Raw genomic sequence first — 281,148 nt, 5'->3', positions numbered from 1 at the left:
TTGTGTTCCTGGGTGCCCACCATCTCAGCACTTGGAGACCCTCAAATCAGCACCCGCAGCTCTGCAGCAAAGCCCCAGCTCACCTGGCACACAGGGGATGGAGACAGACCCTTCTCGGGGATGGGCATTCACAGCTTCAGGTCTTTCCCACCACAGGGCTCTCCTTCCTCAGCAGCACCTCTGCCTTGCACTTATTCTCAGCCTCACCTCAGGGACAGCTCTGGGCTCACCTCCGCGCCACTTCTCAGCCTCACCTCAGGGCCTGGGCTCAAGGACAGGAACCTGCAGGGAGGGGACATCAGGTGCAAGCTGAGGGCTGCCTGCTTGCACTGGCCTCTGGGCTTCTTTCTCCTTCTACAACCATCCTAAAACTAATTCTGCTTTTCTAACACCACACATTTACACACTGACCTTGGAGATAGATATGGACAGACATCTCTATCACCCTGGGGATAGAGCCTCAAGCATGTGCTGCCATAGGAATGGCAACCACAGAATCACAGAATCAGCCACATTGGAAAAGACCTCCGAGGTCATCAAGTCCAACCCTGGATCCAACCCCGCCGTGCTTCCCAGACCATGGCACTGAGGCCACATCCACTCTCACCTTCAACACCTCCAGGGACACTGACTCCACCCCCTCCCTGCCCAGACCATTCCAAGGCCTGATTACTCTCTCAGCAAAAAAATCCTTCCCAATATCCAACCTAAACCTCCCCTGGCACAGCTCCAGACCCAGCCCTCTTGTCCTACTGCTGCTTCCTGGCACAACAGCCCCACCCCCACCTGGCTCCAACCTCCTGGCAGGGACTTGCAGACAGTCAGGAGGTCTCCCCTGAGCCTCCTCTTCTCCAGCCTCAACATCCCCAGCTCCCTCAGCCTCTCCTCACACCACTTGGGCTCCACTCCCTTCCCCAGCCTCGCTGCTCTTCTCTGGATCCTCTGACCCCAAAAACGCTCCCCCTCCCATAGAAAGGCCAAGGGCATCTGGGGACAGTTGGGGGGCTTTGTGGGGCACTGGGTGATTACGGGGGGATACTGGGACACACTGGGAGGAACCAGGGAGGGACTGGGGGGTTACTGAGGGACACTGGGAGGGCACTGGAAAGGACTGGGGGGGAACTGGGACACATTGGGGACACTGGCATTGAACTGGGGAGTTACTGGGGGATACCAGGACAATGGGGGGGACACTGGCAGGTTACTGGGCCATACTGGGGGTTACTGGGTGCTCACTGCAGGATCACTGGGCCATACTGGGGGGCAGTGGGAGGTCACTGGGACACACTGGCTGGTCACTGAGGGGGTTACTGGGCCATACTGAGGGTAACTGGGAGGTCACTGGGATATACTGGGGGCACTGGGATCCCCTTACCCAGATGTGGTATATCTCCCCCCCTGGATTTTGGAGGACATCCTTAGGACCCCTCCCCTGGGGGCTGGGGATCCCTTGAACCCCACTGCTGGGCTTTAGGGGACCCCCTAAAATCCCCTCAAAACCCATGAAATCCCCCCCTCGACCCATCAAAACCTCCTCAAGGACCCCTCATCCCTCCCCAGCACCCCCTAAACCCTCTCAGTGACCCACAAAACCCACCTGAGACTCCCCAAGCCCATTCAGGGACCCCCAATCCCCCCCATGGGCCCTCCAAACCGTCTGGGACACCTTAAACCCCCCAGAGCCCCCCAAACTGCCTCGAAGGTCCCCGCAAAGCCTCCCAGGAACCCCAAACCTCCCCAGAGAGCCCAAAAGCCCACCTGGGACACCCCAAATCTTCTCAGAAAACGAAAACCCCATCAGAGCCCCCCAAAACCTTTAAGGGACCTTCAACCTCCCCCCTGAGTCCCTTCAGGGACCCCTCAAAACGTCCCCGGGAACCCCCGAACCCCCCCACTAAACCCTCCCGAGCCCTCCAGTCTTTCCACCCACACCCGCGCTCCCCGCAGCCCCCGAGGGGATCCCCAGACCCCGCTCTCGCCGCCCCCCCGCCAACTCACCCAGCGAAGTGCAGCGGCCGCAGGCGAGTCCTCCTCACTCCCGACCACGAGGCCAAAATGGCGCTCGCTCCGCGCGCCCTCCGCCTTTACAGACCCGCCCCGCAGCCAATCAGCGCGCGGCCACGGCCCCTGCCCGCCCTTCGCCACGCCCCCACCTGCGCGGGGCATTGTGGGAGTTGTATTCCCTGCGGTGGGGGAGGACTGGACTTGTTGGGGTTTAGTTTTTCTGTCTTCTTTTATTTTCTCTTTTTTCTTTCTTTCTTTTCTTTATTTTTTCTTTCTTCTTTCCTTTTTCTCTTTTTTTTCTTTCTCGTTCTTCTTTGTTTCTTTGTTCTTTTTTTTTCATTTTTTCCTGTTTTTTCTTTCTTGTTTTCTATTTTTTCTCCCTTTTCTTTTTTTCTTCCTTTTCTTTGTTTTTATTTTTCTTTTTTTTCCTTATTCCTTGTTTTTTATACATTTTTTCTATCAGTTGTACTTTCAATCAGTTGTACTTTCAAAGAAAATGTAAACACATATCAAAACAATCTCTAGGTACATAGCTTACAACAACAGATAATCTGCCATTGTTCCAGGTTTGTGAGGATTCCCAAGATCACAAACACTGAGACACCAAGGGTGGAAGTGAAGCCACTTTATCCTGTCCCTTGCCACAGCCTTCAATCCACACCCAGCCCTGGATTTCTGCAAAGCCGCTGGGCAGGAGCAGGAGATGGAGCTGGTGCTCGGCGGGAGGGGCAGCAACAACAAACCTGTGTCTTTGGCACAGGGGAAGGAATTTAGTGCTTGAGGGGTTACATTCCACAGGCTCCCCTGGGGATCAGCTTATGCTTGGACAGTAAGAACAGCAAGAACTTTCCTCATAAAAATGCCTCATAAACTGGGGCTAAGTGTACCTTTATTTTCTCAAGCTGTTCTGGAGAAATAAATAATAATAATAGTACTATGGGGGTGAAAAAGTTCAAGCCAGGTATCAGTTTACTGAATGTTATCCAGGAATACAGAAGAAGAACATGCCTGCAAACACACATCTGCACTAACTTATAAAACTGTACAGTGCAAAATCTGACCCCAAGGAGTCTGTACAAAACAGTGGGAATGGAATCAGAGAGGGGAAGGAAAACATCAGCAGCAGTGCCTGTCCCAGTCCAGGGGCATTACTGAGCAGCACCTACATTTCCATGGCTCTCTGGGCAGGTCATTTCTCATGTGTGCCAAACAGCACATCTTGAAGCTTGTTCCCATTGAAATACTAGAGACATTTCAGGGCATCTGAACAGCCAGATTCTTAAAGCACAACTACCTCAAGGCAAGGGAAGAAGTGAGATTCAGTGGCACTTGGCAGAAGCTGCCCAGTGCATTGTGTCAAATGGGTATTTACCAAAAGAAGCAACAAGCTCAAGCCATCAGTGAAAGAGCCAGAAAATGAAAGGGTGTTAGCTGCTGAGAATTTCTTTGGGAAGAAGTAGACTGTTAACTTGAGATAGAAATTTGCAATATACCATGGAACCTTATTCAAAGTCCAGCTGGAAAATACCTTATTGTTAAAAGTGTGAAATAAATCCTAAAGTGTCATCAACAATGTGATTTTCTCTTTATTCCCAATCACTGATTAAAGAAACATAACTCAGACGTGATCTCACTCTCTGCTCCAGTGAGATCAACATTAGAACAGTATTGTCACTGTCTACTGGTCTCTTGTGCTCCTCACTGGCAGGCACTTGGTGCCCCTGGATATGCCCCTGGATATCCTGCTAATGAGGTTAAAAAAACTAACCCTTCTAAAGTTCCAGATTTTCCTCACCTGTTTGTACACAGTTGGACAAACTGGACCAAGTTATTACTTGAAAGCCATCTGCTGGATTTAGCATTAATTACTCCTTGTTTTGATCATGGAGGAAAAAAGCTCACACAACAGAATCTCTGTGGACCCAACAGAGAAAACATCCCCAGGGTCTTGTTAGAGCACAAACCTGCAAACAGGGATGACAGGTCAGAGAATCACAGAATCATCAAGGTTGGAAGAGACCTTCCAGATCTTCTAGTCCAACTGTCAACCCAGCACCACCAGAATCACCCCTAAACCCCATCCCAAAGTGCCACATTCAGATGTCATCTGAACAATTCCAGAGATTGCACCACCTCCCTGGGCTACTTGTTCCAATGCCTGAACACTCTCTCAGGGGAAAAATGGTTTTTGAATATCTAATAGGAACCTTGCCCAACGCAATTTAAGGCCGTTTCCTCTCTTCCTGTCACTAAAGGCTTTGCAGAAGAGACCAACTCCCACACCCACTAAAACCTCCTTTCAGGTCATTGCAGAGAGCAATGAGGTCCCACCTGAGCCTCCCCTTCTCTAGACTCAACAAGCCCAGTTCCCTCAGCTGTCCCTCAGCAGACATGTTTTCCAGAGCCTTCCCCAGCTCCGTTCCCTTCTCTGGACACGCTCCAACCCCTCCAGGGCCTTTTGTCACTGAGGGGCCAGAACTGGACACAGCACTCCAGCTGGGGCCTCCCCAGTGCCCAGCACACAGGGGCAATCAGTTCTCTGCTCCTGCTGGCCACACTCTTCTCCACAAAGGCCACGATGCCCTTGGCCTTCTTGCCCCCCTGGGCACACTCTGCCTCATATCCAGCCCCTGTCAAGCAGCACCCCCAAGTCCCTTCCTGCTGAGCAGCTCTCCAGCCCCTCTGCCCCCAGCCTGGAGCGTTCCAGGGGGTTGTTGGGACCCAAGGGCAGTCCCTGACACTTGGCCTTCTTGATCCAGCCTGTCCAGATCCCTCTGCAGAGCCTTCCTGCCCTCCAGCACATCCGTACTCACACCCACATCAGTCAATCTCCCAAACAGGACAAAGTCTGACCACCAGCAGTCCAGGCTGTCAGTTCTGCTGCCCCCTCCTTCCTCCACCCAGAATGGAAAACTCCATCATTCTGAGGTCTCTGTGCTCATCAGCTCCGACCACCACATCCCCCACCAGTCACAGAATCATGGAATGGTTTGGGTTGGAAGGGACCTTAAAGAGCATCTCAGTCCAACCCCCTGCCATGGGCAGGGACACCTTCCACTAGACCCAGAGCTCAGAGCCCCATCCAACCTGGCCGTGAACACTTCCAGGGATGAGCAGCCAGAACTTCTCTGAGCAACCTGTGCCAGGATCTCACTACCATCACAGTCCAGAAATTCCTCCTAATATCCCATCTAACCCTTCCTATTCTCAGTGTGAAGCCATTCCCCTTGTCCTGTCACTCCAGGCCCTTGTCCAAAGTCTCTCTCCGTCTTTCTTGTTGGCTCCCTTCAGGCACTGCAAGGCCACAATTAGGTCAGCCCAAAGCCTTCTTTTCTTCAGCCTGAACAATCCTAATTCTCTCAGCCTTTCCTCACAGCAGAGCTGCTCCATCCCTCTGATCCTCTTGCTGGTCCCCTCTGCACTCGCTCCAACAGGTCCATGTCCTTCCTGTGCTGGAGCCCAGAGCTGGAGGCAGCTCTGCAGGGGTGACAACATTACAGCCCTGTGTGTTCCAGCAAGGACACTGTGGAACCTTCTGGAGTAAAGGGGCCATTGTGACACTGTAGGACCTTCTGGAGCCAAAGGAGCCCTGGGACACTGTGGAAACTCATGGAATCAAGGGAGCATTGTGACAGTGTGAAAACTCATGGAATCAAGAGGCCATCGTGATACGACAAGGCCTCATGGAACCAAAGGAACCCTGGGAGACTGTGGAAACTCATGGAATCAAGGGGCCATTGTGATGGTCCAGGGCCTCATGAAATCAAAGGAATCCTGGGACACTGTGGAACCTCATGGAACCAAGGATTCATTGTGCCATGGAGGGCCTCATGGAACCAAGGGAGCCCTGAGACATTTCAGGACCTCATAGAATCAGGGGCCATTGTGACACTGAGGAACCTCGGGGACTCGAAAGCCACTGTGACACTGCAGGGCCTCATGGAACCAAAGGAACCCTGAGACTTTTCAGAACCTCATGGAATCAAGGGGCCACTGTGACACTGCAGAGCATCATGGAGACAAAGGGACCCTGGGACACAGTGGACCTCAAGAAATCAAGGGCCCATATTGGCACTGTGGAACCTCATGGAATCAAGGGGCCTTTGTGTCATGCAGGGCCTCATGGAACCAAAGGAATCCTTGTGACATTGTGGAACCTCATGGAAACAATAGGCCATTGTGACACTGCAGGGCTCATAGAACCAAAGGATTCCTTGGACACTGTGGAATCTCACGGAATCAAGGGGCCATTGTGACACTGCAGGGCTCATGGAAACAGAGGAATCCTGGGACACTGTGGAACCTCATGGAACCAAGGGGACACTGTGATATGTGGGGCCTCCTAGAACCAAAGGAGTCCTGAGACATTTTGCAAACCCATGGAATCAAGGGTCCATTATCACACTGCAGAGCCTTACGAAGCCAAATGGACCCTGTAGCTTTGATTTAACAAAAAATAGGAGGTAGAGAGAGAGAAAGAAATGGAAAGAGAGAGAAGAAAGGGGTGGTGGGAAGCCAGTGAGAAAGAGACAGAGATGAAGTAAATGTATCACACCATGCAGATCCCTGAGGCTCCCACCGGTCCTTCTTCACCCTGCTCTGCTCGGTGGAGGGTCCCCAAGTTGTGCTTCTGGGCTATCACTTTTATACAGCCCAAGCCCCGGGTATTCAGGGGGGTAGATGCTGTTCCCACAGCTTGGGCTGGCACATCTACAAGGACTTGCTTCCTTTCCCACACCTTGCCACGGTGGGAGTTTTGCCCGGTGTGCTTCCAGTCTGCAGGTGGGAATCTTTGTCTGGATGGGTTCCCCAGACCTGCCTTACCAGCCCTGGCTTCCTGTTGGGGCTGTCTGCTCTTTCCCACACTCTGCACAGTGCAATTCTGTCCTGGGCTACTTCCAAAGCTTCACTTCCCTTTAGGCCTTGGAATTAAAGGCCTTCCTGTTTGCCACCAGGGCTTATGTGTTGTGGTGCCCTATGGGATTTTCCTGCTTTGACAGTGTTTTGAGACAGTTCATTGTGCCCTTTAAGTCCTTCCATGTGCACACACACACACCACTCTCACCAGTGTCTGGCTCTCCAAAGAACACAAGCCCTGATGATTTGTAGCTCCCACTCCAGTGGTTGGCACTTGGACCTCCCTCCGTACCCAGAGCTCAGAGCTCCCTTGTGCCAGAAAGTTTAAAGAGATTGTGCCTCGTTCTTCCAAGACAATCCTTGGAAAAGTGTCCCTCTGTGTTTCCTGGGATAAGAGCACTCTATTGTCATCTTCCAAAACTTTGTAGAGGTCCCAGAGATCTCCCAGGAAGGAATTTGGGGCCTCAAGCACATGACCCATATATAGAGGCTGAGGACTCAGGGGTCAGTGGTGCAGGACAGTAGAGGAGTAGCCTGAGAGGTCTGGAAGGGGTTTTCTTCCTGTCAGAAAACAGCCTAAGAAAGAACTAGTGCCACCAAGGGCAGCTGGGGTGGCCTAGACTGGTGACAAGAAGTCAGAAATTTCCCTCTGAGGTCAGTGTTGTGGTGCAATATGTCACAAAGAAAGAGTCTGGATGAGCCCAAGGCTTTGTGTGTGCAGGAAGAGCCAGGGAGGACACAGAGATGTCAGTGCAGGAAGGTGCCAGCCAGGTGGGGCAGCCGGGGGGATGACGACAGCCTGCAGGGAAAGGGGCAGGGCATGGACACCGTAGGACAGCCTGGGCTGGAGAGGAGACAGGGATGGGGAGAAGCTGGAAGGCCCTGACAGAGCCACCTTCTGCAGGCCTTTGGCCAGGGCTGCTGTCTGTGCCCCTGATGCCAGGAGGAGGGGAGTGGCCCTTGCAGCCCTGGGGCCTCATGGCCTCCTTGTCCCTGCTCAGCAGCCTGGCAGGTGCCACCCCATGGTCCTGCCCTTGGCATTGCACATCCCACATCCCAGTGCCCCAGGAAGAGCCCTGAGGAATGAGGCAGGGACAGGATCTGCCTTCCCAGGAGCTGCAGGCCAGGGCTTCGTCCTTTGGATTAAGAAAACAAGTCAAGGCTACTTCAGCACCAGAGCCACCTTTCCCTTGCTTGTCCATCCTTGTCATCACTGTCTGCAGTTTTCTGCTCTCACTGGAACCTGGGGACACGTTCTCAGTTGTGTCCCTCAGTGAGACTCATTAGCACTACAAGAAACTTTAGTGTTTCAATCTCACTCCGACTTTTTGAGAAGTTGTTTGAACTTCCTCTCAGGGACTGAGTCTCATGTAAACAACGCCAATCCCCTGGGGGTCATGAAATGCCTGGGGCTGTTGCTGTGCTGCTGAGCTGGGCAGGGCTCCTGCCACACAGGGAACTCCTGGCAAGCAAGAAGAGCTTCAAAGAGACAGCTCTGCTGGTGAGCTGCTCCTCTGCACAGCCCAGCAGGGCTGAGGGCACTGCCTGCAGCACCCAGGGAAGAAAAGCAAGGCAGAGAGAGGTTACACACAGCCTGGGCTGGGAGGGAAGTCAATAGGAAGATCCACTGGAGGAGGAATTTTTCCAGGCTTCCTCACGGTGAGTCAGCATGAAGGGCAATGTGTCTGCAGTTTGTGCAAAGATCTCCTAACGCTGGCACATCCCAGTCCCTGCTGCACCATCCCAGGCACATCCCAGCAGGGTTCCCTTCTCCCAGGGATGGCTGCAGGGTTGTGAAGCCGAGCTGTGCCACCCAGGCTGCCCCAAGCTGTCCTGCAGAGCAGGGTCCTGTAGACCAGGGCTGTGCCGGGGCAGGAGCTCTGCCACTGCCAGGGGCAGCTCTCAGCCGGGCTGGGGAGCTCCCTCAGGGCTGGGCAGAGGCTGGGGGTGGAAAGAGCAAAGCCTGGCAGGGCAGGGCAGGTTTCTTCTGCTATCAAGTGAGAGTTTCATGGGTCAGGGCTGCTCACAGAACCAGAGCAACCCAGGATATTTTCCAGGGGATACTTCAAGGGGAAGGTCCAAGGAGGGATTTCTCTCAAGCTCTCAAGTCACATGCCTGGTGGTTTGAGTTCCAGAGGGAACTCTGAGGAGCTGCCCAGGGCTGAGAACAACTTGCTGGCACTGTTGGTGTCTGGGAGGTGGCACAGCTGGTTCAGGGTGATGCTGCCCTGAGTGCCTAGTGGGCTCTGCCCTGACCTCTCCCAGCTGGACCCTCCCTGTGCATTTCCTTGGTTCTCAGCTTGCCCCTGGTCCTGAGCTTGTTCCCTCCTCTCAGTCAGGCTCACTGGGGAGGGGAGTTCAAGCTACACAGTCCAACACTGATCCTGGGGGATTCCCCTATGACAGGTGTGTCCCTGGGAATGAGACATTCCAATTGTCCTCTGCCCTGTGGGGCTGTGGACAGTGAAATCTGTGGTCCTGGTTAAGGAGCTCTTTTTCCCTCAATCAAACCCCATCATTAGGACACTTGTCTCTTTTCTGAGGTGTCCTTCTAAGGTGGGAGCTGCCCTGGAGAATGCAAATCATCCTCCCAGCACAGCTGTGTTCTCTGAAAGCCCCAGTGGAGAGGGGCAGAGATGCTGTGCCCATGCCAGGAGATGCTGTTGGGTTGGGGAGATGAGCCACAGGTGTCCTTGGCTCCAAGTGGGGTGCTGAGCCCTTGAGACAGGCTGAGACCTCGAGGGGTGTGAGATGGATCCCTCTGCTCTCAACAGGGTCTGGTGGCTTTTCAGACCAAACTCGGAGTGTGATCAATCTCCATCTCAGGAAGGTGCAAACCCAGGGCAGCTGGAAAAAGAGAGAGGGACAGAGCAGCTCCCCTCACTCTGCACTAAGCCCCAGATAATCCTCCTGCCTGGCAGGATCTGCTCTGTTCTCCTCGAGTGCATCAGAAGTGCTGAGGGGTTCTGACATCCAGGAACACTCCTTAGAAAAGATTAATGGAGTCTGAAAACAATCCCAAACTTCTGAAACTGCCTTCTGCTCTCTTGGTTCTTTTTGGGAGTGCAAATGCTGACAAACTCTTTTGCATTGGGAGCAGTTTCATGTGACACAGCTGAACACCAGGACGGGCCCCTGTGCCCACCATGCCCATGACCCCACCAGTGCAGAGCAGGACTGACCCCTCACAGCTGGTGGGCAGAGGGTCTGCTCCTCATGGAAGATGTAATGAGCCCCAACCAGGGCTCCAGCCATTGAGCTGAAGAAGAGAACCCTAGAAAAGGAAAACCAATGGAGCAGTGAAAGGGGTGTTGGAAAGTGGCTTTGATTTTTTTTAGAATGTTCTGCCCTAACTTGTCACTGTTATTTCCTACTTGAACAGTGCCCCACATCTAGAGGCAACAAATGCCCAACAGCAGCTCCCTCACCCAGTTCCTCCTCCTGGCATTTGCAGACAGGCGGGAGCTGCAGCTCCTGCACTTCTGGCTCTTCCTGGCCATCTCCCTGGCTGCCCTCCTGGCCAACGGCCTCATCCTCAGCGCTGTAGCCTGTGACCACCACCTGCACACCCCCATGGGCTTCTTCCTGCTCAACCTCTCCCTCACAGACCTGGGCTGCATCTGCACCACTGTCCCCAAAGCCATGCACAATTCCCTCTGGGACACCACAACCATCTCCTACATGGGATGTGCTGCACAGCTCTTTTTCTTTCTGTTCTTCATCACAGCAGAGTTTTATCTCCTCACCATCATGTGCTACGACCGCTACGTTGCCATCTGCAAACCCCTGCACTACGGGACCCTCCTGGGCAGCAGAGCTTGTGCCCACATGGCAACAGCTGCCTGGGCCACTGCATTTCTCAATGCTCTGCTACACACGACCAATACATTTTCCCTGCCCCTGTGCCAGGGCAATGCCCTGGGCCAGTTCTTCTGTGAAATCCCACCCATCCTCAAGCTCTCCTGCTCACACTCAGGCTACCTCAGGGAAATTTGGCTCATTGTGGTTAGTTGCTCTTTAGCATTTGGTTGTTTTGTTTTCATTGTTTTCTCCTATGTGCAGATTTTTAGGGTTGTGTTGAGAATCCCCCCTCAGCAGGGACGGCACAAAGCCTTTTCCACGTGCCTCCCTCACCTGGCCATGGTCTCTCTGTTTATCAGCACTGGCTTGTTTACTTACCTGAAGCCTCCCTCCATCTCCTCCCCATCCCTGGATCTGGCCCTGTCAGTTCTGTACTTGGTGGTTCCTCCAACACTGAACCCCCTCATCTACAGCCTGAGGAACCAGGAGATCAAGGATGCCCTGAGGAAAATCATAACTGGGTGTTTTTCAGAAGCAATAAACTCTCCTTCTTCTGCATGTTATGGACATAATTAAAGGCCAATCCTGTTATGGACTTCATGACAGGCCCACCATATCTTCTCTGTTTGTTGCTCCTGGGAGGGGTGTTATTTTTGTGAGAATTTGTTCACAACAAAAAATCTTTAAACACCATTTTCAGTTCAGTGTTTGCCTTTCTAGCCTGGCCCACAGGCTGTACAAATTGGGAATTTTACTCACTGTCTGCTTAAACCAAATAAAGAACTTTGCATTGACTTCTTTGCCTGACATCTTTCCTCTCTGACTTCTCTGCAGCTGCAGGGTCGGTGCCTCTGTGCAGAGCTGGGCCAGAAAAGAGTCCCAGCAGAGCAGCACTGCCAGGGAGCAGCAGCCCTTCTCCTGCAGGGCCTCCTCTCCCTTCCCTTCCACACTGTCCTTCAGAGCCCTGTGTTGTTGGAGGCCTCAGTGCTCTGGCAGTCGGTCCCAGTCCTGCTGCAGGACTGTCCAGGGACTGCAGGCAGGGACAGCCACGGGCACTGCTGGCACAGAGCTGACCTCTGCAGCAGCACTGCCATCCTGCAGGGGCATCTCCTCAGGCCAGGGCCTCAGAGCTTCCATCTGCTTTCCACTTTGCTCTCCAGGATGTGCCCAACACAAGGCCCTGCAGAGGAAAACAGCAGTGACCAGCACAAGGGTGGGAGTGCTCAGTGTGGGGGCACCCAGCAGTGCCCTGGCACAGCCAGCGCCGCTCCCAGCACTGGCCTCTCACCCCAGGCCATTGGGCTTGTTCTTCCCTCCAAGGAGGGACATCAAATGACCAGCTCAGGGGTCCATGTTTGCACTGCATGGACAAGACATGCCCATGTGTCATGGCTTGGGGCTGGGGGGGTGGAAGGCTTAGACAAAGTTGATGGCAGAAGCTGTCTCGTGCTACGAGGTGCAGAAAGGACCCCTCTGCTTTCTAAAGTCCTTCTCAGAGAGGAGCCTGGATGTGGCTGGATCCAATCTCAGGCTCAGAGTTTGGTTTAGTATGAAGGAATTATAGAAGTGTGATTCAATCACTTTGTCCTGCAGGTTTTAGTGATGGCAAATCAGAAATATTTTTATAAAATGAACTATTATTATGTTGAACAGAAAATGGATCAGACAAGTGAACAGATGAAAGACCTTAAACAGAATTATTTCCTGCACAGTATAAAAGCCAAAAACTCCTAGTAGTATAGTGTAAGATAGGACACTGGAGTCTATCAAAGTCATTCTATTAAAGCAATTGGATCAGAGCCAGCAAAAAGAAACAATACTGAAGCAGAGATTGAGGTAACTCACCCCACAATGACAGGGGGTAGTTCTCTCTCTTTCACTTAACCCCTGGGCAGTGACCATGAAGAGCTGTCCCTGCTTCATGGCAGAAGCTCCACACACTTCACGGAAGTCTGTGGAAGAATCTGCCACATGACAGTTGGACGGGGCTTTTATAGTTATTAAGGGTTTGACTGCCAGACATATTTGCAGGCCAGGGAACAGCTTATCTGTCAAATCCTGCTTCAAAAAACAGGATGTGTGTTTGAAGTTTAATGAAGCATTTTGGGTTTAGCATAATTCAACATTAAAAACAGCACCTTGACACCAACAGTAACTCACCACAGAGAGCTTGCATTGTTTGCATTCTCTGACCAGTTTTTAGGTATTGTCAGAGCAGAGCATCCTGCCAGAAACGGCCCCTTGATTCCATGACATTGCAAAAGCTCTCAGGGTTCCTTTGGTTCCATGAGGTCCCTCAGTGTCACAACAGACCCTTGGTTCCATGAAGTTCTGGAGTGTCACAGTGGCCCTGATGATTTCATGAGTTTCCACTGTCTCTCCAGGAATTCCTTTGGTTCCATGACGCCCTGCAGTGTCACAGTGGCTCCTTGATTCCACGATGTTCCAAAATATCCCAGGGTTCCCTTGGCTCCAAGAGGCTCCCCCGTGTCCCACCGGCCCCTGGATTCCAGGAGGCCCTGCAGTGTCCCAGTGGCCACTCGGTTCCAGGAGCCACAGCGGCTGCCGCCGGCGTCTGTGCCCGGAGCCGCCGCTCCCACGGGGCTGCCGCACTCACCGCCGGGGTTGCCGCTCGCGCAGCCGCCGCTCTGCCCCGGCTGCACCGGGACCCGGCACCGCCTCGGGCCTGCGCTGCCGCCTCAGCGGCCACAGGGACACAGGGATGGGGGACCTTTGCTCTGCCACTGAGGGGGCCTGGCTTTGTTCTGCTGCGGTCTGGGCTTTAGGAAAATTGCTGTTCATTTTCATGCTCCACTGGAACACCTCCAGAATTCCAAAGGTTTCCTAATCCAGGGGAGGGGTTTCTATGGCATTGGAGGTGCCGCCCCTCGGGACACATTGTCAATAAACCATCCAGCTGACTGGAATGGATGTAAGAGCTGGGGAACAAAGGATAATCAGTCATCCCCTGAAAACCTTGGAACATTCCCTGCCTAAATCCTAACCCAAATGGAACAGCTTGGATACAAATCCCAAATAGTTTGGAAACTCCAGTCATTCCTGACACCAGGATGGAAATTCAGCAGATAACTAAAGCCAGTTCCCTTGTGAGCCCACAACCAGTGGGGCTGAGGGAGGCCCTGGCAGCTCCCCAGCACCTCCCTCTCAGTGGGACACCTCTGGCAGCCTCTCCCAGCTCGGGAACCCTCCAGTTTGCAACACTCCAAAGATTGTCCCTCATGCCCAGGACAATTCTGATCACCCTCAACAAACACTCCTCCAGTTGTGACCCTTGTCTGTTGGGAAACACAAAGGGATTTGTGGCAGTGCTTCCCAGACAACAGGAGAATTTGGGAGAGGGACCTTTCCACACCCAGCTATTGATGTGTCCACACATCTCTGCCTGGGTGTGGGTGTGAACTGACTGTGGTGGGAATGTTGTTATTGGGAATCTATAATTAAGTCACTGTTAAAATTGTAGCACATGCTATTGGATCACCTGATAATTGTTCAATTGGTCAATGATTAAGTGCTAGTAATGTCTTTTGTCCCCTTATCTTTGGATCCAATTTGCCCTGACCCTCTTGCATCCCAAGGATCTGTGTTAATCATTCCCTTTCATCAAAAAATATATATTTTTCATGACTTTCACTTTAAAGTCATCCTCCTTAGCTGAACTACAAAACAACTCTTATTAGCTGTAGAAGTCTTGAAGACTTGAAGACAATTAAAGGAAGGAAAATAATTTTTTTTTCAGTGTTTTAATGGGTCCCACAGTGTATTTGGAGTTGCATCAGCTGTCAGTCCAAGATGGACCATGTCAGAACTGGTGAGGCTGGGGGTGAGGAGCAAGGTTGATCATCCAGGGTCAGTGTGGATCTCCTGAGGAGACACTCAGCATCAAGATCACTTGGAGAACACCTCTATCACCTCTTCTCTGAACTTAAAAATATCCATATTTGAATTAATACAAAAAAAGTACAAACTTGGAAGACTTGTTTTGAAATTGCCTTGAAGACAATTAAAGGAAAACAAAGAGATCCTGAGGGATTTCTGCATTTTAATGAGCCCCACAGTGTGTTTGCAGCCCAGCCCACCATCCTGAGGTACTGAGAGAAGATTGAAGCAGCTGCTGAAGAAGTCAGAAGCCAAACTGCAAGTCCCTTGAAGCATTGCTGGGCCCCACTGAGGGCAGGCACTGCCAAAGCCTCCCCAGGGACTCCTTGGAGCAGCTCCTTGGAGGCCAGGAGTGCAGGCAGACAAAGGCTCTGGGCAGGCCCCTGCAATGCTGAGCAAAGCCTGCCTTGGTTTTGTGGAGCACAAAGGCCAAGGCCTGAGCCCCAGGCCCTGGCCCAGCAGATCCTGTCCCTCCCGGCTGGCTCAGGGCTGTTTGGGGGCACTGGGATGGGAGGGGGAGGAACAACAAAGGCCCAAAACTGGGCAACCCCTGCCAGGCTCCTGAGGGAGGGGCGAGGCAGAAACCAAGGGCAGAACCTGCCAGGCAAGTTGCTTGTGGTGGCCTGAGTGGCAGAGGCAGCTGCCAGAGGCAAGGGGACAAAGGCCTGGGTGCCTTTGGGCCTTGCAGCCCTGCCAGAGCCCTTGGCCATCTCTCCTGCAGGCTGTCCTGCCCTGGCCCTGCTGCTGCTCTGGCCTTGCAGGCTGCACACACCCCTCCTGCTTTCCCACCCCCTCCCAGCAGCATTTCTAGACCCTCCCTGATGTCTCTGCACCAGCTCTGGCTGTTGCCATGTGCACTTGGCCTTCTGAACTTGGATCCTGAGCCCCTGTGCCACAGGACATCCCTCCCAGAGCCCAGGCCCTTCTCCTGGGGGTCACTGCAGAGCTGAGCAGATCCAGGTCACCTCCCATTCCTCTGCCAACCCCCTGGGCCTGCTCTGGGCTCTCCAGGTCCTTGCCCTGCTCCCAAGGGCTGTGGGGGTGCTTAATGTTCAGGGCTTGGGGTTTGGAGCTCAGGGTGGGGATTAGGCAGAGTTTTGGGAGGTTTGTGGCACTGTCTGGTTCATGATCAGGGGAAGAGCTTTTTGGTCTGGGTTAGGATAAAAGCTTGTTTTTTCACACTGATAATACAGGTTTGGGATTGGGGTGGGCATTAGAGGATAAATAAGAGTCTGGAGTTCTGGTTTTGGGCTTTTTCTGGCTTGGAAGTAGAGCAGTGGATTCCTTTCCATGGGTGGAGCAGCACTTTTGAGTGGTGTTAGAACTTGAGGTTACAAAGTGCATAAAGGTCAATCAGGAGTGTTTGCAGACAGTGTTTCAGCACTCTCAGCATTCCCTGAACCTGTTTTTACCTCATCAAAATCTTTCCTCTCTCTTGGCCAAGCCCCTCTTTCCTTCCCCAATTTTCTTATTCCTTTTGTCCCAGTTCTTCCCAGCCTCCTCAGAACTTTCATCAGGATGGGCTCAGCTTTGTGATGATGCTGTGCAAGCTCATGGAATCAAGGAGCCACTGTGAAACTGCCGAACCTCATGGAATTATGGGGCCATTGTGACCCTGGGGAAACCCATGGAATCAAGAGGCCACTGGGACACTCCAGGGCCCCATGGAGCCAAAGGAACCCAGGGACAGTGGGCAACCTGATGAAATAAAGGGCCACTGTGACACTGCAGAAACACATGGAATCAGGAGGCCATTGTGGCACTGTAGGGCCTCTTGGAAACAAAGAAACCCTGGGCCACAGTGGAATTTTATGGAATCAAGAGGCCATTGTGACACTGGGGAACCTCATGGAACAAAAGGAATCCAGGGGCACTGTGGGACTTCATGGAATCAAGGGGCAGTTATAACATTGCAGAGCCTTATGGATCCAAAAGAACACAGGGAAACTGTGGAATCTCGTGGAACCAAGAGACTGGTAGGGCCTCATGGAACAAAAGGAACCCTGAGACATTTTGGAAGCTCATGGGACAAAACGTCCATTGTGCCACTGCAGAGCCTCATGAAAATAAAGGAACACAGGGACACTGAAATGTGGTGGAAAAAAGGGGCCATTTTGACATGTGGGACGTCATGCAAAAAAAGAAACCCTGAGACCTTTTTAGAACCTCATGGAACCAAGGGGCCATTCTGACCCTGAGGAACCTCATGGACTCAAGGGGCCACTGTGACACTGCACGGCCTCATGAAACCAAAGGAACCCTGAGACATTTCAGAGCCTCATGGAACCAAGGGGCCACTGTGCCTCCCCAGAACTCCATGGAATCAAGCAGAGCCGCTGCCTCCCCCCCGCCGCCGCACGGACAGGAGTCGCCGGCTCTGCCCCGCTTGGACACCTCTGGGGTCAGCGTGTTCTTGGGCAGCACAACTGATCTCAGACCAGAGAGTTTCCCACCTTTTGCTTTGCCCCCTCTTTTCCCCAGGCACAGGGCAGCCTCTTCCCATGGCCCCTCTGCTCACACAGGGTGTCCTGCACTTCTCCTGGCACATCCCATCTCCCCACAGAGCCTTTCCCCAGGGGAACACGTCTGTGCTGGCCTGAGCAGCCCTTCCTGCACCCCCTGCCCATGCTCCCCACAGCCCCTGAGCTGGGGGCCTGCTCTGCGGAGCACGGAGGCTGTGGGGCCCGGGGCCATGGGGGACTCTGTTGGGCTGTGCTGCTCCAGCTGGGAGGCAGAGCCAGCTGATGGTGCTCCCTGCCACTGACCACCTCCCACAGAGGCTCCTGTGTGGCCATGGAGGGGGCTCAGAGGGGCCCTGCCTTGTTCCAGAGCTGGGACATGGCTTTGGGGGCTGCTCTTCGTCAACCTGTGGAAGTTCACTGAGGGCAAGAGAAGTCACTTGCAAGAGTTTTCCCTGTACTTGCTGTGTCCCCTGGGCTTGCAGAGCTCTGTTTGCCCCTTCACAGCAAGATTTAGTACTTGATCTCTGGTAACTCCACCCTGGGCAGGATTCTGCTCCAGGGCTCCATTCCCTGCTGACTGGATGGGATGAGCTGTCCCTGCAGATCTTCTGTGCTCTCCTGCACTTCCTGAGTTCCTACAGACAAGTCCTCACCTGCCATCAGAGCCCTCACAAGCTGCAGAGCCCCAGGCAGGTGACTTGGAGATCATTTGTCACCTCCATTGGCCATCGGCCACCAACACACAACATCTGAACCAGCCCTCAGTCCCTGCAGTCCCAGTGGATCCCTGACCTCACTGCACTGTCTCCATGGACAAACAAGCAAAGCAACAAGACTTTTGACAGTCTAATCCTTGGACTTCTTCTCCATACCAGTGTTGGGAAAAGACCTCAGCCTTCAGGAAGTGCCTGGAAGGGAATCCCTTTGCTGCTGGAACTGCTGTTGTGGAGCCCAGCCCTGTCCCAGAAGTGCCCAGGGCCTGTCCCTGCCTGTGCTCACAGGCCTGACCCACAGCAGGACAGTGACTGAGCTGCCAGAGCACTCAGGCCTTGGGCACGGACAGGAAAGGAGAGGGTGGGAGTGCAAAGAGAGCAGCTCTGAACAGACCCAGTTCTGGGGCTCCCTGGCAGTGCTGGGACTCTTTTCCCCTCCGGATCTGCAAACATGGAAATGCCCTCCAGCTTCAGGGAAGGTCTTGGAGGAAGAATTTGGAAAAAAGAACTTGTGTCCTTTCTTACACTCAGAGATTGTGATTCCTCATGTAAAAACTAACACAGGGAGGATGTTTGACAAATACCTTGCTGCACAAGCTTTTAATTTGTTTAAATGCACACAAAGAATGATTCCTGATTAGTACATTTTGTGGGTCAAAAAAAAGAGGTAGAGAGTGAATTATATGGGATGAAGAATAAAATTTCAGTGTTAATGACATGAACAGATGAACAAAAAGAAAGCCCACCACCACCACCACTATCAAAAGCATTAGAAGGCAGGCTGGAGGCAAAATGAGTTACGCCATGAGTGTTCTGCAGAAGAAAAGATGCAATTTATTGCTTCTCAAAAAACATGGAGTTATCATTTTTCTCAGGGCATCCTTGAGCTCCTGGTTCCTGAGGCTGTAGATGAGGGGGTTCAGTGCTGGAGGCACCACTGAGTACAGAACTGCCACTGCCAGATCCAGGGATGGGGAGGAGATGGAGGGGGGCTTCAGGTAGGAAAACACGACAGTGCTGACAAACAGGGAGACCACAGCAAGGTGAGGGAGGCACGTGGAAAAGGCTTTGTGCCGTCCCTGCTGAGAGGGGATCCTCAGCACAGCCCTGAAGATCTGCACATAGGAGAAAACAATGAAAATGAAACAGCCAAATATTAAACAGGCACTCATCACAGTGAGCCCGATTTCCCTGAGGTAGCCTGAGTGTGAGCAGGAGAGCTTGAGGATGTGTGGGATTTCACAGAAGAACTGGCCCAGGGCATTGCCCTGGCACAGGGGCAGGGAAAATGTGTTGGCTGTGTGCAGCAGAGAATTGAGAAAGCCAGTGGCCCAGGCAGCTGCTGCCATGTGGGCACAAGCTCTGCTGCCCAGGAGGGTCCCGTAGTGCAGGGGTTTGCAGATGGCAACGTAGCGGTCGTAGCACATGATGGTGAGGAGGGAATACTCTGCTCCAAATAAGAATATGAGGAGAAAAACCTGTGTAGCACATCCTGTGTAGGAGATGGTTGTGGTGTTATGGAGGGAATTGTGCATGGCTTTGGGGACAGTGGTGCAGATGCAGCCCAGGTCTGTGAGGGAGAGGTTGAGCAGGAAGAAGCCCATGGGGGTGTGCAGGTGGTGGTCACAGGCTACGGCGCTGAGGATGAGGCCGTTGGCCAGGAGGGCAGCCAGGGAGATGGCCAGGAAGAGCCAGAAGTGCAGGAGCTGCAGCTCCCGCCTGTCTGCCAATGCCAGGAGGAGGAACTGGGGCATGGAGCTGCTGTTGGACATTCGTTGTTTCTTAGCATAGGGCCTGTTCAGAAAAGGAAAGGACAGGGAACAGTTAAGACAGACCTCTGTGAAAAAGCAACTTCATTTCTAAAATAAATCAATGTGTCAAATGTCACCAAATGCACTGCCAAGGAGTCAGTTTTGCTCTGCTCCAAGGGGACATGGAATTTTTTGGTAGAGCTCTCACACACACAAGTAATATCAGATGTAAGAGATTTTGAATACAAAAGTTCCATCTCTACACTAATGACTCAGAAGAGCTGGGGCTGCAGAGCAGAAGCTTAGTCTGAGCTTAGAATAATTGTTACTGTGGTTTTTATTTTTGCCATCACACCTGGGGAAGGTTCTTTTCCACTGCAGGAATCCTCATTTCTATGGCCCAGCACACATTGCCCAGCAGAGCTGCAGGGAAGGGTCCCCACAGCTGCCTGAACGCCCCCTCCCCCAGGCCTTGGGGGCTCTTGCCCCCCACTCCCTGCCCAGGGCTCTGCTGCCTGGAGCTGTCACTGCCAGCAGCTGCTTCCCTGGGCTCAGAGCTGGACACTGCCAGTGCTGCCAGAGCCCATCCCAGCCCTGGGGGCTCAACTCTGCCCTGCAGAGCCCTCCCAGCAGCACAGGGCACTGCCCAGGGGCATCTCTGGCTGGGCAGGTTCTGATGGCAATGTCAGAGCAACCCTGAGGAGGCTGGAAAAGTGACACTGATGCATCTATTAGACAGTTTTGATGTTTGATACTCTCAGGTTCAATGCCCTCTAATCTAACAGAGTTCAAATTTCAGTGTCTCCTCCTGTACTCAGAGATTAATTCCTCTGTCGCAGTCAGCACCCAGACAACCCAGAGTATAACACTGAAAGAACTGGTTCATTCTCTTGAAGGTACCTCCTGTCTGTCTGTGCCTCTTGCTAATACCTTCTGGAAAATTTCCTGCTTTGATCTGGAGCTGTGACAAGCCCTCATCCCTGCAGCCCACTTTGGAGATCAGAAGGACTCTGCCCTGCTCTGCCCTCCCAGGAGTTGTTCCTTCCCCACAGCCCTTCTCCCCCATCCCCGTGGCAGCTCCTTGGCCGGGCTGAGAGCTGACCCTGGCAGGCAGCAGAGTCCCTGCCCCAGCACACAGAGCCCTGGGGGCAGGACCCTGCTCTGCACCACAGCCCTGGGCACCCCTGGCTGCACCCCCACCTTCCCACCCCACAGCCAGCCCTGCCACAGGGAACCTTCTGGCCCTGGGCCTCTGATGGGGCAGCAGCAAGTCCTGCTCTGCAGCAGCTTCTCCTGCTGCACCCCAGCAAATCCAGCAGAGCCATCCTGACAGCTCCTGCCACTGCTGCCATTTGGCAGCTGGCAGAGGCATTTGCAGGAACTCACCTGCACTGCTCTGCAGACAGAGCCTGACCGTGGCAAAGGGCTGGCAAGGTTCCTGCCCTGAGCAGCTCTGCCCTGTCCTCCCACCCCAGGATCCCTTGAACCTCCTGCTCCCTTCTCCTCTCTGCCCTTGCTGCCTGCAGCTCCTGCCCTGCTCTGCCATATGGCCACTTCCCCTGCACTGCAGCAACTGGGAGAGTCCTGCTGAAAGATCCTAGAAGCTGTGGGATGTGTCAGCTTTAGGAGATCCCTCCAGGAAGGCAAGTTGAACTTTCCTACAGCCAGAGAATTCTTCCTTCAAATCCTGGGAAGGTTTCTCCTGTAGTGAGAGCTCAGTCACCTCCCAGCCCAGGCTGCCTCTCATCTCTCTGCCTTCTCTCCTGTGCCCTGGGTGCTGCAGGCAGTGCCCTCAGCCCTGCTGGGCTGTGCAGAGGAGCTGCTCACCAGCAGAGCTGTCTCTTTGAAGCTCCTCTTGCTTGCCAGGAGCTCCCTGTGTGCCAGGAGCCTGGCCCAGCTCAGCAGCACAGCAACAGCCCCAGGCAGCCCTTGCTCTGCCCCTCTGGGCTCCCTCCAGCTGTCCCTGGGGCTCCAGGGGAGCCTGCTGGCACACAGCTGAAGGAAATAATGATGTGCCTTCTCTCAGCTGGGCACAGACACTTCTTTCAGCACTGTCATTTCTCCAAACAGACACAGAGTTAAGTCCAAGAGTCCCCTTTTCATGTCCCATCATTAGACAGGAAACCCAGACAGTGCCCAGGAGGGATCTCCTTCACCTGCACTCAGGGAAGGGACTCAGCTGAGTCAACAGAGGTGTCTCCTTGTGGCTCTGCAGACCCAGGGCCAGAAGGACACTCAGCTCCCTCCACAACCCCCATGGGCTGGGATTCCTCCTGCCCCACTTCAGTGGGCCCAAAACAGGCCCCTGCAGGTGACTCCTTGTCCCAGCTCCCATGGCAATGAAGGAAGACCAAAGCCAGGAGTGACCTGCTGGGACACAAAGCCCTGGTTCCTTCTGAAGGGCCAGAGGTGACCGAGATTCCTGCTGGGAACTGCAGGCTCCAATGCAGCAGTTCCGAGGAACAGGGCAGCAGCTGTGGGATCTTCTTGGAGGCTGCTGGGACATTGCTTTGGCCAACTTCAGTGGCAGAAGGTGCCCATATGTAGGACAGGGGAACCTGTCACTGTTCCTTCTGTCCAGGGCAGCCCCTAGAGGTGTTCAGGTGACCAAATGGAGTCAGGTGGCACAGGGAGAGAGGTCTCTCTCCTGTTCTTTAGCAGGGTATTTTCTATATGTCCTTGGAGTATAATGGCCATTGTCTCATGGACATCCCTTCAATGCTGAACCTAATTGAGGGCAGCTGAGCCTGGATTGAACAGCCAAAGAGGGGCCTGTAGTGCCAGGGGAGGTGCCAGGGCTCTGCAGCACAAGTGCAGCAGCTGCCATGGACAGCACAGGGCCTGTGCAGGGACCCCGTCCCCATTCCCAGCAGCTGTGGGAGAGGCACCACCCAGGGCTTCTCAGACACATTGGGGGCCTTTGGGGCAGGGAGTGAATCCCAGCCCTGCAGGGACACAAAGGCTGTCCCTTCTCTGCCCAGCCAAGGCCGGGCCAGGCACGAGTCCAGAGTACATCAGCCCAGGCTGTCCACACTTGTTTCCTCCCTCTGCTGGCTCTTCTCTCCCCCAGCATTTCAGCAGCATGTGCTGATCTCCTCAGGGATCAGGCCTGGGATTTTCCCCCTGGGCCTGAGTCCCAGCACGTCCACCCCCAAGGCCATTGTCAGCAAAGCCTCTGCACAGCCCAGCTCTCGGGGTTTTCAGAGCAGCTTTCCCCACTGCAAGTCTGTTCTTACCCCGGTGCCCCCGCTGAGGGGCTGCAGCCAGACAGGCCCCAATGCCCTGCGTGTGGGGCACAGGCAGGAGGAGCTGCAGCCCCAAGTCTCTCTTCATTCCACTTGCAGGCAATAACAGCCCAGGCCTGCTGAGACAGTTCCCAGGTTGCAGGTCTGTGATGGGTTGGGAGAGAAGGCCAAGGAGACACAGGACAGAAAGAGCAGGAGAGAGGTGTCCTCAGCGGGAAGGAGCTTCTGGGACCTGTGGAGCTGCTCTAGGGGATGAACAACTTGGGTGAACTTTTGTGGCTGAGGGTCAGAGGAGAGAGTGGTTTGGGTGACCTTGTGGAGTGAGACAAAGATCCCATTCAAGTTGGCTTTGATAACCCTGGAATTCACTGGAAAGGCAGCACGACAGGATGCAAAGAGTCCCAGAGGTTTCTGCAGAGTCTTGCTCAAGACACCCCTTGTCACACAGGCCTTTAGAGCACAGCTGCTCTAAAAGTTGGTGGACAACAGGGAGGCTCATCTGCATCTGCTTCTGTCCAAGAGGAACCAAGAGGTTCCCAGAGAAACTGATCGTAGCGACGGGAATGTGTGGTGGTTGCCATGGTAACTGAGTGTAGCAATGGAAATGTATGATGGTTGCCATGGTAACTAACTGTAGCAATGGGGATGTGGGATGGTTGCCATGGTAACCGAACATAGCAATGGGAATGTATGAGGGTTGCCATGAAAACCGACCATAGCAATAGAAATGTGTGCTGGTTGCCATGGTAACTGACAGTGGCAATGAGAATGTATGATGGTTGCCATGGTAACCGACAATAGCAATGGGATGTATGATGGTTGCCACAGTAACTGACCATAGTGACGAGAATGTATGGTGGTTGCCATGGTAACTTACCATAGCAATGTGATGGTTGCCATGGTAACTGACCGTACTAACGGAAATGTATGATGGTTGCCACGGTTACTGACCGTAGCGACGAGAATGTATGGTGGTTGCCATGGTAACTGACCATAGAAACGGGACTGTATGATGGTTGCTATGGTAACCGACCAAAACAGTGGGAATGTATGCTGTTTGCCATGGTAACTGATGGTAGCAATGGGAATGTATGCTGGTTGCCATGGTAACCAACCGTAGTAATACAATGTATGAGGTTTGCCATGGTGAATGTCCGTAGCAGTGGGAGGTATGATGGTGTCCATGTGTCCTTGTTAGGACAGCTGGGACCGATTCATCACTGGATGGGTGTAGCCCAAAGCTGTGTATTCTATAGCCTTCCATGCCATTTTCCCAGAAACTGTTGTCAGTAGAGGCCTATGAGGTGGGGCAGGGATGTTCCTGAGCACCCTCATACCCTTTTATGGACTGAGCAGCCTCATACCCTTTTATGGAATTCCCCGCTCTGAGGGAAGAACTAAGCATCCTTTTATGGAATTCCCCGCTCTGAGGGGAGGACTGACCATTCCTGCCTGAACTGGAGAATATATAAACCTGGAGTTTCAGAACCTAACCACCACTCGTGGGATCCAGAGGAGGACTGCAGCTCACCACTCTCAACCAACCTGAGACCACCACCCTCAACTGGACTGCAATCCCCACTTTTGACCAGACTGCAAGAGCTCTCCCACCAGCAGGTTTTTCCCCTCTCCCTTTACTTTGGACTCAAGCGGGGCCCAAGGAACACCACTTTGTTCATGCCCCAGGGTGCTGGGTTATACATTTGGGTTTTTTGGGTTAAAAACAATTGTTTGTTTGTATAATTGTACTTACTGTATTATTTTAATAAATTGTTATTCTGACTTATAATCTCTCCTTTGAGTTGAGTTCATTTCCCCTGCTGGTTATCTCTTAAACCAGCACAAGGGTCCAGTACTGGACACAGCACTCCAGGTGGGGCCTCCCCAGTGCCCAGCACAGAGGGGCAATCAGTTCTCTGCTCCTGCTGGCCACACTCTTCTCCACAAAGGCCACGATGCCCTTGGCCTTCTTGCCCCCCTGGGCACACTCTGCCTCATATCCAGTCCCTGTCAAGCAGCACCCCCAAGTCCCTTCCTGCTGAGCAGCTCTCCAGCGCCTCTGCCCCCAGCCTGGAGCGTTCCAGGGGGTTGTTGAGACCCAAGTGCAGGCCCTGACACTTGGCCTTCTTGATCCAGCCTGTCCAGATCCCTCTGCAGAGCCTTCCTGCCCTCCAGCACATCCACACTCACACCCAACGTGGTGTTGTCCACGACTTTCCTGAGGGGGCACTCGATCCTCTGGCCCAGATCATCCACAACGATGTTAAACAGGAGCAACCCCAATCCTGAGCCCTTGGGAACCCCACTAGTGACTGGCCCCAACTGGATTTCCTTCCATTCCCCACCACTCCCTGGGCCATCAGACACTTTGTCACCCAGCAAACAGTTCTCTGGGCAAGCCATGAGCAGCCAGTTTGTGCAGGAGATGCTGGGGGAGATGGTGCCAAAGGCCTTCTGGAATTCCACAGAGACACATCCCCAGCCTTTCCCTCAGCTGCTGAGTGGGTCCTTTGTCAGAGAAGGAGATGAGGTTGGTCAGGCAGGACCTGCCTTTCCCAACCCCACGCTGGCTGGGCCTGATCCCCTGGTTGTCCTGCCCCTGCCATGGGATGGCACTGAGGAGGATCTCCAGCATGGACTTCCCCGGTCCTGAGGTCAATGGCACAGGCCAGGAGTTCCCCAGATCCTCCTTTTGGCCCTTCCTGGGGATGGGCATCCCATGTGCTTGTTGCCAGTCAGCTGGGACTTGTGCAGTTGTGCAGCACTGCTGGGGAATGAGTGAGAGTGGCTTGGCCAGCTCTTTCTCCAGCTCCCTCAGGACTCTTGGCTGCATCCCATGTGGGCCCAGGCACTTGGGGGGGTCTCACTGGCAGAGCAGGTCACTGACCATTTCCTCCTGCATTGTGGGGGCTTCACTCAGCTCCCCATCAGCAGCTTCCAGCCAAAGCCTGCCTGCCAGGTGTCCAAGGGGTCAGTTCTGCTGCCCCCTCCTTCCTTCCCCACAATGGAAAACTCCCTCATTTTGTGTCCTTGTGCCCCAGACGGCTCCAACCACCACCTCACCCACCAGTCCCACAATCATGGAATGCTTTGGCTTGGGAGAGGCCTTCAAGAGCATCTCAGCACCCTCAGAGTCAAGAATTCCTTCCCACTATCTCCTCCAACCCTTCCGTCTATCCGTGTGAAGCCACTGCCCCTTGTCCTGTCACTCCAGGCCCTTGTCCAAAGTCTCTCTCCATCTTTCTTGTTGGCTCCTTTCAGGCACTGCAAGGCCACAATTAGATCAGCCCAAAGCCTTCTCTTCTCCAGCCTGAACAATCCCAGTTTTCTCAGCCCTGAGATATTTCTGAACCTCCCAGAATCCAGGGGCCATTGGGACCCTGCAGAACCTCCTGCATTCAAGTGCTCCTTGTGAAACTGCAGGCTCTCCTGGAACCCAAGGATTCCTGGAACACTGCAGAGCTCACGGAACCAAGGGGCCACTGTCCCACTGCAGCTCCTTCTGAAGCACAAGGGACCCTGGGACAATGGGAAATCTCCAAGAATCCAAAGGGCATTTGGGGACTGCAGGGCCTCATGGAACTAAAGGAACCTTTGGAGACTGGGGAAGTTCATGGAATCAAGGGGCCATTGTGACATGTGGGGCCTCCTGGAACCAAAAGAACCCTGAGAATTTCTGTGGGAACAAGTTAAGGCAGCAGCAGCTGCATTTAGTTAATCAGGATCCAAAAGGAGTGTTTTGGCCTTGACTGGTGTTTTCCATCCAGAGAGTGCTGTTTGCCAAAGTGGAAACCACTTGGAACGTTCTGCATGGTAGCCTGTGTTTTTCTCTTGTGGCTGAACACAGCCAGCACATGAGGGGAGGGGAATGTGTGGGATCAGGGCCCTGCTTTGGGGCCATGCTGGGAATTCCAGTGGACTAAAAGACAAAGCCCAGGCGCTGTTTCCAAAGGAACCCCAATGAAAGGGGGACACTGGAAAGATGGGAGGACAAGTCCCGGAATGGAACTCTGTGTGTGCAGCCTCATTTTCTCCTTCAGCACCCACAGGAGAGGGGGCAAAAAGTGGGGGTTGGGACCCCAGAAGTGTTCAGGGGGGAAATGGGGGATTGAGGGGACAATGGGAATATGGAAGGAACAGGGAGAAGGGTGGGAAAGGGAGGGTTGTCTGGAGGGTCTGACGGTCCCATGGGGGTCTTTGGGCACAGGGGAGTTGGCAATGGGTGGTGGCCCCACTGAGCTCCCAGCTTACTGTGGGGTGCTGGGGGCTGCTGGATCCAATCTCAGCCTTGGATCATGACAACAGTTTTAGTTTAGAGGAATTACAGAAATGTGACAGAATCACTTTTGTCCTCCAGGTTTTAATAATGGCAAATCAGATCTATTGAGAGAAATGAATTTATTTAGGGATACAAATGATCAGACAAAAGATCTTCATCAGAATTATTTACTGCACAATAGAAACACTAAAACTACCAGGAGTACAGGATAAGACAGGACAGTGCTCTATAGTAAAGCAATTGTTGAAGCAATTCTACTCAAGCTGGCAAAAAAGCAATAATTCTTAATTAGAGATGGATGGAACCCCCCCAGACCAATGCTCGTGGGGAGATCTCTGTTCTCAGTCTCCAGCAGTGACCTTGGGGGGTCCCCAGCCAAGGCAGGAATCTCCACACACCCCCCAAGAAGGGTTCTGTTGGAAGAAGCTGCCCCTGGGAAAGGGGACTGGCCCTTTGTGGTCGAAAGGGATGGACTGACAGTCACTGGACTCCAGGGGTTGCCTCAACATCAGGGGGTTCATTCGGGGTGGAAGCAGCGGCCGAAGCTCTTCCTGCAGTCGGGGCACTCACAGGGCTTCTATTATCGGTGGGTCCGTTGGTGTCTGGTCAAGTTAGAGCTCTGGGGAAAGCTCTTCCCACACTCCCCACACTTGTAGGGCCTCTGCCTGGTGTGGATGTGCTGGTGGGTGACAAGGTTGGAGTTCTGGTTGAACCCCTTCCCACAGTCAGTGCAGTGGAAGGCCCACTTCCCTGTATGTGCCTGCTTGTGCTTCAGGAGATATGAGCTGGTCTGAAACCTCTTCCCACAATCCAAGCACTTGTAGGGTCTTTCCCCGGTGTGGATGCGCTGGTGGACATGGAGGGTGGAGCTCTCCCTGAAGCTCTTCCCACATTCCCCACATGTGTAGGGCCGTTCTCCAGTGTGGATGCGCTGGTGACTGCGGAGGTTGGAGCTGTCACTGAAGCTCTTCCCACATTTCCCACAGGTGTAGGGCCGTTCTCCAGTGTGGATGTGCTGGTGGCTGAGGAGGTGGGTGCTCTGCCTGAAGCTCTTCCCACATTCCAAGCACCTGAAGGGTTTCTCCCTGCTGGGAGGATGCTCAGGGACCACCAGGTCAGAGCTCCCCCTCAAGCTCTGGTTGCCTTCCTGGCACAGGCTGGCTCTTTCCTCCTCAGAGCACCCTGGGATGGCTTTGGAGCCCCTCCTGCGGGGGGATCTCCGGCCCTTTTCCTCCCCGCTGCCTTCCTGCGCCGGGGAGCCCTTCAAAACGGCCTCTCCCACCAGGGTCTCACGGGGGGATTTGTCCTCCGGGCTCTCCGTCCTCAGCTCGGGGCCTGGGGCAGGAAGCAAGAAGGACAGGCAGGGGATTTGCCTCCGGCCCACAGGGAAGGCCAAGGACATCCCCCCAACTCCGGCCCCGGCAGGATGGCGGCGCCAGCGGGGTTGTCCTGCAGCCGGGGCCATGCTCGGCTGACAGAGCCAGCACAACACCCGCCCAAAGGGACACTGACTTCCTCCTCACCTGCCTGGGGGGCCCAAGGCATCTTCCTCTTCCTCGCAGCCTCCTCCTCCATCCGCCCAAGCTTTGGGAAGGACAAATCCTGATGGGGGGAAAACAAGGGCTGAGCGCGTTGGCTTGGGGGTTCCTCCTGCCCAAGTCCATCTCTAAAACTCACTGGGTATCCTGTGTCCATAAAAACCTCCAAAACACCAAGATTCAGCCCAGAAAAACCCAAACCACCCAGAATCAAGCAAAAAAGCCCTCAGAAATAGCAGGAAGTCCACCACCTTCCAAAAGCTGAAATTCAGCCAAACAATACTCCAAAATATGAAGATTCAGACAAAAAATATCTCCCAGGAGTTCCCTCTCTCTGGTCTCTCCCCTCTAGGGTTCGGAGGGTCTCCCGTGTCTGTCACGCTGGGGGTCCCACTTAGGGATTCTGGGAGTGTTGGGGTCCCAAGGGTTCCTTCTGCTGTGACTCTTGCCTTTAAGTGCCGCATTCCCAGACATTCCCCCTCTCCAGGTTCTCCACTCTGTTTCCTCTGGGATCCCAGGGGTCCGCACTGTCCAGGTTTGCCCTTCTCTGTGCCCCCCCTTTCAGGCTCCCGGGGGTTCCGGGGCTCCTCCCTCTCCATGCTCCCCCCTCCAGGCTGCCAGGGGTCCCCCAGCTCTGACATCGCCCCGCTCCGCCCTCCACACTCAGCAGCTCCCGGGCTCCACACCCACCCCTGGCACTCCCGGGGGGCCCCAAACCCGCTGTGTCCCCCCCGCCGGCACCGGGCTGACAATGGAGCCAGCGGGGCCTGACCCAGCAACACCAACCCCCACCATGGGGGGGACCCGCATCCCCCCGCCCACCGCCGGGGCTCTGCCCCCAACCCAGCCCAGCACCCCCAAAAAACACCTCCCGCCCACCCCCAACAGCCCCCAAGGGCACAGCCCTGCACAAGGGCCAGCTGTGCCCAAGGCAACGAAACAGCCCCACAGGCAGGGGAACACCAGAGGTTGCCCCAGGGCAATGACAGCAGGAAGTGGATCGGGCCCCCTGACACGTGGGTGGGCTCTGGGTTCAGCCTGACCAGGGGCAATTTGGCACCAACAGCACGGCCCCGACCGCTGGCTCAGCACAGGGGGCCCAAGCTCCCCCCTTTCTCCAGCCTCCACCGCTCTCCAAGGATCAAGTCATGGGGACAACAAGGCAGCCACAACAAGGCAGCCCCACAGCACATCCACTCCCACTCTCCCTCCTCCCCCTAGCCCCCCTCTCCCACCCCTTTCCCGGGCTGTTCTCCAGTGTGGCTGTGCTTGTGCCGGAGCAGATGAGAGCTTCGGCTGAAGCTCTTCCCACACTCCCCACACTTGTAGGGCCTATCCCCAGTGTGGATGCGCCTGTGGGTGAGGAGGTTGGAGTTCCGCTTGAATCCCTTCCCGCAGTCCATGCAGCGAAACGGCCTCTCATCCGTGTGTGTCTGCTCATGGAGGAGGAGATTTGAGCTGGTCCGAAACCTCTTTCCACATTTAAAGCACTTGTAGGGCCGTTCTCCAGTGTGGATGAGACGGTGGGTGCAGAGATTGGAGCTACGGCTGAAGCTCTTCCCACATTCCCCACACGTGTAAGGCCGTTCCCCACTGTGGATGTGCTGGTGTTGGAGCAGGGTGGAGCTACGGTTGAAGTTCTTCCCACATTCCAAGCACCTGAAGGGCTTTTCCCTGCTTAGAGACTGCTCAGGGACCACCAGCTCAGAGCTCCCCCTCAAGCTCCAGCTGCCTTCCCAGCACAGGCTGGGTCTTTCCTCCTCAGAGCACCCTGGGATGGCTTTGGAGCCCCTCCTGCACGGGGATCTCCGGCCCTTTTCCTCCCCGCTGCCTTCCTGCGCCGGGGAGCCCTTCAAAACGGCCTCTCCCACCAGGGTCTCACGGGGGGATTTGTCCTCCGGGCTCTCCGTCCTCAGCTCGGGGCCTGGGGCAGGAAGCAAGAAGGACAGGCAGGGGATTTGCCTCCGGCCCACAGGGAAGGCCAAGGCCATCCCCCCAACTCCGGCCCCGGCAGCACGGCGGCGCCAGCGGGGTTGTCCTGCAGCCGGGGCCATGCTCGGCTGACAGAGCCAGCACAACACCCGCCCAAAGGGACACTGACTTCCTCCTCACCTGCCTGGGGGGCCCAAGGCATCTTCCTCTTCCTCGCAGCCTCCTCCTCCATCCCCCCAAGCTCTGGGAAGGACAAATCCTGATGGGGGGAAAACAAGGGCTGAGCGTGTTGGCTTGGGGGTTCCTCCTGCCCAAGTCCATCTCTAGAACTCACCCGGCATCCTGTGACCATAAAAACCTCCAAAACACCAAGATTCAGCCCAGAAAAGCCCAAACCACCCAGATGCAGGCCAAAAAATCCCTCAGAAATAGTAAGAAGATCCTCATCCCCCCAAACCGCACAAAGCTGAAATTCAGATGAAAAATACTCCAAAATATGAAGATTAGCCCCCTCTCCCTCCCCGTAGCCCCCCTCTCCCACCCCTTTCCCACCCAACCCCCAAAACCCCGGCTCCCCCCAGCTCCCTTTGGGGGTGACCCACTGCCCCTCACGCTCTTTTTGGGGGTCCCACCCACTCTTTTCGCTTCTCTCGCCCCTTTCCCATCGTGGCTGCTCCGCTCACCCGACAGCGGCAGGAAGGGCAGGGACAGGGGTGGAGCAGCAACAGCAACAGCAGGAGAACAATCGTCCCCCCGATCCCACGGGTGCCCAAGAGGGGGGAACTTGTCCCAAATATCCTGGGGGGAGGGCGAGGAGGTCGTGATATATTTGGGCTGCCAGCACAGATTTCCCTGCAAAGTATGCACTGAGTCAAGCTCTGCACAGGAGATTGTGCCCCATGGATGGGATTGCAGAGGCTCCCTCAGGTCCCCAGAATCAATCAGCAACCACGAATATACACAAAAAAAGGCCCCTAGGAAGATTTTGGGGGGAGTGTCCTGTAAGGAGGGGACAGTGTCACCCCACCAGGGCGGGGCTGGCAAGTGGGAGGCTGCTCCAGGGCTCTGCAAGAGGCCTCGTGCTCTGTTCAGCCCCAGCACTGCCTGGTACCAACACCCCCAGCTGCCCCCGGCCCTGGGCAGCTCTGCTGCCACAGGCTGTGCCCTCACCGTGGCCCTGCAATGGCCCTGCCTGTCCCTCACCCGGGGCCCTGCCCGTGGCCCTGTCCCTTGGCTCTCTCTCTGCCAGCTCAGTGTGGGGCACACGGGCTGGGGGTCCCTCCCAAGCCCCCCGGGCAGCCGGCGTTGGCTGGGGGGATGTGAGGGCTGGGCCTGCTCAGCACAGCCCCGGCCTCGTGCCCAGCGCCTCTTTCCTGACCCACACAAGAGCTTCCCGGCCCCCCAGGGCTCCCCTGCTGCTGCCTCTGCTCCTGGCCCTGCCTTTGCTGCTCCCTTGGCTGGGGCAGCGGCTGCAGGGGGGGGATGGCAGCAGCTTCAGCTCCACGGCACTTCCTGGGGGGAGCTCAGCCCGGGGGGAACGGGCAGGGACCTGATGGGGATGGACAGGGGCCCAGCAGGGACAGCCAGGGCCTGCAGGGGAAGGCACAGGGACAACCTGGCCCCCCACACTGTCAGGGCTGTCTCTGCTCCTCCTTGCAGGCTCCGTGGCCAGGCACAGTTTGTGTTCCTGGGTGCCCACCATCTCAGCACTTGGAGACGCTCAAATCAGCGCCCGCAGCTCTGCAGCAAAGCCCCAGCTCACCTGGCACACAGGGGATGGACACAGCACCTGCTCGGGATGGGCACCTTCGCCTCTTCCCCACCACGGGGCTCTCCTTCCTCAGCAGCACCTCTGCCTTGCACTTATTCTCAGCCTCACCTCAGGGACAGCTCTGGGCTCACCTCCGCACCACTTCTCAGCCTCACCTCAGGGCCTGGGCTCAAGGACAGGAACCTGCAGGGAGGGGACACCATGTGCAAGCTGAGGGCTGCCTGCTTGCACTGGCCTCTGGGCTTCTTTCTCCTTCTACAACCAGCCCAGAACTCAGCCTGCTTTTCTAACACCACACATTTACAGACTAACCTTGGAGATAGATATGGACAGACATCTCTATCACCCTGGGGATAGAGCCTCAAGCATGTGCTGCCACAGGAATGGCAATCACAGAATCACAGAATCAGCCCAGTTGGAAAAGACCTCCGAGATCATCAAGTCCAACCCTGGATCCAACCCCGCCGTGCTTCCCAGACCATGGCACTGAGGCCACATCCACTCTCACCTTCAACACCTCCAGGGACGCTGACTCCACCCCCTCCCTGCCCAGACCATTCCAAGGCCTGATTACTCTCTAGAAAAAAAGTTGCTTCCTAATATCCAACCTAAACCTCCCCTGGCACAGCTCAAGACCCAGCCCTCTTGTCCTACTTCTGCTTCCTGGCACAACAGCCCCACCCCCACCTGGCTCCAACCTCCTGGCAGGGACTTGCAGACAGTCAGGAGGTCTCCCCTGAGCCTCCTCTTCTCCAGCCTCAACACCCCCAGCTCCCTCAGCCTCTCCTCACACCACTTGTGCTCCACTCCCTTCCCCAGCCTCGCTGCTCTTCTCTGCACCTGCTCCAGCCCCTCCAGGGCCTTCCTCAACTCAGGGGCCCAGAGCTGGACACAGCACTCCAGGGGTGGCCTCACCAGCGCTCAGTCCAGCCCAACAATCACTTCCCTGCTCCTGCTGACACACTCTTCCGCAGACAGGTCCCTCTGCAGAGCCCTCCTGCCTTCCAGCACATCAACACACCCCCACCTTGGTGTCACCTGCACATTTGCTGATGAAATGCCTGGTTCTGCAGCAGCTGCAGATGCTCAAGGGGCAGCAGGACCAAGTCAGGGGCATGGGGGGGCCTGGGGGGCTTTGGGGTCCAGGAGGGTCTTGGGGGAGCTGGGGAGGGGATTTGGGGATTGGGGGTACAAACCAGCACAGACCAGTACAGACCAGAACAGACCAGTACAGACCAAGACAGACCAGTACCTCCTCACTGCTCCCCAGATCTCTCCTGGAGCTGGGCCACCTTGTCATGGGACACCTGAGCCCCCCCCAGTGCCCTCCCAGTACAGCCCAGTGCCCCCAGTACAGCCCAGTGTGTTCCTGTCCCAGAGTGCCGGGTGATCCCTCTTTGGGGTGGGCTGGAATGGATTTGAGGGGGGGCTGGGGGAGATTTGAGGGGGTGGTTGGATAGGAATTCGAGGGGTTTTGGGGTGCTTTGGGTGCATTTAGGGGAGTTAAAAGGGGTCTTGGGAGGTCAGAGGATATGTAGGGGGAGGAGATTAAAAGGAAAAGGGGGGTTGGGAGACATTTAAGGGGGGTTAATGATGTCTAGGGGGAAAGAGGAGGGGCTGCACCAAGAGCAGGTGAGTTCTGATACCCCCTTGGGGTTCCCAAGACTTTCTTGGTGTCCCTAATTCCCCCCTTAACACCCCAAGACCGCCCTGGTGTCTCCAATGTCCCCAGGGCCTCCCCATGGCCATAATTCCTCCCAATTCCACTGTCCCCACACCCCTCCTCATTGTCCCCACTGTCCCCAAACCCCATCCCTGATGTCCCCAATCCTCCATCTCCCTCCAGGAGCCCCCCTGGACCCTCTGACCACAAAATGCTCTCTCCCCCCACAGTAACAGAAAGGCCAAGGGCATCTGGGGACACACTGGGGACAGTTGAGGGGCTTTGGGGGGGCACTGGGAGGGACTGGAGGGTTAATGGGGGATTACCAGGACCCACGGGGGGACACTGGCAGGTTACTGGGCCATACTGGGGGTTACTGGGTGCTCACTGGAGGATCACTGGGCCATCCTGGGGGGCAGTGGGAGGTCACTGGGACACACTGGCTGGTCACTGAGGGGGTCACTGGGCCATGCTGAGGGCCAGTAGGAGGTCAGTGGGATATACCGGGGGCACTGGGATCCCCTTAGTCGGTTCTGCTACATCTTCCCCCTGGACTTTTGGGGGCACCCGCAGGACCCCTCCCCTGGGGGCTGGGAGATCCCCTGAACCCCACTGCTGGGCTTTAGGGGACACCCAGGTCCCCCTCCTTTGGGGTCTCTGTGTGCTGAGTTTTGGGGGTCTCTGGGGTTCGAGGGGAGAATTGGGATCCCCTTTCCTTGGGGTTGGTCTGCTGGGCTGGCAGAGGTGCTGTGGTGGGATGGGAAATGGCATCACAGGAGTTTTATTTGGCCGTGGCCAGGCAGGACTGACACGGAGACGCCTCAAAATCCTCTCAAAACCCCTGAAATCCTCTCAGAAATCCACCCCTGGACCCATCGAAACCTCGTCAAAGACACCCCAAATCCCCTCAGAGACCTCATCTCCCCCCCAGGATCCCCTAAACCCTCTCAGTGACCTGCAAAACCCACCTGGGACCCCCCAAGCCCTTTCAGGGACCCCAAAAACTCCTTCAGAGACCCTCAAAACCGTCTGTGACTCCCTAAATCCCCCTAGAAACTTTCAAAACTGCTTCAAAGACCCTACCCCCAAAGCCCCCAGGACCTCCCAATTCCCTCGGAGATTCCAAAGGAGTCCTCAGGGATTCGCAAACCCCTTCAGGGACCTTCAACCTCCCTCCTAAGTCTCCTCAGGACACCAAACCCCTTCAGAGACCCCCCCAAAACCTCCTCAGGGACCCCTAAAAGCCCCTAAGGGACCACAAAGCCACAGAACAGCAGAAGAGCTTTCTGTAAAGGAAGGGAGCAAAGAACCTGAGAAGGAGGAGACCAAGGAAAAACTGAAGCAAAGCAATAAAATCATCCTCGCCCTTCCAGTTTTTCCTTGACCTTTTTCTCATTTTTCTTTTTTTTAGAGTTCTTTTTTTGGTTGGGTGGTTTTGAATTTTTTTTCCGAGGGACTTTCTCGGCAATCGAATCACCCTTCCGGGTTCTTAGGAGGCCTCCGGGCCCCGCGGCCCCTAAGAGGGTCCTCCGAACCTCCGAACCCCCCGCGCTAAACCCTCCGGAGCCCTGCAGCCTTTCCACCCTCACCCGCGCTCCCCGCAGCCCCCGAGGGGATCCCCAGACCCCGCTCTCCCGCACCCCCCGCCTGCACTCAGAGCTCACCGACCGACCCGCCGCCATCACCGATTCCCGGCAGCCAACGCGGCAGGGGCGGGGGCGGGGCTGCGGGGGCGTGGCCGCGCGCTGATTGGCTGCGGCGGCGTTCTCTGACCGCGGTGCGCGCGCAGCCGGGACTCGGTGATGGCGGCGGGGCCTGCGGTTCGCTCTGAGTGCTGTGAGTCCCCCCGGGGGGGCTCGGGAGGGTTTAGCGGGGGGGTTCGGGGATAACCGAGGAGGTTTTGAGGGGTCCCTGAGGGAGTTCGGTGTCCTGAGGGGACTCAGGGGGTGGTTGAAGGTTCCTGAAGGGGTTTGGGGGTCTCTGAGGGGGTTTTGGTTTCTGAGGAGATTTGGGGGGTGCCAGGTCGGCTTTGGGGGTCTCTGAGGAGGTTTGGGGGTCCTGGCGGGACCTTTTAGGCAGTTTGGGGGTCTCTAGGGGGTTTACGGGGTGTTAGACGGTTTTGAGGGTCTCTGAGGGGGATTGGGGGTTCCCTAAAGGGGACTGGGGGGTCCCAGGTGGGTCTTGCGGGTCACTGAGAGGGTTTAGAGGGTGCTGGGGAGGGATGAGGTCTCTGAGGGCATTTGAGGGGACCTTGAGAAGGTTTTGAAGTGTCGAGGGGGGGCTTTCAGGGGTTTTGAGGGCATTTTGGGGGGTCCCCTAAAGCCCAGCAGTGGGTCCAGGGGGTCCCCCAGCCCCAAAAAGAAGGGGTCCTTAGGATGGCCCCCAAAATCCGGGGGGGAAATGTACCACATCCGGGTAAGGGGATCTCTAGACCCCAGTATATCCCAGTGACTTTCCAGTGACCCCTTCAGTGACCACCTAGTGTGTCCCAGTGACCTCCCACTGCCCCCCAGGATGGCCCAGTGATCCTCCAGTGAGCACTCAGTAACCCCCAGTATGGCCTAGTAACCTGCCAGTGTCTCCCCGTGTGTCCTGGTAATCCCCCAGTAATCCCCCAGTGCCCCTCAAAGCCCCCCAACTGTCCCCAGTGTGTCCCCAGATGCCCTTGGCCTTTCTGTGAATGTGTGTGGGGGCGTTTTTGTGGTCAGAGGGTCCAGGGGGGGCTCCTGGGGTGAAATGGAGGGTTGGGGACATCTGGGGCCTTGGGGACAATGGGGAGGGGTTTGTGGACAGTGGAATTGGGGGTGCCTAGGGGGGAATTAGGGCTATGGGAAGTCCCTGGGAACATTGGAGACACCAGGGGGGCCTCGGGGAGTCAAGGGAGGAACTGGGGACACCAAGAGGGTCTTGGGGACACCAGGGGGGGTCTCAAGACTCACCTGCTTTTGGTGCAGCCCCTCCTCTGCCTGCCCAGGCCTCATTAACCCCTCCCAAATGTCTCCTAACCTCCATTTACCCTTTAATCCCCTCCCTCCATAGGTACCTCTGACCCCCCAGTGTCCCCAAGACCTCTTTTAACTTCCCTAAAGGCACTCAAAACCCCCAAATCCCCATCCAAACTCCTCAGATCTCCCCAAATCTCCCACAGCCCCCCCTCAAATCCATTCCAACCCCTCCAAAGAGGGATCACCCAGCACCCTGGGACAGGAACACAGTGGGCTGTACTGGAGGCACTGGGCTGTACTGGGAGGGCACTGGGGGGGGCTCATGTGTCGCACAACAAGGTGGCCCAGCTCCAGGAGAGATCTGGGGAGCAGTGAGGAGGTACTGGTCTGTCCTGGTCTGTCCTGGTCTGTCCTGGTCTGTACCCCCAATCCCCAAATCCCCTCCCCAGCTCCCCCAGGACCCTCCTGCACCCCAAAGCCCCCCAGGTCCCCTTCAGGCCCCTGACTTGGTCCTGCTGCCCCTTGAGCATCTGCAGCTCCTGCAGAACCAGGCATTTCTTTGCTCCCCACAGGGTCTTTCCCACACCCAGAATGGAATCTGGAGGCAACAGGATGTGCACAGGGCTCCCATTTCTTACAGTGCAAAGGGGCTGCAGGGAATGATTCCCCTGCTCTTGCAAATCTGCCAAAACCTGCAGGGCACAGAAGGGGGAGCTTCAGGAATTTGCTGGCACTGGGAGTGGAGCTCACAGGGTATTGAGAGGAACATATCCCTCAAATACAATTTCTCTGCATGCACAATATCTGTCTGGACAGACAGATAAAGCAATAATCAGATATATTCTGTATCATATATATGGCGCATATTCTATAGAATCCATCCTTAGGTGTTGTATGATATAAGATATTACAAACAATAAGCAGTAATAGAACAAGTGCCCTCCTTAGGGACACACACTTCAGAAGGGAACTTGCACTTGACCCCCTCCCATCTTCAGCTTCGAGCCACCCAGTGCCACAGAGGGGGACAGAGCTCCTGTGGAACATTCTATTCCACTGACACAGAGCAAGGAATAAACCCAAACTAGTGCCTGGGTTTGTTCCCTGGGGGTCTCTGCAGCAGCAAGCACAGCCCCACACTGACTGCTCTGGGCTGTGCAGGCATTTGTGGTTCTACCTGTCTCACACACACACAAAACAGTCTGGTGTAGTGCTGCCCTCAGGAAAACCCCCCAGCCGTAAATTCAGTCCCCATCATGCAGTCATGAAAGAAGTTGTCAGTGAATTTGCCAGAAAGCATGAAAAATAGAAGTGCACACAGTTATACACAAATACAGGTAATTACTGTTCTGACCACACATTCCAGATTAATTTGGTGCAGTGATAATAAAAATCATAAACCCACGTAATGTTGTGCAAGAGAACACAGATTGACCAAGTGAAGCCAGACATTAATAGAGATAAATTCAAGAAGATCAGCAGTGCAGTGTTTTACTCCTGCTAACACTTGTGGACAGTCTGACTCTGACTTCATGTACAGGATGGACGTACCTGTGCCCCTGGGGCTGCCAGTGCCATGGTGGGCAGCAGGAACCACAGAGGATGGTGCCAGTGAGGCAAAGAGCCACAGCCACAGATTGGCTTCTGTATCTGGGCCAGCAGAATGGATTCTGTCATTCCATTTGCACGGCCCATTGCAGCTCAACAATTTCAGTGTCTGACTGCGCAGGATTCTCTCACACTAAACTTCACACTCATAGGCAAAAAGTTGCTTTTAATCCTTGCAAATATGGAAACTGCACACCCAGAATATTGGCACAACAGAGGAATCCAGTTGTCAGAAATGATGGAAGAGGAGGAGTGGAAGGAGGAAGCATTTGCACACCAAAGCACAGGGGTAATGATGAAGGCCTGAAGTCCAGTGATTTCATATTTATTCTCTACACTGAAACTAGGAAGAAAAAAATTGAGTTTTAAGTGAGACTACATTAATTCAGCTTTTGATTAATATATAGCAACTCAATCAAATCAAGTGCTCATGAAATGTCCTCACTCTCCTCATCCTCCCACTTAAACATTTTTTTTTTTTTGGCTGAATCTTCATATTTTGGAGTATGTTTTGGCTGAATCTTAACTTTTTGCAGTTTGGGGAGGGGTTCATCTCACTATTTCTGAGGGGCTTTTTGCCTGAATGTTGGTGGTTTGGGTTTTTCTGGGCTGAATCTTGGTGGTTTGGAGGTTTTTATGGACACAGGATGCCCGGTGAGTTCTAGGGATGGACTTGGGCAGGAGGAACCCCCAAGCCAACGCGCTCAGCCCTTGTTTTCCCTGCCATCAGGATTTGTCCTTCCCAAAGCTTGGGCGGATGGAGGAGGAGGCTGTGAGGAAGAGGAAGATGCCTTGGGCCCCCCAGGCAGGTGAGGAGGAAGTCAGTGTCCCTTTGGGCGGGTGTTGTGCTGGCTCTGTCAGCCGAGCATGGCCCCGGCTGCAGGACAACCCCGCTGGCGCCGCCATCCTGCCGGGGCCGGAGTTGGGGGGATGTCCTTGGCCTTCCCTGTGGGCCGGAGGCAAATCCCCTCCCTGTCCTTCTTGCTTCCTGCCCCAGGCCCCGAGCTGAGGACGGAGAGCCCGGAGGACAAATCCCCCCGTGAGACCCTGGTGGGAGAGGCCGTTTTGAAGGGCTCCCCGGCGCAGGAAGGCAGCGGGGAGGAAAAGGGCCGGAGATCCCCCCGCAGGAGGGGCTCCAAAGCCATCCCAGGGTGCTCTGAGGAGGAAAGAGCCAGCCTGTGCCGGGAAGGCGGCCGGAGCTTGAGGGGGAGCTCTGAGCTGGTGGTCCCTGAGCAGCCTCCCAGCAGGCAGAAGCCCTTCAGGTGCTTGGAATGTGGGAAGAGCTTCAGGAAGAGCTTCAACCTCCTCACCCACCAGCACATCCACACCGGGGAACGTCCCTACATGTGTGGGGAATGTGGGAAGAGCTTCAGGCAGAGGTCCAACCTCCACACCCACCAGCGCATCCACACTGGGGAACGGCCCTACACATGTAGGGAATGTGGGAAGAGCTTCAACCAGAGCTCCAACCTCCGCACCCACCAGGGCATCCACACTGGAGAACGGCCCTACCCGTGTATGGAATGTGGGAAGAGCTTCAGGGACAGCTCCCACCTGATCGAACACCAGCACATCCACACCGGAGAACGGCACTACACCTGTAGGGAATGTGGGAAGAGCTTCAGCCAGAGATCCACCCTCCTCCAACACCGTGGTGTGCACACTGGGGAACGGCCCTACACATGTTGGGAATGTGGGAAGAGCTTCAGTTACAGCTCCACCCTCCACATCCACCGACTCATCCACACTGGGGAACGACCTTACAAGTGCTTGGAATGTGGGAAGAGGTTCAGGACCAGCTCAGATCTCCTCAGGCATGAGCAGACGCACACGGATGAGAGGCCCTTCCGCTGCACCGACTGTGGGAAGGGCTTCAACCGGAACTCCCACCTTGTCACCCACCGGCGCATCCACACCGGGGAGAGGCCCTACAAGTGTGGGGAGTGTGGCAAGAGCTTCACCGAGAGCTCTAAGTTGACCAGACACCAATGGACCCACCAGTAAGGGAAGCTCTACCAGTGCCCCGACTGCGGGAAGAGCTTCGGCCGCTGCTCCAACTCCGTCAGCTATTGGAGGACCTTTATTGGATGATCCACAGGGACCCACGTTGAGGACAGACCTGGTTCCAGGTCATCCATGCTGGGCACTGTATTGGGTCTGGATGGCCATGTTTTGGTAGCAGGGGAGCTCCAGGGGTGGGTTCTGTGAGCAGCTGCCAGAAGCTTCCTCCATGTCCAGCCCCTCTCCCGACCCCCCTGACAGTGAGGGTGACCCAGGGTCTTGTTAATCCAGCCCTTGGGCAGATTAGAGTGAAAGGACAGTGAATAATCAGTGTTTATAGATATATATATGTAGTGTTTATTTTAGAACAGTTGGGTTGCCATGTAAAGCAGGTTTGGAGCCATCTTGGTTCCTGTATATAGTGATATGAAAGCGTAAAAATAACACTTAAGAAAATGTAGAAGGGAAAAGAAAGTATCAGAGTAGAAAGATGCAGAGGCCACTCCCCCCTGAGGATAGTTTATCTATCTATCTATCTATCTATCTATCTATCTATCTATCTATCTATCTATCTATCTATCTATCTATCTATCTATCTATCTATCTATCTATCTATAGGGTTTAGTTTAGGAAAATTTTATTTCCGTGTAAAGTAGATTTGGGACAGTTTTGGCTCCTGTTTATAGTGATATAAAACCATAAAAATAACACTTCCCCTCTCCGGCTCCAAGCCCAGCCTGTCCTCTCCAAGGGTGGATGTTCCCCCCTCTGCCCCAGGCGGTTCCATTGCCCTTGGGCAGCAAAGCCCCCACTGCTTCTGCAACTGGAGAGTGTTGGAGCCATGGACCATTAACATTCCAGTCTCTCCCAGCTCTGCATCCCAAAAGTCAAGAGGGATCAATCTGTCACCTCAAAGTGGATCAACCCCACTGAAAAAAGCTCGATCTCACCCCAAAATTCCTGTTTCTTATTTTCCCGATGTAATTCTGGGGCTGCCGGTGCCACCCTTCAGCTCTCCGCAGGCTGAGGCTTGGCCTTGCACTTTTGCCTTTGCTGGATTTCTTCATCAAATATTTCTCTCTCCCTGAAAACAAAAATATGGAAGGTTTTCAATAATCTGGACATCTTTAGACCATCTGGACAATTTACAGGTTGCAGTGTTGGAACGGAACATTTTCCACATTTAATCATTTGTTCCCATCCCTCCCAGGAGGGAGGACACTGAACTCTTCCACAGAAACAGAAAACTAGTAACAAAAATTCAGAGACTACTGAAAATGAAAAATACCTTTTGCTCACAGGTGGCCCTTTCATTTCTTTCTCTTCTGCTTTCTTACAATTGAAGTTATCTGTGGCAGCAGTTGCCTAGATGATGGCCAAAAAAAGCATTTAATTCATTTAGAATCATTCCAGAAAACTGAATCACAACTGGGGATTTGAAACTGCCTCAGGGGAGCACATTTGGAGAAAAGGGTTCCTCAGTCACTTAGAAAATTTGGCTGAAACTGCTCGTTGTGGGCCTGAAACTCTTAAATAAATAATACCAACTCATCCTGCATCCTTCCCAGGGGAGTATTTTTATCCCCAGATTAAGATATTCTCCAGGGATTTTGTCTCTACACAAATCAATGTTCTCCTGGGAAAAGCACCAAGTATATGAGACAAGTAACTGTAAAAACAACCAACCCACCCACCCCACACACAAAGAACAGCCCAAGAAAACCCCACGAACTTGCCAAATTGAATAAACCCCTGAAAACCAGGCTTTGAAGCATGTCAGAAGTAATTAAAATACATGAGAAATCAGCCTTTCTGCCTTCAACAAACTGCCTCAAGCTTCTCCTTTCTGTGCTTAAAAATCAGCATTTCAGTGACTCAGGCTGCAGACAGGTATGAACTTTGCTGCCCAGCTCAGCCACCAGTGCCCCTAAAGGTCCCCCAGAAAAGGGGATTGAGGGGGTCCTGGGTGGGCTCTGGATGGATTTAGGGGGTCCTTGGGGGTCTGTGGGGTGGTCCTGGCACCTTTAGGGTGAGCTGGATGCCCATTGAGGGGGAGGTGCCCTCCCAAAGCCCCACAGAGCAGGTTGACACAGGGGAATGCAGGAGGGGTCCCCATTCCTGATCCATTCTGGGGCCGGTTTTGCCCTCCCCAACCTCGGCTCCTCCCTGCGTCACATCTATCATGTGATATCACATCCTCCTCTGTGACATCACATCCTCCTCCGTGACATCACAGCTCCCTATGACATCACACCCCCCTCTGTGACATCACATCCTTCCTGTGACATCACATATCTCATATGACATCACATCATACTCTGTGACATCACATGTCTGCTATGACATCACATCCTCCTCTGTGACATCAGAGCTCCCCTGTGACATCACATCCTCCTCTGTGATATCACATCCTCCTCTGTGACGTGGCATGTTACCTATGACATCACAGCTCCCCAGTGACATCAGAGCTCCCTGTGACATCATATCCTTCCTGTGACATCACATGCTACCTGTGACATCACATCCTCCTGTGACATAACAACTCTTGTATGACATCACATCTTCATCTGTGACATAACATCCTCTGTGACATCACATCCTTCTCTGTGACATCACATGTCTCCTATGACATCACATCCTCCTCAGTGACATCACATCCTCCACAGTGACATCGCATGTCTCCTATGACATCACATCCTTCTCTGTGATACCACAGCTCCCCTGTGACGTCGCATCCTCCTCTGTGACATCACAGCTTTCCTGTGACATCACATCCTCCTCTGTGTCATCACAGCTCTCCTATGACATCACATCCCCCTCTGTGACATCACAGCTCTCCTATGACATCACATCCTCCTCTGTGACATCACAGCTTTCCTGTGACATCACATCCTTCCTGTGACATCACATGCTTCCTGTGACATCACATCTCCCTGTGACATCACATCCTTATCTGTGACATCGCATCCTCCCTTGTGACATCACATCCTTCTCTGTGACATCACGTCTCATATGACATCACATCCTCCTCTGTGACATCACATCCTCCTCTGTGACATCACAGACCCCCTGTGACGTCACATCCTCCTCTGTGACATCACATCCTCCACTGTGACATCGCTTGTCTCCTATGACATCACATCCTCCTCTGTGATTTCATATCCTCTTCTGTGACATCACTTGTCTCCTATGACATCACATCCTCTGTGACATCACATGTCTCCTATGACATCATATCCTCATCTGTGACATCACAGCTCCCCTGTGACATCACAGCTCTCCTCTGTGACATTGCATGTCTCCTATGACATCATATCCTCCTCTGCGACATCACAACTCTCGTATGACATCACATCCTCCTCTGTGACATCACAGCTCCCTGTGACATCACATCCCCCCTGTTTAAACATCCCCCTCTATGACATCCCAGCTCCCTGTGACATCACATCCTCCTCTGTGACATCACATCCTCCTATGACATCACATCCTCCTCTGTGACATCACAGCTCCCTGTGACATCACATCCTCATCTGTGACATCACAACTCTCGTATGACATCACATCCTCATCTGTGACATAACATCCTCCTCTGTGACATCACATGTCTCCTATGACATCACATCCTCCCCTGTGACTTCATATCCTCCTCTGTGACATCGCATGTCTCCTATGACATCATATCCTCCTCTGTGACATCACAGCTCCCCTGTGACATCACAACTCTCCTCTGTGACATTGCATGTCTCCTATGACATCATATCCTCCTCTGCGACATCACAACTCTCGTATGACATCACATCCTACTCTGTGACATCACATTTCTCCTATGACATCACATCCCCCTCTGTGACATCGCATCTCCCTGTGACATCACATCCCCCTCTGTGGCATCAATTCCTCCTCTGTGACATCACAGCTCTCCTATGACATCACATCCTCATCTGTGACATCACATCCTCCTCTGTGATATCACATCCTCTTCTGTGACTTCACATTCTCCTCTGTAACATCGCATGTCTCTTATGACATCACATCCTCCTCTATGACATCACAGCTCCCCTTTGAAATCACATCCTCTTCTGTGACATTGCATGTCTCCTATGACATCACATCCTCATCTGTGACATCACAGCTCCCTGTGACAGCACATCATCCTCGGTAACATCACATCCTCCTCTATGACATCACAGCTCCCTGTGACATCACATCCTTCCTGTGACATCACATCCTCCTCTGTGACATCACATCTTACTCTGTGACATCACAGCTCCCTGTGACATCACATCCTCCTCGGTAACATCACATCCTCCTCTATGACATCACATGCTCCTCATTGAAGTGGCATGTTACCTGTGACATCACAGCTCCCCAGTGACATCACAGCTCCCTGTGACATCACATCCTCCTCTGCGACATCACATGTCTCCTATGACATCACATCCTCCTCTGTGACATCACATCCTCCTCTGTGGCAGCTCAGCTCTCCTATGACATCACATCCTCCTCGGTATCATCACATCCTCCTCTATGACATCACATGCTATCTGTGACATCACATCCTCCTCTGTGACATCACAGCTCTCCTGTGACATCACATCCTCCTCTGTGATATCACATCCTCCTCTGTGACGTGCCATGTTACCTATGACATCACAGCTCCCCAGTGACATCACAGGTCCCTGTGACATCATATCTTTCCTGTGACATCACATGCTACCTGTGACATCACATCCTCCTTAGTGACATCACAGCTCTAGTATGACATCACATTCTCATCTGTGACATAACATCCTCCTGTGTGACATCACGTCTCCTATGACATCATATCCCCCCCTGTGACATCACATCCTCTTCTGTGACATCACATGTCTCCTATGACATCATATCCTCCTCTGTGACATCACATCCTCCTCTGTGGCATCACAGCTCCCTGTGACATCACATCCTCCTCTGTGACATCACATCCTGCTCTGTGACATCACATCCTCCTTTGTGACATCACATCCTCCTCTGTGACTGCACATGTTACCTATGACATCTCAGCTCCCCAGTGACATCACAGCTCCCTGTGACATCACATCCTCCCCTGTGACATCACATCATCCTCTGTGACAACACATGTCTCCTATGACATCACATCCTCCTCTCTGACATCAAAGCTCCCCTGTGATATCACATCCTTCTCTTTGACATCACAGCTCCCTGTGACATCACATCCTCCTCTGTGACATCACATGTCTACTATGACATCACAGCTCTCCTGTGACATCACATCATTCCTGTGACATCACATCCTCTCCTGTGATATCACATCTCCCGTTACATCACAGCTCCCTTGTGACATCACATTCTCCCATGACATCACATCGTCTTTGACATCACATGTCTCCTATGACATCCCATCCTCCCTGTGACATCACATCCTTCCTGTGACATCACATCCTCCCCATGACATCACAGCCCCCCTGTGACATCACATCTCTCTTTTGATATCGCATCATCGCTGTGACATCATCCCTGGTGGTTGCCTGGGGATCTTTCCAGTCTTAGATGTTATCCCAAAAAAGAAAGTCTGTCTTTTATACAGGCAGGAAAACTGGAATCCTGCTGCCTTCAAATCTTCAGCAAAATCCACAATTTAAACTAGGAGCACTGCTCTTCTGTTGCCACTGAGCCAGTTGTAGGTGGCTGTGATTTAATAAAGCAGCAACAATTGGCCCGTACACATGGTGTCCTCCTGTGGTGGTTTAGAGCTGGCTCCCTGCCAAGTCTCCAAACCCCACCGCAAGAGCTCCCCCCCCAAAACCAAGGGAAAAGGAAAAAAAACCAAGAGAACAGAAATAAGAGAAAGCTGAAGCAATATATAAACATATTTACACTTATATTACATTTATATACAAAAACTATAGACACATAAGAAAGAAACCCCCAACACCTGAAAACAGAAAAGGGGAAGGGGAAAATGGGACAAAACAAACAAACAAAAACAGGTATACACACTCAATAAAGGAATAGCCAAAGAAAACCATAATACTTTCCTTGAGAAAGCCCAATCATGCCCAACGCCACCGCCACGCTAATGGACCCCGGCTCGGCAGAAACAACCGGCCCCGTAGGCCCGACCAGGCCTCAGCTCCCCCACAGAAGCGAGACCAGCCATGGGAGTCTGTTGTCTCCAAACCTCACCGGGAGAGAGGAAGAGGAAGAGCCTTCCCTGTCCGCCTATTACATAAAGGCACCTAATTACATAAAGGAATAGGATGGAATACTTCCTTCCTTCCTTCCTGGTTGCCAGGAAGGAAGGCCTAGACTCAAAACCTTTACACTTTCAGATGCACTGTGTCCTGAGCAGACTGTGTCCTGCTTGTCCTGTCCTGCTGCCTGCAGGACAACTTCCCCCTCGGCACACCCCCAGCCCCAGCCTTGTTTGGGAAGTTGAGCTCTGGCTGAGGCTTTCCCCAGGAGAAGCCTCCTTTGTCTCTCCTCAGGGCAGTCCCCCCAGCACCCAGCCAGGACAGGGCACAGAATGAGTGGCCCCAGCTCTGCCTCCTCAGGGGTGTCCAGGCATCCCACAAGGCAGCTGCTGTTGCTGCATCACCACCTCCCCTCACCAGAATGGATTTGGAAGGCTTTCCCAAGCAGAGGGACCAGATAGAAACCTCTGGATCCCACAGAGAAAACATCCCCAGGTTCTTGTTAGAGCACAAACCTGCAAACAGGGATGACAGGTCAGAGAATCACAGAATCATCAACGTTGGAAGAGACCTTCCAGATCTTCTAGTCCAACTGTCAACCCAGCACCACCAGAATCACCCCTAAACCCCATCCCAAAGTGCTACATCCAGATGCCACCTGAATGCTTCCAGAGACTCCACCACCTCCCTGGGCTACTTGTTCCAATGCCTGAGCACTCTCTCAGGGGAAAAATGTTTTTTGAATATCTAATATGAACCTTGCTGATGCAGTTTAAGGCCATTTCCTCTCTTCCTGTCACTAAAAAGGCTTTGCAGAAGAGACCACCCCCCACACCCACTAAAACCTCCTCTCAGGTCATTGCAGAGAGCAATGAGGTCCCCCCTGAGCCTCCCCTTCTCCAGACTCAACAAGCCCAGTTCCCTCAGCCGTCCCTCAGCAGACATGTTTTCCAGAGCCTTCCCCAGCTCCGTTCCCTTCTCTGGACACGCTCCAGCCCCTCAAGGGCCTTTTGGCACTGAGGGGCCAGAACTGGACACAGCACTCCAGGTGGGGCCTCCCCAGTGCCCAGCACACAGGGGCAATCAGTTCTCTGCTCCTGCTGGCCACACTCTTCTCCACAAAGGCCACGATGCCCTGGGCCTTCTTGCCCCCCTGGGCACACTCTGGCTCATATCCAACTTGGGTTGTTGGGACCCAAGTGCAGGCCCTGACACTTGGCCTTATTGATCCAGCCTGTCCAGATCCCTCTACAGAGTCTTCCTGCCCTCCAGCACATCCATACTCACACCCAGATCAGTCAGTCTCCCAAAAAGAACAAAGTCTGACCACCAGCAGTCCAGGGTGTCAGTTCTGCTGCCCCCTCCTTTCTTCGCTCAGAATGGAAAACTCCATCATTTTGGGGTCTCTGTGCCCATCAGCTCCAACCACCACATCCCCCACCAGTCACAGAATCATGGAATGGTTTGGGTTGGAAGGAACCTTAAAGAGCATCTCAGTCCAACCCCCTGCCATGGGCAGGGACACCTTCCACTAGACCCAGAGCTCAGAGCCCCATCCAACCTGGCCGTGAACACTTCCAGGGATGGGGCAGCCAGAACTTCTCTGAGCAACCTGTGCCAGGATCTCACTACCATCACAGTCCAGAAATTCCTCCTAATATCCCATCTAACCCTTCCTATTCTCAGTGTGAAGCCATTCCCCTTGTCCTGTCACTCCAGGCCCTTGTCCAAAGTCTCTCTCCATCTTTCTTGTTGGCTCCCTTCAGGCACTGCAAGGCCACAATTAGGTCAGCCCAAAGCCTTCTCTTCTCCAGCCTGAACAATGCCAATTCTCTCAGCCTTTCCTCACAGCAGAGCTGCTCCATCCCTCTGATCCTCTTGCTGGTCCCCTCTGGACTCTCTCCAGCAGGTCCATGTCCTTCCTGTGCTGGAGCCCAGAGCTGGAGGCAGCTCTGCAGGGGTGACAACATTACAGCCCTGTGTGTTCCAGCAAGAATACTGTGGAACCTTCTGGAGTAAAGGGGCCATTGTGACACTGTAGGACCTTCTGGAGCCAAAGGAATCCTGGGACACTGTGGAATCTCATGGAACCAAGAGTTCATTGTGCCATGAAGGGCCTCCTGGAGCCAAGAGAACCCTGAGACATTTCGGGCCCTAATAGAATCAGGGGTCATTGTGACATTGAGGAACCTCAGGGCCTCATGGAACCAAAGGAACCCTGGGACAATGTGGAACCACATGGAATTACTAGGCCACTGTGACACTGCAGGGCCTCATGAAACCAAAGGAACCCTGAGACTTTTCAGAACCTCATGGAATCAAGGGGCCACTGTGACACTGCAGAGCATCATAGAGACAAAGGGACCCTGGGACACTGTGGACCTCAAGAAATCAAGGGCCCATATTGGCACTGTGGAACCTCATGGAATCAAGGGGCCATTGTGACACTGCAGGGCTCATGGAACCAGAGGATTCCTGGGACACTGTGGAATCTCATGGAACCAAGGGGCCACTGTGATATGTGGGGCCTCCTAGAACCAAAGGAGTCCTGAGACATTTTGCAAACCCATGGAATCAAGGGTCCATTATCACACTGCAGAGCCTTACGAAGCCAAATGGACCCTGTGACTCTGTGGAACCTCATGGAATCTAGTGGCCATTCCCACACTGTAAAACCTCATGGATACTCTCAGGTTCCCATTATGAAAATTCAGCTGCCCAAATTCAACTGCAAAGGAGACCATGTGCCAAAGTCAACAGTCCAGCTTTGATTTAACAGTAAATAGGAGACAGAGAAAGAAACAGAAAGAGAGAAGAAGAGAGTGGTGGGAAGCCAGTTAGAGAGAGACAGAGATGAAGTAAATGTATCACATCATGTAGATCCCTGAGGCTCCCACCGGTCCTTCTTCCCCCTGCTCTGCTCGGTGGAGGGTCCCCAAGTTGTTCTTCTGGGCTATCACTTTTATACAGCCCAGGCCCCGGGTATTCAGGTGGGTAGATGCTGTTCCCACAGCTTGGGCTGGCATGTAGACAAGGACTTGCTTCCTTTCCCACAGCTTGCCACGGTGGGAGTTTTGCCCGCTGTGCTTCCAGTCTGCAGGTGGGAATCTTTGTCTGGATGGGTTCCCCAGACCTGCCTTACCAGCCCTGGCTTCCTGTTGGGGCTGTCTGCTCTTTCTCCCAGTCTGCACAGTGCAATTCTGTCCTGGGGGCTACTTCCAAAGCTTCACCTCCCTTTAGGCCTTGGAATTAAAGGCCTTCCTGTTTGCCACCAGTGCTTGTGTGTTGTGGTGCCTTATGGGATTTCCCTTCTTTGGCAGTGTTTTGAGACAGTTCATTGTGCCCTTCAAGTCCTTACATGTGCACACATACACACCACTCTCACCAGTGTCTGGCCCTCCAAAGAACACAAGACTTGATGATTTGTAGCTCCCACTCCAGTGGTTGGCACTTGGACCTTCTCTGTACCCAGATCTCAGAGCTCCCTTGTGCCAGAAACTTTAAAAATATTGTGCCCCATTCTGCCAAGACAACCCTTGGAAAAAAGTGTCCTTCTGTGTTTCCTGGGATAAAAGCACTCTATTGTCATCTTCCAAAACCCTGGAGAGGTCCCAGAGATCTCCCAGGAAGGAATCTGGGGCCTCAAGCACATGACCCATATATAGAGGCTGAGGACTCAGGGGTCAGTGGTGCAAAGATTGAGGACAGTAGAGGAGCAGCCTGAGAGGTCTGGAAGGGGGGTGTCAGAGCTGGTGGAGCTTTTCTTCCCATCAGAAAACACCCTAAGAAAGAACTAGTGCCACCAAGGGCAGCTGGGGTGGCCTAGACTGGTGACAGGAAGAAAGAACTTTCCCTCCAAGGTCAGTGTTGTGGTGCAATATGTCACAAAGAAGGAGTCTGGATGAGCCCAAGGCTTTGTGTGTGCAGGAAGAGCCAGGGAGGACGCAGAGATGTCAGTGCAGGAAGGTGCCAGCCAGGTGGGGCAGCCGGGGGGATGACGACAGCCTGCAGGGAAAGGGGCAGGGCAGGGACACCGTAGGACAGCCTGGGCTGGAGAGGAGACAGGGATGGGGAGAAGCTGAAAGGCCCGGACAGAGCCACCTTCTGCAGGCCTTTGGCCATGGCTGCTGTCTGTGCCCCTGATGCCAGGAGGAGGGGAGTGGCCCTTGCAGCCCTGGGGCCTCATGGCCTCCTTGTCCCTGCTCAGCAGCCTGGCAGGTGCCACCCCATGGTCCTGCCCTTGGCATTGCACATCCCACATCCCAGTGCCCCAGGAAGAGCCCTGAGGAATGAGGCAGGGACAGGATCTGCCTTCCCAGGGGTTGGCCCTTTGGATTAAGTAAAGAAGTCAATGTTTCTTCAGCATCAGAGCCACCTTTCCCTTGCTTGTCCATCCTTGTCATCACTGTCTGCAGGTTTCTGCTCTAACTGGAACCTGGGGACACGTTCTCAGATGTGTCCCTCAGTGAGACTCATTAGCACAACAAGAAACTTCAATGTTTCAATCTCACTTTGACTTCTTGAGAAGTTGTTTGAACTTCCTCTCAGGGACTGAGTCTCATGTAAACAACCTCACACCTCCCAAGGGTCACTAAATGCCTGGGGCTGTTGCTGTGCTGTTGAGCTGGGCCAGACTCCTGGCACACAGGGAGCTCCTGGCAAGCAAGAAGAGCTTCAAAGAGACAGCTCTGCTGGTGAGCAGCTCCTCTGCACAGCCCAGCAGGGCTGAGGGCACTGCCTGCAGCACCAAGGGCAGGGCAGTGAGACAGAGAGAAGTTAAAGGCTGTCAGAGGTAGAATGATGCTGAGACCTCACTGGGGGAGAACTTTTAACAGATCATGGCACAGGAAGTCTGTTCATGCAGGGCAATGGGACTGCAGCTTTTGGAGGAATCTGGGAAAGCTAGCACTGCCCACCAACTACAGATTCTGTAAGTGCAACTCTGAGACTATCTGTAGTGTAGAGGAGGAGGACATGCTCAGAACTTCAGCTCCCTCTCAGAATATTTCCAAGATGAAGATTTTTATAAGGTTAAAGAAATTTCCTGATTGTGTTTCCAGTTTCCTACTCTTGAGGAATGAGAGGAATAAATCATTAAGAAAGTATTAATTTTGACAAGTCCCTGAGACATCTGAACTGTGAGTGCTCAGTAGGTCTGTCAGAGCTTCCTAATGTGCTTTCAGCCACTGCTCTGCCTGTGGGCAGCACCAGCATCACCTCTGCTAGACCCATCAGGACTGGTCTGAGATGTCCTTTTTGCACCTGCAAACGGAATATGACCCCTACCAGTGCAGCCTGTGGTGCTTGGGAAGGAGCTGAGTCTGCTTAAATCAAATGCCATCATAAGGACACTTGGCTGTCTCCCTGAGGTTTCCTTCCAAGTTGTAAATTTCCCTCCAGGTTGGAAACCTGTCCCTTAACATCTCCTTGTTCTGTGAAACCCCTGTACAGAAGCACAGTGATGCTATGACAGTGAAAATGCTGTTGAGTAGGGACCCAGCACTGGAGCTGAAGGAAGATCTCCTCGGAAATCAAAAGGCTGTATGTGTGTGACATGGGGAGTGTCTGTAGAATACAGCTTTGACTTTGTTTAGATAAGTCCACACTAACTGGCCTCTTACTGTCTTCTTCTCCTGTGTTGGAAACAAAAAGCCAGAGGCAGCAAATGTCCAACAGCAGCTCCATGGCCCAGTTCCTCCTCCTGGCATTCGCAGACAGGCGGGAGCTGCAGCTCCTGCACTTCTGGCTCTTCCTGGCCATCTCCCTGGCTGCCCTCCTGGCCAACGGCCTCATCCTCAGCGCCATAGCCTGTGACCACCACCTGCACACCCCCATGGGCTTCTTCCTGCTCAACCTCTCCCTCACAGACCTGGGCTGCATCTGCACCACCGTCCCCAAAGCCATGCACAATTCCCTTCGGGGCACAAGGACCATCTCCTACATGGGATGTGTTGCACAGGTTTTTCTGCTTGTCTTCTTTCTTCCAACAGAATATTCCCTCCTCACCATCATGTGCTACGACCGCTACATTGCCATCTGCAAACCCCTGCACTACGGGACCCTCCTGGGCAGCAGAGCTTGTGCCCACATGGCAGCAGCTGCCTGGGCCACTGGCTTTCTCTATTCTCTGCTGCACACAGCCAACACATTTTCCATGCCCCTGTGCCAGGGCAATGCCCTGGGCCAGTTCTTCTGTGAAATCCCACACATCCTCAAGCTTTCCTGCTCACACTCAGGCTACCACAGGGAAATCGGGCTCATTGTGGTTAGTGCCTGTTTAATATTTGGTTGTTTTGTTTTCATTGTTTTCTCCTATGTGCAGATCTTCAGGGCTGTGCTGAGGATCCCCTCTCAGCAGGGACGGCACAAAGCCTTTTCCACTTGCCTCCCTCACCTGGCCGTGGTCTCCCTGTTTGTCAGCACTGTCATATTTGCCTACCTGAAGCCCCCCTCCATCTTCTCCCCACCCCTGAATCTGGCACTATCAGTTCTGTACTCGGTGGTGCCTCCAGCACTGAACCCCTTCATCTACAGCCTGAGGAACCAGGAGCTCAAGGATGCCATGAGGAAAATGATGACTGGATGGTTCTCTGGAACAATAAAGTGCCTATGTTCTGGTCTCTAGCATTCAGAATGGGACTCCTTAATGGCCCAGCCTTCCTGCTCAGGTTTTTCTTGCAGGTCATCACATTCTTCTTGTAATAATTTTCTGTGCAATTAAATATTATTATGCATCTGCCTTCTAATTTAGTGTCCATCTTTTGATTTTGACACTGAGACTGTATAAATGATGAATTGTACTCTCTGAGTATTTAAACAAAATAAAGGACCCTGTAGTGCCTTCTTTGTCCAAAACCCTTCTTCTTAGCTGTTCCTAAAGGACAGCACACTGCAGGACAGGGTGTATTTGCAAACAGGGAGGGGACAATAATCCCAGCCCAGCAGCACTGCCAGGGAGCAGCAGTGCTTGGTCTTTGCAGAGCTGCTCTCTTGCCACTTCCACACTGCCCTCCTGAGCCCCTTTCTCGCTGTAAGGCCTGAGTGCTCTCTGAGCACAGTCCTGGGGGGTGGAAGCCCTTGGAGCACAGGCAGGGACAGGCCCTGGGAACTTGTGAAGCAGAGCTGGGCTCCCTTCCAGCATCTCCAGGATGCTGTGGGATCTTCTGAGGCCACTGCATGGACTGGGTCACTTCTTCTGTGACCTTGCTCCAGGGCTGGAACTCTCCTGCAGTGACACCATGACACTCCTGCTCTCTGCTTTCCAGGTTTCATTTTCAGATCCAGTCTTCCCCTCCTGTTCACAGGGACATCCTGGGAGTGCTTCAGAGTTGCCATCCTGGGGCAGCTCCCGCCCAGCGTGGGCAGGCACAAGGTCTCTCCACCTGCTCCTCTCACCTCCCCAGTGCCACTGTTTTCTGCAGCCTCCTCATCCTTGCCCAGCACAGCCCTCCTGGCACAGTTGGACACAGCCCTTGTTCTACCCCCTCCTCAGGTACCTGCCCAACCCCCTCAGCTCCAGCCTGATGGCCAGAAACCTTCAGGGCAGGGAGGCACCAGGGAGAATGCTGAGGAAAACTTTCAGCTGCACTCAAATCCAATTGGAGGGGTTGGTCTCTAGGAAGAAATCCCTTCTAATGCTCCAGAACCACCAGGACAATCTGTGTTGTGTCCTGGGCACTCCTCTGGCAGTGTGGGCTATGGAAAAGCTTTTGGTGTCAGGGCTATTGAGAAGGCTGGGCAGTGTCACTGGGAGACCTCTCCCAAACACTTGGAAAGGCCAGAGCCATCCCAGAGCTTCCTGGGGCCTTGGCAAAGGCAGACATGGAACCAGTCTGCAAACAGGGCAGCAAGGAGTGTTGGAAGACTTCCAGACTGCTCAGGCTCAGCAGGGAAGGGGATATGGCAAGTCCTCCTGCAGCCATTCCCAGGCAGGGGAAGGACAAGGCAGGGATTGCAGAACCCCTGTGGGAGGGAACAGAGGATGTTGTGTGCCCAGACTTTATCAAGGCCCCTGACATGGTCTGCTGTGGTCTCCTTATGGCCAGACTGGTGAGAGCTGGACTGAAGAAGTGGAAGATGTGGTGGGTGGGAAGTTGGCTGAATGAAGAGGGTCAAATAAAATCCATGGTACAAAGTCCTCCTGGCAGCAACTTCCTGATGAAATCCCTCAGTGACCAGCCCTTGAACACCACTATAGAACATCTTTATTATCTCTCTGTACATTGGGACAAAATGTATTTTCAAGTCTTTTGTGGATTATTCCAAATTTCAGGGAGCCCCTGAGCAACCTGTCCTGGTTTAAAGACACATATTGAGGTGGGAACTCCAATAAAATGAACTCTCTCCCCTTTTATTCCCCACCACTACAGGGAGACAAAATACAAGGAGGTATAAGTGACAAAAATAACAGTTCACTGACAATAAATATAACAGCAAAACCAGCAATATCAACAGAACAGTTCAAAGCATCAGCAGAGAGAGAAATTGCCTCCTCTCTCTCCGCCCCCGAACTCCCTTTTGTAAACAGATGGAAACAGGGAGGCAGCAGCTCTGCTTGATTCCATGGAGTTCTGGGGAGGCACAGTGGCCTCTTGGTTCTGAGATGTTTCAGAGTTCCTTCTGTTCCAAAGACATCCCGCATGTCACAATGGTCCCTTGGTTCCATGAGATTCCACAGTGTCCCTGCATTCCTTCGGTTCCATGAGGCCCTGCAGTGTCACGGTGCCACTTGATTCCGGGACGTTACAAAGAATCAGAATGGCCCCTTGATTTAAGGCCAGCTGCACATGGGGCTGCCCTAGGGGGAGTGTGGGCACCCAGACAAGGGAGTTGTCACCCCCCTGGACTCAGCCCTGGGGTCACCACATCTGGACTGGTCTGTCTGTCTGTGAGGTTCCCCATTCTGGAGGAATGAGGAAGAACTGGAGAGGGTCTAGAGGAGATCTGACAGGATGGAGTTCTTGTCCGTATTGGAAATAGAATGAAATCTCCACAAAGAGTAGCAATAAAGGTTCAGACTGAAGGTGAGGAAAAAGAAATATCACTCAATGGGGACCCTTGTGCTGCAAGAAATCACCCAGAGGGAGTCAGGATCAGCCCATGGCTTTGTGTTCCAGGGAACAGCCAGAGCTGGTGCAGAGACATCAGGGAGGGTCTAGAAATGCTGCTGGGAGGGGGTGGGAAAGCAGGAGGGGTGTGTGCAGCCTGCAAGGCCAGAGCAGCAGCAGGGCCAGGGCAGGACAGCCTGCAGGAGAGATGGCCAAGGGCTCTGGCAGGGCTGCAAGGCCCAAAGGCACCCAGGCCTTTGTCCCCTTGCCTCTGGCAGCTGCCTCTGCCACTCAGGCCACCACAAGCAACTTGCCTGGCAGGTTCTGCACTTGGTTTCTGCCTCGCCCCTCCCTCAGGAGCCTGGCAGGGGTTGCTCAGTTTTGGCCTTTGTTGTTCCTCCCCCTCCCATCCCAGTGCCCCCCAAACAGCCCTGAGCCAGCCGGGAGGGACAGGATCTGCTGGGCCAGGGCCTGGGGCTCAGGCCTTGGCCTTTGTGCTCCACAAAACCAAGGCAGGCTTTGCTCAGCATTGCAGGGGCCTGCCCAGAGCCTTTGTCTGCCTGCACTCCTGGCCTCCAAGGAGCTGCTCCAAGGAGTCCCTGGGGAGGCATTGTCAGTGCCGGCCCTCAGTGGGGCCCAGCAATGCTTCAAGGCACTTGGAGTTTGGCTTCTGACTTCTTCAGCAGCTGCTTCAATCTTCTCTCAGTACCTCAGGATCATGGGCTGGGCTGCAAACACACTGTGGGGCTCATTAAATTCCAGAAATCCCTCAGGATCTCTTTGTCTTCCTTTAATTGTCTTCAAGGCAATTTCAAAACAAGTCTTCAAAGTTTGTACTTTTTTTGTTTTAATTCAATTATGGCTATTTTGTAGTTCAAAGAAGAGGTGATAGAGGTGTTCTCCAAGTGATCTTGATGCTGAGTGTCTCCTCAGGAGATCCACACTGACCATGTATGATCAGCCTTTCTCCTCACCCCCCAACCTCACCAGTTCTGACATGGCCCATCTTGGACTGACAGCTGATGCAACTCCAAACACACTGTGGGACCCATTAAAACACTGAAAAACAAATTATTTTCATTCCTTTAATTATCTTCAAGTCTTCAAGACTTCTAGAGCTAATTGGAGTTGTTTTGTAGTTTAGCTAAGGAGGATGACTTTAAAGTGAAAGTCATGAAAAATATATATTTTTTGATGAAAGGGAATGATTTACACAGAGCCTTGGGATGCAAGACGGTCACGGTGCAAGGGATTTAAACACAAAGAAAAGGGAGCAAAGGAGATTAGTAGCATTTAATTATTGACCTCTTTAACAGTTATCAAAGAATTCAATAGCATTTGCTTCAATTTTAACAGTGACTGAACTTTCCTACAGCCAGAGAATTCTTCCTTCAAATCCTGGGAAGGTTTTTGGTGTAGTGAGAGCTCAGTCACCTCCCAGCCCAGGCTGCCTCTCATCTCTCTGCCTTCTCTCCTGTGCCCTGGGTGCTGCAGGCAGTGCCCTCAGCCCTGCTGGGCTGTGCAGAGGAGCTGCTCACCAGCAGAGCTGTCTCTTTGAAGCTCTTCTTGCTTGCCAGGAGCTCCCTGTGTGCCAGGAGCCCGGCCCAGCTCAGCAGCACAGCAACAGCCCCAGGCAGCCCTTGCTCTGCCCCTCTGGGCTCCCTTCAGCTGTCCCTGGGGCTCCAGGGGAACCTGCTGGCACACAGCTGAAGGAAATAATGATGTGCCTTCTCTCACTTGGGCACAGACACTTCTTTCAGCACTGTCATTTCTCCAAACACACACAGAGTTAAGTCCAAGAGTCCCCTTTTCATGTCCCATCATTAGACAGGAAAGCCAGACAGTGCCCAGGAGGGATCTCCTTCACCTGCACTGAGGGAAGGGACTCAGCTGAGTCAACAGAGGTGTCTCCTTGTGGCTCTGCAGACCTGGGGCCAGAAGGACACTCAGCTCCCTCCACAACCCCCATGGGCTGGGATTCCTCCTGCCCCACTTCAGTGGGCCCAAAACAGGCCCCTGCAGGTGACTCCTTGTCCCAGCTCCCATGGCAACGAAGGAAGATGAAAGCCAGGAGTGACCTGCTGAGACACAAAGCCCTTGTTCCTTCTGAGGGGCCAGAGGTGACTGAGATTCCTGCTGGGAACTGCAGGCTCCAATGGAGCAGTTCCTAGGGACAGGGCAGCAGCTGTGGGATCTTCTTGGAGGCTGCTGGGACATTGCTTTGGCCAACTTCAGTGGCAGAAGGTGCCCACATGTAGGACAGGGGAACCTGTCACTGTTCCTTCTGTCCAGAGCACCCTAGAGGTGTTCAGATGACCAAATGGAGTCAGGTGGCACAGGGAGAGAGGTCTCTCTCCTGTTCTTTAGCAGGGTATTTTCTACATGTCCTCAGAGTACAATGGCAGTTGTCTCCTGGACATCCCTACACTGCTTAACCTAATTGAGGGCAGCTGAGCCTGGATTGAACAGCCAAAGAGGGGTCTGTAGTGCCAGGGGAGGTGCCAGGGCTCTGCAGCACAAGTGCAGCAGCTACCATGGACAGCACAGGGCCTGTGCAGGAAGCCCGTCCCCATTCCCAGCAGCTGTGTGACAGGCACCACCCAGGGCTTCTCAGACACATTGGGTGCCTTTGGGGCAGGGAGTGAATCCCAGCCCTGCAGGGACACAAAGGCTGTCCCTTCTCTGCCCAGCCAAGGCCGGGCCAGGCACGAGTCCAAAGCACATCAGCCCAGGCTGTCCACACTTGTTTCCTCCCTCTGCTGGCTCTTCTCTCCCCCAGCATTTCAGCAGCATGTGCTGATCTCCTCAGGGATCAGGCCTGGGATTTTCCCCCTGGGCCTGAGTCCCAGCACGTCCACCCCCAAGGCCATTGTCAGCAAAGCCTCTGTACCCCCAGCTCTCGGGGCTTTCAGAGCAGCTTTCCCCACTGCAAGTCTGTTCTTATCCCGGTGCCCCCACTGAGGGGCTGCAGCCAGACAGGCCCCAATGCCCTGCGTGTGGGGCACAGGCAGGAGGAGCTGCAGCCCCAAGTCTCTCTTCATTCCACTTGCAGGCAATAACAGCCCAGGCCTGCTGAGACAGTTCCCAGGTTGCAGGTCTGTGACGTGTTGGGAGAGAAGGTCAAGGAGACACAGGACAGAAAGAGCAGGAGAGAGGTGTCCTCAGTAGGAAGGAGCTTCTGGGACCTGTGGAGCTGCTCTAGGGGATGAACAACTTGGGTGAACTTTTGTGGGTGAGGGTCAGAGGAGAGACTGGTTTGGGTGACATTGTGGAGTGAGACAAAGAGCCCATTCAAGTTGGCTTTGATAACCCTGGAATTCACTGGAAAGGCACCACGACAGGATGGAAAGAGTCCCAGAGGTTTCTGCAGAGTCTTGGTGAAGATACCCCTTGGGACACAGGCCTTTAGAGCACAGCTGCCAGGTTGGTGGACGACAGGGAGGTTCATCTGCATCTGCTTCTCTCCAAGAGGAACCAAAAGATTACCATAGTAACTGACCTTAGCAATGGGAATATATGGTGTTTGCCATGGTAACTGACTTCAGCAATGGGAATGTATGAGGGTTGCCATGGAAACCGACAATAGCAATAGAAATGTGTAACTGGCAGTAGCAATGGGAATGTATGGTGGTTGCCACAGTAACTGACCGTACCAACGGAAATGTATGATGTTTGCCACGGTTGCTGACCATAGCGACGAGAATGTATGGTGGTTGCCATGGTAACTGACCGTAGAAACGAGACTGTATGATGGTTGCTATGGTAACCGACCAAAACAGTGGGAATGTATGCTGTTTGCCATGGTAACTGATGGTAGCAATGGGAATGTATGCTGGTTGCCATGGTAACAGACCGTAGTAATACAATGTATGAGGTTTGCCATGGTGAATGTCCGTAGCAGTGGGAGGTATGATGGTTGCCATGTGTCCTTGTTAGGACAGCTGGGACCGATTCATCACTGGATGGGTGTAGCCCAAAACTGTGTATTCTATAGCCTTCCATGCCATTTTCCCAGAAACTGTTGTCAGTAGAGGCCTGTGAGGTGGGGGGGGATGTTCCTGAGCACCCTCATACCCTTTTATGGAATTCCCCACTTTGAGGGAAGGACGAAGCATCCTTTTATGGAATTCCCCGCTCTGAGGGAAGGACAAAGCATCCTTTTATGGAATTCCCCACTCTGAGGGAAGGATTGACCATTCCTGCCTGAACTGGAGAATATATAAACCTGGAGTTTCAGAACCTAACCACCACTCGTGGGATCCAGAGGAGGACTGCAGCTCACCGCTCTCAACCAGACTGAGACACCACCCTAAACTGGACTGCAATCCCCACTTTTGACCAGACTGCAAGAGCTCTCCCACCAGCAGGTTTTTCCCCTCTCCCTTTACTTTGGACTCAAGGGGGGGCCCAAGGAACACCACTTTGTTCATGCCCCAGGGTACTGGGTTATACATTTGGGTTTCGTGGGTTAAAACCAATTGTTTGTTTGTATAATTGTACTTACTGTATTATTTTAATAAATTGTTATTCTGACTTATAATCTCTCCTTTGAGTTGAGTTCATTTCCCCTGCTGGTTAAATCTTAAACCAGCACAAGGGGCCAGTACTGGACACAGCACTCCAGGTGGGGCCTCCCCAGTGCCCAGCACACAGGGGCAATCAGTTCTCTGCTCCTGCTGGCCACACTCTTCTCCACAAAGGCCACGATGCCCTTGGCCTTCTTGCCCCCCTGGGAACACTCTGCCTCATATCCAGCCCCTGTCAAGCAGCACCCCCAAGTCCCTTCCTGCTGAGCAGCTCTCCAGCCCCTCTGCCCCCAGCCTGGAGCGTTCCAGGGGATTGTTGGGACCCAAGTGTGGGACCTGACACTTGGCCTTATTGATCCAGCCTGTCCAGATCTCTCTGCAGAGCCTTCCTGCCCTCCAGCACATCCACACTCACACCCAACGTGGTGTTGTCCACGACTTTCCTGAGGGGGCACTCGATCCCCTGGCCCAGATCACCCAGAACGATGTTAAACAGGAGCAGCCCCAACCCTGAGCCCTTGGGAACCCCACGAGTGACCGGCCCCACCTGGATTTCCTTCCATTCCCCACCACTCCCTGGGCCATCAGACACTTTGTCACCCAGCAAACAGTTCCCCGGGCAAGCCATGAGCAGCCAGTTTGTGCAGGAGATGCTGGGGGAGATGGTGCCAAAGGCTTTCTGGAATTCAGAGAGACACATCCCCAGCCTTTCCCTCAGCTGCTGAGTGGGTCCTTTGTCAGAGAAGGAGATGAGGTTGGTCAGGCAGGACCTGCCTTTCCCAACCCCACACTGGCTGGGCCTGATCCCCTGGTTGTCCTGCCCCTGCCATGGGATGGCACTGAGGAGGATCTGCTGCATGGACTTCCCTGGTCCTCAGGTCAATGGGACAGGCCAGGAGTTGCCCAGATCCTCCTTTTGGCCCTTCCTGTGCATGGCCATCCCATGTGCTTGTTGCCAGTCAGCTGGGACTTGTGCAGTTGTGCAGCACTGCTGGGCAATGAGTGAGAGTGGCTTGGCCAGCTCTTTCTCCAGCTCCCTCAGGACTCTTGGCTGCATCCCATGTAGGCCCAGGCACTTGGGGGGGTCTCATTGGCAGAGCAGGTCACTGACCATTTCCTCCTGCATTGTGGGGTTTCACTCAGCTCCCCATCAGCAGCTTCCAGCCAAAGCCTGCCTGCCAGGTGTCCAAGGGGTCAGTTCTGCTGCCCCTCCTTCCTTCCCCCACAATGGAAAACTCCCTCATTTTGGGTCCCTGTGCCCCAGACGGCTCCAACCACCACCTCACCCACCAGCCCCACAATCGTGGAATGCTTTGGCTTGGGATGGGCCTTCAAGATCATCTCAATACTCTCATAAGAAATAATTCCTTCCTACTATCTCCTCCAACGCTTCCCTCGATCCATGTGAAGCCACTGCCCATTGTCCTGTCACTCCAGGCCCTTGTCCATACTCTCTCTCCATCTTTCTTGTTGGCTCCCTTCAGGCACTGGAAGACCACAATTAGATCACCCCAGAGCCTGCTCTTCTCCTGCCTGAACAATCCCAGTTTTCTCAGCCCTGAGATATTTCTGAACCTCCCAGAATCCAGGGGCCATTGGGACCCTGCAGAACCTCCTGCATTCAAGTGCTCCTTGTGAAACTGCAGGCTCTCCTGGAACCCAAGGATTCCTGGAACACTGCAGAGCTCACGGAACCAAGGGGCCACTGTCCCACTGCAGCTCCTTCTGAAACACAAGGGACCCTGGGACAATGGGAAATCTCCGAGAATCCAAAGGGCATTTGGGGTCTGCAGGGCATCATGGACCTAAAGGAACCTTTGGAGACTGTGGAAGCTCATGGAATCCAGGGGCCATTGGGACATGTGGGGCCTCCTGGAAGCAAAGGAACCCTGAGAATGTCTGTGGGAACAAGTTAAGGCAGCAGCAGCTGCATTCAGTTAATCAGGATCCAAAAGGAGTGTTTTGGCCTTGACTGGTGTTTTCCATCCAGAGAGTGCTGTTTGCCAAAGTGGAAAACCACTTGGAACGCTCTGCATGGTAGCCTGTGTTTTTGTCTGGTGGCTGAACACAGCCAGCACATGAGGGGAGGGGAATGTGTGGGATCAGGGCACTGCTTTGGGGCCATGCTGGGAATTCCAGTGGACTAAAAGACAAACTCCAGATGCTGTTTCCAAAGGAACCCCAATGAAAGGAGGACGCTGGAAAGATGGGTGGACAAGTCCTGAAATGGAACTCTGTGTGTGCAGCCTCATTTTCTCCTTCAGTGCCCACAGGAGAGGGGGCAAAAAGTGGGGGTTGGGACCCAAAAAGAGTTCAGGGGGGAAATGGGGGATTGAGGGGACAATGGGAAAGTGGGAGGAATAGGGAAAAGGGTGGAAAAGGAGGGATAGTCTGGCAGGTCCCACAGTCCCATGGGGGTCTTTGGGCACAAGGGAGCTAGGAAATGGGGGGGGCAGGCCTTGAGCTTCCAACTTCCTGTGGGGTGCTGGTGGCTGCTGGATCCAATCTAAGCCTTGGATCATGGCAACAGTTTCAGATTAGAGGAATTACAGAGGTGTGACTGAATCACTTTGGTCCCCCAGGTTTTAATGATGGTAAATCAGATCTATTGATAGAAACAAATTTATTTAGAGATACAAATGATCAGAAAAGATCTTCATCACAAATAGTGCACAATATACACACTAAAACTACCAGGAGTAGAGGATAAGATAGGACAGTGCTCTACACTAAAGTAATTGTTGAAGCAATTCTACTCAAGCTGCCACAAAAGCAATAATTCTTAATTAGAGATGGATGGAACTCCCCCAGACCAACGCTCGGGGGGAGATCTCTGCTCTCAGCTTCCAGGAGTGACCTTGGGGGGTCCCCAGCCAAGGCAGGAATCTGCACACACACCCCTCCAAAAAGGGTTCTGTTTGAAGAAGCTGCCCCTGTGAAAGGGGACTGGTGGCCCATTCTGGTCCAAAGGGATGGACTGATAGTCACTGGACTCCAGGGGATGCCTCACTATCAGGGGGTTCATTCGGGGTGGAAGCAGCAGCCAAAGCTCTTCCCGCAGTCGGGGCACTGGAAGGGCTTCCCTCACTGGTGGGTCCGTTGGTGTTTGGTCAAATTGGAACTCTGGGTGAAGCTCTTCCCACACTCCCCACACTTGTAGGGCCTCTCACCGGTGTGGATGCGCCGGTGGGCGACGAGGTTGGAGTTCCGGTTGAAGCCCTTCCCGCAGTCGGTGCAGCGGAAGGGCCTCTCATCCGTGTGCGTCCGCTCATGCAGGAGGACACTGGAGCTGCGCTGAAACCTCTTCCCACATTCCGAGCACTTGTAGGGCCTCTCCCCTGTGTGAATGCGCCGGTGGGTGACGAGGTCGGAGTTCTGGATGAAGTCCTTCCCACAGTCGGTGCAGCGGAAGGGCCTCTCATCCGTGTGCGTCTGCTGGTGCCTGAGGAGACTGGAGCTGGTGTGAAACCCCTTTCCACACTCCAAGCACTTGTAGGGCCGTTCCCCAGTGTGGATGCGCTGGTGCGTGAGGAGTTTAGAGCTGTCCCTGAAGCTCTTCCCACACTCCCCACACGTGTAGGGCTGTTCCCCTGTGTGGATCTGCTGGTGTCGTATCAGGTGGAAGCTCCTCCTGAAACTCTTCCCACATTCCAAGCACTTGAAGGGCTTTTTTCTAGAGGGAGGTTGCCTCTGGACTACGAGGTCAGAGGTCCTGCGGAAGCTCTGTCTGCCTTCCTGGCACAGGCTGGCTCTTTCCTCCTCAGAGCACCCTGGGATGGCTTTGGAGCCCCTCCTGCGGGGGGATCTCCGGCCCTTTTCCTCCCCGCTGCCTTCCTGCGCCGGGGAGCCCTTCAAAACGGCCTCTCCCACCAGGGTCTCACGGGGGGATTTGTCCTCCGGGCTCTCCGTCCTCAGCTCGGGGCCTGGGGCAGGAAGCAAGAAGGACAGGCAGGGGATTTGCCTCCGGCCCACAGGGAAGGCCAAGGACATCCCCCCAACTCCGGCCCCGGCAGGACGGCGGCGCCAGCGGGGTTGTCCTGCAGCCGGGGCCATGCTCGGCTGACAGAGCCAGCACAACACCCGCCCAAAGGGACACTGACTTCCTCCTCACCTGCCTGGGGGGCCCAAGGCATCTTCCTCTTCCTCGCAGCCTCCTCCTCCATCCGCCCAAGCTTTGGGAAGGACAAATCCTGATGGGGGGAAAACAAGGGCTGAGCGTGTTGGCTTGGGGGTTCCTCCTGCCCAAGTCCATCTCTAGAACTCACCAGGCATCTTGTGACCATAAAAACCTCCAAAACACCAAGATTCAGCCCAGAAAAACCCAAACCATCACAATTCAGACAAAAACTCCTCAGAAATAAGAAGACCCTCACCTACCCAAACTGCAAAAAGTTGAGATTCAGCTAAAAAAATACTCCAAAATATAAAGATTAGACCAAAAAAACTCTCCCAAAAACAAACTGGGGTGTGGGGGCAGCCTGGGAAACCAGGGCTTTGCTCCCTCGGCTCTGCAGGGGCTTCCCACGGGCTCTCAACCTCCTTTGGGCATCCCCTATTCCGGTGTGGGCTCCTCCCAGGCTGCAGGGGGGTCTCTGCTCCATCCTGGACTCATCCACAGGTCACAGGCCCTTCAGCTCAGGTTCACCCAGAGCTCAAGCCGGTTCTGTGGAGTAGTGATCCTCTGGCCTTCTGCCAGTGCAGGCACCTTGGCAGGGCTGTTCCTCGAGGTTCTCTGGCCCCCTGCCAGTCCGGGGCTGTTTCTCCAAACCACCAAACCACGTGTGCCAAACGCCCTGGTTGGTCAGTGCCAGCTGGGGGAGCGGGCACTCGGTGAGGGGATGAGAAAACTGCACCTGGGGCTGGGCTGAAAGAGGCTTCAGCACCACTTCTGATGGCCCATGGGCAGCATCTGGCTTCTTCCAAACAGAGAGATGGCACTTGTTCCTCTGCAGGGACCTAAGGGCAGCAGGGTGACTCCTGGTGCACAGATGGAATGGCAGAGGACCTGTTGGATCCCTTGGATGGATCAGCACTCAGGGATACAAACTGCCCTGGGGCTCAGGATGCAGCTGCCAGCACAGATTTCCCTGCAAAGTCTGCAGTGAGTAAAGCTCTGGAGAGGAGATTGTGCCCCATGGATAGGATTTCAGAGGGGCCCTCAGGTCCCCAGCAGGAATCAGCAACCAGGAATAGACACAAAAGGCCCTGCCAGAGATTTTGGGGGGAGTGTCCTGCAGGAAGGGACAGTGTCACCCCACCAGGGCGGGGCTGGCAAGTGGGAGGCTGCTCCAGGGCTCTGCAAGAGGCCTCGTGCTCTGCTCGGCCCCAGCACTGGCTGGTACAAACACCCCCGGCTGCCCCCGGCCCTGGGCAGCTCTGCTGCCACAGGCTGTGCCCTCACCGTGGCCCTGCAATGGCCCTGCCTGTCCCTCACCCGGGGCCCTGCCCGTGGCCCTGTCCCTTGGCTCTCTCTCTGCCAGCTCAGTGTGGGGCACACGGGCTGGGGGTCCCTCCCAAGCCCCCCGGGCAGCCGGCGTTGGCTGGGGGGATGTGAGGGCTGGGCCTGCTCAGCACAGCCCCGGCCTCGTGCCCAGCGCCTCTTTCCTGACCCACACAAGAGCTTCCCGGCCCCCCCAGGGCTCCCCTGCTGCTGCCTCTGCTCCTGGCCCTGCCTTTGCTGCTCCCTTGGCTGGGGCAGCGGCTGCAGGGGGGGATGGCAGCAGCTTCAGCTCCACGGCACTTCCTGGGGGGAGCTCAGCCCGGGGGGGACGGGCAGGGACCTGATGGGGATGGACAGGGGCCCAGCAGGGACAGCCAGGGCCTGCAGGGGAAGGCACAGGGACAACTGGGACCCCCACACTGCCACCGCTGTCTCTGCCCCATTTTGCAGGCTCCGTGGCCAGGCACAGTTTGTGTTCCTGGGTGCCCACCATCTCAGCACTTGGAGACGCTCAAATCAGCGCCCGCAGCTCTGCAGCAAAGCCCCAGCTCACCTGGCACACAGGGGATGGACACAGAACCTTCTCAGGGATGGGCACTCACAGCTTTGTCTCTTCCCCACCACAGGGCTCTCCTTCCTCAGCAGCACCTCTGCCTTGCACTTATTCTCAGCCTCACCTCAGGGACAGCTCTGGGCTCACCTCCGCGCCACTTCCCAGCCTCACCTCAGGGCCTGGGCTCAAGGACAGGAACCTGCAGGGAGGGGACATCATGTGCAAGCTGAGGGCTGCCTGCTTGCACTGGCCTCGGGGCTTCTTTCTTCTTCTACAACCAGCCCAGAACCTATTCTGCTTTTCTAACATCACACTGGCCACACTCTGCCTCCTCTTCAGCTGCCTGTCCATCCACACTCCCAGCTCCCTTTCTGCCTGCCTGCTCTCCAGACACTCTGGCCCCAGCCCGGGGGGCTGACGGGGCTTCTTGTGGCCAAAGGGCAGGACCCGGCCCTTGGCCTGCTGGAACCTCATCCCCTTGCAATCAGCCCATGGATCCAGCTTGGCCAGGTCCCTCTGCAGAGCCCTCCTGCCTTCCAGCACATCAACACACCCCCAGCTTGGTGTCACCTGCACATTTGCTGATGAAATGCCTGGTTCTGCAGCAGCTGCAGATGCTCAAGGGGCAGCAGGACCAACTCAGGGGCCTGGGGGGCTTTGGGGTGCGGGAGGGTCCTGGGGGAGCTGGGGAGGGGCTTTGGGGATTGGGGGTACAAACCAGTACAGATCAGTACAGACCAGGACAGACCAGTACCTCCTCACTGCTCCCCAGAGCTCTCCTGGAGCTGGGCCACGTTGTCCTGGGACACCTGAGCCCCCCCAGTGCCCTCCCAGTACAGCCCAGTGCCCCCAGTACAGCCCACTGTGTTCCTGTCCCAGGGTGCCAGGGTGCCCCCCTCTTTGGGGGGGGGTTGGAATGGATTTGAGGGGGGGGGCTGGGGGAGATTTGAAGGGATCTGGGGGTTTGGATGGGGATTTGGGGGCGTTTAGGGGTCTTTTGGGTGTATTTGGGGGAGTTAAAACAGGTTTTGGGGGCATTTGGGCATCAAAGGGGTCTGTGGGGGGAGGGGACTAAAGGGAAAATGAAGGTTAAGGGACATATGGGGAGGTTAAAGAGGTTTGGGGTGGAGATGAGGGCTGCACCAAGAGCAGCTGAGTCCTGAGACCTCCCCGGTGTCCTCAAGACCCTCTTGGTGTTCCTAATTCCCCCTTGACACTCCAAGACAAGCCTGGTGTCTCTAATGTCCCCAGGGCCTCCCCATTGCCATTATTCCCCTCTTGACACCCCCAATTCCACTGGCCCCAAGCCCCATCCCTGATGTCCCCAACCCTCCATCGCACCCCAGGAGCCCCCCCTGGACCCTTTGACCCCAAAAATGCCCCCCCACACGCTCACAGAAAGGCCAAGGGCATCTGGGGACACGTTGGGGACAGTTGGGGGGCTTTGGGGGGCACTGGGTGATTACTGGAGGATACTGGGACACACTCGGGGGAACCAGAGGGCACTGGGAGGGACTAGAGGGTTACTGAGGGATTCCGGGAGGGCACTGGGAGGGACTTGGGAGTTACTGGGGGATTATCAGGACAGAGGGAGAGACACTGGCAGGTTACTGGGCCATACTGGGGGTTACTGGGTGCTCACTGGAACATCACTGGGCCATACTGGGGGGCAGTGGGAGGTCACTGGGACACACTGGGTGGTCACTGAGGGGTTACTGGGCCGTACTGAGGGGCACTGGGAGCCCCTTACCCGGATGTGGTACATCTCCCCCCCGGACTTTAGGGGGCACCCCCAGAACTCCTTCCCCTGGGGGCTGGGAGATCCCCTGAACCCCACTGCTGGGCTTTAGGGAACCCCCGGGCCCCAGTCCCTTGGGGTCTCTGTGTGCTGCGTGTTGGGGCTCTCTGGGGTTCGGGGGGGGCATTGGGATCCCCTTTCCCTGGGGTCGGTCCGCCAGGCCGGCAGGGGGCGCTGTGACGGGAGCGGTAATGGCGGGTCGCGGGTCATGCCGGCGGGTAACGTCGGCGCGCCTGCGCAGTGCAGCCAGGGCGCTGGGACAGCCCCACCCTCCCCACGCGGGTTCCAGGCCCCGCGCTCTGACCCTCGGGAACCCCCGAACCCCTCGGCTAAACCCTCCCGAGCCCTCCAGCCTTTCACCCACAGCCGCGCTCCCCGCAGCCCCGAGCGGATCCCCAGAATCGCGCTCTCCGAGCGCAGCCTCACCTCCGCCGCTACCGCTGCCCCGCAGACAACATGGCGCTCTGCGCACGCCCCGCCTCTCGAGCCCCCGCCGCAGCCAATCAGCGCTCGGCCCGTCCCCGCCCCGTCCCTGCCGGCCCCGCCCTGTCGGGTGAGCGGGGCGGGCACGGCGGGAAAGCGGCGGGGGGGAAAGAGCGGGGGGGACCCCAAAGGGAGCGCGAGGGGCGGGGGGTCACCCCCAAAGGGGGCTGGGGGGAGCCGGGCTGTGAAGGGACTGCTTTTCCAAACTGCCCTGCTTATCCCGCATGTGCACACTTCTCTCCTGCTGGGATCTGGCCCAGACAAACCTGAAAATACCTGGAAGTGCCACCTCCACCAGCACTTCCTCCACAGCTGCTTTCAAGGATTTCTCTTCAATTTGCCAAGGAAATGTTTCCAGATCATACTTCCATCTACAAGTCAGAACACCAGCCTGCACCAGGACTCCTGCTTGTTTTCCCTGCACTTGCTGACAGGAGGTGCAGAGGCAGGATGTCAGCACTTCATTACCAACAGCCTTAACGGGGCATGACTCCACTTTTTAACCTTGGAAGAAGAGCAGCTTTTCCTTTTCCTCTCCTGTTTTTTGGGTTTAGTTTTTTTTTACCTTCTGAATAAAAGAACACATGTGTAAATTGAAATAATCTGAACCCAACTTTTAAGAAGACTGACACCTTTGAGCAGCTTCCTCTTAACCCTCTCTCCATGTTGGAGGAGTGGCCAGATGAAGAGTTACCAGCCCATCCTGGCTTCCAGAATGGCACAGCTGGTGGTTAGAGATTCATCTCACAGTTATCTAGAATATGCCCAAACTTGTTCTGCCCTTCCTAATTCCTAACTCAGACCAATGGCTCCAAACCCAGCATCTGGGAGGCTGATCAGGTTGGCAAGAACATTTCCCTGTGTGATAACAGTGTGGGCACAAGGACTGGGAGTGTGTCATAAGAAATCTGACTTGCATACATGGGGTAGGAGATTAAAAAAAAACACAGATAAGCAGAAAATGTTTGCAAGGAAGAATTGGCAGCAAATCTGTCAGAAGATTAGTGCAGGTGACTATCAAATACAGGAGAAAACATGATGAAAGGAGTAACTCATGACTCTTTATCTGAGCTATGAAATGAACAGTGACTTCAGCCACCGATGAGAGATTTTTTTAAATATAGAAGTGAGTTTGCAGTTGTAGCATTTTCCACATTAAAGCCTACAGCTGGTAAATAATAAAATAAGCAATTAAAAAGCAATCAAGCTTGCTGCATGAAAACCTCTCAAACAGGCTGCTTCAAACAACAACAGTCTTCTTGCTCCCCTCCTTCCCCAAGCCCCAAAACTTCACCACATCTCAGGTCTGTACTCCTCACACACATCACTTGGCAGAGGAAAGCCACACAAAACAAAAGATAAAGAATAATTACTTGTTTTGGTAGGTACTGATGGTCACGTGTGTGGAATGGGAGGTCCCAAGAGGAGTGTCAGCTTGGTGGATGGTCCCTCTTGGGAAGTACAGTAAGTCACCTGGCTGCAAGAAAATTGATATGTTTAGGGCACCAGGTCAAACCTTACTGCAGTCAGAGAAAATACTCTCTGAGCAGACAGTCTGACAATACATATCCTTTAGAATCACAAAATGGAGTAGTCCTGCAATGTACACTTTAATAACATAAAGAACACTAAGCCAGAAGTTCAGAACCTTAAACTTTCCAACCTGCTGTCAATATTTGCTGAAAACGTGAAACAAGCTTTTTAACATCACAGAACACACAGACTCCCACTGAGCTGCAGGAAGAGGACAAAGAAGCAGCTGAGATGGACCTGCTGGCAACACAGTGGGCTGGCAGAGGAGCAGTGAAATGGGGATTTGGTCAGATCACATCAAAAGAAAAGGCTAGTATTCCACGAGAAAAGCCAAATATTCTGTAAAAATGGTAATCTGTTACAATACTGTTGTCTGAGATTTTCAGTTAAAGCACTTAAAAAACAGGTACGACCTTCCTCCTCCTCCTCCCTATCTTTCTTCTCACCTGTGTAAATTAAAACTCCACACTGAAAAAAAACTAGATAAGGAAAGTCAAGACAAGAAAGGTGTAAAGCACATAAAATTGCCTCCAAGAAGGAAATAAAAGTTTACTTATGGCTTGTCCTGTAAACACCTATAGAGTTGGACAGTACAGTCAAAGAAAACTGCCTTCCTTACCAGAGTGGGGACTACACCAACCAAGACTATTTTGAATTCTCTTCATTTGAAAGATGGAGAAAGGAAATATTCTAGAAAGATGTTTAGGGAGGAAATAGAGTCAAACAACAGCACCCCCCTCAGAGGCAGCCACAAAGAGACAACCAAACTTTGACACCAGCCACCCAGAAGAAATGGGTCACAGGAAGTGAACAACAGCAAACAGAAGAAAAATAAATTAAAAACTTGGATAACTTTTAAGCCCATCATTATTCCATAAAAATGAAAGCCACTGAAGTCTGGTCCAAAATATTCCAGAAATGAAAAAGGGAACTGTAATTTACTAGACTTTGCATCACCCAGTACACGATGACGATTGAATATTCCCCTCTGTCAAACAACACAGCTCATGATGTCAGCATCCCATCCAACATGTCACACTATTCCTAAAACACCTACACCATCCAACATGTCACACTATTCCTAAAACACCTACACCCAAATGCAGCTCTGGACACTGAGAAGAGCAGAGAGAGGCTCCATAACAGGCCAAAAGGCAGAGAAACTCCTGAGGATTCCAACATGGAGCAGCACCACCAGCTGGACAAGTAACACTTCAAAAGCAGGTCAAACAGAACAGGACAAGCACCAGATTCCCTGCTGACACTCAGTAATATTCATGAAATGTTCCTTTTATTCCAAAAATCAACCACCAACCAAACACTTGAATTTCACGTTTGGAAAAAGGAAGAGCAATTAATACAGCAAGTTTATATGGGGTTTGGTTCATGCTTCTCTTTATCAGCCAAGGATAAATATTTAAATCTCATTCACCAGAACAGTGACAATGTTCAGTGCAGCAGTAAGTCTCAGTGCACAGAAGGATTAGCCTGAGGGATTACAGGCAGCATGTAAAAGCATAAAAATGTTTTAGAACCATACACAAACCCAGTGTTTTTTCTGCACACAACTCCACAAACATGACCTAGGAGTCAGGGTGCCCAACCTGGAGAGTACTAGTCAATTTACAGAAATAACTGGGGGTTTTGGCCCATTATTTAAATACTAGAAGCAAAGGATACCTTTAAAAAAGGATACAGACAACTATCACCCAAATTTCTCGTGCTCACAGTGTGCAAACCCTCCCCTCAGTTTCACAGCCACAATCACTGCCTTCAAGAAATGGACCACTTTTAACTTTTCTGGCAATCACAGCCCAGACCACCTAAGGCAATGAAATTCTCATACCTTTAATATGAACTCATGTGTGGGATTCCCAATCCTATCTTCTGATTCCACATCATATTCCCGAGCTAAAGGCACCCTTGGTTTATAGAGCCGCCAGTGTTTCTCGCCTTCCAGCTGAAGGATAAACACCTGCAAAAGACCATAAATCCAAACCCATAAGGAAGTAATTCCTTTCACATTAATTTCTAGATAGCTACAATTCAGAGAAATTTAAATTTGAACTATTTTTTTTTGTCTCTATTTAGAGACAACAGACAGAGGAGTTGTGAAGTGGGATCTGTTTTATCCTAAGGCAGGCATTTGGAAATCCCTGTTTCTCTCCAGTCACTTAAGTAAGTGCTAGAGAACTAACCCAAAAGGAACATCTGCCACACAAATAGCCAAAATTTCAGGTGAAAGAGGCTTATCCCCAACAGAGCATCAGAAACCTCCTTAGGGTGCCCAATGGGGGTAGATGGCATGAGTTAGAAATGCTGGATGTGAGGCTGCTGAATAACAAGCATAAGGAAAATGAAACTCCAGGTGTATTGAATGGAAATGAAAATATTAAAAAGCAAAATATACATATAAGGATTGGATTTTTTGATTTGGTTTAAGTGGGATAGTCCAATTTTTTCTTTATAACGCAGTGTATATTTGTATGTTTCCTTTAGAAGCTGATTTAAAATGCATTTGGACCACAGGAATTCATCATATCAGAAACTTCTTAAAAACAGCAGGACCAACAAGCACAACCAGTCTGCTGTTACAGTCCAGCTGAAGAAAGAGCAAGTACTTAGTAAAGGAAAAAGGACTTGTAAATTCTTGGGGCCTGAATGAAGTGAAAATGAAAAACAGGTGCTAGAAAGCTTCTGCAGCTGTGAAAACAAACTTCTCTTTTTATCTAATGGAAATACCAGGTCTGGAAAACCCAGTTTACATGATATTATGATTAGATATTACTATTAGTAAATTTTCAGCAAAAATATGTAAGAAAAACGACTACAAGGAAACACAAATAAAAAAAAAACCATTTTCCTATAATGTTTAATGGGGGGGAGGGTTAGAAGCACACACACAACAGCAAACACTGCCATCAGCAAAAGCCCATGCACAGTTTCACAGGCAAGGTTGTGCTGTCCTACCTCAACATCATCATAGTGAGGAGGAAGGCCCTGGGATCCCTGGGGAGTGATGTAAACATTGGACCCCACCAGAGACCCAAAGTAGCACTCCAGCTTCTCCTGAATCTTCCACAGCTCCTCCTGTAAAAAAAAAAGATGCTGTTACTTGCTGAAGAGCTCAGCCAAGCCCAGCCCACCTCCTCCCCATGGCTTGGGAAGAATGATCACATCAGGGACACAGAGGCTGGGAAGGAAGGTGCTCTGTACCAGTGTTTCTCCTGAAGGAGAGCACTGGAGATGCAAAGGGGATCTGCCATGAGAGTCATTGCTAAGCCAAAAAGTCTGGTGCCCCAACCTGGGTTTGTTCTCTTCCCTGTGCCATCTTTAGGCTGCACAACCAGACAGACAAGGCTGAACAGAGGAAAATAATCCCACAAACAGCAGAACACCATAAGACAAGAAGCACATGCAGGACCTGCATTCTCTCACCAGAGAGAACATACAAAGGTTAGAGACCTTTCACCAGTTACTCCAATCATTTGGGAATATTCAAAACCAAACTTGACTCATCCACACCCCACATGTGACAGACAAGGCACCGAAGGGAAACAGCAGAACGTGCCAAGTACCAGATCCACACAAGTGCAGCTTGGCCATTAAAGCTGACATCAGCCAGGAACACTATACCAGGGACTCAGCTTGTATTTGGGATCTTATTTGGGTCCACCTCACAATTCAATTGTGTTGACACCTTCAAGACTACCTGAATCAAAGCACCTCCAAGTCCTTTACACAACTGTGCAGCACCACTGTCTCGTTCTCAAACTCAAGGACTGAGAACACTCAGCTAAAATGGGCTGGTACCTTTCCATGGTGCAATTCACTGGCAAGAACACTGGAAATATTTCACATGGTTTCACACCTTACCCTCCATTAAAGGGAAGTGGCTCAAAAGCCACAAAGTTTGCACAAGGAAACAGTGGGGCAGAAGGGATAATTTAAGCACAGATGCCTAATCATCAATTTTGTGCATTTGGTTTTGTTTCCAAACTTTTACGTGACAGAGCAAAATTTTAAAAAGAATATATTATTATACATATTATAGCATGAATCAGATTTTGTTCTTACTGCAGAGCAGTGAAACATGATGGACAGTGTAAAAGTATAAACTGTGTTTTAATACAGCTCATCTAAAGATTTCAGCAGGTCATCAATGTCAACCACTTGCCCTGGGGACAGAGATGAAGCCATGTCTAGTGCAACTCAAGCAAAACACACCACATTATTAAGCCAGCATCAATTATATCCAGTGAAACAATCCCACCTTAAATCTCTGAGGCTGATGAAACTGTATTCTTGCCTTTTTCTGGTCAAAATCCTTCTTCAGCTGCATGTAATTCACTTTGCCTTCTTTATTTAAAACCTTCTTCTTTCCATTCACACACTGCAGATATTCACATCTCGCCCATAGTACAGGCCCTGGCTGCACAGCTCCTTCAAGTCTGACAGCTGGAACAGGGACAGGCAGTAAGCAGCCACCTGGGGATCATTGCTCTGGACGAGCAGTGGCTTTTGCTCCCAGTACTCCTTGAAAAACACCTCTTCTTTGATGGGGGAGATCAAGCTCCCAAAGAGGCTGTCTGGGTTCTCAAAACTCAGGACTGAGGGAGAACAAGCTGCTTCCAGCTTTGCTCGTTTACACTGTGCCTGTGTTTCTTTTCCCATTTCAGCATGCTTCCCTCCTTTCTTGGGCATGGTTCCTGTTCAAGAGGAGAGAGGACCAAAACAATCAACCAGCAACACAACCTCAAGAGCTCACGGGCCCAGAGCAACAACTCTTACCCTACCCAGTGGGATATCAGAGTATCCCGGGAACAGCTCTGGTTTCAGAGCCTCACTATTTGCTCCAAAGCATTAACAGTTTACAGAAGACAGGGAACATTGTTAGGCTTTCCTGTTGATGCTCTGTAATTACTACATTTACAAGTTTAAAACTTGTAAAATTGACCAGTTTAAGAACTAAAAGGCCAAGATTCTGCTGTCAGTCCTGTCGAGCTGTCAAACTTTGTTTATGTAGAACAAAAAGAATTCTTTCATACAAGCACAGACATTTCATTTTAAAGCTGGAAGTCATTTACTTGGTTTTTCCCAGGCAGATAGTATGATTGTGTACCATTATGCAAAAATAAAGAAGTTGATCTACAAATGCTTTGGCTGCCAAATTCTCAGGAAAGTTAAGGGGAAAATCAAGTAACGGTAGGTAACTGTGCAAGTCTGGAAAGCCAACACCTGAGAAGTTTGAACGTGCTGATGCCATAATTTCTAAGTAAAAATGACAGCTCTACTCCCTACACCCATTTGATAGGAAATGCTATCAATTTGTTGAGATACTTTTATTTACACAGATCCCGTATTTTGAAACTTAAACTCCAGTTCTGGTATTTACATGCAGCACTAAGTTCTTCTGTGCAGCAGGACACCCTTGCTGGCCCACTAACTCCTGGGCAGTGTTTCATCAGCAGCTCCTGCACAGCCTGTCCCTCAACAGTAACCGAGGGTCACCTCAGCCCTGCAGGAGGGAATTCACATCACCTCCTTCCTGAGAGAATGAACATTCCCAACTGCAGCATGAGGCAAGGGAATGTGTAAAAAATTAAAGACTGAAAATCAGTCCCTGACTGACAGCAAGATCTGAAGATGACCAAGATCTAAAGCTGACATCCCCAAACGACAGCAACACAAATGCAACCAAGCCTGGATTAATAGTTTTGAATTCCAGACCTAAATCCATTGTACCAACCTCTCAGCTCATTCACACTGATTTAAAGAAGTTACATTCAGATATTTACTATTCATAGAACGCAGCTTCATTTACAACACGTGCTGTTCTGTAGCGTTCTGCTGGTTATTACAGCTGTTCCAAGCCCCCTGCCATGGGCAGGGATACCTTCCACAAGATCTAGTGGCTCAAAACCCCATCCAACAGGATCCAACCAGGCCTTGAGCACTGCCAGGGATGGGGCATCCACAGCTTCTCGGAGCAACCTGAGCCAATGCCTCACCACCCTCCAGCAGAAAAAAATTCTCCCTTACATTTAGTCTAAACCTAAACCGTTCAGCTTAAACCCATTGCCCCTTGTCCTGCAGCTACAGACCCTCATAAAAAGTCCCTCTCCATCTTTCTTGCACCACTTAAGTCCTGACAGGCTGCAAGGAGGTCTCCACAGAGACTTCTCCAGATTGAGCCATCCCAACTCTCCCAGCCTGTCTCTGCAGCTGCTCCATCCCTCTCATCATCTTCCTGGCCTTCCCTGGACTTGATCCAACAGGTCTGTGCCCTTCTCACGCTGGGAGCTCCAGAGCTGGATGCAGCGCTCCAGGTGGAGAATCACCAGAGCGCGGCAGAGGGGCAGAACCCCCTCCCTCACCCACGGCCCGCTGAATGGGATGCGGGATACGCCCGGATTTCTGGGCTGGGAGCTCAGCGCCAGCTCAGCCCCAACTTTCCACCCACCAGCACCCCCAATTCCTTCCGTGCCGGGCTGGAGGACAAACCCCAGCGCAGAACCCCACACGGGAGCAGCTGCTCCCCGCCAGGGCTGTTCCCTCCCACACCACGGCAGCTCCCTGGGAAGCGGCGGGAATACCGCCGGGCACAGCGGGAATAACGCCGGGCACAGCGGGAATCCCGCCGGGCACAGCGGGAATACCGCCGGGCGCAGCGGGAATACCGCCGGGCACAGCGGGAATCCCGCCGGGCACAGCGGGAATCCCGCCGGGCACAGGGGGAATAGCGCCGGGCACAGCGGGAATACCGCCGGGCGCAGCGGGAATACCGCCGGGCGCAGCGGGAACACCGCCGGGCACAGCGGGAATAGCGCCGGGCACAGCGGGAATACCGCCGGGCACAGCGGGAATAGCGCCGGGCACAGCGGGAATACCGCCGGGCACAGCGGGAATAGCGCCGGGCACAGCGGGAATAGCGCCGGGCACAGCGGGAACACCGCCGGGCACAGCGGCTCCGAGGACACGCGGTGTCCCCGCTCCCCCCTCCCGGCTCCCGCCGCCTCCATCCAGCCCCTTCCCGTCCCGCGGCCCCGCACTCACCCGGGCAGGAGGGAGGATCGCGTGGGATCGGGGCGGGCCGGGATGGATCGGGGCGGGCAGGGGAGGCGAGGCCAGGCAGGATGTGCCGGCTGGAAGCGGGAGCCGGTCCTGCCGCGCTGGGAGTCACGGGAGGAGCCGCTTCCGGGCGGCCAGTAGGAAATCCGGCGGCATTCCAGTGTCATTCCAGTGTGTATTCCAGTGGGAACACAGCAGCACTAAGGTTAATCAATCTGCTTCATACAACGGTGCCTGGGCTTCAGCTGCGTTATTTATTTTTTTTTCCTGGACGAAAAATCTTCTTCTAGAGTCTCCCTGAGTCTCCCTCAAAGAAAACTTTGGAATCCTCACCGAGCACGTGAAAACTTCCAGAAATATTTTTAGATGCCTGTTAATGGTTTGGTTTACGTTGGCTAATGATGTCAGAAACAAAAGAAAATGTTAGGTAGGCTTTGCTGAAGCTTTGTTCTTGTGTACTGGCTTGAAGGATACGAAGCAGAACTAGCAGAAATAAAAAAGGTGGATTTTGGAAACCTCAGCAGCCTTACAGTGCACGGCTGATGTTGGTACAAAGTTACACTGCCATAAGTGTAACTAGAAGGACCTTTCAATGGCAGGTAAGAGAGGGGACTGTGTCCTGTCAACAACTTAAGGAGGGAGAATAACAGAGCCTTGCACATCTCCAACACCTGTTCAAATCCTTCCCTTTACGGAAAGTGGTTTTCAGTCTTGTTCCTCCTCACAGTGTGGTTGTTACACAGTCATAACTTCTGCTTCCCTGGCACTAGCTGGATCCTTTGGAACAAATGTCGTGATTCCAGTGGGTTCTGCATTCATGGATGCATCCAGCAAATTCCTGTGTGCTGAGCAGAGAAAGTGGCAAAGTATAATATATAGAAAAGGGGGATGGAGGACAGAAAAAGGCAAACGCTGCTCATACTGTTCAGTCCTTGTTCCTTTACCACCTGGGCCGCTCTGTCGCCAGCTGACCAAAATATCATGGTCACTTGAACATGAAATAAGGATTAATCAGCATGTGGCTGGGTTACCAGCAGAGAGATTTTGCCAGGGGTGAACCTGCAGCTGTCCTAATTGTAGAAATGTGTACAAATTAGGTAAAAAAATTTAAGTTTCTCTAGAAAGCTTTTTTTTTCATAGGCCTGTGAGCTTCAAAGAAAAAGAAGACAATCTCCACTTTCTAATTCTCAGTTCATCACTACATCCCTCAACATCCAGGACATTTTGCAAAATTTATTAAACTTCAAATATTTTAATGTAAAGGCTCACCAATAGTTGGGATATTCAAAGTGAAAAATAGGTCACTGTCATGAAATTCTCTTTCTTTCTTTCATGAGAATTAGCAAGCTTTGAAGAAGGAAGTAGTTCTCCAGACTAAAAAGGTTGCATCACCTAAATTAACACTCACAGGATGTTTTCTCATTACAGATGGGCGTACCAGCAGATGCTAAAACTAGAGAGGCCACATCCTGCACCTCAGCCGGTCACAGACACCATTAAAAGATGTTATTTCTGTTCCAAAAATCCACAAAGTACCTCAGCCTAACTGCCTGAACACCATCAGGGTGAATAGTCAAACAAATACACATTTACATAATGGCTGTGGTGTTTTTAATTTGCTGTGGGACATAAACCCCACACATCTGACCGGTGGTGCTGGACGAGATCGTCCAGCGATGAAGGCAAGTGCTTCCAACTCCAGGGCTGTCTCTTGAGCTGCCTCTAGAGTAGAATATCAGGGAATATCTCCGCATCTCTGTTCCGTCCTGCGATAGCCTCCATCCCTTCCCCAAGCTCTGGCAGTCCTGGTGGACTGCAGGCAGATTAGCCTCTGCCTAAGGGACAAAATCCAGCCTATAGGGCAAGGACTTCAAGTATTTCAGTTTTGAGCCAGTAGGGCACTGCAGTACTGTTGTGTAAACACTAAATAAGGACAAGGGGAAGGAAGAAAATAGAAACTTTTTTTTTTTTGGTTGCAAATAGGTTTTTTTCACGTGGGGTGAGGGTGGATATTTGGGAAAGGTTCTTCCCTCCGAGGGTGGTTGGCACTGGACCAGGCTCCCCAGGGCAGTGGTCACAGCACCAAGGCTGGCAGAGTTCAGGCACACGGTGTGACTCTTGGGGTCGGTGCTGTGCCGGGCAAAGGCTTGGACTCGACGCTCCTCGTGGGTCCCTTCCACCTCAGCACGTTCTGTGATGGTGCGATGAGTTCCCTCTCTTTCAACACTTTTGTTCTTTTCAGGGCTCCTCGCTGCCCGGGGCCCGAAGCCCGCCTTCCGCGCGCCTGCTTCCCTGCCCGTTGTGGCGGCCGCAGCCAGGCGCTGAGTGCCCGCTCCCGGGCGGGCACGGCCGCTCGCTCCAGGAGTGGGGGGGCAGCGCCGGCGCCCCGAGGATTCCCGGGATTCCCTCGGCGGTTTCCAGGCAACGCTCCCCGCGCGCTCCTCGCTCCAGGGCCGAACGTGCGCAGCCAATGGGAGGCGGCGGAGTGGGCGGGGCGAGGCGGGGATTGGGCGGGGCGGGGGCGGGGCCGAGAGGGGCGGTTGGTGGGGTTTGGGTGGGAGCGGGCGGGGCCGGGAGCGGGAGCGCTGCCGCTGAGCGACCCCCGGGCAGCGGCCCCCGGGCAGCGGCCCCCGGGCAGCGACCCCCGGGCAGCGACCCCCGGGCAGCGGCCCCAAGACCCCCGGCGAGTGGTCCCCGGTGCGCGGCCCCGGGGGAGGGACCCCCCGTGCGCGGCCCCCCGGCGAGTGGCCGCTGGTGAGCGACCCCCGGTGAGCGACCCCCAGTGACACCCAGTGAGAGACCCGCGGGGAAGAAGCCCCGGTAAGTGACCCCTGCGGAGGGAACCCCAGGGAGGGACCCCCGGTGAATGACCCGCAAGTGACCCCAGGGCAGGGTCCACTGGTGCGCGGCCCCCGGGGGTGTCTGTCCGGGGCTGGGCGCGTTCCTTCCCCGTGCAGAGCCGAGCGGGGCCGTGGCGGGAGCGGGGCCGGAGCGGAGCCGGCCGGGGGGGCAGAGGGGAGCCCTGAGCCGCCTTCTGCCGAGGGGGCTGCTGGAAAGGAGCCTGCGCTGGGAGGAGCGGGGGACGTGGCCCGAGGCTGAGGCAGGGGAGCTTCAGGTCAGCTCCTGGAGAAAGGTTTCTCCCTGTGTTTTTCGGGGGGGCTCGAGCACTGCAATGGGTTGCCCAGGCGGAGCCAGCACCCCGGCAGGTGTTTCAGAGGCTCCTGCATCTGGCCATGGCTGACACGCTTTAGTGGTTTGGGGGTTGCTGGGGCAGTGCTGGGCTGACAGTTGGACTTGATGGAATCATGGAACGTGCTGAGTCGGGAGGGTCCCACCGTCACCGTGGAGTCCAGCTCCTGAGTTTTAGGCACCACTAAAGGAACTGAATCTGCATCGAGCTGTTTGGCTCCAAAAACTCTTCTGCCCCTAGTCTACACTGCCAAGTAAAACAAAACAGACCGTGCAAACTAGAGGCCTGTGTTCCCCCCAAAGGGAAGGCAGGCAGTTACAAACCAGGACAGTAAATCAAAGCTCAGAGCTTACATTCATGGTCCCCACAGTTGTATGACACATCAAACCAGTCCGCTGTTACCCATGTAGAACTCTCATCAGGAATCCCAAACTTTCTTGTGTGTATTTGTATAGATATGTATATATACACATACCTATGTATAGATGTCTATTTGTGTGTATCTCTGTAAGATTCTGTATCTTTGGATGTGATATTGGCATGCTATTGTTGTGTGGCAACAAGTGGACTTAAAAGGTTACAACACTTTAGGAGATCAACTTTCTGCTTGTGGGTTCTATTTTTTAAAGAAGGTAACAAGAAAAGAACTCTTTAGCCAAATATAAGTTAAGGGCTCCTCGCTGCCCGGGGCCCGAAGCCCGCCTTCCGCGCGCCTGCTTCCCTGCCCGTTGTGGCGGCCGCAGCCAGGCGCTGAGTGCCCGCTCCCGGGCGGGCACGGCCGCTCGCTCCAGGAGTGGGGGGGCAGCGCCGGCGCCCCGAGGATTCCCGGGATTCCCTCGGCGGTTTCCAGGCAACGCTCCCCGCGCGCTCCTCGCTCCAGGGCCGAACGTGCGCAGCCAATGGGAGGCGGCGGAGTGGGCGGGGCGAGGCGGGGATTGGGCGGGGCGGGGGCGGGGCCGAGAGGGGCGGTTGGTGGGGTTTGGGTGGGAGCGGGCGGGGCCGGGAGCGGGAGCGGGAGCGCTGCCGCTGAGCGACCCCCGGGCAGCGACCCCCGGGCAGCAAGACCCCCGGGCAGCAAGACCCCCGGGCAGCAAGACCCCCGGTGAGTGGTCCCCGGTGCGCGGCCCCGGGGGAGGGACCCCCCGTGCGCGGCCCCCCGGCGAGCGACCCCCAGTAAGTGACACCCGGCGAGCGACCCGCGGTGAAGAAGCCCAGGTAAGAGACCCCTGCGGAGGGAACCCCAGGGAGGGACCCCCGGTGAATGACCCGCGGTGAACAACCCCTGGCAAGTGACTCCCGGGCAGGGACCCCCGGTGCGCGGCCCCCGGGGGTGTCTGTCCGGGGCTGGGCGCGTTCCTTCCCCGTGCAGAGCCGAGCGGGGCCGTGGCGGGAGCGGGGCCGGAGCGGAGCCGGCCGGGGGGGCAGAGGGGAGCCCTGAGCCGCCTTCTGCCGAGGGGGCTGCTGGAAAGGAGCCTGCGCTGGGAGGAGCGGGGGACGTGGCCCGAGGCTGAGGCAGGGGAGCTTCAGGTCAGCTCCTGGAGAAAGGTTTCTCACTGTGTTTTTCGGGAGAAGCTCGGGCACTGCAATGGGTTGCCCGGGCGGAGCCAGCACCCCGGCAGGTGTTTCAGAGGCGCCTGCATCTGGCCATGGCTGACAGGCTTTAGTGGTTTGGGGGTTGCTGGGGCAGTGCTGGACTGACAGATGGACTTGATGGAATCATGGAACGTGCTGAGTTGGGAGGGTCCCACCGGCACCGTGGAGTCCAGCTCCTGAGTTTTAGGCACCACTAAAGGAACTGAATCTGCATCGAGCTGTTTGGCTCCAAAAACTCTTCTGCCCCTAGTCTACACTGCCAAGTAAAACAAAACACCGTGCAAAATAGAGGCCTGTGTTCCCCCCAAAGGGAAGGCAGGCAGTTACAAACCAGGACAATAAATCAAAGCTCAGAACATACGTTCATGTTCTCCACAGTTGTATGACACATCAAACCAGTCCTCTGTTCATTACCCGTGTAGAACTCTCATCAGGAATCCCAAACTTTCTTGTGTGTATTTGTATAGATATGTAGAGATATGTATAGGTAGATAGATATACATACATAGATATGTACAGGTATATATTTGTGTGTATCTCTGTGTGATTCTGTATCTTTGGATGTGATATTGGCATGCTATTGTTGTGTGGCAACAAGTGGACTTAAAAGGTTACAACACTTTAGGAGATCACCTTTCTGCTTATGGGTCCTATTTTTTAAAGAAGGTATCAAGAAAAGAACTCTTTAGCCAAATATAAGTTAAGACATTAATCATTGCAAATGTATTGATTTTTATTTCCAATTGTACAACAAGTCATTCAAGTATTTGCATACTCCAAAGCTGGGTTGGAAACTTCTCCCTCAGAAATAAGACAAACTGTTTTCTGACGCTGTTACTGACAGCCATGGCAGAGTTTCCAATACCAACTCCCCATTCTTGAAATGCAAAGCCTGAAAAATGAAACAAGCGTTAACCTGGAATTCTTGTTGCCAGCACTGATCTGGACAGAAGTTATTAGAGAGTGGAGCAAAGCTAGCACCACAAACAACCTTGGGCTCTGCATTCGTTGGTCATGGCAACAAAGTTTTGCTTTTCAACCCATCTGCTAAGGAAACCTTGCCAGAACTGTGAGCTTATAACACTACTTTTCTTAAGAAGTTAGGAGGCCTTAATCCAGTGTACACAGATGAGACCCTGAAATAGGAGAGAGGCCAGTTGCTGATGATCAGTGCAGATGAGGAATGAGCTCTGCTGAGTAGGCTTCAAGCTTTGTGATTTTTACAAGTGGACTATTTCAAATCTGTTGTAGAAGAAACAGTCTTTTCTGTTTTATCAACTTTCCACTTTCAGAATGCTGGAGTTTATCCCTCAAATTCAGCCTGTAGTTTCAAAAGATAAAAATCCTTACAGGAAACCTTTCAGCCTCAGTAGCCAATTGCAACGTGCCCAGGGAAGTTCAGCAACAGCACCATTCATTAAATGAACTGTTCTGGACCAGCCATCCCAGAGAGATTGAGCTCCAGTGCTAAACCCCATAGAGTGCCAAGTGCCATAAGAGCTGATTTTTGGCTTCGCTGAGATTCTCTCTGGTTTCCTTTGGTGTAGCTGGCACATCTGGAGCAAAGGGTCTGGGCAAAAGTACATCCTTAGAAGGGTCCAGTACAAATCATGTGACAAGATTAGCAATTTCTCTAATTGAGGAAGTATATTAGATACAGGAATGCATTTTTCTACCTCCTCTTTCCGCACTGCTGCTGTATTCCTTCATCATGCCCTGTGAGCAGTCCCAGTGTTCTGTGATTGACGCCATAAGGGACTTGCTAACAGGGAACAAACACCTCCGAGACAAAAGGTGCCACCACAGAAAGCTCTTGCTGCCCAAGAAGAGCCCAGGCTGCCCCAATGACTACACCTGAAGCCAAAGGATCCAGACTTTCTTTTCTGGTAGAAAGAGCTACTGTTCCCTTTTTTCAGTCCTGTGCTGCAATGGCTGATCCCATGTTTTGAGAAATTGAATCCAAATGAAGGTTCCTGCCAGACAAAAGGTGCCACCACAGAAAGTCTTGCTGCTGAAGAAGTGACCAGTCTTTCCCACACACTGCTCCTCAAACCCAAAGCTTCCAGACATTTTTCCTGGTGGAAAGAGCTGCTGTTCCCTTTTTTCAGGCCTGCGCTGCAATGGCCTGTCCCACCTCCTCAAAAATTCAATCCAAATGAAGATTCCTGCAAGACAAAAGGTGCCACCACAGAAAACTCTTGCTGCCCCAGAAGTGCCCAGGCTACCCCAACAACTGCACCTGAAGCCAAAGCTTCCAGACCTTTTTTCCTGGTGGAAAGAGCTGCTGTTCCCTTTTTTCTGCCCTGCGCTGCAATGGCCGGTCCCACCTCCTGGAAAATTGAATCCAACTGAAGATTCCTGCCTGACAAAAGGTGCCACCACAGAAAAAACTCTTCCTGCCCAAGAAGTGCCCAGGCTATCCCAACAACTGCACCTGAAACCAAAGAATCCAGACTTTTTTTCCTGGTGGAAAGAGCTGCTGTTCCCTTTTTTCTGCCCTGTGCTGCAATGGCCGGTCCCAACATCTGGAAAAATTTACTCCAAATGAAGATTCCTGCCAGACAAAAGGTGCCACCACAAAAAACTCTTTGCTGCCCAAGAAGTGCCCAGGCTGCCCCAACAACTGCACCTCAAAGCCAAAGCTTCCAGACTTTTTTACCTGGTGGATAGAGCTGCTGTTCCCTTTTTTCTGCCCTGCGCTGCAATGGCCTGTCCCACCTCCTGGAAATTTGAATCCAAATGAAGATTTCTCCTAGACAAAAGGTGCCACAACAGAAAACTCTTGCTGCCCAAGAAGTGCCCAGACTACCCCAACAACTGCACCTCAAAGCCAAAGCCTCCAGACTTTTTTTCCTGGTGGAAAGAGCTGCTGTTCCCTTTTTTCAAGCCTGCGCTGCAATGGCCGGTCCCACCTCCTGGAAAATTTTCTCTACATGAAGATTCCTGCCAGACAAAAAGTGCCACCACTGAAAACTCTTTGCTGCCCCAGAAGTGCCCAGGCTTCCCCAACAACTGCACCTGAAACCAAAGAATCCAGACTTTTTTACCTGGTGGAAAGAGCTGCTGTTCCCTTTTTTCTGCCCTGCGCTGCAATGGCCGGTCCCACCTCCTGGAAAATAGAATGTAAATGAAGATTCCTCCTAGAAAAAAGGTGCCACCACAGAAAGCTCTTGCTGCCCAAGAAGTGCCAAGGCTGCCCCAACAACTGCACCTGAAGCCAAAGCTTCCAGACTTTTTTACCTGGTGGAAAGAGCTGCTGTTCCCTTTTTTCAGCCCTGCGCTGCAATGGCCGGTCCCACCTCCTGGAAAATTGAATCCAACTGAAGATTCATGCCAGACAAAAGGTGCCACCACAGAAAAAACTCCCGCTGCCCCAGAACTGCCCAGGCTGCCCCAACAACTGCACCTCAAAGCCAAAGCTTTCAGACTTTTTTTCCTGGTGGAAAGAGCTGCTTTTCCCTTTTTTTCTGCCGTGCGCAGCAATGGCCAGTCCCACCTCCGGGAATTTTGAATCCAAATGAAGATTCCTCCTAGACAAAAGGTGCCACCAGAAAAAACTCTTGCTGCCCAAGAAGTGCCCAGGCTGCCCCAACAACTGCACCTGAAGCCAAAGCCTCCAGACTTTTTTTCCTGGTGGAAAGAGCTGCTGTTCCCTTTTTTCAGCCCTGCTCTGCAATGGCCTGTCCCACCTTCTGGAAAATTTACTCTAAATGAAGATTGCTGCCAGACAAAGGGTGCCACCACAGAAAGTTCTTGCTGCCCAAGAAGTGCCCAGGCTGCACCAACTGCACCTGAAGCCAAAGGTTCCAGACTTTTTTTTCATTAGGGAAAGAGCTGCTGTTCCCTTTTTTCAGCCCTGCGTTTCAATGGCCTGTCCCACCTCCTGGGAAATAGAATGTAAATAAAGATTCCTGCCAGACAAAAGTTGCCACCACAGAAAGTTCTTCCTGCCCAAGAAGTGTTCAGACTACCCGAAACACTGCACCTCAAAGCCAAAGCCTCCAGACTTTTTTTCCTGGTGGAAAGAGCTGCTGTTCCCTTTTTTCTGCCCTGCGCTGCAATGGCCGGTCCCAGCTCCTGGAATTTTGAATCCAAATGAAGATTCCTCCTAGACAAAAGGTGCCACCACAGAAAACTCTTGCTGCCCAAGAAGTGCCCAGGCTACCCCAACAACTGCACCTGAAGCCAAAGCTTCGAGATTTTTTTTCCTGGTGGAAAGAGCTGCTGTTCCCTTTTTTCTGTCCTACTCTGCAATGGCCTGTCCCACCTCCTGGAAAATAGAATGTACATGAAGATTCCTGCCAGACAAAAGGTGCCACCACAGAAGGTTCTTCCTGCCCAAGAATTGCCCAGACTACCCCAACAACTGCACCTCAAAGCCAAAGCTTTCAGACTTTTTTTCCTGGTGGAAAGAGCTGCTGTTCCCTTTTTTCTGCCCTGCGCTGCAATGGCCGGTCCCAGCTCCTGGAATTTTGAATCCAAATGAAGATTCCTGCCAGACAAAAGGTGCCACCACAGAAAAAAACTCTTGCTGCCCCAGAAGTGCCCAGGCTGCCCCAACAACTACACCTGAAACCAAAGCTTCCAGACATTTTTCCTGTTGGAAAGAGCTGCTGTTCCCTTTTTTCTGCCCTGCGCTGCAATGGCCTGTCCCACCTCCTGCAATTTTGAATCCAAATGAAGATTCCTGCCTGACAAAAAGTGCCACCACAGAAAACTCTTGCTGCCCAAGAAGTGCCCAGGCTGCCCCAACAACTACACCTCAAAACCAAAGCCTCCAGACTTTTTTTCCTGGTGGATAGAGCTGCTGTTCCCTTTTTTCTGCCCTGCGCTGCAATGGCCTGTCCCACCTCCTGGAAAATTGAATCCAACTGAAGATTCCTGCCAGACAAAAGGTGCCACCACAGAAAAAACTCTTGCTGCCCAAGAAGTGCCCAGGCTGCCCCAACAACTGCACCTCAAAGCCAAAGCTTCCAGACTTTTTTTCCTGGTGGATAGAGCTGCTGTTCCCTTTTTTCTGCCCTGCGCTGCAATGGCCGGTCCCAGCTCCTGGAATTTTGAATCCAAATGAAGATTCCTCCTAGACAAAAGGTGCCACCACAGAAAACTCTTGCTGCCCAAGAAGTGCCCAGGCTACCCCAACAACTGCACCTGAAGCCAAAGCTTCGAGATTTTTTTTCCTGGTGGAAAGAGCTGCTGTTCCCTTTTTTCTGTCCTACTCTGCAATGGCCTGTCCCACCTCCTGGAAAATAGAATGTACATGAAGATTCCTGCCAGACAAAAGGTGCCACCACAGAAGGTTCTTCCTGCCCAAGAAGTGCCCAGACTACCCCAACAACTGCACCTCAAAGCCAAAGCTTCCAGGCTTTTTTTCCTGGTGGATAGAGCTGCTGTTCCCTTTTTTCAGCCCTGTGCTGCAATGGCCTGTCCCACCTCCTGGAAAATTTTCTCTAAATGAAGATTCCTGCCAGACAAAAAGTGCCACCACAGAAAACTCTTGCTGCCCAAGAAGTGCCCAGGCTGCCCCAACAACTACACCTCAAAACCAAAGCCTCCAGACTTTTTTTCCTGGTGGATAGAGCTGCTGTTCCCTTTTTTCTGCCCTGCGCTGCAATGGCCGGTCCCAGCTCCTGGAATTTTGAATCCAAATGAAGATTCCTCCTAGAGAAAAGGTGCCATCAGGAAAAACTCTTGCTGCCCAAGAAGTGCCCAGGCTGCCCCAACAACTGCACCTCAAAGCCAAAGCCTCCAGACTTTTTTTCCTGGTGGAAAGAGCTGCTGTTCCCTTTTTTCTGCCCTGCGCTGCAATGGCCTGTCCCAGCTCCTGGAATTTTGAATCCAACTGAAGATTCCTGCCAGACAAAAGGTGCCACCACAGAAAACTCTTGCTGCCCCAGAAGTGCCCAGGCTGCCCCAACAACTACACCTGAAACCAAAGCTTCCAGACATTTTTCCTGGTGGAAAGAGCTGCTGTTCCCTTTTTTCTGCCCTGCGCTGCAATGGCCTGTCCCACCTCCTGGAAAATTGAATCCAACTGAAGATTCCTGCCAGACAAAAGGTGCCACCACAGAAAAAACTCTTGCTGCCCCAGAAGTGCCAAGGCTGCCCCAACAACTGCACCTCAAAGCCAAAGCTTTCAGACTTTTTTTCCTGGTGGAAAGAGCTGTTGTTCCCTTTTTTCTGCCCTGCGCTGCAATGGCCGGTCCCAGCTCCTGGAATTTTGAATCCAAATGAAGATTCCTCCTAGAGAAAAGGTGCCATCAGGAAAAACTCTTGCTGCCCAAGAAGTGCCCAGGCTGCCCCAACAACTGCACCTCAAAGCCAAAGCCTCCAGACTTTTTTTCCTGGTGGAAAGAGCTGCTGTTCCCTTTTTTCTGCCCTGCGCTGCAATGGCCGGTCCCAGCTCCTGGAATTTTGAATCCAAATGAAGATTCCTCCTAGAGAAAAGGTGCCATCAGGAAAAACTCTTGCTGCCCAAGAAGTGCCCAGGCTGCCCCAACAACTGCACCTCAAAGCCAAAGCCTCCAGACTTTTTTTCCTGGTGGAAAGAGCTGCTGTTCCCTTTTTTCTGCCCTGCGCTGCAATGGCCTGTCCCACCTCCTGGAATTTTGAATCCAAATGAAGATTCGTGCCAGACAAAAGGTGCCACCACAGAAAAAAACTCTTGCTGCCCAAGAAGTGCCCAGGCTGCCCCAACAACTGCACCTCAAAGCCAAAGCTTCCAGGCTTTTTTTCCTGGTGGATAGAGCTGCTGTTCCCTTTTTTCAGCCCTGCGCTGCAATGGCCTGTCCCACCTCCTGGAAAATTTTCTCTAAATGAAGATTCCTCCTAGACAAAAGGTGCCACCAGAAAATACTCTTGCTGCCCCAGAAGTGCCCAGGTTGCCCCAACAACTGCACCTCAAAGACAAAGCTTCGAGACTTTTTTTCCTGGTGGAAAGAGCTGCTGTTCCCTTTTTTCTGCCCTGCGCTGCAATGGCCGGTCCCACCTCTTGGAAAATAGAATGTAAATAAAGATTCCTGCCAGACAAAAGGTGCCACCACAGAAAGTTCTTCCTGCCCAAAAAGTGCCCAGACTCCCCGAACAACTGCACCTCAAAGCCAAAGCCTCCAGACTTTTTTTCCTGGTGGAAAGAGCTGCTGTTCCCTTTTTTCTGCCCTACTCTGCAATGGCCTGTCCCACCTCCTGGAAAATTTACTCCAACTGAAGATTCCTGCCGGACAAAAGGTGCTAACACAGAAAACTCTTCCTGCCCAAGAAGTGCCCAGGCTGCCCCAACAACTGCACATCAAAGCCAAAGCTTCCAGACTTTTTTTCCTTAGGAAAAGAGCTGCTGTTCCTTTTTTTCTCCCCTGCGCTGCAATGGCCGGTCCCACCTCCTGAAAAATTCAATCCAACTGAAGATTCCTGCCAGAAAAAAGGTGCCACCACAGAAAGTTCTTGCTGCCCAAGAAGTGCTCAGGCTGCCCCACCAACTGCACCTCAAAGCCAAAGCTTCCAGAGTTTTTTTCCTGATTGAAGGAGCTGCTGTTCCCTTTTTTCTGCCCTGTGCTGCAATGGCCGGTCCCACCTCCTGAAAAACTGAATCTAAATGAAGATCCTTGCCAGAGAAAATGTGCCACCACAGAAAGGTTTTCCTGCCCAAGAAGTGCCCAGGCTGCCCCAACAACTGCACCTCAAAGCCAAAGCTTCCAGACTTTTTTTCCTGGTGGAAAGAGCTGCTGTTCCTTTTTTTCTGCCCTGCGCTGCAATGGCCGGTCCCACCTCCTGAAAACTTCAATCCAACTGAAGATTCCTGCCAGACAAAAGGTGCCACCACAGAAAGTCTTGCTGCCCAAGAAGTGCCCAGGCTGCCCCACCAAATGAACTCAAAGTCAAACCTTCCAGACTTTTTTTCCTGGTGGAAAGAGCTGCTAATTCCCTTTTTTTTGGCCCACTCCTGAATCGGTCAAAGTAACACCCAAAATAGACTCCAGATAAAGATTCCTGCCAGACAAAAGGTGCCTCCACAGGAAGCTCTTGCTGCCCAAGAAGTGCCCAGGCTGCCCCAACAACTGCACCTCAAATCCAAAGCTTCCAGCCTTTTTTTCCTGGTGGAAAGAGCTGCTGTTCCCTTTTGGATGCCCTGTGCTGCAGTGGCCGGTCCCACCTTCTGGAAGATTGAATCCAAATAAAGATTCCTACCAGACAAAAGTTGCCACCACAGTAAACTCTTTCTGCCCAAGAGGTGCCCAGGCTGCCCCAACAACTGAACCTCAAAGTCAAACCTTCCAGACTTTTTTTCCTGAGGGAAAGGGCTGCTAATTCCCTTTTTTTTAGCCCACTCCTGAATAGGTCAAAGTAACATCCAAAACAGACTCCAGATAAAGATTCCTGCCAGACAAAAGTTGCCACCACAGGAAGCTCTTTACTGCCCAAGAAGTGCCCAGGCTGCCCCAACAACTGCACCTCAAAGCCAAAGGATCCAGACTTTTTTTCCTGGTGGAAAGAGCTGCTGTTCCCTTTTTGCAGGCCTGCGGTGCAATGGCCGGTCCCACCTCCTGGAAAATTGAATCCACCTGAAGATTCCTGCCAGACAAACGTTGCCACCACAGGAAGCTCTTCCTGCCCAAGAAGTTCCCAGCCTGCACGAACTACACCTGAAGCCAAAGCTTCCATCCATTTTTTCCTGGTGGAAAGAGCTGCTGTTCCCTTCTCTGTGCCCTGCGCTGCAATGGCCGGTCCCACCTCCTGAAAAATTCAATCCAAATGAAGATTCCTGACTAACAAAAGGTGCCACCACAGAAAGTTCTTGCTGCCAGAGAAGTGCCCAGGCTGCCCCAACAACTGCACCTCAAAGCTTCCAGACTTTTTTTCCTGGTGGAAAGAGCTGCTGTTCCCTTTTCTCTGCCCTGCGCTGTAATGGCCGGTCCCACCTCCTGAAAAATTTACTCCAACTGAAGATTCCTGCCGGACAAAAGGTACCACCACAGAAAACTCTTCCTGCCCAAGAAGTGCCCAGGCTGCCCCAACAACTGCACATCAAAGCCAAAGCTTCCAGTCTTTTTTTCCGTAGGAAATGAGCTGCTGTTCCTTTTTTCTGCCCTGCGCTGCAATGGCCGGTCCCACCTCCTGAAAACTTCAATCCAAATGAAGATTCCTGCCAGACAAAAGTTGCCACCACAGAAAACTCTTCCTGCCCAAGAGGTGTCGAGGCTGCCCCAACAACTGAACCTCAAAGTCAAACCTTCCAGACTATTTCACCTGAGGGAAAGGGCTGCTAATTCCCTTTTTTTTAGCCCTCTCCTGAATAGGTCAAAGTAACATCCAAAATAGACTCCAGATAAAGATTCCTGCCAGACAAAAGTTGCCACCACAGGAAGCTCTTTACTGCCCAAGAAGTGCCCAGGCTGCCCCAACAACTGCACCTCAAAGCCAAAGGATCCAGACTTTTTTTCCTGGTGGAAAGAGCTGCTGTTCCCTTTTTTCTGCCCTGCGGTGCAATGGCCGGTCCCACCTCCTGGAAAAATTTAATCCAAATGTAGATTCCTACCAGACAAAAGGTGCCACCAAAGAAAACACTTCCTGCCCAAGAAGTGCCCAGGCTGCCCCAACATCAACACCTAAAGCCAAAGCTTCCACACTTTTTTTCCTGGTGGAAAGAGCTGCTGTTCCCTTTTTGATGCCCTGCACTGCAATGGCCGGTCCCACCTCCTGGAAAAATTCAATCCAACTGAAGATTCCTGCCAGACAAAAGGTGCCACCACAGAAGGGTCTTCCTGCCCAAGAAGTGCCCAGGCTACCCCAACAACTACACCTGAAGCCAAAGCTTCCATCCATTTTTTCCTGGTGGAAGGAGATGCTGTTCCCTTTTCTGTGCCCTGCGCTGCAATGACCGGTCCCACCTCCTGAAAAATTCAATCCAAATAAAGATTCCTGCCTAACAAAAGGTGCCACCACAGAAAGTTCTTGCTGCCAGAGAAGTGCCCAGACTGCCCCAACAACTGCACCTCAAAGCTTCCAGACTTTTTTTCCTGGTGGAAAGAGCTGCTGTTCCCTTTTTGCAGGCTAGCACTGCAATGGCCGGTCCCACCTCCTTAAAACTTCAATCCAAATGAAGATTCCTGCCTAATAAAAGGTGCCACCAAAGAAAGCTCTTCCTGCCTAAGAAGTGCCCAGGCTGCCCCAACAACTGCACCTGAAGCCAAAGCTTCCAGACTTTTTTTCCTGGTGGAAAGAGGTGCTAATTGCCTGTTTTTTGGCCCTTTCCTGTATAGGCCAAAGTAATTCCTTAAATAGACTCCAGATGAAGATTCCTGCCGGACAAAAGGTGCCACCACAGCAAGTTCTTGCTGCCAGAGAAGTGCCCAGGCTGCCCCACCAAATGAAGTCAAAGTCAAACCTTCCAGACTATTTTTCCTGAGGGAAAGGGCTGCTAATTCCCTTTTTTTTGGCCCACTCCTGAATAGGTCAAAGGAACACCCAAAATGGACTCCAGATAAAGATTCCTGGCAGACAAAAGGTGCCATCACAGAAAGCTCTTGCTGCCCAAGAAGTGCCCAGGCTGCCCCAACAACTGCACCTCAAAGCCAAAGCTTCCAGACTCTTTTTCCTGGTGGAAAGAGCTGCTGTTCCTTTTTTTCTGCCCTGCGCTGCAATGGCCGCACCAACCTCCTGAAAAATTGAATCCAACTGAAGATTCCTGACAGACAAAAGGTGCCACCACAGAAAGTTCTTGCTGCCCAAGAAGTGCCCAGGCTGCCCGAACATCTACACCTGAAGCCAAAGCTTCCAGACTTTTTTTCCTGGTGGAAAGAGCTGCTGTTCCCTTTTTGCAGGCCTGCGCTGCAATGGCCGGTCCCACCTCCTGAAAAATTGAATCCACCTGAAGATTCCTGCCAGACAAAAGGAGCCACCACAGGAAGCTCTTCCTGCCCAAGAAGTTCCCAGCCTGCACGAACTACACCTGAAGCCAAAGCTTCCATCCATTTTTTCCTGGTGGAAGGAGATGCTGTTCCCTTCTCTGTGCCCTGCGCTGCAATGACCGGTCCCACCTCCTGAAAAATTCAATCCAAATGAAGATTCCTGACTAACAAAAGGTGCCACCACAGAAAGTTCTTGCTGCCAGAGAAGTGCCCAGGCTGCCCCAACAACTGCACCTCAAAGCTTCCAGACTTTTTTTCCTGGTGGAAAGAGCTGCTGTTCCCTTTTCTCTGCCCTGCGCTGTAATGGCCGGTCCCATCTCCTGAAAACTTCAGTCCAAATAAAGATTCCTGACTAACAAAAGGTGCCACCACAGAAAGCTCTTCCTCCCAAGAAGTGCCCAGGCTGCCCCAACAACTGAACCTCAAAGTCAAACCTTCCAGACTATTTCACCTGAGGGAAAGGGCTGCTAATTCCTTTTTTTTTAGCCCACTCCTAAATAGGTCAAAGTAACACCCAAAATAGACTCCAGATAAAGATTCCTGACAGACAAATGTCTTACCACAGAAAGCTCTTTGCTGCCCAAGAAGTGCCCAGGCTGCCCCAACAACTGCACCTCAAAGCCAAAGGATCCAGACTTTTTTTCCTGGTGGAAAGAGCTGCTGTTCCCTTTTTTCAGCCCTGCGTTGCAATGGCCTGTCCCACCTCCTGAAAAATTTACTCCAACTGAAGATTCCTGCCGGACAAAAGGTGCTAACACAGAAAACTCTTCCTGCCCAAGAAGTGCCCAGGCTGCCCCAACAACTGCACATCAAAGCCAAAGCTTCCAGACTTTTTTTCCTTAGGAAAAGAGCTGCTGTTCCTTTTTTTCTCCCCTGCGCTGCAATGGCCGGTCCCACCTCCTGAAAAATTCAATCCAACTGAAGATTCCTGCCAGAAAAAAGGTGCCACCACAGAAAGTTCTTGCTGCCCAAGAAGTGCTCAGGCTGCCCCACCAACTGCACCTCAAAGCCAAAGCTTCCAGAGTTTTTTTCCTGATTGAAGGAGCTGCTGTTCCCTTTTTTCTGCCCTGTGCTGCAATGGCCGGTCCCACCTCCTGAAAAACTGAATCTAAATGAAGATCCTTGCCAGAGAAAATGTGCCACCACAGAAAGGTTTTCCTGCCCAAGAAGTGCCCAGGCTGCCCCAACAACTGCACCTCAAAGCCAAAGCTTCCAGACTTTTTTTCCTGGTGGAAAGAGCTGCTGTTCCTTTTTTTCTGCCCTGCGCTGCAATGGCCGGTCCCACCTCCTGAAAACTTCAATCCAACTGAAGATTCCTGCCAGACAAAAGGTGCCACCACAGAAAGTCTTGCTGCCCAAGAAGTGCCCAGGCTGCCCCACCAAATGAACTCAAAGTCAAACCTTCCAGACTTTTTTTCCTGGTGGAAAGAGCTGCTAATTCCCTTTTTTTTGGCCCACTCCTGAATCGGTCAAAGTAACACCCAAAATAGACTCCAGATAAAGATTCCTGCCAGACAAAAGGTGCCTCCACAGGAAGCTCTTGCTGCCCAAGAAGTGCCCAGGCTGCCCCAACAACTGCACCTCAAATCCAAAGCTTCCAGCCTTTTTTTCCTGGTGGAAAGCGCTGCTGTTCCCTTTTGGATGCCCTGTGCTGCAATGGCCGGTCCCACCTTCTGGAAGATTGAATCCAAATAAAGATTCCTACCAGACAAAAGTTGCCACCACAGAAAACTCTTTCTGCCCAAGAGGTGCCCAGGCTGCCCCAACAACTGAACCTCAAAGTCAAACCTTCCAGACTTTTTTTCCTGAGGGAAAGGGCTGCTAATTCCCTTTTTTTTAGCCCACTCCTGAATAGGTCAAAGTAACATCCAAAACAGACTCCAGATAAAGATTCCTGCCAGACAAAAGTTGCCACCACAGGAAGCTCTTTACTGCCCAAGAAGTGCCCAGGCTGCCCCAACAACTGCACCTCAAAGCCAAAGGATCCAGACTTTTTTTCCTGGTGGAAAGAGCTGCTGTTCCCTTTTTGCAGGCCTGCGCTGCAATGGCCGGTCCCACCTCCTGGAAAATTGAATCCACCTGAAGATTCCTGCCAGACAAACGTTGCCACCACAGGAAGCTCTTCCTGCCCAAGAAGTTCCCAGCCTGCACGAACTACACCTGAAGCCAAAGCTTCCATCCATTTTTTCCTGGTGGAAGGAGATGCTGTTCCCTTCTCTGTGCCCTGCGCTGCAATGGCCGGTCCCACCTCCTGAAAAATTCAATCCAAATGAAGATTCCTGACTAACAAAAGGTGCCACCACAGAAAGTTCTTGCTGCCAGAGAAGTGCCCAGGCTGCCCCAACAACTGCACCTCAAAGCTTCCAGACTTTTTTTCCTGGTGGAAAGAGCTGCTGTTCCCTTTTCTCTGCCCTGCGCTGTAATGGCCGGTCCCATCTCCTGAAAACTTCAGTCCAAATGAAGATTCCTGACTAACAAAAGGTGCCACCACAGAAAGCTCTTCCTCCCAAGAAGTGCCCAGGCTGCCCCAACAACTGAACCTCAAAGTCAAACCTTCCAGACTATTTCACCTGAGGGAAAGGGCTGCTAATTCCTTTTTTTTTAGCCCACTCATGAATAGGTCAAAGTAACACCCAAAATAGACTCCAGATAAAGATTCCTGACAGACAAATGTCTTACCACAGAAAGCTCTTTGCTGCCCAAGAAGTGCCCAGGCTGCCCCAACAACTGCACCTCAAAGCCAAAGGATCCAGACTTTTTTTCCTGGTGGAAAGAGCTGCTGTTCCTTTTTTTCTCTCGTGCGCTGCAATGGCCGGTCCCACCTCCTGAAAACTTCAATCCAGCTGAAGATTCCTGCCAGACAAAAGGTGCCACCAAAGAAAACACTTCCTGCCCAAGAAGTGCCCAGGCTGCCCCAACATCTACACCTGAAGCTAAAGCTTCCAGACTTTTTTTCCTTAGGAAAAGAGCTGCTGTTCCCTTTTTGATGCCGTGCACTGCAATGGCCGCTCCCACCTCCTGAAAAATTGAATCCACCTGAAGATTCCTGACAGACAAATGTCTTACCACAGAAAGTTCTTGCTGCCCAAGAAGTGCCCAGGCTACCCCAACATCTGCACCTGAAGCCAAAGCTTCCAGACTTTTTTTCCTGGTGGAAAGAGCTGCTGTTCACTTTTTTCAGCCCTGCTCTGCAATGGCCTGTCCCACCTCCTGAAAAATTGAATCCACCTGAAGATTCCTTCCAGACAAAAGGTGCCACCACAGAAAACTCTTGCTGCCCAAGAAGTTCCCAGGCTGCCCGAACAACTGCACCTGAAGCCAAAGGATCCAGACTTTTTTTCCTGGTGGAAAGAGCTGCTGTTCCCTTTTTTCAGGCTTGCGCTGCAATGGCCTGTTCCACCTCCTGAAAACTTCAATCCAAATGAAGATTCCTGCCAGACAAAAGTTGCCACCACAGAAAACTCCTGCTGCCCAAGAAGTTCCCAGGCTGCCCCAACTGCACTTGAAGCCAAAGCTTCCAGCCTTTTTTTCCTGGTGGAAAGAGCTGCTGTTCCCTTTTTTCTCCCCTGCGTTGCAATGGCCGGTCCCACCTCCTGAAACATTTAATGTAAATGAAGATTCCTGCCAGACAAAAGTTGCCACCACAGAAAGTTCTTGCTGCCCAAGAAGTGCCCAGGCTGCCCCAACATCTGCACCTGAAGCCAAAGCTTCCAGCTTTTTTTTCCTGGTGGAAAGAGCTGCTGTTCCCTTTTTTCTCCCCTGCGTTGCAATGGCCGGTCCCACCTCCTGAAACATTTAATGTAAATGAAGATTCCTGCCAGACAAAAGTTGCCACCACAGAAAGTTCTTGCTGCCCAAGAAGTGCCCAGGCTGCCCCAACATCTACACCTGAAGCTAAAGCTTCCAGACTTTTTTTCCTTAGGAAAAGAGCTGCTGTTCCCTTTTTGATGCCGTGCACTGCAATGGCCGCTCCCACCTCCTGAAAAATTGAATCCACCTGAAGATTCCTGACAGACAAATGTCTTACCACAGAAAGTTCTTGCTGCCCAAGAAGTGCCCAGGCTACCCCAACATCTGCACCTGAAGCCAAAGCTTCCAGACTTTTTTTCCTGGTGGAAAGAGCTGCTGTTCACTTTTTTCAGCCCTGCTCTGCAATGGCCTGTCCCACCTCCTGAAAAATTGAATCCACCTGAAGATTCCTTCCAGACAAAAGGTGCCACCACAGAAAACTCTTGCTGCCCAAGAAGTTCCCAGGCTGCCCGAACAACTGCACCTGAAGCCAAAGGATCCAGACTTTTTTTCCTGGTGGAAAGAGCTGCTGTTCCCTTTTTTCAGGCTTGCGCTGCAATGGCCTGTTCCACCTCCTGAAAACTTCAATCCAAATGAAGATTCCTGCCAGACAAAAGTTGCCACCACAGAAAACTCCTGCTGCCCAAGAAGTTCCCAGGCTGCCCCAACTGCACTTGAAGCCAAAGCTTCCAGCCTTTTTTTCCTGGTGGAAAGAGCTGCTGTTCCCTTTTTTCTCCCCTGCGTTGCAATGGCCGGTCCCACCTCCTGAAACATTTAATGTAAATGAAGATTCCTGCCAGACAAAAGTTGCCACCACAGAAAGTTCTTGCTGCCCAAGAAGTGCCCAGGCTGCCCCAACATCTGCACCTGAAGCCAAAGCTTCCAGCTTTTTTTTCCTGGTGGAAAGAGCTGCTGTTCCCTTTTTTCAGCCCTGCGCTGCAATGGCCGATCTCACTGAAACAGGAGGCCAGGCCCAAAAGAGTTAAGTAAGAAATTTGGGCCTGCTAACAAGCTACCAACATCCAAGATGATCTGTGGTCGTTCTGTTCTACTTATTGGACCAAAGCTTCAGAGAATAGTACAAGAACATGTAATAGGACTAGAAGCAATAAATTAGAAATATAACAGGATCAGGTAGACATTTGAATAGGAGAAATAGGCCTGGAGCCAGGGCTTTCCCAAGCTTCAGTGAGCGGGTCAAGAACAATGGAAGAGAAGAAGGGTCAGGCTGAAGAAGATGAGTTTATGCCCCCAGACCCCCCAAAATTGAGGGCCAAGACAAGCACCGCCCCAAACCCCGCCTGAGCTCCACCTATACTCTGCCTCTTATTAATATGCATTGATAGATGTTGTAATCACTTGAATATGCATTTAATCACATCTGAAGATTGTATAAAAATGCTGATTTTGTGTGAAGCCTTTGAGCAAGTTTGTCCAGAACGAGCTGGCTTACTCCCAACATTGAATAAACAAATACCTTGCTGCTTAAAGATAAAAAAAGTCTCTGAGCAGTTTCTCGGACCGATTTTTCGGATTCACTTGGCGACCTGCAGCAGCACACCTTCTCCACCCGGCTGCGGAATCCCCCGGAGGACGGGACCCCCTTGGGCGCCCTCGGGTAAGTCTTTTTACCCGAAGGGGCTCCCTTCTTCGGTGGCTTCTTGCGGGGGCTGGACAAGAACACTGCCTATTGATAAAAGGTATTTGTATCTGGTTTCTGGTTTTGTTTGTTCTGGTTCTGGATACCCGTGAGTCGAGGCGGGACGCCGTCTCACAGGGGACATGGGAGAGGACGCTCTCCCGGGGGAATATCCCCTCTGGTTTGGTCTGGTCTGGTTTTGTTTGTATTTGGCCCAATATTGTTATTGTGTACCTGATATATCTTGCTTACCTTGAAACATCCAGGAGCACATAGTTAAAGGTATTATCATGCTAAGAGTTGCCATATGAGAGGTAGTGCTGAAGAGTTAACTATAAGCACATCACTTTGGATAAGACCTAGAATTAAGATTTGTCAGTTTTGCAACTGTTAGTTATATGTATGAGCCTTGTGTAACAGATGTAAGGTTTGCCTCCCCGACAGACAAGGCTGGGTCAGAACCAGTGTGCATATTGCAGAAAAGAGGGACACTGGAAGCAAGAATGCCCTGAATTAACAGGTGGAAATACAGGCACAGGAGAGGCTGTTGTTGCTTACAGAGTACTGAGTGAAGGGGGGGCCTGCAGGCCAGTGCTAGGGGACCTGCTGGTAAAAATTAAACTAGGGGAAGAAAAAGAAGAATTAGATTTTCTAATTGATACCAGGGCTATATTTTCTGTTTTGAATTAATACCTAAAAGTGATAAATATGTTTAAATCGTGGGTGCCACTGGCCAATCAGAAAAGCTTTCTTTTGAAACCCCTAAAGTTCAAAATTGGAAAACAAATGGGAGTGCATCAGTTTTTTGTATTTACCAAATTTATCCAAACTCATATTGGGCAGAGACCTACTAGAAAATCTGGGAGCTGTAATAGAATTCAAACAAGGTAAAATTGAACTTAAGGTAAAGGAAGAACAATTAATAGCAGCTCTGAGTTTAGCAATGAGCTATGTGGAGCCAAGCCAGGGTAATTCAAATGTCAATCAAATTTTAGATCAGGTATACCCAGGAGTTTGGGCTATTGAAACACCAGGAAAGTCAAAAAGAGCAGCTCCCATTGAAATAGAATTACAGACAGGAGCAAACCCAGTAGTTAGGAAGCAATATGCACTGAAGCTGGAAGATAGAAGAGGAATTGAGCCAATAATAGACAACTTTTTGAAATTAAGTTTTTGTAGAGTGTGAATCAGATTGCAACACCCCAATTTTACCAGTCAAAAAGACAAATGGAACACATAGGTTGGCTCAGGATTTAAGAGCAGTAAATAAAATAGCTAAAACATACATGCAGCTGTTGCAAACCTATATACCTTATTAACAATATTAAAAGAAAGTGTAATTTGGTTCACAGTATTAGACTTAAGAGATGCCTTTTTCTGCCTTCCCTTAACACAGGAAAGTCGAAGGATATTTGCCTTCAAGTGGGAAAATCCCACCACAGGAAGGAAAACTCATCTCATTTGGACAGTGTTACCTTAAGGGTTAGAAAATATTCCCACAATTTTGGGAATTAATTAGCTAAAGAATTGGAACAGTGGCAGTCACCACCGGGAAAGGGTGTACTTTTATAACATGTGAATGATCTATTGATTGTTACTGAAAAACAAGGAGAATGTGTTCAATGGACAGTAACAAATATGCCTTTGGCATAGTTCACACTCATGGAGCAATTTGGAAAAAGAGGACTTTTAACTCTTCAAGGAAAAGTTGTGGAATATACTGAAGAAACTCTATGATTATTAGAAGCTGTACAACTCCCCTCTCAGGTGGCAATTATGCACTGCCAAGGACACCTGAAAGGTAACACTGTCCTGGAAATAAGAAACAGAAAAGCTGATGCAGAAGCTGAATTAGCTGCTGCAAGAAGTAAAGAACTACCAGCAGCAGCTTTAGTGCTAGAAGAACTAGACACAGATCAACAGGTAGAATATCAAGAAACAGATTATAAGTGGATACATGAAAATGAAGGTAAGGTGTTAGACAATAGATGAGGTTAACTAAAAACAGGTCAGTTAATACTGTTAGAAAAATTAGTGTGGCAATTTGTAAAAGTAAAACATGATAAAACTATTGGGGCTTAGACTCACTCAATTAGCATTTAAGGACTAGAGTAGCAGGACCAAATTTATTTATCCCAATAGAGCAAGTCACATCCCAATGTGAACTTTGTCTTTAATACTGGAACAAAAATACACCAAAGGGCAATAAGTAAAGGGCATTTCCCAGGTGAAATTTGGCAAATTAATTTCTCTGAGCTCCCAAGAAAAGGGGGGGGTCCTGTTATCTCTTAGTTTTGACTGACACATTTTCTGGATGGCCTGAAGCTTTCCCATGTAGAAAAAAATGAATCAAAAGGAGTGGTTAAAGTCTTGTTGAATGAGATTATACCACAGTTTGGAATGCCTAAGAGCATCTCTTCAGATAGAGGTTCACACTTTTGTACATGAATTGTACAAGCAATAAGTAAAGCACTAAAAATCAATTGGCAACTGCATATGCCCTACACACTGCAAGTAAGTGGGCAAGTAGAAAAGATGAATCATCTCATTAAACAACAAATTGCTAAAATATGTCAAGAAACAAATTTTCATTGGTATCAAGCTTTACCTATTGCTTTAATCAGGCTAAGGGTCAAGCCAAGATCAAAAGAGAAACTGAGTCCATTTGAAATTCTATTGGGCAGACCCTACATGATGCAAGCTGTGAATAGTGAAGCTGTAGATCAAATCAGTAATCAGTATGTGCATGATTATGTTATGGCTGTAGGAAAACAATTGCAGAAAAATGCTACAGTGGTGTTAGAACACCAACCCAAGCAGCCTGATTGTGAGTTACATCCCTTCAACCCTGGTGATCAGGTATATGTTAAGAATCTTTCAGGAGATCCACCATGAGAGAAGTGGGATGGACCCCAGCAGGTGCTGATGACCACCTCCACAGTGATCTGGGTGAAAGAGAAGCCCACGTGGATCCACTACTCTCGAGTCAAGAGGGTTCCAGAGGAAGCATGGACCTCGGGAGAGGAATCATCTACTATCAAGCCTCCTCAATGCTGATCTTTGGACTGATAAGTACATTGGTGTTTGATGAAATTCTTGCCCAAGAATCATTATGGTCTCAAGCCTACAACGAGAGTTCTGGTCTACAATTTTATATAGACCCAGAACTTCCAGTTCACCTAGGCAAGCTGAACCAATACAATGCATCTGTTATAGTCCTCCAAGGAACGAGGGTACTGAATAATTGGTAAAATCCTGGTACCCCATACAATGCAAGTGTTTTAATAGGCACAGATTAGATGGTCACCCAGAACTGACGTTACTGTGAAATGTAATTAGTGGCTGATCAGTGTTGGCACACCTTCACTCTAGATAAATCAGTTTCTGTGATGTGTCAGTGGACATTCAGGGAAGGAAATATAACCAGGAGATTTCCAACCAGCAAATCTCCTACCACCCCATTGACTAAGACCACCACCAGTTCTACAACTCCTTCTTTAGCCTGTGAGAGTGTCCACAATTTAACTTATGCTGGACCTTACATGATTAGACACTCAAATGAGCAGAAGCTGTTGTTAGATCCCACATATTCACTGAGGAGGGTTTGAATAAACCTTCAAGTAAACATATCAAACATACAAAAAGATTGTCAGCCCTGTATTCAACAAAGCCTTAAAGGCTGGCATGCATAGATGATGGCCAGATCCTCTCATACCAGAATTCAAAGAGATGTAACCGGATGGTTTAGCACAGGATTAAGTGTATTAAACACCATAGATCAAGAAGTATTAGTGAATAAACTAAGTGCTGTCACATCTGATCTCGGAAAATTCAAAGTCCCTTTAAGATCATCTTTGCTCACTTTGGCAGAAACACAATCATTGGCAGTTAAATTGTTAACATTAGTAGCTAACCACACTGCAAAAGATTTCACCAAGATTATTGACAATGCTGGTGTCATCCATAAAAGGTTTGCACTTGCAATACAATGTCTCCAAACTCAACAGTGGGTACAATCTGTAGCTGCAAGAATATTAAGGGAAGGAACCTCAGGAATATTACCACAAGAAGTAAGAGAAATAATAGCTAGAAACAGTTCTACTACACAATTTGAGAAAAATTACCAGGCGTGGTGGCAGTTAGTGAACTTCACTTACAACCCTCAACATGAACAAATTGAAGCTTATGTACTCACTATCAGTGCAGCTAAAGAAAAGACCATCTTTCCTATCCTGACATTAGGAGCCATACACCAAAATGTAATTGTCAGACCCATAGACCATAATGTTTGGGCAAGTTATGACCACACCCAGAAAAAGTGACAGTCAGTCAGTCCTGAGGCATGTATTCCTAGAGGACAATTAGGATATATCTGTGAAAATGCTGTCGTAAGAAATGAAGATTTATGCTTAGATGCTGAAGATAGTGTGTGTACCTTTGAAATGCTTCCCCATGCTAAAACCCAATCACAAGTCTATTATGTAGGAAATGGTTGTGCATGTGTTAGAATCTTTTGTGTTAATTTTACCATAGATACTTGTCATGAAGTAGTGAGTGGTACTAATTTTTTTGTTTTACTAAAATAATAGGCTGTGACTTTGATTATATCATTCTGGTGACTACTAGACAACTGATTGAAGCTGATTATACAACGTATCACGATGTGCCAAAATTGCAGACAGGAATGAACATTAATCTTCTAAAGCAATGCTTAAACATCCTGATATAGAAAAACTGGTCCAGGAAGTAAACAGAACGACTAAACGAATGCTCTGGCAAGTAGAACATGACACTGAAAACATAAAAACCGTTTTAACCAAAGTAGAAAAAGTGGGAGAGCACCACTGGTGAGACATCTTTACAGGATACTCCCCTACAGCATCACAAGTGTTCCACTATTTGATACATCCAATATTGGTATTAGGAGCTGGCATTATTCTACTACTGGTCCTAATTGTTTGGCTATGGTACAAATCAAGCATCATGGTTAGAAGGATGCAGATAATGTGGGCTGTGATGAATACCTATCAAAATCCATTAGAACTTGACGAAAGAATTCGTAAATTCTAAACAAAAAGGGGGGAATGAAACAGGAGGCTAAGCCCAAAAGAGTTAACTAAGAAATTTGGGCCTGCTAAGAAGCTACCAACATCCAAGATGATCTGTGCTTGTTCTGTTCTACTTACTGGACCAAAGCTTAAGAGAATAGTACAAGAACATGTAATAGGACTAGAGGTGATAAATTAGAAATGCAGTAGGATAAGGTAGACATTTGAATAGGAGAAATAGGCCTGGAGCCAGGGCTTTTTCCAAGCTTCAGTGAACGGGTCAAGAACAATGGAAAAGAAGAAGGGTCAAGCTGAGGAAGATGAGTTGAAGCCCCCTCCCCTATGGATGAAGATGGGAACTACCCTCCGAAATGGGGTGCCAAGAGAAGCACCGCCCCAAGCCCCGCCTGAGCTCCACCTATACTCCGCCTATTATTAATATGCATTGATAGATGTTGTAATTACTTGAATATGCATTTAATCATATCTGAAAATTGTATAAAAGTGTTGATTTTCTGAGGAGCCGGCGAGCAAGTTTGTCCAGCGCGAGCTGGCTTGCTCCCAACGTTGAATAAACAAATACCTTGCTGCTTAAAGATAAAAAAGTCTCTGAGCAGTTTTTCAGACCGATTTTTTGGATTCAGGGCTGCTGCCTGTCTCCTGCCCCAGAGAGCTGTGCCCCCGGGGGACTTCTCTACCAGAGGGCAGCCAAAGCCAAGGGGCACTGAGGTCTGCCCTCTTGCAGGTGGCTGTTGGGAGCAGCAGCTGGAGCAATTAGTGGCAAGACTTGTCATCTGTCAGAAGCTGTTGCTCCTTCCTGGCATGATTTTTGGGTGGAAGTGATTAGCAGCAGCACAAAACCACCATCAGCTGCTGAGTTTCACAGGACAATTAGATTGGACAGAGAGACTCAAGCTTCCTTGTGTTCTTTTTGCTTGTTTTCTTGCCTTCTGGAAAAAAAATCAGCCCAGTTTCGCATGTTCAACACTCCTGTGTCTGTGTGCTCAGCTGTGGCTAGCAGCTGATGTCCAGTCCATTGGGGAAGTGCAGGGGACAGGGAGAAGTCTGTTCTGTGTCTCCCATGAAGGTGCCACCCACCTGAAGGAGCAGCCAAGAGAAGTGCTGGAAACAGAGACGTTCTGGCAGTTTCTGCTCTCAGGTGGACACAGGGCCCACTTGTTGCCAGGGGTCCTGGAGATTGGATCTGGGAACAAGGCAGGGCCGTGCACTGGTAGGGAATGGGCTCCAGCAGGACCAAAGGAGGAACATCCAGCAGCAAAGTGTGAGCTGGTGAACTGGGCCATCTCTTCAGCAGACACCACGGTGCTTACTTCCCTCCCTCCCTGAAGCTCCACCACACCAGGCCCTGCTTTGCTTCAGCTTCTGCTGCTTCTTCCTTTGTTGCCCTCAAGTGCTGGATGTAGAGCTTAGAAGGCCATGCCCGTGTTTTGAAGGTGCCTGCGTGGAGGAGAGGTTGAACAGCTGCAGCCCAAGGCTGGTGTCCCAGCAGAGTCTCTAAGGATGGCACCAGTGGTGCTGGCTGGGGACACCTGAGTGTGGAAGGTGTGTCCAGCCTCAAGCAGGGCCACTGAAGTCAGTCAGGATGTCAGGCTGCAGCTGGAGCTGCCAAGGGTTGCTGTGAGGCTGAGGAGTCACTGGAAAGCTGTGGTGGCCACTTGCCCTGAAGCCTTTTGCCAAAGTGGGTGCAACTGTGCCCACAGTCTGCCCACTTTTGGTGTCCTGGCGGGTGTGGGTGCCTGGGTGAGGAGGCCCAGGCGTTGTGGGTGCTGCTGCTCCTGGGCAGCCTCTGGTGCTGTTGTCTGTGGGGTGGAGCTGCTTGGGCAGCAGCGAGTGCACAGCCCTGCCCGAGGAGCCCAGCGCCCTGCCCGTGGTGGCAGCAGCTCTGCGGGCCCAGAGCTCTGGCTCAGGGGGGTGTTGGCCACAGCCCCATGGCCTGAGCAGCCGCGGGGGCCCGGGCTGGCCGCCAGCCCTGCCTGTGCCACTGCCCCTCGCCGGCAGCACCCGGCGGACGTGCCCTGGCAGGGCCCCCTTGCCCTCCTTGTCCCCAGCCAGGCCAGCCTGGCCCCCTTGGGGGTGTGCCCTCCCTGCTGCTGAGGCCCGGCCTCCATGGCTTCTGCCACAGGACTGGGAGATGCCTCAGGAAAGCACCAGAGCAGCCGGCTGGCAGGGAAGGAGGTGGCTGCCTGGGGGCTGCTTATGACCTCTGCCCCCCCAAGTCCTGGGGGCCTTTCCCTCCACCCTGCCCCTCGGGGACTGCACCCAGTCTGTCCCCTCGCAGCCTTCTGCCACCCATCCACTCCCAGATTCCCCTCAAGGCTTCCCTCTCCCTTGTCCCATCAGGGCCTCCACAGCACCTCAGCCCTTCCTGGCCTCCCAGCGCCCCCTCCCCTGCGGGTCTCCCCCAGCCCCGCCAACCTGCCCGGCAGTGGCGCAGCCCTGAAGGAGCTCCAGAGGAGACGCTCCAGAGGCACTTGGGAGCCCGGAGCAATCCAGCCAGTAACACACAGGCAGGACACAGACGCTGCTTCCTGGTTGGGGAGGGCTTGTGGCCATCTCCAAGGACAAAGTGCTCAGGGTTCCCCACAGCTCCAGCCTCTGCCCCTCCATTTTGCTGGAAACGTTGAGGCTCCAGCAGAGCCACCAAAGGCCAAGGGGCTTCTGCCCACTTTTGCTGGCACGCTGCACAGCGGGGTAAGTGTTGCTGAGCACAAGGACCCCTTTTCCCCTCTTCCCCAAGGCCCTGTGCACACTGGGCACCAAAAAAACCTCCTGGGCTTCTGTATGTGATAACATGGATGTAATATTTCCATGCTGGGCTCAAAGGAGGTGCTTGCAGGGAAGAGGCATCTTCCCCACAGGCTCAGGTGGCCCCAGGAGATGGAGCTTCCCGCATCACTTCTCCACAGAGCTGCAGCAGCACAGGCAGACACTGCCCTGCGGAAAAGGCCGGGTCTGCCATGCTCTGCACAGCCAGTCTTGGAGCTGCTGGAATCTGCAGTAGGGAGCCATCTGTACAGCTCTCAGCACGTAGCGGTGTTGAATTGCCAGGCCTGCCATGGCGAGTCTGATGTCTTCTGTCACACTTCTACGGGCTGGAAGAGGCAGCAACGGAGACTACCAGAATGGGAAGAATGAAGTTCTCCGTACAGCTCTGATGATGTGGAGCGTTTGACGGGCCAGGTCTGAGATGGCAGGGCTGTCATCAGTGATGTCTTGAAGGGCTGGAAGAGAAAGGAAGAGAGCCAAGGTGAGAGGCCAGGGGTGTGGGGACGTGAGGAGCCCCTCCTGCCAGGGCCATCCCAGCCAGCTCTTGCCATGGGCAGGAGGGAGCAGGGCCCAAGGGGATCAGCTGGAAGGCGCCCTCACTCACCTTGGCAGATGAGCTGCAGCTCTGGCTGCTCCTGCTTCATGGACCTGGCGGCGATCCCTGGGAACACAGAGCCTGTCAGGCCCCAGAGGCACAGGTCCCCCGCAGCGGCGCTGCCAGCCCGGCCACACGGCCTCCTGCCCTGGCAGGGCTGAGCCCGGGGCCTTCCCGCATGGGGACGCCCCAGGGCAGGGCTGGCACAGGGCGGCAGCAGGCGCTCGGGGCCACTCGGGGCTCCACATGCCCTGGGCCGCATCCTGCTGCCGCTGCAGCAGCCGGGGCTGGGGCCGAGCTGCAGCGGGGTGGGGAGGGACCCCGGCCTTGTGGCTCACCCAGAAACTTGATGGCCAGCTTTCGCAGGGGCTCCTCTGGGCTCTCCAGGAACGGCAGGGCCTGGCGCACGTACTGGCCCACTCGGCTCCTGTCCTTTTCCAGCTGCAAAGAGCGCCAGGGCACGGAGGGAAGGCTGGGCTCAGGCTCTGCCCCTTGGTTGGGCACTCCCAGCCCCCAGCACGGGGCTCCCCTGCCCACAGAGCCCTGAGGCCTGGCCAGCAGCTGCTGGGGCCAGGCTTTGGGGGGAGCGGAGGGCTGGGTGCTCCTGGGAGCCAGGGGCTGGGGCTTTGGGGCCGTCCTTACCAGGCACTCGGGAAACCTCCATGGCTGCTCCATGGTCACCAAGTTCTCAAGATCCCTCCACTTCAGGAACCTGGCTGCACCAAACAGTGCTCTCCGAGAGGCCTGCACAGCAACAGAGAGCGGGCCATGGCACCGCAGCCCAGGGCACAGCACCTGCATCCCTGCACCAAGGCCAGGAGGAGGCTGCAGGCGACCATGGGCCAGGGCAGGAGGCACAGCAGCCTCCTGCCATGGGGACAACAGAGCCCACGAGTCCTCACCTCTGCCACACGCTTGTTCTCATTGTGCCAGTTGAAGTAGAATGGCACCAGACTCAGGTACACATGTGGCTTTAGGCTCTTGCTCCTCTCTGTCGCTTCCATCACCTCCCGGAAGAGGAGCATGGAGAGCTGCTGCAGCTGGCTGTGCTCCTGGTGCAAAGGAAGAGGAAAAGACCTCAGCACTGGCTTCTCCAGGCCCACCGGGGCACAGGCCTGAAAAGACACTGAGCCCCAAGTTTCCTGGCAGCACTCAGTGCCCACGATGAGGGGCACAGAGCCTTACGTTGTCAAAGAGTGGCCGCAGAGCCTCAAGCAACTTCAGGGCTATTGGGCTGGATATTTGGATGATTTTCAAGCCCAGCACATTGATGAACACGGAGAGGGTCATCTGAACTGTGTCTGTGTCTGCATCCTGCAGTAGCTCCAGGAGGCTTTCATTCAGGCTCCGGATGCTCTTAGCCTGTGTGGAACACAATGCTGTGGTGCAGCCCCACGCTGCTGCCGCGGGGCCCAGAGGCCAAAGGTGCGTCCCAAAGGAGTCGGGCAGCTGAACGGGGAGGAGGAGAGCTGGGAGCAGCTGCCACAGCTACCAAAGGCCAGCCAAGACCAAGCTACTGCCTTGCACAGCCACACGCTGCCGGCCCAGCTTCAGCCCCTGCCCCCTGCTCACCATTGAGGGAGCCTTGCTGAGCACCACCAGGCCTCGGAGCGCCAGGCGACGCCTCTCCGGGCACTGACTGCGCAGGTGCCTGGAAATAATCTGCAGGATGCTGGGCCCATATTGTCTGGGGATCAGGCAGTGCAGGACCTGAAAGGCAGGGAGCAGTGACGGGGTGCCCGGCCGGCAGGAGCCCGGACCCGCCCGGGGCTGGGCCCAGGCAGCAGCACAGGGTGCAGGCACCGTCCCGGGCGGCTGCAGCTGTGAGAGGGCAGAGAGGGGGAGGCAGCTGGGCCAGGCAGCGCTCGCCATCAGGCTCACCTCCACCAGGAACGCCAGGGCAGGCAGTTCCCACAGGGGGTCTCCCCTGCTGAGCCGCGGGAGCAGGCTGATGGCGATGCTGCGACCGAAGGAGCAGGAGACATGGCACAGCTCCCTGCAAGGGGGAATAAAGGTGCCAGAGACCCTGAGCCAGGTGGGCAAAGCTCTCCTGGGACTGACTCACACAGGCCTGGTCTTTGACCACCAGCCCAGGAGAGGACGTGGGCACTTTGGGAGGTGGCTCCTCCTGTGCAGCCGCCTCTCTCCGCCTTTTCCACTTTGCTCAGCCATCCCTGGCTGCCAAGGCCCTCTGGCCCAGCAGCACGGACACTGTGACGGGGTGGCCTGTGCACAGGGCAGAAATGACCTGTGGGGGTGTGGGGCAGTGGGGAGAAAGGGCTCTCACCTGGCCAGCAGACCCACTGCATAGTGGTGGCTGTCAGCCTTGAGGAGCATGTCCCAGCCACACTTGCGACCGATCGCCATCAACACATCTTCATCCAGCAGCTGGCGCAGCAAGGCTTTAACAGTCTGCACTGCAAACCTGTGTGCAGAGCACAGCCCAGGTCAGGCACAGAGCCCTGGCCCCAGCCCCGAGGGCATGGCAGGGAGAGGGGACTGGGATGGAGCACCTGTTGGGGTTGGGGGGAAGGCTGCGCTGCTCCCGGCATTGCCTCCAGAAGGTCTCGACCTCCTCTGACATCTCCTCTGTGCTGATGAAAACTTGGAAGAGCAGAGTCAGAAGGAGGCGCGGGAAATTGTCCTTCACTGCACTTGGGCACCAGGAGTGGGACAGCTGGAGGATCTCCCAGAGTGCCACAGTTGCCTGCCAAAGACAAAGCACCCAGAGACAGCTCTCAGGGCCCAGAGGTCCATGTGGCAGGGCCCAAGCGTGGCAGGGACAGGCCAGAGGAGACACAGGGGGATCCCCCAGCCTGGTGTCCCTGAACCTGCCCCTAAGCCAGGCTTGCAGCCCAGTGCCTGGGGCAGGGAGAAGCAGTGGTGAGGGAGGATGGAAAGGCATCCCAGAGGCAACCTGGGGGCGAGCAGAGGCCAGCTCAAGAAACTCACAGCCAGGGCAAAGACATCTCTCTCATCCCCATCAGAGGTGCGTCTCCTGTGCGCTGGCCAGTATTCCAGCACATGGAAGAGGATCTGCAGCACCGGCTCCTTAGTCCATCTGGAGGAGATGAGCGTCTTCCACATGGTGCGAGCAGCTCTGTGGAGTCACAACTCTGGCTCAGGGGGGTCTGGGACACAGCTCTGTGGCCTGGGCAGCTGCGGGGCCCAGGTGACAGAGCCACGGTGCCTTGTGGGGCAGGGAGGCAGGTTGGCCTCAGGATTGGAGGCTGACATGCCAAAGCTGGCAAAGAGAGGAGCTGGAGTGTCCTGGAAGTCTCCATGTCTCTGGCACCCCATTTGGGACAGGCTGTCCAGGGGGATGGGGTCTAAAGGCAGGTGAGCCTTCAAGGCAGGTGGGCCCCATACCTGTCACAGGCTGGGGCAGAGTGCAGCAGGGTCACTGCGACATCCGTGGGGTGTGCCTGGGTCAGCAGGACCAGAGTCTTGTCCAGCCTGTGCTCATCAGATACATTGGACGTGAGCCACTGATGGATGCACCTGACTATGGCCGGCACCTGGAGGGGACATGGGGGACAGTTGGAGAGCTGCCAGAGCCAGTAACTTGCCCAGCTTCCCCCAGGAAGTGCTCCCCTTGCCACCACACTCTGCTGGTCTCAAAGGCTGAGGGGGCCCAGTGCAGCCAGCGTGAGGGGCCACAGCATCCCTGGGGGACTGGAGCCCTGGCCACAGGCTGCTTACTTGCTTTGCTTTGTAGACACCATTCTCCACAAGCATATCCAGCAGGGCAGCGCTGGTCTGGGCATTGAAGAGGTTTGCCATGTCCCCAGTGGCCATGAAAGTGGCCTCTTCATGCCAAATGCACCTGATGAATCTGCAAACCAGCTACAGGAGAAAGGTAAGGAAGAGAGAGGGATGTCCCCTGGAGGGCTGCGACAGCGGTGCTGGGCTGAGCAGTGAGAGCAGGCCCAGCCCAGGCGGGGATGGCTGCAGGTACCTGTGCTGCCCTGCGGAAGCGGCCACGGGCACGGAGCTGCTCTTCTGTCTGCTCCTGGCCTGCATCTGGCAAAGAGCGAGCGTGCTCAGAGCTGAGGGTGTGCGGGAGAGGCCGGAGAACACAGCCCAGGCCTGGGCTCCAGGAGCAGGCAGGGCCAGCCCCGGGATGCCCAGTGGATGGAGCACGGCTGCCAGGAGATCAGCCCCGGCCCCTCTGCCCCCCTCCCTTTCCCTGGGCATGTCCAGAGGGGATGGGCAGGATGAGGCCAAGGGGGCTGCAGCCACCAGCCCTGTGGCCCAGCTCCAGCACTCACCCTCCTGCGGGGGCTGCACCTGCTGCACCTCTTCAGGCTGCTGTGCTGGAGCAGCCCTAGGGCTTTCCTCCTTCTCCTCCTCCTTCACCCAGGCCAGCTTGGGCACCGTAGGGGGTCTCTGCTGCATGTCTCCGTCTGGTGTTATGGCTACCTGCAGCAGAGATGCCATTAAAAAAGCTTTGGCTTTCCAAGTCCTGCAGTCGTGCCTTGAAGGCAGCTGCAAGAGAGAAGCCTGGGAAATGCCTCGCCTTATCCAGTCCCACTGTCTGGCCTCAAGGGCACCTGCCCCAGGGACTGGAGATGCCTTGAGCAGCCCCAGGTCCCCAGGTCCCACAGTCTGGCCTGGAGGATGCACAGGGGAGAGGTGGAGAGCTGCCAGAGTGAGCAACTTGCCCAGCTTCCCCCGAGAAATGCTTCCCTTCCCAGCACACTGTGCCAGCCTCAAAGGCTGAGGGGGCCCAGCGCACCCAGCTTGGGGGGCCACAGGCTGCTTACTTCAGCAGAGACAGCTCTCTCCTCAAGAAACTCCAGGCTGGGGGTATCGGCCAGGCGCTGAACAGGCGCGGCGTCAGTGCTCGCCACGCCCTCCATCGTTGTGGCGTCGGCCTCCTCCGTGAGACCAGGCAGCACAGAGTCACAGTGTGACACATCATCGGTGGACGTGGTGTCCCAGTGGGTTGTGTGATCACTGGTTGCGGTGTCACACTTTGCTGGGACAGCAGTCGACGCGGTGCTGACATCAGGATTTGTCAGCTGGGTCGGGATGGTGTCAGGCTGGGCCTGGACATCAGCTGGTGTGATCCTGGCCTTTCTACGCCGACTGCCCATGAATTTCATAAATGTCTGCAGGAGAAAGAAGGGCAGGGAAGAGAGGGATGTCCCCTGGAGGGCCGCAACAGCAGTGCTGGGCTGAGCAGTGAGAGCAGGCCCAGCCCAGGCGGGGATGGCTGCAGGTACCTGTGCTGCCCTGCGGAAGCGGCCACGGGCACGGAGCTGCTCTTCTGTCCGCTCCTGGCCTGCATCTGGCAAAGAGCGAGCGTGCTCAGAGCTGAGGGTGTGCGGGAGAGGCCGGAGAACACAGCCCAGGCCTGGGCTCCAGGAGCAGGGCCAGCCCTGGGATGCCCAGTGGATGGAGCACGGCTGCCAGGAGATCAGCCCTTCTGCCCCCCTCCCTTTCCCTGAGCATGTCCAGAGGGGATGGGACAGGATGAGGCCAAGGGGGCTGCAGCCACCAGCCCTGTGGCCCAGCTCCAGCACTCACCCTCCTGCGGGGGCTGCACCTGCTGCACCTCTTCAGGCTGCTGTGCTGGAGCAGCCCCAGGGCTTTCCTCCTCCTTCTTCCTCCGGAACAGCCTGAGCAGGCTGAAGCGTCTCCCTGCCATGCCACAGTCTGGTGTCCAGGGCACCTGCAAGAGAGAAAGAGAACCTCGGAGAAACTCCGGGCTCTATGTCCTGCAGAATGGCCTTGAGGCCACCTGCCGCAGGGATTGGAGACACCTCGGAGAAGCTCCGGGTCTCCAAGTCCTGCAAAAGGGTCTCAAGGGCACCTGCCACAGGGATTAGAGACACCTCGGAGAAACTCCGGGTCTCCAAATCCTGTGGAAATGCCTCGAGGTCACCTGGAAATGAGAAAATCCTCTAAAACGCTCCGGGTCAGCAAGGCACGAGTTGGCTGCGCGGGGGCTCCGCACAGCACCGCTCTGTCCCGTCCTGTCCCGTCGCCTGCTCCGAGGAGCACTGTTGACACTGTGGCCGTGTCACCAGCAGCACCTCTGTCACCGCGGGTCATAAAGGGCCCTTGGACACCCTGCCCCCTTCCATCCCACCGGCCATGCCCAGCGTGTCACAAAGGGCCCTGGGACACAGTGCCACGTGGCCTGGGGCCTCCCCCAGCCCCGCCAACCTGCCCCACCTTGGAGGGAATCCGCTCTCTGAAGTATCTAATCTGGCTGGACCTGAACTGTAGGAACGGCTCAAGAAATGAGCAAACACTCCCCTCCTGTGCCTGCTCACGGCAGCACAAGGAGCCCCCTCGGCCGCCGACTCAGTCCCAGCAGGAAGGGCACGGGGCCTTCCACACAAGCTGGCACGGCCTCCTTGGGAGAAGTGCTGGCTGGTGGCCATCCTAAACAGGGGGGGTGACACCGAGAAGGAAGGTGTGGGCAAGGGCACCAATGCTGTTGGGAGCCCTTTGGCCAGGGCTGCACCCAAATCAGCAGTTGTGGCAAGTCCTGGCCCAAGGAGACCTGCCACTGCCCCGAGTCCTGGCAAGGCTGCTGCCCGTCTCCTGCCCCAAAGAGCTGTGCCCCCATGTATTAGTTCATTTGAATACATGCCCGGAATAAAGACAAGTACAACAGACATTCAAACAGTACAAAAAATCTTTTATTGCAGTGAGAATAAAAACTAGCAAAGAGAATCAAAAGCTAAAAAAGAATACAAAAAAACTGCTTTATCAGTTGGCATTCATACAATACTATGAACGGCTTTTATTATAGTATTAACTAGTAATAAGGGAATTAAAGGAACATTTAAAGGATATTAAAACAATACTACGAGTGGCTTTTAATACAGTATTAACTAGTAAAAAGGGAATTACAAGGATATTAAAAAAGGATATAAAACATTTGCTTTCTCAGTTGCTTCCTCTCAATAAACTGTGCTTACCCACACAGACAGGCCAGGGCTGCCAGGATCTGCAGCAGCTGGTCGGTGCCCGTGCTTAGCGGGCGTCCCGGTAGAACAACACAGTCTCCATGGCAGGATGAGGATCGCTCACCCCAGCAGTCCTGACACCCCATTTTATCAGCTCTACATTGCACCACGTAGGGCCAGTACACACAGTATGAGGTGATGCCTGAGTGGCAGCCAAACCCTGCCTGTTCATCACCTGATAGCAACAGTCTGTGCGTGCCCTGCTGTAGGGCAAGGGGCCAGTGACCCCTGCCCACAGAATCTTCCTCCCATCATCATCTTTCTCACCCCTATGTATGACCTCTACCACTGTGTTTCAAGGGTAGATGTATCTATCTTGCAATATGTAGCAAAACCAAGGAAGAACTCAGCTCTGATAATAGGGGATATCAAGCTGACTTGCTAAAAAGCACAATGGACCTTACAATTAGCTTGAGCCATGAAGTTACATTGTACCATACTCTGGCTGGTTTCATATCCTAATATGATTCCTTTCTCACGCCTCTTTGCTCCATTGATCATCAAATTCAAAAGTACCCCCCTTACAGAGGAGTAGCCTGAGAGTTCTGGAAGGGGGGTGTCAGAGCTGGTGGAGCTTTTCTTCCTGTCAGAAAACAGCCTAAGAAAGAACTAGTGCCACAAGGGCAGCTGGGGTGGCCTAGACTGGTGACAAGAAGTGAGAACTTTCCCTCCAAGGTCAGTGTTGTGGTGCAATATGTCACAAAGAAGGAGTCTGGATGAGCCCAAGGCTTTGTGTGTGCAGGAAGAGCCAGGGAGAACGCAGAGATGTCAGTGCAGGAAGGTGCCAGCCAGGTGGGGCAGCCGGGGGGATGACGACAGCCTGCAGGGAAAGGGGCAGGGCATGGACACCGTAGGACAGCCTGGGCTGGAGAGGAGACAGGGATGGGGAGAAGCTGAAAGGCCCTGACAGAGCCACCTTCTGCAGGCCTTTGGCCAGGGCTGCTGTCTGTGCCCCTGATGCCAGGAGGAGGGGAGTGGCCCTTGCAGCCCTGGGGCCTCATGGCCTCCTTGTCCCTGCTCAGCAGCCTGGCAGGTGCCACCCCATGGTCCTGCCCTTGGCATTGTACATCCCACATCCCAGTGCCCCAGGAAGAGCCCTGAGGAATGAGGCAGGGACAGGATCTGCCTTCCCAGAGGCTGGTGGTCAGGGCTTGGCCCTTTGGATTAAGAAAACAAGTCAATGTTTATTCAACATCAGAGCCACCTTTCCCTTGCTTGTCCATCCTTGTCACCACTGTCTGCAGTTTTCTGCTCTAACTGGAATCTGGGGACAAATTCTCAGTTGTGTCCGTCATTGAGACTCATTAGCACTAGGAGAAACTTAATGTTTGAATCTCACTTTGACTTGTTGAAAAGTTGTTTGAACTTCCTCTCAGGGACTAAGTCTCATGTAAACAACGCCAAACCCCCTGGAGGGTCATGAAATGCCTGGGGCTGTTGCTGTGCTGCTGAGCTGGGCCGGGCTCCTGGCACACAGGGAGATCCTGGCAAGCAAGAAGAGCTTCAAAGAGACAGCTCTGCTGGTGAGCAGCTCCTCTGCACAGCCCAGCAGGGCTGAGGGCGCTGCCTGCAGCACCCAGGGCACAGGAGAGAAGGCAGAGAGATGAGAGGCAGCCTGGGCTGGGAGGTGACTGAGCTCTCACTACGGGAGAAAACTTTCCAGGATTTGAAGGAAGAATTCTCTGGCTGTAGGAAAGTTCAACTTGCCTTCCTGGAGGCATCTCCTAAAGCTGGCACATCCTACAGCTTCCAGGATCTTTCAGCAGGACTCTCCCAGTTGCTGCAGTGCAGGGGAAGTGGTCATATGGCAGAGCAGGGCAGGAGCTGCAGGCAGCAAGGGCAGAGAGGAGAAGGGAGCAGGAGGTTCAAGGGATCCTGGGCTGGGAGGACAGGGCAGAGCTGCTCAGGGCAGGAACCTTGCCAGCCCTTTGCCACGGTCAGGCTCTGGCTGCAGAGCAGTGCAGGTGAGTTCCTGCAAGTGCCTCTGCCAGCTGCCAAATGGCAGCAGTGGCAGGAGCTGTCAGGATGGCTCTGCTGCATTTGCTGGGGTGCAGCAGGAGAAGCTGCTGCAGAGCAGGACTTGCTGCTGCCCCATCAGAGGCCCAGGGCCAGAAGGTTCCCTGTGCCAGGGCTGGCTGTGGGGTGGGAAGGTGGGGGTGCAGCCAGGGGTGCCCAGGGCTGTGGGGCAGAGCAGGGTCCTGCCCCCAGGGCTCTGTGTGCTGGGGCAGGGACTCTGCTGCCTGCCAGGGGCAGCTCTCAGCCTGGCCAAGGAGCTGCCACGGCCCTGCAGGGAGAAGGGGTGGGTGGAAGGAGTGACCCCTCAGGGCAGGGCAGGGCTGGGCAGGGCCCTCCAGCTGCCAGCTCAGGGCTCCTCACAGCTTCAGCTCCACCTCCTCCATTTCCAGGGCCCCTTCTCAGGAAGCACATCCCCCCAGAACACCTCCCCCTTCCCAGCCACCACAGGCTGTCTGGGATCTGCTCTGCAGCCCCTGCCCAGGCACAGCTGCCCCTGGGCACTGGGCTGGGGATGGCTCTGGCAGCACTGGCAGGGAGCTGAGCTGGGCACAGGCAGGGGCTGTTGGCAGGAACAGCTCCTCACCCAGAGACAGGCAGGCAGGGACAGGCAGCTGCTGCCACAAGGGCTGGGCAGGGGGATGGGGGCCCCTCCCTGCTGTCCCTGTGGCACAGACCCCTTCCCTGAGCAGCTCCTGCCTGGGCTCCTTTCCCAGCCTAAGCAGAGCCTGTGCCCTCAGGCCCACGGGGGCTGGGCTGGGCATTGCCCTGCAGCAGCCAGAGCCCAGGCAAGGACAAGGCCCTGATTTCCAGCTGTCTCTCTGTGTCCCTCCTCCCTTGGCAGCAGCACTGTGGCATTTCACTGCCATCCCCTGCTGCCTGGGCTCTCCTTGTTCTCACCATTCGGTTTTCTGAGCCACTCTGGGGTTTGGGGGGGGCAGATTCCTGTCCAGACACAACCCCTTTGGGTGCTGCTGTGGGGATGTGTCTGTGGGAGCCAAGTGCCCAAGTGCCCTCCAGGCATCTTCAGGGTCTTCAGCTGTTTGCCTGGGTGTCCTGCAGGGCTGCAGGTGCCCTCCAGAAGGGCACAGCTCTGCCATAGCATCTCTGTGCTGCACAGGATCCCCATGGAGAAAACTCCTCAGTGCTAAATCCATGGAAATGCTCTGGGCAGCCGTACTTGGGAGCTGCAATGATCCCTGTGTGTGGCAGTCTGGAAGGAGAAAGATGAGATCCTAATCAGGCATCCTGAGGAAAGGCAAGCATTCTCTCAATCTGCTTTTTGAACTGGGATTCCTCTGCTCCCAGAAGTGCCTTGTTTCTCTTTGCAGGGAATTCCTAAGGGCCATCCCCCTTCAGCTCCCAAGCTGCCAGGCAGGGTCAGCTGTGAACAGGAAAGATGGCCAGCTCTTGTCTCTGCACCAAGAGACAATCCTTCTGCCTCTCAGGTCTCACAAGATTTCCCTTGGAGCACATGAGACATGTCAGAGATTTCAACCATCCAAACTCACTCCTGGCAAGAGGAACTGGAACAAAACCAAGACCCCAAATCCCCTCCCTCTGTTCTGTGCTTGGGCAAACTGTGACCCGCAGTTCTGGAAACACTTTGATGCATCACAAGTGCATTTAATTGAAGGTCACCCTGTGCTCCAGGTTGCCTCTCACTGCCCAGCAAGAAGGATTCCTCGGGAGCCCATTCCAGGGTCCCTGCTCTCAGTGCCCCCTTCAGCCAGCAAAACCCAGAGCTCGGGGAGAGGGATGCAGAGAGATCTTCCTGAAAAGAGGCCCTGAGTGTTGAATTGCTATGAGACATGCAAGATGTTTTGCTGATTGAGCCTGGCCTAATTCAATTCTGCCTTTTTTTACCTCAACAGAAAACAATAACCAGAGGCAGCAAATGTCCAACAGCAGCTCCATGCCCCAGTTCCTCCTCCTGGCATTCTCAGACAGGCGGGAGCTGCAGCTCCTGCACTTCTGGCTCTTCCTGGCCATCTCCCTGGCTGCCCTCCTGGCCAACGGCCTCATCCTCAGCGCCGTAGCCTGTGACCACCACCTGCACACCCCCATGGGCTTCTTCCTGCTCAACCTCTCCCTCACAGACCTGGGCTGCATCTGCACCACTGTCCCCAAAGCCATGCACAATTCCCTCTGGGACACCACAACCATCTCCTACACAGGATGTGCTGCACAGCTCTTTTTCTTTGCCTTTTTCATGTCAGCAGAGTTTTCCCTCCTCACCATCATGTGCTACGACCGCTACGTTGCCATCTGTGAACCCCTGCACTACGGGACCCTCCTGGGCAGCAGAGCTTGTGCCCACATGGCAGCAGCTGCCTGGGCCACTGGGTTTCTCTATTCTCTGCTGCACACAGCCAATACATTTTCCCTGCCCCTGTGCCAGGGCAATGCCCTGGGCCAGTTCTTCTGTGAAATCCCACACATCCTCAAGCTCTCCTGCTCACACTCCAGCATCAGGGAAATTGGGCTCATTGTGGTTAGTTGCTGTGTAGCATTTGGGTGTTTCATTTTCATTGTGTTCTCCTATGTGCGGATCTTCAGGGCTGTGCTGAGGATCCCCTCTCAGCAGGGACGGCACAAAGCCTTTTCCACGTGCCTCCCTCACCTGGCCGTGGTCTTCCTGTTCCTTAGCACTGCAGCATTTTCCAACCTGAAGCCCCCCTCCATCTCCTTCCCATTGCTGGATCTGGCCCTGTCAGTTCTGTATTCGGTGGTGCCTCCAGCACTGAACCCCCTCATCTACAGCCTCAGGAACCAGGAACTCACAGGCTCCCTGAGGAAACTGGTAGCTACATTTATAGACAATAATAAAGTGTGTCTTTTTTTCTGCAGAACATTTTGAATGTAACTCATTGCAATCAGTGCCCTTTTTTCTCCTATATTTTCCTTTTATCATCAGTACATCCTTACTCTTTTTCTACTTTTATAATGTTATCCACAAATCAGTGGCATTGCTCATGGGATTTCTACATCAATATCTACCATTCTTCTGTAATTCAAAGACTTTCAAAAGGCTTGTTTTCTGTACATTTGAGAAGAATAAAGTTCCCTGCCTTGATTCCTGTGTCCAAGATGCTTCGTCAGCCCTTCTCTGGAGCTGCAGGGGCAGTGCCTGTGTGCAGAGTTGGAGGGAAGAGACTCCCAGCACAGGAGCACAGCTAGGGACAAGGGCACTTGCTCTTTCCACCTCTACTCTTTCCAACTCCACACTGTCCTTCCCAGCCCTGCTGTGGGTGCAAGGCCTGAGTGCTATGGCAGCTTGGGCACAGTCCTGCTGTGTGTCCGTGCTGGGATCACAGGCAGGGACAGGCCCTGGGCACTGTTGGCACAGAGCTGGGCTCCACATCAGCAGCTCCATCAGTAAAGGGCATCTCCTGAGGGCAGGGCAGGAAGGCTTCAGGCTCTCACCCCACCTGGTGGGGTGTCCCATGGAGGGACATCAGGGGACCAAGTCAGAAGTCCACATTTGCTTTGCACTGAGGACACTTCAGCATGTCTGCTCCGTCCCTGCCCTGCCTTCTGGCCTGTCCCTTTCCCTGCCCAGCAGGAAAGCAGCCCAACTGGGCAGCATTGCCCCTGTGCAGGCAGGAAGGGCTCTGCAGGCAGGAGCGGCTTTGCCCTCCAGCAGAGGCACTTCTGCCCTTTCCCAAAGCACAGAGCACAGCTGGGCACTGGGATGCAGCCAGAGGCACCCACAGCTCCATGGGTCCCCCTCTGAGCTGCCTGCACAGCTTCAGTGAGCACCAAACAGAGAAAGAAATGCTCTCACTGACAGGACTCCAAGCAGGGCAGACAGGACATGAAGAGAGAAAACTGAAAATCAGACCTCATCAGTGGAATCTCCCCTCATGGGAATGGGACATGTCCCCAGACTTCAGAAAAATGTTTGTTTTCCTCTCTCTCATGACCTGCTCCATGATTGTGGATGGGAACAACCTCATCATGGGGCTACTGGAGAAAAACTTGGAAACCTGCTACAGCTCCACCACCCTGAGTGACCCCTGACTGGGAACAGCACAGTCTCTGCTCCCAGCACTGTCAGTGCCATTTCCTGCATCTTTGGCACATGCAGAGTGTTTCCTGCAGATGGCCCCATCCCATGACCAGCACTGGGCTGTTTGCCAGCCCTGCTCTCTGCAAGACCCATGGACTGGAAGGGTTGTCTCCAGCAGAGCTGCACCCTGGCTCAGGGCTTTCTGTCATCTACAGTCACCATTTCCTGCTTCTCCCAGACACTTGTAACCCTGATGAACTGGGTCACTTCTTCTGTCACCTTGCTCCAGGGCTGGAACTCTCCTGCAGTGTCACCATGACACTCCTGCTCTCTGCTTTCCAGGTTTCATTTTTAGATCCAGTCTTCCCCTCCTGTTCACAGGGACATCCTGGGAGTGCTTCAGAGCTGCCATCCTGGGGCAGCTCCTGCCCAGCGTGGGCAGGCACAAGGTCTCTCCACCTGCTCCTCTCCCCTCCCCAGTGCCACTGTTTTCTGCAGCCTCCTCATCCTTGCCCAGCACAGCCCTCCTGGCACAGTTGGACACAGCCCTTGTTCTACCCCCTCCTCAGGCACCTGCCCAACCCCCTCAGCTCCAGCCTGATGGCCAGAAACCTTCAGGGCAGGGAGGCACTGGGGAAAATGCTGAGGAAACCTTTCAGCTGCACTCAAATCCAATTGGAGGGGTTGGCCTGGAGGAAGAAATCCCTTCTAATCCTCCAGAACCACCAGGACAACCTGTGTTGTGTTCTGGGCACTCCTCTGGAAGTGTGGGATATGGAAAAGGGTTTGGTGTCAGGGCTATTGAGAAGGCTGGGCAGTGTCACTGGGAGACTCTCCCAAACCCTTGGAAAGGCCAGAGCCATCCCAGAGCTTCCTGGGGCCTTGGCAAAGGCAGACATGGCACCAGTCTGCAAACAGGGCAGCAAGGAGGGTTGGCAGAGTTCCAGACTGCTCAGGCTCAGCAGGGAAGGGGATAGGGCAAGTCCTCCTGCAGCCATTGCCAGGCATGGGAAGGACAAGGCAGGGATTGCAGAACCCCTGTGGGAGGGAAAAGAAGGGGATGTTGTGTGCCAAGACTTCATCAAGGCCCTTGACATGGTCTCCTGTGGTCTCCTTATGGCCAGACTGGTGAGAGCTGGACTGAAGAAGTGGAAGATGTGGTGGGTGGGAAGTTGGCTGAATGAAGAGTGTCAAATAAAATCCATGGTACAAAGTCCTCTTGGTAGCAACTTCCTGGTGAAATCCCTCAGTGACCAGCCCTTCAACACCACTAGAGAACATCTTTATTATCTCTCTGTACATTGGGACAAAATGTATTTTCAAGTCCTTTGTGAATGATGCCAAATTTCAGGGAGCTCTTGAGCAACCTGTCCTGGTTTAAATACACATATTGGGGTGGGAACTCCAATAAAATGAACTCACTCCCCTTTTATTCCCTACCACTACAGGGAGACAAAATACAAGGAGTATAAGTGAAAAAATAAGAATTTTCTGACAAGAAATATAGCAGCAAAAACAGCAATACCAACAGAACAGTTCAAAGCAACAGCAGAGAGAGAAATTGCCTCCTCTCCCCCCCGACCCAACTCCCTTTTGTAAAAACAAACAGGGATCAACATGGCTCCCTTCTCCCTTTTCCCCTTGAATGAACAAAGAACAAAAAACAAACCAGGGGAAAAGAGGGGGCAAAGCAAAATGTGGGAAACTCTCTGGTCTGAGATCAGTTGTGCTGCCCAAGAACACGCTGACTCCAGAGGTGTCCAAGCGGGGCAGAGCCGGCGACTCCGGTCTGTGAGGCAGTGGGGGGGAGGCAGCGGCTCTGCTTGATTCCATGGAGTTCAGGGCAGGCAGAGTGGCCCCTTGGTTCCAGGAGGTTCTGAGATGTCTCAGGGTTCCTTTTGTTCCAAAGAGACCCCACATGTCACAATGGTCCCTTGGTTCCATGAGATTCCACAGTGTCCCTGCATTCCTTTGGTTCCATGAGGCCCTGCAGTGTCACGGTGCCACTTGATTCCGTGACGTTACAAAGAATCAGAATGGACCCTTGATTTAAGGCCAACTGCACATGGGGCTGCCTTAGGGGGAGTGTGGGCACCCAGACAAGGGAGTTGTCACCCCCCTGGACTCAGCCCTGGGGTCACCACATCTGGACTGGTCTGTCTGTCTGTGAGGTTCCCCATTCTGGAGGAATGAGGAAGAACTGGAGAGGGTCTAGAGGAGATCTGACAGGATGGAGCTTTTGTCCATATTGGAAATAGAATGAAATCTCCACAAAGAGTAGCATTGAAAGTTGAGACTGAAGGTGAGGAAAAAGAAATATCAATCAATAGGGACCCTTGTGCTGCAAGAGGTGACCCAGAGGGAGTCAGGATCAGCCCATGGCTTTGTGTTCCAGGGAACAGCCAGAGCTGGTGCAGAGACATCAGGGAGGGTCTAGAAATGCTGCTGGGAGGGGGTGGGAAAGCAGGAGGGGTGTGTGCAGCCTGCAAGGCCAGAGCAGCAGCAGGGCCAGGGCAGGACAGCCTGCAGGAGAGATGGCCAAGGGCTCTGGCAGGGCTGCAAGGCCCAAAGGCACCCAGGCCTTTGTCCCCTTGCCTCTGGCAGCTGCCTCTGCCACTCAGGCCACCACAAGCAACTTTCCTGGCAGGTTCTGCCCTTGGTTTCTGCCTCGCCCCTCCCTCAGGAGCCTGGCAGGGGTTGCCCAGTTTTGGGCCTTTGTTGTTCCTCCCCCTCCCATCCCAGTGCCCCCCAAACAGCCCTGAGCCAGCCGGGAGGGACAGGATCTGCTGGGCCAGGGCCTGGGGCTCAGGCCTTGGCCTTTGTGCTCCACAAAACCAAGGCAGGCTTTGCTCAGCATTGCAGGGGCCTGCCCAGAGCCTTTGTCTGCCTGCACTCCTGGCCTCCAAGGAGCTGCTCCAACGAGTCCCTGGGGAGGCTTTGTCAGTGCCTGCCCTCAGTGGGGCCCAGCAATGCTTCAAGGCACTTGGACTTTGGCTTCTCACTTCTTGAGCAGCTGCTTCAATCTTCTCTCAGCACCTCAGGATCATGGGCTGGGCTGCAAACACACCGTGGGGCTCATTAAATTCCAGAAATCCCTCAGGATCTCTTTGTCTTCCTTTAATTGTCTTCAAGGTAATTTCAAAACAAGTCTTCGAAGTTTGTACTTTTTTTTTTTTAATTCAAGGATGGATATTTTTAAGTTCAGAGAAGAGGTGATTGAAGTGTTCTCCAAGTGATCTTGATGCTGCCTGTCTCCTCAGGAGATGCACACTGACCCTGTATGATCAACCTTGCTCCTCACCCCCCAACCTCACCAGTTCTGACATGGCCCATCTTGGACTGACAGCTGATGCAACTCCAAACACACTGTGTGCCGCATTAAAACACTGAAAACCAAATTATTTTTCTTTCTTTAATTGTCTTCAAGTCTTCAAGACATAAATAACTAATTAGAGTTGTTTTGTAGTTTAGCTAAGGAGGAAGATTTTAAAGTGGAAGTCACCAAAAATATATTTTTTGATGAAAGGGAATGATTTACACAGAGCCTTGGGATGTAAGAGGGTCAGGACACAAAGGATTTTGATCCAAATATAAGGGAGCAAAAGAGATTACGGGTATTTAATTATTGACCAGTTGAATAATTATCAAGTGATTCAATAGCATTTGCTACAATTTTAACAGTGACTGAATTATAGATTCCCAATAACAACATTCCCACCACAGTCAATTCACACCCACACCCAGGCAGAGATGTGTGGACACATCAATAGCTGGCTGTGGAAAGGTCCCTCTCCCAAATTCTCCTTGTTGTCAGGGAAACACTCCCCCAAATCCCTTTGTGTTTCCCAACAGACAAGGGTCCCAGCTGGAGGAGTGTTTGTTGAGGGGGATCAGAATTGTCCTGGGCATCAGCGAGGGTCTTTGGAGTCTTGCAAACTGGAGGGTTCCCGAGCTGGGAGAGGCTGCCAGAGGTGTCCCACTGAGAGGGAGGTGCTGGGGAGCTGCCAGGGCCTCCCTCAGCCCCGCTGGTTGTGGGCTCACAAGGGGACTGGCTTTAGTTATCTGCTGAATTTCCATCCTGGTGTCAGGAATGACTGGAGTTTCCAAACTATTTGGGAATTGCATCCAAACTGTTCCATTTGGGTTACGATTCGGGTAGGGAATTTTCCAAGGCTTTCATGGGATGACTGATTATCCTGTGTTCCCCAACTGTTCCACTCCAGATTGTTCCTACCTTTATGATCCAGGAGCAGATGGTCCAGTCCAGGGACACTTTCCCACAACCCCTGGTAGTCCAGGGACACTTCACCACACCCTGGTCTAGTCCAGGGGCTCTTCATTGCTCAACTGGTTTGGTCCAAGGCTTGTTAGGAGCTCCTGAGATCATACCTATAAGAAGGATGAGCACAGACTTAGTTGTAATAAGACAAGTGACAATGGTTTTTAACTAAAAAAGAGCAGATTTGAACTAGATATGAGGAAGAAATTTTTTACACTGAGGGTTGTGAAACACTGGCATGAGTCACCCAGAGATGTCATAGAAGCCCCACCCTTGGAAACATTCAAGGCCAGGTTAGAAAGGGCTGTGAGAACCCTGATCTAGTTGAACGTGTCCCTGTTCATTGGATTAGATGACCTATAAAGGTCCCATCTGACACAAACTATTTAGGATTCTGTAGTTCTTTCCTACAGAGCCAAGGTTGACAAAGATCACACAGGTTTCAGACCCAACCCTTTGATGGCCCAGCTGGCAGCTCTGCTAAAAAGCTGCTGCAAAGAACCTCCAGACCTAAAGGAGCTTTTGTGCTGGGCTCAGCTGTGGCTCTCAGGGCTGGGGGTTGGCTTTTGGCTGCCATGTGCCCACCAAGGCTCTCTCTCCCTCTTCCTCCTTCTCCACTCCCCTTGGTGACGGCAGGGTTGTTTCTCCCCCATTTCTCTCACTCCCCTCTCAGTTACAGCACCCTGGATTTTATTCTTTCTCCAAAGGGTTATCACAGAGGTGACTCTGGAATTGCTTTTTGGCTCAGCTTTGGGCACTGGCTGGTCCATTTTGGAGCCACCTGAAACTGGCTCTCTCTGACACAGAGTCAACTCTTGATCTCCTCTTCCCTAAGGGAAACCTGCAGCCCCCTCCCTGCTACCAAACCTGATGCACAGGGTCATTCAAGTGCCCAGGAATACAGGAGGTCATTGATCCCATTATCCCTCAAGCTGGTTAAACAAGATTTTGTCCTCTTCCTCTCCCTGATTTCAGGTTCTTTGTGTCAGAGCAGAGCTGTGCTGGACCTCAGCCATGCTTTGGATGGGATGGGCTGTCCCTGCAGATCCTCTGTGCTCTCCTGCACTTCCTGAGTTCCTACAGACAAGTCCTCACCTGCCATCAGAGCCCTCACTAGCTGCAGAGCCCCAGGCAGGTGACTTGGAGATCATTTGTCACCTCCATTGGCCATCAGCCACCAACACACAACATCTGAACCAGCCCTCAGGCCCTCAAGTACCCCAGTGAGTCCCTTCTCTCACTGCAGGGACTGAATGGGGAAACAAGCACAGCAATGAGACTTTGCAGAGTCTATTCCCTGGCCTTGTTCTTTACACCAACCTTTCAAAAAGAACAAAGCCTTCAGGAACTGCCCAGGGGGATCCCCTTTCCTGATGGAAATGATGTTAAGGAGCCCAGCTCTGTCCCAGCAGTGCCCAGGGCCTGTCCCTGCCCATGGTCACAGGACTGACACACAGCAGGGACTGAGCTGCCAGAGCACTCAGGCCTTGGGCAAGGAGCAGAAAGGAGAGGGAGGCAGTGGAAAAACACATCTCTGAAAAGGCCAAGAGCTGCTGCTCCCTGGCAGTGCTCCTGTACCAGGACTCTTTACCCCTTCTCCTCTGCACACAGGCACTGCCCTCCAGCTTCAGGGAAGTTCTCTAAGGGAAAATCAGGAAAACAGAATTCAAGTATTTTGTTATACTCAGAGATTGTGATTCCTCATGTACAGAATAACAAAGACAGAATGTTTGACAAAGAAGATAAAGGAACTTTTATTTTGTTTAAATGCACACAGAGAATGATTCCTCATTTACACAATTGTGGGTCAAAACAAAGAAGTAGAGAGTGAATTAGGTATGAGATGAAGAATAAATTTCTGTGTTAACAATATTAAAAGAGGAAAAAATGTAGGAAATGGCCCCCATCACCACTCTCAAATGCTTTAGAAGGCAGGCTGGGCCAGTAAAGAGTTACACAATGAGTGTTCTTCAGAAGAAAAGAGGCAGGTTGTTGCTCCTGAAAAACATGCAGTCATCATTTTCTTTATGGCATCCTTGAGCTCCTGGTTCCTGAGGCTGTAGATGAGGGGGTTCAGTGATGGAGGAACCACTGAGTACAGAACTGACACCACAAGGTCCAGGGATGGGGAGGAGATGGAGGGAGGTTTCAGCTGAGAAAAAATACCAGTGCTGACAAAGACTGAGACCACGGCCAGGTGAGGGAGGCAGGTGGAAAAGGCTTTGTGCCATCCCTGCTGAGAGGGGATCCTCAGCACAGCCCTGAAGATCTGCACATAGGAGAAAACAATGAAAATGAAAAAACTGAACACTAAACAGCCACTGACCACAAGAAGCCCAATTTCCCTGTGGTAGCCTGAGTGTGAGCAGGAGAGCTTGAGGATGTGTGGGATTTCACAGAAGAACTGGTCCAGGGCATTGCCCTGGCACAGGGGCAGGGAAAATGTATTGGCTGTGTGCAGCAGAGCATTGAGAAATCCAGCAGCCCAGGCAGCTGCTGCCATGTGGGCACAAGCTCTGCTGCCCAGGAGGGTCCCGTAGTGCAGGGGTTTGCAGATGGCAACGTAGCGGTCGTAGCACATGATGGTGAGGAGGAAATACTCTGCTGAGATGAAGAACAGAAAGAAAAAGAGCTGTGCAGCACATCCTGCATAGGAGATGGTCCTTGTGCCCCAGAGGGAATTGTGCATGGCTTTGGGAACAGTGGTGCAGATGCAGCCCAGGTCTGTGAGGGAGAGGTTGAGCAGGAAGAAGCCCATGGGGGTGTGCAGGTGGTGGTCGCAGGCTACGGCGCTGAGGATGAGGCCGTTGGCCAGGAGGGCAGCCAGGGAGATGGCCAGGAAGAGCCAGAAGTGCAGGAGCTGCAGCTCCCGCCTGTCTGCAAATGCCAGGAGGAGGAACTGGGAGATGGAGCTGCTGTTGGACATTTGCTGTTCCTTAGGACAGGGTCTGTTCAGAAAAGGAAAGCACAGGGAACGATTAAGACAGCCCCCTCTCAGCAAAGCCAGTGCAGTTTTAAGGGAAATCCCCTCCAAGTCAAGGCATTTCTTTTCTCTGGTTTGTGCTCTCTGAGGGTGCTGTGAGGAGCAGGAGCTCTGGCCATGTGCTGCCAAGGACTTAGCCATCCAAGTCACTGTCCTTGCCCACAGCCCTTCTGCCCCAGCCCTGGGAGCAGCTCCCCGGGCCGGCTGAGAGCTGCCCCTGGCAGGCAGCAGAGTCCCTGCCCAGCACAGCACCCTGGGCTGCAGGACCCTGCTCTGCCCCACAGCCCTGGGCACCCCTGGCTGCACCCCTGGCTTCACAGCTCTTCCAAAGTGCCCCAAAACAGCCCCTGCTCACCCATCCCATCAGCTGGGGCTGGGCCAGCTTTAGGAGATGCCTCCAGGCGCTGCCTCTGCACTGCCCTGCAGCCACAGACTCACCATGTGCAGCCCTGCCAAGATTCCTCCTGCAGGGAGCTCTCAGCCCTCCTGCCAGTGCTGAGCCCCTTGAAGCTGTGTCTGTGCCCTGCTGGTGTCCCTGAGCTGCCCTGGCAGTGCCCTCAGCCCTGCTGGGCTGTGCAGAGGAGCTGCTCACCAGCAGAGCTGTCTCTTTGAAGCTCTTCTTGCTTGCCAGGAGCTCCCTGTGTGCCAGGAGCCCGGCCCAGCTCAGCAGCACAGCAACAGCCCCTATCATTTAATGACCCTCTAGGGGGTTTGTCGTTGTTTACATGAGACTCAGTCCCTGAGAGGAAGTTCAAACAACTTCTCAAGAAGTCAAAATGAGATTGAAACACTAAAGTTTCTTGTAGTGCTAATGAGTCTCACTGATGGACACAACTGAGAAAGTGTCCCCAGGTTCCAGTTAGAGCAGAAAACTGCAGACAGTGATGACAAGGATGGACAAGCAAGGCAAAGGTGTCTCTGATGCTGGAGTAACCTTGACTTGTTTTCTTAATCCAAAGGACCAAGCCCTGACCCTCAGTCCCTGGGAAGGCAGATCCTGTCCCTGCCTCATTCCTCAGGGCTCTTCCTGGGGCACTGGGATGTGGGATGTGCAAGGCCAAGGGCAGGACCATGGGGTGGCACCTGCCAGGCTGCTGAGCAGGGACAAGGAGGCCATGAGGCCCCAGGGCTGCAAGGGCCACTCCCCTCCTCCTGGCATCAGGGGCACAGACAGCAGCCCTGGCCAAAGGCCTGCAGAAGGTGGCTGTGTCAGGGCCTTTCAGCTTCTCCCCCTCCATGTCTCCTCTCCAGCCCAGGCTGTCCTACGGTGTCCATGCCCTGCCCCTTTCCCTGCAGGCTGTCGTCATCCCCCCGGCTGCCCCACCTGGCTGGCACCTTCCTGCACTGACATCTCTGCATCCTCCCTGGTTCTTCCTGCACACACAAAGCCTTGGGCTCATTCAGACTCCTCCTGGGTGACGTGTTGCAGCCCAGTGTTTTCCATGGAGTGAAATTCCTTTTTCCTCATGTCCACTCAGGACCTCCCCAGCTGCACTTGGCATTAATTCTTTCTTTCTCATGCTCTTTTCTGCTCTGACAAATGGATCCACCAGCTCTAAATCCTCCCTTCAAGCCCTCTCAGGGCTGTCCTGTGCTGTCCTCAGTCTCCACACCATTGAGGCCACAGCTCCTTAGCCCCTCTCTAGTGCTCATGTGCTTGAGACCTTTAAAGCCAATCTTGGGAGATCTCTGGGCACTCATTAATGTTTTTGCAGATGAAAATATCGTGCTCAAAGCCTAAGTAAATCACAGTTGCCATGACAACCAGTATGCATTCCCATTGCTATGGTCAGTTACCATGGCAAATAGAATACATTCCCATTGCCACAGTCAGTTACCATGGCTGCCATAATACATTGTCATTACTATGGTAGGTTACCATGGCAACCATAATTGCTACAGTCATTTACTGTGGCAAACAACATACTTCCCACTGCTATGGTCAGTTACCATGGCAAAAAGCATATATTCTCATTGCCACAGTCAGTTACCACAGCAACTACCATACATTCCCATTGCTAAGGTCAGTTACCATGGCAACTATCAAACATTCCCATTCCTACAGTCAGTTACCGTGGCAACGATCATACATTCCCACTGGTATGGTTGGTTACCATGGGAACCAGCATACATTCTCATTGCCATGGTCAGTTACCACGGCAACCATCATACATTGCCATTGGTACAGTCAGTTACCTTGGCAACTATCATACATTCCGTTTCTACCGTCAATTACTACAGCAACCATCATACTTCACACTGGAACAATCGGTTACCATGGGAACCGTCACACATTCCCATTCCTACAGTCAGTTACCATGGCAAACATCATACATTCTTGTTAGTACGGTCAGTTACCATGACAAATATCATACATTCTCATTGCTACACACAGGTACCATGGCAACCATCACACATTCCTATTGCTATGGTCAGTTACCATGGCAACCATCATACATTCCCATTCCTATGGTCAGTTACCATAGCAAACATCATACATTGCCATTTCTATGGTCAGTTACCCTGGCACCCATCATACAGTCCCATTGCTACTGTCATTTACCATGGCAACCATCATACAGTCGCGTTGCTACAGTCAGTCACTATGGCAACCAGCATACAATCCAATTGCTACGGTCGGTTACCATGGAAACCATCATACATTCCCATTCCTACAGTCAGTTACCAAGGCAATCATTGTAAAGTCCCATTGCTATGGTCAGTTACCAAGGCAATCATCAAACATTCCTGTTGCTACGGTCAGTTACCACGGAAACCACCATACATTCCCACTGTTACGGTCGGTTACTGTGGTAACCATCACACATCCCCATTGCTGTGGTTGGTTACCATGGCAACCATCATACAGTCCACTGCTACAATCAGTTACCATGGCAACCATCATACAGCAGCATTGCTACGATCAGTTAGCATGGCAACCATCTGAATTCCAGGTTCTATGGTCAGTTACCATGGCAACCATCATACATTCCCATTCCCATGGTCAGTTACTATAAGAACCACCATACATTCCCATTGCTACAGCAGGTTACCATGGCAACCATCATACATTGTCATTGCTATGTTTAGTTACCATGGCAACCATCATACAGTCACTTTGCTATGGTTGGTTACCATGACAACTAACATACATTCTCGTTGCTACGGTCAGTTCTTACGGAAAACACCATACGTTCCCTTTGCTACAGTCAGTTACCATGGCAACCAACATGCTTTCCACTAGTACAGTCCGTTACCATGGCAACCAGCATTGTCGTTTCTATGGTCAGTTACCATGACAACCATCATTCATTCCCGTTGCTACAGTCAGTTACCATGGCAACCATCATACTGCCCACTGCTACGGTCAGATACCATGGCAAACAGCATACATTCCCATTGCCATAGTTGGTTACCATGGCAACACTCTTACATTCCCATTGCTATGGTCTGTTACCATGGCAACCATCATTCATTCCAGTTGCTACAGTCAGTTACCATGGCAATCATCATAGTTCCCACTGCTGCGGTCAGTTACTATAAGAACCACCATACATTCCCATTGCTACAGCAGGTTACCATGGCAACCATCATACATTAGCATTGCTATGGTCGGTTACCATGGCAACTAACATACATTCTCTTTGCTATGGTCAGTTCCCACGGAAAACACCATACATTCCCATTGCTACAGTCAGTTACCATGGCAATCAACATACATTCCACTGGTACAGTCCGTTACCATGGCAACCAGCATACATTGTCGTTTCTATGGTCAGCTACCGTGGCAACCATCATACTTCCCACTGCTATGGTAAGATACCATGGCAAACAGAATACATTCCCATTGCCATAGTTGGTTACCATGGCAACCATCATTCATTCCAGTTGCTAGGGTCAGTTACCATGGCAAACATCACACATTCCCCTTGCTACAGTCAGTTACCATGGCAACCATCACACATTTCCATTGCTTTGGTCTGTTACCATGGCAACCATCGCACATTCCAGTTGCTAGGGTCAGTTACCATGGCAACCATCATACATTCTTATTGCTACGGTTGGTTACCATGGCAACCAGCATACATTTCCATTGCTACGGTCAGTTACCACAGGAACCATAATACTTCCCGCTGGTACAGTCAGTTACCATGGCAACCATCATACACTCCCATTGCTATGGTCAGTTACCATGGCAACGAGCATACATTTTTCTTTCTACAGTCACTTACCATGGCAACCATCATGCATTCTTACTGCTATGGTCGGTTACCATGGCAACCAGCATACATTCCCGTTTCTACAGTCAGTTACCATGGTAACCATCATACTTCCCACTGCTATGGTCGTTTACCATTGTAACCATCATACATTCCGGCTTCTATGGTCGGTTACTATGATAACCATCATACATTCAAGTTGCTATGGTCAGTTACCATGGCAAACATCATGTTTTCCTTTGGTACAGTCTGTTACCATGGCAACCAGCATACATTGTCATTTCCATGGTCAGTTACCATGGCAACCATGACACATTCCCATTGCTACGGTCGGTTACCATGGCAACCATGACACATTCCCATTGCTACGGTTGGTTACCATGGCAACCATGACACATTCCCATTGCTACGGTTGGTTACCATGGCAAGCATCAATCATTCCCGTTGCTACAATCACCATGGCAACCATCACACATTTCCATTGTTACGGTTTGTTACCATGGCAACCATCATAGATTCGCATTGCTATGCTCGGTTACCATGGCAACCATCATAAAGTTACATTCCTATGGTTGGCTACCGTGGTAACAAGGATACATTCCCGTTGCTACAGTCAGTTACCACAGGAACCATCATACTTCCCACTGGTACAGTCAGTTACCATGGCAACCATCATACATTCTCATTGATACTATCAGTTACCGTGGGAACCATCGTACATTCTCATTGATACTATCAGTTACCGTGGGAACCATCATACCTCTCACTGGTACAGTCAAATACCATGGCAACCATCATACATTCCTGTTCCCATGGTCAGTTACCATGGCAAACATCACACATTACCATTGCTATGGTCAGTTACCATGGCAACCAGCATACCTTTCAATTGTTACAGTCAGTTACCATGGCAACCATCAGACATTTCCATTGCTATGGGCAGTTACTATGGTAACCTCTTGATTCCTCTTGGACAGAAGCAGATGCAGATGAGCCTCCCTGTCTTCCACCAGCCTGGCAGCTGTGCTCTAAAGGCCTGTGTCCCAAGGGGTGTCTTCACCAAGACTCTGCAGAAACCTCTGGGACTCTTTGCATCCTGTCGTGGTGCCTTTCCAGTGAATTCCAGGGTTATCAAAGACAACTTGAATGGGCTCTTTGTCTCACTCCACAAGGTCACCCAAACCAGTCTCTCCTCTTACCCTCACCCACAAAAGTTCACCCAGTTTGTTCATCCCCTAGAGCAGCTCCACAGGTACCGGAAGCTCCTTCCTGCTGAGGACACCTCTCTCCTGCTCTTTCTCTCCTGTGTCTCCTTGGCCTTCTCTGCCAACCCATCACAGCCCTGCAACCTGGGAACTGTCTCAGCAGGCCTGGGCTGTTATTGCCTGCAAGTGGAATGAAGAGAGACTTGGGGCTGCAGCTCCTCCTGCCTGTGCCCCACACGCAGGGCATTGGGGCCTGTCTGGCTGCAGCCCCTCAGTGGGGGCACCGGGGTAAGAACAGACTTGCAGTGGGGAAAGCTGCTCTGAAAGCCCCGAGAGCTGGGCTGTGCAGAGGCTTTGCTGACAGTGGCCTTGGGGGTGGATGTGCTGGGACTCAGGTCCAGGAGGAAAATCACAGACCTGATCCCTGAGGAGATCAGCACATGCTGCTGAAATGCTGGGGGAGAGAAGAGCCAGCAGAGGGAGGAAACAAGTGTGGACAGCCTGGGCTGATGTGCTTTGGACTCGTGCCTGGCCCGGCCTTGGCTGGGCAGAGAAGGGACAGCCTTTGTGTCCCTGCAGGGCTGGGATTCACTCCCTGCCCCAAAGGCCCCCAATGTGTCTGAGAAGCCCTGGGTGGTGCCTGTCCCACAACTGCTGGGAATGGGGACGGGGTCCCTGCACAGGCCCTGTGCTGTCCAGGGCAGCTGCTGCACTTGTGCTGCAGAGCCCTGGCACCTCCCCTGGCACTACAGGCCCCTCTTTGGCTGTTCAATCCAGCTCAGCTGCCCTCAATTAGGTTCAGCATTGAAGGGATGTCCATGAGACAATGGCCATTGTACTCCAAGGACATGTAGAAAATACCCTGCTAAAGAACAGGAGAGAGACCTCTCTCCCTGTGCCACCTGACTCCATTTGGTCACCTGAACACCTCTAGGGGCTGCCCTGGACAGAAGGAACAGTGACAGGTTCCCCTGTCCTACATGTGGGCCCCTTCTGCCACTGAAGTTGGCCAAAGCAATGTCCCAGCAGCCTCCAAGAAGATCCCACAGCTGCTGCCCTGTCCCTAGGAACTGCTCCATTGGAGCCTGCAGTTCCCAGCAAGAATCTTGGTCACCTCTGGCCCCTCAGAAGGAACCAGGGCTTTGTGTCCCAGCAGGTCACTCCTGGCTTTGGTCTTCATTCATTCCCGGGTGAGCTCGGACAGGTGCCTGTTTTGGGCCCATTGAAGTGGGGCAGGAAGAATCCCAGCCCATGGGGGTTGTGGAGGGAGCTGAGTGTCCTTCTGGCCCCAGGTCTGCAGAGCCACAGTGAGACACCTCTGCTGACTCAGCTGAGTCCCTTCCCTCAGTACAGGTGAAGGAGATCCCTCCTGGGCACTGTCTGGGTTTCCTGTCTAATAATGGGACATGAAAAAGGGACACTTGGACTTAACTCTGTGTCTGCTTGGAGAAATGACAGTGCTGAAAGAAGTGTGTCTGTGCCCAACTGAGAGAAGGCACATCATTATTTCCTTCAGCTGTGTGCCAGCAGGTTCTCCTGGAGCCCCAGGGACTGCTGGAGGGAGCCCAGAGAGGCAGAACAAGGGCTGCCTGGGGCTGTTGCTGTGCTGCTGAGCTGGGCCAGGCTCCTGGCACCCAGGGAGCTCCTGGCAACCCAGAAGAGCTTCAAAGAGACAGCTCTGCTGGTGAGCAGCTCCTCTGCACAGCCCAGAAGGACTGAGGCCACTGCCTGCAACACCCAGGGCACAGGAGAGAAGGCAGAGAGATGAGAGGCAGCCTAGGCTGGGAGGTGACTGAGCTCTCACTATGCCAGAAACCTTCCCAGGATTTGAATGAAGAATTCTCTGGCTGTAGGAAAGTTTAACTTGCCTTCCTGGAGGGATCTCCTAAAGCTGGCACATCCCACAGCTTCCAGGATCTTTCAGCAGGACTCTCCCAGTTGCTGCAGTGCAGAGGAAGTGGCCATATGGCAGAGCAGGGCAGGAGCTGCAGGCAGCAAGGGCAGAGAGGAGAAGGGAGCAGGAGGTTCAAGGGATCCTGGGGTGGGAGGACAGGGCAGAGCTGCTCAGGGCAGGAACCTTGCCAGCCCTTTGCCACGGTCAGGCTCTGGCTGCAGAGCAGTGCAGGTGAGTTCCTGCAAGTGCCTCTCCCAGCTGCCAAATGGCAGCAGTGGCAGGAGCTGTCAGGATGGCTCTGCTGGATTTGCTGGGGTGCAGCAGGAGAAGCTACTGCAGAGCAGGACTTGCTGCTGCCCCATCAGAGGCCCAGGGCCAGAAGGTTCCCTGTGGCAGGGCTGGCTGTGGGGTGGGAAGGTGGGGGTGCAGCCAGGGGTGCCCAGGGCTGTGGTGCAGAGCAGGGTCCTGCCCCCAGGGCTCTGTGTGCTGGGGCAGGGACTCTGCTGCCTGCCAGGGTCAGCTCTCAGCCCGGCCAAGGAGCTGCCACGGCCCTGCAGGGAGAAGGGGTGGGTGGAAGGAGTGACCCCTCAGGGCAGGGCAGGGTAGGGCCCTTCAGCTGAAGGGTCAGGGATCTTCCCAGCTTCAGCTCCACCTCCTGCCATTTCCAGGGGCCCTTCTCAGGAAGCACATCCCCCCAGAACACCTCCCCCTTCCCAGCCACCACAGGCTGTCTGGGATCTGCTCTGCAGCCCCTGCCCAGGCAGAGCTGCCCCTGGGCACTGGGCTGGGGATGGCTCTGGCAGCACTGGCAGGGAGCTGAGCTGGGCACAGGCAGGGGCTGCTGGCAGGAACAGCTCCTCACCCAGAGACAGGCAGGCAGGGAGAGGCAGCTGCTGCCACAAGGGCTGGGCAGGGGGATGTGGGCCCCTCCCTGCTGTCCCTGTGGCACAGACCCCTTCCCTGAGCAGCTCCTGCCTGGACTCCTTTCCCAGCCTAAGCAGAGCCTGTGCCCTCAGGCCCACGGGGGCTGGGCTGTGCATTGCCCTGCAGCAGCCAGAGCTCAGGCAAGGACAAGGCCCTGATTTCCAGCTGTCTCTCTGTGTCCCTCCTCCCTTGGCAGCAGCACTGTGGCATTTCACTGCCATCCCCTGCTGCCTGGGCTCTCCTTGTTCTCACCAGTGAGTTTTCTGAGCCAGTGTGGGGTTTGGGGGGGGCAGATTCCTGTCCAGACACAACCCCTTTGGGTGCTGCTGTGGGGATGTGTCTGTGGGACCCCTCCAGGCACCTTCAGGTTATTCAGCTGTTTGCCTGGGTGTCCTGCAGGGCTGCAGGTGCCCTCCAGAAGGGCACAGCTCTGCCATAGTATCTCTGTGCTGCACAGGATCCCCACAGAGAAAACTCCTCAGTGCTAAATCCATGGAAATGCTCTGGGCAGCTGTACTTGGGAGCTGCAATGATCCCTGTGTGTGGCAGTCTGGGAGGAGAAAGATGGGATCCTAATCAGGCATCCTGAGGAAAGGCAAGGATTCTGTCAATGTGCTCTTTGAAACAGGATTCCTCTGCCTCTAGAAGTGCCTTGTTACTTTTTTTAAGGGAATTCCTAAGGGTGATCCCCCTTTAGCTCTAAGCTGCCAGACAGGGACAGCTGTGAACAGGAGAGATGGCCAGCTCTTGTCTCTGCACCAATAGACCACCCCTTTGCCTCTCAGGACTCACAAGATTTCCCTTGGAGCACATCAGAAATGTCAGAGATTTCAACCATCCAAACTCCTCCTGGCAGGAGGAATTCGAACAAAATCAAGTCCCCCAAATCCTCTCTCTGTGTTCTGTCCTTGGGCAAACTGTGACCAGCAGTTCTGGAAACACTTTGATACATCACAAGTGCATTTAATTGGAGGTCACCCTGTGCTCCAAGTTGCCTCTCACTGCACAGCAAGAAGGATTCTTCAGGAGCCCATTCCCGGGTCCCTGCTCTCAGTGCCCCCTTCAGCCAGGAAAACCCAGAGCTCGGGGAGAGGGATGCAGAGAGATCTTCCTGAAAAGAGGCCCTGAATGTTGAATTGCTATGAGACATGCAAGATGTTTTGCTGATTGAGTCTGGCCTAATTCAGTTCTGTCTTTATTCTCCTCAACAGAAAACAATAACCGGAGGCAGCAAATGTCCAACAGCAGCTCCATTTCCCAGTTCCTCCTCCTGGCATTGGCAGACAGGCGGGAGCTGCAGCTCCTGCACTTCTGGCTCTTCCTGGCCATCTCCCTGGCTGCTCTCCTGGCCAACGGCCTCATCCTCAGCGCTGTAGCCTGTGACCATCACCTGCACACCCCCAGGTACTTCTTCCTGCTCAACCTCTCCCTCACAGACCTGGGCTGCATCTGCACCACTGTCCCCAAAGCCATGCACAATTCCCTCCATAACACCACAACCATCTCCTATGCAGGATGTGCTGCACAGGTTTTTCTCCTCATATTCTTATTTGCAGCAGAGTATTCCCTCCTCACCATCATGTGCTACGACCGCTACGTTGCCATCTGCAAACCCCTGCACTACGGGACCCTCCTGGGCAGCAGAGCTTGTGCCCACATGGCAGCAGCTGCCTGGGCCATAGCATTTCTCTATTCTCTGCTGCACACAGCCAGTACATTTTCCCTGCCCCTGTGCCAGGGCAATGCCCTGGGCCAGTTCTTCTGTGAACTCCCACACATCCTCAAGCTCTCCTGCTCACACTCAGGCTACCGCAGGGAACTTGGGCTCATTGGGGTTAGTGTCTGTTTAATATTTGGGTGTTTCATTTTCATTGTTTTCTCCTATGTGCAGATCTTCAGGGCTGTGCTGAGGATCCCCTCTCAGCAGGGACGGCACAAAGCCTTTTCTATGTGCCTCCCTCACCTGGCCGTGCTCTCCCTGTTTATCAGCACCTTATTCTTTTCCTACCTGAAGCCCCCCTCCATCTCCTCCCCATCCCTGGATCTGGTGGTGTCAGTTCTATACTCGGTGGTTCCTCCAGCACTGAACCCCTTCATCTACAGCCTGAGGAACCAGGAGCTCAAGGATGCCCTGAGGAAACTGATAACTGGGTGTTTTTCACAAGCAATAAACTCTCCTTCTTCTGCATGTTATGCACCTCATTAAAGACCAATCTTGTTATGGACTTCATTAAAAGCCCCCCATATCTTCTGTATTTTTTGCTCCTGGGATGGGTGTTATTTTTGTGAGAATTTGTTCACACCAAAAAATCTTTATACATATGAATATATATATAAAGGTATATATATATATTTATATATACATAAAAACCATTTTAGATTCAGTGTTTGCCTTTCTAGACTGGCCCACAGGCTGTACAAATTGGGAATTGTACTCACTGTCTGCTTAAACCAAATAAAGAACTCTGCATTGGCTTGTTTGCTTGACATCTTTCCTCTCTGACTTCTCTGCAGCTGCAGGGTCGGTGCCTCTGTGCAGAGCTGGGCCAGAAAAGAGTCCCAGCAGAGCAGCACTGCCAGGGAGCAGCAGCCCTTCTCCTCCGTGGCCTCCTCTCCCTTCCCTTCCACACTGTCCTGCAGAGCCCTGTGTTGTTGGAGGCCTCAGTGCTCTGGCAGTGGGTGCCAGTCCTGCTGCAGGACTGTCCAGGGACTGCAGGCAGGGACAGCCACGGGCACTGCTGGCACAGAGCTGACCTCTGCAGCAGCACTGCCATCCTGCAGGGGCATCTCCTCAGGCCAGGGCCTCAAAGCTTCCATCTGCTTTCCACTTTGCTCTCCAGGATGTGCCCAACACAACGCCCTGCAGAGGAAAACAGCAGTGACCAGCACAAGGGTGGGAGTGCTCAGGGTGGGGGCACCCAGCAGTGCCCTGGCACAGCCAGCGCCGCTCCCAGCACTGGCCTCTCACCCCAGGCCATTGGGCTTGTTCTTCCCTCCAAGGAGGGACATCAAATGACCAGCTCAGGAGTCCATGTTTGCCCTGCATGCACAAGACATGCCCATGTGTCACGGCTTGGGGCTGGGGGGGTGGAAGGCTTAGACAAAGTTGATGGCAGAAGCCGTCTCATTGAGCTACGAGGGGCAGAAAGGACCCCCTTGCTTTCTAAATTCCTTCTCAGAGAGGAGCCTGGGGGTGGCTGGATCCAATCTCAGGCTCAGATTTTGGTTTCAATTGAAGGAATTACAGAGGTGTGATTCAATCACTTTGTCCTGAAGGTTTTTGTGATGGCAAATCAGAAATATATCTATAAAATGAATGATTTATTATGACAAATGAATAGACAATTGATCAGACAAGTGAACAGACAAAAGACCTTAAAGACAATTATTTACTTCACAGAATAAAACCCAAAACCTCCTAGCAGTATAGTGTAAGATAGGACAGCGCAGTCTGTCAAAGTCATTCTATTAAAGCAATTGGATCAAAGCCAGCAAAAAGAAACAATCCTGAAGCAGAGACTGAGGTAACTCACCCCACAGTGACAAGGGGTAGTTCCCTCTCTTTCACTTACCCCTAGGGAGTGACCACAAAGGGCTGTCCCTGCTTCATGGCAGAAGCTCCACACACTTCAAGGAAGTCTGTGGAAGAATCTGCCATGTGAAAGTTGGACGGGGCTTTTATAGTTATCAAGGGTTTGACTGCCAGACATATTTGCAGGCCAGGGAGCAGCTTCTCTGTCAAATCCTGCTTGAAAAAGCAGGATGTGTGTTTGAAGTTTCATGAAACATTTTGGGTTTAGCATAATTCAGCATTAAAAACAGCATCTTGACACCAGCAGTAACTCACCACAGAGAGTGTGCATTGTTTGCATTCTCTGACTATTGTTTAGGTATTATCAGAGCTTCCTGCCAGAAACAGTCCCTTTATTCCACAAGGTACCAAAAACTCTGAGGGTTCCTTTGGTTCCATGAGGCCCTGCAGTGTCACAATGGCCCATTGGTTCCACAATGTTCCAGAACATCCCAGGGTTCCCTTGGCTCCAAGAGGCTCCCCCGTGTCCCACCGGCCCCTGGATTCCAGGAGGCCCTGCAGTGTCCCAATGGCCACTCGGTTCCAGGAGCCACAGCGGCTGCCGCCGGCGTCTGTGCCCGGAGCCGCCGCTCCCACGGGGCTGCCGCACTCACCGCCGGGGTTGCCGCTCGCGCAGCCGCCGCTCTGCCCCGGCTGCACCGGGACCCGGCACCGCCTCGGGCCTGCGCTGCCGCCTCAGCGGCCACAGGGACACAGGGATGGGGGACCTTTGCTCTGACACTGAGGGGCCTGGCTTTGTTCTGCTGGGGTCTGGGCTTTAGGAAAATTGCTGTTCATTTTCATGCTCCACTGGAACAGCTCCTGAATTCCAAAGGTTTCCTAATCCAGGGGGAGGGGTTTCTATGGCATTGGAGGTCCCTCCCCTCGGGACACGTTGTCAATGAACCATCCAGCTGACTGGGATGGGTGTGAGAACTGGGAAACACAGGATAAGGAGTCATCCCCTGAAAACCTTGGAATATTCCCTGCCTGAATCATAACCAAAATGGAACTGTTTGGATGGAATTTCCAAATACTGTGGAAACTCCAGTCATTCCTGACACCAGGATGGAAATTCAGCAGATAACTAAAGTCAGTCCCCTTGGGAGCCCACAACCAGCGGGGCTGAGGGAGGCCCTGGCAGCTCCCCAGCACCTCCCTCTCAGTGGGACACCTCTGGCAGCCTCTCCCAGCTGGGGAACCCTCCAGTTTCCAACACTTCAAAGATTGTCCCTGATGCCCAGGACAATTCTGATCCTCCTCAACAAACACTCCTCCAGCTGTGACCCTTGTCTGGTGGGAAACACAAAGGGATTTGTGGCAGTTTTTCCCTGACAACAGGAGAATTTGGGAGAGGGACCTTTCCACACCCAGCTCTTGATGTGTGCACACATCTCTGCCTGGGTGTGGGTGTGAATGGACTGTGGTGGGAATGTTGTTATTGGGAATCTATAATTCAGTCACTGTTAAAATTGTAGCAAATGCTGTTGATTCACTTGATAATTGTTTGATTGGTCAATGATGAGTGCTACTAATGTCTTTTGACCCCTTGTCTTTAAATCCAAATCCTTAGCGTCCTGACCCTCTTACATCCCAAGGTTCTGTGTAAATCATTCCCTTTCATCAAAAAATATATTTTTCGTGACTTCCACTTTAAAATCTTCCTCCTTAGCTAAACTACATAACAACTCTAATTAATTGTTGATGTCTTGAAGACTTGAAGACAACTAAAGAAAGAAAAATAATTTGTTTTTCAATGTTTTAATGGTCCCACAGTGTGTTTGGAGTTGCATCAGCTGTCAGTCCCAGATTGGCCATGTCAGAACTGGTGAGACTGGGGGTGAGGAGCAAGGTTGATCATCCAGGGTCAGTGTGGATCTCCTGAGGAGGCACTCAGCACTTGGAGAACACCTCTATCACCGCTTGCCTGAACTTAAAAATATCCATAATTGAATTAGTACAAAAAAAGTACAAACTTGGAAGACTTGTTTTGAAATTACCTTGAAGACAATTAAAGGAAGACAAAGAGATCCTGAGGGATTTCTGGATTCTAATGAGCCCCACGGTGTGTTTGCAGCCCAGCCCATGATCCTGAGGTGCTGAGAGAAGATTGTAGAAGCTGCTGAAGAAGTCAGAAGCCAAACTCCAAGTGCCTTGAAGCATTGCTGGGCCCCACTGAGGGCAGGCACTGCCAAAGCCTCCCCAGGGACTCCTTGGAGCAGCTCCTTGGAGGCCAGGAGTGCAGGCAGACAAAGGCTCTGGGCAGGCCCCTGCAATGCTGAGCAAAGCCTGCCTTGGTTTTGTGGAGCACAAAGGCCAAGGCCTGAGCCCCAGGCCCTGGCCCAGCAGATCCTGTCCCTCCCGGCTGGCTCAGGGCTGTTTGGGGGGCACTGGGATGGGAGGGGGAGGAACAACAAAGGCCAAAACTGGGCAACCCCTGCCAGGCTCCTGAGGGAGGGACGAGGCAGAAACCAAGGGCAGAACCTGCCAGGAAAGTTGCTTGTGGTGGCCTGAGTGGCAGAGGCAGCTGCCAGAGGCAAGGGGACAAAGGCCTGGGTGCCTTTGGGCCTTGCAGCCCTGCCAGAGCCCTTGGCCATCTCTCCTGCAGGCTGTCCTGCCCTGGCCCTGCTGCTGCTCTGGCCTTGCAGGCTGCACACACCCCTCCTGCTTTCCCACCCCCTCCCAGCAGCATTTTAGACCCTCCCTGATGTCTCTGCACCAGCTCTGGCTGTTCCCTGGAACACAAAGCCATGGGCTGATCCTGACTCCCTCTGGGTGACCTCTTGCAGCACAAGGGTCCCTGTTGAGTGATATTTCTTTTTCCTCACCTTCAATCTGAACCTTCCATGCTACTCTTTGTGGAGATTTCATTCTATTTCCAATATGGAGAAAAGCTCCATCCTGTCAGATCTCCTCTAGACCCTCTCCAGTTCTTCCTCATTCCTCCAGAATGGGGAACCTCACAGACAGACAGACAGACCAGTCCAGATGTGGTGACCCCAGGGCTGAGTCCAGGGGGGTGACAACTCCCTTGTCTGGGTGCCCACACTCCCCCTAAGGCAGCCCCATGTGCAGTTGTCCTTAAATCAAGGGGCCATTCTGATTCTTTGTAACATCACGGAATCAAGTGGCACCATGACACTGCAGGGCCTCATGGAACCAAAGGAATGCAGGGACACTGTGGAATCCCATGGAACCAAGGGACCATTATGACGTGTGGGGTGTCTTTGGAACAAAAGGAACCCTGAAACATCTCAGAACCTCCTGGAACCAAGGGGCCACTGTGCCTCCCCAGAACTCCATGGAATCAAGCAGAGCCGCTGCCTCCCCCCCGCCGCCGCACGGACCGGAGTCGCCGGCTCTGCCCCGCTTGGACACCTCTGGAGTCAGCGTGTTCTTGGGCAGCACAACTGAGATCAGACCAGAGAGTTTCCCAGATTTTGCTTTGCCCCCTCTCTCCTCTGGTTTGTTTTTTGTTCTTTGTTCATTCAGGAGAAAAAGGGGGAAGGGAGACACATGTGGATCCCTGTTTTTATCTGTTTACAAAAGGGATTTGGGGCAGGGGGGGAGAGAGGAGGCAATTTCTCTCTCTGCTGTTGCTTTGAACTCTTCTGTTGGTATTGCTGGTTTTGCTGCTATATTTCTTGTCAGTCAACTTTTATTTTTTTCACTTGTACCTCCTTGTATTTTGTCTCTCTGTACTGGTGGGGAATAAAAGGAGAGTGAGTTCTTTTTATTGGAGTTCCAGCACCAATATGTGTCTTTAAACCAGGACAGGTTGCTCAAGGGTTCCCTGAAATTTGGCATAATTCACAAATGACTAGAAAATGCTTTTTGTCCCATTATATAGAGAGCTCTTCTGCATTGGTGTTCAAGGGCTGATCACTGAGAGGGATTTCATCAGGAAGTTGCTGCCAAGAGGATTTTGTACCATGGATTTTATCTGACACTCTGCATTCAGCCAACTTCCCATCCATATCTTCCACTTCTTCAGTCCAGCTCTCACCAGTCTGGCCATAAGGTCAGGACACCATGTCAAAGGCCTTGATAAAGTCTGGGCACAAAACATCCCCTTCTTTTGCCTCCCAGAGGGGTTCTGCAATCCCTGCCTTGTCCTTCCCATGCCTGGGAATGGCTGCAGGAGGACTTGCCCTATCCCCTTCCCTGCTGAGCCTGAGCAGTCTGGAACTCTGCCAACCCTCCTTGCTGCCCTGTTTGCAGACTGGTTCCATGTCTGCCTTTGCCAAGGCCCCAGGAAGCTCTGGGATGGCTCTGGCTTTCCAAGGGTTTGGGAGAGGTCTCCCAGTGACACTGTCCAGCCTTCTCAATGTCCCTAACACCAAAACTTTTGTGATATCCCACAGTTCCAGTTTAGTGCCCAGAACACAACACAGGTTGTCCTGGTGGTTCTGGAGAATGAGAAGGGATTTCTTCCTCGAGGCCAACCCCTCCAATTGGATATGAGTGCAGCTGAAAGGTTTCCTCAGCATTTTCCCCGGTGCCCCCCTGCCCTGAAGGTTTCTGGCCCTCAGGCTGGAGCTGAGGGGGTTGGGCAGGTGCCTGAGGAGGGGGTAGAACAAGGGCTGTGTCCAACTGTGCCAGGAGGGCTGTGCTGGGCAAGGATGAGGAGGCTGCAGAAAACAGTGGCACTGGGGAGGTGAGAGGAGCAGCTGGAGAGACCTTGTGCCTGCCCACACTGGGCAGGAGCTGCCCCAGGATGGCAGCTCTGAAGCACTCACAGGATGTCCCTGTGAACAGGAGGAGAAGACTGGATCTAAAAATGAAACCTGGAAAGCAGAGAGCAGGAGTGTCATGGTGACACTGCAGGAGAGTTCCATCCCTGGAGCAAGGTCACAGAACAAGTGACCCAGTACATGCAGTGCCCTCAGAAGATGCCACAGCATCCTGGAGATGCTGTAAGGGAGCCCAGCTCTGCTTCACAAGTTCCCAGGGCCTGTCCCTGCCTGTGCTCCAAAGGCTTCCAGCCCACAGGACTGTGCTCAGAGAGCACTCAGGCCTTACAGCAAGAAAGGGGCTCAGGAGGACAGTGTGGAAGTGGCAAGAGAGCAGCTCTGGGAAGACCAAGCCCTGCTGCTCCCTGGCATTGCTGCTGGGCTGGGAATATTGTCCCCCTCCCCTTTGCAAATACACCCTGTCCTGCAGTGTGCTGTCCTTTAGGAACATCTAAGAAGAAGGGTCTTGGACAAAGAAGGCACTGCAGAGTCCTTTATTTTGTTTAAACAGTCAGAGAACACAATTCATCATTTATACAGTCTCAGTGTCAAAGTCAAAAGATGGACACTAAATTAGAAGGCAGATGCATAACAATATTTCATTGCACAGAAAATTATTACAAGAAGAATGTGATGACCTGCAAGAAAAACCTGAGCAGGAAGGCTGGACCATTATAGAGTCTCATTCTGAATGCTATACACCAGAAAACAGACACTTTATTGCTCCTGAAAAGCATCCAGTCAGCATTTTCCTCAGGGCATCCTTGAGCTCCTGGTTCCTTAGGCTGTAGATGAAGGGGTTTAGTGCAGGAGGCACCACTGAGTACAGAACTGATAGTGCCAGATCCAGGGATGTGGAGGAGATGGAGGGGGGCTTGAGGTTGGAAAATGTGCCAGTGCTGATAACAACAGAGACCACAGCCAGGTGAGGGATGCAGGTGGAAAAGGCTTTGTGCCGTCCCTGCTCAGAGGGGATCCTCAGCACAGCCCTGAAGATCTGCACATAGGAGAAAACAATGAAAATAAAACAGCCAAGTCCTAAAGAGATAGTAAACGAGAGAAGCCCAATTTCCCTGAGGTAGCTTGAGTGTGAGCAGGAGAGCTTGAAGATGTGTGGGATTTCACAGAAGAACTGGCCCACGGCATTGCCCTGGCACAGGGGCAGGGAAAATGTATTGGCTGTGTGCAGCAGAGCATTGAGAAACCCAGCAGTCCAGGCAGCTGCTGCCATGTGGGCACAAGCTCTGCTGCCCAGGAGGGTCCCGTAGTGCAGGGGTTTGCAGATGGCAACGTAGCGGTCGTAGCACATGACAGTGAGAAGGAAATATTCTGCTGAAATGAAGAACAGAAAGAAAAAGAGCTGTGCAGCACATCCCATGTAGGAGATGGTTGTGGTGCCCCAGAGGGAATTGTGCATGGCTTTGGGGACAGTGGTGCAGATGCAGCCCAGGTCTGTGAGGGAGAGGTTGAGCAGGAAGAAGCCCATGGGGGTGTGCAGGTGGTGGTCACAGGCTACGGCGCTGAGGATGAGGCCGTTGGCCAGGAGGGCAGCCAGGGAGATGGCCAGGAAGAGCCAGAAGTGCAGGAGCTGCAGCTCCCGCCTGTCTGCGAATGCCAGGAGGAGGAACTGGGTGATGGAGCTGCTGTTGGACATTTGCTGTTCCTTAGGACAGGGTCTGTTCAGAAAAGGAAAAGACACAGAACAACTAGGAGATACCCCTCTCAGCAGAGATACTCCATCTTTCATAGTAATCCCCCCAAAATAATTATATTTCCCTTATGCTGGCTCAGAGTTTTGTGAGCAGCAAGAATTCTTCCCATGTGCTGCCAAGGGCTCAGCTTTGCTCTGCTGAAGTGCAACATGGAGCTGGTTTGTGACAGCTCTGATGATCACAGGGTATGTCAGATGTAACCCACCTTTAATGGAAAAGCTCCATTTCTGACCCCCCTAATCACAAGAGTGTGGACTGCAGAACAGAGGCTTCTATTGTCTTTAGAATAATTCTTCTGTTAGATATGTTCCACCATTAAATCTGCAGACTGTTCTTTTTAGGAGTAAAAATTCTCATTTTTATTGCTAAAAAGGTGAAGAATCTTTAGAAAAGACAAGAGACAAAAGGGCTCAGATCTCTGTGGTTAAAAGCAGAGCCAGGAGAGCTGCAGAGTCCTTCAGCCTGTTTCCCATCTGCTCTTTACCTTGTGCTGCATTCACTTTGATTTCACACAAACAGATATTGAAAACTACATCCACAATGCAGTGATGAGAGCAGGACAATGTTGTTTCCAAGGTCAGCTCTGTGAAGTGTCCCTTGTGCCAGCCCAGACGTGCAGCTGTGCTGGACAGAGCAGGACAGGAGCCTTCCTGCAGAGAAGTCAAAGGCTGGGACAGGAGAGTGCCAACCCCCAAGGGAAGGCTCAGCAATGCCCAGGATCCTGTGCTCATTTCTGACACTGCCTGAAAGATTCATCTCTGAGAGTAAAAGAGTTGGAATTTCAGTGCAGCCTCCTGAACTGAGAGAACAATGTTTATGCTACAGTGCCTAAGCAGGAAACAGCCATCGGGACTAATTCCTTTCCTGTAGCCCCTGTCTTTTCTGAGGTTTGCAAAAAAATTCTCCATTCAATGTGGTGTAGTGGTGTGGAGCTGTGAGCAGGTGTGACTCTGCAACACCAAGACATGGAAAAGATCCTCCCTCAGCTGCCAGGTTTGCTCCTTGCCCACAGCCCTTCTGCCCCAGCCCTGGCAGCAGCTCCCCAGGCCGGCTGAGAGCTGCCCCTGGCAGGCAGCAGAGTCCCTGCCCAGCACAGTGCCCTGGGCTGCAGGACCCTGCTCTACCCCACAGCCCTGGGCACCCCTGGCTGCACCCTCGGCTTCACAGCTCTTCCAAAGTGCTCCAAAACAGCCCCTGCTCACCCATCCCATCAGCTGGGGCTGGGCCAGCTTTAGGAGATGCCTCCAGGAGCTGCCCCTGCACTGCCCTGCAGCCACAGACTCACCATGTGCAGCCCTGCCAAGATTCCTCCTGCAGGGAACTCTCAGCCCTCCTGCAAGTGCTGAGCCCCTTGAAGCTCTGTCTGTGCCCTGCTGGTGTCCCTGAGCTGCCCTGGCAGTGCCCTCAGCCCTGCTGGGCTGTGCAGAGGAGCTGCTCACCAGCAGAGCTGTCTCTTTGAAGCTCTTCTTGCTTGCCAGGAGCTCCCTGTGTGCCAGGAGCCCGACCCAGCTCAGCAGCACAGCAACAGCCCCAGGCATTTCATGACCCCCTGGGGGGTTTGATGTTGTTTACATGAGACTCAGTCCCTGAGAGGAAGTTCAAACAGCTTCTCAAGAACTCAAAATGAGATTGAAACTCTGAAGTTTCTTGTTGTACTAATGAGTCTCACTGAGGGACACAACTGAGAACTTCTCCCTGGGTTCCAGTTAGAGCAGAAAACTGCAGACAGTGATGGACAAGCAAGGGAAAGGTGGCTCTGATGCTGAAGAAACCTTGACTTGTTTCTTAAATCCAAAGGGCCAAGCCCTGACCCCCCGCCCCTGGGAAGGCAGATCGTGTCCCTGCCTCATTCCTCAGGGCTCTTCCTGGGGCACTGGGATGTGGGATGTGCAATGTCAAGGGCAGGACCATGGGGTGGCACCTGCCAGGCTGCTGAGCAGGGACAAGGAGGCCATGAGGCCCCAGGGCTGCAAGGGGCACTCCCCTCCTCCTGGCATCAGGGGCACAGACAGCAGCCCTGGCCAAAGGCCTGCAGAAAGTGGCTGTGTCAGGGCCTTTCAGCTTCTCCCCCTCCCTGTCTCCTCTCCAGCCCAGGCTGTCCTACGGTGTCCATGCCCTGCCCCTTTCCCTGCAGGCTGTCGTCATCCCCCCGGCTGCCCCACCTGGCTGGCACCTTCCTGCACTGACATCTCTGCGTCCTCCCTGGCTCTTCCTGCACACACAAAGCCTGGGGCTCATCCAGACTCCTCCTGGGTGACGTGTTCCAGCCCAGTGTTTTCCATGGAGTGAAATTCCTTTTTCCTCATGTCCACTCAGGACCTCCCCAGCTGCACTTGGCATTAATTCTTTCTTTCTCATGCTCTTTTCTGCTCCGACAAAAGGATCCACCATCTCTAAATCCTCTCTTCAAGCCCTCTCAGGGCTGTCCTGTGCTGTCCTCGGTCTCCACACCATTGAGGCCACAGTTCTTTAGCCCCTGTTTAGTGCTCATGTGCTTGAGACCTTTAAAGCCCATCTTGGGAGATCTCTGGGCACTCATTAATGTTTTTGCAGATGAAAATATCATGCTCAAAGCCTAAGTAAATCACAGTTGCCATGACAACCAGCATGCATTCCCATTGCTGTGGTCAGTTACCATGGCAAATAGAGTACATTCCCATTGCCACAGTCAGTTACCATAGCAACCATAATACATTGTCATTGCTATGGTAGGTTATCATGGCAACCATAATTGCTACAGTCATTTACTGTGGCAAACAACATACTTCCCACTGCTATGGTCAGTTACCATGGCAAACAGCATATATTCGCATTGCCACGGTCAGTTACCACAGCAACTACCATACATTCCCATTGCTAAGGTCAGTTACCATGGCAACCATCACACATTCCCATACCTACAGTCAGTTACCGTGGCAACGATCATACATTCCCACTGGTATGGTTGGTTACCATGGGAATCAGCATACATTCTCATTGCCATGGTCAGTTACCACGGCAACCATCATACACTGCCATTGGTACAGTCAGTTACCTTGGCAACTATCATACATTCCGTTTCTACCGTCAATTACTACAGCAACCATCATACTTCACACTGGTACAATCAGTTACCATGGCAACCGTCACACATTCCCGTTCCTACAGTCAGTTACCATGGCAACCATCATACATTCCCATTGCTACACACAGGTACCATGGCAACCATCACACATTCCTATTGCTATGCTCGGTTACCATGGCAACCATCATACATTTTCGTTGCTATGGTCAGTTACCATAGCAACCATCATACATTGCCATTTCTACGGTCAGTTACCCTGGCACCCATCATACAGTCCCACTGCTACTGTCATTTACCATGGCAACCATCATACAGTCGCATTGCTATGGTCGGTCACTATGGCAACCAGCATACAATCCAATTGCTATGGTCGGTTACCATGGAAACCATCATACATTCCCATTCCTACAGTCAGTTACCAAGGCAATCATTGTAAAGTCCCATTGCTATGGTCAGTTACCAAGGCAATCATCATACATTCCTGTTGCTATGGTCAGTTACCACGGAAACCACCATACATTCCCACTGTTACGGTCGGTTACTGTGGTAACCATCACACATCCCCATTGTTGCGGTCGGTTACCATGACAACCATCATACGGCCCACTGCTACAATCAGTTACCATGGCAACCATCATACAGCGTCGTTGCTACGATCAGTTAGCATGGCAAACATCTGAATTCCAGTTTCTATGGTCAGTTGCCATGGTAACCATCATACATTCCCGTTCCTACTGCCAGTTACCATGGCAACATCATGCATTCCCATTGCTACAGCAGGTTACCATGGCAACCATCACACATTAGCATTGCTATGGTCGGTTACCATGGCAACCATCATACATTAGCATTGCTATGGCCGGTTACCATGGCAACCATCATACAGTCACTTTGCTATGGTCGTTTACCATGGCAACTATAATACATTTTCGTTGCTATGGTCAGTTCCCACGGAAAACACCATACATTCCCATTGCTACAGTCAGTTACCATGGCAACCAACATACTTTCCACTGGTACAGTCCGTTACCATGGCAACCAGCATACATTGTAGTTTCTATGGTCAGTTACCATGGCAACCATCATTCATTCCCATTGCTACAGTCAGTTACCATGGCAAACATCATACTTCCCACTGCTACGGTCAGATACCATGGTAAACAGCATATATTCCCATTGACATAGTTGGTTACCATGGTAACCATCTTACATTCCCATTGCTATGGTCTGTTACCATGGCAACCATCATTCATTCCAGTTGCTAGGGTCAGTTACCATGGCAACCATCACAAATTCCAGTTGCTAGGGTCAGTTACCATGGCAACCATCATATAGTCCTATTGCTATGGTCAGTTACCATGGCAAGCATCACATATTTCCCACTGCAAAGGTCAGTTACCATGGAAACCATCATACAGTCCCATTGCTATGGTCAGTTCCTATGGCAACCATCATAGATTCCTGTTGCTACGATCGGTTACCATGGCAACCATGATACACTCCCATTGCTATGGTTGGTTACCATGGCAACAAGCATACATTTTTCTTTCTACAGTCAGTTACCATGGCAACCATCATACTTTCCTTTGGTACAGTCTGTTACCATGGCAACCATGACACATTCCTATTGCTACGGTCGGTTACCATGGCAACTGTGACACATTCCCATTGCTATGGTCTGTTACCATGGCAACCATCATTCATTCCAGTTGCTAGGGTCAGTTACCATGGCAACCATCACACATTCCAGTTGCTAGGGTCAGTTACCATGGCAACCATCATAGATTCTCATTGCTATGCTTGGTTACCATGGCAACCAGCATACATTCCCGTTGCTACGGTCAGTTACCACAGGAACCATCATGCTTCCCACTGGTACAGTCAGTTACCATGGCAACCATCATACATTCTCATTGATACTATCAGTTACCGTGGGAACTGATACTCTTACTGGTACAGTCAAATACCATGGCAACCATCATACATTGCTGTTCCCATGGTCAGTTACCATGGCAAACATCATACATTCCCATTACTATGGTCGGTTACCACAGCAACCATCAGACATTTCTGTTGTTACACTCAGGTACCATGGCAACCATCAGACATTTCCATTGCTATGGGCAGTTACTATGGTAACAGCCTTTGTGTCCCTGCAGGGCTGGGATTCACTCACTGCCCCAAAGGCCCCCAATGTGTCTGAGAAGCCCTGGGTGGTGTCTGTCACACAACTGCTGGGAATGGGGATGGGCTTCCTGCACAGGCCCTGTGCTGTCCATGGCAGCTGCTGCACTTGTGCTGCAGAGCCCTGGCACCTCCCCTGGCACTACAGGCCCCTCTTTGGCTGTTCAATCCAGGCTCTGCTGCCCTCAATTAGGTTCAGCAGTGAAGGCATGTCCAGAAGACAACTGCCATTGTACTCTGAGGACATGTAGAAAATACCCCGCTAAAGAACAGGAGAGAGACCTCTCTCCCTGTGCCACCTGACTCCATTTGGTCACCTGAACACCTCTATGGGCTGCCCTGGACAGAAGGAACAGTGACAGGTTCCCCTGTCCTACCTGTGGGCCCCTTCTGCCACTGAAGTTGGCCAAAGCAATGTCCCAGCAGCCCCCAAGAAGATCCCACAGCTGCTGCCTTGTCCCTAGGAACTGCTCCATTGGAGCCTGCAGTTCCCAGCAGGAATCTCAGTCACCTCTGGCCTCTCAGGAGGAACCAGGGGTTTGTGTCCCAGCAGGTCACTCCTGGCTTTGGTCTTCATTCATTCCCGGGGGAGCTGCGACAAGGAGTCACCTGCAGGGGCCTGTTTTGGGCCCACTGAAGTGGGGCAGGAGGAATCCCAGCCCATGGGGGTTGTGGAGGGAGCTGAGTGTCCTTCTGGCCCCAGGTCTGCAGAGCCACAAGGAGACACTTCTGTTGACTCAGTTGAGTCCCTTCCCTCAGTACAGGTGAAGGAGATCCCTCCTGGGCACTGTCTGGGTTTCCTGTCTAATGATGGGACATGAAAAGGGGACTCTTGGACTTAACTCTGTGTCTGTCTGGAGAAATGACAATGCTGAAAGAAGTGTCTGTGCCCAGGTGAGAGAAGGCACATCATTATTTCCTTCAGCTGTGTGCCAGCAGGTTCCCCTGGAGCCCCAGGGACAGCTGGAGGGAGCCCAGAGGGGCAGAGAAAGGGCTGCCTGGGGCTGTTGCTGTGCTGCTGAGCTGGGCTGGGCTCCTGGCACACAGGGAGCTCCTGGCAAGCAAGAAGAGCTTCAAAGAGACAGCTCTGCTGGTGAGCAGCTCCTCTGCACAGCCCAGCAGGGCTGAGGGCACTGCCTGCAGCACCCAGGGCACAGGAGAGAAGGCAGAGAGGCAGCCTGGGCTGGGAGGTGACTGAGCTCTCACTTATGGGAGAAACCTACTCAGGATTTGAAGAAAGAATTCTCTGGCTGTAGGAAAGTTCAACTTGCCTTCCTGGAGGCATCTCCTAAAGCTGGCACATCCCACAGCTTCTAGGATCTTTCAGCAGGACTCTCCCAGTTGCTGCAGTGCAGGGGAAGTGGCCATATGGCAGAGCAGGGCAGGAGCTGCAGGCAGCAAGGGCAGAGAGGAGAAGGGAGCAGGAGGTTCAAGGGATCCTGGGCTGGGAGGACAGGGCAGAGCTGCTCAGGGCAGGAACCTTGCCAGCCCTTTGCCACGGTCAGGCTCTGTCTGCAGAGCAGTGCAGGTGAGTTCCTGCAAGTGCCTCTCCCAGCTGCCAAATGGCAGCAGTGGCAGGAGCTGTCAGGATGGCTCTGCTGGGTTTCCTGAGGTGCAGCAGGAGAAGCTGCTGCAGAGCAGGACTTGCTGCTGCCCCATCAGAGGCCCAGGGCCAGAAGGTTCCCTGTGCCAGGGCTGGCTGTGGGGTGGGAAGGTGGGGGTGCAGCCAGGGGTGCCCAGGGCTGTGGTGCAGAGCAGGGTCCTGCCCCCAGGGCTCTGTGTGCTGGGGCAGGGACTCTGCTGCCTGCCAGGGGCAGCTCTCAGCCCGGCCAAGGAGCTGCCACGGCCCTGCAGGGAGAAGGTGTGGGTGGAAGGAGTGACCCCTCAGGGCAGGGCAGGGCAGGGCAGGGCCCTTCAGCTGCAGGCTCAGGGCTCCTCACAGCTTCAGCTCCACCTCCTCCATTTCCAGGGCCCCTTCTCAGGAAGCACATCCCCCCAGAACACCTCCCCCTTCCCAGCCACCGCAGGGGGTCTGGGATCTGCTCTGCAGCCCCTGCCCAGGCAGAGCTGCCCCTGGGCACTGGGCTGGGGATGGCTCTGGCAGCACTGGCAGGGAGCTGAGCTGGGCACAGGCAGGGGCTGCTGGCAGGAACAGCTCCTCACCCAGAGACAGGCAGGCAGGGAGAGGCAGCTGCTGCCACAAGGGCTGGGCAGGGGGATGGGGGCCCCTCCCTGCTGTCCCTGTGGCACAGACCCCTTCCCTGAGCAGCTCCTGCCTGGGCTCCTTTCCCAGCCTAAGCAGAGCCTGTGCCCTCAGGCCCACGGGGGCTGGGCTGGGCATTGCCCTGCAGCAGCCAGAGCCCAGGCAAGGACAAGGCCCTGATTTCCAGCTGTCTCTCTGTGTCCCTCCTCCCTTGGCAGCACCATTGTGGCATTTCACTGCCATCCCCTGCTGCCTGGGCTTTCCTTGTTCTCACCAGTGGATTTTCTGAGCCAGTGTGGTGTTTGGGGGGGGCAGATTCCTATCCAGACACAAACCCCATGGGTGCTGCTGTGGGGATGTGTCTGTGGGAGCCAAGTGCCAAAGTGCCCTCCAGGCACCTTCAGGTTATTCAGCTGTTTGCCTGGGTGTCCTGCAGGGCTGCAGGTGCCCTCCAGAAGGGCACAGCTCTGCCATAGCATCTCTGTGCTGCACAGGATCCCCATGGAGAAAACTTCTCAGTGCTAAATCCATGGAAATGCCCTGGGCAGCTGTACTTGGGAGCTGCAATGATCCCTCTGTGTGGCAGTCTGGGAGGATAGAGATGAGATCCTAATCAGGCATCCTGAGGAAAGGCAAGGATTCTGTCAATGTGCTCTTTGAAACAGGATTCCTCTGCTCCTAGAAGTGCCTTGTTACTTTTTTTAAGGGACTTCCTAAGGGTGATCCCCCTTTAGCTCTAAGCTGCCAGACAGGGGCAGCTGTGAACAGGAAAGAAGGCCAGCTCTTGTCTCTGCACCAAGAGACCACTCCTTTGCCTCTCAGGACTCACAAGATTTCCCTTGGAGCACATCAGAAATGTCACAGATTTCAACCATCCAAACTCCTTCTGGCAAGAGGAATTCGAACAAAACAAAGTCCCCCAAATCCCCTCTCTGTGTTCTGCCCTTGGGCAAACTGTGACCAGCAGTTCTGGAAACACTTTGATACATCACAAGTGCATTTAATTGGAGGTCACCCTGTGCTCCAAGTTGCCTCTCACTGCACAGCAAGAAGGATTTCTCAGGAGCCCATTCCAGGGTCCCTGCTCTCAGTGCCCCCTTCAGCCAGCAAAACCCAGAGCTCAGGGAGAGGGATGCAGAGAGATCTTCCTGAAAAGAGGCCCTGAATGTTGAATTGCTATGAGACATGCAAGATGTTTTGCTGATTGAGTCTGGCCTAATTCAGTTCTGCGTTTTTTCTCCTCAACAGAAAACAATAACCTGAGGCAGCAAATGTCCAACAGCAGCTCCATGCCCCAGTTCCTCCTCCTGGCACTCGCAGACAGGAGGGAGCTGCAGCTCCTGCACTTCTGGCTCTTCCTGGCCATCTCTCTGGCTGCCCTTCTGGGCAATGGCCTCATCCTCAGCGCCGTAGCCTGTGACCACCACCTGCACACCCCCAGGTACTTCTTCCTACTCCACCTCTCCCTCACAGTCCTGGGCTGCATCTGCACCACTGTCCCCAAAGCCATGCACAATTTCCTCTGGAACACCAGAACCATCACCTACACAGGATGTGCTGCACAGGTTTTTGTCTACATAATCTTTCTTAGAGCAGAGTTTTCCCTCCTCACCATCATGTGCTACGACCGCTACGTTGCCATCTGCAAACCCCTGCACTACGGGACCCTCCTGGGCAGCAGAGCTTGTGCCCACATGGCAGCAGCTGCCTGGACTGCTGGGTTTCTCATTGCTCTGCTGCACACACCCAGTACATTTTCCCTGCCCCTGTGCCAGGGCAATGCCCTGGACCAGTTCTTCTGTGAAATCCCACACATCCTCAAGCTCTCCTGCTCACACTCAGGCTACCTCAGGGAACTTGGGCTTATTGTGTTTAGTGCCTGTTTAATGATTGGGTGTTTCATTTTCATTGTTTTCTCCTATGTGCAGATCTTCAGGGCTGTGCTGAGGATCCCCTCTCAGCAGGGACGGCACAAAGCCTTTTCCACATGCCTCCCTCACCTGGCCGTGGTCTCCCTGTTCCTCAGCACGTTATTCTTTTCCTACCTGAAGCCCCCCTCCATCTCCTCCCCATCCCTTGATCTTATTGTGTCACTCATGTACTCAGTGGTATCTCCAACACTGAACCCCCTCATCTACAGCCTGAGGAACCAGGAGCTCAAGGATGCCATGAGGAAGCTGATAACTGGGTGTTTTTCAGAAGCAACAAACTCTCCTTCTTCTCCATGTTATGTACCTCATTAAAGGCCAATCCTTTTATGTACTTCATTAAAGGCCCACCATATCTTCTCTATTTTTTGCTTCTGGTAGGGGTGTTATTTTTGTGAGAATTTGTTCACATCAAAAAATCTTTATATGTATAAAGATATATATAAAAAAGTATATATATATATAAACACCATTTTCAATTCAGTGTTTGCCTTTCTAGCCTGGCCCACAGGCTGTACGAATTGGGAATTGTACTCACTGTGTGCTTAAACCAAATAAAGAACTCTGCATTGGCTTGTTTACATGACATCTTTCCTCTCTGACTTCTCTGCAGCTGCAGGGTCGGTGCCTCTGTGCAGAGCTGGGCCAGAAAAGAGTCCCAGCAGAGCAGCACTGCCAGAGAGCAGCAGCCCTTCTCCTGCCTGGCCACCTCTTCTTTCCCTTCCACACTGTCCTTCAGAGCCCTGTGTTGTTGGAGGCCTCAGTGCTCTGGCAGTCGGTGCCAGTCCTGCTGCAGGACTGTCCAGGGACTGCAGGCAGGGACAGCCACGGGCACTGCTGGCACAGAGCTGACCTCTGCAGCAGCACTGCCATCCTGCAGGGGCATCTCCTCAGGCCAGGGCCTCAAAGCTTCCATCTGCTTTCCACTTTGCTCTCCAGGATGTGCCCAACACAACGCCCTGCAGAGGAAAACAACAGTGACCAGCACAAGGGTGGGAGTGCTCAGGGTGGGGGCACCCAGCAGTGCCCTGGCACAGCCAGCGCCGCTCCCAGCACTGGCCTCTCACCCCAGGCCATTGGGCTTGTTCTTCCCTCCAAGGAGGGACATCCAATGACCAGCTCAGGAGTCCATGTTTGCACTGCATGCACAAGACATGCCCATGTGTCACGGCTTGGGGCTGGGGGGGTGGAAGGCTTAGACAAAGTTGATGGCAGAAGCCGTCTCGTTGAGCTACGAGGGGCAGAAAGGACCCCCTTGCTTTCTAAATTCCTTCTCAGAGATGAGCCTGGGGGTGGCTGGATCCAATCTCAGACTCATATTTTGATTTAGACTGAAGGAATTTTAGAGGTGTGATGTAATCACTTTGTCCTGCAGGTTTTAGTGATGGTAAATCAGAAATATTTCTATAAAATGAATGATTTATTATGACAAATGAACAGACAATTGATCAGACAAATGAACAGACAAAAGACCTTAAAGAGAATTATTTACTGCACAGTATAAAAGCAAAAACCTCCTAGCAGTATAGTGTAAGATATGACAGTGGAGTCTATCAAAGTAACTCTATTAAAGCAATTGGATCAAAGCCAGCAAAAAGAAACAATCCTGAAGTAGAGATTGGGGTAACTCACCCCACAATGACAGGGGGTAGTTCTCTCTCTTTCACTTAACCCCTGGGCAGTGACCATGAAGAGCTGTCCCTGCTTCATGGCAGAAGCTCCACACACTTCAAGGAAGTCTGTGGAAGAATCTGCCCCATGACAGTTGGACGGAGCTTTTATAGTTATCAAGGGTTTGACTCCCAGACATATTTGCAGGCCAGGGAGCAGCTTATCTGTCAAATCCTGCTTCAGAAAGCAGGATGTGTGTTTGAAGTTTCATGAAGCATTTTGGGTTTAGCAGAATTCAACATTAAAAACAGCACCTTGACACCAGCAGTAACTCATCACAGAGAGCTTGCATTGTTTGCATTCTCTGACCAGTTTTTAGGTATTATCAGAGCAGAGCATCCTGCCAGAAAAGGCCCCTTGATTCCATGAGGTTGCAAAAACTCTGAGGGTTCCTTTGGTTCCATGAGGTGCTGCAGTGTCACAATGGCCCCTTGATTCCTTGATGTTCCAATATATCCCAGGGTTCCCTTGGCTCCAAGAGGCTCCCCCGTGTCCCACCGGCCCCTGGATTCCAGGAGGCCCTGCAGTGTCCCAATGGCCACTCGGTTCCAGGAGCCACAGCGGCTGCCGCCGGCGTCTGTGCCCGGAGCCGCCGCTCCCACGGGGCTGCCGCACTCACCGCCGGGGTTGCCGCTCGCGCAGCCGCCGCTCTGCCCCGGCTGCACCGGGACCCGGCACCGCCTCGGGCCTGCGCTGCCGCCTCAGCGGCCACAGGGACACAGGGATGGGGGACCTTTGCTCTGCCACTGAGGGGGCCTGGCTTTGTTCGGCTGGGGTCTGGGCTTTAGGAAAATTGCTGTTCATTTTCATGCTCCACTGGAACAGCTCCTGAATTCCAAAGGTTTCCTAATCCAGGGGAGGGGTTTCTATGGCATCGGAGGTGCCGCCCCTCAGGACACATTGTCAATAAACCATCCAGCTGATTTGGATGGGTGTAAGAGCTGGGGAACACAGGATAAGGAGTCATCCCCTGAAAACTGTAGAATATTCCCTACCTGAACCCTAACCCAAAGAGAAGAGTTTGGATACAATTCCCAAATAGTTTGGAAACTCCAGTCATTCCTGACACCAGGATGGAAATTCAGCAGATAACTAAAGCCAGTCCCCTTGGGAGCCCACAACCAGCAGGGCTGAGGGAGGCCCTGGCAGCTCCCCAGCACCTCCCTCTCAGTGGGACACCTCTGGCAGCCTCTCCCAGCTCGGGAACCCTCCAGTTTGCAACACTCCAAAGACCCTCGCTGATGTCCAGGACAACTCTGACCCCCCTCAACAAACACTCCTCCAGCTGTGACCCTTGTCTGGTGGGAAACACAAAGGGATTTGGGGGAGTGTTTCCCTGACAACAAGGAGAATTTGGGAGAGGGACCTTTACCCACCCAGCTCTTGATGTGTCCACACATCTCTGCCTGGGTGTGGGTGTGAATTGACTGTGGTGTGAAGGTTGTTGTTGTGAATCTATAATTCAGTCAGTGTTAAAATTGCAGCAAATGCTATTGAATCACTTGAAAACTGCTCAATTGGTCAATGATTAAGTGCTACTCATGTCTTTTGCCCCCTTGTCTTTGTTTCTAAATCCTTTGCACCCTGATCCTCTTGCATCCCAAGGCTCTGTGTAAATCATTCCTTTACATAAATATATATGTATTTTTTGTGACTTCCACTTTAAAATCTTCCTCCTTAGCAAAACTACAAAACAACTCCAATTTGTTGTTGACATCTTGAAGACAATTAAAGGAATGAAAATAATTTGTTTTTCCGTGTTTTAATGAGTCCCACAATGTGTTTGGAGCTGCATCAGCTGTCAGTCCAAGATGGGCCATGTCAGAACTGGTGAGGTTGGGGGGTGAGGAGCAAGGCTGATCATACATGGTCAGTGTGGATCTCCTGAGGAGACCCTCAGCATCAAGATCACTTGGAGAACACCTCTGTCACCTCTTCCTTGAACTACAAAATATCCATCATTGAATTAAAAAAAAAAAGTAAAAACTTTGAAGACTTGTTTTGAAATTGCCTTGAAGACAATTAAAGGAAGACAAAGAGATCCTGAGGGATTTCTGGAATTTAATGAGCCCCACGGTGTGTTTGCAGCCCAGCCCATGGTCCTGAGGTACTGAGAGAAGATTGAAGCAGCTGCTGAAGAAGTCAGAAGCCAAACTCCAAGTGCCTTGAAGCATTGCTGGGCCCCACTGAGGGCAGGCACTGCCAAAGCCTCCCCAGGGACTCCTTGGAGCAGCTCCTTGGAGGCCAGGAGTGCAGGCAGACCAAGGCTCTGGGCAGGCCCCTGCAATGCTGAGCAAAGCCTGCCTTGGTTTTGTGGAGCACAAAGGCCAAGGCCTGAGCCCCAGGCCCTGGCCCAGCAGATCCTGTCCCTCCCGGCTGGCTCAGGGCTGTTTGGGGGGCACTGGGATGGGAGGGGGAGGAACAACAAAGGCCAAAACTGGGCAACCCCTGCCAGGCTCCTGAGGGAGGGGCGAAGCAGAAACCAAGTGCAGAACCTGCCAGAAAAGTGGCTTGTGGTGGCCTGAGTGGCAGAGGCAGCTGCCAGAGGCAAGGGGACAAAGGCCTGGGTGCCTTTGGGCCTTGCAGCCCTGCCAGAGCCCTTGGCCATCTCTCCTGCAGGCTGTCCTGCCCTGGCCCTGCTGCTGCTCTGGCCTTGCAGGCTGCACACACCCCTCCTGCTTTCCCACCCCCTCCCAGCAGCATTTCCAGACCCTCCCTGATGTCTCTGCACCAGCTCTGGTTGTTGCCATGTGCACTTGGCCTTATTAACTTGGATCCTGAGCCCCTGTGCCACAGGACATCCCTCCCAGAGCCCAGGCCCTTCTCCTGGGGGTCACTGCAGAGCTGAGCAGATCCAGGTCACCTCTCATTCCTCTGCCAACCCCCTGGGCCTGTTCTGGGCCCTCCAGGTCCTTGCCCTGCTCCCAAGGGCTGTGGGGGTGCTGAATGGTCAGGGCTTGGGGTTTAGAGCTCTGAGTCGGGATTGGGCAGAACTTTGGGAGGTTTGTTGTTCTGCTGGCAGTTCATGATTAGGAGAAGAGCTTGTTGGGCTGGATCAGGATTAAAGCTTGGCTTTTCATCCAGGTAATACAGGTTTGGGAATGGGGTGGGCATTGGAGGACAAATAAGTCTGGAGTTCTGGGATTGCGCTTTTTCTGGGTTGGAATTAGAGCAGTGGATTCCTTTCCATGGGAGGGGCAGCACTTTTAGGTAGTGTTGGGGCTTCAGGTTACAAAGAGAGTAACAGCCTAACAGGAGTGTTTGCCCAGTCATTGTTTCAGCACCCTCAGCATTCTCTGAACCTGGTTTTACCTCATCAAAATCCTTCCTCTGTTGGTCAAGCCCCTCTTTCCTTCCCTAATTTTCCTTCTCTTTTGTCCCAGTTCCTCCTAACCTCCTCAGAACTTTCATCAGGATGGGCTCAGCTTTGTGATAACACGGTGCAACCTCATGGAATCAAGGAGCCACTGTGAAACTGCAGAACCTCATGGAATTATGGGGCCATTGTGACATTGGGGAAACCCATGGAATCAAGAGGCCACTGGGATGCTCCAGGGCCCCATGGAGCCAAAGGAACCCAGGGACAGTGGGCAACCTCCTGAAAGAAAGGGGCCATTGTGACACTGCAGAAACCCATGGAATCAGGAGGCCATTATGGCACTGCAGGGCCTCTTGGAAACATAGAAACCCTGGGCCACAGTGGAATTTCATGGAATCAAGAGGCCACTGTGACACTGGGGAACCTCATGGAACAGAAGGAATCCAGGGACTTCTTCTCGATACCAGAGTTGGGAAAAGACCTCAACCCTCAGGAAGTGCCTGGAGGGGAACCCCTTTGCTGCTGGAACTGCTGTTGTGGAGCCCAGCCCTGTCCCAGCAGTGCCCAGGGCCTGTCCCTGCCTGTGCTCACAGGCCTGACCCACAGCAGGACAGTGACTGAGCTGCCAGAGCACTCAGGCCTTGGGCACGGACAGGAAAGGAGAGGGTGGGAGTGCAAAGAGAGCAGCTCTGAACAGACCCAGTTCAGGTGCTCCCTGGCAGTGCTGGGACTCTTTTCCCTTCCACATCTGCAAACATGGAAATGCCCTCCAGCTTCAGGGGAGGTCTTGGAGGAAGAATCTGGAAAAAAGCATTTGTGTCCTTTCTTACACTCAGAGATTGTGATTCCTCATGTACAAACTAACACAGGGAGGATGTTTGACAACCACCTTGCTGCACAAACTTTTATTTTGCTTAAATGCACACAAAGCATGATTCTTGAGTAGTACATTTTGTGGGTGAAAAAAAAAGAGGTAGAGACTGAATTACATGGGATGAAGAATAAAATTTCAGTGTTATTAACATTAACAGACGAACAAAAAAGAAAAGCCCCCCAACACTATCAAAAGCTTTAGAAGGCAGGCTGGGCCCAAAATAAGTTCCACAATGAGTGTTCTGCAGAAGAAAAGATGCAGTTTATTGCTTCTCAAAAAACACGTAGTCATCATTTTCCTTATGGCATCCTTGAGCTCCTGGTTCCTGAGGCTGTAGATGAGGGGGTTCACTGATGGAGGCACCACCACGTAGAGAACTGACACCACCAGGTCCAGGGACGGGGAGGAGATGGAGGGGGGCTTCAGGTAGGCAAAGACGCCAGTGCTAAAGAACAGGGAGACCACGGCCAGGTGAGGGAGGCACGTGGAAAAGGCTTTGTGCCGTCCCTGCTGAGAGGGGATCCTCAGCACAGCCCTGAAGATCTGCACATAGGAGTAAACAATGAACACAAAGCACATCAAAAACAGAAAAGCACCAACCCCAATGAGCCCAATTTCCCTGAGGTAGCCTGAGTGTGAGCAGGAGAGCTTGAGGATGTGTGGGGTTTCACAGAAGAACTGGCCCAGGGCATTGCCCTGGCACAGGGGCAGGGAAAATGTATTGGCTGTGTGCAGCAGAGAATTGAGAAACCCAGCGGCCCAGGCAGCTGCTGCCATGTGGGCACAAGCTCTGCTGCCCAGGAGGGTCCCGTAGTGCAGGGGTTTGCAGATGGCAACGTAGCGGTCGTAGCACATGATGGTGAGGAGGGGAAATTCTGCTGACATGAAGAAGTCAAAGAAAAAGAGCTGTGCAGCACATCCCATGTAGGAGATGGTTGTGGTGTTCCAGAGGGAATTGTGCATGGCTTTGGGGACAGTGGTGCAGATGCAGCCCAGGTCTGTGAGGGAGAGGTTGAGCAGGAAGAAGCCCATGGGGGTGTGCAGGTGGTGGTCACAGGCTATGGCACTGAGGATGAGGCCGTTGGCCAGGAGGGCAGCCAGGGAGATGGCCAGGAAGAGCCAGAAGTGCAGGAGCTGCAGCTCCCGCCTGTCTGCGAATGCCAGGAGGAGGAACTGGGGCATGGAGCTGCTGTTGGACATTTGCTGCCTCAGAGTATGATTTTCTGTTGAGGTAAAAAAGGCAGAACTGAATTAGGCCAGACTCAATCAGCAAAACATCTTGCATGTCTCATAGCAATTCAACATTCAGGGCCTCTTTTCAGGAAGATCTCTCTGCATCCCTCTCCCCGAGCTCTGGGTTTTGCTGGCTGAAGGGGGCACTGAGAGCAGGGACCCTGGAATGGGCTCCCGAGGAATCCGTCTTGCTGTGCAGTGAGAGGCAACTTGGAGCACAGGGTGACCTCCAATTAAATGCATTTGTGATGTATCAAAGTGTTTCCAGAACTGCTGGTCACAGTTTGCCCAAGGGCAGAACAGAGGGAGGGGATTTGGGGTACACTGTGCTCCAAGTGAAATCTTGTGAGTCTTGAGAGGCAAAGGAGTGGTCTCGGTGAAGAGACAAGAGCTGGCCATCTTTCCCGTTCACAGCTGCCCCTGGCTGGCAGCTTGGAGCTGAAAGGGGATGGCCCTTAGGAATTCTCTGCAAAAAGAAACAAGACACTTATGGGATCAGAGGAATCCTGGTTCAAATAGCACATTGAGAGAATCCTTGCCTCTCCTCAGGATGCCTGATTAGGATCTCATCTCTATCCTCCTAGACTGCCACACAGAGGGATCATTGCAGCTCCCAAGTACAGCTGCCCAGAGCACTTCCATGGATTTAGCACTGAGAAGTTTTCTCCATGGGGATCCTGTGCAGCACAGAGATCCTGTGGCAGAGCTGTGCCCTTCTGGAGGGCACCTGCAGCCCTGCAGGACACCCAGGCAAACAGCTGAATAACCTGAAGGTGCCTGGAGGGCACTTTGGCACTTGGCTCCCACAGACACATCCCCACAGCAGCACCCATGGGGTTGCGTCTGTACAGGAATCTGCCCCCTCCAAATCCCATAGTGGCTCAGAAAACCCAATGGTGAGAACAAGGAGAGCCCAGGCAGCAGGAGATAGAAGTGAAATGCCACAGGGCTGCTGCCAAGGGAGGAGGGACACAGAGAGACAGCTGGAAATCAGGGCCTTGTCCTTGCCTGGGCTCTGGCTGCTGCAGGGCAATGCACAGCCCAGCCCCCGTGGGCCTGAGGGCACAGGCTCTGCTTAGGCTGGGAAAGGAGCCCAGGCAGGAGCTGCTCAGGGAAGGGGTCTGTGCCACAGGGACAGCAGGGAGGGGCCCCCATCCCCCTGCCCAGCCCTTGTGGCAGCAGCTGCCTCTCCCTGCCTGCCTGTCTCTGGGTGAGGAGCTGTTCCTGCCAGCAGCCCCTGCCTGTGCCCAGCTCAGCTCCCTGCCAGTGCTGCCAGAGCCATCCCCAGCCCAGTGCCCAGCGGCAGCTCTGCCTGGGCAGGGGCTGCAGAGCAGATCCCAGACAGCCTGCGGTGGCTGGGAAGGGGGAGGTGTTCTGGGGGGATGTGCTTCCTGAGAAGGGCCCCTGGAAATGGCAGGAGGTGGAGCTGAAGCTGTGAGGAGCCCTGAGCCTGCAGCTGAAGGGCCCTGCCCAGCCCTGCCCTGCCCTGCCATGGGGGGTCACTCCTTCCACCCACCCCTTCTCCCTGCAGGGCTGTGGCAGCTCCTTGGCCGGGCTGAGAGCTGACCCTGGCAGGCAGCAGAGTCCCTGCCCCAGCACACAGAGCCCTGGGGGCAGGACCCTGCTCTGCACCACAGCCCTGGGCACCCCTGGCTGCACCCCCACCTTCCCACCCCACAGCCAGCCCTGGCACAGGGAACCTTCTGGCCCTGGGCCTCTGATGGGGCAGCAGCAAGTCCTGCTCTGCAGCAGCTTCTCCTGCTGCACCCCAGCAAATCCAGCAGAGCCATCCTGACAGCTCCTGCCACTGCTGCCATTTGGCAGCTGGGAGAAGCACTTGTAGGAACTCGCCTGCACTGCTCTGCAGCCAGAGCCTGACCGTGGAAAAGGGCTGGCAAGGTTCCTGCCCTGAGCAGCTCTGCCCTGTCCTCCCAGCCCAGGATCCCTTGAACCTCCTGCTCCCTTCTCCTCTCTGCCCTTGCTGCCTGCAGCTCCTGCCCTGCTCTGCCATATGGCCACTTCCCCTGCACTGCAGCAACTGGGAGAGTCCTGCTGAAAGATCCTAGAAGCTGTGGGATGTGCCAGCTTTAGGAGATGCCTCCAGGAAGGCAAGTTGAACTTTCCTACAGCCAGAGAATTCTTTCTTTCAAATGCAGGGAAGGTTTCTCCTGTAGTGAGAGCTCAGTCACCTCCCAGCCCAGGCTGCCTCTCATCTCTCTGCCTTCTCTCCTGTGCCCTGGGTGTTGCAGGCAGTGCCCTCAGCCCTGCTGGGCTGTGCAGAGGAGCTGCTCACCAGCAGAGCTGTCTCTTTGAAGCTCTTCTTGCTTGCCAGGAGCTCCCTGTGTGCCAGGAGCCTGGCCCAGCTCAGCAGCACAGCAACAGCCCCAGGCATTTCATGACCCTCAGGGGATGTTGATGTTTTTTACATGAGACTCAGTCCCTGAGAGGAAGTTCAAACAACTTCTCAAGAAGTCAAAATGAGATTGAAACACTGAAGTTTCTTGTAGTGCTAATGAATCTCACTGAGGGACACAACTGAGAACGTGTCCCCAGGTTCCAGTTGGAGCAGAAAACTGCAGACAGTGATGACAAGGATGGACAAGCAAGGGAAAGGTGTCTCTGATGCTGAATAAACCTTGACTTGTTTCCTTGATCCAGAGGACCAAGCCCTGACCCCCAGCCCCTGTCCCTGCCTCATTCCTCAGGGCTCTTCCTGGGGCACTGGGATGTGGGATGTGCAATGCCAAGGGCAGGACCATGGGGTGGCACCTGCCAGGCTGCTGAGCAGGGACAAGGAGGCCATGAGGCCCCAGGGCTGCAAGGGCCACTCCCCTCCTCCTGGCATCAGGGGCACAGACAGCAGCCATGGCCAAAGGCCTGCAGAAGGTGGCTCTGGCAGGGCCTTTCAGCTTCTCCCCATCCCTGTCTCCTCTCCAGCCCAGGCTGTCCTACGGTGTCCATGCCCTGCCCCTTTCCCTGCAGGCTGTCCTCATCCCCCTGGCTGCCCCACCTGGCTGGCACCTTCTTGCACTGACATCTCTGTGTCCTCCCTGGCTCTTCCTGCACACACAAAGCCTTGGGTTCATCCAGACTCCTTCTTTGTGACATATTGCACCACAAAACTGACCTCAGAGGGAAATTTCTGACTTCTTGTCCCCAGTCTAGGCCACCCCAGCTGCCCTTGGTGGCACTAGTTCTTTCTTAGGCTGTTTTCTGACAGAAAGAAAAGCTCCACCAGCTCTGACACCCCCCTTCCAGACCTCTCAGGCTACTCCTCTTCTCTCCTCAATCTTCACGCCACTGACCCCTGAGTCCTCAGCCTCTATATACGGGTCCTGTGCTTGAGGCCCCAAATTCCTTCCTGAGGGGTCTCTGGGACCTCTCCAAGGTTTTGGAGGATGACAATAGAGTGCTCTTGTACAAGTTGTTTCCTACAAGATTTCTGTTTGGGAAGAAGTAGACTGTTAACTTGAGATACTAATTTGCAATACACCGTGGAACCTTATTCAAAGTCCAGCTGGAAAATACCTTGTTGTTAAGAGTGTGAAATAAATCCTAAAGTGTCATCAAATATGTGATTTTCTCTTTATTCCCAATCACTAAATTAAGAAACATAACTCAGATGTGACCTCATTCTGTGCTCCAGTGACATTAACATTAGAACAATATTGTCACTGTCTCCTGGTCTCTTGTGCTCCTCACTGGCAGGCACTTGGTGCACCCCTGGATATCCTGCTAATGAAGTAAAAAACTAACCCTTCTAAAGTTCCAGATTTTCCTCACCTGTTTGGACACAGTTGGACAAACTGGACCAAGTTATTACTTGAAATCCATCTGCTGGATTTAGCATTAATTACTCCTTGTTTTGATCTGAGGGAAAAAAGCTCACACAACACAATCTCTGAATGCTCCTTTGATCTTATCCACAGTGTGTTCACAAAGACACATTGAAAGGCTTTTAGCTTTTGCTGCTACTCTCAGTTCCAGCATACAAAGAAATGTCTCTGTGAAATAACAGCAATTGCCTTTCCATGTTACTGAACTACATTCAATGTATCTGGTCTCAAACAAATACTCCATGTTTTCTCCTTGTTTTATTTTCAAGGGCATGGGTATGGGTATTTAGATGACTGCCTTCAATGGTACAGGATAGAAACCATTCACATTGCTATAAATGAATATTATTCTCTTGACAAAACACCTTTTCCAAAGCCTTTGACAAAAAGAAAGGGAAAAAAACCCAGACAGAAAAAGGGAGCCACAGGCACATTGTCTGTAACCAACCAAAAAGGTCTCCTCCCTAAAGATAATTCAGGCACATCCTTCAATATGGATCTCTCACTATCACCTCAAGCTATTTTTTAGTGGAAGTTTCTGTAGGGAAGCTGAAGTGCATCACTGTCTTAGAAAGCCAAAGATAAGATGAGTGAGGGAATTCAGTTGCTCTCTTTAATTAATACAGGATTATTTCCCTTTCCTTTGGTGAAGCTATTAATCTGACTGGTGGAATGTCAGTAACAATTAAATCATAAACTAGTGCAGCACCAAAGGGAAAATTTACTTTAGTTATGGAGTATTGCCAGCAGAAATCTTGAAAATCTTATGCATATTTAGACTGATAAAATACCACATGTACTTCATGGGATACTGCAAGCTTTCTACAATCCTTGTGACATGTATTTACAGAGCGAGAGTGAACATTTTGAGATGATACCTTTATAAATGTGTTGCAGTTCTATTGTTTCTTGAATGTTAAGCACCACATCCTAAATGCAGGAACACATTCATGGTCAATGTCCTAGTTTAGACCTTTTCATCAGCTGTGATATTGTGATAATCACACTTAAAACATTCCTCTAGAAAGAGTAAATTAGCCCTTTTCACTAGAAGGATTCTTATGATCAAAAACAAATCTGAAAGAGAACAAAGTCAGATTTCTCTGTTTGTTGGTTGGTTGTTTTTTTGTTTTGTTTTGTTTTTTTTTTTTCAGCAATGCAATAAATTGCTGTCCTTAACTGGGATGGCTTTTCTACCCAAGAATTTAGAAGAAAACCCCAAAGTTCACTTTATTCTGCACTTATATTACCTTTGGGGGTTTGGGGTTTTTTTTGGAGGCCTCACCTATGTAAAAATACCTTCCTTAAAATGCATTTATGCTTTCTGTAAGAACCAAACCATTCCAGCTGACATACCCTTCTATCACCAATACTGCAGGGAAATGTAACATCCCACTAAAGCAGAAGGGAAAGAAGACAACTGAGCATCAGCAGCTCTTCCTAAGCAAGATTAGGGGTTTAGCTCCATCTAACTGAGGGATGAGATGTGTCCCTCAAAATGGGTCTCTTCCCACTCCCCCACCAGCCCTTCTACCCGACTGCAAGCTCAAAGTTCTAAAAACAGAAGAGGAAGCTGGAGCGTCAATATTTCCCCAGTGCAAACCCCAATAATCTTTGCTGGGAGCTGACAGGAATTGTTGTTCCACTGCCCTGGGATATCCTGGCTTGAGGCGAGAGCGCAGCCCCGCCCAGAGCCCCCAACCCCTCTGAGAGCTTTTGTAGCGTCTGTTTGTCCATGTCCCTGTGGCAGAGGCTCCCCCGACATCTGCCCTGGAGCTGGTCCAGCTGCTGGACCAAACAAGGCATTGTCCAGCCTGCCTTCCCCCAGCCCCGACCGCCCCAGCCCATCTTCCATCGCTCTGCTTCCTTTTCCTGCCCCTGCTCCCCCTCCGCTCCCTTCCCTCTGGCATTTTTATTAGGAATGTTCTTGCTGTTCTCACTGTCCAAGCATAGGCTGATCCCCAGGGGAGCCTGTGGAATGTAACCCCTCAAGCACTAAATTCCTTCCCCTGTGCCAAAGACCCAGGTTTGTTGTTGCTGCCCCTCCCGCCGAGCACCAGCTCCATCTCCTGCTCCTGCCCAGCGGCTTTGCAGAAATCCAGGGCTGGGTGTGGATTGAAGGCTGTGGCAAGGGACAGGATAAAGTTGCTTGGCTTCCACCCTTGGTGTCTCAGCGTTTGTGATCTTGGAAATCCTCACAAACCTGGAACAGTGGCAGATTATCTGTTGTTGTAAGATTTTTGAAAAAAAAAGAACAAAGAAAAAAAGAAGAACGACAAAGAAAAAAAAAGAGAAAAAGGAAAGAAGAAAGAAAAAAGAAAGAAAAGAAAGAAATAAAAAAGAGAAAATAAAAGAAGACAGAAAAACTAAACCCAACAAGTCCGGTCCTCCCCCACCGCAGGGAATACAACTCCCACAATGCACCGCGCAGGTGGGGGCGTGGCGAAGGGCGGGCAGGGGCCGTGGCCGCGCGCTGATTGGCTGCGGGGCGGGTCTGTAAAGGCGGAGGGCGCGCGGAGCGAGCGCCATTTTGTCCTCGTGGTCGGGAGTGAGGAGGACTCGCCTGCGGCCGCTGCACTTCGCTGGGTGAGTTGGCGGGGGGGCGGCGAGAGCGGGGTCTGGGGATCCCCTCGGGGGCTGCGGGGAGCGCGGGTGTGGGTGGAAAGACTGGAGGGCTCGGGAGGGTTTAGGGGGGGGGTTCGGGAGTTCCTGTGGACGTTTTGAGGGGTCCCTGAAGGGACTCGAGGGGGAGGTTGAAGGGCCCTGGAGGGTTTTGGGGGGCTCTGATGGGGGTTTTGTTTTCTGAGAAGATTTGGGGTGTCCCAGGTGGGCTTTGGGGGTCTCTGGGGAGGTTTGGGGTTCCTGGGAGGCTTTGCGGGGACCTTTGAGGCAGTTTTAAGGTCTCTAGGGGGTTTAAGGTGTCCCAGACGGTTTGGAGGGCCCGTGGGGGGATTGGGGGTCCCTGAATGGGCTTGGGGAGTCTCAGGTGGGTTTTGTGGGTCACTGAGAGGGTTTAGGGGGTGCTGGGGAGGGATGAGGGGTCCTTGAGGAGGTTTCGATGGGTCGAGGGGGGGATTTCAGGGGTTTTGAGGGGATTTTAGGGGGTCCCCTAAAGCCCAGCAGTGGGGTTCAAGGGATCCCCCAGCCCCCAGGGGAGGGGTCCTAAGGATGTCCTCCAAAATCCAGGGGGGGAGATGTACCACATCTGGGTAAGGGGATCCCAGTGCCCACAGTATATCCCAGTGACCTCCCAGTTACCCTCAGTATGGCCCAGTAACCCCCTCAGTGACCAGCCAGTGTGTCCCAGTGACCTCCCACTGCCCCCCAGTATGGCCCAGTAACCTGCCAGTGTTCTAGAGATGGACTTGGGCAGGAGGAACACCCAAGCCAACACGCTCAGCCCTTGTTTTCCCCCCCATCAGGATTTGTCCTTCCCAAAGCTTGGGCGGATGGAGGAGGAGGCTGCGAGGAAGAGGAAGATGCCTTGGGCCCCCCAGGCAGGTGAGGAGGCAGTCAGTGTCCCTTTGGGCGGGTGTTGTGCTGGCTCTGTCAGCCGAGCATGGCCCCGGCTGCAGGACAACCCCGCTGGCGCCGCCGTCCTGCCGGGGCCGGAGTTGGGGGGATGTCCTTGGCCTTCCCTGTGGGCCGGAGGCAAATCCCCTCCCTGTCCTTCTTGCTTCCTGCCCCAGGCCCCGAGCTGAGGACGGAGAGCCCGGAGGACAAATCCCCCCGTGAGACCCTGGTGGGAGAGGCCGTTTTGAAGGGCTCCACGGCGCAGGAAGGCAGCGGGGAGGAAAAGGGCCGGAGATCCCCCCGCAGGAGGGGCTCCAAAGCCATCCCAGGGTGCTCTGAGGAGGAAAGAGCCAGCCTGTGCCCGGAAGGCGGCCAGAGTTTGAGGGGGAGCTCTGAGCTGGTGGTCCCTGAGCAGCCTCCCAGCAGGGAGAAGCCCTTCAGGTGCTTGGAATGTGGGAAGAGCTTCAGGAAGAGCAGAGATCTCCTCACTCACTGGCACATCCACACTGGGGAACAGCCCTACACATATGGGGAATGTGGGAAGAGCTTCAGGCAGAGCTCTACCCTCTGCACCCACCAACGCATTCATACTGGAAAACGGCCCTACAAGTGCTTGGAATGTGGGAAGAGGTTTCAGACCAGCTCACATCTCCTCCTGCACCAGCGGACACACACGGATGAGAGGCCCTTCCGCTGCACCGACTGCGGGAAGGGCTTCAACCGGAACTCCAACCTCGTCAGGCACCGGCGCATCCACACTGGAGAGAGGCCCTACAAGTGTGGGGAGTGTGGGAAGAGCTTCACCGAGAGCTCTAATTTGACCAGACACCAGCGGACTCACCAGTAAGAGAAGCCCTACCAGTGCCCCAACTGCGAGAAGAGCTTCGGCCGCTGCTTCCACCCCGAATGAAGCCCCTGATGGTGAGGCAACCCCTGGAGTCCAGTGACTGTCAGTCCATTCCTTTTGACCAGAATGGGCCAGTCCCCTTTCCCAGGGGCAGCTTTTTCCAACAGAACCCTTCTTGGGGATGTGTGGAGATTCCTGCCTTGACTGGGGACCCACTAAGGTCACTCCTTGAGTCTGAGAGCAGAGATCTCCCCACCAGTGTTGGTCTGGGGGAGTTCCATCCATCTCCAATTAATAATCATTGCTTTTGTGGCAGCTTTAGTAGAATTGCTTCAACAATTGCTTTAGTGTAGAGCACTATCCTATCTTGTCCTGTGCTCGTGGTTGTTTTAGTGTTTGTATTGTGCAGTAAATAATTCTGATGAAGATGTTTTGTGTGATCATTTGTAACTCTAAATAAATTCATTTCTATCAATAAATCTGATTTACCATCATTTAACCTGGAGTACAAAAATGATTCAGTCACACCTCTGTAATTCCTTTAAACTGAAAGTGCTGGCATAATCCAAGGCTGAGATTGGATCCAGCACTCCACAGTATGTTGGGAGCTCAGGGGGGCCACCTCCCTTTCCCAACCCCTTTGTGCCCAAAGACCCCCATGAGACCATTCGACCCACCAGACCACCTTCCCTTTTCCACCCTTTCCCTGTTCCTCCCACTTTCCCATTGTCCCCTTAATCCTCATTTTATCCTCAAAACTGTTTTTGGGTCCCAACCCTCACTTTTTGCCTCCTCTCCTGTGGGTGCTGAAGGAGAAAATGAGGCTGCACACACAGAGTTCCATTCCAGGACTTGTCCTCCCATCTTTCTGGCATCCCCCTTTCATTGGGGTTCCTTTGGAAACAGTGCCTGGGCTTTGTCTTTTAGTCCACTGGAATTCCCAGCATCGCCCCAAAGCAGTGCCCTGATCCCACACATTCCCCTCCCCTCATGTGCTGGCTGTGTTCAGCCACCAGACAAAAACACAGGCTGCCATGCAGAGCGTTCCAAGTGGTTTCCACTTTGGCAAACAGCACTCTCTGGATGGAAAACACCAGTCAAGGCTAAAACACTCATTTTGGATCCTGATTAACTAAATGCAGTTGCTGCTGCCTTAACTTGTTCCCACAGACATTCTCAGGGTTCCTTTGCTTCCAGGAGGCCCCACATGTCACAATGACCCCTTGATTCCATGAGCTTCCACAGTCTCCAAAGGTTCCTTTAGTTCCATGAGGCCCTGCAGTCCCAAAATGCCCTTTGGATTCTCAGAGATTTCCCACTGTCCCAGGGTCCCTTGTGTTTCAGAAGGAGCTGCAGTGGGACAGTGGCCCCTTGGTTCCGTGAGCTCTGCAGTGTTCCAGGAATCCTTGGGTTCCAGGAGAGCCTGCAGTTTCACAAGGAGCACTTGAATGCAGGAGGTTCTGCAGGGTCACAATGGCCCCTGGATTCTGGGAGGTTCAGAAATATCTCAGGGCTCCCTTGGTTCCAGGAGGACACACATGTCAGCAGGAACCCTTGGTTCCAGGAGGTTTGACAGTGTGCCAGAATTCCTTTGATTTCATGAGACCCTGGATTCTCCCAATGGTCTCCTGATTCCATCAGCCCCCTCAATGTCCCAATGGTCCCTTGGTTTCAGGAGTTTCTGCAGCGTCCCAGGGTTCCTTTTACTCCATGGGGAGCTGCAGTGTCACAATGGGCCCTGAATTCCAGGAGTTTTCCCAGGGTGACAGTGCTGCCTTGATTCCATGAGATTCCATAGTGTCCCAGGGCTCCTTTGGCTCCAGAAGGCCCCACAGTGTCACAATGGTCCTTGGTTCCATGAGGTTCCATCATGTCCTTCCTGGAACATACTCTGGGATCTGGACAGGCTGGATCAATAAGGCCAAGTGTCAGGGCCTGCTCTTGGCTCCCAACAAGCCCCTGGAACGCTCCAGGCTGGGGGCAGAGGGGCTGGAGAGCTGCTCAGAAAGAAGGGACTTGGGGGTGCTGCTTGACAGGGACTGGATATGAGGCAGAGTGTGCCCAGGGGGGCAAGAAGGCCAAGGGCATCGTGGCCTTGGTGGAGAAGAGTGTGGCCAGCAGGAGCAGAGAACTGATTGCCCCTCTGTGCTGGGCACTGGGGAGGCCCCACCTGGAGTGCTGTGTCCAGTTCTGGCCCCTCAGTGCAAAAAAAGGCCCTTGAGGGGCTGGAGCGTGTCCAGAGAAGGGAACGGAGCTGGGGAAGGCTCTGGAAAACATGTCTGCTGAGGGACGGCTGAGGGAACTGGGCTGGTTGAGTCTGGAGAAGGGGAGGCTCAGGGGGGACCTCATTGCTCTCTACAGTGACCTGAAAGGAGGTTTTAGAGGGTGTGGGGGTCGATCTCTTCTGCAAAGCCTTTAGTGACAGGAAGAGAGGAAACGGCCTCAAGGTGCATCAGGTGAGGCTTAGATTAGATATTCAAAAACCCTTTTTCCCCTGAGAGAGTGTTCAGGCATTGGAACAAGTAGCCCAGGGAGGTGGTGGAGTCTCTGGAAGTGTTCAGGTGTGTGGTGGGTTGACTGTGGTTGAACACCAGGTGCCCTCCCAGCCACTCTATCACTCCCCTTCCCATCAAATCAGGGGAGAGAGTAAGGCGGAAAAAAAAATAGTGAGTTAAGGCAGTTTATTTAAAGCGAAAAGCAAAGCGATGCTTGTGCACACAGAAGCCAAAGACAGCAGGGTTTGTTCTCTGCTTCCCATGAGCAGCCATGGTCGGCCACTCCCGAGGAGCAGGGCTTGGGTCCGCGGGACGGTTCCTCAGCAGGCAGCCATCAGACAATGAATGCCCCCCTCCTGCTCCCTGCCTCAGCTTTTAGAGCTGAGCTGACCTCCCATGGTCTGCAATGTCCCTTGGGTCAGTTGGGCTCAGCTGGCCTACTTGGGTCCCCTGCCAGGCTCTTGCCCTCAGCTAAGGAAGGAATGTCCCAGTGTTGGTGCTGTGCTCAGCAGTGGCCAAAACACTGGGGTGTTCTCAACCCCCTTCCAGCTGCCAATGCCAAGCCCAGCCCTGGGAGGGCTGCTGTGGGGAACTGAACTGCAGCTCAGCCAGACCCAACCCAAATATCTATGGCACATATTCTATAGAATCCATCCTTAGGTGTTGTGTGATAGATCTATAAGATATTACAAATAATAAGCAATAATAAGGCAAGTGTCCTCCTTAGGGACACCACCCCCCCCAACCTACTGCCTGGGTTTGTTCCCTGGGGGTCTCTGCAGCAGCAAGCACAGCCCCACACTGACTGCTCTGGGCTGTGCAGGCATTTGTGCTTCTGCCTGTCTCACACACCCCCCCAACCTTGGGATGGATCTGGATGTGACTGGATGTGATGTCACAGGGGAGATGTGATATCATGGGGAGGTGTGATGTCACAGGGACAATGTGATGTCACAGGGAGGATGTGATGTCAGAGGGGAGGATGTGATGTCACAGGGATGATACGATATCAAAGGAGAGGTGTGATGTCATATGATGGTTGTGATGTCATAGGGGAGTTGTGATGTCACAGGAGAGGATGTGACATCACAGAGATGTTATGATTTCACAGAAGAGGTGTGATGTCATATGATGGTTGTGATGTCAGAGGGGAGCTGTGATGTCACGGGGAAGATGTGATGTCATGGGGAGATGTGATGACACATGAGAGCTGTGATGTCACAGGGGAGGATGTGACATCACAGGGATTCTATGATATCACAGGAGAGATGTGATGTCATATGATGACTGTGACATCATGAGGGAGATGTGATGACACAGGAAAGATGTGATGTCACAGGGGAGCTGTGATGTCGCAGGAGAGCTGTGATGTCATGGGGAGGATGTGATTTCACAGGGATGATATGATGTGATGTCATATGATGGATGTGATGTCATAGAGAATCCTTGATGTCACAACAAAGATGTGATGTCACAGGGGAGCTGTGATGTCACATGGGAAGTGTGATGTCACAGAAATGGTATGATGTCATGAATCCAAAAAATCTGTCCAAGAAACTGCTCAGAGACTTTTTTATCTTTAAGCAGCAAGGTATTTGTTTATTCAACGTTGGGAGCAAGCCAGCTCGCGCTGGACAAACTTGCTCAAAGGCTTCACACAAAATCAGCATTTTATACAATCTTCAGATGTGATTAAATGCATATTCAAGTGACTACAACATCTATCTATGCATATTAATAATAGGTGGAGTATAGCTGGACCTCAGGCGGGGCTTGGGGCGGTGCTTCTCTTGGCCCTAAATTTTGGGGGGTCTGGGGGCTTAAACTCATCTTCCTCAGCTTGACCCTTCTACTTTTCCATTGTTCTTGACCCGCTCCCTGAAGCTTGGAAAAAACCCTGGCTTCCGGCCTATTTCTTCTATTCAAATGTCTACCTGATCCTGTTATATTTCTAATTTATCACCTCTAGGCCTATTACATGTTCTTGTACTATTCTCTGAAGCTTTGGTCCAGTAAGTAGAACAGAACGACCACAGATCGTCTTGGATGTTGGTAGTTTGTTTGCAGGCCCAAATTTCTTACTTAACTCTTTTTGGGCCTGGCCTCCTGTTTCAGTGAGATCGGCCATTGCAGCGCAGGCCTGCAAAAAGGGAACAGCAGCTCTTTCCACCAGGAAAAAAAGTCTGGATCCTCTGGATTCAGGTGCAGTTGATGGGGCAGCCTGGGTACTTCTTGGGCAGCAAGAACTTTCTGTGGTGGCAACTTTTGTCTGGCAGGAATCTTCAGTTGGATTTAATTTTTGAGGAGTTGGGACCGGCGATTGAATCACAGGGCTGAGAAAAGGGAACAGCAGCTCTTTCCACCAGGAAATAAAGTCTGGAAGCTTTGGCTTTGAGGTGCAGTTGGTGGGGCAGCCTGGGCACTTCTTGGGCAGTAAAGAGCTTTCTGTGGTAAGACATTTGTCTGTCAGGAATCTTTATCTGGAGTCTATTTTGGATGTTACTTTGACCTATTCATGAGTGGGCTAAAAGGAAAAATAGTCTGGAAGGTTTGACTTTGAGGTTCAGTTGTTGGGGCAGCCTGGGCACTTCTTGGGCGGAAGAGCTTTCCGTGGTGGCACCTTTTGTTTGGAAGGAATCTTCATTTGGACTGAAGTTTTCAGGAGTTGGGACCGGCCATTGCAGCGCAGGGCAGAAAAAAGGGAACAGCAGCTCTTTCCACCAGGAAAAAAAGTCTGGAAGCTTTGAGGTGCAGTTGTTGGGGCAGCCTGGGCACTTCTTGGGCAGCAAAGAGCTTTCTATGGTGGCACCTTTTGTTAGGCAGGAATCTTCATTTGGATTGAAGTTTTCAGGAGGTGGGACCGGCCATTGCAGCGCAGGGCACAGAAAAAAGGGAACAGCATCTCCTTCCACCAGGAAAAAATGGATGGAAGCTTTGGCTTGGAGGTGCAGTTGGTGGGGCAGCCTGAGCACTTCTTGGGCAGCAAGAGCTTCCTGTGGTGGCACCTTTTGTCTGGCAAGAATCTTCAGTTGGATTGAATTTTTCAGGAGGTGGGACTGGCCATTGCAGAGCAGGGCTGAAAAAAAGGGAACAGCAGCTCTTTTCCTAATGAAAAAATGTCTGGAAGCTTTGGCTTCAGGTGTAGTTGGTGGGGCAGCCTGGGCACTTCTTGGGCAGCAAGAATTTTCTGTGGTGGCAACTTTTGTCTGGCAGGAATCTTCAGTTGGGTTCAATTTTCCAGAAAGTGGGACAGGCCATTGCAGCACAGGGCTGAAAAAAGGGAACAGTAGCTCTTTTGTTAGGCAGGAATCTTCATTTGGATTGAATTTTTCAGGAGGTGGGACCAGTCATTGCAGCACAGGGCAGAAAAAAGGGAACAGCATCTCCTTCCACCAGGAAAAAATGGATGGAAGCTTTGGCTTGGAGGTGCAGTTGGTGGGGCAGCCTGAGCACTTCTTGGGCAGCAAGAGCTTCCTGTGGTGGCACCTTTTGTCTGGCAAGAATCTTCAGTTGGATTGAATTTTTCAGGAGGTGGGACTGGCCATTGCAGAGCAGGGCTGAAAAAAAGGGAACAGCAGCTCTTTTCCTAATGAAAAAATGTCTGGAAGCTTTGGCTTCAGGTGTAGTTGGTGGGGCAGCCTGGGCACTTCTTGGGCAGCAAGAATTTTCTGTGGTGGCAACTTTTGTCTGGCAGGAATCTTCAGTTGGGTTCAATTTTCCAGAAAGTGGGACAGGCCATTGCAGCACAGGGCTGAAAAAAGGGAACAGTAGCTCTTTTGTTAGGCAGGAATCTTCATTTGGATTGAATTTTTCAGGAGGTGGGACCAGTCATTGCAGCACAGGGCACAGAAAAGGGAACAGCATCTCCTTCCACCAGGAAAAAATGGATGGAAGCTTTGGCTTCAGGTGTAGTTCGTGCAGGCTTGGAACTTCTTGGGCAGGAAGAGCTTCCTGTGGTGACACCTTTTGTCTGGCAGGAATTTTCAGGTGGATTCAATATTTCAGGAGGTGGGACAGGCCATTGCAGCACAGGGCAGAAAAAAGGGAACAGCAGCTCCTTCAATCAGGAAAAAAACTCTGGAAGCTTTGGCTTCAGGTGCAGTTGTTGGGGAAGCCTGGGCACTTCTTGGGCAGGAAGTGTTTTCTTTGGTGGCACCTTTTGTCTGGCAGGAATCTTCATTTAGAGTAAATTTTTCCAGGAGGTGGGACCGGCCATTGCAGCACAGGCCTGAAAAAAGGGAACAGCAGCTCTTTCCACGAGGAAAAAAATCCTTTGGCTTTGAGGTGCAGTTGTTGGGGCAGCCTGGGCACTTCTTGGGCAGTAAAGAGCTTCCTGTGGTGGCAACTTTTGTCTGTCAGGAATCTTTATCTGGAGTCTATTTTGGGTGTTACTTTGACCTATTCAGGAGTGGGCTAAAAAAAAGGGAATTAGCAGCCCTTTCCCTCAGGTGAAATAGTCTGGAAGGTTTGACTTTGAGGTTCAGTTTTTGGGGCAGCCTGGGCACCTCTGGGGCAGGAAGACTTTTCTGTGGTGGCAACTTTTGTCTGGTAGGAATCTTCATTTGGATTCAATCTTCCAGAATTTGGGACAGGCCATTGCAGCACAGGGCAGAAAAAAGGGAACAGCAGCTCGTTCCACCAGGATAAAAAGGCTGGAAGCTTTGGATTTGAGGTGCAGTTGGTTGGGCACCCCGGGCACTTCTTGGGCAGCAAGAGCTTCCTGTGGAGGCACCTTTTGTCTAGTAGGAATCTTCAGTTGGATTGAAGTTTTCAGGAGGTGGGACCGGCCATTGCAGCGCAGGGCAGAAAAAAAGGAACAGCAGGTCTTTCCACCAGGAAAAAAGTCTGGAAGCTTTGGCTTTGAGGTGTAGATGTTGGGGCAGCCTGGGCACTTCTTGGGCAGCAAAGAGCTTTGTGTGGTAAGACATTTGTCTGTCAGGAATCTTCATTTGGATTCAATTTTTCACGAGGTGGGACAGGCCATTGCAGCGCAGGCCTGCAAAAAGGGAACAGCAGCTCTTTCTACCAGGAAAAAATGTCTGGAAGCTTTGGCTTCAGGTTCATTTGGTGGGGCAGCCTGGGAACTTCTGGGGCAGCAAGAGCTTTCTGTGGTGGCACCTTTTGTCTGGCAGGAATCTTCATTTGAATTCAATATTTTAAAGGTGGGACCGGCCATTTCAGAGCAGGGCTAAAAAAAGGGAACAGCAGCTCTTTCCACCAGGAAAAAAAATCTGGAACCTTTAATTCAGGTGTAGTTGTTGGGGCAGTGTGGGCACTTCTTGGGCAGGAAGTGTTTTCTTTGGTGGCTCCTTTTGTCTGGCACGAATCTTCAGTTGGGTTCAATTTTCCAGGAGGTCAGACAGGCTGTTGTAGCGTAGGGCTGAAAAAAGGCAACAGCAGCTCTTTCCACCAGGAAAATAAGTCTGGAAGCTTTGGCTTTGAGGTGCAGATGTTGGCGCAGCCTGGGCACTTCTTGGGCAGTTATGATTTTTCTGTGGTTGCACCTTTTGTCTGGCAGCAATCTTCAGCTGGATTCAATTTTTCAAAAGGTGGGACCGTCCATTGCAGCGCAGGGCTGAAAAAAGGGAATCAGCAGCCCTTTCCCCCAGGAAAGAAGGTCTGGATCCTTTGGCTTCAGGTGCAGTCGTTGTGGCAGCCTGGGCACTTCTTGGGCAGCAAGAACTTTCTGTGGTGGCACCTTTTGTCTCGGAGGTGTTTGTTCCCTGTTAGCAAGTCCCTTATGGCGTCAATCACAGAACACTGGGACTGCTCACAGGGCATGATGAAGGAATACAGCAGCAGTGCGGAAGGAGGAGGTAGAAAAATACATTCCTGTATCTAATATACTTCCTCAATTAGAGAAATCGCTAATCTTGTCACATGATTTGTACTGGACCCTTCTAAGGATGTACTTTTGCCCAGACCCTTTGCTCCAGATGTGCCAGCTACACCAAATGAAACCAGAGAGAATCGCAGCGAAGCCAAAAATCAGCTCTTATGGCACTTGGCACTCTATGGGGTTTAGCACTGGAGCTCAATCTCTCTGGGATGGCTGGGCCAGAACAGTTCATTTAATGAATGGTGCTGTTGCTGAACTTCCCTGGGCATGTTGCAATTGGCTACTGAGGCTGAAAGGTTTCCTGTAAGGATTTTTATCTTTTGAAACTACAGGCTGAATTTGAGGGATAAACTCCAGTATTCTGAAAGTGGAAAGTTGATAAAACAGAAAAGAGTGTTTCTTGTACAACAGATTTGAAATAGTCCACTTGTAAAAATCACAAAGCTTGAAGCCTACTCAGCAGAGCTCATTCCTCATCTGCACTGATCATCAGCAACTGGCCTCTCTCCTATTTCAGGGTCTCATCTGTGTACACTGGATTAAGGCCTCCTAACTTCTTAAGAAAAGTAGTGTTATAAGCTCACAGTTCTGGCAAGGTTTCCTTAGCAGATGGGTTGAAAAGCAAAACTTTGTTGCCATGACCAATGAATGCAGAGCCCAAGGTTGTTTGTGGTGCTAGCTTTGTTCCACTCTCTGATAACTTCTGTCCAGATCAGTGCTGGCAACAAGAATTCCAGGTTAACGCTTGTTTCATTTTTCAGGCTTTGCATTTCAAGAATGGGGAGTTGTTATTGGAAACTCTGCCATGGCTCTCAGTAACAGCCTCGGAAAACAGTTTTTCCTATTTCTGAGGGAGAAGTTTCCAACCCAGCTTTGGAGTATGCAAATAGTTGAATGACTTGTTGTACAATTGGAAATAAAAATCAATACATTTGCAATGATTAATGTCTTAACTTATATTTGGCTAAAGAGTTCTTTTCTTGATACCTTCTTTAAAAAATAGGACCCACAAGCAGAAAGGTGATCTCCTAAAGTGTTGCAACCTTTTAAGTCCACTTGTTGCCACACAACAATAGCATGCCAATATCACATCCAAAGATACAGAATCTTACAGAGATACACACAAATATATACCTATACATATCTATGTATGTATATCTATCTACCTATACATATCTAAACATATCTATACAAATACACACAAGAAAGTTTGGGGTTCCTGATGAGAGTTCTACACGGGTAATGAACAGAGGACTGGTTTGATGTGTCATACAACTGTGGGGACCATGAATGTAAGCTCTGAGCTTTGATTTACTGTCCTGGTTTGTAACTGCCTGCCTTCCCTTTGGGGGGAACACAGGTCTCTATTTTGCACGGTCTGTTTTGTTTTACTTGGCAGTGTAGACTGCTCTGCCCGGGCAACCCATTGCAGTGCCCGAGCCCCCCCCGAAAAACACAGCCAGAAACCTTTCTCCAGGAGCTGACCTGAAGCTCCCCTGCCTCAGCCTCGGGCCACGTCCCCCGCTCCTCCCAGCGCAGGCTCCTTTCCAGCAGCCCCCTCGGCAGAAGGCGGCTCAGGGCTCCCCTCTGCCCCCCCGGCCGGCTCCGCTCCGGCCCCGCTCCCGCCACGGCCCCGCTCGGCTCTGCACGGGGAAGGAACGCGCCCAGCCCCGGACAGACACCCCCGGGGGCCGCGCACCGGGGGTCCCTCCCCGGGGGTCACTTGCCAGGGGTTGTTCACCGCGGGTCATTCACCGGGGGTCCCTCCCTGGGGTTCCCTCCCCGGGGGTCACTTGCCGGGGGTTGTTCACCGCAGGTCGCTCGCCGGCTGTCACTTACTGGGGGTCGCTCGCCGGGGGGCCGCGCACGGGGGGTCCCTCCCCCGGGGCCGCGCACCGGGGACCACTCACCGGGGGTCTTGCTGCCCGGGGGCCGCTGCCCGGGGGTCGCTGCCCGGGGGTCTTGCTGCCCGGGGGTCTTGCTGCCCGGGGGCCGCTGCCCGGGGGTCTTGCTGCCCGGGGGTCTTGCTGCCCGGGGGTCGCTGCCCGGGGGTCGCTGCCCGGGGGTCGCTCAGCAGCAGCGCTCCCGCTCCCGGCCCCGCCCGCTCCCACCCAAACCCCACCAACCGCCCCTCTCGGCCCCGCCCCCGCCCCGCCCAATCCCCGCCTCGCCCCGCCCACTCCGCCGCCTCCCATTGGCTGCGCACGTTCGGCCCTGGAGCGAGGAGCGCGCGGGGAGCGTTGCCTGGAAACCGCCGAGGGAATCCCGGGAATCCTCGGGGCGCCGGCGCTGCCCCCCCACTCCTGGAGCGAGCGGCCGTGCCCGCCCGGGAGCGGGCACTCAGCGCCTGGCTGCGGCCGCCACAACGGGCAGGGAAGCAGGCGCGCGGAAGGCGGGCTTCGGGCCCCGGGCAGCGAGGAGCCCTGAAAAGAACAAAGGTGTTGAAAGAGAGGGAACTCATCGCACCATCACAGAACGTGCTGAGGTGGAAGGGACCCACGAGGAGCGTCGAGTCCAAGCCTTTGCCCGGCACAGCACCGACCCCAAGAGTCACACCGTGTGCCTGAACTCAGCCAGCCTTGGTGCTGTGACCACTGCCCTGGGGAGCCTGGTCCAGTGCCCAACCACCCTCGGAGGGAAGAACCTTTCCCAAATATCCACCCTCACCCCACGTGAAAAAAACCTATTTGCAACCAAAATAAAAAAGTTTCTATTTTCTTCCTTCCCCTTGTCCTTATTTAGTGTTTACACAGCAGTACTGCAGTGCCCTACTGGCTCAAAACTGAAATACTTGAAGTCCTTGCCGTATAGGCTGGATTTTGTCCCTTAGGCAGAGGCTAATCTGCCTGCAGTCCACCAGGACTGCCAGAGCTTGGGGAAGGGATGGAGGCCATCACAGGACGGAACAGAGATGCAGAGATATTCCCTGATATTCTACTCTAGAGGCGGCTCAAGAGACAGCCCTGGAGTTGGAAGCACTTGCCTTCATCACTGGACGATCTTGTCCAGCACCACCGGTCAGATGTGTGGGGTTTATGTCCCACAGCAAATTAAAAACACCACAGCCATTATGTAAATGTGTATTTGTTTGAGTATTCACCCTGATGGTGTTCAGGCAGTTAGGCTGAGGTACTTTGTGGATTTTTGGAACAGAAATAACATCTTTTAAGGGTGTCTGTGACCGGCTGAGGTGCAGGATGTGGCCTCTCTAGTTTTAGCATCTGCTGGTACGCCCATCTGTAATGAGAAAACATCCTGTGAGTGTTAATTTAGGTGATGCAACCTTTTAAGTCTGGAGAACTACTTCCTTCTTCAAAGCTTGCTAATTCTCATGAAAGAAATAAAGAGAATTTCATGACAGTGACCTATTTTTCACTTTGAATATCCCAACTATTGGTGAGCATTTACATTAAAATATTTGAAGTTTAATAAATTTTGCAAAATGTCCTGGATGTTGAGGGATGTAGTGATGAACTCAGAATTAGAAAGTGGAGATTGTCTTCTTTTTCTTTGAAGATCACAGGCCTATGAAAAAAAAAAAGCTTTCTAGAGAAACTTAAATTTTTTTATCTAATTTGTACACATTTCTACAATTAGGACAGCTGCAGGTTCACCCCTGGCAAAACCTCTCTGCTGGTAACCCAGCCACATGCTGATTAATCCTTATTTCATGTTCAAGTGACCATGATATTTTGGTCAGCTGGCGACAGAGCGGTCCAGGTGGTAAAGGAACAAGGACTGAACAGTATGAGCAGCGTTTGCCTTTTTCTCTCCTCCATCCCCCTTTTCTATATATTATACTTTGCCACTTTCTCTGCTCAGCACACAGGAATTTGCTGGATGCATCCATGAATGCAGAACCCACTGGAATCACAACATTTGTTCCAAAGGATCCAGCTAGTGCCAGGGAAGCAGAAGTTATGACTGTGTAACAACCACACTGTGAGGAGGAACAAGACTGAAAACCACTTTCCGTAAAGGGAAGGATTTGAACTGGTGTTGGAGATGTGCAAGGCTCTGTTATTCTCCCTCCTTAAGTTGTTGACAGGACACAGTCCCCTCTCTTACCTGTCATTGAAAGGTCCTTCTAGTTACACTTATGGCAGTGTAACTTTGTACCAACATCAGCCGTGCACTGTAAGGCTGCTGAGGTTTCCAAAATCCACCTTTTTTATTTCTGCTAGTTCTGCTTCGTATCCTTCAAGCCAGTACACAAGGACAAAGCTTCAGCAAATCCTACCTAACATTTTCTTTTGTTTCTGACATCATTAGCCAACGTAAACCAAACCATTAACAGGCATCTAAAAATATTTCTGGAAGTTTTCACGTGCTCGGTGAGGATTCCAAAGTTTTCTTTGAGGGAGACTCAGGGAGACTCTAGAAGAAGATTTTTGGTCCAGGAAAAAAAAATAAATAACGCAGCTGAAGCCCAGGCACCGTTGTATGAAGCAGATTGATTAACCTCAGTGCTGCTGCGTTCCTACTGGAATACACACTGGAATGACACGGGAATGCCGCCGGATTTCCTACTGGCCGCCCGGAAGCGGCTCCTCCCGTGACTCCCAGCGCGGCAGGACCGCCTCCCGCTTCCAGCCGGCACATCCTGCCTGGCCTCGCCTCCCCTGCCCGCCCCGATCCATCCCGGCCCGCCCCGATCCCACGCGATCCTCCCTCCTGCCCGGGTGAGTGCGGGGCCGTGGGACGGGAAGGGGCTGGATGGAGGCGGCGGGAGCCGGGAGGGGGGAGCGGGGACACCGCGTGTCCTCGGAGCCGCTGTGCCCGGCGGTGTTCCCGCTGTGCCCGGCGGTATTCCCGCTGCGCCCGGCGGTATTCCCGCTGCGCCCGGCGGTGTTCCCGCTGTGCCCGGCGCTATTCCCGCCGTGCCCGGCGGTATTCCCGCCGTGCCCGGCGGTGTTCCCGCTGTGCCCGGCGGTATTCCCGCTGTGCCCGGCGGTATTCCCGCTGTGCCCGGCGCTATTCCCGCTGTGCCCGGCGGTATTCCCGCTGTGCCCGGCGCTATTCCCGCTGTGCCCGGCGGTGTTCCCGCTGTGCCCGGCGGTATTCCCGCCGCTTCCCAGGGAGCTGCCGTGGTGTGGGAGGGAACAGCCCTGGCGGGGAGCAGCTGCTCCCGTGTGGGGTTCTGCGCTGGGGTTTGTCCTCCAGCCCGGCACGGAAGGAATTGGGGGTGCTGGTGGATGGAAAGTTGGGGCTGAGCTGGCGCTGAGCTCCCAGCCCAGAAATCCGGGCGTATCCTGCATCCCATTCAGCGGGCCGTGGGTGAGGGAGGGGGTTCTGCCCCTCTGCCGCGCTCTGGTGATTCTCCACCTGGAGCGCTGCATCCAGCTCTGGAGCTCCCAGCGTGAGAAGGGCACAGACCTGTTGGATCAAGTGCAGGGAAGGCCAGGAAGATGATGAGAGGGATGGAGCAGCTGCGGAGACAGGCTGGGAGAGTTGGGATGGCTCAATCTGGAGAAGTCTCTGTGGAGACCTCCTTGCAGCCTGTCAGGACTTAAGTGGTGCAAGAAAGATGGAGAGGGACTTTTTATGAGGGCCTGTAGCTGCAGGACAAGGGGCAATGGGTTTAAGCTGAACGGTTTAGGTTTAGACTAAATGTAAGGGAGAATTTTTTTCTGCTGGAGGGTGGTGAGGCATTGGCTCAGGTTGCCCCGAGAAGCTGTGGATGCCCCATCCCTGGCAGTGCTCAAGGCCTGGGTGGATCCTGTTGGATGGGGTTTTGAGCAACTAGATCTTGTGGAAGGTATCCCTGCCCATGGCAGGGGGCTTGGAACAGCTGTAATAACCAGCAGAACGCTACAGAACAGCACGTGTTGTAAATGAAGCTGCGCTCTATGAATAGTAAATATCTGAATGTAACTTCTTTAAATCAGTGTGAATGAGCTGAGACGTTGGTACAATGGATTTAGGTCTGGAATTCAAAACTATTAATCCAGGCTTGGTTGCATTTGTGTTGCTGTCATTTGGGGATGTCAGCTTTAGATCTTGGTGCCTTCAGCAGCATCTTCAGATCTTGCTGTCAGTCAGGGACTGATTTTCAGTCTTTAATTTTTTACGCATTCCCTTGCCTCATGCTGCAGTTGGGAATGTTCATTCTCTCAGGAAGGAGGTGATGTGAATTCCCTCCTGCAGGGCTGAGGTGACCCTTGGTTACTGTTGAGGGACAGGCTGTGCAGGAGCTGCTGCTGAAACACTGCCCAGGAGTTAGTGGGCCAGCACGGGTGTCCTGCTGCACAGAAGAACTTAGTGCTGCATGTAAATACCAGAACTGGAGTTTAAGTTTCAAAATACGGGATCTGTGTAAATAAAAGTATCTCAACAAATTGATAGCATTTCCTATCAAATGGGTGTAGGGAGTAGAGCTGTCATTTTTACTTAGAAATTATGGCATCAGCACGTTCAAACTTCTCAGGTGTTGGCTTTCCAGACTTGCACAGTTACCTACCGTTACTTGATTTTCCCCTTAACTTTCCTGAGAATTTGGCAGCCAAACCATTTGTAGATCAACTTCTTTATTTTGGCATAATGGTACACAATCATACTATCTGCCTGGGAAAAACCAAGTAAATGACTTCCAGCTTTAAAATGAAATGTCTGTGCTTGTATGAAAGAATTCTTTTTGTTCTACATAAACAAAGTTTGACAGCTCGACAGGACTGAAAGCAGAATCTTGGCCTTTCAGTTCTTAAACTGGTAAATTTTACAAGTTTTAAACTTGTAAATGTAGTAATTACAGAGCATCAACAGGAAGGCCTAACAATGTTCCCTGTCTTCTGTAAACTGTTAATGCTTTGGAGCAAATAGTGAGGCTCTGAAACCAGAGCTGTTCCCGGGATACTCTGATATCCCACTGGGAAGGGTCAGAGTTGTTGCTCTGGGCCCGTGAGCTCTTGAGGTTGTGTTGCTGGTTGATTGTTTTGGTCCTCTCTCCTCTTGAACAGGAACCATGCCCAAGAAAGGAGGGAAGCATGCTGAAATGGGAAAAGAAACACAGGCACAGTGTAAACGAGCAAAGCTGGAAGCAGCTTGTTCTCCCTCAGTCCTGAGTTTTGAGAACCCAGACAGCCTCTTTGGGAGCTTGATCTCCCCCATCAAAGAAGAGGTGTTTTTCAAGGAGTACTGGGAGCAAAAGCCACTGCTCATCCAGAGCAATGATCCCCTGGTGGCTGCTTACTGCCTGTCCCTGTTCCAGCTGTCAGACTTGAAGGAGCTGTGCAGCCAGGGCCTGTACTATGGGCGAGATGTGAATATCTGCAGTGTGTGAATGGAAAGAAGAAGGTTTTAAATAAAGAAGGCAAAGTGAATTACATGCAGCTGAAGAAGGATTTTGACCAGAAAAAGGCAACAATACAGTTTCATCAGCCTCAGAGATTTAAGGTGGGATTGTTTCACTGGATATAATTGATGCTGGCTTAATAATGTGGTGTGTTTTGCTTGAGTTGCACTAGACATGGCTTCATCTCTGTCCCCAGGGGAAGTGGTTGACATTGATGACCTGCTGAAATCTTTACATGAGCTGTATTAAAACACAGTTTATACTTTTGCACTGTCCATCATGTTTCACTGCTCTGCAGTAAGAACAAAATCTGATTCATGCTATAATATGTATAATAATATATTCTTTTTAAAATTTTGCTCTGTCACATAAAAGTTTGGAAACAAAAACAAATGCACAAAATTGATGATTAGGCATCTGTGCTTAAATTATCCCTTCTGCCCCACTGTTTCCTTGTGCAAACTTTGTGGCTTTTGAGCCACTTCCCTTTAATGGAGGGTAAGGTGTGAAACCATGTGAAATATTTCCAGTGTTCTTGCCAGTGAATTGCACCATGGAAAGGTACCAGCCCATTTTAGCTGAGTGTTCTCAGTCCTTGAGTTTGAGAACGAGACAGTGGTGCTGCACAGTTGTGTAAAGGACTTGGATTCTTGGAGGTGCTTTGATTCAGGTAGTCTTGAAGGTGTCAACACAATTGAATTGTGAGGTGGACCCAAATAAGATCCCAAATACAAGCTGAGTCCCAGGTATAGTGTTCCTGGCTGCTGTCAGCTTTAATGGCCAAGCTGCACTTGTGTGGATCTGGTACTTGGCACGTTCTGCTGTTTCCCTTCGGTGCCTTGTCTGTCACATGTGGGGTGTGGATGAGTCAAGTTTGGTTTTGAATATTCCCAAATGATTGGAGTAACTGGTGAAAGGTCTCTAACCTTTGTATGTTCTCTCTGGTGAGAGAATGCAGGTCCTGCATGTGCTTCTTGTCTTATGGTGTTTTGCTGTTTGTGGGATTATTTTCCTCTGTTCAGCCTTGTCTGTCTGGTTGTGCAGCCTAAAGATGGCACAGGGAAGAGAACAAACCCAGGTTGGGGCACCAGACTTTTTGGCTTAGCAATGACTCTCATGGCAGATCCCCTTTGCATCTCCAGTGCTCTCCTTCAGGAGAAACACTGGTACAGAGCACCTTCCTTCCCAGCCTCTGTGTCCCTGATGTGATCATTCTTCCCAAGCCATGGGGAGGATGTGGGCTGGGCTTGGCTGAGCTCTTCAGCAAGTAACAGCATCTTTTTTTTTTTACAGGAGGAGCTGTGGAAGATTCAGGAGAAGCTGGAGTGCTACTTTGGGTCTCTGGTGGGGTCCAATGTTTACATCACTCCCCAGGGATCCCAGGGCCTTCCTCCTCACTATGATGATGTTGAGGTAGGACAGCACAACCTTGCCTGTGAAACTGTGCATGGGCTTTTGCTGATGGCAGTGTTTGCTGTTGTGTGTGTGCTTCTAACCCTCCCCCCCCCACTAAACATTATAGGAAAATGTTTTTTTTTTTAATTTGTGTTTCCTTGTAGTCGTTTTTCTTACATATTTTTGCTGAAAATTTACTAATAGTAATATCTAATCATAATATCATGTAAACTGGGTTTTCCAGACCTGGTATTTCCCTTAGATAAAAAGAGAAGTTTGTTTTCACAGCTGCAGAAGCTTTCTAGCACCTGTTTTTTCATTTTCACTTCATTCAGGCCCCAAGAATTTACAAGTCCTTTTTCCTTTACTAAGTACTTGCTCTTTCTTCAGCTGGACTGTAGCAGCAGACTGGTTGTGCTTGTTGGTCCTGCTGTTTTTAAGAAGTTACTGATATGATGAATTCCTGTGGTCCAAATGCATTTTAAATCAGCTTCTAAAAGAAACATGCAAATATACACTGCGTTATAAAGAAAAAATTGGACTATCCCACTTAAACCAAATCAAAAAATCCAATCCTTATATGTGTATTTTGCTTTTTAATATTTTCATTTCCATTCAATACACCTGGAGTTTCATTTTCCTTATGCTTGTTATTCAGCAGCCTCACATCCAGCATTTCTAACTTGTGCCATCTACCCCCATTGGGCACCCTAAGGAGGTTTCTGATGCTCTGTTGGGGATAAGCCTCTTTCACCTGAAATTTTGGATATTTGTGTGGCAGATGTTCCTTTTGGGTTAGTTCTCTAGCACTTACTTAAGTGACTGGAGAGAAACAGGGATTTCCAAATGCCTGCCTTAGGATAAAACAGATCCCACTTCACAACTCCTCTGTCTGTTGTCTCTAAATAGAGACAAAAAAAATTAGTTCAAATTTAAATTTCTCTGAATTGTAGCTATCTAAAAATTAATGTGAAAGGAATTACTTCCTTATGGATTTGGATTTATGGTCTTTTGCAGGTGTTTATCCTTCAGCTGGAAGGCGAGAAACACTGGTGGCTCTATAAACCAAGGGTGCCTTTAGCTCGGGAATATAATGTGGAATCAGAAGATAGGATTGGGAATCCCACACATGAGTTCATATTAAAGGTATGAGAATTTCATTGCCTTAGGTGGTCTGGGCTGTGATTGCCAGAAAAGTTAAAAGTGGTCCATTTCTTGAAGGCAGGGATTGTGGCTGTGAAACTGAGGGGAGGGTTTGCACACTGCGAGCACGAGAAATTTGGGTGATAGTTGTCTGTATCCTTTTTTAAAGGTATCCTTTGCTTCTAGTATTTAAATAATGGGCCAAAACCCCCAGTTATTTCTGTAAATTGACTAGTACTCTCCAGGTTGGGCACCCTGACTCCCAGGTCATGTTTGTGGAGTTGTGTGCAGAAAAAACACTGGGTTTGTGTATGGTTCTAAAATATTTTTATGCTTTTACATGCTGCCTGTAATCACTCAGGCTAATCCTTCTGTGCACTGAGACTTACTGCTGCACTGAACATTGTCACTGTTCTGGTGAATGAGATTTAAATATTTATCCTTGGCTGATAAAGAGAAGCATGAACCAAACCCCATATAAACTTGCTGTATTAATTGCTCTTCCTTTTTCCAAACGTGAAATTCAAGTGTTTGGCTGGTGGTTGATTTTTGGAATAAAAGGAACATTTCATGAAGATTACTGAGTGTCAGCAGGGAATCTGGTGCTTGTCCTGTTCTGTTTTACCTGCTTTTGAAGTGTTACTTGTCCAGCTGGTGGTGCTGCTCCATGCTGGAATCCTCAGGAGTTTCTCTGCCTTTTGGCCTGTTATGGAGCCTCTCTCTGCTCTTCTCAGTGTGCAGAGCTGCATTTGGGTGTAGGTGTTTGAGGAATAGTGTGACATGTTGGATGGTGTAGGTGTTTTAGGAATAGTGTGACCCATTGGATGGGATGCTGACATCATGAGCTGTGTTGTTTGACAGAGGGGAATATTCAATCGTCATCGTGTACTGGGTGATGCAGAGTCTAGTAAACTACAGTTCCCTTTTTCATTTCTGGAATATTTTGGACCAGACTTCAGTGCCTTTCATTTTTATGGAATAGTGATGGGCTTAAAAGTTATCCAAGTTTTTAATTTATTTTTCTTCTGTTTGCTGTTGTTCACTTCCTGTGACCCATTTCTTCTGGGTGGCTGGTGTCAAAGTTTGGTTGTCTCTTTGTGGCTGCCTCTGAGAGGGATGCTGTTGTTTGACTCTATTTCCTCCCTAAACATCTTTCTAGAATATTTCCTTTCTCCATCTTTCAAATGAAGAGAATTCAGAATACTCTTGGTTGGTGTAGTCCCCACTCTGGTAAGGAAGGCAGTTTTCTTTGACTGTGCTGTCCAACTCTGTAGGTGTTTACAGGACAAGCCATAAGTAAACTTTTATTTCCTTCTTGGAGGCAATTTTATGTGCTTTACACCTTTCTTGTCTTGACTTTCCTTATCTAGTTTTTTTTCAGTGTGGAGTTTTAATTTACATAGGTGAGAAGAAAGATAGGGAGGAGGAGGAGGAAGGTCGTACCTGTTTTTTAAGTGCTTTAACTGAAAATCTCAGACAACAGTATTGTAACAGATTACCATTTTTACAGAATATTTGGCTTTTCTGGTGGAATACAAGCCTTTTCTTTTGATGTGATCTGACCAAATCCCCATTTCACTGCTCCCCTGCCAGCCCACTGTGTTGCCAGCAGGTCCATCTCAGCTGCTTCTTTGTCCTCTTCCTGCAGCTCAGTGGGAGTCTGTGTGTTCTGTAATGTTAAAAAGCTTGTTTCACGTTTTCAGTAAATATTGACAGCAGGTTGGAAAGTTTAAGGTTCTGAACTTCTGGCTTAGTGTTCTTTATGTTATTAAAGTGTACATTGCAGGACTGCTCCATTTTGTGATTCTAAAGGATATATATTGTCAGACTGTCTGCTCAGAGAGTATTTTCTCTGACTGCAGTAAGGTTTGACCTGGTGCCCTAAATATATCAATTTTCTTGCAGCCAGGTGACTTCCTGTACTTCCCAAGAGGGACCCTCCACCAAGCTGACACTCCTCTTGGGACCTCCCATTCCACACACGTGACCATCAGTACCTACCAAAACAAGTAATTCTTCTTTATCTTTTGTTTTGTGTGGCTTTCCTCTGCCAAGTGATGTGTGTGAGGAGTACAGACCTGAGATGTGGTGAAGTTTTGGGGCTTGGGGGAAGGAGGGGAGTAAGAAGACTGTTGTTGTTTGAAGCAGCCTGTTTGAGAGGTTTTCATGCAGCAAGCTTGATTGCTTTTTAATTGCTTATTTTGTTATTTACCAGCTGTAGGCTTTAATGTGGAAAATGCTACAACTGCAAACTCACTTCTGTATTTAAACAAAATCATCAGTGGCTGAAGTTACTGTTCATTTCATAGCTCAGATAAAGAGTCATGAGTTACTCCTTTCATCATGTTTTCTCCTGTATTTGATAGTCACCTGCACCAATCTTCTGACAGATTTGCTGCCAATTCTTCCTTGCAAACATTTTCTGCTTATCTGTGTTTTTTTTTTATCTCCTACCCCATGTATGCAAGTCAGATTTCTTATGACACACTCCCAGTCCTTGTGCCCACACTGTTATCACACAGGGAAATGTTCTTGCCAACCTAATCAGCCTCCCAGATGCTGGGTTTGGAGCCATTGGTCTGAGTTAGGAATTAGGAAGGGCAGAACAAGTTTGGGCATATTCTAGATAACTGTGAGATGAATCTCTAACCACCAGCTGTGCCATTCTGGAAGCCAGGATGGGCTGGTAACTCTTCATCTGGCCACTCCTCCAACATGGAGAGAGGGTTAAGAGGAAGCTGCTCAAAGGTGTCAGTCTTCTTAAAAGTTGGGTTCAGATTATTTCAATTTACACATGTGTTCTTTTATTCAGAAGGTAAAAAAAAACTAACCCCAAAAAACAGGAGAGGAAAAGGAAAAGCTGCTCTTCTTCCAAGGTTAAAAAGTGGAGTCATCCCCCGTTAAGGCTGTTGGTAATAAAGTGCTGACATCCTGCCTCTGCACCTCCTGTCAGCAAGTGCAGGGAAAACAAGCAGGAGTCCTGGTGCAGGCTGGTGTTCTGACTTGTAGATGGAAGTATGATCTGGAAGCATTTCCTTGGCAAATTGAAGAGAAATCCTTGAAAGCAGCTGTGGAGGAAGTGCTGGTGGAGGTGGCACTTCCAGGTATTTTCAGGTTTGTCTGGGCCAGATCCCAGCAGGAGAGAAGTGTGCACATGCGGGATAAGCAGGGCAGTTTGGAAAAGCAGTCCCTTCACAGCCCGGCTCCCCCCAGCCCCCTTTGGGGGTGACCCCCCGCCCCTCGCGCTCCCTTTGGGGTCCCCCCCGCTCTTTCCCCCCCGCCGCTTTCCCGCCGTGCCCGCCCCGCTCACCCGACAGGGCGGGGCCGGCAGGGACGGGGCGGGGACGGGCCGAGCGCTGATTGGCTGCGGCGGGGGCTCGAGAGGCGGGGCGTGCGCAGAGCGCCATGTTGTCTGCGGGGCAGCGGTAGTGGTTGAGGTGAGGCTGCGCTCGGAGAGCGCGATTCTGGGAATCCGCTCGGTGCTGCGGGGAGCGCGGCTGTGGGTGGAAAGGCTGGAGGGCTCGGGAGGGTTTAGCCGAGGGGTTCGGGGGTTCCCGAGGGTCAGAGCGCGGGGCCTGGAACCCGCGTGGGGGGGGTGGGGCTGTCCCAGCGCCCTGGCTGCACTGCGCAGGCGCGCCGGCGTTACCCGCCGGCATGACCCGCGACCCGCCATTACCCCTCCTGCCACTGCGCCCCCTGCCGGCCCGGCGGACCGACCCCAGGGAAAGGGGATCCCAATGCCCCCCCCCGAACCCCAGAGACCCCCAACACGCAGCAGACAGAGACCCCAAAGGGACTGGGGCCCGGGGTCCCCTAAAGCCCAGCAGTGGGGTTCAGGGGATCTCCCAGCCCCCAGGGGAAGGAGTCCTGGGGGTGCCCCCCAAAGTGCGGGGGGGAGATGTACCACATCCGTGTAAGGGGCTCCCAGTGCCCCTCAGTACGGCCCAGTAACCCCCTCAGTGACCAGCCAGTGTGTCCCAGTGACCTCCCACTGCCCCCCAGTATGGCCCAGTGATGTTCCAGTGAGCACCCAGTAACCCCCAGTATGGCCCAGTAACCTGCCAGTGTCTCTCCCTGTGTCCTGATAATCCCCCAGTAACTCCCAAGTCCCTCCCAGTGCCCTCCCAGGATCCCTCAGCAACCCTCTAGTCCCTCCCAGTGCCCTCTGGTTCCCCCCAGTGTGTCCCAGTATCCCCCAGTAATCACTCAGTGCCCTGCAAAGCCCCCCAGCTGTCCCCAACGTGTCTGCAGATCCCCTTGGCCTTTCTGTGAGCGTGTGAGGGGGCATTTTTGGGGTCAAAGGGTCCAGGAGGGGCTCGTGAGGTGAGATGGAGGGTTGGGGACATCAGGGATGGGGCTTGGGGCCAGTGGAATTGGGGGTGTCAAGAGGGGAATAATGGCAATGGGGAGGCCCTGGGGACACTGGAGACACCAGGCTTGTCTTGGAGTGTCAAGGGGGGAATTAGGAACACCAAGAGGGTCTTGAGGACACCGGGGAGGTCTCAGGACTCAGCTGCTCTTGGTGCAGCCCCTCATCTCCCCCCCAGACCTCTTTAACCTCCCCATATGTCCCTTAAACTTCATTTTCCCTTTAGTCCCCTCCCCCCACAGATCCCTTTGATGCCCAAATGCCCCCAAAACCTGTTTTAACTACCCTAAATAAGACCCCTAAACGCCCCCAAATCCCCATCCAAACCCCCAGATCCCTTCAAATCTCCCCCAGCCCCCCCCCTCGAATCCATTCCAACCTCCCCAAAGAGGGGGGCACCCTGGCACCCTGGGACAGGAACACAGTGGGCTGTACTGGGGGCACTGGGCTGTACTGGGAGGGCACTGGAGAGGCTCAGGTGTCCCAGGACAACGTGACCCAGCTCCAGGAGAGATCTGGGGAGCAGTGCAGAGGTACTGGTCTGTCCTGGTCTGTGCTGGTCTGTCCTGGTCTGTACCCCCAATCCCCAAAGCCCCTCCCCAGCTCCCCCAGGACCCTCCCACACCCCAAAGCCCCCCAGGCCCCTGACTTGTTCCTGCTGCCCCTTGAGCATCTGCAGCTGCTGCAGAACCAGGCATTTCATCAGCAAATGTGCAGGTGACCCCAAGCTGGGGGTGTGTTGATGTGCTGGAAGGCAGGAGGGCTCTGCAGAGGGACCTGGCCCAGCTGGATCCATGGGCTGATTGCAAGGGGATGAGGTTCCAGCAGGCCAAGGGCCGGGTCCTGCCCTTTGGGCACAAGAAGCCCCGTCAGCCCCCCGGGCTGGGGCCAGAGTGTCTGGAGAGCAGGCAGGCAGAAAGGGAGCTGGGAGTGTGGATGGACAGGAAGCTGAACAGGAGGCAGAGTGTGCCCAGTGTAATGTTAGAAAAGCAGAATAGGTTCTGGGATGATTCTATAAAGAGAAAGAAGCCCAGAGGCCAGTTCAAGCACGCAGCTCTCAGCTTGCACATCATCTCCCCTCCCTACAGGTTCATGTCCTTGAGCCCAGGCCCTGAGGTGAGGCTGAGAAGTGGTGTGGAGGTGAGCCCAGAGCTGTGGAGTAGTTAGAGTGCAGGTTTAGAGCAGCTTTATCACCTCAAGTGTGCAGAGGAAGCTGCTGCCCCTGCAGGGACCTGCCCACAGCCCGGATTGAGTTACCCCTGGAACATCCCTGTGTGTGTGTGTGTGTGTCACAGCCCCCCATGGCCCCCCTGCTCACCTGGGGACACATGTGTGTCATGTGTGTGTCATGTGTGTGTCACAGCCCCCCCACGGCCCCAGTGCTCACCTGGGGACAACATGTGTGTGTCACACGAGGGTCACGTGCCAGGGGAACTCTTGGGGGTCTCTCTCCCTGGGGTCTCTCTCACACAGGGGTCTGTCAGGGGTCTCTCCTGGGCATCTCACCCTCACAGGGATCTCTCCCGGAAGTCTCCTGGGGGTCTCTCTCACACAGGGATCTCTCAGGGGTCTCTCCCAGGGGTCTGTCAGGAGTCTCTCCCGAGGGTCTCACCCTCACAGGGATCTCTCCCAGGGGTCTCCTGGGGGTCTCTCTCACAAAGGGGGGTCTCCCAGGGGTCTCTCTCCCAGGGGTCTCTCTCACACAGGGGTCTCTCAGGGGTCTCTCCCAGGGGTCTGTCAGGAGTCTCTCCTGGGAGGGTCTCACCCTCACAGGGGTCTCTCCCAAGGGTCTCCTGGGGGTCTCTCTCACACAGGGGGGTCTCTCAGGGGTCTCTCCCCGGGGGTCTCACCCTTGCAGGCACTGATCATCTGCAGCACCATCTCGGCCGCCCCCTGTGTGTGCAACCGGGCCTGCTGGGACAGCAGCTTCTGCTTCTCCTTCTCCTGGGGGGCACAGGAGGAGTCACAGGGGTCTGGGGGGGTCACAGGGGTCGGGGGGTGTCAGGGGTTGGGGGTCAGGGGTCACAGGGGCTCACAGGGGGAAGTTCAGCAAGTTCTGCTTCTCCTTCTCCTGGGGGGACACAGGGGTCAGGGGGGGTCAGGGGTTGGGGGTTGAGGGGTCACGGGGGGAGGTTCAGCAGCTTCTCCATCTCCTTCTCCTGGGGGGGCATGGGGGTGTCAGGGGGGTCACAAGGGTCAGGTTGGGTCAAGGGAGGTGTTGGGGTCCACCCCTCACCTTGAACAAGTCCTCGGCCTCTTCCTTCCTCTCTTCCTCCTTCTCTTCCTCCTCCCCTTCCCCTGTGTGACAGCTCGGGGGGGGGGGGGGGGGGGGGATTTAAAGGGGGGCTCCCCAAATTAGCCCCCCCAACCAGCCTTTTGGGGGGGCCCTCAAATCTCTGGGGATGCCTAAAATAACCATGGAAACCCCCCAATTCCTGGGGCCCCCCGAAGTTCCTGTCCCCCACCCACAGTCCCCTCATCTTTGAGAGCCCCACCCTTGGGGACCCCACCCCAGTTCCTGGGGACCCCCCCAATCACTGCCCCCCCCCCAACTTCTGGGGAACTCTCCAGTCTCTGGATCCTTCCCAAAATATCTCTGGGGACCCCCCACCTCCAGGGACCCCCAAAACCCCTGGGAACCCCCTCGCCAATCTCCAGGTCCCCCCTCCAAATTCTGGGGACCCTCCCCCCCAGTCCCAATATCACCTCGCCCGAATTCCCAGGGATCCCCCAACCCCCAGGGCTCCCCTCAAACCCCTCGACCCCATTTTTGGGGGTCCCACCTTGGCCATGATGCCAGTGTAGGCCGTGTACAGGTGATTCTGCTCCAGCTGCCTGTGGGATTTGGGGGGGGGGCACAGGTTGGGGGGGGCAGGGACCCCCCACAGCCCCCCAGGAGGGGCCCCAGGGGTGGGGGTTACCCCCAACACCCACCCCGGTGGGATTCTGGGGTCCCCACCCAGGTTTTGGGTGTCCCCACTCCCCCAGTGCTATTTTGTGGGATTTGGGGTTTTGGGGTCCCCCTGGTGGGATTTGGGGTGATCTGGGTGCATTTTGGGTCCCTCTGCTCAGTCAGGGCCATCTGGTGTGTTTTGGGGTCTCCCGGAGATTTGGGATCCCCAGAGTGTATTTTGGGGTCCCCGGGGTGTGTTTTGGGGTGATCTGGGTGCATTTTAGGTCCCTCTGCTCGGTCAGGGCTCATCCTGCTGAAATGCAGGATGAGCTGCTGTGTTTGGGTGTGTTTTGGGGGCCCCCCAGGTGTGTTTTGGGTTCCCTAGGGTGTGTTTTGGGGTGATCTGGGTGTGTTTTGAGTGTGTTTTGGGGCCCCTGGGGTGTGTTTCCAGGTGATTTTGCTCCCTCTGCTTGGTCAGGGCCATCCTGCTGAAGTGCAGGATGAGCTGCTTGTTTGGGTGTGAGTGGGTGTGTTTGGCTGTGTCTGAGTGGCTGTGGGTGTGTGTGGGATGTTTTAGTCGATGCTCTCCAAAGGAGTGTGAAATTGCACTCTCAATCCCAGCTGGGAAGAAAAATTCCCCTGCTTCCACATGTCCTGAGCACTCCAGACTGGAGTTCCTGTAGCTTTTTCCTTCTTGTTGGGAATTCAATGGACAGAGGAAAACACAGAAGTGTCCCCAAAGCAGAGAGAAGCTCTGGGGCCACAGCACCTGCTCCCCCCTCTTCTCATCCCTTCAGGACATGAAGAAATGGCCCTGTTGCCCCGAAATGTACTCTGCAAATCCTCCTTGAAAGCAGGGGCATAATCCCATTTGCCAGCCAGATCCACTTTGGGCTGCTTAAAGTGGCTGTAAAAGCATCTTGCCTGGGGCCAAGTGCCCCTTCCACACTTGCTTTACCTGTGGAAAAAAGCAGGGAAAGCTGTTTTTTGTGTGAGCACCCTTTGTGTCTCAGTGTTTGTGATCTTGGGAATCCTCATGAACCGGGAACAATGCCAGATTATCTGCTGTTGTGAGATATGTAGGTGAAGATTGTTTTGATCTGTTTAAATCTTCCTTGAAAATACAACTGATAGAAAACAATGTAAAAAAAACGAAAAAGAAAAAAAAAGAGGAAAAGGCAATACGTAGAAAAAAAGGGAGGAAAAAGAAAAAGGAGAAAAAAGAGAAACAGGAATAATTAGACAAATAATAAAAAAGAAAGTAACAAAGAAAAAAAGAGAAAAAAGAAAAAGAGAAAGAAAAAAGGGAAAAAACGAAGCAGAAAGAAAAAAGGAGACGAAGAAAGAAAGAGAAAAGAGAAGAAAAAAAGAAGACAGAAAAACAGTAAAACCAAGAAAGTATTATCCTCACTCCGCCCACGTGCAAAGGGCCGCTATGACCCACCGCAAAGACTACAACTCCCGTGGTGCCTGGCGCGACGCGCAGGCGCGGGGTTGGGCGTTTGGACAGGGCCCGCGCGCTGATTGGCTGCGGCGGTGTTCTCTAAAGGCGGTGCGCGCGCAGAGCGGGAATCGGTGATGGCGGCGGGGCCTTTGTCTGTGTGAGCTGGCGGGGGGAGCGGGAGAGCGGGGTCTGGGGATCCCCTCGGGGGCTGCGGGGAGCGCGGCTGTGGGTGGAAAGGCTGGAGGGCTCGGGAGGGTTTAGCGCGGGGGGGGTTCGAGGGTTCCCGAGGGTCAGAGCGCAGGGCCTTGGAACCGTCTCGGTGGCCGCGGGGCCCGGGAGACCTCCCAAGAACCCGGATGTTTGATTCGATTGCCGAGAAAGTCCCTCGGAAAAAAAAATCAAAACCACCCAAACAAAAAAAGAACCCTAAAAAAAGGAAAAGAGAGAAAAAGGTGAAGGAAAAACTGGAAGGGCCAGGATGATTTTATTGCTTTGCTTCAGTTTTTCCTTGGTCTCCTCCTTCTCAGATTCTTTACTCCCTTCCTTTACAGAAAGCTCTTCTGCTGTTCTGTGGTTTTGCGGTCCCTTAGGGGCTTTTAGGGGTCCCTGAGGCGGTGTTAGGGTGTCTCGGGGGGGGATTGATGTCGTGAGGGGACTTAGGGAGGAGGTTGAAGGTCCCTGAAGGGGTTTGGGAGTCCGTGAGGGAGTTTTGGAGTCTCCAAGGGAACTAAGAAGTCCTAGAGGGCTTTGGGGGGGGGTGTCTTTGAAGCAGTCTGGGGGGTTTCTAGGGGGATTTTGGGAGTCCCAGAGGGTTTTGAGGGTCACAAAGAGGGTCTTGGATACACTAAGGGGGTCTCAGGACTCACCTGCCCATGGTGCTGCTCGTCGTCTTTCCCCCAGACATCATTAACCCCCTAAAATGTGCCCTAGCCCCCATTTTCCGTTTAATCCCCTCCCCACACAGATCCCTTTGACCCCCCCAAGACCCCTTTTAACTCCCCCAAATACATGCAAAGCACCCCAAAATCCCCCAAATCCCCATCAACCCCCCCCCCAGATCCCCCCAAATCTCCCCCAGCTCCCCCTTCAAATCCCTTCCAACTCTCCCCCAAAGAGGGATCACCCGGCACCCTGGGACAGGAACACAGTGGGCTGTACTGGGGGCACTGGGCTGTACTGGGAAGGCACTGGGGGGGCTCAGATGTCCCAGGACAACGTGGCCCAGCTCCAGGAGAGATCTGGGGAGCAATGAGGAGGTACTGGTCTGTACTGGTCTGCACTGGTCTGTCCTGGTTTGTACCCCCAATCCCCAAAGCCCCTCCTCAGCTCCCCCAGGACCCTCCAGGACCCCAAAGCCCCCCAGGCCCCCCCAGGCCCCTGACTTGGTCCTGCTGCCCCTTGAGCATCTGCAGCTGCTGCAGAACCAGGCATTTCATCAGCAAATGTGCAGGTGACACCAAGGTGGGGGTGTGTTGATGTGCTGGAAGGCAGGAGGGCTCTGCAGAGGGACCTGGCCCAGCTGGATCCATGGGCTGATTGCAAGGGGATGAGGTTCCAGCAGGCCAAGGGCCGGGTCCTGCCCTTTGGCCACAAGAAGCCCCGTCAGCCCCCCGGGCTGGGGCCAGAGTGTCTGGAGAGCAGGCAGGCAGAAAGGGAGCTGGGAGTGTGGATGGACAGGAAGCTGAAGAGGAGGCAGAGTGTGGCCAGGTGGCCAAGAGGGCCAATGGCTGGTGGCCTGTGTGAAGAAGAGCGTGTCAGCAGGAGCAGGGAAGTGATTGTTGGGCTGGAGTGAGCGCTGGTGAGGCCACCCCTGGAGTGCTGTGTCCAGCTCTGGGCCCCTGAGTTGAGGAAGGCCCTGGAGGGGCTGGAGCAGGTGCAGAGAAGAGCAGCGAGGCTGGGGAAGGGAGTGGAGCCCAAGTTTTGTGAGGAGAGGCTGAGGGAGCTGGGGGTGTTGAGGCTGGAGAAGAGGAGGCTCAGGGGAGACCTCCTGACTGTCTGCAAGTCCCTGCCAGGAGGTTGGAGCCAGGTGGGGGTGGGGCTGTTGTGCCAGGAAGCAGCAGTAGGACAAGAGGGCTGGGTCTGGAGCTGTGCCAGGGGAGGTTTAGGTTGGATATTAGGAAGCAATTTTTTGCGGAGAGAGTCATCAGGCCTTGGAATGGTCTGGGCAGGGAGAGGGTGGAGTCAGCGTCCCTGGAGGTGTTGAAGGTGAGAGTGGATGTGGCATCAGTGCCATGGTCTGGGAAGTAGAGCGGGGTTGGATCCAGGGTTGGACTTGATGATCTCAGAGGTCTTTTCCAACCCCGCTGATTCTGTGATTCTCTGATTCCCATTCCTGTGGCAGCACATGCTTGAGGCTCTATCCCCAGGGTGATAGAGATGTCTGTCCATATCTATCTCCAAGGTTAGTCTGTAAATGTGTGGTGTTAGCAAAGCAGGCTAAGTTGTGGGATGATTATAGAAGGAGAAAGAAGCCCAGAGGCCAGTGCAAGCAGGCAGCCCTCAGCTTGCACATGATGTCCCCTCCCTGCAGGTTCCTGTCCTTGAGCCCAGGCCCTGAGGTGAGGCTGAGAAGTGGCGCGGAGGTGAGCCCAGAGCTGTCCCTGAGGTGAGGCTGAGAATAAGTGCAAGGCAGAGGTGCTGCTGAGGAAGGAGAGCCCCGTGGTGGGAAAGACAAGAAGCTGTGAGTGCCCATCCCCGAGAAGGTGCTGTGTCCATCCCCTGTGTGCCAGGTGAGCTGGGGCTTTGCTGCAGAGCTGCGGGCGCTGATTTGAGCGTCTCCAAGTGCTGAGATGGTGGGCACCCAGGAACACAAACTGTGCCTGGCCACGGAGCCTGCAAGGAGGAGCAGAGACAGCGGTGGCAGTGTGGGGGGCCAGGTTGTGCCTATGCCTTCCCTGCAGGCCCTGTCTGTCCCTGCTGGGCCCCTGTCCATCCCCATCAGGTCCCTGCCCGTCCCCCCGGGCTGAGCTCCCCCCAGGAAGTGCCGTGGAGCTGAAGCTGCTGCCATCCCCCCCTGCAGCCGCTGCCCCAGCCAAGGGAGCAGCAAAGGCAGGGCCAGGAGCAGAGGCAGCAGCAGGGGAGCCCTGGGGGGGCTGGGAAGCTCTTGTGTGGGTCAGGAAAGAGGCGCTGGGCACGAGGCCGGGGCTGTGCTGAGCAGGCCCAGCCCTCACATCCCCCCAGCCAACGCCGGCTGCCCGGGGGGCTTGGGAGGGACCCCCAGCCCGTGTGCCCCACACTGAGCTGGCAGAGAGAGAGCCAAGGGACAGGGCCACGGGCAGGGCCACGGGTGAGGGACAGGCAGGGCCATTGCAGGGCCACGGTGAGGGCACAGCCTGTGGCAGCAGAGCTGCCCAGGGCCGGGGGCAGCCGGGGGTGTTGGTACCAGGCAGTGCTGGGGCCGAGCAGAGCAGGAGGCCTCTTGCAGACCCCTGGGGCAGCCTCCCACTTGCCAGCCCTGCCCTGGTGGGGTGACACTGTCCCCTCCCTACAGGACACATCCCCAGAACTCTTTGTGGGGGCCTTTTGTGTCTATTTCTGGTTGCTGATTCCTGCTGGGGACCTGAGGGAACCTCTGCAATCCCATCCATGGGGCACAATCTCCTCTGCAGAGCTTGACCCACTGCAGACTTTGCAGGGAAATCTCTGCTGGCAGCCTGAGTATGTCCTGACCCCCCGTGCTCCCCCCAGGATATCTGGTACAAGTTTCCCATTCTTGGGCACCCATGGGATGGGGGGCAATTGTTCTCCTGCTGTTCCTGTTCTTGCTCCACCCCTGGGGGCTCTTGGGGGTGGGCAGGAGGTGTTTTTTGGGGGTGCTGGGCTGGGTTGGAAGCAGAGCCCTGGCGGTGGGTGGGGGGATGAGGGTCCCCCCCACAGTGGGGGTTGGTGTTTCTGGGTCTGGCCCCGCCGGCTCCATTGTCAGCCCGGTGCCGGCGGGGGGGACACAGCGGGTTTGGGGCCCCCTGGGAGTGCCGGGGGTGGGTGTGGAGCCCGGGAGCTGCTGAGTGTGGAGGGCGGAGCGGGGAGATGGCAAAGCTGGGGGACCCCCGGCAGCCTGGAGGGGGGAGCACGGAGAGGGAGGAGCCCCAGGACCCCCAGGAGCCTGAAATGGGGGACATGGAGAAGGGGAAGCCTGGACAGTGGGGACCCCTGGGATCCCTGGGACAACAGACTGGAGAACCTGGAGAGGGGGAATGTCTGTGAATGAAGCATCCTGAAGACAAGAGTCACAGGAGAAGGAACCCTTTGTACCTCCAACACTCCCAGCATCCCTAAGTGGGACCCCCAGCGTCCCAGACAGGGGAGACCCTCCAAACCTTAGAAGGGAGAGACCAGGGAGGGGGAACTTCTGGGAGAATTTTTTGGGGTAATCTTCATATTTTGGAGTATTTTTAGCTGAATTTCAGCTTTTTGCAGTTTGAGGGACTAAGGGTCTTCTTCCTATTTCTGAAGGTTTTTTGCCTGAATCTCGATGGTTTGGGTTTTTCTGAGCTGAATCTTGGTGTTTTGGAGGTTTTTATGGTCACAGGATGCCCGGTGAGTTCTAGAGATGGACTTGGGCAGGAGGAACCCCCAAGCCAACGCGCTCAGCCCTTGTTTTCCCCCCCATCAGGATTTGTCCTTCCCAAAGCTTGGGCGGATGGAGGAGGAGGCTGCGAGGAAGAGGAAGATGCCTTGGGCCCCCCAGGCAGGTGAGGAGGAAGTCAGTGTCCCTTTGGGCGGGTGTTGTGCTGGCTCTGTCAGCCGAGCATGGCCCCGGCTGCAGGACAACCCCGCTGGCGCCGCCGTCCTGCCGGGGCCGGAGTTGGGGGGATGTCCTTGGCCTTCCCTGTGGGCCGGAGGCAAATCCCCTGCCTGTCCTTCTTGCTTCCTGCCCCAGGCCCCGAGCTGAGGACGGAGAGCCCGGAGGACAAATCCCCCCGTGAGACCCTGGTGGGAGAGGCCGTTTTGAAGGGCTCCCCGGCGCAGGAAGGCAGCGGGGAGGAAAAGGGCCGGAGATCCCCCCGCAGGAGGGGCTCCAAAGCCATCCCAGGGTGCTCTGAGGAGGAAAGAGCCAGCCTGTGCCGGGAAGGCGGCCGGAGCTTGAGGGGGAGCTCTGACCTGGTGGTCCCTGAGCAGCCTCCCAGCAGGGAGAAGCCCTTCAGGTGCTTGGAATGTGGGAAGAGCTTCAGGGACAGCTTCAACCTGCTCAGACACCAGCACATCCACAGTGGTGAACGTCCCTACACATGTAGGGAATGTGGGAAGAGCTTCAGTGACAGCTCCAGCCTCCGCATCCACTGGTACATCCACACTGGGGAACGGCCCTTCAAGTGCTTGAAATGTGGGAAGAGGTTTAATACCAGCTCAAGTCTCCTCAGGCATGAGCAGACACACAGGGATGAGAGGCCCTTCCGCTGCACTGACTGCGGGAAGGGATTCAAGCAGAATTCCCACCTTGTCACCCACCGGCGCATCCACACTGGGGTGAGGCCCTACAAGTGTGGCAAGAGCTTTAGCCAAAGCTTTCACCTGATCCACCACAAGCACATCCACACTGGAGAACAGTTTGGGAAAGCGGTGGGAGAAGGGAGCTAGGCGGAGGAGGGAGAGTGGGAGTGGATGTGCAGTGGGGGTGCCTTGTTGTCCCCATGACTTGATCCTTGGAGAGTGGTGGAGGCTGGAGAGAGGGGGGAGCTGTGAGAGCCTGGAGAGGGGGGAGCTCAGACCCCCTGTGCCGAGCCAGCAGTCGGGGCCGTGCTGTTGGTGCCAAATTGCCCCTGGTCAGGCTGAACCCAGAGCCCGTCCCTGTGTCAGGGGGCCCGATCCGCTCCCTGCTCTTGTTGCCCTGGGGAAGTTTCTGGTGTCCCCCCGCTGTGGGGCTGTTTGGGTGCCTTGGGCACAGCCGGCCCTTGTGTGGGTGCCACTTAGCGGTGGGGGGTTGGTGTTGCTGGGTCAGGCCCCGCCAGCTCCATTGTCAGCCCGGTGCCGGCGGGGGGGACACAGCGGGTTTGGGACCCCTGGGAGTGCTGGGGGTGGGTGTGTGGGTGTGGAGCCCTGGAGCTGCCGAGTGTGGAGGGCGGAGCGGGGCGATGGCGGAGCTGGGGGACCCCCGGCAGCCTGGAGGGGGGAGCACAGAGAGGGAGGAGCCCCGGGAACCTGAAATCAGGGGCGTGGAGAAGGGGAAGTCTGAACAGTGGGGACCCCTGGGATCCCTGGGACAACAGACTGGAGAACCTGGAGAGGGGGAATGTCTGGGAACGGGGCACCCCAAAGGTGAGAGTCACAGGAGAAGGGACCCTTGGGACCCCATCACTCCCAGCATCTCTAAGTGGGACCCCGCAGCATCCCAGAGAGAGGAGACCCTCCAAACCCCAAAGTGGAGAGACCAGAGAGGGGGAATTTCTGGGCGAATTTTTTGGGCTGAATCTCAACTTTTTAGAGTATTTTTCAGCTGAATCTTAACTTTTTGCAGTTTGGGGGGGTTCATCTCACTATTTCTGATGAGTTTTTTGCCTGAATGTCAGTGGCTTGGATTTTCCTGGGCTGAATCTTGGTGTTTTGGAGGTTTTTATGGATACAGGATGCCCAATGAGCTCTAGAGATGGACTTGGGCAGGAGGAACGCCCAAACCAACGCGCTCAGCCCTTGTTTTCCCCCCATCAGGATTTGTCCTTCCCGAAGCTTGGGCGGATGGAGGAGGAGGCTGCGAGGAAGAGGAAGATGCCTTGGCCCCCCCAGGCAGGTGAGGAGGAAGTCAGTGTCCCTTTGGGCGGGTGTTGTGCTGGCTCTGTCAGCCGAGCATGGCCCCGGCTGCAGGACAACCCCGCTGGCGCCGCCGTCCTGCCGGGGCCGGAGTTGGGGGGATGTCCTTGGCCTTCCCTGTGGGCCGGAGGCAAATCCCCTCCCTGTCCTTCTTGCTTCCTGCCCCAGGCCCCGAGCTGAGGACGGAGAGCCCGGAGGACAAATCCCCCCGTGAGACCCTGGTGGGAGAGACCGTTTTGAAGGGCTCCCCGGCGCAGGAAGGCAGCGGGGAGGAAAAGGGCCGGAGATCCCCCCGCAGGAGGGGCTCCAAAGCCATCCCAGGGTGCTCTGAGGAGGAAAGAGCCAGCCTGTGCCGGGAAGGCGGACGGAGCTTGAGGGGGAGCTCTGAGCTGGTGGTCCCTGAGCAGCCTCCCAGCAGAGAGAAGCCTTTCAGGTGCTTGGAATGTGGGAAGAGCTTCAGGAAGAGCTCCAACCTCCTCGCCCACTGGCACATCCACACTGGGGAACGGCCCTACACATGTGGGCAATGTGGGAAGAGCTTCAGGAAGAGCTCCAACCTCCTCACCCACCAGTACATCCACACTGGGGAACGGCCCTACATGTGTGGGCAATGTGGGAAGAGCTTCAGGAAGAGCTCCAACCTCCTCACCCACCAGTACATCCACACTGGGGAACGGCCCTACATGTGTGGGCAATGTGGGAAGAGCTTCCACCGGAGCTCCAACCTCCTCTCCCACCAGCGCATCCACACTGGGGAACGGCCCTACAAGTGTGTGGAGTGTGGGAAGAGCTTCAGCCAGAGCTCCACCTTAAACCAACACCACCGCATCCACACTGGGGAACGGCCCTACAAGTGTGGGGAGTGTGGGAAGAGCTTCACCCGCAGCTCTATCTTGACCTCACACCAACGGACCCACCAGTAAGGGAAGCCCTACCAGTGCCCCGACTGCGGGAAGAGCTTCGGCCGCTGCTTCCACCCCGAATGAACCCCCTTATGTTGAGGCAACCCCTGGAGTCCAGTGACTGTCAGTCCATCCCTTTTGACCACAAAGGGCCAGTCCCCTTTCCCAGGGGCAGGTTATTCCAACAGAACTTTTCTTGGGGGGTGTGTGCAGATTCCTGCCTTGGCTGGGGGCCCCCCAAGGTCACTCCTCGAGACTGGGAGCAGAGATCTTCCCCCGAGTGTTGGTCTGGGGGAGTTCCATCCATCTCCAATTAAGAATTATTGCTTTTGTGCCAGCTTGAGTAGAATTGCTTCAACAATTGCTTTAGTGTAGAGCACTGTCCTATCTTATCCTGTACTTCTGGTAGTTTCCGTATGTATATTGTGCAGTAAATAATTCTGATGAAGATCTTTTGTCTGATCATTTGTAACCCTAAATAATTCATTTCTATCAATAAATCTGATTTTCCATCATTAAAACTTGGGAAACAAAAGTTGTTCAGTCACAGCTCTGTAATTCCTGTAAACTGAAACTGTTGACATAAAGCAAAGCTGAGATTGGATCCAGCAGCCCCCAGCACCCCACAGTAAGTTGGGAGGTCAGGAGGACTAGCCTCCTTTGCCAGCCCCCCTTTGCCCAAAGACCCCCATGGGACTGTCAGACCCACCAGACCACCCCCCCTTTTCCACCCTTCTCCCTGTTCCTTCCACCTTTTCATGGTCCCCTCATCTCCAGCCCCCCCACCGATCAGTTTAGGGGTCCTAACCCCTACTTTTTCCCCCCTCTCTCACCAATTCTGTATCATCTTTCCAGTCCCCAGCCCTCTCATGCTCAGTTTGGGGTTCCACCACCCCTTTATCCCCTCTGACCCCCACTTTTCCCACCGACCTCCCGCTTCTCCCCCCCTTTTCACCCGAGAACTCCTCACCCACAGCCGGGGGGGCTCCCAGCACCACCAGTGCCCAGAGAAGTCCCCCCAGAAAAGGGGTTGGGAGGGGTCATGGGTGGGCTTTGAGTGGGTTTGAGGGTCCTTGGGGTGCTATCTGGAGGTTCTTGGGAGTTCCCAGCACCTTTTGGGGTGAGCTGGATGCTTTATTGAGGGGCAGGTTGACACAGGGGGAACACAGGGGGATTCCCCATTCCAGATCCATCCTGGGACCAGTTCTGCCCCCCCCAAACTCGGCTCCATGCCTTGGGATTCCTCAAGCCCCTCCCACATTGCCCCCCAATAACCGGGACTGGGGAGAACTGGGAAGCTTTACTGGGATCACTGGGAGCAGCCGGGTGCAGGCAGGGTGACAGCAGGGGAGGGGGGGACAGATGACCCCCCCAAAATCCTCACAGGGACAGGAGGGGTCCAGGCTGGGCCCGAGGCCCCGGGGAGGGGCTGCGGCCGCCGCCGGCTCAGGAGCTCTGTGGGGAGAGAAAAGGGGGTGACACCGGGGTGGGGGGTCCCCGGGGGGGCACAGACGCTCTGGGGGGACACACGACCCCCTGGGACCCCCCTCACCTTCTGGCGCAGGTAGAAGCCGAGCCCCAGCGCCAGGGAGACGAAGGCCAAGAGGAAGCCCCCGGCCCCTCCTTGGCAGCAATTGCTCAGGCTGATGGAGCCCGGCAGGGCCGGGGCCGCCGGCGGTGTCCGATCCCGGCAGGAAGCGGGGAGGGCCCGGCGGGGTCTGATAGAAATAAATCAAAGCAGATCTCTCTCTTTCTTTTACCCCCTGGGCAGTGACCATCAAGAGCTGTCCCTGCTTCACAGCAGAAGCTGCACACACTTCAACAAAGTCTGTGGAAGAATCTGCTCCATGAAAGTTGGCCCTGGGCTTTTATGCTTATCCAGTGATGGATCAGCAGTCACATATTCCCAGGCCAGTGAGCAGCTGATCTGTCAAACTCTGCTTCCAAAAGCAGGATGTGTGTTGGAAGGTTGGGGAACCAGGCTGGGTTTGGCACAATTCAACACTAAACCAACCCCTTGGCACCAGCAGTAACTCCCCACAAAGAGGTTTGCAGTGCTTGCATTCTCTGATGAGATTCTTTTCCAGGTAGAACATCCTGCTACAAGGGGCCTGTTACTACCCATCCCAGAAAGGGGGGGGTAACCAGGTTCTTATTAATAAATCCCTTGGGGTGGATTAGAGTGAAACAATACTGAATAATTGGTGTTTGAAAACATATATATGTAGGGTTTATTTCAGAACGATGTTGTTTCAAAGGTAAACAGGTATGTTGCCATTTTGGGTGTTATCATCTATATCTCTCATCTACAGCAATGTGGCATAAAGAGAACCTTTAGGGAAAATGCATAAGGGAGAGAAAGAAAGACAGGATAAGGGTGAGGGAGAGTAAGGGAAGAAAAGCTGAGAGTGGAAAGATGTCTATAGTCACCGCCCACGGGGTCCAGCGATGGAACTTGGGAGTTGCAGCTCCAATGTCTGTCAGTTGAAGTGGTGGCCTTGATCTGTTGGGGGTGGGGGAGGGAAGCCCCCACACTACAAGAAGTTATGAGTTATTATATCCATGGACAGTGTCCCAGGCCATGCCACGAACCCCCAACATCTCCTGGGCCTGCACAGAGTTCCCGTGAGGGGCCTGGGAAAAGGGTTTTTCCTGCCTTTCAGGATTGGCAGAGGGGGATGGGCTTTGATGGGCCATCAGAGGTCTAATGCAAAAGTCCCGCAAGAGTCCCTTGGCAATCCTAGAATGCACAAATCATGGACTGTTTCAGTCTCTGACACGACCCCGTGATTTATGCATTCAATAATTTCTCTTCTTTGGTCGTTCACTGTGAATCTTCTTTGTGGGCGGTGCCTTTCGTGTAGTGGACAGAAAGAGAGAAGAGTAAAGAAAAGGAAGAGATAGCACAAATCTTTTCCCAATGCGATGCAATTCCCTCCAAAAAAACCAAACCTTACAGTAAAATAGTAAGCATATGGGACATAACAGGATCCCAATAGCTACAATCAAATTTCCTAACATTAACAAAGTTACAAACATCAGGATTTAATACTGACACAAATCTAATTTTCATTAGCCACTGTCTCCACCCCGTGAGTAATCAGGGTATCCTCTAATGCGTGTTGGGTATGAGGGATTCCATAATAATGTGTCTGTTACAGGGGCCAATGTGTCTTGAAATTGGACCTGAAATTACACATCAGTTCTTCTGCAAATACATTGAGTTACGTGGGAGTTGGTAAAAGGCTTTCTTATATTCTCTTCAGGTAACACTTTCTTTTGTTTTGTCCGGATTTAGTTTCATTTGTTAATATTTTGAGAAATTTAGCCAAATGTATAATTTGATGCCTTCTAAGGCAGAGGGTCAATGTATCTAATACATATTTGTATGATTCCAAATATGTATAAATTCTTGTACCAACTCTCAGGCTAAATTTGATTGAGTTTCTTGATTCTCAATTGATTAAGACAGAATTACACATATCTAAAAGTTTCTCCCAAGCCAACTTGTTTTTCAATAAAAAGACAAAATAAACTTGGCAAAAATTAAACTAGTCTTACACAATCTTACCAATGTCTCTCATGATAAAAACACAAATAAGTCAACAATTATTAATAAGCTGATAATACAAGCAATTTTGTGACTAGAGGAGACACAAACACAATGTTCTTGGTAAACGTTTACATACTGGAAAACTCCTGAGACAAAAATACACACAGACGTGCATATCACAAAGTTATTAAGATAAAAACACAAACACATGCAAACAACCAGCGCTGCAAAGAACAGTAGAACTCTCCAGTCCTGTTGCTGCTTCGTTTTCTCATGGCATACTTGTAAACTGATAACAGAAGCAGTTGTGGGGGCAGTTATCTCTTCTGCCCATTGCAGCAATTGAAAGCTTTATCGCTCTCACACAGTTTGATCTCATCTGCTGGCAGGTTCCTGCAAAAAGAGGAAATCTGGGCCGCTATGGACCCATTATTAAAAAGAAGGAATTATCTATTTATCCCACTATTTTTCTTATCTGGCATGATGCCACTAGAGTAGCAATAATGGAGAAGTCTGGAATGTTTTCTTCAAAAAACAAATAAACCCAGAGCATGCTGGAGCTCCTTTTTACACCTCAGCATCTTTGCTCTAGGGTGACCAAGGTGTCAGAGGGAATACACACTGCTACTTCTTCTGTGGGAATTTGATGTCCATGTGTCAAACTGTGGGGTTTATTAATTGAGACAGAGAAGCAGATATGTTTCTGAATGTTAGTTCTTCCTCTGTGTCCATTCAATCCCACATGCCTCAAGCCCTGCACTCACACAATATATTGGGTTCCTGTGGTCAACCCCGCGCACTTGGCACGGGTGCGCTCCGGGCACAGCAGCGGCGGGCGAGGACCAAAAGCTCGCCTGCCTCTGATCAAGGGCTCAAAGCCCCGCCCCGAGCTCATGAATATGCAGCAGGGCAGGACATTTGCATCCCATGGGACGGCCCATTGGTGGGGCAGCGGCCAATCAGGCGCCAGGGGCGTGGGGGTGGCAGGCATCGTACCTGTCACATCACAGCTCCCTTGTGACATCAAATCCTCCCTGTGACATCACATCCTTCCTGTGACGTGACATCTTTCCTGTCACTTTACATCTCGCCTATGACATCACATCCTTCCTGTGAAATCACACCTGTCCTGTGATATCATATAATCCCTGTGACATCACATCCTTCCCATGACATCACACCTCCTCTATGATGTCCCAACTATAATATGACATCACATCTCCCCTGTGACATCAAATCTTTCCTGCGACATAGCATCTTTCTTGTGACATCACATCCTCCTCTGTGACATCACATCTCCCGTATGACATCACACCTCTCCTGTGATATTGTATCATCCCTGTGACATCACATCCTTCCTGTGACATAACATCTCCTCTATGATGTCACGTCCATCATATGACATCACAGCTCTCCTGTGATATCATATAATACCTGTGATGTCACATCCCTCGTGTGACATCACATCATCCCTGTGACATCACATCTCTCGTATGACGTCACATCCATCATATGGCATCACATCCTTTATGTGACATCACATCTCCCCTATGATGTCACATCCTTCATGTGACATCACACCTGCTCTGTGACATCTCATCCTTCCTGTGACATCATGTCCTCCCCTGTGACATCACATCTCCCCTATGACATCACACCTTTCCTATGATGTCACAACCATCATATTACATCACACCTCTCCTGTGATATCATATCATCCCTGTGATGTCACGTCCTCACCTGTGACGTCAAATCCTCCCACTGACATCATATTTCCTCTATGACATCATATCCTTCCTGTGACATCACATCTCCCCTATGATGTCACATCCATCATATGATGTCACAACTACCCTGTGATATCATATAATCCCTCTGACATCACATCTCCCCTATGACATCACATCTCTCCTGTGACATCACATCCAGTGACATCCAGATCCATCCCAAGGTTGGGGGGGTGTGTGAGACAGGCAGAACCACAAATGCCTGCACAGCCCAGAGCAGTCAGTGTGGGGCTGTGCTTGCTCCTGCAGAGACCCCCAGGGAACAAACCCAGGCAGGAGTTTGGGGGGGGGGGGTGTCCCTAAGGAGGACACTTGCCTGATTATTGCTTATTATTTGTAATATCTTACAGATCTATCATAGAACACCTAAGGATGGATTCTATAGAATATGTGCCATAGATAGTTGGGTTGGGTCTGGCTGAGCTGCAGTTCAGTTCCCCACAGCAGCCCTCCCAGGGCTGGGCTTGGCATTGGCAGCTGGAAGGGGGTTGAGAACACCCCAGTGTTTTGGCCACTGCTGAGCACAGCACCAACCCTGGGACATTCCTTCCTTAGCTGAGGGCGAGAGCCTGGCAGGGGACCCAAGTAGGCCAGCTGAGCCCAACTGACCCAAGGGACATTGCAGCCCATGGGAGGTCAGCTCAGCTCTAAAAGCTGAGGCAGGGAGCAGGAGGGGGGCATTCATTGTCTGATGGCTGCCTGCTGAGGAACCGTCCCTTGGACCCAAGCCTTCCTCCTCGGGAGTGGCCAACCATGGCTGCTCATGGGAAGCAGAGAACAAACCCTGCTGTCTTTTGCTTCTGCGCGCACAAGCATCGCTTTGCTTTTTGCTTCAAACAAACTGACTTATCTCAATCCACGAGTTGTTTTTTTTTTCCCACCTTGTACTCCCCCCTGTCCCGCTGGGAAGGTTTTGACCACCACATCCCCCACAAGTCACAGAATCATGGAATGGTTTGGGTTGGAAGGGACCTTAAAGACCAACTTGTTCCAACCCCCTGACACTACACCACGTTGTTCTGAGACCCATCCAGCCTGGCCTTGAACACTTCTAGGGATGGGGCAGCCATAACTCCTCTGAGCAACCTGTGCCAGGATCTCACCACCCTCACAGTCAAGAATTTCTTTCTAATATCCCATCTAACCCTTCCCTCTGTCAGTGTGAAGCCATTCCCCCTTGTCCTGTCACTCCAGGACTTTGTAAATAGTCTCTCTCCATCTTTCTTGTTGGCTCCTTCAGGCACTGGAAGGCCACAATAAGGTTACCCTGGAGCCTTCTCTTTTCCAGTCTGAACAATCCCAATTCTCTCAGCCTTTCCTCACAGCAGAGCTGCTCCATCCCTCTGATCCTCTTGTTGCTCCCCTCTGGACTCGCTCCAGCAGGTCCATGTCCTTCCTGTGCTGGAGCCCAGAGCTGGAGGCAGCTCTGCAGGGGTGACAACATTACAGCCCTGTGTGTTCCAGCAAGGACACTGTGGAACCTCCTGGAGTAAAGGGGCCATTGTGACACTGTAGGGCCTTCTGGAGCCAAAGGAACCCTTGGACACTGTGGAATTGCATGGAACCAAGGGTTCACTATGCCATGAAGACCCTCTTGGAACTAAGGGAACCCTGAGATATTTCAGGACCTCATAGAATCAAGGGGCCATTGTGACACTGAGGAGCCTTGAGGACTCAGAGGCCACTGTGACACTGCAGGGCCTCATGGAAACAAAGGAACCCTGAGACTTTTCAGAACCTCATGGAATCAAGGGGCCACTGTGACACTGCAGGGTCCCATGGAACCAAAGGATTCCTGGGACACTGTGGAATCTCATGGAACCACGGGGCCACTGTCATATGTGGGGCCTCCTAGAACCAAAGGAGTCCTGAGACATTTTGCAAAGCCATGGAATCAAGGGTCCATTATCACACTGCAGAGCCTTACCAAGCCAAATGGACCCTGTGACTCTGTGGAACCTCATGGAATCCAGTGGCCATTCCCACACTGTAAAACCTCATGGATACTCTCAGGTTCCCATTATTAAAAGACGCCTCTGCCCAAACTCAGCTGCAAAGGAGACCATGTGCCAAAGTCAGCAGTCCAGCTTTGATTTAACAGTAAATAGGAGGGAGAGAGAGAAAGAATAGAAAGAGAGAAAAGAAAGGGGTGATGGGAAACCAGTGAGAGAGAGACAGAGATGAAGTAAATGTATCACACCATGGAGATCCCTGAGGCTCCCATCGGTCCTTCTTCACCCTGCTCTGCTCAGTGGAGGGTCCCCAAGTTGTGCTTCTGGGCTATCACTTTTATACAGCCCAAGCCCCAGGTATTCAGGGGGGTAGATGCTGTTCCCACAGTTTGGGCTGGCACCTGTACAAGGACTTGCTTCCTTTCCCACACCTTGCCACGGTGGGAGTTTTGCCCGGTGTGCTTCCAGTCTGCAGGTGGGAATCTTTGTCTGGATGGGTTCCCCAGACCTGCCTTACCAGCCCTGGCTTCCTGTTGGGGCTGTCTGCTCTTTCCCACACTCTGCACAGTGCAATTCTGTCCTGGGGGCTACTTCCAAAGCTTCACCTCCATTCAGGCCTTGGAATTAAAGGCCTTCCTGTTTGCCACCAGTGCTTATGTGTTGTGGCACCTTATGGGATTTTCCTGCTTTGACAGTGTTTTGAGACAGTTCATTGTGCCCTTCAAGTCCTTCCATGTGCACACACCCCCCCCACTCTCACCAGTGTCTGGCCCTCCAAAGAACACAAGACCCGACGATTTGTAGCTCCCACTCCAGTGGTTGGCACTTGGACCTCCCTCCATACCCAGAGCTCAGAGCTCCCTTGTGCCAGAAAGTTTAAAGAGATTGTGCCTCATTCTGACAAGACAACCCTTGGAAAAAAGTGTCCCTCTGTGTTTCCTGGGATAAGAGCACTCTATTGTCATCTTCCAAAACCTTGGAGAGGTCCCAGAGATCCCTCAGGAAGGAATTTGGGGCCTCAAGCACATGACCCATATGAAGAGGCTGAGGACACAGGGGTCAGTGGTGCAAAGACTGAGGACAGTAGAGGAGTAGCCTGAGAGGTCTGGAAGGGGGGTGTCAGAGCTGGTGGAGCTTTTCTTCCTGTCAGAAAACAGCCTAAGAAAGAACTAGTGCCACCAAGGGCAGCTGGGGTGGCCTAGACTGGTGACAAGAAGTCAGAAATTTCCCTCTGAGGTCAGTGTTGTGGTGCAATATGTCACAAAGAAGGAGTCTGGATGAGCCCAAGGCTTTGTGTGTGCAGGAAGAGCCAGGGAGGACGCAGAGATGTCAGTGCAGGAAGGTGCCAGCCAGGTGGGGCAGCCGGGGGGATGACGACAGCCTGCAGGGAAAGGGGCAGGGCATGGACACCGTAGGACAGCCTGGGCTGGAGAGGAGACAGGGAGGGGGAGAAGCTGAAAGGCCCTGACAGAGCCACCTTCTGCAGGCCTTTGGCCAGGGCTGCTGTCTGTGCCCCTGATGCCAGGAGGAGGGGAGTGCCCCTTGCAGCCCTGGGGCCTCATGGCCTCCTTGTCCCTGCTCAGCAGCCTGGCAGGTGCCACCCCATGGTCCTGCCCTTGGCATTGCACATCCCACATCCCAGTGCCCCAGGAAGAACCCTGAGGAATGAGGCAGGGACAGGATCTGCCTTCCCAGGAGCTGCGGGTCAGGGCTTGGTCCTTTGGATTAGGAAAACAAGTCAAGGTTTCTTCAGCATCAGAGCCACCTTTCCCTTGCTTGTCCATCCTTGTCATCACTGTCTGCAGTTTTCTGCTCTCACTGGAATCTGGGGACACGTTCTCAGTTGTGTCCCTCAGTGAGACTCATTAGCACTACAAGAAACTTTAGTGTTTCAATCTCATTTTGACTTCTTGAGAAGTTGTTTGAACTTCCTCTCAGGGACTGAGTCTCATGTAAACAACGACAAACCCCCCAGGGGGTCATTAAATGTCTGGGGCTGTTGCTGTGCTGCTGAGCTGGGCTGGGCTCCTGGCACACAGGGAGCTCCTGGCAAGCAAGAACAGCTTCAAAGAGACAGCTCTGCTGGTGAGCAGCTCCTCTGCACAGCCCAGCAGGGCTGAGGGCACTGCCAGGGCAGCTCAGGGACACCAGCAGGGCACAGACAGAGCTTCAAGGGGCTCAGCACTGGCAGGATGGTTCAGAGCTCCCTGCAGGAGGAATCTTGGCAGGGCTGCACATGGTGAGTCTGTGGCTGCAGGGCAGTGCAGGGGCAGCTCCTGGAGCATGTCCTAAAGCTGGCCCAGCCCCAGCTGATGGGATGGGTGAGCAGGGGCTGTTTTGGGTCACTTTGGAAGAGCTGTGAAGCCAGGGGTGCAGGCAGGGGTGCCCAGGGCTGTGGGGCAGAGCAGGGTCCTGCAGCCCAGGGTGCTGTGCTGGGCAGGGACTCTGCTGCCTGCCAGGGGCAGCTCTCAGCCGGCCCGGGGAGCTGCTCCCAGGGCTTGGGCAGAAGGACTGTGGGCACGGAGCAAACCTGGCAGCTGAAGGAGGATCTTTTCCATGTATCACTGCAGAAAAGACAGGGGCTACAGGAAAGGAATTAGTCTTGAGGTGTGTTTCCTGATCAGGCATCGTAGCAGAGACATTGTTCTCTCAGTTCAGGAGGCTGCACTGAAATTCAAACTTTTACTCTCAGAGGTGAATATTTCAGGCTGTGACAGAAATGAGCACAGGATCCTGGGCAGTGCTGAGCCTTCCCTTGGGGGTGGGCACTCTCCTGTCCCAGCCCTTGGCTTCTCTGCAGGAGGGCTCCTGTCCTGCTCTGTCCAGCACAGCTGCACCTCTGGGCTGGCACAGGGGACACTTCCCAGAGCTGCCCTTTCAAGCGGCACTGCCCTGCTCTCAGCACAGATCTTGGTGGGGTTTTTAAAGACGAGTCTGTGTGTGGAGTCATCTTCAAGGCAGCCCAAGGGAAAGTGCAGGGCAGATGGGAAGCAGGCTGAGAGGCATTGCAGCTCTCCTGGCTCTGCAATAAGCAAGGGAGAGCTCAGCCCTTCTGCCTGTCCTGTCTCAAGAATCTTCAGTTTTGTCATCAGAAAAATTTGCCCCTAAAAAAACACCCCCAGGTGTTATCATTGCAACCAAAAAACCCAGTGAAAATTATTTTAAGGATACTCTGTGCCTCTCTTCTGCAGCCCAAATTACTCCAAGACAACAGCACAGGATTTTAACTTTTCCATCAAAGCTGGGTTCCATGTGACATCCCCTGTGACCATGGGAGCTGTCACAAACCAGTTCCGTGTCTGCGCTGCAGCAGAGCAAAGCTGAGTCCTTGGCAGCACATGGGCAGAGCTCCTGCTCCTCAGAACACCCTCAGAGAGCCCAAACCAGAGAAAAGAAATGCCTTGACTTGGAGGGGATTTCCCTGAAAACTGCTCTGGCTTTGCTGAGAGGGGGCTGTCTTAATTGTTCCCTGTGCTTTCCTTTTCAGAACAGACCCTGTGCTAAGGAACAGCAAATGCCCAACAGCAGCTCCATGGCCCAGTTCCTCCTCCTGGCATTTGCAGACAGGCGGGAGCTGCAGCTCCTGCACTTCTGGCTCTTCCTGGCCATCTCCCTGGCTGCCCTCCTGGCCAACGGCCTCATCCTCAGCGCCGTAGCCTGTGACCACCACCTGCACACCCCCATGGGCTTCTTCCTGCTCAATCTCTCCCTCACAGACCTGGGCTGCATCTGCACCACTGTCCCCAAAGCCATGCACAATTCCCTCTGGGACACCACAACCATCTCCTACACAGGATGTGTTGCTCAGGTCTTTTTACTTTTCTTTTTCATGTCAGCAGAGTTTTCCCTCCTCACCATCATGTGCTACGACCGCTACGTTGCCATCTGCAAACCCCTGCACTATGGGACCCTCCTGGGCAGCAGAGCTTGTGCCCACATGGCAGCAGCTGCCTGGGCCACTGGATTTCTCGATGCTCTGCTGCACACAGCCAGTACATTTTCCCTGCCCCTGTGCCAGGGCAATGCCCTGGGCCAGTTCTTCTGTGAAATTCCACACATCCTCAAGCTCTCCTGCTCACACTCAGGCTACCTCAGGGAAATTCGACTTCTTATGGTTATTGCCTGTTTAGTGTTCAGTTGTTTCATTTTCATTGTTTTCTCCTATGTGCAGATCTTCAGGGCTGTGCTGAGGATCCCCTCTCAGCAGGGACGGCACAAAGCCTTTTCCACGTGCCTCCCTCACCTGGCTGTGGTCTCCCTGTTTGTCAGCACTGTCCTGTTATCCCACCTCAAACCCCCCTCCATCTCCTCCCCATCCCTGGATCTGGCACTATCAGTTCTGTACTCGGTGGTGCCTCCAGCACTGAACCCCCTCATCTACAGCCTCAGGAACCAGGAGGTCAAGGATGCCATAAGAAAAATGATGACTGGATGCTTTTCTGGAGCAATTATGTGCCAGGTTTCTGATGTGTAGCATTCAGAATGGGACTCCTTAATGGCCCAGCCTTCCTGCTCAGGTTTGTTGTGGAGGTCATCAGGTTGTTCTTGCAATAATTTTCTGTGCAATGAAATATTATTATGCATCTGCCTTCTAATTTCATGTCTACCCATTGAATTTGACCCAGAGATGTATAAATGATGAATTGTACTGGCTGAGTATTTAAACAAAATAAAGAACCCTGCAGTGCCTTCTTTGTCCAAGACCCTTCTTCTTAGATGTTCCTAAAGGACAACACACTGCAGGACAGGGTGTATTTGCAAACTGGGAAGGGGACAATAATCCCAGCCCAGCAGCACTGCCAGGGAGCAGCAGGGCTTGGTCTTTGCAGAGCTGCTCTCTTGCCACTTCCACACTGTCCTCCTGAGCCCCTTTCTCACTGTAAGGCCTGAGTGCTCTCTGAGCACAGTCCTGGGGGGTGGAAGCCCTTGGAGCACAGGCAGGGACAGGCCCTGAAGCAGAGCTGGGCTCCCTTACAGCATCTCCAGGATGCTGTGGGATCTTCTAAGGGCAGTGCATGTACTGGATCACTTCTTCTGTGTCCTTGCTCCAGGGCTGGAACTCTCCTGCAGTGACACCATGAAACTCCTGCTCTCTGCTTTCCAGGTTTCATTTTCAGATCCAGTCTTCCCCTCCTGTTCACAAGGACATCCTGGGAGTGCTTCAGAGCTGCCATCCTGGGGCAGCTCCTGCTCAGTGTGGGCAGGCACAAGGTCTCTCCACCTGCTCCTCTCACCTCCCCAGTGCCACTGTTTTCTGCAGCCTCCTCATCCTTGCCCAGCACAGCCCTCCTGGCACAGTTGGACACAGCCCTTGTTCTACCCCCTCCTCAGGCACCTGCCCAACCCCCTCAGCTCCAGCCTGATGGCCAGAAACCTTCAGGGTAGGGAGGCACTGGGGAAAATGCTGAAGAAACCCTTCAGCTGCACTCAAATGCAATTGGAGGGGTTGGTCTCTAGGAAGAAATCCCTTCTAATCCTCCGGAACCACCAGGACAACCTGTGTTGTGTCCTAGGCACTCCTCCGGAAGTGTGGGATATGGAAAAGGTTTTGGTGTCAGGGATATTGAGAAGGCTGGGCAGTGTCCAGACCTCTCCCAAACACTTGGAAAGGCCAGAGCCATCCCAGAGCTTCCCGGGGCCTTGGCAAAGGCAGACCTGGAACCAGTCTGCAAACAGGGCAGCAAGGAGGGTTGGGAGAGTTCCAGACTGCTCAGGCTCAGTAGGAAAGGGGATAGGGCAAGTCCTCCTGCAGCCATTGCCAGGCATTGAAAGGACAAGGCAGGGATTGCAGAACCCCTGTGGGAGGGAAAAGAAAGGGATGTTGTGTGCCCAGACTTTATCAAGGTCTTTGATATGGTCTGCTGTGGTCTCCTTATGGCCAAACTGGTGAGAGCTGGACTGAAGAAGTGGAAGATGTAGTGGATGGGATGTTGGCTGAATGAAGAGTGTCCAATAAAATCCATGGTACAAAGTCCTCTTGGCAGCAACTTCCTGATGAAATCCCTCAGTGACCAACACCTTGAACACCACTGTAGAACATCTTTATTAGCTCTCTGTACATTGGGACAAAATGTGTTTTCAAGTCCTTTGTGAATGATGCCAAATTTCAGGGAGCTCTTGAGCAACCCCTGGTTTAAAGACACATTTTGGGGTGGGAACTCCAATAAAATGAATTCACTCCCCTTTTATTTCCCACCACTACAGGGAGACAAAATACAAGGATGTATAAATTAAAAGATAAGAGTTTACTGACAAGAAATAAACCAGCAAAAACAGCAATATCAACAGAACAGTTCAAAGCAACAACAGAGAGAGAAATTGCCTCCTCTCTACCCATCTGCCCCAAGACCCTTTTGTAAAGAGATACAAACAGGGATCAACATGTGCCTCCCTTCTCCCTTTTCCCCCTGAATGAACAAAGAACAAAAAACAAATCCACAGGAAAGAGGGGGGAAAGCAAAATCTGGTAAACTCTCTGGTCTGAGAGAAGTTGTGCTGCCCAAGAACACATTGACTCCAGAGGTGTCCAAGCGGGGCAGAGCCGGCGACTCCGGTCCGTGCGGCAGCAGGGGGGAGGCAGCGGCTCTGCTTGATTCCATGGAGTTCTGGGGAGGCACAGTGGGCCCTTGGTTTCATGAGGATCTGAGATGTCTCAGGGTTCCTTTTGTTCCAACGAGACCCCACATGTCACAATGGTCCCTTGGTTCCATGAGATTCCACAGTGTCCCTGCATTCCTTTGGTTCCATGAGGCCCTGCAGTGTCACGGTGCCACTTGATTCTGTGACTTTACAAAGAATCAGAATGGCCCCTTGATTTAAGGCCAACTACACATGGGGCTGCCTTAGGGGGAGTGTGGGCACCCAGACAAGGGAGTTGTCACCTCCATGGACTCAGTCCTGGGGTCATCACATCTGGACTGGTCTGTCTGTCTGTGAGGTTCCCCATTCTGGAGGAATGAGGAAGAACTGGAGAGGGTCTAGAGGAGATCTGACAGGATGGAGCTTTTCTCCATATTGGAAATAGAATGAAATCTCCACAAAGAGTAGTACTGAAGGTTCATACTGAAGGTGAGGAAAAAGAAATATCACTCAACGGGGACCCTTGTGTTGCAAGAGGTCACCCAGAGGGAGTCAGGATCAGCCCATGGCTTTGTGTTTCAGGGAACAGGCAGAACTGGTGCAGAGACATCAGGGAGGGTCTGGAAATGCTGCTGGGAGGGGGTGGGAAAGCAGGAGGGGTGTGTGCAGCCTGCAAGGCCAGAGCAGCAGCAGGGCCAGGGCAGGACAGCCTGCAGGAGAGATGGCCAAGGGCTCTGGCAGGGCTGCAAGGCCCAAAGGCACCCAGGCCTTTGTCCCCTTGCCTCTGGCAGCTGCCTCTGCCACTCAGGCCACCACAACCAACTTGCCTGGCAGGTTCTGCCCTTGGTTTCTGCCTCGTCCCTCCCTCAGCAGCCTGGCAGGGGTTGCCCAGTTTTGGGCCTTGGTTGTTCCTCCCCCTCCCATCCCAGTGCCCCCCAAACAGCCCTGAGCCAGCCGGGAGGGACAGGATCTGCTGGGCCAGGGCCTGGGGCTCAGGCCTTGGCCTTTGTGCTCCACAAAACCAAGGCAGGCTTTGCTCAGCATTGCAGGGGCCTGCCCAGAGCCTTTGTCTGCCTGCACTCCTGGCCTCCAAGGAGCTGCTCCAAGGAGTCCCTGGGGAGGCTTTGTCAGGGCCTGCCCTCAGTGGGGCCCAGCAATGCTTCAAGGCACTTGGAGTTTGGCTTCTGACTTCTTCAGCAGCTGCTTCAATCTTCTCTCAGTACCTCAGGACCATGGGCTGGGCTACAAACACACCATGGGGCTCATTAAAATGCAGAAATCCCTCAGGATCTCTTTGTTTTCCTTTAATTGTCTTCAAGGCAATTTCAAAACAAGTCTTCCAAGTTTGTTTTTTTTTTTTTTTAATTCAAGGATGGATATTTTTAAGTTCAGAGAAGAGGTGATAAAGGTGTTCTCCAAGTGATCTTGATGCTGAGTGTCTCCTCAGGAGATCCACACTGACCCTGGATGATCAACCTTGCTCCTCACCCCCAACCTCACCAGTTCTGACATGGCCCATCTTGGACTGACAGCTGATGCAGCTCCAAACACATTGTGGGACTCATTAAAACACAGGAAAACAAATTATTTCTCTTCCTTTAATTGTCTTCAAGTCTTCAAGAGTCCTACTCCTACAGCTAATTGGAGTTGTTCTGTAGTTTAGCTAAGGAGGAAGATTTTAAAGTGGACATCACGAAAAAAATATATATTTTTATGAAAGGGAATAATTTACACAGAGCCTTGGGATGCAAGAGGGTCAGGGTGCAAAGGATTTGTATCCAAAGCCAAGGGGGCAAAAGACATTAGTAGCACTTAATCATTGATCAATTGAACAGTTTTCAAGTGATTCAATAGCATGTGCTACAATTTTAACAGTGACTGAATTATAGATTCCCAAGAACAACCTTCACACCACAGTCAATTCACACCCACACCCAGGCAGAGATGTGTGGACACATCAAGAGCTGGGGGTGGAAAGGTCCCTCTCCCAAATTCTCCTCCTTGTCAGGGAAACATTCCCCCAAATCCCTTTGTGTTTCCCACCAGACAAGGGTCACAGCTGGAGGAGTGTTTGTTGAGGGGGATCAGAATTGTCCTGGGCACCAGAGAGGGTCTTTGGAGTGTCACAAACTGGAGGGTTCCCGAGCTGGGAGAGGCTGCCAGAGGTGTCCCACTGAGAGGGAGGTGCTGGGGAGCTGCCAGGGCCTCCCTCAGCCCCACTGGTTGTGGGCTCACAAGAGGACTGGCTTTAGTTATCTGCTGAATTTCCATCCTGGTGTCAGGAATGACTGGAGTTTCCCAAATATTTGGGAATTGTATCCAAATTGTTCCATTTGGGTTAAGGGTCAGGTAGGGAATTTTCCAAGGTTTTTAGGGGATGACTGATTATCCTGTGTTCCCCACCTCTTACACCCATCCAAATCAGCTGGATGGTTTATTGACAATGTGTCCCAAGGGGCGGCACCTCCGATGCCATAGAAACCCCTCCCCTGGATTAGGAAATCTTTGGAATTCAGGAGCTGTTCCAGTGGAGCATGACAATGAACAGCAATTTTCCTAAAGCCCAGACCCCAGCAGAACAAAGCCAGGCCCCCTCAGTGTCAGAGCAAAGGTCCCCCATCCCTGTGTCCCCGTGGCCGCTGAGGCGGCAGCGCAGGCCCGAGGCGGTGCCGGGTCCTGGTGCAGCCGGGGCAGAGCGGCGGCTGCGCGAGCGGCAACCCCGGCGGTGAGTGCGGCAGCCCCGTGGGAGCGGCGGCTCCGGGCACAGACGCCGGCGGCAGCCGCTGTGGCTCCTGGAACCGAGTGGCCATTGGGACACTGCAGGGCCTCCTGGAATCCAGGGGCCGGTGGGACACTGGGGAGCCTCTTGGAGCCAAGGGAACCCTGGGATATTCTGGAACATCAAGGAGCTATTTTGACACTGTAGGGCCCCATGGAACCAAAGGAACCCTGAGAGTTTTTGCTATCTCTTGGAAACAAGGGGCCATTTCTGGCAGGATGCTCTGCTCTGACAATACCTAAAATATGGTCAGAGAACGCAAATAATGCAAGCTCTCTGTGATGAGTTACTGCTGGTGTCAAGGTGCTATTTTTATATTGAATTATGCTAAACCCAAAATGCTTCATGAAACTTCAAACACACATCCTGCTTTCTGAAGCAGGATTTGACAGAGAAGCTGCTCCCTGGTCTGCAAATATGTCTGGCAGTCAAACCCTTGATAACTATAAAAGCCCCGTCCAACTGTCATGGGGCAGATTCTTCCACAGACTTCCTTGAAGTGTGTGGAGCTTCTGCCATGAAGCAGGGACAGCTCTTCATGGTCACTGCCCAGGGGTTAAGTGAAAGAGAGAGAACTACCCCCTGTCCTTGTGGGTTGAGTTACCTCAATCTCTGCTTCAGGATTGTTTCTTTTTGCTGGCTTTGATCCAATTGCTTTAATAGAGTTACTTTGATAGACTCCACTGTCCTATCTTACACTATACTACTAGAGGTTTTTGCCTTTTATAATTTGAAGTAAATAATTCTCTTTACGGTCTTTCATCTGTTCACTTTTCTGATCAATTTTTTGTTCATTTGTCATAATAAATCATTGTTTTTATAGAAATATTTCTGATTTGCCATCACTAAAACTTGCAGGACAAAGTGATTGAATCACATCTCTATAATTCCTTCAATTGAAACCAAAATCTGAGCCTGAGACTGGATCCAGCCACAGGCAGGCTCCTCTCTGAGAAGGAATTTAGAAAGCAAGGGGGTCCTTTGTGCACCTCGTAGCTCAATGAGTTTAGCATAGAATCCCCCTGCACACCCACAAACACACAGGCATGGGAATCTACACACACACTCCTGTTCATCCCTGCACAGACATAACCCAGACAGACTCACAGGGGAACTCCACACACCATTCCCACATCACAACATGAGAACGGTTAGAAAAACATAAAATATGTACACCAACCATCACTGCACTGCAGCATTCACAGGATGTGACACCTGTGTCCACTTTTGAAATGTTACAGCCATTCTACACAGCCTTTATTTCTTGTCAGCTGAGTATTCTATCAGGTGCATTCTAAGATGAAACTCCAGGCACATGAAGAGCTGAATTTGTTCCACATTTAAACGCTGCTGCACATTTTTAAATGGAGAAAGTAGGGAAACTGCTCAGTGTTCAAATGAATGAAACACAGTGAGCCACAAAAGGCAAAAGTACATAGGGTACAGCAGCTTTCTGGAGTTACAGATCTGCTCAATTTTTTATGTTTGGCATTCAGACACCATGTTTAAATTTATTAAACTACTCCCATTCTGCTCCCCCCACCCCCCTTTTTTAGAGTGTTTCAAAAACCTTTCCTTCTTCCAACAACTGTGACAACTGCTAAACCAGTCAGTAAAATTAAGTCCCTTCTATAATCCTTTAGTCAATGTTACATTTTAATCAGAGTTTAAGGGAGATTTCCTGTTATGAATGCACTGATCCTTTTAAAATTATTAAACTGACATATATGTCAAAATGAGCAGATACATTCATTTATTGCATCTGTTAGCTCATTAACTATTAGTAATTATTAGTGCTATTGTTACTGCTGAAAGAGCAAAAATTCAAGACTACAGCTGGCTTTAAGTTATTGCATTCTTTAACATGCTCTCCCTTAAAATCAAAGCATACCTAGTGATGGTCAGACAGATGTCTCTGCACTCTCAAAATGTTCAGACAATTTTTAGCTTGAATCCTCTCTACCCTCACCCATAACACAAGAACTGCAGAAACTACAATACCTATTTCCTATGTCCTTATGCTCACATGTGCATATGCATGTCACAATATATAGTCAAATCACAATTACTATGGATATTAATTATGTGTCAAACTCTGGGGTTTATTAATTGAGACATGGAAGCAGATATGTTTCTGAATGTTAGTTCTTTGTGTCCATTCAATCCCACACGCATCAAGCCCTGCACTCACACAATATATTGGCACTGGTAGTGTTTTAAGATGACTTTTAATTGAGCCAAAGAGGAAGAAAAAAATTAGTTTGAATATTGCACCAGAGCCAAAAAGACATGTGCCCCGATTTCATTTAAATGAAATAAGCCTCTAAGAGGCTTATCTAAACTAATCCTTCAAATTAGCTGTAAGAAGGTACATTCAAGAAAGCTCCTTTGGGGAGGTTGGAGGGAACAAAGCATTCACCAAAAAAAAAAAAAAAAAAACCAAAACCCAGACCAAAGAAAGCCCAACCTAACACCCAACTTATCACCTCTTTACATATTTTATAAAAAACATGTCACTGTAGTAAAAGCTGTAGAAACTGCATTCTTACATTTCTGAAGCTATCTTACACTATACACAGTGCACTGATCTATAAACCATATCTGAAAGGGGACCCTCCTCTGTTTATTTTCTGTTATTTACCCCGGAACATCACAGTGGGTTTTCCCTGCGCCCCCTTCCCAAACTGTGCTCCCCCAGCCAGGCTCTTTGCTGCTTCCCGGATCATTTCAGCACCGTGGGATTGCCGCCATTCCCTTTTCCTGCCTGGCTCAATTCCCCCCAGCCCTGCGCTGTGCAGGCAGTAAGGACAGCGAGTGGGCAGCTCCCTCTAGCACACTGTCACCTCCCGAGCAGCCTCTGCGCCGCTGCGGCCGGGGCGATGCAGTCCCTGCTCTTCCTGGCGGTGCAGGGAGAGCGGCTCCGGCAGGCAAAGTTCTCCCCAGTCCATGTGCGCCCAGCCTTGGAAATCTTTTCTCCATACACGGGATGACTGGAACCATCACTTACATCAGGGTTATCTCTACGTGCTGTCTTTATGTTGTCTGACATCTAATGCATGGTTTTTAAAACAACAGATTAAAGGGGTTGCACTTTTTAAAAGTGCAAGGAACACTCAATTCAACCCTCACAGTTGAATAAATAACACTCCAATAAATACCAACATCAGAAAAGCATCTCTTTTTAGTCCTGAAAACCAGAAGAGGGACTTTCCACGTGGGTGTCCTGTCATCCAGAACTAGAAGGGAAGAATTCAATAGAATAAAGAAGAATATAAGTGTTCTCTCCAAGATCAAGCTGGGATTTTCTATCTTCTAACATTTTACTGACCTAGGAAGGAAGAATTTGGCACACAATTAATACCAGAGAAAAATGAGACCAGTGAAAGATCCTGAGCTCAGGAGAACCTGACTGTGCTGGGGAATCAGAGCTTTCACCCTGGGAAATGAACTGCTCTGAAAGAGTGGGAAGAAACCAGGAACAAAGGCTGAGTTCAAATGTTCAAGAGTCAACAACTCCTTCCTCACCAAAAGTCCTGAGCTCCCCTTAACTCATCTCTAGACATCCATGGAAATAAAACAGCCTGACCTTGAACCCAAGGGAAAAAAAGACAAATTCCAAGGCTTTAGCTGGAGCAAAGTTGGGGAGGGGGATGTGTCCCTCCTCTATGACATCACATGCTCCCCGTGACATCACACCTCCCATATGACATCACATCTCCCATATGAGGTCACATCTATCATATGACATCCCATGTCTCCTGTGATATCATATCATCCCTGAGACGTCACACCCTCCCCTGTGATATCACAGCTCTGCTGTGACATCACATCTTTCCTATGACGTCACATCCACCAAAAGACATCACATCTCTCTTGTGATATCATCCCTGTGACATCACATCCTCCCCGTGACATCACATATCCCCTATGACATCACATCCTTCCTGTGACATCATAGCCAATGTCACAGCCGTCATATGACATCACATCTCTCCTGTTACATCATCCCTGTGACATCACATTGTCCCCGTGACATTACCTCTCCTCTATGATATCATGTCCTCTCCTGTGACATCACAGCTCCCCTATAACATCACATCCTCCCTGTGACATCATATCCTTGCTGTGAAATCAAGGCTCCTCTATGACGTCACATCCATTACATCACATCACATCTCTCCCATGATATGATATCATCCGTGACATCACATTGTCCCCATGACATCACAGCTCCCCTTATGACGTCAAATCCTCCCTGTGACATGACATCCTTCCTGTGATACTATATCATCACTATGATGTCACATCCATCATATGACATCACATCTCTCCTGTGATATCATATCTTCCCATAACAACACAGCTTTCATATGACATCACATCTTCTCCGTGACACCACACCTCCCCTGTGATATCACATACTTGTTGTGACATCAAGGTTCCTCTATGATGTCACATCAATCATAACATCAAACCTCTCCTGTGATATCATATAATCCCTGTGACATCACATCATCCGCTGTTACAACACGTCCTCCCTGTGACAACACATCTCCCCAGTGACATCACATCTCCCTCGTGATATCACATCCTTGTTGCGACATCAAGGCTCCTCTATGACGTCACATCCATCATATGACATCACATCTCTCCTGTGACATCACATCATTCCTGTGACATCACAGTTCCCCCTATGACGTCACATCCATAATATGACATCACACCTATCCTATGATATCATATCATCCCTGTGATGTCACATCCTCCCCTTCTGACATCGCATCTGTCCTATGATATCAGAGCGCTCCTGTGACATCACATTCATCATATGACATCACACCTTTCTTGTGATCTCATATCATCCCAGTCACGTCCACCCCTGTGACATCACACCTCTCCTGTGATATCACATCCTTGTTGTGATATCAATGCTCCTCTATGACATCACATTCACCATATGACATCACATCCTCCCCATGGCATCACAACTCCCCTATGATGTCACGGCTCCTCTGTGATATCACATCTCTCCTGTGATATCATATCATCCCTGTGACATCCCGTGCTCGCCTGTGACATCACATCCTCGCTGTGACCTCACACCTCCCCTGTGACATCACATCATTGTTGTGACATCACATCTCCCCTATGACGGCACATACATCACATGACATCACACCTCTCCTGTGATATCATATCAGCTCTGTGACATCACGTATCCTCGTGACATCACATCCTCCATGTGACATCACAGCTCCCCTGTGACATCACATCCTTATTGTGACTACACATCCTTCCTGTAACATAACATCTTCCCTATAATGTCACATCCATCATATGACATCACATCCTTCATGTGACATCACATATCCTCTATGACGTCACATCCATAATATAACATCACACCTCTCCTGTGATATCATATCATCCCTGTGACGTCACATTCTCCCCTTGTGACTACACAACATCCCTTTGACATCACAGTTCCACTATATCACACCTCCCCATGACATCACAGCTCCCCTGTGACACCACATCCTTGTTGTGACATCACATCCTTGTTGTGACATCAAGACTACTCTATGACATCACATCCATCATATAACATCACATCTCCCCTGTGACATCACATCCAGTCATATCCAGATCCATCCCAAGGTTGGGGGGGTGTGTGAGACAGGCAGAACCACAAATGCCTGCACAACCCAGAGCAGTCAGTGTGGGGCTGTGCTTGCTGCTGCAGAGACCCCCAGGGAACAAACCCGGGCAGTAGTTTGGGGGGCTGTGTGTGTGTCCCTAAGGAGGACACTTGCCTTATTATTGCTTATTATTTGTAATATCTTATAGATCTATCACACAACACCTAAGGATGGATTCTATAGAATATGTGCCATAGATATTTGGGTTGGGTCTGGCTGAGCTGCAGTTCAGTTCCCCACAGCAGCCCTCCCAGGGCTGGGCTTGGCATTGGCAGCTGGAAGGGGGTTGAGAACACCCCAGTGTTTTGGCCACTGCTGAGCACAGCACCAACCCTGGGACATTCCTTCCTTAGCTGAGGGCAAGAGCCTGGCAGGGGACCCAAGTAGGCCAGCTGAGCCCAACTGACCCAAGGGACATTGCAGCCCATGGGAGGTCAGCTCAGCTCTAAAAGCTGAGGCAGGGAGCAGGAGGGGGGCATTCATTGTCTGATGGCTGCCTGCTGAGGAACCGTCCCGCGGACCCAAGCCCTGCTCCTCGGGAGTGGCCGACCATGGCTGCTCATGGGAAGCAGAGAACAAACCCTGCAGTCTTTGGCTTCTGTGTGCACAAGCATCACTTTGCTTTTTCCTTTAAAAAACCTACCTTATCTCAACCCACTATTTTTTTTTTCCACCTTACTCTCTCCCCTGTCCTGCTGAGAAAGGGGAGTGATAGAGCAGCTGGGAGGGCACCTGGTGTCCAGCCAAAGTCAACCCACCACACACTTGAACACTTCCAGAGACTCCACCACCTCCCTGGCTACTTGTTCCAATGATTGAACACTCTCTCAGAGGAAAAAGGTTTCTTTAATACCTAATATGAACCTTGCCCAATGCAATTTAAGGCCATTCCCTCAAAACCTTTCACTATAGCCTTGGCAGAGAAGACCAACCCCCACACCCACTAAAACCTCCTTTCAGGTCATTGCAGAGAGCAATGAGGTCCCCCCTGAGCCTCCCCTTCTCCAGACTCAACAAGCCCAGTTCCCTCAGCCGTCCCTCAGCAGACATGTTTTCCAGAGCCTTCCCCAGCTCCGTTCCCTTCTCTGGACACGCTCCAGCCCCTCAAGGGCCTTTTGGCACTGAGGGGCCAGAACTGGACACAGCACTCCAGGTGGGGCCTCCCCAGTGCCCAGCACAGAGGGGCAATCAGTTCTCTGCTCCTGCTGGCCACACTCTTCTCCACAAAGGCCACGATGCCCTTGGCCTTCTTGCCCCCCTGGGCACACTCTGCCTCATATCCAGCCCCTGTCAAGCAGCATCCCCAAGTCCCTTCCTGCTGAGCAGCTCTCCAGCCCCTCTGCCCCCAGCCTGGAGCATTCCAGGGGCTTGTTGGGAGCCAAGGGCAGGCCCTGACACTTGGCCTTATTGATCCAGCCTGTCCAGATCCCTCTGCAGAGCCTTCCTGCCCTCCAGCACATCCACACTCACACCCAACTTGGTGTTGTCCACGAATTTCCTGAGGGGGCACTCGATCCCCTGGCCCAGATCATCAAGAATGATGTTAAACAGGAGCAGCCCCAACCCTGAGCCCTTGTGAACCCCACTAGTGACCAGCCCCACCTGGATTTCCTTCCATTCCCCACCACTCCCTGGGCCATCAGACACTTTGTCACCCAGCAAACAGTTCCCTGGGCAAGCCATGAGCAGCCAGTTTGTGCAGGAGATGCTGGGGGAGATGGTGCCAAAGGCTTTCTGGAATTCCACAGAGACACATCCCCAGCCTTTCCCTCAGCTGCTGAGCGGGTCCTTTGTCAGAGAAGGAGATGAGGTTGGTCAGGCAGGACCTGCCTTTCCCAACCCCACGCTGGCTGGGCCTGATCCCCTGGTTGTCCTGCCCGTGCCATGGGATGGCACTGAGGAGGATCTGCTGCATGGACTTCCCCGGTCCTGAGGTCAATGGGACAGGCCAGGAGTTGCCCAGATCCTCCTTTTGGCCCTTCCTGTGCATGGGCATCCCATGTGCTTGTTGCCAGTCAGCTGGGACTTGTGCAGTTGTGCAGCACTGCTGGGGAATGAGTGAGAGTGGCTTGGCCAGCTCTTTCTCCAGCTCCCTCAGGACTCTTGGCTGCATCCCATGTGGGCCCAGGCACTTGGGGGGGTCTCACTGGCAGAGCAGGTCACTGACCATTTCCTCCTGCATTGTGGGGGCTTCACTCAGCTCCCCATCACCAGCTTCCAGCCAAAGCCTGCCTGCCAGGTGTCCAAGGGGTCAGTTCTGCTGCCCCCTCCTTCCTTCCCCCACAATGGAAAACTCCCTCATTTTGGGTCCCTGTGCCCCAGACGGCTCCAACCACCACCTCACCCACCAGTCCCACAATCATGGAATGCTTTGGCTTGGGAGGGGCCTTCAAGAGCATCTCAACATCGTCATAGAAAAGAATTCCTTCCTACTATTTCCTCCAACCCTGCTCTCTATCCATGTGAAGCCACTGCCCCTTGTCCTGTCACTCCAGGACCTTGTCCAAAGTCTCTCTCCATCTTTCTGGTTGGCTCCCTTCAGGCACTGGAAGGCCACAATCAGGTCAGCACAAAGCCTTTTTTTCTCCAGCCTGAACAATCCCAGTTATCTCAGCCCTGAGATATTTCTGAACCTCCCAGAATCCAGGGGACATTGGGACCCTGCAGAACCTCCTGCATTCAAATGCTCCTTGTGAAACTGCAGGCTCTTCGGGAACCCAAGGATTCCTGGAACACTGCAGAGCTCACGGAACCAAGGGGTCACTGTCCCACTGCAGCTCCTTCTGAAGCACAAGGGACCCTGGGACAGTGGGAAATCTCCGAGAATCCAAAGGGCATTTTGGGACTGCAGGGCCTCATGGACCTAAAGGAACCTTTGGAGACTGGGGAAGCTCATGGAATCCAGGGGCCAGTGGGACATGTGGGGCCTCCTGGAAGCAAAGGAACCCTGAGAATTTTTATGGGAACAAGTTAAGGCAGCAGCAGCTGCATTCAGCTAATCAGGATGCAAAAGGAGTGTTTTGGCCTTGACTGGTGTTTTCCATCCAGAGAGTGCTGTTTGCCAAAGTGGAAACCACTTGGAACGCTCTGCATGGCAGCCTGTGTTTTTCTCTGGTGGCTGAACACAGCCAGCACATGAGGGGAGGGGAATGTGTGGGATCAGGGCACTGCTTTGGGGCCATGCTGGGAATTCCAGTGGACTAAGAGAGAAAGCCCAGGCGCTGTTTCCAAAGGAACCCCAATGAAAGGGGGATGCTGGAAAGATGGGTGGACAAGTCCTGCAATGGAACTCTGTGTGTGCAGTCTCATTTTCTCCTTCAGCATCCACAGGAGAGGGGCAAAAAGTGGTGGTTGGGACCCCTAAACTGTTCAGGGGGGAAATTGGGGATTGAAGGGACAATGGGAATGTGGGAGGAACAGGGAGAAGGGTGGAAAAGGGTGGGTGGTCAGGCAGGCCTGATGGTCCCATGGGTGTCTTTGGACACCGGGAGATTGGGATAGGTGGGTGGCCCCCCTGAGCTCCCAACTTCCTGTGGGGTTCTGGGGGCTGCTGGATCTAATCACAGCCTTGGATTATGCCAACACTTTCAGTTTAGAGGAATTACAGAGGTGTGACTGAATCACTTTTGTCCCCCAGGTTTTAATGATGGCAAATCAGACCTATTGATAAAAAGGAATTTATTTAGGCTTCCAAATGATCATACAAAAGATCTTCATCAGAATTATTTACTGCACAATACAAACACTAAAACTACCAGAAGTACAGGATAAGATAGGACAGGGCTCTACACTAAAGCAATTGTTGAAGCAATTCTACTCAACCTGGCACAAAAGCAGTAATTCTTAATTAGGGATGGATGGAACTCCCCCAGACCAACACTCGTGGGGAGATCTCTGCTCTCAGCCTCCAGCAGTGACCTTGGGGGGTCCCCAGCCAAGGCAGGAATCTCCAAACATCCTCCAGGAAGGATTCTGTTGAAAGAACCTGCCCCTGTGAAAGGGGACTGGCCCTTTGTGGTCAAAAGTGATGGACTGACAGTCACTGGACGCCAGGTGTTGCCTCACAATCAGGGGCTTCATTCGGGGTGGAAGCAACGGCTGAAGCTCTTCCCGCAGTCGGGGCACTGGTAGGGCTTCCCTTACAGGTGGGTCCGTTGGTGTCTGGTCAAGGTAGAGCTCTGGGTGAAGCTCTTCCCACACTCCCCACACTTGTAGGGCCTCTCCCCTGTGTGGATGCGCCGGTGAGTGACGAGGTTGGAGTTCCGGTTGAAGCCCTTCCCGCAGTCGGTGCAGCGGAAGGGCCTCTCATCCGTGTGCGTCCGCTCATGCAGGAGGAGATGTGAGCTGGTCTGAAACCTCTTCCCACATTCCAAGCACTTGTAGGGCCATTCCCCAGTGTGGATGCGTTGGTGGGTGCGAAGGGTGGAGCTCTGGTTGAAGCTCTTCCCGCATTCCCAACAGGTGTAGGGCCGTTCCCCAGTGTGGATGTGCTGGTGGGTGAGGAGGTGGGAACTCTGCCTGAAGCTCTTCCCACATTCCCCACATGGGTAGGGCCGTTCCCCAGTGTGGATGTGCAGGTGTCGGATCAGGTGGGACCTCTGCCTGAAGCTCTTCCCACATTCCAAGCACACGAAGGGCTTCTCCCTGCTGGGAGCCTGCTCATGGACCACCAGCTCAGAACTCCCCCTCAAGCTCCAGCTGCCTTCCCGGCACAGGCTGGGTCCTTCTTCCTCAGAGCACCCTGGGATGGCTTTGGAGCCCCTCCTGCGGGGGGATCTCCGGCCCTTTTCCTCCCCGCTGCCTTCCTGCGCCGGGGAGCCCTTCAAAACGGCCTCTCCCACCAGGGTCTCACGAGGGGATTTGTCCTCCGGGCTCTCCGTCCTCAGCTCGGGGCCTGGGGCAGGAAGCAAGAAGGACAGGCAGGGGATTTGCCTCCGGCCCACAGGGAAGGCCAAGGACATCCCCCCAACTCCGGCCCCGGCAGGACGGCGGCGCCAGCGGGGTTGTCCTGCAGCCGGGGCCATGCTCGGCTGACAGAGCCAGCACAACACCCGCCCAAAGGGACACTGACTGCCTCCTCACCTGCCTGGGGGGCCCAAGGCATCTTCCTCTTCCTCGCAGCCTCCTCCTCCATCCGCCCAAGCTTTGGGAAGGACAAATCCTGATGGGGGGAAAACAAGGGCTGAGCGCGTTGGCTTGGGGGTTCCTCCTGCCCAAGTCCATCTCTAGAACTCACTGGGCATCCTGTGACCATAAAAACCTCCAAAAAACCAAGATTCAGCCCAGAAAAACCCAAACCAACAAGATTCAGGCAAAAAACAATGACATTCAGAAACAGTAGGAAGACCCCTGCCCCCCCAAACTGCAAAAAGTTGAGATTCAGCTAAAAAATACTCAAAAATATGAAGATGAGACCAAAAAAAGTCTTCCAAAACCAAATTGGGGTGAGAGGCGACACCCTGGGAAACCAGGGTTTTGCTCCCTCGGCTCTGCAGGGGTTTCCCACGGGCTCTCAGCCTCCTTTGGGCATTCCCTGCTCCAGCATGGGCTCCTCCCGGGCTGCAGGGGGGTCTCTGCTCCATCCTGGACTCATCCACGGCTCACAGGCCCTTCAGCTCAGGGTCACCCAGAGCTCCAGCCAGTTCCATGGAGCAGCGATCCCCTGGCCCCCTGACAGTGCGGGCACCTCGCCAAGGCTGTTCCTCGAGGTTCTCTGGCCCCCTGCCAGCCCGGGGCTGTTTCTCCAAATCACCAAACCACGTGTGCCAAACACCCTGGTTGGTCAGTGCCGGCTGGGGGAGCGGGCACTCGGTGAGGGGATGAGAAAACTGCACCCAGGGCTGGGCTGAAAGAGGCTTCAGCACCACTTCTGATGGCCCAGGGGCAGCATCTGGCTTCTCCCAAACAGAGAGATGGCACTTGTTCCTCTGCAGGGAGTCAAGGGCAGGAGGGTGACTCCTGCATGGATTGAATGGCAGAGGATCCCTTTGGTCCCCAGGATGGATCAGCAGTCAGGCATACAAACTGCCCTGGGGCTCAGGATGCAGCTGCCAGCACAGATTTCCCTGCAAAGTCTGCAAAAAGTCAAGCTCTGCAGAGGAGATTGTGCCCCATGGATGGGATTGCAGAGGCTCCCTCAGGTCTCCAGAATCAATCAGCAACCAGGAATAGACAGAAAAGGTTCCCTCGAAGATTTTGGGGGGAGTGTCCTGTAGGGAGGGGACAGTGTCACCCCACCAGGGCAGGGCTGGCAAGTGGGAGGCTGCTCCAGGGGTCTGCAAGAGGCCTCGTGCTCTGTCCGGCCCCAGCACTGGCTGGTACCAACACCCCCGGCTGCCCCCGGCCCTGGGCAGCTCTGCTGCCACAGGCTGTGCCCTCACCGTGGCCCTGCAATGGCCCTGCCTGTCCCTCACCCGTGGCCCTGTCCCTTGGCTCTCTCTCTGCCAGCTCAGCGTGGGGCACACGGGCTGGGGGTCCCTCCCAAGCCCCCCGGGCAGCCGGCGTTGGCTGGGGGGATGTGAGGGCTGGGCCTGCTCAGCACAGCCCCGGCCTCATGCCCAGCGCCTCTTTCCTGACCCACACAAGAGCTTCCCGGCCCCCCCAGGGCTCCCCTGCTGCTGCCTCTGCTCCTGGCCCTGCCTTTGCTGCTCCCTTGGCTGGGGCAGCGGCTGCAGGGGGGGATGGCAGCAGCTTCAGCTCCACGGCACTTCCTGGGGGGAGCTCAGCCCAGGGGGGACGGGCAGGGACCTGATGGGGATGGACAGGGGCCCAGCAGGGACAGACAGGGCCTGCAGGGGAAGGCACAGGGACAACCTGGCCCCACACACTGCCACAGCTGTCTCTGCTCCTCCTTGCAGGCTCCGTGGCCAGGCACAGTTTGTGTTCCTGGGTGCCCACCATCTCAGCACTTGGAGACGCTCAAATCAGCGCCCGCAGCTCTGCAGCAAAGCCCCAGCTCACCTGGCACACAGGGGATGGAGACAGCACCTTCTCAGGGATGGGCACAATTTTTCCTCTTCTCCACCACGGGGCTCTCCTTCCTCAGCAGCACCTCTGCCTTGCACTTATTCTCAGCCTCACCTCAGGGACAGCTCTGGGCTCACCTCCGCGCCACTTCTCAGCCTCACCTCAGGGCCTGGGCTCAAGGACAGGAACCTGCAGGGAGGGGACATCAGGTGCAAGCTCAGGGCTGCCTGATTGCACTGGCCTCTGGGCTTCCTCCTCCTTCTACAACCATCGCAGAATTTAGCCTGCTTTTCTAAAACCACACATTTACACACTAACCTTGGAGATAGATATGGACAGACATCTCTATCACACTGGGGATAGAGCTTCAAGCATGTGCTGCCATAGGAATGGCAATCACAGAATCACAGAAGCAATCAAGTTGGAAAAGACCTCTGAGATCATCAAGTCCAACCCTTGATCCAACCCCGCTGTGCTTCCCAGACCATGGCACTGAGGCCACATCCACTCTCACCTTCAACACCTCCAGGGACGCTGACTCCACCCCCTCCCTGCCCAGACCATTCCAAGGCCTGATGACTCTCTCAGCAAAAAATTGCTTCCCAATATCCAACCTAAACCTCCCCTGGCACAGCTCCAGACCCAGCCCTCTTGTCCTACTGCTGCTTCCTGGCACAACAGCCCCACCCCCACCTGGCTCCAACCTCCTGGCAGGGACTTGCAGACAGTCAGGAGGTCTCCCCTGAGCCTCCTCTTCTCCAGCCTCAACACCCCCAGCTCCCTCAGCCTCTCCTCACACCATCTGTGCTCCAGAGCCCTCCTGCCTTCCAGCACATCAACACACCCCCAGCTTGGTGTCACCTGCACATTTGCTGATGAAATGCCTGGTTCTGCAAGAGCTGGAAACACTCAAGGGGCAGCAGGACCAAGTCAGGGGCCTGAAGGGGGCTTTTCGTTCTGGGAGGGTCCTGGGGGAGCTGGGGAGGGGGTTTGTGGATTGGGGGTACAAACCAGTACAGACCAGTGCAGACCAGTACAGACCAGTATCTCCTTGCTGCTCCCCGGATCTCTCCTGGAGCAGGGCCACCTTGTCGTGGGACACTTGAGCCACCCCCAGTGCCCTCCCAGTACAGCCCAGTGCCCCCAGTACAGCCCACTGTGTTCCTGTCCCAGGGTGCTGGGTGATCCCTCTTTGGGGGGGTTGGGAGGGATTTGAGGGAGGGGCTGGGAAAGATTTGGGGGAACCTGGGGGGGTTGGATGAGGATTTGGGGGGAGTTGGGGGTCTTTGAATGTATTTGGGGCAGTTAAAAAGTGTTTTGGTGGCATTGGGGCATCAAAGGGATCTGTGAGGGGAGGGGATTAAAGGGAAAATGGAGGTTAAGGGACATTTTGGGGAGGTTAAAGAGGCCTGGGGGGGAGAGGAGGGGCTGCAACAAGAGCAGGTGAGTCTTGAGACCCCCCCTGGTGTCCCCAAGAACTTCTTGGTGTCCCCAGTTCCCCCCTTGACACCCTGAGAACCCCCTGGTGTCTCCAATGTCCCCAGGGCCTCCCCAGCCCCAACTCCCCCCTTGACACCCCCAATTCCACTGTCCCCAAACTTAACCCCACTGTCCCCAAACCCCATCCCTGATGTCCCCAACCCTCCATCTCACTCCAGAAGCCCCCCTGAACCCTCTGACCACAACCCCCACCACCACCCTGCTCACAGAAAGGCCAAGGGCATCTGGGGACACACTGGGGACAACTGGGGGGCTTTGTGGGGCACTGGGGGATTACTGGGGGATACTGGGACACACTGGGGGGAACCAGGGAGCACTTGGAGGGACTGGGGAGTTACTGGGGGATTATCAGGACACAGCGGGGGACACTGGGAGGTTACAGGGACATACTGGGGGTTACTGGGTGCTCACTACAGGATCACTGGGTCATCCTGGGGGGCAGTGGGAGGTCACTGGGACACACTGGGTGGTCACTGAGGGGGGTTACTGGGCCGTACTGAGGGTCACTGGGAGGTCACTGGGCTATACTGGGGGCACTGGGATCCCCTTCGTCAGTTCTGCTCCCCCAGGACTTTTGGGGGCACCCCCAGGACCCCTCCCCTGGGGGCTGCGAGATCCCCTGAACCCCACTGCTGGACTTTAGGGGACACCCAGGCCCCCCTTCCTTTGGGGTCTCTGTGTGCTGAGTTTTGGGGGTCTCTGGGGTTCGAGGGGGGAATTGGGATCCCCTTTCTTTGGGGTCAGTCTACTGGGCTGGCAGAGGTGCTGTGGTGGGATGGGAAATGGCCTCAAAGGAGTTTTAGTTGGCCGTGGCCAGACAGGACTGACACAGAGATCCCCCAAAATCCAGGCAAAACCCCTGAAACCCCCTCACAAATCCACCTCTGGACCCATCAAAACCTCCTCAAAGACACCGCAAATCCCCTCAGAGACCTCATCTCCCCCCCCGGATCCCCTAAACCCTCTCAGTGACCTGCAAAACCCACCTGGGACCCCCCAGGCCCTTTCAAGGACCTCAAAAACCCCCTCAGGGACCCTCAAAACCGTCTGTAACTCCCTAAATCCCCCTAGAAACCCACAAAACTGCTTCAAAGGCCCCCCCCCCAAAGCCCCCCAGAACCTCCCAATTCCCTCGGAGACTCCAAAACTCCCTCAGGGATTCCCAAACCCCTTCAGGGACCTTTAACCTCCCCCCTAAGTCCCTTCGTGACACCAAAGCTCCTCAGAGCCCCCCAAAACCTCCTCAGGGACCCCTAAAAGCTTCTAAGGGACCCCAAAACCACAGAACAGCAGAAGAGCTTTCTGTAAAGGAAGGGAGCAAAGAATCTGAGAAGGAGGAGACCGAGGAAAAACTGAAGCAAAGCAATAAAATCATCCTGGCCCTTGCAGTTTTTTCCTGACCTTTTTCTCACTTTTCGTTTTTTCAGGGTTCTTTTTTTGGTTGGGTGGTTTTGAATTTTTTTTCCGAGGGACTTTCCCGGCAATCGAATCACCCTTCCGGGTTCCTGGGAGGCCTCCGGGCCCCGCGGCCCCCGAGAGGGTCCTCCGAACCTTCGAACTCCCCGCGCTAAACCCTCCCGAGCCCTCCAGCCTTTCCCCCCACAGCCGCGCTCCCCGCAGCCCCCGAGGGGATCCCCAGACCCCGCTCTCCCGCACCCCCCGCCTGCACTCAGAGCTCACCGACCGACCCGCCGCCATCACCGATTCCCGGCAGCCAACGCGGCAGGGGCGGGGGCGGGGCTGCGGGGGCGTGGCCGCGCGCTGATTGGCTGCGGCGGCGTTCTCTGAACGCGGTGCGCGCGCAGCCGGGACTCGGTGATGGCGGCGGGGCCTGCGGTTCGCTCTGAGTGCTGTGAGTCCCCCGGGGGGGCTCGGGAGGGTTTAGCGGGGGGGTTCGGGGATAACCGAGGAGGTTTTGAGGGGTCCCTGAGGGAGTTCGGTGTCCTGAGGGGACTCAGGGGGTGGTTGAAGGTTCCTGAAGGGGTTTGGGGGTCTCTGAGGGGGTTTTGGTTTCTGAGGAGATTTGGGGGGTGCCAGGTGGGGTTTGGGGGTCTCTGAGGAAGTTTGGGGGTCCTGGCGGGACCTTTTAGGCAGTTTTGGGGTCTCTAGGGGGTTTATGGGTTCTTAGACGGTTTTGAGGGTCTCTGAGGGGGATTGGGGGGGTCCCTGGGGACTGAGGGGTCCCGGGTGGGTTTTGCGGGTCACTGAGAGGGTTTAGAGGGTGCTGGGGAGGGATGAGGTCTCTGAGGGCATTTGAGGGGACCTTGAGAAGGTTTTGAAGTGTCGAGGGGGGGCTTTCAGGGGTTTTGAGGGCATTTTGGGGGGTCCCATAAAGCCCAGCAGTGGGTCCAGGGGGTCCCCCAGCCCCAAAAAGAAGGGGTCCTAGGGATGCCCCCCAAAATCCGGGGGGGAAATGTACCACATCCGGGTAAGGGGATCCCTAGACCCCAGTATATCCCAGTGACTTTCCAGTGACCCCTTCTGTGACCACCCAGTGTGTCCCAGTGACCTCCCACTGCCCCCCAGGATGGCCCAGTGATCCTGCAGTGAGCACCCAGTAACCCCCAGTATGGCCCAGTAACCTCCCAGTGTCTCCCCGTGTGTCCTGGTAATTTCCCAGTAACTCCCCAGTCCCTCCCAGTGTCCCTCAGTTCCCCCCAGTGTGTCCCAGTATCCCCCAGTAATAACCCAGGGCCCTGCAAAGCCCCCCAACTCTCCCCAATGTTTCCCCAGATGCCCTTGGCCTTTCTGTGAGTGTGTGTGTGGGGGTGTTTTTGTGGTCAGAGGGTCCAGGGGGGCTCCTGGGGTGAGATGGAGGGTTGGGGACATCAGGGTTGGGTTTGGGGACAGTGGGGTGGGGTTTCTGGACAGTGGAATTGGGGGTGCCAAGGGGGGAATTAGGGCTATGGGAAGTCCCTGGGAACATTGGAGACACCAGGGGGGCCTCGGGGTGTCAAGGGAGGAACTGGGGACACCAAGAGGGTCTTGGGGACACCAGGGGGGTCTCAAGACTCACCTGCTCTTGGTGCAGCCCCTCCTCTGCCTGCCCAGGCCTCATTAACCCCCCCCAAATGTCTCCTAACCTCCATTTACCCTTTAATCCCCTCCCCCCATAGGTACCTCTGACCCCCCAATGTCCCCAAGACCTCTTTTAACTTCCCTAAAGGCACTCAAAACCCCCAAATCCCCATCTAAACTCTTCAGATCCCCCCAAATCTCCCCCAGTCCCCCCCTCAAATCCATTCCAACCCCCCTCAAAGAGGGATCACCCAGCACCCTGGGACAGGAGCACAGTGGGCTGTACTGGGGGCACTGGGCTGTACTGGGAGGGCACTGGGGGGGGCTCAGGTGTCCCAGGACAAGGTAGCCCAGCTCCAGGAGAGATCTGGGAAGCAGTGAGGAGGTACTGGTCTGTACTGGTCTGTACTGGTCTGTCCTGGTTTTTACCCCCAATCCCCAAATCCCCTCCCCAGCTCCCCCAGGACCCTCCCGGACCCCAAAGCCCCCCAGGCCCCCTTCAGGCCCCTGACTTGGTCCTGCTGCCCCTTGAGCATCTGCAGCTCCTGCAGAACCAGGCATTTCTTTGCTCCCCACAGGGTCTTTCCCACACCCAGAATGGAATCTGGAGGCAGCAGGATGTGCACAGGGCTCCCATTTCCTACAGTGCAAAGGGGCTGCAGGGAATGATTCCCCTGCTCTTGCAAATCTGCCAAAACCTGCAGGGCACAGAAGGGGGAGCTTCAGGAATTTGCTGGCCTTGGGAGTGGAGCTCACAAGGTGTTGAGAGGAACATATCCCTCAAATACAATCTCTCTGCATACACAATATCTGTCTGGACAGGCAGATAAAGCAATAATCAGATATATTCTGTATCATATATATGGCACATATTCTATAGAGTCCATCCTTAGGTGTTGTATGATAGATCTATAAGATATTACAAATAATAAGCAGTAATAAAACAAGTGTCCTCCTTAGGGACACACTTCAGAAGGGACCTTGCACTTGACCCCCCCCCTCTCTTCAGCTTCGAGCCACCCGGTGCCACAGAGGGGGACAGAGCTCCTGTGGAACCTTCTATTCCATTGACACAGAGCAAGGAATAAACCCAAACTATTGCCTGGGTTTGTTCCCTGGGGGTCTCTGCAGCAGCAAGCACAGCCCCACACTGACTGCTCTGGGCTGTGCAGGCATTTGTGCTTCTGCCTGTCTCACACACACACAAAGAGTCTGGTTAGTGCTGCCCTCAGGAAAACCCCCCAGCCTTGGTCCAGCTAAAGCCGTGGCATTTGTCTTTGTTTCCCTTGGGTTCAGGGTCAGGCTGTGCCTGTGTCCAGCCCAGAGGCTCAGAAAAGAATTTCTCCCGTCCCACTGCAATCTGCTGCTGCAGACAGGACCCAGGCACTGGTGGCACTGGGAGTGAACAGCAGAGTGTTTCCAGGGGCTCTCTGAAGGAACACAAGTGTCCAAAGAAACCAGCACAAGTGTCCACAGAAATCCCAGTCCTTCATCCCTGAATGACCTCATTCATCCCAGGAAAAACGAAGTTTTATTTCCATGGAATGAGGTTTTTCCCATGTTAACACTGGTTTAGTTCCAAACCAATTTCTTCATTTCCTCCTCCCAATTTCCCTGAAGGACACTGACAGGGGCCATGGAAACTGACAGGGATCACAGTTTGTCCCTTGGCCATACAGCTCCTGCTGTTTGGCAGCACAGGAGAGGTTAATTAGAGCCCAGGTTCCAATCCTAGGGCACGCCCTGAAGACGAGCTTGAAATGAAACGACTTTCCTGCTGGAGGGTTAAATTCAGTCCCCATCACCTTTTCATGGGCTGAATCTTCATATTTTGGAGTAGTTTCTAGCTGAATCTCAACTTTTTGCAGTTTGGGGTGGTGAGGGTTTTCTTGCTATTTCTAAGGGGTTTTTGCCTGAATCTGGTTGGTGGTTTGGGTTTTTCTGGGCTGAATCTTGGTGTTTTGGAGGTTTTTATGGACACAGGATGCCCGGTGAGTTCTAGAGATGGACTTGGGCAGGAGGAACCCCCAAGCCAACACGCTCAGCCCTTGTTTTCCCCCCATCAGGATTTGTCCTTCCCAAAGCTTGGGCGGATGGAGGAGGAGGCTGCGAGGAAGAGGAAGATGCCTTGGGCCCCCCAGGCAGGTGAGGAGGAAGTCAGTGTCCCTTTGGGCGGGTGTTGTGCTGGCTCTGTCAGCCGAGCATGGCCCCGGCTGCAGGACAACCCCGCTGGCGCCGCCGTCCTGCCGGGGCCGGAGTTGGGGGGATGTCCTTGGCCTTCCCTGTGGGCCGGAGGCAAATCCCCTGCCTGTCCTTCTTGCTTCCTGCCCCAGGCCCCGAGCTGAGGACGGAGAGCCCGGAGGACAAATCCCCCCGTGAGACCCTGGTGGGAGAGGCTGTTTTGAAGGGCTCCCCGGCGCAGGAAGGCAGCGGGGAGGAAAAGGGCCGGAGATCCCCCCACAGGAGGGGCTCCAAAGCCAGCCCAGGGTGCTCTGAGGAGGAAAGAGCCAGCCTGTGCCGGGAAGGCAGCTGGAGCTTGAGGGGGAGCTCTGAGCTGGTGTTCCCTGAGCAGCCTCCCAGCAATGAGAAGCCCTTCGTGTGCTTGGAATGTGGGAAGAGCTTCAGGCAGAGCTCCCACCTCCTCACCCACCAGCACATCCACACTGGGGAACGGCCCTACATATGTGGGGAATGTGGGAAGAGCTTCAACTGCAGCTCCAGTCTCCACAAACACCAGCGTTTCCACACTGGGGAACGGCCCTACACATGTCAGGAGTGTGGGAAGAGCTTTAGGCAGAGCTCCGACCTCCTCAAGCATCAGCTCATCCACACTGGGGAACAGCCCTACACGTGTGGGGAATGTGGGAAGAGCTTCAGGCAGAGCTCCACCCTCCGCACCCACCAGCACATCCACACTGGAGAACGGCCCTACAAGTGCTTGGAATGTGGGAAGAGGTTTCAGACCAGCTCAGATCTCCTAAGGCACCAGCGGACGCACACGGATGAGAGACCCTTCCGTTGCACCGACTGTGGGAAGGGCTTCAAGCAGAACTCCCACCTCATTGCCCACCGGCGCATCCACAGCGGGGAGAGGCCCTACAAGTGTGGGGAGTGTGGGAAGAGCTTCACTCAGAGCTCTAATGTGACCCAACACCAACGGACCCACCAGTAATGGAAACCCTACCAGTGCCCTACCGGACACCAACAGACGCACTGATAAGGGAAGCCCTGTGAGTGTCCCGACTGCGGGAAGAGCTTCGGTCATAGGACTGACATTTTTCAGTGTGTGCACTCCAACATCATTTTATTCTTTTGAATATGTGTAAGTTTAACCTCAGTTTAGTCTGAATGCCAAATTCACCACTACCCCATTCCCTGATAACCGTGGGCTGATTCTGACAAGTGAGGCAGAAATTACCCACTGCCCAGCAAAAACCAGTGGGGCCAGCCAGTGGTCTCTGCCCTGGCAGCCCAGTTTCCCCAGTCTCATCTCAAAATGACCAGTTACACTGAAGCAAAGGGCACTGGAACCAGTGCAACAAGCCCCAGTCTGACTTTCACACCTGCCCACGTGTCCTGTTTTCTGCTGCTCTACAGACTTCCTTGTTTAAAATACAATGGAAAAATGAACAGGTTTTGGGGTTGTTTTGGTTTTGGGCTTGGTTTCTTTTCCCCCCACTGTTCTCATTAACCTCATTTCAAATCTATTTTGGTGTTTGAAGATGAATTAAAATTTTGAATGATTTTTAATGTTAATGCCTTGACCAAAGTATCAAAACATGAAAAATAAAAAAAACAAAACACCACAAAGCTGTCCATTATTGTGACAATCAAACACTCAGAAGTACTAACATGAGTGCAGTTAAACCCCCATAAATAAGACCATTAAAATAATTTTAATATTTATGTATTATTTTATTTTTAATAAGCCTAAAATAAGGAAAGTTAATTCCTGACATCAGCTTTCCCCACCTCCCAGAAAGGTAATTTAGTTACATCTTAGTCACCCTTGAAAGGCTCTTTCCAGTTGGCTTGGCCTCTGCCTTAGACACTCATGAGATCTGCCAAAACCAATTTAAGGGCAAATTTCCCCACCAGGTCCAACTGCATTGGTTGTACCAAAAACTTTGCAAGTAACCCCACAATTTTCATCTTAAACTCTTCTCTCAACCTTGTAAAATAATTAGCAGTAAACAGACCTGACAATGTGTTATGATTAAGAACATGTTCTTGTTCTCAGAGTTATTCATGCATCAAAAAGATGCCACAGGAACGGCCAAAATATTAATAGCAACTTCTACACTTTGGAAATCTCCATTTGGTTTTTAAAGATTTCACAGTGGTTGTTTCCTTAGGAATTCAGGCACATTTTACTAACAAGTTTCAATAAAGTTACAAAAACATCTTCCTCCACTAAGACACAGGCAGTGATCCTAACCTGAGGTAGGCACTGAAAAGCCCAATTTTTTTCTTAGCTGTCACGAGTCTTTCATTCCTTCTGCCACATCAATTAGGCATCAGCCCATTTTTCAAGCTGCTGTTATCTACCAGCTCCTGCTTTGGTTTCCAAGCCCAGTATTTTGGCCACGATAAAATCAGGGCCCTGGGCACTCATGTCAGAATGACAAAGAGTACTGACCCTCCCTGCCAAGGGAGACAAACCATTCCCAACCTCGACCAAAGGTTCAAGGCAATGATTCTGAAACAAAATTTACAATGTTTTCAGTTTTTTGTTGCAATTCTCTGTTGCTCTATTAAAAGACCACAGCAGTGAAAGACAAGGCCTGATGGCCAAACCCAGGGCTTCAGCCACTTGAGGTCTATTGAAACCTTCTGTTCCTCAGGTGGGATACTGAAATCCAACACGTACAACACCCACGCATGAGACACCAACACACTGACCAAGATTTCCAGAGTGAAATCTGAGGCTTCAACTTCAAAACTGAGGTGACCTCCCCTGGAAACGGAATTGCCTCCAACAGAGGGAGCTGAATGGACAGAATGAGGCTGTGAACAAACCAAACCTCAAGGTCTGCGTCTCAAAGTCCATTAAAGCAAGGTTTTAGTCTCAAAGACACATCCCTGGTAACTTTGACACTGCAGGAAAGAGCAGACGTGTCCTTTCTGGCCAGCAAAATCCATCATGAGTTCCTGTCAGAGACTGCACAGAACATGAGTGCTCTGGACAGCCCTAGTTCTGCTTTTACCACCATCAGATGTTCTGTAAGCACAGCAGTCAAAGCACAACTCATGTAGGTTTGGGTATTTTTAGCTAAGGCTGTTTGCCAGGTTTCTCAGATTTAGAGAGGAATTCCCGGTAAGATGTGACTTTATTCATAGATGCACTCTTTTTTGGGTGTTAGTTTGAAATAATAAACTGTATTGCATTAAGCAAAGTATGTCAACTTCAATAAAGCTTCAATAAAGTGTCGGGCGACTGTTGAGCACCTCAGTGAATTCATCTGTAAGCAAAAAGCTCAGGGGCATTGTAGTGGCCTTCATCCCTCTGCACACAGACATCACCTCCCAGCTCTGCTTCTCTGCTTGACCACCTTTGCCCCTCCAACTGCTCCCCGCAGCATCCCAGCTCTCTTTTGCTGTACAAGTGGAGTGCTCTCCTCAAGTCTTGCACCTGTTCTCTGCTGCTCTCCTTCCCCGCTCCTTTCACCATCTTCAACCCTGCCTGTTTGTGGAGCCCACTCTGACCCCCTCCCTCCACAATCTCCTTCTGGCCTGCCATCTCCCAAGCAGATCTCGGGCTGCTTTGGAAAGCCTGATGGCAAAGCTGCTCTCCCTGACTTGCACGTCTGCCCTGCTCTTTAGGCAGGACCAGGCTAAGGGGCAAACGATACGCACGCCACGTGGAAGGTGAAATCACCTGCTTCTGCAAGACTCTCGGAAGAAAGTGCGGTATCAAGGTAATGAGCTCCCCCGTTGCTGAGACTCTTGTCCGTGCCATCGGCAGGGCACTCCTGTGAGCCAAAGGCACCCGGAATCGGTGGGGCTGACAGGGCCTCAGTGTCCCTGATGAGAGGGTTCCTGCTGTCCCCAAGCAGGGACTGTCTGAGGGCGGCACTCTGCTGGTGTCCCAGCAGCAGCTGCAGCTCTCCTGCCCAGCAGTGAGCCCTGGTCCTGTGCAGGGCCAGCACCCCGTGAGCATGAGCCCAGCCCTCCTGCCTCAGCCTAAGGACCCTCTGCTCTCGTCCTTCCCCACACAGTGACTGTGGGCACTGCTGCCAGCACTGCTGGGCACCTGTGGCCAGGGCTGCTCTCGCTGCCCATCTGAGCAGCACCAGCAGGGGCCTTGGGGTGACATCTTTACTCTCCTCCTTCCTGCCGCAGCCCTTCGAAAGATACCTCACACGCTCGGAGAGGACGCACATTGTCCTTGAAGCCCTGGAGCAGAAAGATGCACAGAATTATCAATGGATACCTGGAGAGCCTCGTCCATGGGTTGAACCATTTGTGTGGAACCTTTACAGAGGGCGCAGGATCATAGCAGAAGAGATTTTGTGGCTGGCCACGGTTGACCCGTGCTTCTTCCTGACAGATGTAAGTGGCCTGTGGCTGGATTGCCCTGCCCTTCAGCCCTAGAAGGCCTTGTTCCTCTCTCCATCCCTCCCTGCCAAACCCAGGTGTCTCAGGCACCTGAAGGCACCTGAAGGCAGCAGAGTGGCATGGAAAGGGCAGCTGAGGCTGCACTACCGTGGCAGCACTCTCCTCACCTCTGTCCCCTTCAGGTGCCAAAGATTTTGAGCTTCCTGCATGAAAGACTGCCAGGTGTGAAGTGTGAACGTGTGCAGGAGTGCTTCCACTCCCTGCTTCTGCTGCTAGCAGAGTTTTTCCCAAGGAAGGTAGTCGCCACACTGTTGAGCATCGCTCCACAAGGAGACAGGTACTGGCCCTGAAAAGCCTGAGGGTTTGTTGGCTGTGGGGAGATGGAGCCTGAGACTCTCTGGCTCCCAGAGCCAAGGAATGATGGAGGACAGCCCTGAGGAGAGGGGTTCTCCATCCCACCAAGCTTTCCAGCCCTGCTAGGTTGCCCAGGCCTGCAGCAGACAAAGCTGGCCCAGCCAGCCCAGAGCCACCCTGCTGCTCCCAGCCTAGAGGGGAACACCAGCTCAGTGCCCTGCTGCCTGCCCAGGCAGGGCCCCAGGCACCTGGGCTGGCCCAGCCACGCTGCACTCCAGGCCGCCCTGCTGACACAGAGCTCTGCCTTGCAGTGTGGCCATGCAAATGTGGCAGAGCATCTTCTCAGAGCCCAAGATTGGAGACAAGATATTATGGCCATTCGCTGTCATGCTCTGGGTCGACTGGTGGCCCTGCAGTCTCAGCGCTTCTTCCTCAGAAAGCAGCTCCACCTCTGACTTGGCTGTGAGTTACCAGAAAAGGACTTGATCCCCTGCCACGAGCCCTGCAGACTCTGCCAGGCTCTCACTACTGTGCTTGCTTCTACAGCCATTGCCCAGTGGCACTAGCATGAAGTTTGAGTGGGAGGACAAGGACGAAGAATTTGAATACCTTCAGAATGACAACTTTGATATCGATGAGGAGCTTCCAACCCTCCCAGCCTCCCAGGTGCTCGACGGCCTCATCGTGCTGTGCGAGACACCTGAGCTGGTGAGCAGGGTGGCGTCAGGGACAGCCATGGTGGCATCCAGGGCTCTGGGGCTGTGGGTAAGGCGGTGGCTTGGTGTGGGCTGGGAGGCAGGTGTTAGAGGAAGTGCTGCCAGCTGCCTTGATGACATGTTAGGGCCTGATGGCTGCCTGGGGAGCTTTCCAGGCATGGATCTTATCACAGAAAATAAACTCTGTCCTTCATACAGGCAGGAAAACTGGAGTTCCTGGTGCCACACATGATGGAGCTCCTGTGGGTTGGCAGTGAAGACTCCTGGACAGAGGATGTGATGGTCCCTAAAAACCCGATGTGTCCAAACCCGGAGAAGAAAAAGGCCAGCCCCACCGATGAGTATCTAGTGGAGAACCTCTCGCACTTCTTTGACATGGTAAGGCTGATGTGGGAACGTGAGCCCTGAGATGGGCACTGGGCAGTGAGAGCTGCCCTGCACCCAGCCCTGTCAGTAGCTCTGGCAACAGGCTCTGCTCCCCTGGGCTCTGGTGGCTTCTGGGCCTTGCAGCCCAGTGCAACTTGTCCCTGCTCTGGAATCTGAGCCCAGGGCATCTCCCTCAGTCACCATACCCACCCCCCTTTCACTGTGGGCAGGGGGCCGCTGTTTCCAAAGCTCACCTTTCCTCCTTCCTCCCAGGAGAGCAGCGACATGCGAGAGGCCTTTATCTGCCTCTTCAGAGACCACCTGGGCTCAGCAGTGCTGAGGAACAACAAGCAATTGAAGACGTCTCTGTGGAGTGCACTGGTCCCACTGCTCAGGAAAACTGGAGCTCCTGGTGCCAAACATGATGGAGCTCCTGTCTCTTGGCAGTGAAGACTCCTGGATAGAGATTGTGATGGTCTCTAAAAACCTGATGTGTCCAAACCTGGAGAAGATAAAGGCCTGCCCAGCCACTGAGGATCTGGTGGAGAACCTCTCATGCTTCCTCAACATGGTAAGGCTGATGTGGGTTTTTGAGCCCTGAGATGGGCACTGGGCAGTGAGAATTCCCCTGCAGCCCAGCCCTGTCAGCAGCTCTGGCAGCAGGCTCTGCTCCCCTGGGCTCTGGTGGCTTCTGGGCCTTGCAGCCCAGTGCAACTTGTCCCTGCTCTGGAATCTGAGCCCAGGGCATCTCCCTCAGCCACCATCCCCATCCCCTTTCACTGTGGGCAGAGGGCTGCTGTTTCCAAAGCTCACCTTTCCTCCTTCCTCCCAGGAGAGCAGCAACATGCAGGATTTCTCCATCTGCCCCTTCAGAGACCACCTGGGCTCAGCGGTGCTGAGGAAGCAGAAGCAGTTGAAGACGTCTCTGCCAAGTTGTCATGGTTTGACTGGCCCTGTCCCCCTGGAGCTGGAAAATGGGCACCTGAGGAACCGAAGCCAAGAGCAACTGGATGAGATCTGCAGCGGTGAGTGGGGAACATGGGCTGGAGGGATGTCTGGAATTTCATCTCGGCTCTGTTTTTTTTCTCACAGCCCTTCAGCCCTTGAAGACAGACAGCAGTGAAGTCGTCTCTTGCCTGGCAGAACAGACCATCGGCATCCTGAATGCTTTAGGACCAACACCGAGCCCTTGATTCAGGCCAGAAGCTCTTCAGGTACCAATGTCCACATCCATGAAGAGCTTCCAACATTCCCAGCCTCCCAGGCGCTGTGTGAGACACCTGAGCTGGTGAGCAGGGTGGTGTCAGGGACAGCCATGGTGGCATCCAGGGCTCTGGGGCTGTGGGTAAGACAGTGGCTTGGCGTGGGCTGGGAGGCAGGTGTTGGGGGGACTGCTGCCAACTGCCCTGATGCCATGTTGGGGCCTGGTGGCTGCCTGGGGAGCTTTCCAGGCATGGATCTTATCACAAAAAAGAAACTCTGTCCTTCCTACAGGCAGGAGAACTGGAATCCTGATGCCATCAAATCTTCACCAAGAACCACAATTCAAACTATGAGCACTGCTCTTCTGTTCCCACTGAGCCAGTTGGAGGCAGCTGTAATTTAATAAAGCAGCAACAATGGGCCCAAACCCATGGTGTCCTTCAGATGTACCGTGTCCTGAGCAGACTGCATCCTGCTTGTCCTGCCCTGTTGCCTGCAGGACAACTTCCCCCTTGGCACACCCCCAGCCCCAGCCTTGTTTGGGAAGTTGAGCTTTGGCTGAGGCTTTCCCCAGGAGAAGCCTCACTGGTCTCTCCTCAGGGCAGTCCCCCCAGCACGCAGCCAGGACAGGGCACAGAATGAGTGGCCCCAGCTCTGCCTCCCCAGGGGTGTCCAGGCATCCCACGAGGCGTCTGCTGTTGCTGCATCACCACCTCCCCTCACCAGAATGGATTTGGAAGGCTTTCCAAGCACAGGGAGCCAGAGGGGACCAGAGGGAAACCTCAGGGCTCCCAGAGGGACTAGAGGACAAACAGGGAGTCTGGGTCACCGCCCCCAGGGCAGAGGATGGGCCTCCGCTGTCCCTCTGTTACACCAGTAGCATGTTTCCATCTTTTCTGCCCTGGGGGAAAAGAAGTATCCTTTGACTTGGAAGAGCTGATTAGCATCATCTTGTGATGCCCTGGGAGGGGATTAGTTTTGATGGAATCACCTACAGGAAAGTTTGGAGACCTCCCCCAGTTTGCCCTGTGCCAGTGCTGAGCACATGGAGGGAAACACACCAGGAGTCAGACGGGAGCTTCCGTGTGACATCACATCAGCCCTGTGACATAACATCTCCCATATGACGTCACATCCATCATATGACAACACATCTCTCCTGTGATGATATATCATGCCTGTGACATCACGTGCTCCTTTGTGACATCACACCTGCCCTGTGACATCACATCATTATTGTGACAAGGGGCATCTGTGACGCCAGGTCATCCCCTGTGACATCACAGCTCTCCTGTGACATCACATCCTCCTCTTTGACATCACATCTCTTCTATGTCCTTGCATCCATCATATGACATCACATCCTCCCTGTGACATCACACCTCCCCTGTGACAGCACATCCTTGTTGTGACATAACATCTCCCCTATGATGGCACATACATCACATGACATCACACCTCTCCTGTGATATCATATCATCTCTGTGACATCACGTATCTTCGTGATATCACATCCTCCACGTGACATCACAGCTCCCCGTGACATCACATCCATTTTGTGACTACACACCCTTCCTGTAACATAACATCTTCCCTATGATGTCATATCCATCATATGACATCACATTCTTCATGTGACATCACATATCCTCTATGACATCACATCCATAATATAACATCACACCTCTCCTGTGATATCATATCATCCCTGTGACGTCACATTCTCCCCTTGTGACTACACAACATCCCTTTGACATCACAGCTCCACTATGATATCACACCTCCCCGTGACATCACAGCTCCCCTGTGACATCACATCCTTATTGTGACATCACATCTCCTCTGTGACATCACATCCTTGTTGTGACATCAAGGCTCCTCTATGATGTCACATCCATCATAAGACATCACATCTCCCCTGTGACATCACATCCAGTGACATCCAGATCCATCCCAAGGTTGGGGGGGTGTGTGAGACAGGCAGAACCACAAATGCCTGCACAGCCCAGAGCAGTCAGTGTGGGGCTGTGCTTGCTGCTGCAGAGACCCCCAGGGAACAAACCCAGGCAGTAGGTTGGGGGGCTGTGTGTGTGTCCCTAAGGAGGACACTTGCCTTATTATTGCTTATTATGTGTAATATCTTATAGATCTATCACACAACACCTAAGGATGGATTCTATAGAATATGTGCCATAGATATTTGGGTTGGGTCTGGCTGAGCTGCAGTTCAGTTCCCCACAGCAGCCCTCCCAGGGCTGGGCTTGGCATTGGCAGCTGGAAGGGGGTTGAGAACACCCCAGTGTTTTGGCCACTGCTGAGCACAGCACCAACCCTGGGACATTCCTTCCTTAGCTGAGGGCAAGAGCCTGGCAGGGGACCCAAGTAGGCCAGCTGAGCCCAACTGACCCAAGGGACATTGCAGCCCATGGGAGGTCAGCTCAGCTCTAAAAGCTGAGGCAGGGAGCAGGAGGGGGGCATTCATTGTCTGATGGCTGCCTGCTGAGGAACCGTCCCGCGGACCCAAGCCCTGCTCCTCGGGAGTGGCCGACCATGGCTGCTCATGGGAAGCAGAGAACAAACCCTGCTGTCTTTGGCTTCTGTGTGTACAAGCTTTGTTCTGCTTTTTGCTTTAAATAAACTGCCTTATCCCAACCCATTATTTTGTTTTTTCAACCTTACTTTCTCCCATGTCCTGTTGGGAAGGGGAGTGATAGAGCAGCTGGGAGGGCACCTGGTGTCCAGCCAAAGTCAACCCACCACACACCTGAACACTTCCAGAGACTCCACCACCTCCCTGGGCTACTTGATCCAATGCCTGAACACTCTCTCAGTGGAAAAAGGGTTCTTTAACATCTAATATGAACATTGCCCAACGCAATTTAAGGCCGTTTCCTCTCTTCCTGTCACTAAAGGCTTTGCAGAAGAGACCGACCCCCACACCCACTAAAACCTCCTTTCAGGTCATTGCAGAGAGCAATGAGGTCCCTCCTGAGCCTCCCCTTCTCCAGACTCAACAAGCCCAGTTCCCTCAGCCATCCCTCAGCAGACATGTTTTCCAGAGCCTTCCCCAGCTCCGGTCCCTTCTCTGGACACGCTCCAGCCCCTCAAGGGCCTTTTGGCACTGAGGGCCCAGAACTGGACACAGCACTCCAGGTGGGGCCTCCCCAGTGCCCAGCACAGAGGGGCAATCAGTTCTCTGCTCCTGCTGGCCACACTCTTCTCCACAAAGACCACGATGCCCTTGACCTTCTTGCCCCCCTGGGCACACTCTGCCTCATATCCAGTCCCTGTCAAGCAGCACCCCCAAGTCCCTTCCTGCTGAGCAGCTCTCCAGCCCCTCTGCCCCCAGCCTGGAGCGTTCCAGGGGGTTGTTGGGAGCCAAGGGCAGGCCCTGACACTTGGCCTTATTGATCCAGCCTGTCCAGATCCCTCTGCAGAGCCTTCCTGCCCTCCAGCACATCCACACTCACACCCAGCTGGGTGTTGTCCATGACTTTACTGAGGGCACTGGAAGGCCACAATTAGGTCACCCCAAAGCCTTCCCTTCTCCAGCCTCAACAATCCCAATTCTCTCAGCTTTTCCTCACAGAGAGATTTCAATAGACCTCAAGTGGCTGAAGCCCTGGGTTTGGCCATCAGGCCTTGTCCTTCACTGCTGTGGTCTTTTAATAGAGCAACAGAGAATTGCAGCAAAAAACTGAAGAGAAAAACATTGTAAAATTGTTTCAGAATTGTTGCCTTGAACCTTTGGTCGAGGTTGGGAATGGTTTGTCTCCCTTGGCAGGGAGTGCCAGTACTCTTTGTCATTCTGACATGACTGCCCAGGTCCCTGATTTTATCGTGGCCAAAATACTGGGCTTGGAAACCAAAGCAGGAGCTGGTAGATAACAGCAGCTTGAAAAATGGGCTGATGCCTAATTGATGTGGCAGAAGGAATGAAAGATTCGTGACATCTAAGAAAAGAGTTGGGCTTTTCAGTGCCTACCTCAGGTTAGGATCACTGCATGTGTCTTAGTGGAGGAAGATGTTTTTGTAACTTTATTGAAACTTGTTAGTAAAATGTGCCTGAATTCCTAAGGAAACAACCACTGTGAAATCTTTTAAACCAAATGTAGACTTCTAAAGTGTAGAAGTTGCTATTAATATTTTGGCCATTCCTGTGGCATCTTTTTAGTGTATGAATAACTCTGAAAACAAGAAATTCTTAATTATAACACATTATCAGGTCTGTTTACTGCTAATTATTTTACAAGGTTGAGAGAAGAGTTTAAGATGAAAGTTGTGGGGTTACTTGCAAAGTTTTTGGTAAAACCAATGCAGTTGAACCTGGTAGGGAAACTTGCCCTTAAACTGGTTTTGGCAGATCTCATGAGTGTCTAAGGCAGAGGCCAACCCAACTGGAAAGAGCCTTTCAAGGGTGACTAAGATGTAACTAAATTACCTTTTTGAGAGGTGGGGAAAGCTGATGTCAGGAATAAAATTTCCTATGTTAAGCTTAGGTAAAAATATAATAATATATAAATATTAAAATTATTTTAATGGTCTTATTTATGGGGTTTTCACTGTGCTTATGTTAGTACTTCTGAGTGTTTGATTGTGACAATAATGGAAAGCTTTGTGGTTTGTTTTTTTTTTTTATTTTTGATGTTTTGATACTTTGGTCAAGGCATTAAGATTAAAAATCATTCAAAATTTTAATTCATCTTCAAACACCGAAATAGATTTGAAATGAGGCTAATGAGAACAGTGAGGGAAAAAAAAACCCGAGCCCAAAACCAAAACAACCCCAAAAACTGTTCATTTTCCCATTGTATTTTAAACAAGGAAGTCTGTAGAGCAGCAGAAAACAGGAGACATGGGCAGGTGTGAAAGTCAGACTGGGGCTTCTTGCACTGGTTCCAGTGCTCTTTGCTTCAGTGTAACTGGTCATTTTGAGATGAGACTGGGGAAACTGGGCTGCCAGGGCAGAGACCACTGGCTGGCCCCACTGGTTTTTGCTGCGCAGTGGGTAATTTCTGCCTCACTTGTCAGAATCAGCCCACGGTTATCAGGGAACGGGGTAGTGGAGAATTTGGCTTTCAGACTAAAATGAGGTTAAACTTACACATATTCAAAAGAATAAAATGATGTTGGAGTGCAGATACTCAAAATCCTGAAGACCTTTTGAAACCTTTGTTGCGTGTCAGTCCTACGGCCGAAGCTCTTCCCGCAGTCGGGGCACTGGCAGGGCTTCCCTTACTGGTGGGTCCGTTGGTGTTTGGTCAAGGTAGAGCTGTCGGTGAAGCTCTTCCCACACTCCCCACACTTGTAGGGCCTCTCCCCGGTGTGGATGTGCCGGTGGGTGAGGAGGGTGGAGTTCTGCTTGAAGCCCTTCCCGCAGTCGGTGCAGCGAAGGGCCTCTCATCCGTGTGCGTCCGCTCATGCCTGAGGAGATGTGAGCTGGTCTGAAACCTCTTCCCACATTTCCCACATGTGTAGGGCCGTTCCTTGGTGTGGATGCGTTGGTGGGCGTGAAGATTGGAGCTGTCACTGAAACTCTTTCCACATTCCCCACATGTGTAGGGCCGCTCCCCAGTGTGGATGCGCTGGTGGCTGAGGAGGTTGGAGCTGCAGTTGAAGCTCTTCCCACATTCCCAACACGTGTAGGGCTGTTCCCCAGTGTGGATGTGCTGGTGGGAGTGCAGGGTGGAGCTGTGTCTGAAACTCTTCCCACATTCCCCACACCTGTAGGGACGTTCTCCAGTGTGGATGCGCTGGTGGCTGAGGAGGTTGGAGTTGCAGTTGAAGCTCTTCCCACAGTCCCCACACTTGTAGGGACGTTCCCCAGTGTGGATGCGCTGGTGGGTACGGAGGTTGGAGCTGTCACTGAAGCCCTTCCCACATTCCCTACATGTGTAGGGCCATTCCCCACTGTGGATGCGCTGGTGTTGGATAAGGTTGGAACTTTGCCTGAAGCTCTTCCCACATTCCCCACACGGGTAGGGACGTTCCCCAGTGTGGATGTGCTGGTGGGTGAGGAGGGTGGTGCTCCTGCTGAAGGTCTTCCCACATTCCAAGCACCTGAAGGGCTTCCCCCTGCTGGGAGGCTGATCAGGGACCACCAGCTCAGAGCTCCCCCTCAAGCTCCAACCACCTTCCCGGCACAGGCTGGCTCTTTCCTCCTCAGAGCACCCTGGGATGGCTTTGGAGCCCCTCCTGTGGGGGGATCTCCGGCCCTTTTCCTCCCCGCTGCCTTCCTGCGCCGGGGAGCCCTTCAAAACGGCCTCTCCCACCAGGGTCTCACGGGGGGATTTGTCCTCCGGGCTCTCCGTCCTCAGCTCGGGGCCTGGGGCAGGAAGCAAGAAGGACAGGCAGGGGATTTGCCTCCGGCCCACAGGGAAGGCCAAGGACATCCCCCCAACTCCGGCCCCGGCAGGACGGCGGCGCCAGCGGGGTTGTCCTGCAGCCGGGGCCATGCTCGGCTGACAGAGCCAGCACAACACCCGCCCAAAGGGACACTGACTGCCTCCTCACCTGCCTGGGGGGCCCAAGGCATCTTCCTCTTCCTCGCAGCCTCCTCCTCTATCCCCCCAAGCTTTGGGAAGGACAAATCCTGATGGGGGGAAAACAAGGGCTGAGCCCATTGGCTTGGGGGTTCCTCCTGCCCAAGTCCATCTCTAGAGCTCATTGGGCATCCTGTGTCCATAAAGACCTCCAAAACACCAAGATCCAGCCCAGAAAAACCCAAACCACTGACATTCAGGCAAAAAAACCCTCAGAAATAGTGAGATGAACCTCTCACAAACTGCAAAAAGTTGAGATTCAGCTAAAAAATACTCCAAAATATCAAGATTCAGCCAGAAAAATTCTCCCAGAAGTTCCACCTCTCTGGGCTCTCCCCTCTGGGGTTCAGAGGGTCTCCCCTGTCTAGGATGCTGGGGGTCCCACTTAGGGATGCTGAGAGTGTTGGGGGTCCCAAGGGGCACTTCTGTTCTGACTCTCGCCTTTGGGGTGCCATGTTCCCAGACATTCCCCCTCTCCAGGTTCTCCACTTTGTTGTCTCGCGGATCCCAGGGGTCCCCACTGTCCAGGTTTTCCCTTCTCTGCGCCGCCTCTCCAGGCACTTGAGGCTCTTGCAGCTCTCCCCTCTCTCCAGCCTCCCCCACTCTCCAGGGATCAAGGCATGGGGACACAGAGGGACTGCCATTGCAACCCCGTTCTCGCTCTCCCCCCTCCCTTTACCCCCCTCTCCCACCCCTTTCCCAACTGCCCCCCAAACCATGGCTCCCCCCAGCTCCCTTTGGGGATGACCCACCACCCCTCCAGCTCCCTTTGGGGGTCCCACCCGCTCTCTTCACTTCTCTCACCCCTTTCCCATCGTGGCCGCTCCGCTCACCCGACAGCGGCAGGAAGGGCAGGGACAGGGGCGGAGCAGCAACAGCAACAGCAGGAGAACAATCACCCCCCATCCCATGGGTGCCCGGGAAGGGGGAACTCATCCCAAATATGGTGGGGGCAGTGTGGGGGCTTGGGACATACTCGGGCTGCCAGCACAGATTTCCCTGCAAAGTCTGCACTGAGTCAAGCTCTGGAGAGGAGATTGTGCCCCAGGGATGGGATTGCAGAGGCTCCCCCAGGTCCCCAGCAGGAATCGGCAACCAGAAATAGATACAAAAGGCCCCCACGAAGATTTCGGGGGGAGTGTCCTGTAGGGAAGGGACAGTGTCACCCCACCAGGGCAGGGCTGGCAAGTGGGAGGCTGCTCCAGGGCTCTGCAAGAGGCCTCGTGCTCTGCTCGGCCCCAGCAGTGCCTGGTACCAACACCCCCGGCTGCCCCCGGCCCTGGGCAGCTCTGCTGCCACAGGCTGTGCCCTCACCATGGCCCTGCAATGGCCCTGCCTGTCCCTCACCCGTGGCCCTGCCCGTGGCCCTGTCCCTTGGCTCTCTCTCTGCCAGCTCAGTGTGGGGCACACAGGCTGGGGGTCCCTCCCAAGCCCCCCGGGCAGCCGGCGTTGGCTGGGGGGATGTGAGGGCTGGGCCTGCTCAGCACAGCCCCGGCCTCGTGCCCAGCGCCTCTTTCCTGACCCACACAAGAGCTTCCCGGCCCCCCCAGGGCTCCCCTGCTGCTGCCTCTGCTCCTGGCCCTGCCTTTGCTGCTCCCTTGGCTGGGGCAGCGGCTGCAGGGGGGGGATGGCAGCAGCTTCAGCTCCACGGCACTTCCTGGGGGGAGCTCAGCCCGGGGGGGACGGGCAGGGACCTGATGGGGATGGACAGGGGCCCAGCAGGGACAGACAGGGCCTGCAGGGGAAGGCACAGGCACAACCTGGACCCCCACACTGACACCGCTGTCTCTGCTCCTCCTTGCAGGCTCCGTGGCCAGGCACAGTTTGTGTTCCTGGGTGCCCACCATCTCAGCACTTGGAGACGCTCAAATCAGTGCCCGCAGCTCTGCAGCAAAGCCCCAGCTCACCTGGCACACAGGGGATGGACACAGCACCTGCTTGGGGATGGGCATTCACAGCTTTGTCTCTTCCCCACCACGGGGCTCTCCTTCTTCAGCAGCACCTCTGCCTTGCACTTATTCTCAGCCTCACCTCAGGGACAGCTCTGGGCTCACCTCCGCGCCACTTCTCAGCCTCACCTCAGGGCCTGGGCTCAAGGACAGGAACCTGCAGGGAGGGGACATCAGGTGCTAGCTCAGGGCTGCCTGCTTGCACTGGCCTCTGGGCTTCTTTCTCCTTCTACAATCAGCCCAGAACTCAGCCTGCTTTGCTAACACCACACATTTACAGACTAACCTTGGAGATAGATATGGACAGACATCTCTATCACCCTGGGGATAGAGCCTCAAGCATGTGCTGCCATAGGAATGGGAATCAGAGAATCACAGAATCAGCTGGGTTGGAAAAGACCTCCGAGATCATCAAGTCCAACCCTGGATCCAACCCCGCCGTGCTTCCCAGACCATGGCACTGAGGCCACATCCACTCTCACCTTCAACACCTCCAGGGACGCTGACTCCACCCCCTCCCTGCCCAGCCCATTCCAAGGCCTGATTACTCTCTGGGGAAAAAATTCCTTCCTAATATCCAACCTAAACCTCCCCTGGCACAGCTCAAGACCCAGCCCTCTTGTCCTACTGCTGCTTCCTGGCACAACAGCCCCACCCCCACCTGGCTCCAACCTCCTGGCAGGGACTTGCAGACAGTCAGGAGGTCTCCCCTGAGCCTCCCCTTCTCCAGCCTCAACACCCCCAGCTCCCTCAGCCTCTCCTCACACCACTTGGGCTCCACTCCCTTCCCCAGCCTCGCTGCTCTTCTCTGCACCTGCTCCAGCCCCTCCAGGGCCTTCCTCAACTCAGGGGCCCAGAGCTGGACACAGCACTCCAGGGGTGGCCTCACCAGCGCTCACTCCAGCCCAACAATCACTTCCCTGCTCCTGCTGACACACTCTTCCTCAGCCAGGTCCCTCTGCAGAGCCCTCCTGCCTTCCAGCACATCAACACACCCCCAGCTTGGGGTCACCTGCACATTTGCTGATGAAATGCCTGGTTCTGCAGCAGCTGCAGATGCTCAAGGGGCAGCAGGACCAAGTCAGGGGCCTGGGGAGGCCTGGGGGGCTTTGAGGTTCAGGAGGGTCCTGGGGGAGCTGGGGAGGGGCTTTGGGGATTGGGGGTACAAACCAGGACAGACCAGAACAGACCAGGACAGATCAGTACAGACCAAGACAGACCAGTACCTCCTCACTGCTCCCCAGATCTCTCCTGGAGCTGGGCCACGTTGCCCTGGGACACCTGAGCCCCCACAGTGCCCTCCCAGTACAGCCCAGTGCCCCCAGTACAGCCCACTGTGTTCCTGTCCCAGGGTGCCAGGTGATCCCTCTTTGGGGAGGGCTGGAAGGGATTTGAGAGGAGGCTAGGGGAGATTTGAGGGGGTGGTTGGATAGGAATTTGGGGGATTTTGGGGTGCTTTGAGTGCATTTAGGGGAGTTAAAAGGGGTCTTGGGAGGTCAAAGGATCTGTAGGGAGAGGGGATTAAAAGGAAAAGGGGGGTTGGGAGACATTTGGGGGAGTTAATGGTGTCTAGGGGGAAAGAGGAGGGGCTGCACCAAGAGCAGGTGAGTCCTGATACCCCCTTGGGGTTCCCAAGACCTTCTTGGTGTCCCTAATTCCCCCCTTAACACCCTGAGACCCCCCTGGTGTCTCCCATGTCCCCAGGGCCTCCCCATGGCCATAATTCCCCCAATTCCACTGTCCCCACACCCCTCCTCATTGTCCCCACTGTCCCCAAACCCCATCCCTGATGTCCCCAATCCTCCATCTCCCTCCAGGAGCCCCCCCTGGACCCTCTGACCACAAAAATGCTCCCTCCCCCCAAAGTAACAGAAAGGCCAAGGACATCTGGGGACACACTGGGGACAGTTGGGGGGCTTTGGGGGGGCACTGGGAGGGACTAGGGGGTTACTGGGGGATTACCAGGACACACGGGAAGACACTGGCAGGTTACTGGGCCATACTGGGGGTTACTGGGTGCTCACTGCAGGATCACTGGGCCATCCTGGGGGGCAGTGGGAGGTCACTGGGACACACTAGCTGGTCACTGAGGGGGTTACTGGGCCATACTGAGGGCCAGTAGGAGGTCATTGGGATATACTGGGGGCACTGGGATCCCCTTAGTCGGTTCTGCTACATCTTCCCCCTGGACTTTTGGGGGCACCCCCAGGACCCCTCCCCTGGGGGCTGGGAGATCCCCTGAACCCCACTGCTGGGCTTTAGGGGACACCCAGGCCCCCCTCCTTTGGGGCCTCTGTGTGCTGAGTTTTGGGGGTCTCTGGGGTTCGGGGGGGGAATTGGGATCCCCTTTCCTTGGGGTTGGTCTGCTGGGCTGGCAGAGGTGCTATGGTGGGATGAGAAATGGCATCATAGGAGTTTTATTTGGCCGTGGCCAGGCAGGACTGACACGGAGACGCCCCAAAATCCTCTCAAAACCCCTGAAATCCTCTCAGAAATCCACCCCTGGACCCGTTGAAACCTTGTCAAAGACACCCCAAATCCCCTCAGAGACCTCATCTCCCCACCAGGATCCCCTAAACCCCCTCAGTAACCTGCAAAACCCACCTGGGACCCCCCAAGCCCTTTCAGGGACCCCAAAAACTCCTTCAGAGACCCTCAAAACCGTCTGTGACTCCCTAAATCCCCCTAGAAACCTTCAATACTGCTTCAAAGACCCTCCCCAAAGCCCCCAGGACCTCCCAATTCCCTCGGAGACTCCAAAACTCCCTCAGGGATTCCCAAACCCCTTCAGGGACCTTTAACCTCCCCCTTAAGTCCCTTCGTGACACCAAAGCTCCTCAGAGCCCCCCAAAACCTCCTCAGGGACCCCTAAAAGCCCCCAAGGGACCCCAAAACCACAGAACAGCAGAAGAGCTTTCTGTAAAGGAAGGGAGCAAAGAACCTGAGAAGGAGGAGACCAAGGAAAAACTGAAGCAAAGCAATAAAATCATCCTGGCCCTTGCAGTTTTTCCTTCACCTTTTTCTCACTTTTCCTTTTTTCAGGGTCCTTTTTTTGGTTGGGTGGTTTTGAATTTTTTTTCCGAGGGACTTTCCCGGCAATCGAATCACCCTTCCGGGTTCCTGGGAGGCCTCCGGGCCCCGCGGCCCCCGAAAGGCTCCTCCGAACCTCCGAACCCCCCGCGCTAAACCCTCCCGAGCGCTCCAGCCTTTCCACCCTCACCCGCGCTCCCCGCAGCCCCCGAGGGGATCCCCAGACCCCGCTCTCCCGCACCCCCCGCCTGCACTCAGAGCTCACCGACCGACCCGCCGCCATCACCGATTCCCGGCAGCCAACGCGGCAGGGGCGGGGGCGGGGCTGCGGGGGCGTGGCCGCGCGCTGATTGGCTGCGGCGGCGTTCTCTGAACGCGGTGCGCGCGCAGCCGGGACTCGGTGATGGCGGCGGGGCCTGCGGTTCGCTCTGAGTGCTGTGAGTCCCCCGGGGGGGCTCGGGAGGGTTTAGCGGGGGGGTTCGGGGATAACCGAGGAGGTTTTGAGGGGTCCCTGAGGGAGTTCGGTGTCCTGAGGGGACTCAGGGGGTGGTTGAAGGTTCCTGAAGGGGTTTGGGGGTCTCTGAGGGGGTTTTGGTTTCTGAGGAGATTTGGGGGGTGCCAGGTGGGGTTTGGGGGTCTCTGAGGAGGTTTGGGGGTCCTGGCGGGACCTTTTAGGCAGTTTGGGGGTCTCTAGGGGGTTTATGGGTTCTTAGACGGTTTTGAGGGTCTCTGAGGGGGATTGGGGGGTCCCTAAAGGGGACTGAGGGGTCCCAGGTGGGTTTTGCGGGTCACTGAGAGGGTTTAGAGGGTGGTGGGGAGGGATGAGGTCTCTGAGGGCATTTGAGGGGACCTTGAGAAGGTTTTGATGTGTCGAGGGGGGGCTTTCAGGGGTTTTGAGGGCATTTTGGGGGGTCCCCTAAAGCCCAGCAGTGGGTCCAGGGGGTCCCCCAGCCCCAAAAAGAAGGGGTCCTTAGGATGGCCCCCAAAATCCGGGGGGGGAAATGTACCACATCCGGGTAAGGGGATCCCTAGACCCCAGTATATCCCAGTGACTTTCTAGTGACCCCTTCAGTGACCAGCCAGTGTGTCCCAGTGACCTCCCGCTGCCCCCCAGGATGGCCCAGTGATCCTGCAGTGAGCACCCAGTAACCCCCAGTATGACCCAGTAACCTCACAGTGTCTCCCCGTGTGTCCTGGTAATTTCCCAGTAACTCCCCAGTCCCTCCCAGTGCCCCCTGGTTCCCCCCCAGTGTGTCCCAGTATCCCCCAGTAATCACCCAGGGCCCTGCAAAGCCCCCCAACTCTCCCCAGTGTTTCCCCAGATGCCCTTGGCCTTTCTGTGAGTGTGTGTGGGGGGGTGTTTTTGTGGTCAGAGGGTCCAGGGGGGGCTCCTGGGGTGAGATGGAGGGTTGGGGACATCAGGGATGGGGTTTGGGGACAGTGGGGAGGGGTTTGTGGACAGTGGAATTGGGGGTGCCTAGGGGGGAATTAGGGCTATGGGAAGTCCTTGGGAACATTGGAGACACCAGGGGGGTCTCGAGGTGTCAAGGGAGGAACTGGGGACACCAAGAGGGTCTTGGGGACACCAGGGGGGGTCTCAGGACTCACCTGCTCTTGGTGCAGCCCCTCCTCTGCCTGCCCAGGCCTCATTAACCCCCCCCAAATGTCTCCTAACCTCCATTTTCCCTTTAATCCCCTCCCCCCATAGGTACCTCTGACCCCCCAATGTCCCCAAGACCTCTTTTAACTTCCCTAAAGGCACTCAAAACCCCCCAAATCCCCATCCAAACTCCTCAGATCCCCCCAAATCTCCCACAGCCCCCGCTCAAATCACTTCCAACCCCCCCCAAAGAGGGATCACCCAGCACCCTGGGACAGGAACACAGTGGGCTGTACTGGAGGCACTGGGCTGTACTGGGAGGGCACTGGAGGGGGCTCAGGTGTCCCACAACAATGTGGCCCAGCTCCAGGAGAGATCTGGGGAGCAGTGAGGAGGTACTGGTCTGTCCTGGTCTGTCCTGCTCTGTCCTGCTCTGTCTTGGTCTGTACTGGTCTGTACCCCCAATCCCCAAAGCCCCTCCCCAGCTCCCTCAGGACCCTCCTGGACCCCAAAGCCCCCCAGGTCCCCTTCAGCCCCTGACTTGGTCCTGCTGCCCCTTGAGCATCTGCAGCTCCTGCAGAACCAGGCATTTCTTTGCTCCCCACAGGGTCTTTCCCACACCCAGAATGGAATCTGGAGGCAGCAGGATGTGCACAGGGCTCCCATTTCCTACAGTGCAAAGGGGCTGCAGGGAATGATTCCCCTGCTCTTGCAAATCTGCCAAAACCTGCAGGGCACAGAAGGGGGAGCTTCAGGAATTTCCTGGCCTTGGGAGTGGAGCTCACAGGGTATTGAGAGGAACATATCCCTCAAATACAATCTCTCTGCATACACAATATCTGTCTGGACAGGCAGATAAAGGAATAATCAGATATATTCTGTATCATATATATGGCACATATTCTATAGAATCCATCCTTAGATGTTGTATGATAGATCTGTAAGATATTACAAATAATAAGCAGTAATAAGGCAAGTGTCCTCCTTAGGGACACACACTTCAGAAGGGAACTTGCACTTGACCCCCTCCATATTCAGCTTTGAGCCACCCAGTGCCACAGAGGGGGACAGAGCTCCTGTGGAACATTCTATTCCACTGACACAGAGCAAGGAATAAACCCAAACTATTGCCTGGGTTTGTTCCCTGGGGGTCTCTGCAGCAGCAAGCACAGCCCCACACTGACTGCTCTGGGCTGTGCAGGCATTTGTGGTTCTGCCTGTCTCACACACACACAAAAGTCTGGTGTAGTGCTGCCCTCAGGAAAACCCCCCAACCTTGCTCCAGCTAAAGCCATGGAATTTGTCTTTGTTTCCCTTGGGTTCAGGGTCAGGCTGTGCCTGTGTCCAGCCCAGAGGCTCAGAAAAGCATTTCTCCCATCCCACTGCAATCTGCTGCTGCAGACAGGACCCAGGCACTGGTGGCACTGGGAGTGAACAGCAGAGTGTTTCCAGGGGCTCTCTGAAGGAACACAAGTGTCCAAAGAAACCAGCACAAGTGTCCACAGAACTCCCAGTCCTTTATCCCTGAATGAGCTTGTTCAGCCCAGGAAAAACTGTCTAAGTTTTATTTCCATGGAAGGAGGTTTTTCCCACTTTAACACCAGTTTAGTTCCAAACCAGTTTCTTCATTTCCTCCTCCCAATTTCCCTGAAGGACACTGACAGGGGCCATGGACACTGACAGGGATCACAGAGTTTGTCCCTTGGCCATACAGCTCCTGCTGTTTGGCAGCACAGGAGAGGTTAATTAGAGCCCAGGCTCCAATCCCACGGTGCGCCTTGAAGATGAGCTTGAAATCAAATGACTTTCCTGCTGGAGGGTAAAATTCAGTCGCCATCACCTTTTTTTGTGCTGAATCTTCATATTTTGGAGTATTTTTTAGCTGAATCTCAACTTTTTTCAGTTTGGGGGACTAAGGGTCTTCTTGCTATTTCTGAGCCTTTTTTTTCCCTGAATCTTGTTGGTTTGGGTTTTTCTGGGCTGAATCTTGGTGGTTTGGGAGGTTTTTATGGACACAGGATGCCTGGTGAGTTCTAGAGATGGACTTGGGCAGGAGGAACCCCCAAACCAACACACTCAGCCCTTGTTTTCCCTCCCATCAGGATTTGTCCTTCCCAAAGCTTGGGCGGATGGAGGAGGAGGCTGCGAGGAAGAGGAAGATGCCTTGGGCCCCCCAGGCAGGTGAGGAGGAAGTCAGTGTCCCTTTGGGCGGGTGTTGTGCTGGCTCTGTCAGCCGAGCATGGCCCCGGCTGCAGGACAACCCCGCTGGCGCCGCCGTCCTGCCGGGGCCGGAGTTGGGGGGATGTCCTTGGCCTTCCCTGTGGGCCGGAGGCAAATCCCCTGCCTGTCCTTGTTGCTTCCTGCCCCAGGCCCCGAGCTGAGGACGGAGAGCCCGGAGGACAAATCCCCCCGTGAGACCCTGGTGGGAGAGGCCGTTTTGAAGGGCTCCCCGGCGCAGGAAGGCAGCGGGGAGGAAAAGGGCCGGAGATCCCCCCGCAGAAGGGGCTCCAAAGCCATCCCAGGGTGCTCTGAGGAGGAAAGAGCCAGCCTGTGCCAGGAAGGCGGCCAGAGCTTGAGCCAGAGCTCCAACCTGGTGGTCCCTGAGCAGCCTCCCACTAGAAAGAAGCCCTTCAGGTGCTTGGAATGTGGGAAGAGCTTCAGTCAGAGCTTCAGCCTGCTCCGCCACCAGCAAATCCACACTGGGGCACGTCCCTACACATGTGGAGAATGTGGGAAGAGCTTCAGCCAGAGCTACCACCTCCGCACCCACCAGCTCATCCACACTGGGGAACGGCCCTACAAGTGTGAGGAATGTGGGAAGAGCTTCAGCCGGAGCTTTCACCTTCGTTCCCACCAGCACATCCACACTGGAGAATGTCCTTACACGTGTAGGGAATGTGGGAAGAGCTTCAGTGACAGCTCCACCCTCCGCAAACACCATCGCATCCACACTGGGGAACGGCCCTACAAGTGCTTGGAATGTGGGAAGAGGTTTCAGACCAGCTCACATCTCCTCCTGCATGAGCGGACGCACACGGATGAGAGGCCCTTCCGCTGCACCGACTGCGGGAAGGGCTTCAACCGGAACTCCAACCTCGTCACTCACCGGCGCATCCACAGAGGGGAGAGGCCCTACAAGTGTGGGGAGTGTGGGAAGAGCTTCACCCAGAGCTCTACCTTGACCAGACACCAACGGACCCACCTGTAAGGGAAGCCCTACCAGTGCCCCGACTGCGGGAAGAGCTTCAGCCGTTGCTTCCACCCCGAATGAATCCCCTGATGTTGAGGCAACACCTGGTGTCCAGTGACTGTCAGTCCATCACTTTTGACCAGAAAGGGCCAGTCCCCTTTCACAGGGGCAGGTTCTTTCAACAGAATCCTTCCTGGAGGATGTTTGGAGATTCCTGCCTTGGCTGGGGACCCCCCAAGGTCACTGCTGGAGGCTGAGAGCAGAGATCTCCCCACGAGTGTTGGTCTGGGGGAGTTCCATCCATCCCTAATTAAGAATTACTGCTTTTGTGCCAGGTTGAGTAGAATTGCTTCAACAATTGCTTTAGTGTAGAGCCCTGTCCTATCTTATCCTGTACTCCTGGTAGTTTTAGTGTTTGTATTGTGCAGTAAATAATTCTGATGAAGATCTTTTGTCTGTTCATTTGGAACCCTAAATAAATTGATTTCTGTCAATAGATCTGATTTGCCATCATTAAAACCTGCGGGACAAAAGTTCAGTCACACCTCTCCCATTCCTCTAAACTTAAAATGTTTGCAAGATTCAAGGCTGATAGTGGATCCAGGAGCCCCCAGCACCCCACAGTAAATTGGGAACTCAGATGAACCACTATGTTTTTCAAAACCTGGTGCCCAAAAACCTCCATGGGATTGTCAGACCCACCACATTCCCCCCCCTTTTCCACCCTTCTCCCTCTTCCTTCCACTTTTCCATGGTCCCCTCAATCCCCAGACCAACCAGGATCACTTTTGGGGTCCCAATCCCTTCTTTTTTCCCCCCTCTTTTACCCCTTCCATATCATCCCCCACTCCCCAGCCCCCTCATGCTCAGTTTGGGGGTCCCACCCTCCCCTCTCCCCACTCTCATGACCTCTCTTACCCTTTTCCCATCATCCCCCAAACCTCGAGCCCCTCCTCCCTCCACTTTTGGGGGGTGCCACTCCCCTCCCACTCAGTTTGGGGTCCCACCACCCCTTTATCCCCTCTGACCCCCCTTTTCCCACTGACCGCCCCCTTCCCACCCCCCGCTCACCCGAGAGCTCCTCACCCGCAGCCGGGGGGGCTCCCAGCACCACCAGTGCCCAGAGAAGTCCCCCCAGAGAAGGAGTTGGGTGGGATCCTGGGTGGGCTTTGAGTATGTTTAGGCAGTCCTGCAGAGCCTGTGTGGACGTTTAGGGGGTTCCCAGCACCTTTCAAAGTGTACTGGGTGCCTTATTGAGGGGTTAGTTCCCTCCCAGAGCCCCCCCAGAGCGGGCTGACAGGGGGGAACACAGGGGGGTCCCCATTCCCGATCCATCCTGGGGCCTGTTCTGCCCCCCCCAAACTCGGCTCCACCCCTTGGGATTCCCCCAAGCCCCTTCCCCACTGCCCTGCAATAACCGGGACTGGGGAGAACTGGGAAGCTTTCCTGGGATCAGGAGTGGCAGCAGGGGAGGGGGGGACACACGACCCCCCCAAAATCCTCACAGGGACAGGGGGGGTCCAGGCTGGGCCCGAGGCCCCGGGGAGGGGCTGCGGCCGCCGCCGGCTCAGGAGCTCTGTGGGGAGAGAAAAGGGGGTGACAGCGGGGTGGGGGGTCCTCGGGGGGGCACAGACGCTCTGGGGGGACACACGACCCCCTGGGACCCCCCTCACCTTCTGGCGCAGGTAGAAGCTGAGCCCCAGCGCCAGGGAGACGAAGGCCAAGAGGAAGCCCCCGGCCCCTCCTTGGCAGCAATTGCTCAGGCTGATGGAGCCCGGCAGGGCCGGGGCCGCCGGCGGTGTCCGATCCCGGCAGGAAGCGGGGAGGGCCCCGGGGAGCGGCGGCGGCGGGCGGGGCCCTGGGGGAGCCGCCCCGAGGGGTCCCCGCCGCCCGTGGCACTGAAGGAGCCGCCCCGGGACGGGCCCTGGCGGGGGTCGCCAGAGAGGGGGGGCGAGCTCGGAACGGAATCAGCTCCGGAGAATAAACCAAGGGAAACCAAAGGGCCGCGCCGGGGGAGTCTCCGCCGCCCCGGAGCTGAAAGAGCTGCCCCGCGGGACGGGCGAGGAGGGGCGGCGGTGAAACAGTCGCCCGGGGTGTGGCGAGGGAGGCGGGAATGGGATAAAAGAGAGAGAATAGAGGGAGAAATCGCTTTGTCTCCCCCGCCCCAACTCCCTTTTGTATACAGATAAAACCAGGGATCAACATGTGCTTCCCTTCCCCCTTTTCCCCTCAGGGGAACCAACACAAAAGAGAAAACCTTGGGAAAGAGAGAGAAAAGCCAACTCTGGAAAACTATTTGGTCTTAGATAAGGTGTGCTGCCAAAGGAAACACTGACTCCAGAGGTGCCCTCGGTGGGGCAGAGCCCCCACCCTGCCACTCACACACTTCAGCTCAACATTGGGGTTTTCCCCTCCCTGGCACTGCCCAGTCCAGCCCCTCCCTGGTCCCCCCATCTCCCTGCCCCTGCCCCAGCCCAGCAGAGCAGCACACTCAGCTCTGGCCCTGCAGCAGGACATGGAGGCCATGGAGCTCAGGGACAGGCCCTCTGGGTCTGCAATGCTCAGCACATCAGCAGCTCAGGCAGCTCCTGCAGCCCCAGGGCCAGCCCCGCTCCCCAGCACAGCAGCAGAGAATCGGCCCCGGGCTCCTCAGGCCCCATTTGCCATCTCCAGGGGCACTGGCCACCACCAGCACCAGCTGGAGCAGCCTCAGCCCCTCCAGCCCCCACAGTGGGACCCTGAGGGCAGCACAGGGACTCCAGGGAGAAACCAGCAAGGCAAGGACCCTCTGGAGAGTCTGCTCCTTGGCCTTGTTCTTGAGAGCCCTGGAGAAGAAGATCTGAGGCTTCAGGCTGTGCCCGGAGCAAATGGAGCCCCTTGTGTGGTGGAAAGAGTGCAGTGGAGCCCAGGTCATGCCAGCAGTGCCATGGCCACAGGACTGACCCAGCCCAGCCCAGGGACCAAGGCCCAGAGCACTGAGGCCTCAGCCGAGGCCCAGAAGGGGAGGGTGGCAGGAGAAAAAGAGCAGCTCTCAACAGGCCAAATGCTGCTGCTCCCTGGCACTGCTGCTGTGCTGGGACTCTCTTTCCCTGCCCCTCTGCACACAGGCACTGCCCTGCCAGACTCATCAGAGGTCTCAGAAGATTGAACTCACAAAAACAAGTCACTGAAGGATCCCTGACTTTGTTTCAATGCATTCCTCATTTACACAGGCTCTGGGTCAAATTCAAGATGTAGACAGTGAACTAGACATGGGATGAATAATCAATATTCACTGTACACTACTTTATCCCAGGAAAAAAAACAAAACCCTGAGCAGGCAGGCTGGAACAAGGAGTCCCATTCTGAATGCTATGGAAGAGAAAACAGGCAGTTTGTGCCTTTAGAAAAGCATCCAGTCATCATTTTCCTCAGGGCATCCCCGAAGAAAAAGATTTCTTAAGAGAGTTGCCAGAGCTTGGCAGCAGGCTGTCCTTCTCAGCTTGGAAAATCTCTGCTAACTTACCTAACAATGGTACAACCCCCCCACCTTAATGTTGTCAAACAGCTGCATCTGCAGGATTCATGTTCCAGCATTACCTAATGCAAAATTATCACACGTCTTTTTAAAATTAAAGGGGAGGAAAAAAAAAGCTGGGGGTGAGGGGAAACTCCCCACCCCAGTCATCCATCCAGTGTACATCCTGGCCACTGCTCCCAAGAAATTTAATATATGCTAAAAAGATATAAAAGACATCAAAAGCTTTCAGAAATAAAAGTGCTTCAGAAGCTAGATTTTAATATTGCCAAGTGGTTTTTTGCCAGATTATAAAGTTGGCTGACATGCCAGGATACTGCATTTTGGAAGCAGCAGCAGCTCACATATTGCCTTGTATTAGTGGCTGAAGTGTGTTGCTGATTCCAAAGCTGGACTGTCATCATCTGTGGGGGAGAGTAGATAAATAAATAAATAAAAATTGGCATTCCCTACCAACCCTGCTGCCTTGAAGCACTCTTTCAAGTGTAGCCTCCACAGGAAAAAAAAGTTAAGAGCACTTTATTTTGATTATAGTGCTTTCCCCAGGCAGGAATTTTTATTTCAGTTAGAATCTTTGAACCATTACATTTTCAGTGAGGCATTTTTATATTTACAGTTGACATCTTCATAGAAGAAGGAAACCTTTGAGCAACTGCTCTAAAGCATGAAGGTTGCCTGCAGTAAATACTTAAATTATTTTACACCCAAATGGAGCCTGTTGTTTTTAGCTAAAATTTAATAAACCTTAAATCAATGATCTTTCTTTTACTGAAAGCCTGCACTTTGGAAAACTAACTTTCCAAAGAAACATATTTGGGTGAATAAATGCCAAACAAAGGGCTATTGAAATCTAAACATTTTCTCAGTTTATACCTTGTGAACATTTAGTTCCTAAATTCCCAACTGCTACCTAATGTACAGAACAGTGGTGCCTTGGTTGAATCACATATCATTGATTTCAGTGTCACAGGGATCTCATTGACAGGAATCAATTAGAATCCAAAATCAATCAAATATGTTCGTGCACTATCATTCTTTGAATTTGAATATCTCCAAATTAATTGTAAGCATGTGAAAGAACCTAGAAATAAACTTTGAAAAGGTACAGAAATAAAAATCAGTCAACTTTGAGAAGATAATAGTGCATCTGAGCATGTTTCATGCCTGCTGGGGTAAGTTAATGGTGAATCACACCTTCCCTTCCCAGCACAGGCTGAGATATATTCTTTTTGGAACATGAAAATACCCAGGGACTGAAGGCAGAGGACACACCAGTCAATGATCCAGCATTATTTTATGAACAGCCTGTTACACCCCCAATATCAAACATGCTGCCAGGATATTACAAAATGCACAAGTGTGTTACACTCTGAAAAACTGCACATTGTAAGTGAGCCACTGCACTTCAGGGAGAAAGAAAGGAGAGAATTCCTGAATCTCTACCAAAAAAAGCATGAATAGATGTGGCAACTTCACCAAAGAGCTGTTCTTGTTGCTGAGGACTCCTCTCTGAACACATTCACCTGTCATTCTGTCAGGGTAATAAATCCTTCCACTCCTTACAGCACACTCAAAAGCACCCTGCTATTTAATTTCAATGGAAAAATGGCCCAAAGTGCCTAAAACATTTCCTTTTGCTAATGTAAAAGTGCTGGCATTTAACTTCCTTCCTGATAAGCCAGTGCCAATGGACCTGATTATTCTTTTCTTATTCAAAGCACATCAGTAGTTCCAAAGCACTCTCAGTCTTATCAGGTGCCTGAACAGCACAGTTACTGAAAACAGTTTGTCCTGCTCCTCTCTCCTTCTGCCAGGCTATCAGATAAACCCAACTAACTCTCTGTATTTACACACCATCAAACATAAGCTGTGTCTTCAACCCACTGTAGCCTGTTTCTGGCATGTTACAGGTTTGCTGTTTGACATTAGTTGTACCCAAAACAGCAGCAGTGAATTAGCTTAGAACAAAAATATAGTCATTCCATAGCACAGAACACAGAAGGGACACAGGATAGGGAAAAACAAAAGAAACATTTTGTGAAGGAAGAATGATCACTCTCATCTGGGTAGTTCACAGGTATTTATCTGGTGCTACTTGAAAAAGAGCCTGGAAGCAGCAGGATTCAAATGCATTCAAAACAGACCTGACACAGGCCTGACACAGTAGAAAAATAATTTCTTTTTTGTTTATTTTATTCTCCTGTCCTCTAGGAACTGTCTCTGATTTGCAAGGAGTAGAAAGTGAAAGAAAGGAAAATGGTTACAGCATTTGAAAGCGTTTAAATGCCTTTACAGTTTTTGTCTGTAACAAGACTGATTTTCATGATCATGATCATTTGGACCTAAAAGACAAAAACAAACCAAAAAAAACACTCTCCCCCAAACAAGCCTCTTAGCAACTCTCCTTTTCATTCAGTGTCTCAGATACAGAATTTTCAGTGCTAACTACTGGACTGTTCTCACATGCATAGGGGTAGCTAATTATATTTCAGCAGGTTATCATAGAAATAAATGTACACAATTCTGTACAAGGACACTCTAAATGGCTTGATTAGACCGAGAACAAGGAACTTCTATTCCATACACCCTGATATACCAACTTACCACAGTACATGGCCATCCTTCTCCAATTTCAGACTTAAGGTTCTGTGTTAGTGTCACAAACAGTAAGAATTTTTTGGTTTGTTTTGCCTCATAAATTATTTTGATCTAAATCCTTAAATTTCATCAGGATTTCATACAAATTCAGAATGGTGACCCACGGTAAAAATCAGACATTCAGTGGTACAGAAAAACAGCACATGCTTATCTTACACTGTCTGAAAGTACCTACATTGCTCTAATTTTCATTAGATACATTAATAGATATTTCTTCTAGAAAGTAGAGGAAGCTGAAGTGAAAAAAATATTTTTATTTCAATTTTAAAAGAATTGGGAAACGACACTCTGATTAAAAAGCTACACTACTTAAAACAGGAAAATAATTGGAAATTAGACAAGATTCCCTTTAATGCAAACCTGCTATATTAAGGAATAGCAAAAAGAAAAGCCCCTCTTTGAAGGAAATAAAAATTAGTTGAAAAAACATTACAAGTGTTGCCACCTCTCCGGGCAGCCCCTTCCAATGCCTGACAACCATTTCCATCAAGAAAAGCTTCCTCATGATCACACACAAAGCCTCCTGAGGCCTTCAGTGCACCCCAAGCCCCCCACCAGAAGAAACCACCCTGCCAGGGCTTTCCATGCCACAAGTGTAATACAGAGCTCTCCACTCATTTCCAGCTTCAAGCTCTGGAGCCCCAGCACTTCCCAGGAGCTCTGGGATCCTCTGCAGCCCACTCAGGGCTGAGCGTTCCTTCATGATTCCATCCTTCAGTGCCTGGGGAGGGTCACCGGAGACCCTTTGAGGCCACACAGCTGCAATGCAGGGCTCAGTGGGGCATTTTGTGGTACTGGAGATGGAATTTGGAGTCCACCAAGGAAACGTGTGGCTCTGCAGCTACAATTCAAGGCCTATGGGGATAGTTTGGGATACCAGCGATGAAATTTGAGGCCCCCTGCAGAAAACTAAAGGGCTCTGTGCCTGTAGTTTGGGGACAAGTGAAGCCTTTTGGGGTGTTGGAGGGGGATTTGGGCCCTGCAGCTGTGACATTCCAATCTCTGGGAGACAGCCAACCCCCGCAGCCACACTCAGCCCAAAGCCCCCCCCAGACCTGCCACCCTCCATCTCCCAGAGCTGCTGACACATCCCACTGCCCAAAATAAGCACGACTGCCCCAAAAGTGCCACCTCAGCAGGCCTGGGGGGATGGACTAAGGGAGGGGAGGGAGCCCAAGCTGCTGTGGGGGAAGTTTGAGGGCAGTGGTCATGATGTGGGACAATCTGGAGTCTGGCAATGTCTCTGGGTGAGCTCCTGGTCCTGTGGCAGCTGCAGCACAGGGCTTGCTGCTGTGCCACCTCCTGGGGTGCTGGGCCTGGGAGGACACAGGGGTCACAGAGTGGGGCACCGTGTGGGGACACAGGGAGAACTGTGGCTGCCCAGGCTGGAGAAGAGAAGGTTTTGGGTGACCTTCCAGCCCCTTCCAGTGCCTAAAAGAGGCTCCAAGGGAGCTAGAGATGGATTTTTGATGAGGGCCTGGAGTGACAGGACAAGGGGGAATAGCTTCACACTGGCAGAGGGCAGGGTGACATTGGCAGTGGCCCTGAAATGGGGTGAGAAGGCTCAGGCAGCAGCTTGTCCTTTAGCCAAGGTGGCTTCTCCCGGGGAAAGCCCCAGCCAGGGCTCAGCTTGTCCCACAAGCCTGGGGCCAGGGGTGCTGAGGGGGGAGCGTCCCGCTGCCTGCGGGACAGCCCAGGAAGGACACGGTCGGCTCGGCACACTCAGCACCACACAGCTGAAGGACACCAGGGCTTTGGGCACGTTGTTGCAGCTTTATTCAGCCCCAGTCCTTTAGCCAAGGCAAGCTGCACCTCTGCCAGGCTCACGGCCAGCAGCAGCGCAGTGCTCGCAGGAGGCCTCTTGGTCTTTGCTGCACGCAAGGACTCCTCAGAATGGAGGTTGTCCGAGCTGCCAGGGAGCTGACAGAGATGTCCCAGTCACTCTCCAAGGGCTGAAGTGCTGCGATGGAGAGAAACAGAGCCCAGATAAAACCCCCCCGTCTGCAGAGAGCCTCTGGATTCCCCACAGACCACACTCCCCACTCACCGCTCAGGATGTCAGCCTGACTCTCTGTGGTCTGCTCCCTCAGGCGCCGTGTGATGAGTCCTGGGCACAGAGCTCCATTAGCCCCTGCTCCCCAGCCTGCTCCCAGCAGCAGGGCCCCCAGTCCTCCCCTCCTCCCCCTCAGCAGGGCTGAGCCCAGGAGCCCCCAGAAGCTCAGGGCAGTGGGACTGAGCAAGGCGGCCACCAAGCCCTGCTGTGTGGGCAGGGCTGGCAGAGGGAGGCAAGGCCCTGCCCGGGTGGCCGGGGCTGGGGCAGCCCCAGGACTGCCCCTCGTTGCTGGGGTAGCCCCAGGACTGCCCCTCGTTGCTGGGGCAGCAGTGGCACAGGGGCCAGGCTGCCCCAGAGGCACCGCAGGGGCTGGCACTCACCGATGAACCTGACGGCCGCCAGGCGCACGTTGGCCTGAGGGTCCTGCAGGTAGGGCAGGCTCTGGTGGATGAAGTCTTCAGCCCTGCTCCTGCTCTTCTGCAGCTGCAGAGAGAACAAGGCATGTCTCTCCAGGGCTGTCCCTGGGGCAGTTGGCTGGAGCAGTGCCTCCCGCCAGCACCCCCTGGGACGGAGAGGCCTCCCCTCCTGCTGGCTACAGGGAAGGGACAGGGGCCAGCAGAAGAGCCCCTGGGGCTCTGTTCTTGAGGGCAGCAACAGGGATGCAGCTCCAGGCTCTGCCCAGCTGCAGAGCCCCCAGCCCAGACATGGGATGGGGGCAGCCCTCCCCCAGCCCGGGCCCCTCAGCTTGTCCTTACCAAGCACGCTCCAAGCTCCCACAGCCGCTCTCTCTGCAGCAGGTGCTTGAGCGTCTTCCACTTCAGCAGCTCTGCAGCAGCAAGAAGGGCTTCTCTGGAGGCCTGCAGGACAGCATGAGCTGAGAGATGGCCCGGGGGCCTGGGCAAGGAGACATCTTGGCTTTGTTCCTGGGGGATCCTGCCTTTAGGAAGCTGGGACATACCCTAGCCCAAATGTCTGCGAGCCTTTTGGGGACAACCCTGGAGGACAGGCATGGAGGTCCAAAGGCATGGCCTCTGACACAGCCTGTGGGGATGCCCCTGCTCAGGCCATGGTGGTCACGGGCTGCTGCCGAGCCCTGCAGGAGCAGGCAGGGCCGGTGTTGCACAGGGCCGTGCCAGCTTCTCTGGCCCTGCTGGCGCTGGCTCCGCATGGACCTTCCCACGGGGAGCGCTCCTGGGGGAGCGCTGCCCGCTGCCAGCAGCCCCTTGCCCCGACGCCCAGGAGCCCTAGAGGGTGTCAGCTCAGCCCTCTGTGTGTCAGGGCTCAGCCTTCAGCACTGTACCTTGGCCACGCTGGGGACCTGGTCGCTCATGCGGAAGAGGAGAGGCACCAGTGCCCGCCACACCTCCTTCCTCATCCTCTTCTCATCCCTGCCGACCACCAACTGCAGCAGCTCCGTGAGCATGCGGATGGAGAGCTCTCGCAGCTCGCTGCACTCCTGGCAGGAAGCAGGAAAAGGGAGTTTTGCAAACAGCAGCTCCCTGCCCACAGTGCAGAGGGCCGTGATCATGGCTGAGGGGAGGGCAGCGGCTCCGGCCTCACATCTCAGAGGAAGCAGGACTGGGCTGCACGGCCCAGAAGCCATCCCAGGAGAGCCCAGGGGAGTGGAGCTGGCTCCAAGTGCTGCTCGCAGGGCTGGGCTGCAGGGCAGCTGTCATTGTCCAGTGCCCATCTGAGGGGCTCAGGCTCCACCTCAGCCTTACCGAGTCAAAGAGGGGAAGGAGCCTCCCCACAAGCTGCACAGCGATGAAGCTGGCCTTGCTCTTCTTCAGCTGACGCAGCACGTTTCGCAAGGCCAGCAGGGTCTTCATCTGGGCGTCTTCGCTGCCAGCTTGCAGGATCTTCATCATGCCCGGCAGGAAGAGTTCAATGTTTCTTGCCTGTAGAGAGAAGAGAATGTCCATTGGGTGAAGAGGGCCGTGCCTGAAAAGCTCCCCAGGCAGCCACCCCAGGCCCCACCATGGCAGGGAGGGTGTTTGGAGCAGTCACCCCACGTTCTGAGTCCCAGGCCAGGCCAAACCACTGCTTTCCACACAGCCCCAGCCCCCATTTGCCAACAGGGCTGCCCCTCACACCGCCCTGCTCACCATCTCGGCTCTCTGTGACAGCCCGACGAGCCCTTCCAGCAGCAGCCTGGCCGTCCTCTCGTTTGGACAGCCCTGGTGGCTCTCGATGTCGGGCTCGTCAGCCAAATCCTCCCACTCAGCCTTCCTGGAGGATGACTGCAGGAGCAAACAGAGCTGTGAGGGGCCAGCAGAGCCTGCAGGGCTGGTGGGAGGGGACCAGGGCCTTTGGTGGTCACTCACAGCCATGGGCTGGGTGCGGGGGCCTTCTGCGGAGCAGCGGAAGCACTGTCTGTGCAGCAGGTTGGCAAAGCCCTCCAAGATCTTGGACAGTGTCTCCGGCATGGAGGACATCAGCTCCCACAGCTCCGGCGCAGTGCTGGAAGGCAGAGCACTGTCAGCAGGGCTGCCTCAGCCACAGTGCTGTGGCCTGGAGCAGCCCCCCAGAACCCACCCCTTGGAGCCCTGGCTGCGTGTCCCCGGGGGCCCTGCCCACGTGGGCAGGATGGGGCTGAGGGCGTGTTCCCCGTGGGGCTGGAGCACCGTGCTGGCTCTGGGCTGGCTGGGCCAGCTTTGGCTGCTGTGAAGCCAGACCAGCCAGCAGGGCTGGAAAGCGTGGGGGGATGGAGGGCCCGACTCTGCAGGCTGTCCCGCAGCATTCCTTGGCTCTGGCAGCCAGAGAGTCTCGGGGTCCCTCTCCCCCTTGTTCTTGAGGGAACAAGCCCACCCTCAAGGCCATCAGGGCCAGTACCTGTCTCCTTGAAGAGCCGCCTTGCACAGGAGGATGACCACTGTGGTGGGGTACAGGTTGGTCATCAGGCGAAGCAGTGACTCTGCTTTCTCCCACGCTGCCTGTGTGCTGCAGTATGGCAGGCTCTCAAGGATGCTGGTGACTATCTTGGGCGCCTGCAGGGGATACAGGTGAGGATGGCACTGCCCCCGGAGTGCAGTCATGTGCTCAGTTGCCCTTCCCATTCCTCTCTGCTGCCTTGAGGTGGCTTGGGGGGCCCAAGTCACCTGTGCTTGGGAGGGAGGGATGCAGGGAGGAACAAGGCCCAAGAGGGCTGAAGGGCACGACAATGCAGCCACAGGCCACTTACGTCCGTCAGCCAGACGTCCGGGTCTTCCAAGGCCACATCCAGCAGGCTGCTGGGCACCTGCTGGTCGAGGATGCTGGCATCTCCCAACGCCTCGATGGCCACGAGGATGACATCCGTCCTCTCGTGGGACTGCAGGTATTTTCCAAAGGTCTATGGCAGCAAGGAAGGAAGAGATGTTGCGCTGAGTGCCCTGATGGTGCTGCTTGGCTGAGCAGCTTGAGGGGCCCTGGCCGGATGTGCCCACCACTGCTGACAGCAGTGCCCACAGCAAAGCTGGCAGCAGTGCCTGCAGTCCCTGCATGGCAGAGGATGAGCAGAGAGTGCCCTCCTGCTGGGGGAGGAGGGCTCATGGGCACAGGCTGCTGGCCCCACCGAGAACCAGGGACTTCCTGGTGGCCAGGAGCACTGGAGCTCCTGCTGGGGCTGAAGCTGCTGCTGGGCCACTGGAGTGCAGCCCTCATGCTGTCCCTGCTCAAGGACGGCGTGAACCCTCTCCCCAGGGAGCTGAGGGCACGCCAGCCCCACTGCTGCGGGGTCCTTTGGCTCACACCAGTGCCCTGCTGGTGCCACGGACAGGAGTCCCAGCAAGGGTGCAGCTCCTCACCTTGGCACAGTCCCTGGCGCTCAGAGAACACAGCGCGGAGGTGGTCACGGCTTCCCAGTGGACTTGGTCTGCTCTGTCCTTTAGCCTGGATTCGACTAAACACCGGGGCAAACACACAAGAGTCAGGAAGGCAGAGCAGCTTTGCCAGCAAGTTCACCAAACCTCCCTGGTATCTGCTGGCCAGGGGGCAGGACAGGAGCAGTCCAGGATTTTGGGAGGGCATCAGGAACAGCTTCTTGCTACAGGCACTGGAGGGACCAGCCAGGGTGGGGGATCTGCTCTTCCCCACCAGGGAAGATGTGGCTTTGGGACAGGGAAGTCAAGAGGGGCTTTGGCTGTGGGGCCCACACACCAGTGGGCTCCAAGATCCTGAAAGCAAGGGGAGGAAGGAGAGCAGCAGCAAACAGATCCTGGCCTTGAGCAGAGCACGCAGCCTCTGCAGCAAAGTGGCAGCTGGGAAGCTCTGGGAAGCAGCTGGGAGGGGCAAAGGAGGTCAGGAAGCAGATCTATCAGGAGATAGAGCAGATGAAGCCCAGCACTGCTCTGCCTTTTTTACTTACAGATGAACTCAGCCAGGGCAAAAAGAGCATGGAAAGCTGCACAGCTTGTCTGCTCCTCGGAGAACCGGAAAAGGATGAGACGCCCCAGCAGCTTTCCTAGGAGTGGGAGCTGGATCTCCCCAGAGCAGACAGGTCCAGCAGTGCCTCTTCTGGCGTTGGCATTGGCCTGGATGAGGGAGGCATGAGCAGAAGGGCTGAGGGCACAAAGGTGGTGCCAAAGCCCCCCTCCCGAGAGTCTGCCCAGGGCTGGATTCCTGGAGAGACCAGGCTTTTCAGGGCCCTGCATCCCCATCTGTCAGAGCAGCCATGTGGGCAGCAGCCCTGGCATGGAGAGCAGCAGGGATGGGGGCAGGGCCTGGCTGGAGGGGGCCTGGTCCTTACCTGCAGAGTGGAATAGTCAGACAGCACACGGGCCAGCACATCGATCCTTGCCATGGCCCTCTCCCTCACAGCCTCTCTCTCGCATCTGGTGAAGTCCAGCAGCAGCTGGGACAAGAGAAGCAGCGGGTGAGCCCTGGGAGCAGACTCCAACACCAGCAGCACAGCTCCACTGCTGGGCCACGCTTGCCCCATCCCTCAAGGCTTCCTCTCCCCTCCAGCAAAGTCTGCAGTGGGGTGTCTGCCCCTGGATTCCCACCCAGGTCGGGCACACAGGCCCAGAGCCAACCTCATGGCCAGGCAGGAGGGCAGGTGCCACCCTCTGCAGCCCCTGTGCTCCACAAGAGCCTGGGGCCTGCCCCTGCTTCCCCACAGGAGGTGGGCACCCTCCCTGCAGGGCACTCTGCCTGTTCAGCACTGCTCTGGGCACCACTCAGCCAGCAGTGGGCAAACCCTCCCCTCCAGGCTGAGGAACAGCCCTGGGACCCCCCCCCTTTTTGCTTGTGCCAGACCTCCAAGATGCCCTGCAGCTCCTCGCTGACTCGAGAGGCCGGAAAGCTGAGCACCACTGTCCTCAGCATGCTGTCCATGGAGTTCAGGGTCTGCAAGGAACACAGAGAGCAGTGGCAGTCATTCTGCTGTTCCTCCCAGCCCCAGGAGAGCCATCTGAACCCCCTATGCCACAGGAGGAGGAGGAGGATGCCCACACTTCCCTGGAGAGACATGGGCATAGACAGTCTTAGGGGGTAGAGCAGCCTGTGGCACGGGATGCGGCCAGGCCCATGGGAAAAGGACAGAGGCATGAGGGTGGGAAAGACCCTGCCCTGCCTGGGATCCCTGCTCCTGTGGCACCATGGGGTAGCCAGGGAGCAGGCCAGAGGGGCTGGAGGCCCCTGGAGCTCACCCAGCACCTACCTTGATATAGAGGGCAAGATCTGCTTTTGGCATTTCCTTCTCTGCAGGCAGCCAGAAGACACTTGAGAAACATGTGCAAAGGAGGCTTTTGGCTTTGCCCTCCAGCGCTGTGTCCACCAAGCTGCAGGGAGAGGGCAGGACACGGGTTGCACACGGGTGCTGGGAGCAGCTCCTCGACGACTCGTGTGGGTGGCATCGGACCTCTGGGCCGGGGGGGCCGTGACAGATGGGCAGGTACCTCAATTTCTCCAGAGCCAGCATGGAAAGATGCCGAAGGTCTGTGCACAGCTGGTCCCTTGGCTCTTCTTCCAGCAGCGCCTGCAGAGCACAACCGGATGGCACCTGCTGGCAGCTGCCAGCAGCCAGGGCCTCCAGTCCCTGACCCGCCCAAGCGCTGTCCACACAGGCTGCCTGTGCCAGGGGGCTTTGCTCCCTTCACCACATTGCCCAGAGTGCCCTCACCTTGATGTTCTCTGCCAGCTGGTACGTGTCACAGAACAAATCCAGGCCCTGGGTCAGGCCATGGTTCAAGGCGCTTCTGCACAGCACGGAGATGCTCTGGAGAAATGTGGCCTTGTCTCTCTCCTCCTGCCAGCCAGGGGACAGAGACACAAACACGGATTGTGAGTGGGCGGACACAGCCAGCGGGACCACAGCACAGGGGGTGCAGTGCCCTGCGGGAGAAGCAGCCCTGCCCTGCCAGCACCCCTCCAGCAGCCCGGCAGCAGAGCCCCTGCCAGCAGACAGCAGCACAGCCGCCCTCCAGCTGGCCACAGTTACCTTGTTGGGGCTGGTGACAAAGGCCAGGATGGAATCAACAGCTTCCTGCTCCTCCTTGTAGATGGGCAACCAGCTGGCATCTAAGGGGGGAAAGAGCAGGGAGAGCTGCAGAGGGTCCAGCGAGAGGAGGGGGCAGAGGATATCTGCCCTCCACCCAGCTCTCTGCCCACTGCCTTGGCACGGCCTTCCCTTGCAGCTCCTGGCTGGAGGGTGCCCAGCAGAGGAGCTGCCATGCCTGGGAAAGCCCCAGTGTCCTGGGCTGAGGAAAGCAATGGCAGACAGGCAGGAAAGGCCCAGGCTCCCACAGCACGGCTGCCTCCTGCCAGCCCAGCTGGCCCTCGCTGCCCACAGCCTAGAGCCCCTCTGCCCTGTCCTTCTTTGGGAGAGGCTGTGCTGGGGCCACGCTCCAGCCCTGAGCAGTCCCAGCTTTCAGGCAACATCATGGCTGACCCCCAGGACCCTCATTGTCAGCTGGCCAGGAAAGTAGGATCCTGGTGTGCTACAGGGTGTGCTGGTGGGGCCCAGCCCTGCCCAGCCCCACAGGGCCCCTCACTCACCGAGCTTCAGGGGCTGCATGGTGGTCACCTCGCAGGAGGATGGAAGCTGCAGACCTGGAGAGCGGCTCTCCTGGGAAGAGCTATCTTCCATCCAGGCCTGCCTGGGGCAGGCGGGGGGTCTCTTCTCCATCCTGTGAATCAAAGAACACAGGGGAGCCTGCCTACGGAGGGCGTCCGAATGGTGGAGTCGAACACCCTCGGGAAAAATGCCGCGGCCAAATCGCCTCAGGCAAAGTGCCTCAGGCAAAAGGCCTCAGCAAAAGGCCTCAGCCAAAAAACCAAGGCAAAGTGCCTCAGCCAAAAGGCCAAGGCAAAGTGCCTCAGCCAAAAGGCCAAGGCAAAAGGCCTCAGCCAAAAGGCCAAGGCAAAGTGCCTCAGCCAAAAGGCCAAGGCAAAAGGCCTCAGCCCAAAGGCCAAGGCAAAGTGCCTCAGGCAAAGCGCCTCAGCCAAAAGGCCTCGGCCCAAATGCCTCAGGCAAAAATGCTTCGGCAAAACGCCTCAGCAAAACGCCAAGTTCCCACGGGGCCACCAAGGGTCGTGGACAAGATGTGGACTGCAGTCAGGGGCTTCTCGCCAGCGCCGCACTCCTCTCCTGTCCGGTCGCCGTCCTGACGGACACTGACCCACCGTGGGCCACGGCAGCGCTGAGCACACCTGCTGCAGTGGGTGTCACAAAGGGCCCCTCTGTGACACGCTGCCGGCCACTAGCCACAGGTCCCAGTGCTTGTTGACATGGCACCTGCCCCCAGCAACGGGTCCCAGGGAGCCACCACGCAGGCAGGAACAGGCAGGGTGTCCCTGGGGACACAGGCCAGCCTCAGCCCTGGGCGCCCAGCTGCCCTCAGAGTGTCTCCAGGCCCCACTTTGCTCTCGTGTCTCCTCGGGACATCTCAAGAAGCTCCATGTTCAGACAGCCCTGCGTGCCCCCAGGACATCCCTTTCCTGTCCCCACACTGCAGAGTCTGGCCTCAGAGCACTTCAGTCACATTAAATGCATAACATTTGCTCAAGCTTAACTGAAACCATGCCTTTTGTTGCATCTTCTCTTTCTCCCACTGACCAGCAAGAGTTTTTCCCCACTCAACAGCTCTTCCAGCACCGGGCCGCTCAGGAGCCCTCCCAAGGCCTTCGCCGCACCCCAGGTCCCTGCGTGGCACCCCGAGCTGCCCCAGGGGTGGCTGAGTGGCCCTGCCAGGCTGGCGGAGTCTTGAGGGGGGGTTAGGGATGAAGGGGGGAGGATGGCACCCAGGGAGATTCCTTGGATTCACCAAGGAAGGCCTAGACTAAACTACCACAGGGATCCAGCTGGAAGGATCAGGCTCCTCAGCATGCTGGGAGCTGTCATCTGCTGGCACAGCCCAGCTGAGCGGCCGCATTGGTCCATCTGAGGGGCCAGGAGCTGTAGTCCTGCTGCTCTTGCCTCAGTTCTGTGTCTCTTCTACACAATCAGACCAAAGAAGCCCCCAGAAGCCCAAAGGCCCGGGAACAGCCCCTCTCTGACAGCCCCAGAGGTGCCCGGAGCTGCCTGCCAGCCCAGCTGGCCCTCGCTGCCCACAGCCCAGAGCCCCTCTGCCCTGTCCTTCTCTGGGAGAGGCTGTGCTGGGGCTGCACTCCAGCCCTGAGCAGTCCCAGCTTTCAGGCAACATCATGGCTGACCCCCGGGACCCCCGTGGGTCAGGAAAAATACACAGCTCGGGGGGGCAACCCCTACAATAAATAACTCAAGTGGCCGTTGTTTTTCTACTTTGCTCGATCCCGGAAGTTGCTGCTGCAGCGGGCCCGTGTCTAAAGCTGCTCTTTCCAAGTCTCATAGTCCTGGTGTTTGCCTACAAAAAATTGATGAATTTAAAAAAAAGAAAAGATGTGGCAATGCTGTTCATGAAGCCTTCAGCAGTCACCAAGAGTTCTGTTCTGCAGAGATTTCAACTATTTCCTAAATTCCACACTTGTGGCTTCAGGTCACCAATATGGCTTGGCCATTAAAGCTGACATCAGCCAGGAACACTATACCTGGGACTCAGCTTGTATTTGGGATCTTATTTGGGTCCACCTCACAATTCAATTGTGTTAACACCTTCAAGACTACCTGAATCAAAGCACCTCCAAGAATCCAAGTCCTTTTCACAACTGTGCAGCACCACTGTCTCGTTCTCAAACTCAAGGACTGAGAACACTCAGCTAAAATGGGCTGGTACCTTTCCATGGTGCAATTCACTGGCAAGAACACT

The 281,148-nt window shown here is 53.3% G+C and overlaps 11 protein-coding genes, 1 long non-coding RNA gene and 2 pseudogenes across 12 annotated transcripts; 5 read left to right on the top strand and 9 right to left on the bottom strand.

The window, feature by feature from the left end:
* Positions 1 to 10,266: 10,266 nt before the first annotated feature.
* Positions 10,267 to 11,238, top strand: LOC135404995 (olfactory receptor 14C36-like). The gene has a single exon (XM_064639717.1). It carries the CDS (start codon positions 10,267 to 10,269, stop codon positions 11,236 to 11,238), a length of 972 nt encoding a protein of 323 aa, XP_064495787.1.
* Positions 11,239 to 18,515: 7,277 nt separating this feature from the next.
* LOC135405401 (olfactory receptor 14J1-like) lies at positions 18,516 to 19,506 on the bottom strand. The gene has a single exon (XM_064640096.1). The coding sequence runs from the start codon at positions 19,504 to 19,506 to the stop codon at positions 18,532 to 18,534; it is 975 nt and encodes a 324-aa protein (XP_064496166.1). The 3' UTR covers positions 18,516 to 18,531.
* Positions 19,507 to 27,330: 7,824 nt separating this feature from the next.
* Positions 27,331 to 28,841, bottom strand: LOC135405503 (zinc finger protein 239-like). Its single transcript, XM_064640205.1, has one exon. The coding sequence runs from the start codon at positions 28,472 to 28,474 to the stop codon at positions 27,590 to 27,592; it is 885 nt and encodes a 294-aa protein (XP_064496275.1). The 5' UTR covers positions 28,475 to 28,841; the 3' UTR covers positions 27,331 to 27,589.
* Positions 28,842 to 39,278: 10,437 nt separating this feature from the next.
* Positions 39,279 to 40,862, top strand: LOC135405344 (zinc finger protein 239-like). Its single transcript, XM_064640020.1, has one exon. It carries the CDS (start codon positions 39,334 to 39,336, stop codon positions 40,468 to 40,470), a length of 1,137 nt encoding a protein of 378 aa, XP_064496090.1. The 5' UTR covers positions 39,279 to 39,333; the 3' UTR covers positions 40,471 to 40,862.
* Positions 40,863 to 52,323: 11,461 nt separating this feature from the next.
* Positions 52,324 to 53,286, top strand: LOC135404994 (olfactory receptor 14J1-like). The gene has a single exon (XM_064639716.1). The coding sequence runs from the start codon at positions 52,327 to 52,329 to the stop codon at positions 53,284 to 53,286; it is 960 nt and encodes a 319-aa protein (XP_064495786.1). The 5' UTR covers positions 52,324 to 52,326.
* Positions 53,287 to 63,256: 9,970 nt separating this feature from the next.
* Positions 63,257 to 231,796, bottom strand: LOC135405282 (zinc finger protein OZF-like). The gene is made up of 2 exons (XM_064639949.1): positions 230,897 to 231,796; positions 63,257 to 63,854 (listed from the first exon to the last, which is right to left on the bottom strand). The coding sequence occupies exons 1-2, from the start codon at positions 231,747 to 231,749 to the stop codon at positions 63,319 to 63,321; spliced, it is 1,389 nt and encodes a 462-aa protein (XP_064496019.1). The 5' UTR covers positions 231,750 to 231,796; the 3' UTR covers positions 63,257 to 63,318.
* Positions 117,554 to 118,516, top strand: LOC135404613 (olfactory receptor 14J1-like). The gene has a single exon (XM_064639345.1). It carries the CDS (start codon positions 117,554 to 117,556, stop codon positions 118,514 to 118,516), a length of 963 nt encoding a protein of 320 aa, XP_064495415.1.
* On the bottom strand, positions 125,872 to 126,554 carry LOC135404612 (olfactory receptor 14J1-like). Its single transcript, XM_064639344.1, has one exon. It carries the CDS (start codon positions 126,526 to 126,528, stop codon positions 125,872 to 125,874), a length of 657 nt encoding a protein of 218 aa, XP_064495414.1. The 5' UTR covers positions 126,529 to 126,554.
* Positions 144,172 to 145,131, bottom strand: LOC135404611 (olfactory receptor 14J1-like). Its single transcript, XM_064639343.1, has one exon. The coding sequence runs from the start codon at positions 145,129 to 145,131 to the stop codon at positions 144,172 to 144,174; it is 960 nt and encodes a 319-aa protein (XP_064495413.1).
* On the bottom strand, positions 160,583 to 161,632 carry LOC135404610 (olfactory receptor 14J1-like). The gene has a single exon (XM_064639342.1). The coding sequence runs from the start codon at positions 161,630 to 161,632 to the stop codon at positions 160,583 to 160,585; it is 1,050 nt and encodes a 349-aa protein (XP_064495412.1).
* On the top strand, positions 185,146 to 193,495 carry LOC135404609 (ribosomal oxygenase 2-like; annotated as a pseudogene).
* A 20,496-nt stretch (positions 231,797 to 252,292) lies between the features above and the next one.
* LOC135405319 (zinc finger protein 660-like) lies at positions 252,293 to 253,883 on the bottom strand (annotated as a pseudogene).
* A 17,762-nt stretch (positions 253,884 to 271,645) lies between these two features.
* On the bottom strand, positions 271,646 to 272,808 carry LOC135405607 (uncharacterized). Its single transcript, XR_010425834.1, has 4 exons — positions 272,701 to 272,808; positions 272,326 to 272,428; positions 271,940 to 271,999; positions 271,646 to 271,852 (listed from the first exon to the last, which is right to left on the bottom strand). It is a non-coding gene; the product is annotated as an uncharacterized LOC135405607 (long non-coding RNA).
* A 425-nt stretch (positions 272,809 to 273,233) lies between these two features.
* Positions 273,234 to 279,554, bottom strand: LOC135404993 (maestro heat-like repeat family member 5). Its single transcript, XM_064639715.1, has 15 exons — positions 278,921 to 279,554; positions 278,364 to 278,443; positions 278,046 to 278,171; positions 277,822 to 277,901; positions 277,584 to 277,704; positions 277,181 to 277,381; positions 276,672 to 276,776; positions 276,291 to 276,456; positions 275,731 to 275,825; positions 275,127 to 275,276; positions 274,778 to 274,932; positions 274,270 to 274,405; positions 274,051 to 274,185; positions 273,667 to 273,843; positions 273,234 to 273,401 (listed from the first exon to the last, which is right to left on the bottom strand). The coding sequence occupies exons 1-15, from the start codon at positions 279,048 to 279,050 to the stop codon at positions 273,234 to 273,236; spliced, it is 2,025 nt and encodes a 674-aa protein (XP_064495785.1). The 5' UTR covers positions 279,051 to 279,554.
* Positions 279,555 to 281,148: the final 1,594 nt, after the last annotated feature.

This window comes from Pseudopipra pipra, chromosome W (assembly GCF_036250125.1).
Source record: "Pseudopipra pipra isolate bDixPip1 chromosome W, bDixPip1.hap1, whole genome shotgun sequence".
NCBI lineage: Eukaryota > Metazoa > Chordata > Aves > Passeriformes > Pipridae > Pseudopipra > Pseudopipra pipra.
This window is presented reverse-complemented; position numbering and strand designations above follow the sequence as displayed.

Bases quoted from the DNA above. Each gene is read 5' to 3' on its own strand.
- LOC135404995 (XM_064639717.1), top strand. From the start codon at position 10,267: ATGCCCAACAGCAGCTCCCTCACCCAGTTCCTCCTCCTGGCATTTGCA.
- LOC135405401 (XM_064640096.1), bottom strand. From the start codon at position 19,506: ATGTCCAACAGCAGCTCCATGCCCCAGTTCCTCCTCCTGGCATTGGCA.
- LOC135405503 (XM_064640205.1), bottom strand. From the start codon at position 28,474: ATGGCCCCGGCTGCAGGACAACCCCGCTGGCGCCGCCATCCTGCCGGG.
- LOC135405344 (XM_064640020.1), top strand. From the start codon at position 39,334: ATGGCCCCGGCTGCAGGACAACCCCGCTGGCGCCGCCATCCTGCCGGG.
- LOC135404994 (XM_064639716.1), top strand. From the start codon at position 52,327: ATGTCCAACAGCAGCTCCATGGCCCAGTTCCTCCTCCTGGCATTCGCA.
- LOC135404613 (XM_064639345.1), top strand. From the start codon at position 117,554: ATGTCCAACAGCAGCTCCATGCCCCAGTTCCTCCTCCTGGCATTCTCA.
- LOC135404612 (XM_064639344.1), bottom strand. From the start codon at position 126,528: ATGTGCTACGACCGCTACGTTGCCATCTGCAAACCCCTGCACTACGGG.
- LOC135404611 (XM_064639343.1), bottom strand. From the start codon at position 145,131: ATGTCCAACAGCAGCTCCATCACCCAGTTCCTCCTCCTGGCATTCGCA.
- LOC135404610 (XM_064639342.1), bottom strand. From the start codon at position 161,632: ATGTCCAACAGCAGCTCCATGCCCCAGTTCCTCCTCCTGGCATTCGCA.
- LOC135405282 (XM_064639949.1), bottom strand. From the start codon at position 231,749: ATGGCCCCGGCTGCAGGACAACCCCGCTGGCGCCGCCGTCCTGCCGGG. The intron at 63,855-230,896 runs CCTTGACCAGAC...GGAGGAGCTTCC, and splicing joins GAGCTTCACCCAGAGCTCTA to ACCTGATACGACACCAGCAG.
- LOC135404993 (XM_064639715.1), bottom strand. From the start codon at position 279,050: ATGGAGAAGAGACCCCCCGCCTGCCCCAGGCAGGCCTGGATGGAAGAT. The intron at 277,902-278,045 runs GTGAGGGCACTC...TGTGCTCTGCAG, and splicing joins AGCTGGCAGAGAACATCAAG to GCGCTGCTGGAAGAAGAGCC. The intron at 276,457-276,671 runs GTAAGGACCAGG...TCCCTCATCCAG, and splicing joins CTGACTATTCCACTCTGCAG to GCCAATGCCAACGCCAGAAG.